The 210,926-nt window shown below is 40.4% G+C and overlaps 12 protein-coding genes across 18 annotated transcripts in view; 10 read left to right on the top strand and 2 right to left on the bottom strand.

Annotated features, from left to right (window-relative positions):
- Positions 1 to 2,047: 2,047 nt before the first annotated feature.
- Positions 2,048 to 8,276, top strand: LOC144058301 (troponin C, skeletal muscle). Its single transcript, XM_077576694.1, has 7 exons — positions 2,048 to 2,179; positions 5,417 to 5,471; positions 5,571 to 5,714; positions 5,786 to 5,900; positions 7,065 to 7,201; positions 7,920 to 7,947; positions 8,032 to 8,276. The coding sequence occupies exons 1-7, from the start codon at positions 2,177 to 2,179 to the stop codon at positions 8,036 to 8,038; spliced, it is 489 nt and encodes a 162-aa protein (XP_077432820.1). The 5' UTR covers positions 2,048 to 2,176; the 3' UTR covers positions 8,039 to 8,276.
- A 3,949-nt stretch (positions 8,277 to 12,225) lies between these two features.
- Positions 12,226 to 18,580, top strand: tnnc2.2 (troponin C2, fast skeletal type, tandem duplicate 2). Its single transcript, XM_077576705.1, has 6 exons — positions 12,226 to 12,316; positions 13,091 to 13,142; positions 14,609 to 14,752; positions 16,398 to 16,512; positions 17,822 to 17,958; positions 18,034 to 18,580. The coding sequence occupies exons 1-6, from the start codon at positions 12,314 to 12,316 to the stop codon at positions 18,063 to 18,065; spliced, it is 483 nt and encodes a 160-aa protein (XP_077432831.1). The 5' UTR covers positions 12,226 to 12,313; the 3' UTR covers positions 18,066 to 18,580.
- A 739-nt stretch (positions 18,581 to 19,319) lies between these two features.
- Positions 19,320 to 21,421, bottom strand: taf13 (TATA-box binding protein associated factor 13). Of its 4 annotated transcripts, none has more exons than XM_077578779.1 (2): positions 21,278 to 21,421; positions 19,320 to 19,928 (listed from the first exon to the last, which is right to left on the bottom strand). In XM_077578779.1, the coding sequence occupies exon 2, from the start codon at positions 19,919 to 19,921 to the stop codon at positions 19,547 to 19,549; it is 375 nt and encodes a 124-aa protein (XP_077434905.1). In that variant the 5' UTR covers positions 19,922 to 19,928; positions 21,278 to 21,421; the 3' UTR covers positions 19,320 to 19,546. The 4 variants fall into 4 exon arrangements, with proteins under 4 accessions (XP_077434905.1, XP_077434888.1, XP_077434878.1 ...); XM_077578762.1 differs by lacking the exon at positions 21,278 to 21,421 and adding an exon at positions 20,519 to 20,684; XM_077578752.1 differs by lacking the exon at positions 21,278 to 21,421 and adding an exon at positions 20,326 to 20,512.
- On the top strand, positions 20,634 to 30,171 carry LOC144059570 (solute carrier family 35 member C2-like). The gene is made up of 10 exons (XM_077578739.1): positions 20,634 to 20,824; positions 21,386 to 21,550; positions 23,915 to 24,065; positions 24,300 to 24,363; positions 24,447 to 24,519; positions 25,719 to 25,887; positions 27,317 to 27,400; positions 27,469 to 27,644; positions 28,420 to 28,549; positions 29,089 to 30,171. Exons 2-10 carry the CDS (start codon positions 21,440 to 21,442, stop codon positions 29,211 to 29,213), a joined length of 1,083 nt encoding a protein of 360 aa, XP_077434865.1. The 5' UTR covers positions 20,634 to 20,824; positions 21,386 to 21,439; the 3' UTR covers positions 29,214 to 30,171.
- A 618-nt stretch (positions 30,172 to 30,789) lies between these two features.
- LOC144059555 (collagen alpha-1(XX) chain-like) lies at positions 30,790 to 65,844 on the top strand. 2 transcript variants are annotated; one of them, XM_077578719.1, is made up of 42 exons: positions 30,790 to 31,008; positions 34,719 to 34,835; positions 35,569 to 35,673; positions 38,628 to 38,771; positions 39,908 to 40,075; positions 40,152 to 40,343; positions 41,550 to 41,717; positions 42,542 to 42,661; positions 42,747 to 42,911; positions 43,758 to 43,916; positions 44,377 to 44,549; positions 47,383 to 47,512; positions 47,797 to 47,942; positions 49,296 to 49,425; positions 49,710 to 49,849; positions 50,312 to 50,438; positions 50,515 to 50,654; positions 50,730 to 50,862; positions 51,888 to 52,033; positions 52,105 to 52,234; positions 53,260 to 53,376; positions 53,471 to 53,617; positions 55,384 to 55,440; positions 55,580 to 55,618; positions 55,693 to 55,831; positions 55,932 to 56,074; positions 56,850 to 56,959; positions 57,795 to 57,953; positions 58,037 to 58,114; positions 58,698 to 58,784; positions 58,863 to 58,916; positions 59,113 to 59,208; positions 60,788 to 60,841; positions 60,932 to 60,985; positions 61,053 to 61,106; positions 62,680 to 62,751; positions 62,844 to 62,879; positions 63,331 to 63,397; positions 64,132 to 64,320; positions 64,428 to 64,505; positions 64,731 to 64,892; positions 65,188 to 65,844. In XM_077578719.1, the coding sequence occupies exons 2-42, from the start codon at positions 34,724 to 34,726 to the stop codon at positions 65,214 to 65,216; spliced, it is 4,749 nt and encodes a 1,582-aa protein (XP_077434845.1). In that variant the 5' UTR covers positions 30,790 to 31,008; positions 34,719 to 34,723; the 3' UTR covers positions 65,217 to 65,844. The 2 variants fall into 2 exon arrangements, with proteins under 2 accessions (XP_077434845.1, XP_077434852.1); XM_077578726.1 differs by lacking the exons at positions 30,790 to 31,008; positions 34,719 to 34,835; positions 35,569 to 35,673 and having other exon boundaries at positions 38,679 to 38,788.
- A 999-nt stretch (positions 65,845 to 66,843) lies between these two features.
- Positions 66,844 to 70,741, top strand: dpm1 (dolichyl-phosphate mannosyltransferase subunit 1, catalytic). Its single transcript, XM_077551389.1, has 9 exons — positions 66,844 to 67,040; positions 67,226 to 67,325; positions 67,424 to 67,457; positions 67,550 to 67,626; positions 67,719 to 67,744; positions 68,244 to 68,339; positions 68,432 to 68,500; positions 68,895 to 69,009; positions 69,793 to 70,741. Exons 1-9 carry the CDS (start codon positions 66,910 to 66,912, stop codon positions 69,895 to 69,897), a joined length of 753 nt encoding a protein of 250 aa, XP_077407515.1. The 5' UTR covers positions 66,844 to 66,909; the 3' UTR covers positions 69,898 to 70,741.
- Positions 70,742 to 71,837: 1,096 nt separating this feature from the next.
- Positions 71,838 to 82,178, top strand: adnpb (activity-dependent neuroprotector homeobox b). Of its 3 annotated transcripts, none has more exons than XM_077585728.1 (4): positions 71,838 to 72,250; positions 75,686 to 75,802; positions 78,554 to 78,646; positions 78,738 to 82,178. In XM_077585728.1, the coding sequence occupies exons 2-4, from the start codon at positions 75,695 to 75,697 to the stop codon at positions 81,645 to 81,647; spliced, it is 3,111 nt and encodes a 1,036-aa protein (XP_077441854.1). In that variant the 5' UTR covers positions 71,838 to 72,250; positions 75,686 to 75,694; the 3' UTR covers positions 81,648 to 82,178. The 3 variants fall into 3 exon arrangements, with proteins under 3 accessions (XP_077441854.1, XP_077441845.1, XP_077441862.1); XM_077585719.1 differs by having other exon boundaries at positions 71,838 to 72,260; XM_077585736.1 differs by lacking the exon at positions 71,838 to 72,250 and adding an exon at positions 75,576 to 75,602.
- Positions 82,179 to 84,690: 2,512 nt separating this feature from the next.
- Positions 84,691 to 109,645, top strand: pard6b (par-6 partitioning defective 6 homolog beta (C. elegans)). Its single transcript, XM_077576550.1, has 3 exons — positions 84,691 to 85,022; positions 90,728 to 90,950; positions 105,540 to 109,645. Exons 1-3 carry the CDS (start codon positions 84,960 to 84,962, stop codon positions 106,448 to 106,450), a joined length of 1,197 nt encoding a protein of 398 aa, XP_077432676.1. The 5' UTR covers positions 84,691 to 84,959; the 3' UTR covers positions 106,451 to 109,645.
- A 1,185-nt stretch (positions 109,646 to 110,830) lies between these two features.
- On the top strand, positions 110,831 to 135,989 carry arfgef2 (ADP-ribosylation factor guanine nucleotide-exchange factor 2 (brefeldin A-inhibited)). The gene is made up of 39 exons (XM_077576538.1): positions 110,831 to 111,201; positions 113,363 to 113,393; positions 113,779 to 113,902; positions 114,629 to 114,775; positions 115,709 to 115,888; positions 116,056 to 116,338; positions 116,930 to 117,046; positions 117,426 to 117,550; positions 117,755 to 117,888; positions 120,527 to 120,761; positions 120,849 to 120,948; positions 121,286 to 121,425; positions 121,935 to 122,043; positions 122,118 to 122,307; positions 122,381 to 122,492; positions 122,564 to 122,769; positions 122,854 to 122,938; positions 123,162 to 123,333; positions 123,412 to 123,563; positions 123,767 to 123,895; positions 123,989 to 124,147; positions 124,230 to 124,377; positions 125,718 to 125,814; positions 125,901 to 125,941; positions 126,033 to 126,202; positions 126,483 to 126,634; positions 126,712 to 126,884; positions 128,666 to 128,826; positions 128,909 to 129,039; positions 129,751 to 129,880; positions 129,987 to 130,122; positions 130,217 to 130,355; positions 130,443 to 130,500; positions 130,709 to 130,817; positions 131,721 to 131,860; positions 132,429 to 132,606; positions 133,351 to 133,489; positions 134,645 to 134,762; positions 134,849 to 135,989. The coding sequence occupies exons 1-39, from the start codon at positions 111,027 to 111,029 to the stop codon at positions 135,005 to 135,007; spliced, it is 5,484 nt and encodes a 1,827-aa protein (XP_077432664.1). The 5' UTR covers positions 110,831 to 111,026; the 3' UTR covers positions 135,008 to 135,989.
- A 2,515-nt stretch (positions 135,990 to 138,504) lies between these two features.
- bcl2l1 (BCL2 like 1) lies at positions 138,505 to 165,241 on the top strand. Its single transcript, XM_077576441.1, has 3 exons — positions 138,505 to 138,670; positions 141,603 to 142,307; positions 164,870 to 165,241. Exons 2-3 carry the CDS (start codon positions 141,777 to 141,779, stop codon positions 165,011 to 165,013), a joined length of 675 nt encoding a protein of 224 aa, XP_077432567.1. The 5' UTR covers positions 138,505 to 138,670; positions 141,603 to 141,776; the 3' UTR covers positions 165,014 to 165,241.
- A 1,129-nt stretch (positions 165,242 to 166,370) lies between these two features.
- cox4i2 (cytochrome c oxidase subunit 4I2) lies at positions 166,371 to 171,805 on the bottom strand. The gene is made up of 5 exons (XM_077576455.1): positions 171,643 to 171,805; positions 169,640 to 169,742; positions 167,538 to 167,708; positions 167,331 to 167,462; positions 166,371 to 166,650 (listed from the first exon to the last, which is right to left on the bottom strand). Exons 1-5 carry the CDS (start codon positions 171,643 to 171,645, stop codon positions 166,517 to 166,519), a joined length of 543 nt encoding a protein of 180 aa, XP_077432581.1. The 5' UTR covers positions 171,646 to 171,805; the 3' UTR covers positions 166,371 to 166,516.
- Positions 171,806 to 204,635: 32,830 nt separating this feature from the next.
- The window catches only part of LOC144058084 (protein FAM110A), a 13,984-nt gene continuing 7,693 nt past the window's right edge, over positions 204,636 to 210,926 (top strand). The window contains exon 1 of the mRNA XM_077576318.1: positions 204,636 to 204,801. The gene's annotated coding sequence lies outside the window, so the exon portion shown is untranslated. The remainder of the gene's footprint in view (positions 204,802 to 210,926) is intronic.

Genomic DNA, 210,926 nt, shown 5'->3' with positions numbered 1-210,926 from the left:
GATTTATGTTGACAGACTTCAGAGCATAATTACTACTAAAATATATAACTGTTTTTTTTTTTTGCAAATACATTTCTCAGCAAGGACACTAACAGATGTAAAAAAAAACAGAATACTGTTATCTTGAAGTTATAAATCAATCTTTGTCAGACAGTGAGCTGAAGTATTCACATAAAACAAGTCTCCATAATCTAAGATGGATACAAAAAAAGTTGCAGTCATTTTTTAACTTTACAAGAAAGACCAAATTTATTTCTGTAGAAAAAAAAACTGTTTGTCAATATCTTTTGTCATCTAAATAACCCTCTACATAAAAATACCTGTCAAAAAAGTCTAGCACATGCTAGCTCCTAAAATCGGGGGTTTTACAAACGTGTTTTATATTGGTCACAATGGTGTTTACAGTAACTGATTGCAATAGTGTCTCATCATTTCAGACTGTGTTCATGAGATGACAACAAAACAGCATTTTTGTAAATATGTGTATGTTTTTAATCTAAGTGTGTATGTTGTGACTGAACTGAAGTGTGTCATTTTTTCAAACAGTGTAGGAGTTCTACAAATTTAGTGTAGTGTTCGGGTAATTGTGGCAATATTTTTGAAAAAAAGGAGCCCTGGTTTCAAAATTGTGGGTAAACAGTTGGATTTCAGGGGCATTAGATGTCAACTTTTACATTTTTTGAGTGCACTGCTACTACTGTATGTGTGGCGCATGCCATGGACACCTCACCAAACAAAATTGACCAAACCCTCTGTCACTTGACTCCATTTAAGTTTAATCAAGTAAGATGCTCATCAGAAGCTAACAGTGTTAGCTAATGCTAATCTGTGAGTCCAACCTAACTCTGTGCAGCTTTGCTTACCTTTTGACCTTGACATAATAGTGAGGGTGTTGCGCCTGTTTCTGAATAATAGTGCCTCTGCATGATAGTGTTTCGGATAGACTCCTGCGTTCTTGAAAGTGGCTCTGGATCTTCACCCACCCTTTCTTGTCATGTCAACAACTCACTCATAGATACATTTTCAGACAGACTCACTTGGTTGTTTTTTGGATACTGGTTGGACAGGCGCTGCAGAGACCTACTTGTTTGTTTAAAATCCAGTACCAACTACCGTACATATTCTCATAACATTTCAAATCTAAATAATATTGCATTAGTGGAATATGAGTTAAGCAGCGAAATCCAACAGTTTTGATCAATATCAGAAGGCGGCCATTTTGCCATTTGCTGTGGACTAAAGATGACATCACAGTTGCTCAGGTCTCAGGTAACAACCAATCATAGCTCAGCTGGGCGGTGCCTAAGCAAATGGCAAAATGGTCGCCCCCTGAGATGGATAAAAACAGCTGGATTTTTCTGCATAGGCTACCTCAACGTAATATTAATCAGAATGTCATGTTTAGACTAGTGAGGTCACATGCAACATATTATTGGCAATAAATATTTAGGGTTGACTTCCGCTTTAAAGCCAAAAGTCAGGTGCACATAATAACACTACACACTACAGCATACACTTGTGCCTTGTGACTGATTGACATGCTAACTGCCGGCTTGCATGCCTGCTGTTCTATTTGTCTACTTGTTGAAAGAAGGGGAAGCCAAACGGCGACATAGCCGGAGATGTTCTACAGCTGTTTGAAGAGCAGCGATCCACTTGCGCTCCATCTTGAGTTACAGATGTCACGAAGTGCAAGGTCAAGCCTGAAGAGCGGGGAGAACGATCGGAGAGATGGACCGCCGGGTCGAAGGAGAGGAGGAGTTAGAGAATCTGAGCGTGAGGGGTGGGAGGCGTTAATCCAAGTCTGATGTCAGGGTTCCATCTGTAGTGAAGTGCCCAGTTGATCCTCTGCCAAAATAACCTCCAGTTGACTGATGCTTGCACCATCTTTCCTTTTTTTTTAATCAATGTCACAGAGATGATCCGTTGTCTAAATATGGGGGATTGGATTGGACACATGGGCATGTCCGTCAAGAGATTGTACCCACGAATTTGATTGGCTGCCTCTGGCCCAATCCTGGTCATTTTCAGGGAAAGTTTCATGGGATGTGGGGGTACTTATGCAAGCGAGGGGAACACAGTGAGTCTTCTATCCCACCCGTGTAGCAGGGAGACATCCTTTCTCCGCCAGTCAACAGTTTTTTGGGGGTGCTTGTTTGCACAACAGCTGGTCGCCATGGTAAGAACCTGAGAGTTTGGGCCTTCTTTGTTGTTGCCGTTGAGGATTTTGGCTTTCACCTGGAGACGATACAGGAAAAATGTGAGAAGATGGAGATAACCCTCTGAGCCAGTGGACCCACAAACGAGGAGAATTTCTGGATTTATTTATGTGTTTTCTTTTGGGAAATCTTTTGTAGGGAGATGAAAATACCGCTACATGGCATCTGCTTCCAAAAAGCAAAGATCCATTTCTAAACTTTTGCTGTCATCTGTGAGGTTTTCAACTGCCTTTGCATCAAGCTATATCACAGCTAAACCCGATATGATGGATATTTAAATTCAAGCCGGCCGCACTAAAGATAGCACCACGCACACAGCTGAGTAAATTGAGACAGACATACCCCCTTTTCCGAGTGTCCTAATTTAGGACGTTCACCTTGACGAAAATCCCTCTCAAATCCTCCCTCAAGTCTCGTCTTAAAAATAGCTGAGCCTCAAGGATTTGTGTGCGTGGCCATATGCTAAGATATTGATGAGGATCTGGCAAGTGCCAGAAGAGAAGCAAACGTAGACCACTAGTTCCTCATGAACATTGTATTTATTTATTTATTTATCACCTTTATTTATTTATCACCTTTATTTATTTATCAACTTTTTTATGAACTTTATTTATTTATTTATTCATCAACTTTATTTATTTATTTATTCATCAACTTTATTTATCAACTTTATTTATCAACTGTGTGTATTTATTTATCAACTTTATTTATCAACTTTATGTATCAACTTTATTTATCAACTTTATTTATCAACTTTGTCAACTTTATTCATTTTTTTATTTATCAACATTATTTATCAACTTTATTTATCAACTTTATTTATCAACTTTATCCAACTTAATTTATTTATTTATTAATTTTTTTGTCTATCAACTTTTCAGTGGTGTTTCTGAGTAGGGAAATATTGGGAAGTGGATGCATTTTAGTTCAAACTCATTTACCATAAAGTGTTCCAAAAATGTCAATATAACAGTGCTAAAATGTACATGACAAATTGGCAATATGACCGTAAATCGTCAGTATGAGTTTATTTGTCTGATCAGGATCCAAAACATCAACTAAAAGTAAAGTACTTTGTTTCCCAGTTCTAGCACCTGCGGCTTAAACAAAGTAAGACTTTATTTTCAGATTTTCCAAATCCCAGCAGTGTCATATTTTCGTCACTTCTTAGCTTCTCTTTAACATGTTAAAAAGTTCTCCATGTTCATGTTTTTAAATCAAATCTGCACACATTGAAGCATTTGTATTGGTCTACAGATTTCTGCTCACGTTCAACCCTAATCATGACGAAAACAGGACATATTTTTATGCTGGTTCCACTTTATCCTTTGGATGAGTACGGCAACATTTTCTCACGCATATTTCTATTTGTTCTGCACTCCTTGAACGTGCAGTTTCGTTGGGCAAATAGTTAACAATTGCGTAAATAAGAAGTGATGTTCTTATTTCAAGCTTTTTATTAATCACGTTCATTCAAAGTATTTTCAAGTACACATCACTACACATTATCATTAGCCTACACTAGCTTAATGCTAACGTACAATATGAAAAGCCATAAATGTGTAACCCAACAATACTCGCAGGGATATATTCTAACTGCTCTGTGGAAACAATTATCAATTGCTGGAATTTAGATTGGATTTTAATTTGTCAGTTTGCTGACATTCTACTCTACTTGTGTGTGCATACCAGAGTGGACAGCACATTATGTGTAACCAGTGCGGCTTATGTGTGAGATTCTTGATTTTATTATTTTATTTATATACTGGCGCGCTCAATAGATACAATTTTATAGTACATAATTTCCTAATTAATGGCAATCTTAACAGATGTCACAATTATTGTGAGTGACTCGTACTCCACTTCAAATAAAAATAATAAAAAATAAAATAAACAATTTCTCTCTCCTTTATTCCAATCAGATGGAAAAAACATGGACATTGCATGGAGTAAGCTGTTGAGCTCCGTTGCTAACCAAAACAGCAGAAGCGATTTGCTGTAGACAGACCTGCAAATTAAACATTAATTTTATTCCAGTTAAAAGATTCTATTGACTCAGTATGAACATGTTTAGCAAGAGTTAATAGCAAATATAAGGCTGAAATTTAGGATATGCTCATCTCTATGTTTTTTGTTTTTGCCAGTACAAACCTAGCATACTTACCGTACGTATACCATAATGCCAGATAGACGTGAACTTAAAATAAAGTATTTTTTTTAATTTATTATATCTGTGGTCAGCAAAAGCATAATAATAAGCATATATTTTCTGAAAATAATTTCATCAAGTAGAGTTTAAAATAATATGTGGAGGATATACTGCCAATGTACTTACTTTCTACAAAAATAGTAATGATAACATTAGCTTGAATGAGCCCATATGTAAACCTCATGACTTTCTCTGGACAAATATTCTCAGTACACATAAAAGTATATATTGTAAATACTCATAATTCTGATAACACAACGTGAATACGACTGTACAAACATGACACCAAATATTGTTTTACACCAAAAATCAACCCTCAAGTGCTTTGATCTTATGGCACCCTCTGAGCTGGACATGCAAGGCTGCTATTGTTAGCACGCATTGTTTGCATTACTGTCTTATGCTGTTATAGATCTATTTGAGGAATTAATACGTCAAAACAATATGAAGACAATGGTGTTTCCACCACAACTGTTATGAGAAGGGGCTGGTATCGCACGCTGTAACGTGTCACGTGACCAGAAAACAAAGGCTTGGACCATTTGCTTCCTTGGACAAATGGCAAAAATAGCCATCTTCAAGTTTGTGTAATTCTGAAAGAGCAAGATTCAAGCCACAAACCTCAGAATTAAGAGGGACATGTGCTATGCTGCCTACTTTTAATTATTTTGAGAGGGAAAAAAACGAACTTTCTTCTTTCTTCTTTTTTAAAATCAGCTTTCTAGTGGTACAAAAGCGCCCTCTGGTGGTAGGTGAAAAAAAACCTCAAAGTGCAGTTCCATTGTATTTAAATGTTTAGTACAATACATTTGTGCATGTAATATTTATATAATAATATAATAATAATAATATGTATATTTATTTAACCGATGCTGTTAGTATAGCGCAATCATTAGACTATTCACTCTTTGTTATCATGATTGTTCACAGTGAATATGTTGTGACATTTCCCCTCTTTGTTCTTACTCCTTTGCTTGTCCCTCAACAGCCCACTGACGCTCAAAGCGATGCTCGCTCATTCCTCACTGAGGAGATGATTGCAGGTTAGTCTTTGCTGGTGCACTGTGTACTTACATAATTAAAAAAATATATATATGACTACTGGTTAGTACCTTTTTGACGCCGTCCTGTTTTGTGTCCAGAGTTCAAGGCCGCCTTCGACATGTTTGACACGGATGGCGGCGGTGACATCAGCACCAAAGAGTTGGGCACCGTGATGAGGATGCTGGGACAAAACCCCTCGAGGGAGGAGCTGGACGCCATCATTGAGGAAGTAGATGAGGATGGTGAGGAATTGAAACATGTGCAGCCCAGCCTGTGACCTTTGCCCTCATGCTTTCTTGTTTCTCCTCCCCAGGCAGCGGAACCATTGACTTTGAGGAGTTCTTGGTCATGATGGTGCAACAGTTAAAGGAGGACCAGGCCGGGAAGAGTGAAGAGGAGCTGTCTGAATGCTTCCGTATTTTCGACAAGTATGACACACAGTGTATTCCTCACAATTGTATTCATCTACGATTTGTCTTGACTGCTGTTTTGGTTAGCAACAGAGATGAAATGAGCACAGCAGTTAACTCTTGCACGTCATGCATGTGAGTGAAAGAGAGTGTTGATGATTCAAGTTTCTACACCTTTTTATTTCATTTAGGTTACATGAGCTTGTAAATGTTATTAGTTTTAGACGTTGATGGTCGCTCTCGTCTACTAGACTTTTAGTTAAATCAGCCAGCACTGATTATGAAAACTTGGGCAGTTTCGATTGACATGGCAGCATATAGAGGCTCGAATAATACAAATAATCTAACATACAAATACTAAAAGCAGTGCATCCAAAACAATAGGGGTGGGAATCTTTGAATGTTTCACGATTCGATTTGATTCCGATTTTGGGGTGTGCGATTTGATTCAGAATCGATTTTCGATTAAGAATGTTTTTTGATTCAAAATGATTTGATTGACAATGATTTTTGATTCAATTTATAGATGTTCAAGTAATCGTACTGATCTACTCCAGTCTGACTCGCTAATGCTAATTAGGGCTCTACTCGCGGCACTTTTATCACTCAAAAGAACGGCTCCACACTGCAAAAAAACAAAAACAACAACTTTTATTGCAATAACTTGATCGTGACTTTTCCCTTCTACTCTCTAATGTGGCTACAACTTAACAGTGTATCAGACCGCGTGGAACCACACTGCCCCTAAATGGACAAATCAGGTACAACATGAACAGCGCTCTCAATAAAGGCACACACAAACAAAGGGAAAACAGTATAAAATAATTTAAATAAAATAAGATTTTGGGACATTTAAAATCGATTCTGAATCGTATGAGAATCAATTTTTTGGGCACACCCCTACAAAACAAACACTACAAAATGAAGGGAATTGACAATGTCATGGAACAATAACGTTGTGCTCATAAGTTGATGGAAATTTATGAACACAACGGTATTAGAATGCAGATTGTAAATGTAGGTCAATGCTTCTAATAGTGATCAGCTCAGCAGAGAAAAAGTAAGACCAGGGTGGAGTTTTATGGTAAGTCACATCCGCCCAATTTGTGACTATGGATTATTGACAGGCGATGTTTGTGTGGTCATTTGAGTGTGATCTCATAGGTCATTTTCTATAATCAGGAACGGAGACGGATTCCTCGACCGAGAGGAGTTTGGAGACATTCTGCATATGACCGGAGAGCCTGTCACAGAGGAAGACATCGATGAGATGTTTGGCGAATCTGACAACAACAAAGACGGAAAGATTGATTTTGACGGTAAGTTAATTATACAATGGAAATAGACACGTAAAGGTATGTACTGTATTTATTGGCAATATTAGGAGCATAGATCTATCAATTTTTCCTCATTAGGTGTTCAAAATAAAATTTAAAAAATGTCCATGTTTTTTAATCTATTATTTTATAACTAAACTGTCAATAGATGTGAGTGTGAATGCTAGTTTGTCTATATGTGCCTGTGATTATCTTGCGACCAGTCCCGGTCACCCAGTCACCTATTAAAGGTTCTAGTTTGTCTTGCTTTGGTGCCACAATGTGAAGTTATGGTGGCCAGATGTTGTGAAATTTGCTGCCGCCATCTAGTGGCGGTAGGCTGAAGCACACTTGAATCTAAAATTTTTGCTAAAAAATTAGCCAAGTGACGGTTCATATCTTGAAAAATTGGTATTTCAAGGCACTCATATCTCAATGCATCACTGTATATGGCCTAGAAGTGCTTTTTGTACAGATATTTGCTGAAATTATGAATTTGCTCCTGTGTTAGCATTGGCTAGTGACAGACTCAGGCATGTTGAGACTTCCATAGAAATTCGGGTCACATAAAGATGGAACTCCATTGTAAAACGAGGACCCCCGTTCTTTGCTTGTGCTCACGTCCATTTGGTAAACCTGTACCGTTTGTTTGTTTGCATGCTCTTCATTTTGGTGTACATCACAGCATTATAGACTAACTATGTTTGTTTTCCTTCTCCAGAGTTTTTGAAGATGATGGAGAATGTTCAGTAAGGACCACATTCCCTGGTGACCTTCCTTTTGCTCCTAGGAATCAGATCACTTTTGTTTTTAATTGGCACCATTTTGTTTAGGGGTTAAATACCTTCAACCAGCTGCTCTCATATGAAGCCCCAAGGCCTGGCGAGAATGTCTAAAAATATCCGATCGACCCTTTTAAGACGAAGACACTTCCCCGCAGCCGGTCTTCAGCTGTCCCTTCCTTGGCAGCTGCCGTTCCTCCTGACATGCTACACGATGTATTCCCTTCAAACCACCAAACTCCTCCTCCATAACACTATCTTGTGCTTTCTTCTGAAATAAACCAACCTTTTATTCATTGGTTGCGAAATGATTGCTCCTTTGTGATACACCCGCACGCTTGTTTGTATCGTATTGAACAGAAGTCGTTAAAGAATTAATGTAAATAACATACTTTTCATGATAAATATTATCATGTTAAAACGTGAAAATTATCATGCAAAAACGTGAAAATTATCATGTCAAAATGTGAAACTTATTATGTAAAAACATGAAAATGATCACGTAAAATCATGAAACTTATGTAAAAATGTGAAAAATCGCTTTGAAGCGGTAGAAAACAGAGGAACGGCGCATCTGCAAAATGGATGACGCGGTTCATTTAAATGATTTGATTAAGTTCTATTTCATGCTTGGTTTAAGGCATGGCGAGATTTTACAATGGCACAGCTGATGGCGTTGTAGTAAGTATGCGTACTCTCAGACAGAATTTAAATTGCATGGGACTGTACAGGAGGAAGAATCAGTCGGAACCCGCTGGAGGTAGCGTCATTTATCCTGTAAAAGCGTGAAGCTTATCATGGAAAATGTAAAAATTATCATGTTAAAACGTGAAAATTATCATGTATAACTAAATGTCATTAGAAAAATGGCGATTTTAAGATGAATATTTATTTTTATTTTTATTTTTATTTTTATTTTTATTTTTATTTTTATTTTTATTTTTATTTTTATTTTTATTTTTATTTTTATTTTTATTTTTATTTTTATTTTTATTTTTATTTTTAACCCGAGACCAGCTGGGATAGGCTCCAGCAACCCTTGTGAGGACTAAGTGGTCAATAAAATGGATGGATGGATATCAGAGTAATGTGATAATGTCTCACATTTCACAACTTTTAATGGCCACAAAGATAAGGAGAAGTAATTGGTTTATTATGTTTGTTGTATTTGCAATTGATCTATAGAAATTGCTGTGATATTCTATTATGGCATGCTAGTCCAGTGTCACTCCTTTCAATAAATGAAGTTATGAAGACATTATCAGAGGTCTTAGGCCCCATCCAGACGGAAGCAAAGCCAACTTCGTTCCTCAAACAAATCTCGTACACGCAGAAGCATTTCAAGACTTGCGTGTGTCTAAAAGAAGACGCTGAGGGTGTTTAACGGCTGTAATGTATATGCCAAGTCTGCAGTGGCGCTGTAGCACAGGGAGTTAATGGAAAGCGTAGAAGAAGAATCAGCGAAGAAGACAAACACTTTTTTTTCTAACTTTTTTGCAATCTACAGAACAAACACGGCATTGCATGTATTAAAACAACATGAAAAAGACGAACACAGGAGAAGTGACAATGGCGGATGATTCAAGTACAACACCGCTTGTTGAGCGTGGGAATAAAGAAACAAAATATTTTGCTGCAAAAGCATAAATAAGCTTAGGAGGCTGCGCAAAATGTCTACGACATGGCTATCCGCCATTGTTGTTGACAGACTGACGTTTCGAGCGCAGTCCCGCGAGAATTGCCGCATACGTCATCAATCTGCGACAATGCGTCGTCATCGAGCTGCGACCATTACGTCATCACTGGAGGAGTATCCTGCATACGGTATGGTTTTGAAATCTTTCCACTCTCGAACCCGGTTTCAAAAGTGATCGTTTTCATGTGGACGAATCCTCATAATGATTCTCTTCTCCAACACAACTGAAGCTCATCCGCAAGCTCTTCATAAGCCTGATAACGATCCTGTTGATTGGAACAGGTGCGTTGGAGATGGGAAACATCCCAAAACCTGCAGACACCAGCCCTTCAGGAACGAGCGTGGACACCCATGGCATAGCCCATCATCACACCCCATGAATCAGGAAGTAGCCTGCTAGCTAACAGAGCGACTCGCTAATACCACACAATCTAACAGCAGCCGTGTTAGATGACCGTGGCAAGGAGGTTCGTAGCACTGAGCAGTTTCGCCAAACCAGGACTAAACACCGCATCAAAACCAGTGGAATCCATAACAAAAACACAGCGCAACATTACTAAACATGTCTACGACTGCCAGTTGTGCTGCCATCATCGATGTAAATTTTTTTGTCAAATGTTCATTCACTTTGCTTTTACGGTATTTTTTTTTAATTTAAGGTATGTTTAGTGTTCAAGGATGTTTTTAAGTGTTTGAAACTCTATTAAAGTGTTTTGGAAGCATTAATTGTTTTACTGTGTATTTATTGCTTAAACTCTTACTACCATAGATTATTTGCAGAAATTCACCCAGTCGCTACCTCAAGTGAATAGCGCTGGTGAACTGTCATCGTTACCTCATTGACTGCCATCGACGGCTATAGACGTCAAAAATTCATTTGAACTATTTCTATTAGTTGAACGTTTTTTTCCACTTTTGTTAACAAGAGTATGAAAACCTACCTACAATTTTTTTTATTGTACATTTAGAACAGATATAAATTTTGTGATTAATCGTGAGTTAACTAGCGAAGCCATGCAATTAATTAGAAATTTTAATCGCCTGACGCCCCTAATTTTTAATAATCTTTTTTTTTAACGATGATGCGATTACATTTTTTAATTGTAATTAATCGCATGACTTCAATTAACTCACGATTGTAAATGTAAAATAAAATAACAAATTCTAGTTTTTCATACACTTTTAAATTACTAGAAATTGTTTATATGAATTTTTGACGTCTATAGCCGTCAATGGCAGTGAATGAGTTAAATATTTACACCAAGTTTTTTAAAATGAACTCTTAAAATATATCAGGTTTTCCACAAGACTGTAATATATTGAGGTGCCCCTTGCTGTTCACTTTACAATGATCTTTATATAGCATCGCTAAAATAACAAATCTAATAGTGGACTTTTTGCACGTAGTTGCGGCAAATTAGGTGATTCTCCCTGAAGCCGAAAGTCTTCCTTGGGAGTATTTAGTCCCATTTACTCAACTCCTGTACCCACCCCACAGGTCCTGCCCACCATATAAGGACCACCAGGCTTGGTGTGCGAGCCTTTCTACCCCCGTCCCTTCTTGCTATTCAGGGCGCAGCTGAAGATGAGTAGGCAGAGGGCGGGGGTGCGTTTTGTGGAGGGGTTTGGCAGGCGCAGGGTGTGACTGCCAACCTCAATGTGTTCTTCTCCTGGTCTTGAGTTTCACGCCCCGATTGAAACATAATCATCACAAAAATCCAGATCTAATCCTCGTCCACGTCACACTGTTTACAAGGCCTCAACGCAAACCAGTTTTTGAAAAACATTGTTATGGTAAGATTATGATGCTTTTTGCATCCATGTTTGATGAAATAAAAATTTGGTGAAATTGTGTTTATTACTAGTATCAATATCCTGTCCAGAGTGGTTTCTAGAACTCCTGGGGGCCCCAGGCCAGAAAGATCCCCTAAAACTTGACTTGGTAAATATACAAACAATTAACATAAACAAAGCCTGCTAGTAGGGGGGCCCCATTAGGGAGATTCCACAATCCTGATGTCATTGCGATGTCCAATGGATTTTCAGTTGTGTCGCTGATATGGACCAATATTAGCCTTCTCTCGGGGGGTCCCTCATAGCCACTAGCCATCAACAGCTAATATGTGGTGTGATTTCTGACATGTCATTGCAGTATCTTAAGCAGAGCCTTCACCTCAGGTCCCTCCCAGCCAATTACTTGAGTTGCCGGTCCCTTTGCGGAGTCTCAAGGTATAGCAATAAATGCTACGTGTTTGTGAGCAAGAGTCCCAGGAGGAAGCAAAGTCCTGGAACATTGTCAACAGTTGTTTGTCTCATGTTTTTACTTCCCATCATCGCTTCATCTCATTCCCATTGCATTTTCTGTTTCCTGTTTTTCAACCACTTCCACCTCAAGACACATTCCCCTCCAAATTGTGATTGGCTTGCCTCGGTTCCCCAAGAACCCTAAAAGTTCAGGAGACTATATCTGGAGACCTGTAAGAGCCGGGGGGGCGGGACCTGTGGCCGTCCTGTTTAAAGTGTGTCTGAAGCCTCACTTGACGTCTAGTCTCTCTGTTGGGGTGCACACGGATTGACCACTCCTTTGGGGCTTTTTTTTCCTTGGATTTCTAGGGGGGGAAAAGCTAATCCACAATCATGGTAAGAGACACAGTGCTATAACGGACCTGTCAGGCAGCCAGCAGGGCATAACTATTGGCTTAATTTAAAGTAATAGGCATGTGTGAAATACAGTCGATAGAGAATACTCCCTAACTGAAAAGTCAAATGATTTTATCACAAGACTTTTGGTTTACTTTAATAACCCTTTTTTTTATTATTTTTTATGAAAACTAATTATTATTTTTAACATTATGATATAATAGTATAATTCACTTTCTATAGTTCTGCCAAATTTGACTCAAGCTATATCTCCTTGACCTATAAAACCCATCCTTACCTCTTTTTAATGTTAACATTAATTGGATTACACCTTTTGTTTTTTATTATTTTACTAACTAATTACACACACAGCTTGTCATATTCGAGCAAACTTGTCGATGCAGGTTGAATCATGACAAGGATTTTCAAACTGAGCGTGGAAGTTGGGGGTGGGCGGCTGGAATGGGCTGCAGCTGCTCAGGTGCAGATTCCGCTTAAGTGACAAATTCCCAAGGATTGGATGTCTGCAGGCCATATACAGCCAAGTCTAATGTGTTGAGCCTGAAATAGCCGGGTTAATTTACAGTCAGCTCAACAGCAAGCCTTTTTAAGACGCTGCCACCGCTCCTTGTAACACACTTCAATGTCAATAATGCCATTTAAAAAACAAAAAAAATCGCAAATAGTAGCATATATGGAAATATTGACATTGAATGTGTATTCAATGGAAAAAGAAAAAGTGTTGTGCCCACTGATGATGATGTTTGCTTGCAGACTGACGCGCAGCAAGAGGCCCGCTCCTACCTGAGCGATGAAATGCTGGCTGGTAAGATGGTCACCTCACAAGATTATGCCACTACTTGTTAGTGGGTAGAAATTTGTGCCCGCAAGGCCAGATTTTGATTGTCACATGCCTATCAGGCTCTGCTGCCATACAAATAACAGAAAGTACAGGCAGAACGGCAGGAACTGGAAGTGAGACAGATCCACACTAAAGAAATGACAACGCAAAGATTGTTTATTTATTGTAAGGAAATCACTCTGTTGTATTCAATATAAAACACAACATATTTACATATTCAACTAAATAAGGTATATTTTCACCAGTGCTATTTTCAGACTTTTGTGGATTAATGTCTTATATCCCCCTAACAAAGTCTGAAGTTTGGATGCAATATAATAAAGTCCTGCATAATCTGCACTGCTGCACATAATGACTATCATGAATAAATTCCAATTATAGAATCCAACATTGAAAAGAATAAATCTGTTACACTACCATTAGAAAGTACTCAAAGATGTGATTGCAATCTGATGGGATATTTCAAAATCAAAGACTTATTTGCGCTGATTTTAGACATTGCAGGTACATATAAAAATTGAATAGCACGGAAAGTTTTTTAAGAGTCCAATTCAAAAAGTGAAATTCATATTTTATGTAGACTCGTCGCACACAGAAGGAAATATTTCATGAGTCCATTCTTAGGGCTAACAACACCCCAACATTCGCCATCTCAAGAAATTAGAAGATGACAAGTCTTCTAAAGGGGCAGTGTGTAGAATTTAGCGCCATCTAGTGGTGTACTTTAAAAAACTACTATAAATGTCAGTAATATGCACATAAAAAAAAGTTCACACAATAAGTTACACCTTACAGTTGACATGTTTCACTGCCATCTTTCTGCTACGGATACACGAAGGAGAAGAACTTGGCGAACGTAGTTAGCCTCTGGTGGTGCCTGTTGGTGGTCGTCGCTGAGTTTCGTGATTCGGGCTCCCACTTGCCTCCCTCTGCTTTGCTCTCGCTTACTTTTACTAGCTTCTCCGGCTAGCCGCTCTTGTTAGCCATTACAGCGAATTCTTGCTAGACACTCTTGCTCGCCGCTCCATCTAGTTTCTGCTCACCGGGCTGCTCGTTCACTGACTCACTCCTAATACTAATTGTTGGTAATTGGTGGTCTCTCTTAGACGCCCTAGTGCGCGTGCTTCAAAATTGTTGCATTGTTAGTTCACCACTAGATGGCACTAAATTCTACACACTGCCCCTTTAAAACTATTTCCCCAAAAGTTACGTGAAGTGTAATTTTTGAGTTGTACAATCGAAAAAAATTAACTTTCGACATGTGCTAATTCTTTGAGATGCACCTGTTTTTGAAAAAATCACTGTTACCAGTGAATAAGTCCCCTTCCAGTAGATAGCAAATCACAAAACAGAAATTACAGGAATGCTTTACATCCCATGTAAGTACAAGAAAATTTATTTCAAGTGGCACTCTCTCCTTCTCTCTCCAGAGTTCAAGGCCGCGTTCGACATGTTCGACACCGACGGTGGCGGTGATATCAGCACCAAGGAGTTGGGCACCGTGATGAGGATGTTGGGACAAAACCCAACACGAGAGGAGCTGGATGAGATCATTGAGGAGGTGGATGAAGACGGTGAGTCAAGAGGAGCACTGGAATCTCATTAAAAAAATTTTCATTGAATAAAATGAAAATATTACTCAAATTAACCATGTTACATTATTTTTAGTAAATGATTGGCAAATTAATTATAAATACTAACATTTAACTCATTCACTGCCATTGGCGACTATAGACGTCAAAAATTCATGTGAACTATTTCTAATAGTTAAAAAATAATAATAATTTCATTAAAAAAATGTATGAGAACCTAGATTTTTTTATTGTACATTTATAACAGATATAAAATTATCATTATCTGCTTGCGATTAATTATGATTAAACGGTCCTTATTTATTTAATTTTTTTTAAACGAGGCCCGTCAGGCTATTAAATTTTATATCTGTTCTAAATTTACAATATTTTTTTCCCCTAGGTTTTCATACTCTTGTTAGCAAAAGTGGGAAAAAAATGTTAAACTAATAGAAATAGTTAAAATGAATTTTTTTTAACGTCTATAGCCGTCAATGGCAGTGAATGAGTTAATCACAAATTTTATATCTGTTCTAAATGTACAATATTTTTTTCTCTAGGTTTTCATACTCTTGTTAGCAAAAGTGGGGAAAAAAAATATTAAACTAATAGAAATAGTTAAAATAAAAATGTTTCCTCTATAGCCATCAATGGAAGTGAATGAGTTAACAATGAAAATGAATGTTGTTATTGAATGAACGTTATTATTCAAATTTGACTTTAAAAAAAAAACATTCTCATCCTTTAAAGACCTGGCCTGCTATTTTTGGTGGACTTCATTGAGCTTCTCCTGTGGTTTCAAGAAATCACATAAAGAATACAATACAGTACTTTAATATTAAACCATTAAACCCTTTACAGTAAATTTTATTTTGAGTCAATATTTAAAAATAAATGCCACCAAGGAATCAGAAAGAAGCGTTCCAAAATGAAAGCCTCCAAAATCTAGACCGACCTTGTGTCATTATCCCAACTTCAAAACTATTTGAAAATATCCCACTGTTGACATAACAAACCACTTTTAGTGGACAGCAGGCTACACCAAGATATTAGGGATGGGAATCTTTGACTTTCTCACGATTCGATTCGATTCCTCTTTTTGGGTCTGCGACTCGATTCAAAATCGATTATGGATTAAGAACGATTTTAGATTAAAAAAGTATTTGATTGACAATGATTTCTGCTTCAATGCAAAGAATTGTCATGATCTTCTCCAGTCTGACTCGCTAATGCTAATTAGCGCGCTACTCGTTGCACTTTTATCACTCAAAAGAACGACTATTCATACAAAACGCTTCAGGAATGTATACAGAGAAGCATCTTAACATCCTACACTGCAAAAAAACAACAACTTTTATTGGATTAACTTGATCATGACTTTTTGCTTCTATGTGGCTACAACTTAACAGTGTATCAGAACAAGCGGAACCACACTGCCCCTAAGTGGCCAAATCGCGTACAACATGAACAGTGCCCCCAATAAAGGAGCACAAACAAGGGCAAGACGGTATAAAATAATTGTCACCCAGCAAGTTTCAAAGCAACCTGACCTTAAACACTCATTAATTTCAATTTCCAACACATATTCAATAGAGCAATATAGACTAGATCCCACCAGTCCATAATGGAGCACCTCCCTTTGTCACAGGCAGCGGTACCATCGACTTCGAGGAGTTCTTGGTCATGATGGTGAGGCTGCTCAAGGAGGACCAGGCCGGCAAGAGCGAGGAAGAGTTGGCGGAGTGCTTCCGTATTTTCGACAAGTACGAGTGCACTGTGACAAGGCTGTTTCTGTTGAGTTGCGTTTTGATCACAGGTGGCAAAAACAGGAGGACCCTGTGTGAGACACGTCCATTGGTGACATCCTATTGAGTACTTTTCCCTAAACTTTCACTAAAACTTTATACACACTACCACTGACATTTTGTTTAGGCAACTAACTTACTTTGCTTTTAGATTAGAATGCCAAATGAGAAATGGCTACTTTCTACCAACAATAAGCTAATGCTAGCTCCTCCCCCTATACTTTCCTGATATGGGGTATATGCCTCGGAGGAGGCGGGACTTCCTGGTCTTCACACATCAGCTTTGTTTCCGTTTCCTGTTTGCGACGTGTTCTTGCGCTTCCGCCTTCGTGCCCCTCGGTTGCGCGTTCCCGTCGACGAGTGCGAGTGCGTAGTGTGTCCGTCTCAGTTGTCCGAAGCATTTCAGAGAGTTGATGGACGAGAGTGCAGTTTGGGGGGGCGAGTGTTGGAACGCGAACATCAGTGGCCGGAAATTACGCTGATGTGTCGAACCCAGAAGTCGGAAGTCCGTGGCATCTACCCAAATGGGGTACATTACATACTAGGGGTGGGAATCTTTGAATGTCTGACGATTCGATTCAGAATCGATTTTCGATTGGGAATGGTTTTTGATTCAAAATGATTTGATTGACAATGATTTTTGCTTCAATTTATATATGTTCAAGGAATCGTAATGATCTACTCCAGTCTGACTCGCTAATGCTAATTAGCGCTCTACTCACGGCACTTTTATCACTCAAAAGAACGGCTCCGCGCTGCAAAAAAACAACTTTTATTGGAATAACTTGATCGTGACTTTTTCCTTCTACTCTCTAATGTGGCTACAACTTAACAGTGTATCAGACCGCGTGGAACCACACTGCCCCTAAGTGGCCAAATTGGGTACAACATAAACAGCGCTCCCAATAAAGGCGCACACAAACAAAGGGAAGACAGTATGAAATCATTTAAATAAAATGGATTTGGGGACATATAAAATCAATTCTGAATCGTACTAAATGAGAATCGATTTTTGGGCACACCCTAATTACATACCAGTAATCAAACTGTCCTTCACCCTCAACATGAAAGGCAGCAGAATGTACCACTACATTTCCAGAAACTGAAATGTACTGAAATTATGTTTTACTGCCAATTACCTGTTTTTACAATTCGGCACAATGAGAAAAAAACAAGTGGACTAGATACTAAAGCAAAGCACATAAGATGCCCAAAAACATCGACATCATAGGTAGCATTTATAAACAAACGATGTGCCTTCACACAGGAACGCCGATGGCTACATCGACAGAGAGGAGTTCTCCCTGATCATCCGCAGCACCGGCGAGCCCATCACAGAGGATGAGATCGATGAGCTGATGAAGGATGGAGACAAAAACGCGGACGGCATGCTGGACTTTGACGGTACGTGCAGAATGACGACTCCAGCACACAAGTTTGTTCTGTTCTGCTACTCACTTGCTGTCTTGTGCTCACCAGAATTCCTCAAGATGATGGAGAATGTGCAGTAAAAGCAGACACACTCACGGACATTCCTCCTCACCCCTTGCGAATCCCTCCCACCGCCTCGGAATTCATCTGACCCCCCTCACATGACTCACCCATGTTCGATTCACTCTCCATCCTCAGTCACCCTTAACAGAAAGATTTTGCACCCTGAAGAGAAGAGGCGGGGCGTCTTCTGTGGTTGGACGAGTACACTATTTAGTGCATGCAGACGGCTCATGGATGCTTGTATTAAGAGGAAGTCTGTAAAGGAGGACTGCGGCTGATCCCGGTCACAGACCCCCGCCCAGGACGACACCCCCCCGCCCCACCGTCTTTTCTTCTTATTCGAGATGTAGTCTAGATGAAACCGCAACCTATTACTTAGACCAATTCATTCAAAAACCACTTCACTGTACAAAGAAGTTAAGTGCTTGAGTAGCAACAAGAATAAATGAACAACATGCTCACTTGTAGTCTGTCATATTAACAGTCTGTAAAATGTTGTTTGAGGAATAGCAATAAAATAATGTTGTTTCTTCTTTTTGTCCATTTTGTTTTAAACCCTGCCATTAGTGACGCAAATGTAAAAATTCTAATATAGGGTAATCACATTTGGTTCAACTTTACAAAAAAAGCACTCACGGTAAGTGTTGAAAGATTGCTTGTAAAATGTGTTAAAAGTTAAAATGTTGGTATAGATTTTCTGCCAAAATGATGAATAAAAAAAACAGCAACAAAACATGAAATAGACAAACTTATTTGCCTTCATGGGCCACATAAACGTATATGGTGGGCCAAATCTGGCCCCCAGCCTCGAGTTTGACACATGCTCTAAATTGTCCATAACATGCAGTGTAAATAGTTGTTTTTTATTATTATTATTATTTTATTGTTTATATGTGTTCTGTGATTGGCTGGTGACTAGTCCAGGCTAAGCCCTCTTAGCCAAAGTCATCTTGGATATCCGGCTCACCCCAATGAGGACAATTGCTGTAGAAAATGGATGGATGGGAAAAATTATGGAATTACAATAACTTTTTGCTTCTGGTGGGAACCGACATCAATCATTACATCATCATCACTGATCTGTATGTCAATTACAACCAGAACACACATAAACCTTGGCTACTAAGTTTGAATTCTAATCCGTGGCTATATTCTGTAAATATTTAAATAAATTTAATTTTAAAAAGTGTTGGGTTTTATTTTGTGTAAAACATTTTTTTTTAATAAAAAAAAAATTAACCCCTGTGCCCTACACAAAAAAAGACTTATGGTAATACACAAAGCATACATTTATTTAAAAGGGTTACAGGGTGCATAAGATCTACTTAAAGAGAATTAAATGTTCAAAACAACACATGCATTTTGGTTCATTTATTTAAAGGTGTGAAGATGAAGTGTGAATGCTTGTTTGTCTGTATCCTGTTATTGACTGGGAGGATGAATGTCCAAGTTGTGATCGAATAATTGTAAAAGTGTATGTAATTGTTTCAGCTGGTGTTCATGAGCCATAGTTTGCCTCGTCGAAAGCTTTGCGGGCCCTCTTAAGCTCCTCATTCATGGTCAGCAAGTCTTTGACTCTGGCGAACTTCCTGGGATCCTTTCGAATGAGAAAGACGATGTCCTCCACCTGGACGCGACCCTGGCGCCCAATGGACATGGCTTTGTGCGTCATTTCTGTGATGAACTCGATGACCAGGTCTTCAAGGATATCCACCGACTCGGTGTACGGGTTCTGGTCGTCCCCAAAGCCGTACATCATGCACCGGAGCTCCTTGGAGAACAGCCTCTTTCGGCGGCCGTGGCACACATCCACGCCGCTGCAGCCCTCATCCAACTCCTCCTCAAAACCAGTCTCGTCCTCCTCGTCTGCCATTCTGCTGCTGCAGCAAAAAAACAAACAAAAACTTTTAATTAGTTAGCATTTTTATTATTATTCATGGTTAAGTTTCCATAGATAATCTTTTAAGAAAACCATTTTTATTTACATAAAATGCTCGACAAGATCCAAGCGTCTGGAAACTGCTTATCTAATCATCAAAGGGCCCCAAAATATTCACGCCAGACTAATATGTGCTGCTCCTGAGCTTGACCAATCAGAGCCGTTCACGGCACTACAACGCGAGTGGCAGACTTGCCGGTTACGGCAAAATAACCACTGCCTAAATAAAAAATGGTCCCCCTGTCACTCCCATGTCCCAGGAACTTGCATCTTCGTCGGACTCATCCTGTTAGGACTAACATTATTCTAATCCCATAAAGCACCTTTTAACGACTAACCTCATTCAATTGTTTGTTCAAAGTCGATTGCAACTACGCCTGCTTCCTGAGCCCGGTATGTTTCAATTCGTTGTTCTTTATTTAGACGCATTTTTAGTTTATTCGGAATTTTAAAAATAAATAAAACAGATATTAAAACGTAAAGGACACCCTGTATTTAATTCATCCGTACGCAAAGGAACGAAAACCTCACTTCAAAATTCGGTGTAGAATCAAAACAGTCTCTTGAATCTCGTTTCAGTTCTGCTTCCGGTTTTGTGTCGTCGACAGGAAGTGAGTCTTGGTGGAAATTGGAAGCTTTTCGGAAACACTGCCCCCGTGTGGCGCATTTATTACCACTACGCTGACTTCCCACGGTGTGAATGGAGTGTGATGGACAATGTCGTTTTAAATATTCCAATTTAGACGTAATAGCACCCATATACGGCTCATATATCTTCTGTGTTTCAACGCGCGCGGACCGAAAACACTTCTAAGGACAATTCAACACATGTAAAAGGTCTGTATGTGTGTGTGTGGCGTCGAACATAATTATGACAGTTGGGAAAGAGTAGCTTACAGTGATATAAAAGGATTTCCGGAGTTTACGATTGCTGCGTTGAAAATAAATGCTGGGTGCTAATATTCATATTAATCGGGAGAGTTCTTAACTAAACTGTCAGTCTGGATTGGAGACGACGTGTGCTCAAGTCAACGTAATCACTAGATAGAGCCAACCGTTGCACCACGTCGGTCACCGTGGCAATCAATAAGCATTTTCACCACTTGATTTAATGACTTCATTAATAGATACCGATAACTATTGGGAAGCTAACTTTAGCCTGAGCTAGAAAGTTGAGCTAGGTTGAAAAGGTCGGAACCCATCAATGTTATCAGCGTTACCGGTGAGCGCTTCAATTTGCACAACAAACAGATCAGAATGTAATATTTGGCACCTTAATATGGGTCTTACCAGTTATTCGATGTGTTAATAATTACAGCTAACCATTTTGAACACTTTTCAACTCGCCGGATTAGTGTGCTTGTTCATCTACTCTAAATATATAAAAATTCCCTACAGGTGTTTAAAAAGGGAGATAAAGTTCACACTGCAGATGACACCGGAAGTACGTGTATGGCGTGCCCGGTCCAGTTCCTCTGCAGGACACTCCGGACTGTGGGACTGGTTCTCCTCTATTATGTCTTCTCTATTGGCATCACCTTCTATAACAAGTGGCTCATGAAGGTAAGTCAGCATTGTTTTATTTAAGATAAAGATAAAAGTGGTCACTGACTGGTGTAGTGGTTCACTTGCCTTACTTTGTTACAGTCAGTGTGGGCTCATTTTGCTCTTTAATTGGTGATATAGAGAACTTTGAAGGAAATACCACATTTAACGTACTGATAACGACATTCATATGTACATATGTAAACATTGAATCGTGCCACACCCCATGTATCGAGATACGTATCGCATAGTCATTTAATGGAGAGTTGCACACACCTAGGTTATAGGGTTGAGGTTATTCAGGTAAATGTTTTTGTTTCTTGGGTGCTGGAAGAGATTGATGGCATTTAATATGTCAAGGTACCAGTCAATACTTGTCTACTACGATGACTCAACAGATCCGCAGAAGCAAGATATTATCCATTCGTGGCTTCTTTTTATTTTTATTTTTTTATTTAAAGAAGATTGTTTGATGTTGTCAGCTCCAATAATGATTTGTGGAGAATATGTTTAATCCTGTGGCAGCCTTAAAAGTGCCAGCTTCTAGTGTTCAAACATTTTTCCAGCTACTCTGCTGTCATTTATCCTGATTAGAACACAAAACTTACTGTAGGCTACTGTTGCAGGCTTGATATTATTTATTATTATACTCTTTATTTTTTCACCAGCATACAAATGAATACAAATGAGGCAGACTTTGAGACAGACTGATTGGGACGATGGTGTTGAGAAAGCTGAAGAGAAGCAAGTTGAGAGCACCAGAGAAAGCCAGAGGAGTAGAGGGTTTTCAGAGAGAGGACAGATGAAGATCCTGAGAATGAGATACGAGCAGAGAGAAGGTGTGAAATGCGGAAAGAGTGTATACAGATACAGTAGTGTATTTGCATCGCACAAGCACTGGATCATCAGGTTTTTCAAAACATTGATTGCTTAGTTAATTAATAGGTTAGTTTCACAATAGAGCCTCAGTGCCCTTTACTAATCATTCTTTTTAGAGCTCATGCTGCTAATTGCAGAAATGGCTGCTCACCATATGCAGCACTCTAATTATGTTACTTTCATCCCCCCAGTAAAATGTATAACCTGTTTTTTTTTTGTCAAAATAGGCCAAGGGCAAAAAAAAAACCAAACACTTTGCACACCCTAGTCCTCCTTATCTTCCTGAAGTTAGCCGGTTTTTGCATGCATGCATGCAGTGCCCCGGCTGCAGCAACCTCCACTTGCTGAGCAGAACGACAATCAAAACATTTTTACTCATGAAGCAACACATCATGCAAAGAATACATCACCAGACTTGCACAAAAATACCACCGCATGCACAACTTCACTTAGCAATGGAGCATGTGCCGCTTATCAGAAGCTAAATGCTAATCTGTGCGCACAACAAAACTCAGTGCAGTTCTGCTTATCTTTTATCTTTTGATATGGTAGCAGGGGTATCACGCCTGTGTGTGATGTTGGTGTTTCTGAGGGATAGTGTCTCTTCATGATAGTGTTCAGACAAAGCTGGCTGGACTCTGCCCTTTGACCTGCCCAGCTGATCATGTCATGGGTGGAAAAACTGGTCATTACATAAATTAGTGGAACACCTCGCGCACTAACTCATTTTCAGAAACGGGCAAATAACAAGAGTATTTACTTTGTTGTTTAATTTTGTATGTAATGGGTGGGCAGGTATTCCAGAGTCAACAATTTGTGTATAATCCCTCCAAAAGTCAGTTAAGTCTCATAATATGTCTCATTTAAACATATACTGTAGGTAACTAGGCCAGGAGCAAGTTTTACTGGATTTTGACTGATTTTGCAAGGCCCGCAGAATATAGAATTGTGTTCTATTGCTATAAAAACATGGAACCTACCAAAAGAAAGATTAGATTCTCTTCTTTCATCAGAAAAAAATATATTTTTGTATCTGTTTCCGTTTTGCAGCAATTAGCATTAGAATATAGCTAAGTTTCATCATTATTTACAAATCTATTTAGAACTGAGTAAATGAACTTTTTTTTTTCAACATGGCCCTGGTTGATCTCCTTTGCTCTGCTGCCATCTGCTGGCTGTTTGTGTAATAATTACCATTTCTTCAACCGTCTTTTGCAGTTGAGAAGCTGCATCAAAGTCTTCTGTATGCTCTAGCATAATAAAAAACATAAAAAAAACATAAATATGTCTTTGGGACACTTACAACATTTAAAATAGAACGTATTTATACGTTTTTGGGTGCCAATGAGGTAAAAATGTGTACAAATAAAGTTTTCTATCTGATCCTATTTCAGTCTACTGCCCCAAATTGACTATGAAACAACATTGTCAGCCTGACTGATGTAGAACCAAAACACACTCAGCTAGTTTTCATGACAAGAACATCTGTGTAACCTCCTCCAGGGCTTCCACTATCCACTTTTCATGACGTTAGTCCACCTGGGCCTCACCTTCTGCCTGTCGGCGCTGACCCGACGGGCCATGCAGTGCTGGACAGGCAAGACTCGTGTTGTTCTGAGCTGGAATGACTACCTCCGCAAAGTGGCTCCCACAGGTGAGAATTGGCGGGTGTGCTTATTTGACAGAGGAAAGTATAAATAGATGGATTTGAAGTAAAAAAAAAATAAAATAAAAAAAAAAGTCTCCTGATTTGCCACTTTCCTGTAACGCTGCATAAGAAGTTTAATTGAGGCATAGCGCCACCTGTGGTAGTGGAGGCTGACATAATTTGGCCAGTAATTAGTTTTTGCTCACTCGCGTGCCTTCATTATGTTCCTCTTCCCGCCAGCCTTAGCAACAACGCTAGACATTGGACTCTCCAACTGGAGCTTCCTCTTCATCACAATTAGCTTGTAAGTAAATGACGTGAATGCATCCTTATTACATAGTTTGTATATTGAACCCCCTGCTCATTGAGTTGTGTTTGTTTTTTAAGGTATACCATGACCAAATCTTCTGCAGTGCTCTTTATTCTCTTTTTCTCTTTGGTCTTAAAACTGGAGGAGCCTGTGAGTATCCATGAATCAAATGAGACACATTATGCAGTTTTTTTTCTTACTTTTATTTATTTTTTTAACAATTTAAAACGGTTTCAGTTTCATCCAAATTACCCCAATGATTATTCTTCCTTTTCTAGCCTCACTGTTTGTTAGGGCCGCCCTAACTCTTGTAAATTGCTAGGCTAACGGTGGCTACTGCTTTCATTTCCATGACGACCATCAACTGTATTTTCCCTGGTGAAGGCAGCAAACATTGAATTACATTTGTCAATTAACGTGTGGGCTAGTGTATGTGGAAACCATTATCCCTCTAATATTTCTGTAATGTTCATTATCCACTTTTTACTGGCGATTTACGTTAACTAGAATAGAAAACAGAATAAGCCTTTATCCATTCCTCTAAGAGGAAATTAGACTTAAGCAGAAATTTGGAGAGTAGAAATGCATTCTTAACTCATTCACTGCCATAAATTCATTTTTAAAAAAGATTATTAAAAATTTGGGGCAAGAGGCGATAAATTTTTTTAAATTGTAACTAATCGCATGACTTCACTAGTTAACTCACGATTAATCACAAATTTTATATCGATTCTAAATGTACAATAAAATATTCTAGGTTTTCATACTCTTATTAACAAAAGTGGGAAAAAATGTTAAACTAATAGAAATAGTTAAAATGAATTTTTGACGTCAATGGCAGTGAAAAAAAAGAAAAAAGAAAAGATTAAAAATTTTGGGCGTCAGGCGATTAAAGTTTTTAATCATAATTAATCGCATTACTTCACTAGTTAACTCGCGATTAATCACAAATTTCATATCTGTTCTAAATGAACAATAAAAATGTTTTGGTTTTCATACTAAGTGGGAAAAAATGTTAAACTAATAAATAGTTCAAATTAATTTTTGACGTTTATAGCCGTCAATGGCAGTGAATGAGTTAAAAAAAAAAACTCAACAGGAATGCACAGCATGGTATTTACATGAGATAGATACAGCACTCTACTCTCTTTAAGTTGTTATGCTGTTAAATTACAAGCAGAGATGAAAAAGATGTGCAGGATGATGACTGTTTTTCACTTAGCCTCCTAGAATTTTGTTTGGTTAAAAAAACAAAAAACATCCAGAAGATATTTCCACCGATATGTATAATGAGATATTTGGCGTTTTGAAGTATTTTCTCTTAATTCCTTATGGTCTCTTTCCACCAGAACCCATTCCTGATCTTAGTGGTCCTGCTAATTGCCAGCGGTCTGTTCATGTTTACCTTCCAATCGACCCAGTTCAACCTGCAGGGCTTCCTCATGGTGCTGCTGGCGTCTTTCATCGGGGGGATCCGCTGGACCCTCACTCAGGTGCTCATGCAGAAAGCCGAGCTGGGTCAGTGATCAATTGTTGTGCATTCAATACAGACAAGTGGTGTGCTACTCTTGTGGCGGTTACCTGGGGCACCTTCTTTGACACAATTTGCCCCATCAAACAGTTTGAACTGGGTTGTTAAGATTCCTGTTTGGCATGCATGCATCCATTACTTGACTTGAACAGTTTTTATTCACTGCCATTGACGGCTATAGACGTCCAGAATTCATTTTACTATTTCTATTAGTTTAACATTTTTTTCCACTTTTGTTAACAATAGTATGAAATCCTCGATTTTTTTTAATTGTACATTTAGAACAGATATGAAAGAGTTAACTAGTGAAGTCATGTAATTAATTACAATTAAAAACTTTAATCGCCTGACGCCCCTAATTATTAATAATCTTTTCTTTTCTTTTTTTTATTCATTCAATTTTAGTCATTGACGGCTATAAACGTAAAAAAAATATTAGTTATTATATTCTATTAGTTTGAAAAATTCCCCCCCCCCCCCCCACACTTTTGTTAACAAGAGTATGAAAACCTAGAATTTTTTGATTGTACATTTAGAACAGATGTAAAATTTGTGATTAATCGTGAGTTAACTAGTGAAGTCATGCGATTAATTACAATTAAAAATTGTAATCGCCTCTTGCTTTTAATTTTTAACTCATTTACTGCTATTGACGGCTATAGACGTGAAAAATTCATTTGATCTATTTCTATTAGTTTAACATTTTTTCCACTTTTGTTAACAAGAGAATGAAAACCTAGATTTTTTAAATTGTATTAGAACAGACATAAAATTTGTGATTAATCGTGAGTTAACTAGTGAAGTCATGCGATTAATTACGATTACAAATTGTAATCACCTGATGCCCCTAATTTTTTAATAATCTTTTCTTTAAAAAAAAGATTATATATATTTTTTTAATAATAATTAAAAACAACAACAATTCAAGTAAAGATTATTAAAAATTAGGGGCGACAGGATTTTAATAGTAATTAATCGCATGACTTCACTAGTTAACTCACAATTAATCATAAATTTTATATCTGTTCTAAATGTACAAACAAATCTAGGTTTTCATACTCTTGTTAACAAAAGTGGGGGAAAAAATGTAAACTAATAGAAATAGTTCAAATGAATTTATGACGTCTATAACCGTCAATGGCAGTGAATGAGTTAATAATCTTTAAAAAAATATATATATACAAATTATGGCAGTAAATGAGTTAAGATTATTGGCGATTTTGTGCCTTTTTCATTTCAGCAGTGCATTTTTCACAATAATGATTTATAAGATCTGTTGGAGAAATTTTACTTTCCAGGTTCCTACATCATGTCACTTAAAATAATATATATGCTTTGGGCCTTTCATTATGCAATTCATTTGTGATCCTATTACTCACTCCTCATAAAAGTTGTTCATATTTCATCCTACTGTAGGCCTCCAGAACCCCATAGATGCCATCTACCACCTCCAGCCGCTCATGTTTCTTGGCCTTTTCCCTCTCTTCCTATATTATGAAGGTGAGATCAAGCCTTAGCTGTGTTCAATTCAACAGATCTTTGTCCTCATTTTGTGCGCGTGTTTGAAGGATTGAGCCTCAGCAACTCTGACAAGTTATTCCGGGTGACACAGCTCTGGCCGCTCTTGTACTCCGTCTTCGTACTAAGCATTGGAGGAATCCTGGCCTTTGGTCTCGGCTTTTCAGAGTTCCTGCTCGTCTCCCGAACCTCCAGCCTCACGTTATCCATATCAGGGATCTTTAAGGTGCAGTTTTATATGAACGTTTATGGTTATTTTACATATCTGTTTGTCCTTCCGTCCAATTGTATTGACATGTGAGATCATGAGTTGATAGTTTAATTGAATCAAAGGATGACAAAGTCAGACAGAACCATTTTCCTGAGATATGAAAAAAATGGTAAATGGAGCTCAGTCCCTGTTTTAAGTCATCTTTGAGTTTATCCAGGTAGATACAAATCCAATGTGTATCAGATATAGTATCTGCCAATGCATGGACAGCATTAACGCACATGTTGGTTATACCCCATCAATACAATCTTTTTTTTTTTCTTTTCTTTTTTTTCTGGAGAGCTCAGTATTGTTCATTCGGTAATTTTACCAATTTGACATATCATCATTGCGCTCTCTTTTTTATTTTATTTTATTTTATTTATATTTATATATATATATATATATATATATATATATATATATATATTTTTTAATTTATTTATTTATTTTTGGGATTTATTTTGGATGTGGGTGAGTATGTGCATGTGTGTGTGTATTCATTAATTCACCTAAAACCTTTTAAAAAATCCCATACCATTCGGAACGGCATCAATACAATCTTGACATAATTGAAATACACCAATTGGTCACTTACACACACCTGCGTCTGCTCAAGCAACATGTAACAAACAATATGTAAACACTTGTGTTGTCACTGTCCACGTTTGACTCCTGTGGAATTAATGGCAATTGGGCACTTAAACATTGTGTGTAATCCAGTTTCTGTCTCTCAACTGTTTTCCTGCAGGAGATATGCACACTGGTTCTGGCAGCGTCGCTGTTGGGAGACAGAATGAGCATGCTCAATTGGCTGGGCTTCGCCGTCTGCCTGTGCGGCATTGCCTTGCATGTCGGACTCAAAGTCTATTATTCCAAAAGTAAGTACGTGTCTGGTGAGTGTTAACAAGTGTTGCAATGTCATGAAAGAAAATTCTAAACATAAGGCTCATTGAAAAGGTAGTGAGAGCTATTTAATGAATTTGACAAGGTATTAAATTGTGTATGTGGAAAGTTTGATGTGATCATGTTTATTCGGTCAGGATCGGAATAGCTTTATTGTGAAGGTGCAATGAAGCAAAATATAGTTAGCAATGACTATTCTCAGATGAAAAAAGAAAAACATTAGAAAGGGGGCGTCGACCATGGACTTATAAGGGAGGAGCATAGTATGGAGTTGGGCGGAAATCAACTGTATATGATACCGTGAATAGTCATCTACCATGTGACATCTATTTACTAACTTTTTTTTAAATCAACATTTTGCAATATGTCTTAATATGTTAGCCAGTGGCTAGCTAGCTAGCTAGCTGGTGGTTATGATTGCCACCTTTCATTTAGAGTGGGAACGGAAAAGGCGCAAAAACAAAGGGAAATAAATACATGTAAATCTGAAATGATTTTTCCTTTTCTCCTTAAGACAAGAATCCCTCTTTACGGCAGCTGAACAGTAAGAGCCCCGAGCTTGAGTTGCCTTTGCTGCGACGTGACGATGAAGATGAATCCGCTGCTGAAAACGAGGAAGAAGAAATCACCCTGCACTGACAGACGATATCATCAGTTTGAACTCTGATGTCAGCCAACTTACTTGAGCATTCTTAAAACTGTTCCATTTACAGTCTACTGCCAAGGGTGAAAGGTAAACCACAGTGTCAAGTTATTTTAATTTATAATCATATCATTGAGTCCATCTTCATTATGGCCTATAAATGACTTGACCTGCAATCGGAAGCAAGTTAATCTGCGTTAGGCGTGTTGAATATGTCGCTTTTCTATTTCAGTGTTCACAACATAGGATTGAAGTTGGTTGTTGATTCTGTAGTGGAACAGGATGGGATTTTTTCCAATGCCAAAGTGACAGATGGAATATTGATGTAATAAGCACAAAGGTGGTGACCTTGTAATCATCATGTCAACTTGTCTGTTAACTCACTTAAGTTCACTCAGAGAGACCTCAATTGACCAAACACCTGTTTGGACCTTTATGGGGAAGTTAATTTAGCAACTCGAGTTGACCTCTGATGGGCATTGAATTCTAACACGGTAATTAATGCACATTAATGTGGAAAAAGTATCAGTCCGTAGCAAAAAAATTATGCACAGAAACTACAGTTTTCATGGATTTCCACAAATTAATTCATCTTAAATGGCAAATTATCATTTGGCTGTCATTTCAGGTCCTGACTAATGTGCCTTATTTACCTCACAGTTTTTCAATTGGACTCAAAAAGCTACGTGTCATAGAGATGTACATACAGCAGAGCCTTTGAAATTCATGGAAATATTAATTATAATTAAACTATTTTTTATGGCACCTTGACTATTATGTTGCTTTTTCTGTCACCGAGTTAACTTACAACGAAACATGAGGCCTTTTATGAAACTCTTTGTTAACCATTGAGGGTTGTTTATTGATTATGGTAATAGAATAACAGCAACGTGTTTAAAAAAATATGTTACAAAGTGTCTATTTTATTTAAATAAATAAAAAACTTGAGTGAAATGGGTAATTTTACTTATATATTGATCTCATACAACTCAAAATTAGTTGCAGCCTAAAAAGTACACGTCAGGAACTGTTAGTGATCTGAAGGTAGCCGCGGTCTCAGTCACTTAAAAAAGAGTTGGTAACACTGCACTGTTATGGACTGAAAACTTGTAGCGCTCGCAAGGTCCCCTGCTTAAGAAGGATGCAAGTTTTCATGCAAGTTTGCCACCCGTTTATCTAATTTTGTCAACCTCAAATTGGAAAATGTACTGTGTTCACAGTACATCTGCTTTCATTTGACATATTTTACACACTTTAATGTCGTAAATCATGGCACAAAGCGTTCATATGGTAATTGAACACAACAAAACACACAAATCAAGGCCCAATTATTATCAACAAAAAATTCATATTAGTGTTTGAAAAAGTATGTAGCACTGTTACATAACCACCTTTATCATAAACATAACTAACATTTATATACGATGTGACACATCCAATATGGCGGAACCTAACCACCTTTATCATAAACATAACTAACATTTATATACGATGTGACACATCCAATATGGCGGGCACACTGGCGTACCGCAGCAACGTGGTCAAACCGCTCAAAGGCTTTAAGTATGTCTATGTTACCGCGCCCATGAAGGAGAGGCCACCGGGCCTGGCTAATTTTTGGAATCAAGTTTCTTCACTCACACACGAGCCGGTACCAGAGCATTGGGTGCATAATTACAGTGCATGCGAGACTGTTCAGTTCGATGTCGTTGACATCTCACATTGGGACACAATATGCTCTAAATGTGGAAGACTGATTAGCCTCGACCCGAAGCACCCGCCATCAGGCAGGTAAGCTCTCACCTTGCTTCCCCCCGCCCCTTCACACGGCAAAACCCTTTCGTTGTTTTGGATTCTTTTTTTTTTGACTCATGTAATTGTGAGACACTTACATGTTAAGTTTGTATCTTCTCAATCTTTTCTGCTTTTGTCATTTTTATCCTTCATTACTGCGCAGGTGCGACCAATGAGTCTTTTTTCCCTTTTCTTTTTTTTAAGCCGAGAAGCTATTTACACAGATAATTGCTGACTTTAGAGACACAGACACATTCCCCCCTCAAATTTAGTACTGTAGATTATATGTTGTTTAATAGTGTATTATTTTTATAGCTTTTTTTAATGGGATGGATGGATGGATGGATGATTCGGGATGTTTTTAGCTAAGAAGCTAAAACACAAAGGTCACCAAACTTTGAAACTGCAAGATCAACTTTTTTGAGTATACTGATTTATGCAAATGAAGGGCTACCAGTTTGAAACACAGAAATAATACATTTTCTCATATTACTTTTAATCACGTTTGCTGTATGTTGTTATTAATAATTAATCATACATTTATGTAGATACATTGATCGTGTTCATTATTTCTCATGCAACACACTTCCTATAAATCTCTCACCGTATTTACATTTTCAAATGATCACTTATACAACATATCTAGAAAATCACTATGTCCCGTTATCGATAAGTTGTTGTTTTTTTCCCCTGGTGCCCGCAGGCACTGGAAGCTATATTTTATGTTATATTAAACTATGCCACATTGAAAGCTAGGATAATATTATAACACTATTATTACGTATAATGTTAGTACATTTTATATTTTACTTTCTTCATTTGGTGCTACACAACTGAAGTCAACACAGAATGATCACAGTGCGACATTATCACTGTACATATGTATATTTAATGAGGACTATTATTATGTAATTTTGTTTTTACTCCTAATAGCTTAAAGATGTTACCATATATTCATAAAAAAAAAATGTTTTTTGTTTTTCAGTCATTATCCAAATAAAGTACTGGTGCATATTTTTCCTACTTGTGTGTTTGCATTTCAGTACTTTACGGAAGCATATTCCAGCCAAAACAGGGCGGGGGGGACTTCAACATCTCCTAATAACATGATAACTTTCACGTTTTAATGTGATATGTTTCACGTAATAACGTGATGAGTTATCACGTCACATTAATACTTGATAAGTTCACCATTACAAAGCAAAGCAATTACTTCTGGGTCAGTTCAAGTCTGGCGGCGTCCTTTTTGTGACTTCTAAATCAGAGTTACTAGCTACGTAACTACTAGTGCTGTATCCTACTGCAAAAAAAATAAATATAAATAAGGCCAAGTGTTAAAAAATATGTATGACATTAAAGCTTGAAATTTATTACATTATAAGTGATGTTGAACTTTTTTTTTTTTTTTTTAACTGGTGTGGCATTAGTACCCTTTCGTAGTACTTCATTACATCATTTCACAATTTAACAACCAATCTACAGGTAATTCCGTTATTATTGCTTTACACTTCCAGAAATGATAAAAAAAAAAGGGGGGGGGGGTCAAAATGGAGTCACCAGCATTACATAACGATGCTACTTTCTCTGTCTGACAGGCAGTCAGTCAGACAGGTACACACAGCAAGTGTAGTTCATGGCAATAGTCAGGCAAGCACAGACACATGTGAGGCATGAGAAAATGAAGAGCATCAGACCCATGATGGCATGCTGGAACTCCTCTCTTGGTTTTCTGCTTGTTCACAATATGGATGATCACATTCAATAGTCCATCTATCCATTTTCTATAGTTGTACACCGTATTGCAGAGGTGGCCAATCTCGGTCCTCGAGGGCTGGAGTCCTGCAGGCTTTGGAGATTTCGCACTTCCAACACAAGCTGATTCCAATCAACCGGATTGTTATCAGGCTTATGCAGAGCTTGCTGATGAGCTGATCATATATCAGCTGTGTTGGAGAAGGGCAACATGCAAAACCTGCAGGACTCCGGCCCTCGAGGCCCACCTCTGCCGTATTGCCAGTCAATCACAGGGCACAACCAACCATGCGCAACATATAAGTTAGACCATTGTACTTATGAAATTGTAAATTTGGTTAAGTATTGTTGTAAAACATAACAGATAGGGGTGTGCCCAAAAAAATCGATTCTCATAAGAATTGTGATTCTCATTTAGTATGATTCAGAATTGATTTTAAATGTCCAAAAATCAATTTATTTAAATTATTTTATACTGTCTTCCCTATGTTTGTGTGTGCCTTTTATTGGGAGCGCTGTTCATGTTGTACCCGGTTTGGCCACTTGGGGGCATTGTGGTTCCACGCGGTCTGATACACTGTTAAGTTGTAGCCACATTAGAGAGTAGAAGGAAAAAGTCACGATCAAGTTATTCCAAAAAGTTGTTTTTTTTGCAGCGTTGAGTCGTTCTTTTGAGTGATAAAAGTGTCGCGAGAAGTGCGCTGATTAGCATTAGCGAGTCAGACTGGAGTAGATCATTACGATTCCTTGAACATCTATAAATTGAAGCAAAAACCATTGTCAATCAAATCATTTTGAAAAAAAAATCGTTCTTAATCGAAAATCGAATCGTGCACCCAAAAAAATCGGAATCGAATCAAATCGTGAGACTTTCAAAGATTCCCACCCCTAATAACAGATATCTACTGGATATATTTGCACTGTATTTTTATGTTGTGGCGGTAGCAGGCGGCCGGCTGTCTCTCATTCGCTTAAAACCAGGATATTTAAAGACACGCCTACTCCTATTAGCCAATCAGATAACAGTGATGTCACGGCCCTCCTCGGCCTGCATTCTCGAGCCAGGTTCGAAGAGGTAGTTTCGGGGTGGAAGTGGTTTAATGGAAAAGGCGCATAAGAGTGTTAAAATGGTGCCTGTTCACTTGTTAGTTTTTATAATGACTTTGGAATGCATTATTTCTATTTCCGTTATATATTTTTTTACCAATTTAAAAAGTAATGTTTTAACCTTGGAGCGTCCAAGGTATAAAGAGGTGATGTTTTATTTAGTTTTTTGAAAGTTAACACTTTAGTTCTACTATATCCCCTACAGGTATTTGCACAAAAGGATTCCGAGGATTTGAGGAATCTTATGTGTAGTTTTAGCATTCAAATTGCACCTCACAGACTGAGGCTTGTTCGTTTTATGAGCTCCTTTAAAGTGCAGTGTGAGTCTTAATATTACAGACCTGTGTGTGTGAAGTCCAAGGATCTCTAATGGAGCACCAACACGCACCTAAGTACCTGTTGTCAGACTCGGTCATAAAGCATTTCCCACGGGAAAGAGGATGATTGGGGTGTTATTTCCACCAATTCCCTTATGCTTGCGGTACAAATCAGCACTTCTAAGGGATTTTTTTTTTTTTTTTTGCAGAGGATAAAGAATATACGCCTGCTGTGTCTGTCTCCAGATTTGCTTTTTGCTAGTGGAATTTTGTAAGAATTATTCACTCACTGCTGCTATTGCTAATTTTGAAATATGATGCCACTATAACCCGTGGGCAGTATTTTATTTTGAAATGGCTTGGTCAGAACCAACAAAAAGCCCAAAAATGGTCATAATAACGCCTAGGGGTTAAAGTGCTAGTAACTCCAATTTTTTGCTTGCAATTCAAGACAAAAAAAAAAAATCACCCAAGATCCAGCTTGTATCTCAAACTCCTTTTTTATGTTACTATTGCTTTGTGTGCTTTCAGGTCTCATGTCCCTTCATCGGGCAGCCTCTTCCACGACATCATCCTTATCATTTCACTGGATCATGTTGCATTTCCTGTTTGCCATCCTGCTGCTGTCATCCAAAGCTCATGGCCAAGGTAGACCGTCCGCCATCACTGCGTCACCACCAGCGCATATGCTGCAGTTCAATATATGCAATTTCATAACCTTTTGCATACTTATTTTTCAAAGCACAAATGGTGTTTATTTTGGCAAAGGGGATTGACTGGCCACCCTTCCCAAGTGTTGCCTCCTTCTTTTGTAAGGATATTGTTGTTCGCCAGGCTGTGTGACCCAGTGCTTAACTAGCTCCACTTTCGACCCCATGTGAACCCTTCAGGGGTCAACGACCCAAAAACGCACAAAAGCAGAACGGCCATGTGGTATCCATAGAATCAATAAGAACATCCCTTCCATTCATGTTTATTCTTCCCTGTCTTCTTTGTTTCCACCATCTTTTACCCTCATGCTCTATCTATAACTCATCCACGTTACATACGAAACACTGACACACTGTAACTCCGCGACATGACCTCTGACACTCGTGGCCCGCCATAGCATCCTCTTCCTGTTTCTTCAGGGGACGGGAGGACAGGACACGCTTTGACGGAGGGAACGGGGCAGCTGCGGTCGGGGGTGGCAGGAGGGTGGGAAGGCAGAAACATGAAAGATGCTACTTGTTGGGAAAAAAAACCCCTGTTGGAAATCATGCAAATGAGGAAACAAAAGATCATTTTTGAGGGGAAGGAAGGGGCATGGGGACAACAGGAGACACGGAGAAAGTTTATTTCTGTCGTCACACGTTTAACTCTTCCTTATATCTTTGGCAAGGTCGCCTTAAGCTGACGGTCCTCTCCGAAGACCGATTGCAGATGAAATGGAAGGAGACCGACGGTCCCGTTCAGGGTTACAAAGTCCGAGTAAGACCCATCTCAGGTGAGACTCGAAACCCTCGTGCTTAAATCTTTTATTTCTTTTAAATAGCTGTCCATTGTCCTAAAGGTACAAAAGCAAACCCATCTGTTGTACAAAGGAAAACTCTAAATAAAGTTGAACACAATCTGTTTCAGGACACGGGTCAGCCTGATTTGTTCATACCGGTAATAATAATAAAAAATAAAAAAATCCCATTGGGCATTGAAGTACAGAAATCCCCATGCATATTCATAACTCACTATTTATAAATGTACCTTTGTATTAATTGCGATACGATTCTAACTTTTTTGTTAGATTCAGGTGGGTTAAGATCCAATTTGATTCAATTTATATATCAAGAGCACAAGTCAAAGTGTTTTTTAAGTTAACAACTCAAATTACAGCACCGTATATAAATAAACTCTCATTTAATTCATGATTCATTTTATTTTATTTTAACGGAAGTCTTAACCTATAAAACCAAACCATTTACTGTAAAAGTAATTAATCTTATGGGTTATTGTAATACAGAATAATAATCACACATTGTTGAGGAGGGTGGCAGGTGTCACAATTTCATTATTTTTTTCAAAATTGTTCTGCTCCAATCAATCTTTTTGAAAAAGTTTTGTAAAAAAATAAAAAGTGTTGAGTTGCAATACTGCTACTGGTATGTCCCGTGTCCATTTTCACGTATGGCTTTAGAAATGTATTTTTCCCAAATGTTTTTATTAACTCATTCACTGCCATTGACGGCTATAGACGTCAAAAATTCATTTGAACGATTTCTATTAGTTTCACATTTTTTTACACTTGTGTATGAAAACCGAGGGGGAAAAAAATATTTTACATTTAGAACAGATATAAAATTTGTGAATAATCTTGAGTGAACTAGTGAAGTCATGTGATTAATTACAATTAAAATTTTAAATCGCCTGATGCCCCTAATTAAGAAAAACGAAAAGATTATTAAAAATTAAGGTCGTCAGACGATAATTTTTTAAAATTGTAATTAATCGCATGACTTCAATAGTTAACTCACGATTATTCACTTTTTTTTCTGTTCTAAATGTACAACAAAAAAATTATAGGTTTTCATACTCTTGTTAACAAAAGTGGAAAAAAATGTGAAACTAATAGAAATAGTTAAAAGGAATTTTTGACGTCTATAGCCGTCAATGGCAGTGAATGAGTTAAAATACAAGTTGGATGATTTCAAGGGCATTTTGACTTTACACATTCCGTTGTATATGACTTTTTTGGCATCCTTCCTTTTGGCCACCAACCAGATAGTCCTGATTTAACCTTAGGAATGCGAGTCGATCCCTGCAGCCTGTGACAACTTGCTGCCTGACCAAAGGAGATATTTGTACTGCCTTTTTTTGTTTTCTTGGGCGAGTATAATATCCTGTTTACTGCACTGTTGTACTGTGTGTACTTTGTACTGTATATGATTTTTTTTTTTATCTTAGTTTTAAAGTGTTAAGACCGAAGTGGCACTGGATCGGAAATACCGTTACTTTGTCTTTGTGACACTTTTGTCATGTAAGAGTATTTGTCGATTTTCAGTTATCTAACCACATCTTTAGACTTGAAAATGTCAAAATGGCTCATTTCACATTTTCCTCACACGACGTGGCCACAAATCTCATCAATTATTTAATGCTGAACTAGTTTTACTTATTCCCAGCATAAATAGAAAAATACTAAACTAATGTTGTCTATTGGCTGCATGATACAGAGTTGACACAACTTGCTTGTGGTGTTTTTGCCAAGTTGCTGGGAACTGGAATGGAAGAATATGTAGGTCATGAGCAGTGTGTACAACAGGGCATGGAAGAAAACTCATTTTTCAAGTCACACAATTGGGAGCTTAAAATAAAAAAAAATCACCGGCAATTTCTTCATCTTGCATCAAGTTTAAAAACAGCAATTAACTCATTCACTGCCATTGACGGCAACAGACATAAAAAATTCATTTGAACTATTTTTATTAGTTTCACATTTTCTTTCCACTTTTGCTAACAAGAGTATGGAAACTTAGGGAAAAAATTTATTGTACTTTTAGAACAGATATAACATTTGTGATTAATCTTGAGTTAACTTGTTAAGTCATGTGATTAATTACAATAAAAAAAAAAAGTTATCTTGATATCTTCATATTCCGATGAATATGCATTGGACTCGGGGCACTCTTCGTCGTCCGATTGAACGTCCGCCTGAGCGTCCGCCTGAGCGTGCTCGGTTGTGCTCCGCGTTTTCCGGTGTTAGCATCGCTAGCCCGTGAACCTTTATGACGTCGTCATAGCCGCCGCGTCAGCGCTTCCAACTTCGGCGTCAACCTCGGAGTCACCATCATCATCATCGATGATGATCATCGTCGTCATCAATGTGCTCTTTAGCGTTGGTCGATGCTTTTCGTCTTTGAAAAAAAACTGCTCGACCGTGAGCTGCTTGCAACCGGTCGCCATGTTCTCTTCCCTTCCCCAGCCATTGTCCCCTCTAGCTCCGCCTCACGTCTTCTACTGACGCCTACCCAATCTTGTCAAAAGAGAGTCATTGCTGCCATCTAGGGGCCAAAAATAGTCATTAGGCTAACTAGATCTGCTTGAAACTTTCACCACAGCTGGCCAAGGCTTTCCTCCACCCGTTTCAAAAAAAATAAAATAAAAAATTGGATGACGTCTTTTAACATCATTGGCGGCCCTCCGTAGGTTTTTACTTGATGTCTTTTAACGTCCATGGCAGTGAAAGAGTTAAAAATTTGTGACGTCAGACAATAATTTTTTTAAATTGTAATTAATCGCATGACTTCAATAGTTAACTCACGATTAATGACAAATAAAAAATGTGAAACTAATAGAAATAGTTCAAATGAATTTTTGACGTCTATAGCCGTCAATGGCAGTGAATGAGTTAAAAAAAATAACACTCATCTTTTAACTTTTCCTATATGTCTTTTTTTTTCTTTCCAGACGTGCCACAGCCGGAGCTGATGTTGACCACCACACGGGGTCGGGCAACCGTGGCAGGATTGGACGCCAGCCAGGAGTATGCCCTCCAAGTTCTCGTGCTTAATGGGACCACAGAGAAACTTCTGGCAAAGCGACGATTCACCTGTAAGAGACGCAGCAAGGTGGATGGCAGATATTTCAAGGGTTGGGCGACTGGTAAAAGGACAAAATGGGTCAACTAATCAGTTCTGAGATATTAATACTGTAACTTTATTTTAACTGAATTTTTTAGTTTACCAAAACACAACATTTGAACCGTAATTAGTTCTGATGAACTACTGTTTATGGTACTAGGGGGTCCTCGGTTTCGGTTCTGTTAGTTTTTATTCGTTTTAGTTATTTAAGAAAATGCTTAATTTTAGTGCAATATATAATTCATTAACTGCCATTGACGGCTATTGACGTCAAAAATTCATTTGAACTATTTCTATTAGTTTTAAATTTTTTCCCACTTTTGTTAACAAGAGTATGGAAACCTAGATTTTTTTATTGTGCATTTAGAACAGATATAAAATTCATAATTAATCGTGAGTTAACTATTGAAGTCATGCGTTTAATTATAATTAAAAATTGTAATCGCCTGACGCGATAAAAAAAAAAAAAGACTATTAAAAATTCGGAGCGTTGAATTCTATCTCTCAGGTTGTACCGAGCATCACTGTGACTGCATGCATGGTATGTAACGTAGCGGCAGGCCAGTAGGCTGCTGGAGAACCACGCCACCGGTTGTAGGTTACTGTGTCGTCTCTCACACATGTCCAGGCAGGCCTCAGCACCTCACCACGAAAACTTGTAACATTAGCTGTCATGCTGGAATGAATGATGGAAGTCTGGGAGTTTTTTCACCGCTGCTGTTTGACTCCCTCTTTGGCTTTGTGATTATCTCAAGCCCATATCAATTGTTTCCCGCTTTAAAGTTTGCCCCTCAATTTGCAAGTTGTTGACCTTGTCTTCAGACCAATATCACCTAAAAATAAGCAGAGCTGCCTGTACTACTTTTTATTTATTTATTTATGAAATGAGCCAAAAGCTGCTATTTGTTTGCTGTAAATCAGGGATGTCCAATGTATGACCCATCAAAGCTGGAGTCATTTGCCGCCCGCATTGACCACCAGTGTTTTAAAAGTCAGGGAACACTTAATTAAGAAAGTTTTTAATTTAGACACTGTAATAACTCACAAGATTGAGCTACATTCCTCTCCTTGGAACCGCTGTGTAAAAGAAGCCTTTGTGTCATCTAGTGGACAGTCTTCGGGAGGAGGAGATGGTCCGTAGCGGTCAAAAGAGGAAGCTGTTGCCAGGGGCGTCTGGATCAGGAGACCTGGATGATGTCACGGAGGCTCTGCTGGCTCAGCCTACCGTTCTGTATCCAGACCCTTTGACCACAACTCTTGCCACTACGAATGCAGGTAAATTCATTCTTCAGACTTCTGAGGATCTCGATCATTAACGATACTGCAATGTGCCATGACCTCCCCCTGGCAGAGCCACCAACTATAGAACCCGCCCCTCCACCCCTGGATGACCCCCAGGACAAGTCTAACAAAGAGAAGAGGAAGAGGAAGAAAGAAAAAGAGCGGGAACGCTCCAAGGTGGAAATCAAGGACCAACAGGGAACGACAGTGGGCAAAGAGGAGAAACCACACAAGACACCCCTTCCAACCCAGCCGGTTACAGGTAACCTCGGTCACCCTGGAAAACCACAGATTTACTTTATTAATAGGAAAAAGTAGCCTTCTTGGCGCTACCACGTGTCATGATTACATGTACAAGTCCACGGCATCAAATACACTGATGGCCAAACAAAAAAATGCTGCATAGGCATAACAAAAACAAGGAGGCGCCACCTTGTGGCTCGGTGTCATACTGCGGATTGTTACAACATGTAGAATAATTTGTTATAAAGTCTGAACTGCCACCATCAAACAAATATATATAGATGTAGGTTTTTAACATTAAGGGCTCCATTTTTGTGAGTAGTGCAAGAGGTGTAGAGGTGGGTTAGACCGGGTTTTGGTATTTTCAGACGTGCAAAGGCTGGCATATAAAAAAAAAAGAAAAGGAAAAAAAGTGGGTTTCTAGGTTTGTGCCATTGTGGGCGTGAGCACAGCCAACTCCATTCGCCGCCAATCAGAGTGGCTCCTCTCATTACCTTTCAATGTGACACACTCACATCTCGCATAGAGATATCTCTGTGTGAAAAGGAAGCAGTGATCTATATGTGACCGCGTGGCACCTTTCAGCAATACAGTAAGAAGTTAATATTTTGTCTATTATTTTTCATGTACACTTTATACCCTTAAAAACATGTTTTTCCACTTGCTGTGGACTAAAAATGACATCACAGTTTCCCATGGCTCAGGGAGCAACCAATCATGGCTCAGTTTGCAAACGTCACATGACCAAACCCAGAAAACAGGCGAGCCGTGAGTGGTCTTGATGTCATATTCAGTCGACAGCAAGTGGCCAAATGTGTTTTTAAAGGTATTTATTCGACATGAAAAATAATGAAGTTATCAAATAGACAAAATCACATCCAAAAGATTCATTTAAAGAAGGCTGCTATGATATCATGGGTTTGAGAACAGGAGGCTTGAGAATAGAATGTGCGCTGACATGATGACAGTGTTTACACAACAGGAAAAGATAATGAAAAGCCATGTTGTTTGGCCGCCGGGCTCGTGTGTCGTCACTCGTCGCATAGCTCAAAGAGACGTGCGTTTACACGGATGTTCATGTACACATCATGCTGATACGTGTGCTCTGTTTAAATATATGCACTTAATGTACTGTACTCAGTAATACGGCATATCAAGATCCTAGCATGAACCTCCCAGAAAAACATTTCTACGAGTCAAACTCTTGGGAACCATCTTTTTCTAGGCCCGTTTCCAAGAAAACCTTTCGAGTGCAAGACCGATGCTGCAGCGGACATCGTGTTTTTGGTGGACGGCTCCTGGAGTATTGGACGCACCAACTTCAGGCGGGTCAGAGACTTCTTGGAAGGACTGATGACACCGTTCCGCATCGGGCCGAAACACATTCAGATTGGTGAGGCTAAGTATCTATTGGTTAGGTCAGGGGTCTGGAACCTGCTGCTCTGGAGCCACATGGGGCTCTTTAATTCCGCTCCTGTGGCTTCCTGTGGATCTTTAAAAAAAAAAAAAAAAAGTAGAAATAGTTTTTTTTAACATAGTTGGTTTTATTTTTTAGATAAAATATTATTTAAATGCCTTAATGATTTACATTAAAAATTCAATAATTAAATGTTTAATAAATGCAAGAGTCAAAATTTTTAAGTTGTCAGAAAAGGAGAGATGAAAAGTAGAATTTTTTTTTTAATGACCTAAAAATGTCCAAAAATTAACAAGAGAGAAAATTACCATCCTTGAAATTGCCAAAAATGTTTGAGAATTGAATAAAAAGGCAGAAAAGAAAATGTTCAAAAAGTAACCATAAAATGTCCAGAAACAAAAAAAGAAATCCCCCCAAAATACCTTAAATATCTTTTGAATTGTCAAAAAAATTCTTAAAAAAAAAAAAGCAGAAAAGAAAAACTACATAATGTCCAAAAACTACAGAAGAAATCCCCTAAATGGCCATCTAATGTGCACAAAATTGCCCAAAAAAATCTGAAAATGTATTTAAAAAAAAGCGGAAACATTTAAAAAGTAACTATAAAATGTCAAAGAACAAAAGAAGAAATCCCCCAAATCACCATATATATGCACAAAAATGTCAGAAAATTGACAGCAAAAAAAGGGCGGAAAAAATGTCCAATAACAGCCATAAATGTAAGGTGAAAAAAAGCGCACAAGCTCGGTACATGTGTTTGGATCCAACATACTTAGAAGAAGCCTGTGTTGCTTTTTCAGGCCTTAGCCAATATAGTGGAGACCCGCGAACAGAGTGGCAGCTCAACAACTTCACCACCAAAGACCATTTGGTAGAAGCAGTAAGGAATTTCAGATATAAAGGAGGAAACACTTTCACAGGTAATATCTGGCATGAAGTCAACCTAGCTGTATTGTTGTCTAATGTTCAGAAGGTATTTATTGGATTTCTTGCATTTCTCTGTAGGCCAAGCGCTGCTCCACGTCATGGAGGAGAACATGAGGGCCGAAGCGGGCGCAAGGTCGGACACGCCCTTCTTCCTTGTGCTCTTGACAGATGGTAAATCGCAGGATGACGCCATTGCGGCGGCAAACCGACTCAAGAATGCGGGTGTGGAGATCATCGCTGTAGGTGAGATTTTAATGAGCCAAGATGGGGTGGTGTGATTTGGATGCAAAACATATCATCTATGACGGAAATTGTTACATTTTTGTGACAAAAGGGGTCATGGAGTTTTTGAGCATTGTCATTGGATGGCTTTTTTGTCCCTATTCACGCAATAATTGGGCAATCTACATATAAATTCTGGAATGCAGCATCTTGCTTAACTCATTTGCTCCCAAAAACGTGTAAATATGTTCTTTTATTTTATTTTATTTTTTTTTAATTCTGAGAGAGCTCAGTCTTGTTCATTCGGTAATTACCGATTCGACATGTCATGACATATATTGATATATGATATTTTAAACTGTCACTAATTTTATTAATAAATATTACCATGGTCCCAAAGACGTATTTATACGTTTTTATTTTATTTTATTTTTTTAATGCTAGAGCATAGAAAAGGTTCTGATGCAGCCTCTGAACTGAAGAAAACGCTTGAAGCAAGGGCAGTTATTCCAAAAACGGCCAGCAGGTGGCAGCAGAGTATCAGAGATCAGGGCCATGTTGCAAAAAGCTCTTTTCCCCCACTGTTTTAAACAGATTTGTGAATAATGATGAAACTTGGCTATATTCTAATGCTAATTGCTGTAAAACGGAAACAGATAGAAATATACTTATTTTTCCTGATGAAAGAAGAGACTAATCTTTCTTACCAATAAAACACAATATTCTGTGGGCCTTGCAAAATCAGTCAAAATCCAGTAAAACCGTCTGGAGCGAAGGGGGTTGCTTCAGTGAAAATGGCTGGGAGTGAATGAGTTAATAATCCTCTATCATACAAAACTATACTTTATATCTATTTTCTGCATTTAGGTGTTAAAAATGCAGATGAAGCCGAGTTGAGGCACGTGGCTTCAGAACCGGTGGATTCGAATGCCTACAACGTCAACGACTTCCCTCTGCTCAGCAAACTGGTGGCCCGACTGGTCCACATCCTGTGCACGAGAATAGAGGACCGCGGAGTCATAAAGGGTAATGTAGTACTCATGACATTTACACAATTTTCTATGTTTGTATGAGTGGTCTGCAAAAAGAGACCAGGATATTATTGTTTTTGGTCTGCATGTTTGTATGTATCTTGCGATACTTGCTCTACTGTGAATGCTTGTTAACTTGTTGGAATATTTAAAAGGAAAGATTGTTGACCAAATTTGTGTCAGACAAACTTTTCATTTTAAACTTTAAGGGCACACAGTCGTCTTGCTTCCCAGCCAATGGAAGTGACTCCTTTCATTCCCTTTCAGATCAGCGCGCAAGAGGTGCGACACTGTGGAAGCATAAATAGACACAAAAATCAAGAAAAAAATGTTTTTACGTTTGTGAGCTGTCTTCGGGAATAAAGCCCTAAATGTTTGAAAATGCATATCGCAAATGTGGGCTACTGTAACCCACCTATTTATCTACTTGCTTTTCTACACATCTTGTTTTCTAGAAAGTGAACCGGAGCCCACAGTCGACCCGACCATCTCTTACCCGAGTCCCACTGACCTCCGCTTCTCCAATCTGGGCTCCAGAGAAGTGATGCTACACTGGACTAACCCTCCTAAGCCAGTCCGGCAATACAGGGTGGTCTACCACAGCGCGGAGGGTCAAAGTCCTCAGGAGGTCAGAATCTTTTCCAGTACTACAGCTGTCTTTGTAGCAATTAGCCAATGTCTGGTCATGGCTGAGCTTTACGCAAAATTCACACTGACTGCGGAACGGACGCGGTGCGTTTTCCGTATGGCCGCCGCAAGGAATAGAACGCATCCGTGTCAATTCACACCAGCTGCAAAGCGGTGCGGAAGAGATGCAGTCCTGCGAAAGGTTTTCTCAAGCGTTCAATTTTTTCCGGACGCCGCATGCGGATCGCTTGCAGATTTTCATGAAGCTGAAGAAATTACACGAGCCGGACAGGAAGTCGAGCGTCCGCATCAAGGTAGATCCGGTATATTTCAAAATAAAACCGCAAACTCGTTTTTGGGGGGAGGGAACCTAGCTAGCTAGTAGTTAGCTAGGTTCCCTCCCTATAGTTAGTAACTACATAGTATGACATGAGTCAAACATTTAGGACAAAAAAAAAACGAACTCAGATTAAATTAAACATGACAAAATAACACTATTTAACACCTGGGCGTTAGTTGACCATTTTTTGGCTTTTTGTTGGTTCTGACCAAGCCATTTCAAAATAAAATAACGCCCAGGGGTTAAACATAAAACGTACTTACCCATGATAGAAGAGCCATGGTAGAAGTCACAGAAATATTATCCAAAAGCATATCGATGTTACAACAGGTAAGTGTGGCTATTGTATACAAATAGGACTCTATATGCACGGTTGTTATCGCGTGAACTCAACTCTCCAGCGTGAACCCCCGTGAACTTGTGGTCTGGCGGTGCAGATTTACGGACACGGACAGCTCACACAACGCACACGGTGTGAATTGCAGTATGTGCGGCGACCGTAGGGAAAAGGCACCGTGGCCATTCCGCAGTCAATGAATTGGGCGTTAGCGTTCGCCAGCTCGCCAATGGCGACTAAAAACAGCGTCGGGCGAACTCAATGTACGGTACCATTCGATCGGATGGCGATCTGAAATTGACTGCGATTGGAAGAGTGCACACAGACTCGTGACAGCACGCGCTATAAAACCACATTCATTTGGTGACTGAAGACGGTACCGTTAGCATTTAGCACTGCTCAAACATCATGATTTCGCGACGAGTATCGCGAGACCTTTTCCATACTTTCACTTTTCCCTCTCGAGTGTGCTATTAGCTTGCATTCACTATGGCCGTTAGCATAGCATGTAACTGCGTTGCCCAATCACGGCAGATAAAAGCCTTCGATCGCCGCAAATAGTCTTATATTGGGAGGGGTTCGCTGTATGTGCTTGTAGCGGACATTGGGGTTTGGTTATCTGTGCAGTATTATCAGCAATCAGTCTTTCATTTATATTTAATCAGGCCGTACACGATGCTAAAATCCATTCATCAGCCGTGACTTTCTTCTTTGCCTGTCTCAGTGAAGTACGTCATTACATGGCTGGCACCCAGTGCGCCACCCGGTGTTCAAATTGCGACACTACTCCAGATAAACTGTACAGTACTTCTAAACATACTTGAAGCGCTCATTGTTGTAGCGAATATGATTTAATTCCATGAACTTGCCTTGAAAAAGCTTATACAACCACATAGTTTGAATGGGACTTTTTATGGACACTAGATATCTTTCTTTCATTTTATTTTTATTTATTTATTATCACATTCCCTCCCTTAAACACATTCAGTATCCCGCCTCTGTTTCAGCTCCGTGTCATAAAAATGGCAGCTTTTACAGGCTTTATAATGTGAATAAAGTCTACCCTCAATTGTTGCTCGTGTTATTTTTCCATTTGAAACTTCCAATAAATAAAGTAACCCACTACGGACTATTTGTTTTTAACTAGGGGTGTCAGGCGATTCTTTTTTTTTTATCGTAATTAATCGCATGACTTCAATAGTTAACTCATGATTAATCGCAAATTTGATATCTGTTATCTGTACAATAAAATCGTTTTCATACTCTCGTTAACATAAAAGTGTACAAAAACGTTGAACTAATAGAAATATAGCGCCTTCTTTTAGTCATTAATAGTCATTTCACAATAATTCATAAAATTGAGTTAAAATTAAAAAGATGTACTGTACTGTAAAAAAACAGTGTGATATTGATTTGTGTTGAGGTCATTTTTCTGCCACAAGATGGCATCATTGCATTTGTAAGACATTGGTGACAGCTCAGTGCATTTTTCTTTTCACATTAAGAGCTATCTAATCTTTAACTCTTTGACTGCCAAAAACGTTAAATAATGTTTAGTAAAATCCTATGGAGGAGTGCCAAAGACGTTAAAAGACGTTTGTTTCAAAACAGAGGTGAAACTAACCATTTTCTATTGTTGATTACTGAAGAACGGAATAAGGTAGAAACAAACTTTTTTTTCTGATGAAAGATGAGAGTCCAATCTTTCATTTGGTAGTATGTGTGTTTCCATAGTCCAAACACATAATTTTCTATGGTCCTTGAAAGATCAGTCAAAATGCTTAAAATCGGCTGGCACCCACGGCATCCCTTTTCTGAAAACGTCTGGCAGTCAAAGAGTTAACATGAAGTCACTTGTGAAATTCTGCACATTTTTAAAATGATCAAATACAACTTGACAAAATTCCCTCAGTACAGGGTGGTCATTATTCGCGTAAATTTGTTTTTGTGGTATTTAAAGGAACTTTAAATTAATTCAAAATTAACACACTAATTTTGACACCCCTATTTTTTTTTAACAGTTTCTATGTCCGTTTGGTTACATTAAAGATTTGATAAAAACTCGTTCTGTGTTCACGCCAATACACTGTTACCATGATTTCAACAATCTTCGAGTTGTGTCTGTGGCAGACTGTAACTTTTGTCTCCGTCTTGAAGGTGGTGTTGTCTGGCTCACAGTCATCTGTGCTGCTTCAAGGCCTCTCCTCACAGACACTGTATCACGTGTCCATTTTCCCCGTTTATGAACACAGTGTCGGCCTGGCACTCAGGGGAACTGTGACCACAGGTGAGACTCATGCCGCTCATGTCGTATTGTACTTGGCATATGTATTTGTCTCAGGGAGATTGTTTACTCAGACATTATGAAAACAGAATAAGTTATTATGAATCCATCGGTTTCGCCGTCTTTCCTTTGAATATGAGCTTGTCATTTGAAGAGATTCCGCGTTTTGCTTTCCGAACAAGGCCAGGCACACATCAGGTTCAAAATAGAGAAAAAAAATACAGAGTTGTGATGTTGTATTTTCCTCATCCTGTATTTTCCTGCCCTCACCTCCAATCCTTTCTCAGTACCGCTCTCCATGCCGACCAACCTGGAGGTGACGCCCTCCTCTTACAGCGCACTGCAAGTGAGCTGGGGTGCCGCACCCGGGGCTACCGAGTACCTGATCCTCTACTCAGCCCTCAACCAAGGAGAGCCTGATGACGCCAAGGAGGTGAGAACCGGAGCTCGCTGTATTAAAAAGGCATTAAGAGTTAAATAGCGACAATATTGCAATTAACCCTGGGAAGCCTGAAACATGAAATATATGAGGGAACATTTTGATTCTTTGTAAATAGATTTATTGGTCCTCTTGAACAAACAATTTTTATTTTATTTTTATTTGTTTTTAAATTAACTTCCACATATAACTTTTGTTTTTTGTCATTTTTGATAAATCCGGCCACAATACTTTAAATGTGTACATTTATAATTATAACTGTCAAAAATATAATAATAAACAGACATATCAAACATATCAGTATTTCCAAAAATCAGAAAGACATTTTCCCACCATTAACTCATTCACTGCCATTGACGGCTATAGACGTCAAAAATTCATTTGAACTATTTCTATTAGTTCAACACTTCCCATTTTTGTTAACAAGAGTACGAAAACCTAGATTTTTTTTTTATTGTATTAGAACAGATATAAAATTTGCGATTAATCGTGAGTTATCTAGTGAAGTCATGCGATTAATTACGATTAAAAATTGTAATCGCCTGGCGCCCCTAATTTTTTATTAATCTTTTCTTTGAAACAATAAAAGATTATTAAAAATAAAAAAATAAAATGTTTTTTTTGTTTAAAAGAAAAGATTATAAAAAATTAGGGCCATCAGGTGATTAAAATTTGTAATCGTAATTAATCGCATGACTTCACTAGTTAACTCACAATTAATCACAAATTTTATCTCTGTTCTAAATGTACAAAAAATATCTAGGTTTTCATACTCTTGTTAACAAAAATGGAAAAAAAATGTTAAACTAATAGAAATAGTACAAATGAATTTTTTAAAAGTCTACAGCTGTCAATGGCAGTGAATGAGTTAAATTAATAAGTATCGGTGTCTGTCCTTTCTCAATTGTGGCCATCTTGCAAAGTCGCTGGAAAAGCCATCAGCTGTGTGATACTGCCCTCTAATGGATTATCCGTGCAATGCATGTGTCAGATAATATACGTCAAGGTTTTTAATGGGAAGAAAAATATTATGCTCATGAAATAGAGGGATCAAAATCTCTGGTATTTAATATGAGACCTTTTGCTTTATAGGGTTAACAACCGGAACGGTATTGAGGTGATAAACATCTTAACCATAATTGTACTATTACGTATTATTGAGTCCCATTCTATGGGAAATATTGTTTTGAATCCTGCCCTCCAAATTATAAGCTACTTTTGGTTGCATTGATAAATACAGTAAATGAAACCAAATGCTGGTAAATTACTGACAAAAAGCATAGTGATGCTTCAGAATTGAGTCAAGATGACGTATCTTGTAATTCTATTCTTTTAATATGACCGTAGGAAAAGTTTGGTGCGGAGCGGACAATGTTGGAGTTGAGCGGTTTACACCCCGCAACGGACTACTCCGTCACGCTTTATGCTCTCTATGATGAAGATTCCAGTGATCCGGTCACTGCTGTCGCTACTACACGTAAGGCTGATCCCTCCACTTTTTTTTAAATTCCTTCTGCAATATTACGCCATCGTCTCTTTATTTCATTGTCTACTGCTTTTTCTTTTCTGACTCCGCAAAATCTTGTACTCTGCTCTTTCACGCTTTCACTCGACTGTAATGTATCTTTAACATAAGTAGCTTGCATTGAAATTGAGGAGATTTCTTAAAAGTCCGTAATATCTCTTTTTAGCGGGACTGTCAAAACTTAACGGCATGACTTTTATTCCCATCGTCTTCCTCCTCCATCCTGCTCCGTTTAGTTCCTCTCCCCCCGCCCGTGAGTGTCAGCTTTCCAGTGGTGACCCACAGTATGCTGAGGGTCAGCTGGGTGCCCGGGGCCGTCGATGTCCCCGGGCATAGAATCACTTACAGCACCAACCATGGCAGTGAAGTCAAGCAGGTAACGTCCTCATAAGCGCACATTTTTCACACCTCCAATGTAACATATTTTAGGCAATATTATTAATTCTATAGTAGTTTTCCGATTCATATGTTGCACTAGCCGATATCTGATAAATTGGACATTTATGCACATTCCATACATTTTGATGTCTTTGCGATGCCTAAATAGTAGTGATGGACAAATGAAGCTTCATGAAGCGCTTGTGATATTTTTGTCTCCTCTAGATGGCAATCTTAGTTTGAAGATGCAGTGGAAATGTAATCAATTTCCATTGCACGATCCTTTATCTTTAAACCAAGAGCACCATCTGGAGGAGTCAAAAAATATCACAAGCGCTTCATGAAGCTTCATTTTTCCATCATTGCTAAATAGTGCCGCTTGTGGAATCGGTTGCCCCGGCAACGGCAGAGGCACTCCTACTCTGATTACAATTATAGTTTCATATTTTTTCCTTTCCAGATGGAGGTTACCGGGCAGAACTCGGTGCTGGTGCAGAGCCTGTCCTCTCTGTCCCGGTACCTGGTGTCGGTCCAGTCTCGCTACCCACAAGGCCTTTCTGCAGCCCTCACCAGTAACATCACCACATGTAAGACACTCGTACCTTTGACCTGGCCTGCAGGTCAAGCGATATGATAAATACCTTTGGTTTATCTCCCCCGCAGTGAAAGTGCCTTCCCCTTCAGACTTGAGGGTGTCCAATTTCTCCGGCAGTGAAATCACCGTACGTTGGGAGGCTGCTGCTGATGACGTCATCTCCTACCTCATCAAGTGGATCTCACTAGGTGGAGGTGATTTGAGACAGGTAAGGACTTCAAAGCATTCGAATTGCATTCACATGCAAAAACGAATCGTGCGTCTTCCTTCATGTGTTGTGAAGCTGACGGTGAGTGGAGAGAGTGAAGGAGTCATCCTGGAAGGGGTGGAAGATGACAAAGAATACCAGATCTCTCTTTCTGCACTGTATGGAGATGGAGCTCAAAGTGAAGCGGTGGCTATACGTTATAGTACACGTGAGTCCCACCTTACAGCAATACACACATTGCAAAAATTGGATTCATTGGATTTTGACTGATTTTGCAAGGCCCACAGAATATTCTGTTCTATTGCTATAAAAACATGGAAGCTACCAAAAGAAAGATTGGAGTCTCTTCTTACATCTGTTTCTATTTTGCAGCAATTAGCTTTAGAATATAGCTAAGTTTCATCAGTATTCACAAATCTGTTTAAAACAGTGGGGAAAAGAGCTTTTTGCAACATGGTCCTTGTTGAGCTCTTATACTTTGCTGCCACCTGCTGGCCGTTTTTCTAATAACTTCAAGCATTCTCTTCAGTTCAGAGGCTGCATCAAAGCCTTCTGTATGCTCTAGCATGAAAAAACATAAAGCATAAATAAGTTTTTGTGACCATGATAATATTTAACTCATTCACTGCCATTGACGGCTATAGACGTCCAAAAATTAATTTGATCTATTTTTATTAGTTTTAAATTTTTTCCCATTTTTGTTAACAAGAGTATGAAAACCTAGATTTGTTTTAATTGTACATTTAGAACAGATATACAATTTTTGATTAATCGTGGATCAACTAGTGAAATCATGCAATTCATTACGATAAGAGATTTTAATCACCTGACGCCTAAATTTTTTATATATTTTTTATCGCGTCAGACGATTATTATTTTTTTATTGTAATTAATCGCATGACTTCAATAGTTAACTCACGATTAATCACACATTTTATATCTGTTTAAAATATGATTATATTTATATTTTTTTCCCTAGGTTTTCATACTCTTGTTAAAAAAAGAGAAAAAAATGTTAAACTACTAAAAATAGTTTAAAAGATTTTTGACGTCTATAGCCGTCAATGGCAGTAAATGAGTTAAAATAGAACGCATTTCTACGTTTTTGGGAGCAAAGTAAATTTGTTACAATATGTCTAATTTCAGCTTTGTTTGCGGCATGTCATTGGTATTTAATTAATTACCTGCTCTATTAACAGCATTCCTTCTTTGCTTGGTGTCTCTTCCCTGTAGTTTCTGGCGGGGGTCCATCCAGTGTGTCCGTCTCCGAGGAGACGCCAGTCAGCATGCTGGTCAGCTGGGTTCCCCCCAATGCTCATGTCTTGCAGTATCGTGTCTCTTACAGTGCACTGACAGGAGCTGAGAACCAGGACAGCGCTGTAAGTGCCACCTCGCATCGGCGCTTTCTTTACTTGCTCGGTGGATCTGAGAGGCCCTTTGTTGTGTTCAGGTGTCGGTCCCTGGTGGCGAAAAGCACCTGGTGCTGGACTCGTTACAGCCAGACACACGATACAGCATCCTGGTCACTGCTGAATACCGCAATAAAGAAGGAGGCAGTGGTTCAGCACAGGGCAAAACCAGTAAGTCAGACACACCATATCGGCAGGATATTTGTACATCAAGTCATGAACGATTACTGTGCTGGGCTTTTGACATTTTATCATTCTTAATTGTCCTTAGAAAATGTTTTTAAAATATGAGTTTTTTTTGTTTAAAAAAAATCAAAATAAGCACAAAGTTAAAGTCCAAAGCATTTGAGATTGACCTCACAGATCACATTTGTAATGTATTTTAGTAGGGGTGTTTGAAAAAAAATCGATTTGGCAATATATCGCGATATTACAGCGCGCAATTCTCGAATCGATTCGATTCCATATGCGGCCGAATCGATTTTTAAACATAAATTTTTTATGGGAATATTCAACAAAACTTACTGAGGGTTAGGATTCATACATTAAGCATGGAAGAATGTTATATTAATGGAACATTAAGCCTTAATATTTTATTTCAGTGCTATTAAGACATGAAACTGACTGCAACCTGTTTGTTAAATGCAGTGGCTCAGTTATAAGTCTGAAGTTTCAGATAAATACATTTTCATACAAATCTTACAGTGTACAAGTTTACTGATTAGTATTTTCTAAATTTGAGTAAAAAAAAAAAATCGCAATAATCAATTTATAGATTTGCATCGGGATTAATCGGTATCGAATCGTGACCTATGAATCGTGATACGAATCGAATCACCAAGTAATTCACACCCCTACTAGGGGGCGCTAGGGTTAATAAGACTAATTACAACAATAAGATTTTTTATCATGTGAGGCACACAGAATAGGTGTGAGTGTGAAGAATAATTGCACAGGACAGCAAATACATTTCATGAAATTATTATTATTGTTATTTTAATCAGCAACATTGTTGAAATGCTATAGAATTGTTTCTCTTTCCCTGGGCAGTCAGAATATTTGGGAGAAAATGCATAAACTTGAATTAGTTGTCTTCATCATAATCTTCATTTTTGCTCCACTTATTGCTATCATCTGATCATTTCCTACGTTGATTCTCTCTCTGTCTCTCTTGCTTTCTTTCTGTGTTGCTGCAGCCAGTCTACGAGTAAGCAGCGTGAGCGTCGTGCGGTCAGACCACTCCAGTATCTGTGTTTCTTGGAGACCCCTCTCAGTTGTCGACGGCTACCGTATTGTCATTCAGTCCGTCAAAGGTCATTTTTGGCGGAATCGTATCGTTTGATATTTTGCCTCAAACTCTTCATCAATGTAATTAACCAGATTCCCTGATATGTTTCTTGTGTGCAGACAAAGTGCGCATAGAAGAAAGAGTGGACGAGTCCAGCAGTACTCAGTGTTTCACCGGACTACAAGCGGAGACGCTGTACCGCATCAGCGTGCACTCAATTCTGGGATCAGCAGAGGGTGCTGCCGTCTCCATTCTGCATCCAACAGGTCTGAGGTGATCGCACTTAACACCTACAACTGCCGCGTGTTCTTCATGATGCTGTTTTTGCCATATATTTAAGCACAATAGCAGCTGTAGTAGATGAGCTCTCAATCTAAATATTTGACCTTGATTCAGCTCTATGAAGAACAATTCAGGATTACCTCACACGCAACACACACTACATTGCAATAAAATACAATCTTTTTTTTTTTAAATGTCGTTTTTATGTTACCTTTATTTTGACGGTGTAGTTGTTTGAAATGAAAAAATTGTGTTATCATTCACTACTGAAAAATTATTCGCTGACAATAAGGCACGATATGGATTTTTATTTTTTTTAAGGCTGATGCGAATTCCGATATTTGACCTTTTTCCCCCCTTTTTTATGCTTACAAAGTAAAGATATAAATTACTGCCAGAACATTTGACTGCTTTACAATACTTTGTCTTAACTTTACAACAGAGAGAAAAATCAGAAAAAATTGGGAAAGAATATTAGAATTATCATTGTTTTGTGTTGTAATGTGTAAAAAAAAAAAAGAAGAAAAAAATTAGTAGAAATCGGTAAACAATTGTCAAAAAACAATTGTTGGGGGGGCTGATTGTCTTTATCTTTGTTTTATGTTCTAATAAGTTTTTTTTTTTCATCTGGAAAATCTGCAGATTTTTGTCCATTTTAAAGGGCTACTTGACTCATTGAGCCATTTTCAACAGTAAGAAGATAATATTTTGTCTATAACCTCATTATTTTCATGAAGAATTAATACCTTTAAAAACAAATTTTGCCACTTGCTGTTGACTGGGATGGCGTGGCTCAGTTTGCTGACCGAACCCACAAAACAGGTGAGCTGCTAATGGTCGTTACCTATTTCCTCAGCACAGGTGATGTCATCTTCAGTCGACAGCAAGTGGAAAAATGTGTTTTCGAAGGTATTAATTGTACATGAAAAATAATAAAGTTATCAAATTAATTCTGGACAAAATATCAACTTTTTACTGCTGAAAAGGGCTCAGTGAGTCAAGTATCCCTTTAAAAGCTTCAATATGAGTCCATTAAATTGTCCGACTGATTAATTGGACGGACCTAAGACATTACTGGAACGTTCTCGCACACTCGGAACTACTCTCACACGCTCGTCTGAAAATGCTATCAAACAGTACTGAAGAATTTTCATTCATTATTTATACATATATTTCCAATCAGAACATTCTCGATCGGGATTGTAATTTTTTTGGGTGTGACCTGCTAGCAAATGGCCTTCGGACCGGTGGTTGTTTACTGTGTGTGAGAGCATTTCAGTAGTGTGCATTTTTGAGTTGATTTTAAGATAACACGTTTGACATTCATACTTTTTTTTTTTCCTTTTACTTTTTTTTAAGGAGAGCTCAGTATTGTTCATTCGATTTGACATCATCATTGCTCTCCTTTTTTATTTTTTTAATTTTTAAAAAAAAAGTTTTTTTTCTCCTTTATTTATTTATTTATTTTTTTTTAATATATATACATATACACACATATATATATACACTTTTTTTTTGCGTGTGTGTGTGCGTGCGTGCGTGCGAGTATTCATCAGTTCACTTAAAGCCCATTAAAAAAAAATCCCATACTAATAATATAATGTAATAATAAATTGCCAAATGCAGACACATCAATGTAAGTTATCACGATGTATTGGCTCTCGCTAACAGAATTAAGTAACCAGAATTACATTGACATTCATACTTGATGGTTGAACATTGTAGCTTTCTCCCCCTTTTCTTTTTACAGCTCAGGCCCCAGCAAAAATTCCTGTCAACCCTCGACTGTACCAAATTCATAATGAAGGTGAGCCATTATTGATGGCTTAATCTGTCTTTTATGTCCCAATTTTTAAAAAATATGTTTTAATGTCTGCAAATAATGTCTCAATATTGAGGTTAACAGATGGATCATTTATTAACCCCGTTGCCCTCTTTTGTCATAGTTTGTCCTGAAGTCACCGTCAGAAACAGCATTGTTAAAGGTAAGACATGCTGCCATCAAAACACGCCTTGAAAAGAAGTCCGCCACCTCGCTGAATTACGTGTGCACGTCCAGGCTTTGACATGATGGAAGCGTTCGGCCTCACTCCGAAAGCCCACTCGTCTGTGGACGGGGTCGCCGCAGAGCCTTTTGTCTTCAACACGCTTCCCGCCTACACTTTGTACAAAGACATCCAGTTGACACAAAGCACCAAGTGAGACGCCATCTTCCTCTTCTGTATATCCGCTGCCACTAGAGTTTCTCAAACTGTTCCGGGTTTTTAGTCCATTCCTGATTTTTTTTTTTTTGGTCAGGTTTATCCATCCCGTGGGCTTCTCTCCCGAGCACACCATCAGCATCGCGTTCCGCCTGCTGCAGGAAACGCCCACAGAGCCCTTCGCCCTCTGGCAGCTCACAGATAATGACTTCCAGCCCAAGATGGGAGTGGTCTTGGACCGTGAGTTCTGTCATGAGACTGCACAAAAAAAAAACACTAGGACACATATAATCATTAGCAATGACAATTATTGAGGTTCACTATTTTTGAGAGGAGTTTTTTTTTTTTTTTACATCGTGGTGCTTTGAAACATGGGAGGTCATGAAAGCATTGTAACTAATCTAATAACGACATTTTTTTTTTATGCACACATGACCAAACTCTAACCAATAAGTTTTTAATTTAACCCCAGAGAACCCATGGGGTCAAATTTGGCCCCTATAAATTCTGTTACTCAAATAACAAAGACCTTTTTTTTTTTTTACAAAATAACTTCAAAAGTCCAGAGTGCCACTTCTGACCCCTGCATGGGGCCATCTAGTGGATGAATATTGCACTTACATGAGCCAGAGTGGTGGTGACAAGATGGCTGGCAACATGCTGTTTTGTTGAGCTGGAAATCAATCCAAACAAAACCATCTTCTCAGCAAACCATCAAATGTTTTTTATATATATTTTGATAAATTAGCAACTCTGAGCTAGTTAAAAAAAAAAGGTTAAAATTGGAAAAACATATATTTTGGTGTTCAGTGAATTTATGGCAGTCATTTAATGTATAATTCATAATTTTCCAAAGAAGAAAAGGGTTCTTGGGTTCTCCAGGGTTAAGATACAACAGTATGCAAAAAGATATTCCAACATCACCTTGTATGCTTTCCTGCAACCCACACCATCTTTGGAAAAAAGTAAGATGTTCACTGTTTCATAATAGTGTTTTTTTCCCCTTTCAAACTAGCCTCGACCAAGCGGCTGGTGTATTTAAGTCTGGATTACCGAGGCGAAGTGCAAGAGTTGACCTTTGACCAGCCGCAGGTCCACAGGCTGTTCTACGGTAGCTTTCACAAGGTGAGCAAAAGCTTATATAAATGTGACGAACGGTGTTCTGGATTTTTTCACAATTTCAAACAATTTCCAGGTGTCAGGTGAAAATACCCCAAGAATCAAGAATATAGACGTAGTTTGCACAACATTTCTTGCCGTTGGGGGAAATTTGCCTTTTTTAGGTCCAGATGTGTCTGAGCTTTTGGTTGTGATGAAATTGCAGGAAACGGTGATAAAGTAAATAAATGATTGGTCCAGTTCTCAAGCTCGGGTATCATTCACGTGGATTGGCGGAAGTGACCTTAGAGATTTCATTGCCTACCGCTGGTGCGTAAAGCCACCAAAATACACTTGTCAGTTAATTTTGTGGTGTGCCGCATGGCATCGGCAAACACATACACAAAAACTTATTACAAACTTATACAAGCATGAATGCTAATCGTGCCCATAATGCAGCATTGCTTGCCTTTCGGCATTGACATTCTTTCACTTTAGAACTTTGGCCAGCCGAGCTCAAAACTCTGTGTGGGGGTTGTTCATTTTAACAGGGGTCAAAGTTCACAATGCCACACTCACACACATTTTCAGAAAGATTGATTTGGCTGTTTCATTTCTTCATTGAAGGGTAGACAGGCACTCGACAGACCCCACTATTTGTATACAAACATTAAAAAGACTTTTTTTTTTTCATAGTTTGTCCACTTTACGTGTGATGATGATTTGAAAAATCCAGGACTGAGTTTTTGGTGCCAAACGACACACCTCAGTTAGGGTTCTCAATTCTCATGCTGCCTTTGAATGCAAGAAAATGTTCTTATCGAAATGAAAAATAACGTAAGCATTTCTACATGATTGGCAGGTGCACCTGTCCGTCAGCCAGGTTGGCGTCTCCTTGTCGGTGGATTGCCAGCGCGTGGGTGAGAGGCCCGCCCGCCCACTTGGCAACCTGCCTACGGACGGCTTTGAGATGCTGGGGAAGCTGACGAGGACCAGAGGACCCAAAAGCGGCTCCGCTGCGGTACTTTTTTCTTTCAGCTTATTCGAGATGTAACATGACGCATATCCACTTCCTGAATATTATTTTGCGTGCCTTGTCTCCAGTTGCAGTTGCAGTCGTTTGAGATCGTGTGTAACACAACGTGGGCTACAGAGGACACCTGCTGCGACCTGCCTGGAGTGGTCAGTCATCCTTCTGTCATTTAACCCTGGAGAACCCAAGAACCCTTTTCTTCTTTGGAAAATTGTGAATTATACATTAAATGACTGCTATAAGTTCACTGAACACCAAAATATATGTTTTTTCAATTTTAACCCTTTTTTTTTTAACTAGCTCAGAGTTGCTAATTTATCAAAATATATATAAAAAACATACTCCTAGGCATTCTGCAACATGATATGAAATAGTTTAACAAAAAAAAAACAATTTTACCATCTGGTGGTTTGCTGAGAAGATGGTTTTGTTTGGATTGATTTCCAGCTCAACAAAATTGGCATGTTGCCAGCCATCTTGTCACCACCACTCTGGCTCATGTAAGTGCAATATTCATCCACTAGATGGCCCCATGCAGGGGTCAGAAGTGGCACTCTGGACTTTTGAAGTTAAATTTGTAAAAAAAAAATTTTTTTATCTTTGTTATTTGAGTAACAGAATTTATTGGGGCCAAATTTGACCCCGTGGGTTCTCCAGGGTTAAACCACCACCAGTTCAGTTCTTCCTGATATAGTTGAGATGATTTGGCTCGTTGATGTCTGTTTGCCTCAGCGAGACGATGAAAGTTGTCCTTCTCTGGCCTATTCGTGCTCCTGCTCCTCGGACGTCCCGGGAGCTGCCGGTTCCCTCGGTCCGACGGTATGGCTTCACCAGAAATGTGAATAAATGCGGAGAATGTGAGCAATCCAAGTTATTGTAGTATTTCTTTGCTCCCAGGGCAAGCCTGGTCCCCGTGGTGATAAAGGTGAAAAGGGTGAACAAGGCCACAAGGTAAATGAAGTGAGGCAGTTTTCATTGAAAACAAAAGCAAACATGCCAGAACTGTCTTACCTGTTCCTTCTTCAAACTTTCAGGAGTTCATGTCATACAAGGTCATATTGGTAGCCACATATGCAAATGAAATAGAACTATTTACGCAAACGTACATTCATCTTTGAAACAATGAAATATTGTTTTTGTGCTGCAGGGTGAGATGGGTCCTCCAGGAAAAGCTGGACTTGAGGGCAGTCTTGGAGCGGTGGGCAGCCGAGGGCCTCAGGGGATGGCTGTGCAGGGGAAAGTAGTGAGTAACCGTCCTTGTCATAGCTACTATACGGACTGTACCTTAAAGAAAAAAAGTCTAGGGCCCAACCGATTAATTGGCTGGCAAATTATATCAGCCAATATTAGGCCTTTTCAAAATAATAATAGTTTGCCGGAGATTTGCCGATATACAGTATTCTTACTTTCTAATGAAACAGTAAACGCTGTTCAGTATGTATGGACAGCAAGTAAAGGACAGATAATTGTTCTGTGTGAATTACATATGTCTTCATATGTCCATTAAGATGCGGTGTCATACAGTATATAATATGTTGATTAGTTTTCTATTCATGTTTATTGTGCATTATTAGTGTTAAAATTGGCTCCTTAACTCATTCACTGCCATTGACGGCTATAGACGTCAAAAATTCATTTGAACTGTTTCTAGTTTACAATTGTTTTCCCACTTTTGTTAACAAAAGTATAAAAACCTAGATTAAAAAACCTAGATTAAAAACCTAGACTAGTGAAGTCATGCGATTAATTACGTTTAAAAATTGTAATCGCCCGACGCCCCTAATTTTTTATAATTTTTTCTTTAAAAAAAAACATTATTGAAAATTTAAAAAAAAAAAAATTCACTAGTTAACTAGTGAAGTCATGTGAATAATTACGATTACAAATTTTAATCGCCTTATGCCCCTAATTTTTAATAACCTTTTCTTAAATTTTTTTTTTTTTTAATTTTCAATAATGTTTTTTTTAAGAAAAAAACATTATTGAAAATTTAAAAAATATATATATATATTTTTTAAAACTTCACTAGTTAATCACAAATTTTATAGCTGTTCTAAATGTACAAAAAAAAAATCTACGTTTTCATACTCTTGTTAACAAAAATATAATTTTTTTAATTTAAATTTTAACTAATAAAAATAGTTAAAATGAATTTTTGACGTCTATAACTGTCAATGGCAGTGAATGAGTTAATATATTTCAAATGCAACTGTCAAAGCTGATGCTTCGACATGTGAGAAAAGCGTCTCTGGTTTTTATTTGTTGAAAAAAATGGTATTTAACATTAAAGGGCATAATGAATTAATCCTGTTTTGCCAGTAACTTCAAGCCTTACGTTACTTAATACTGCATACATTTATGGCCTAAAGCTACAGTCATCAGTTCATTCTATTTTGCATGTAAAGTTAAACAAATACTAAAGAACAAAGTGTTCTAAAACAATAAATTGTACTGCCTGTAATTCATATCTTTGTTTTTGTAAATGTTTAAAGACCAATGAAGAAGTTATTTTACTCATTTTTAAAAAATAATCAGCTGATTAATAGGTTTTCTGATCTCCCGAGCATATATCAGAGTTGGCATTAGCCTAAAAAAAAATCAATTTCAGCCAGGCCACATAAAAAGCATAAAATCAAATTTCACAATTGAAAATAATTCTCAGATGTTTTAACAGCATTTCTATGACATGCTTTGGACAAAATACACACACAAAAAAAAACTGCAACTTTAGTCTGTTGCATGCATACAAGATGAAATATGTTGTTGCAATTTCACACTTGATGGGTGGGCAGGCAATCAATCAAGCATGTTCCTCCTCTTAGGGCCCACCTGGCGAAAGCGGAGAAAAGGGAGATCCTGGAAGAGTTGGACTTCAGGTGATATCACACAACTGTCAATATGCCTAAAAGCCTGAAAGCATCAGTTCCCACTCACGTGTTGTTATCTTGTTTGTCATATATGTGTAGGGTGTACCAGGCCCTCCAGGCCCAAAAGGGGAAGTGGGTCCGCCAGGCCCCCTGGTGAGATGACCGGTAACAAAACAGTGAATGTTGCACTTCTTCATGTCCTCACGTTGCTGTCTCGCAGGGCATCCGTGGTACCGAAGGCAACATGGGTCCCCCTGGCCCCACTGGATCAAGGGTGAGTTCGAGTTTTACTTTGTTAAGAGGTTGTGTCGGTACATGATGAGTATGTGTGCATTTTGATTCCATAGTTGGCCTACAACAGAATTATTGAATGTTCTGTGATTATATGCGCATAATAATGAAGTCATGAATATTAACTCTTTGACTGCCAGACGTTTTCAGAAACGGGATGTCGCCAGTGCCAGCCGATTTAAGCATTTTGACTGATCTTTCAAGGTCCACAGAAAATGTTGTGTTTGGGCTATGGAAACACACATACTACCAAATGAAAGATCTCATCTTTCATCAGAAAAAAAAAGTTTGTTTCTACCTTATTCCGTTCTTCAGTAATCAACAATAGAAAATGGTTAGTTTCACCGAAATGCTCTGTTTTGAAACAAAAAGCGGAGAAAAAGAGCTTTTTGTGAAACGATGTTATTTCATGCACACTAGTGAATTGTACACTTCTTTTTGTCCATGAATGATGCCACAAACACCTAAGCTGCTTTACTTCTGTAATACACCACCACCAACAATGAAAAAGTGTTTTTAGATTGCAAAATACGTTTATTTTCATTCAACGGTGTAACAATTTGACAAAACAATTTCGCAAACTATTTACAAATGTGTGCAACTGTGGTACTATTTACAATTATGTGGATGTTTCAAATACAGTTTTTCTTTTTGTAACACTCCCCTGCGTGCAAGGAGACGCAGCAGGATTTGCACGACAGATTTGTTTCACTTCGATTGTCCGTTTCGCGTGCAGACGTTACACTTTCTTGACGGCCTTTTTTTTCCGGGGAATAGCAAGTAGCAGACTGTACCCACTCCTCCGATGAATATGCATTGGACTCGGGGCACTCCGATTGAACGTCCGCCTGAGCGTGCTCGGTTGTGCTCCGCGTTTTCCGGTGTTAGCATCGCTAGCCCGTGAACCTTTATGACGTCGTCATAGCCGCCGCGTCAGCGCTTCCAACTTCGGCGTCAACCTCGGAGTCACCATCATCATCATCGATGATGATCATCGTCGTCATCAATGTGCTCTTTAGCGTTGGTCGATGCTTTTTGTCTTTGAAAAAAAATGCTCTAGCGTGAGCTGCTTGCAACCGGTCGCCATGTTCTCTTCCCTTCCCCAGCCATTGTCCCCTCTAGCTCCGCCTCAAGTCTTCTACTGACGCCTACCCAATCTTGTCAAAAGAGAGTCATTGCTGCCATCTAGGGGCCAAAAATAGTCATTAGGCTAACTAGATCTGCTTGAAACTTTCACCACAGCTGGGCAAGGCTTTCCTCCACCCGTTTCAATTTTTTTTTTTTTTTTAAATTGGATGACGTCTTTTAACATCATTGGCGGCCCTCCGTAGGTTTTTACTTGATGTCTTTTAACGTCCATGGCAGTGAAAGAGTTAACGTGGAAAAAAAGTTTTCTTTTTTTGTGTATTGTGTAATCCGCCTTCTGCTCCATGTTAGCTCCTGCAACCCTGACAGATTTCACTTTCCATTCAGCTTTCGTTTGATGAAATGGCCTGACTTCTTCCTCCTTCATCCTTAATCCCTTTCTATTATGACTTATTTTAATATACTTTCAGGGCTTTCAAGGCATGCCAGGACACCCGGGACCCACTGGAGAGAGAGGCTACACCGGAGCTAACGGGCCTACGGTAAGAACAAAGGAACAAACAGCAAAATCAGTCAAAGATGTCATTGGGTTCTTTTAATATTTATACGTGTGCATATATATTTGGTCTTACAGGGTCTTTCTGGGAGTAAAGGGGAACAAGGAGCGAAGGTGGGTTTACTTTCAACAGCCTTCTGATGATCTTTGGAATTTTTTCATTGTTATACAGTGAACTTGACTCCAGTAATTGACACTCACGGGAAAAGTTTGTAATTGCCTTTAGATGCCACAAGATGGCAGTAATGCATTTTTTCCCCCTATTATACAAAGTCATAAGCCCCAGTTCAACATAGCTATATGGCAGTAAGATGCCACCAAATGGCAACAAAGCAATATTTTGTATTAGACATGGCTTTGGCTTGAGCATAAAAACAGCAACTAAAGAAGGAGGATAGGTGCCGGAAATAAATCTATGAACATGTGGAGGTTCACTGTATTCTAATTTTGCCCGTTAACCAGTACTAAAAAAAAATGAGAGTTGTATTATTTATGGCATTTTTGCATGTACAGTAAATGTAAAAGCCATGTAAAACAGTTGATTTTTTTTTAACATGTTTTACAGGGGGAACCTCAGTCCATGGCCGTGATCTTCCAGCTTGTCACAGAGGCGTGTGAACAACTTGTTCACAGTATGAGCTCTTTGAAAGCAATGCTATAATGATAATATAAAAACCATAATATCAATGATAATGGGCAGTGGAACCTAAATTAGAATTTCTGAATCCCACCATTTTTTTTTCTGGAAATACTGTACATGCGTCTGAAGTTGCACAAAACTGAGTTCAAACTGGCCAGTCGGGCACTGATCCGCACACTTATTGACAAATGTAAATTAGTGACTTGGTGATGAAGTGCTGCCTCTACGAGGGAAAATACAATCGATGCTTGTATGGGCGTTCACTTTTTTTCTTCAAACGCTGGGCTTCCGCTTTCGTAGCTCATGTAGGTCCGCTGTGGTTGTCATGGTAACAAAACTTGCTGGCCCTGCAGTGAAGGGGGCGGGGTGAGCGGTGCATCATTTTCATGAGGCAGGACCAAAACAGGCTAATTTCAGTATGGCTTTAAAAAAGATGTGTAAAATTACAGAATGAACAATACTGAGCTCTCCAGAAAAAAAAAGGATGTGTAAAATAAGATGTAATTCTTGATTTTGGGGTATTTTGACAAAAGCTTGCTTGAGAACGGCTTTAAATTTGGGGGGAAATGCATTATTTGTCTCCACTTGTTTTTTTATGAAAAAAACAACAACCTTTTTTTTTTAAGCCATAACAGGTTCCACTGTTATAGGATAATATTTTTCCAGAAGACTTTTTCCATATCCAGCGTGAGCATGACTTAATTTGAATCTGTGTTCATTTGTCAGAGGAGGTGAGGAAGTTGGATTTGTTCATCGATGACATGAGGCGGAAGCCAGCTCCTGCGGAGGAGCCTGCGGGGCCTCCAGGGGAGCCGGGGATACCGGGTCCCAGGGGTCCGCCGGGCTCCAGGGGAAACCAGGGAAATATTGGCCCCCGAGGGAGACCTGGCAAGCCTGGCTATCCTGGAGAACAAGGTCAGGGGTCAAGGTTCTGATTAAGATGTCAACTTCTTCTTGAGTTGGTCAGAATGTGCAGTAAAAGTTACAGTATGTATTTTCCTGACCATTTGTCTCCTCTGCAGGAAGGTCAGGGCTGCCAGGGGGAAAAGGTGATGCTGGGGCTAATGTACAGGGGCCCCCAGGGGTCAGAGGCCATGCAGGTACCTTTCCTACAAACCCCTTGGTCGACAAACAAGCATCCACACTTAAGGACAATTTAGTCTTCTATTCGCATTCTTGCTTTTCGAATGCGGGAGGAAGTTGTAAATTAATTTGCTGACCCCCAAGTGATATTAATGCCGTATAGAACTAATCAATAAAACGTATCCGTGCACTTTCCAACATCTTGCAATGCATGTGTGTATTTATTGTCCATGTATCCACAGGTTCCCCAGGCGAGTCCAAGATTGGAACCTCGGGGCGCAAAGGAGAAAATGGAAAGCCGGGCCCGCCGGGGATTGACGGAACTCCTGGCCAGCCGGGAGAGGTCGGACCAACCGGAACGTGTGACAGCAGTGGCGGCTGCCAAAGAGTTCCTCAGCAAACGGGTTAGCGTTCTTGAACGTGCTAACCATTATGCCACCAAAAAGAATGGAGCGATATTCTGTTCCGCGGTCAAACGGGAACTCTTAAGCGGTCATCATGTTATCTTGCATTAAAAAAATGAACAATAAACAGCTCATTTTGCTAGTTTACATTTACTACTACTTTATTTTTATCATTATTGTTACCATTTTATTGATTTAGCTATATTGTACAAAGCCGTCTGGACAGACACTTTTGTTATCATCTATTGTTCATAATAAGTCTTGTACTAACTTGTGTTTTTCTGTCCCTCTCCAGAAGACAGTTATTACGGCTACCAGCCTTGAGTGGATGCTTGAAATAGCAAGTTGTGATGACATCATAAGAGTGCGCCGGTTTACATTGACAATGCTTCCGGAGTACAGTGCATGGCAGTATCACGCTTAAATTGACGCAGCGCTCTCAAGCATCAGTCATCGTAGGAGAACGCAACGCAGAAGAAGGAAGAGGAGGAAAGGCCTGTGATGTCACACTGTTCTGAGGAACCAGCATTTTTCTAAGGATACGATGTTTAAGTGTTATCATTTTGATAAGTATTAAGAGTTTTCCAGCAACCGCTTCAGTGAGCGCTTTCCACTTGGCTCTGTTAGGTGCTATTTTATAAGCCATATTCGCACTGATACCTTTTCTAATTATGTTTATATAGTCATCATGCACTGTGTTGTAACCAGATGTCTTACATTTCCTCTCGTTTGAGTTTCAATTCTAACCTAAACTGCCTCAAAAACAATGTTAATACATAGGCCATGGTGTAAGGTTTATATTATTATGATCCATGGCAAAAATGACTGTGAGTATGTTGTGTATGATATGTATATTGTTAATTATTGAGTGTGTGCATTTATTCATTTAAGGAAATATTTGTGTTCATTTTGTAAGTATTCTTGCTGATAATACACATTTTTTTCAGCCATTGTCACTGTATATTCATTATTTTGGGCTTGGGGTTGTTGTTTTTGTCATGTTTCTTCAACATGCATCGAAATAAGAATACAGCATATGCAGTAACTAAGGAGGGGGGGGGGGGGGACAAAATTAAATCCATAAAATACTAAGTAAAAAAAAAAAAAATCAAACGCAGAGTTAGAAGTAGGACTGGGTTTAAAAAGCAAACAATATATTGATTCATAAAACCATGAATACTTTTAAATTTGGCTACCAAATGCAAATGTGCCCTTCTGTTGTTATTCAGAGTATCCCAAGAGGAGACCAGTGTTTTTGCCACTTTATTTACATAGTGCTGTTGTTTTAATGGATTTAAATTGTTTACTATTTTGATAGGTCATGTTCAAACTGATGCAACAAGCAGATGCGACACAGTTGTTTTTTTGTTGTAAAATATATATATTTATATATATATTGAAGGTTTAGAATTTAGGTTTATGTGAACGCCACATGTGTAAGATCTGAAATGTTTTGGAATTATGTTTCTATCTGCTTCAGGAGCTGAGATATCAATTATTTAGTAGGCATTGACAATTTTGCTGAATATCAAGGATCCAGGGGGGGTGGCCGGCGAGGGGGTGGCTGGCCACCACGTGCCTCCGCCATCGGCTCATAGTTTTTTTTTCTTTTTTTAATTTACTGATTGAATATTATGGACATTGTTGTAGTTCCCTATTTAGTCTGTTCCATATTTTTACACCCCAGACAGAAACGCTTTTTGCCCTTGATTGGCTCATTCCCAACCAATTGTTTTTTTTTTTTAGCTTCCTTCTGAAATTATAACCTTAATATCGCTCTCTTTCAAAACAAACAAACAAACATAAAACAATCTGGAAGATATTCCTAAGTATAAGATGTTTTGTTACGTGTTTTATTTGAACAATAAAAAACATTTTTGAGTTGTTCAAATGCACTTCAAAAAAAATTATTCTGAAATTACTAAACCGGAAGTGATTTGACACGTCGTTGAGCATAGCTTACTTTTAGTAGCCGTGAGTGGGGTGACGGCGTGACGGTAGCGACTTGGACGTCACCATGTCAGCCAGGAAGACTTTACAAGCAAAGCCAAAGGATGGGGATAAATATTCGGTGCTGTTGCCCACCTATAACGAAAGGGAAAATCTCCCTTTGATTGTGTGGCTTTTGGTGAAATATTTCGAAGAAAGGTGAGTTCCAGCGAACCAGCAGAGCTGCTCGGCTAGGACTCAGTGCTAAACGACTCAGTGATGAGGTGTCACTTTAACCTAGCTGGGCCATTCGTTTTTATGTAATTAGGTTGAGACTATTTCGTTTATACATTAAATGTTAAGGTACTGTGGTTTGCTGGACTTTTTCAAACTTGTATTTTCAGTGGTTTCAAATACGAGATTATCGTCATTGACGACGGAAGCCCCGATGGGACATTGGAGGTGGCAAAACTGCTCCAAAAAATATATGGCCACGACAAAATTGTAAGTTGTTCTTGTAACATTTTATTGTTGTTTTGCATATATAAATTGTAGTTTGACGCGTAGTATATTAACATACAATGTGTTTTCATCTTAATAAGCTTCTTCGGCCACGAGCAACGAAGTTAGGCCTGGGTGAGTTCAAAAGTGGTTTAAAAAGAAAAGGCATTGATGTGTGTTACATTAATAGACACTTGTTTCTTTTCCCCACCCCAAAAAATATAAAGGTACTGCATATATTCATGGCATGAAGCACGCAACGGGGAATTTCATCTTCATAATGGATGCTGATCTCTCCCATCATGTGAGTACAGCCTACTATAGTCTACTACTGTCAATTAGAATGAAATAGTTCACAAAAGGTGAATGTGCTTTGTCCTTTTTTTTAAATCTCAGCCCAAATTCATCCCAGAATTCATTGCGTAAGTATTTATTTTTTTTCTTCACATTTTCAGCTGTTAAAATCTGCTCAAGGTCAAGGGACCACCATGTTTTTATTAATAATGAAAAAAATCCACCATATAGTTTTTGTGTAAAATATGATAAACCATAACGAATGAGAATGTAAAAGAAATAAACTGGTTTTCTACATATAATTATTGTGCATACTGTAGTATTGTTGTGTTGGATGTGTGTCTTTAAGGGATTGGCCTAAGTGAGTGATGTCAGGGACTGATGGTTTGGTTGGCTGGTTAGTCTGCGTGTGAGTATCTGGGCATGAGTCTGGTTTACGTGCTAAGAGTTAGCAATTTAGCATTTTACCCGCTCCTCATTATGAGGGCCCATTCTGTGACCTTAATTATAATGCAAATTCGTCCGTCTTAATGGGTTCTTTACCAACACTTGTAACATGCTATATAAGCCATTCAAAGTTTCATCTCTACAAGAGAAATCCTGTTTTGCTTTTGTCTCGTTGCTCAGGAAGCAGAAGGAAGGTGATTACGATTTGGTGTCAGGTACTCGATACAGAGGCAACGGAGGTGTCTACGGGTGGGACCTGCGCAGGAAACTCATCAGGTGAGAAAATTAAGTGACAAGATGGGAACATTGACAGTGCACAAATAGGGAAGCGCTGTCATTTCATTATCTCTTTTCTGTCTCACACTCAGCCGGGGCGCCAACTTTCTGACGCAAGTGCTGTTGAGGCCCGGTGCCTCAGACCTCACGGGAAGCTTCAGGTACGATGCAATGTGTCCCAAACAAATTCACAGGACTCTCTTCATTTAAAAATATGTACATCATAGGTTGTACCTCCCACGGGTGTCTAATATTACACTATTATTACAACCTCTAATGATCCAAGGTACATATTTTACATTTGAAAAATTACATGCTACACCACCCAAAAAAATGTCCCAAAAAAGGATGCTCAAGTTAATTGTGTATAATACCTTCTGCTGCCATCTAGTGGATTAGCAATTCATTGCTCTGCCTGTCACTATATGTCGCTGGCATAGATAAATTAACAAACATACATTATTTTCACTAAATAAATAATCCTTTTCAGCCCGATTAACGGATGTTAGATCATGTCCTGTGACACACCTAAGCGTTTTTTCTCCGGTACATCAGATTGTACAAGAAGAAAGTCCTCGAGAGTCTGGTTGAGCGCTGCGTGTCCAAAGGTTACGTTTTTCAAATGGAGATGATCGTCCGAGCCAGACAGCTCAACTATACTGTTGGAGAGGTAAGTCGTTCACTTCAAACCAGGCCGAGGAAACATGTTTCCTATCGGGGGTCTGTCCGTAGAGGGTTAAACTAAATGCATTGGGGAACAAAAATATGATTCAAATGTTTATTAGGCACACATGGACAAAAATGCTGATACTCACTTGAATCTCGCTAGGGCTGTCACTGTTAAATCTTTTTATAATTGATTGTAGGGTTTGATTATTCCATCCAGTAGGCCTAATCGGATAGCTTTGCCGCAGCTCAAAAGATGCGATGGCTTGATGAGTGGGTAACACCACCGCCTTTGAACACAGAGAATTTGGGTTCAAATCCCGGTCATGAATGGTAAAATCCAAGTGGGTCTCTAGGCAAGATGTTATACACTGTGCCAAATCCTCAGCCAATACATTTTACTGATTTTATTTAATTGCTTGACTGCAGTATCAATTTTCCACTAATAGACCATGCAATGATCATGAGTAGTTTGACTACAGTCTGTCTATGTGGATGCCATAACATGATGCCTGCGAAGCAAATATGTATCATAACAGAGAACTATTTTCAATGTTGACCATTGAAATAGACTGAAATTTGACAAAATGCATATCATTTGTTGGCAAGTCACATTAGTTCACATAATAATATTCTGAAGTTTTTTTTGTTTTTTTATTGCATTAAGGGATACCCAACCTAAGGTGCATTTAGGTGGTTGTCAACAAACAGATGCATTCTGAATTCCTGGAAATAACATACAACCTTTTTTATGGAAATACGGTGACTCGTTTGACTTCTCTTTTAGGTTCCCATCAGCTTCGTGGATCGAGTCTACGGCGAGTCCAAACTCGGAGGCAATGAGATTGTGTCGTTTGTGAAAGGCCTGCTCACGCTTTTTGTCACAACATGATCGCTCCATATGTGCCGCAGTGTATATCCACGGCCTGTGAGAGCTGTATATTGAGGACTTTATACAAATTGAAATGCCCCCCTCCCTGATAGGAAAAAAGTATCCTCAACCTTGGTTTAAGCAGCGACGGCAAATGATGAGGCCATTTTCGGTTGTACATTTCCATCCTCAGCCTCAATGGACTTTGCACAAAGTGTGTACTCTGTCTCATCATTGCCAAGGCACACAACTTGAACTTTAGATAAAAATGCTAATTGTCAGAACGGATGCACCATCAACGATTTGAGTAAAACAATGTTAAATGACAATGTTTTAGAAATACAAGATTCTTCTAAGGAACCAGTGAATTGTGTTTGAGTCTAATTGTGCCGGATTTGATTCCCCCCGGATGGCAGGGAGTCCCGTCCCCCTGCTATATTGGATTATTTTAAGCAATCTTTTTTTTAAAACAGGATAATAGATTACGATTATGCCCTATTATGTGGGAAAGGAGAGCCACAGTCACCTAAATTGTTCAACTATTTATTGAATGCCAGGCAAACAGTAAAACACATACAGGAGATGCTGTCAGCCACAGCACACAACCATACGCACAATCGTCCATGTCACGAGTCACCCCACCTCTTAATGGTATATGCACGTACTCTATTTTCAAGACGTTTTATGCTTGTAGTTTTTGTATGCAAATGTTTTGTTTAGCGTGACAACTAGCAAGACAGATTCGAGCTAGTGCGTCTCTGTTGGTGTTTGGCTGTCTTGTCTTCCGCCTCGCTTGCCAGTTGGTGTTCACAGCCACTGATTGAGTATGAACATTAAAATTCAAATTTTCATACTGTGCCTCCAATTTAGCGCTCTCTGGTCTTGTTTGATGTCCATTCAGCTTGTGTCTGTTTTGGCCCTGTACAAGCATAGCATTTAATCTTAAAAGTTTAGTGGGTTTTTTTTGTGCTTCTTTTTACTGCATCATATTTTTAACTGACAATGGTTATTGTTCACCCTTACAGCCATTTTCTATGGCACGTCCTTATTAGGGCTGAGGGTGAACTGGTGCCTATTGCAGCTGACTGTCGAGAAGGGGAGTCCACCCTAGATCCTGGACAGATTGGCAGCCAGTCACAGACTCACAGGGCTTATAATATAAATACATCCATTCATGCCCAAATTAATGTCTAAGAACACTTTTGAGGCTTTAGTTAACCTAAAATGCATGCTTTCAGAATATGGGAGGAAAATGGAATACATGGAGAAAAAACATGCATGTAAAAGATAGGAGAACATGAGCCTCCCACAAGAGGGTAAGAGCCCGGATTGAAATGGACAACCTCATTTTTTACTGTTCAGAATTTCACTGCACAAAGGGAAGGTTGTAAAAAAAATTAAATAATTGCCAAAATAGAGCCAAAGGGAACAAGTTAACGTAAACATCATAGTGTTGATGTATTTAAAGAGGTGAAATTACACAGGCAAAAATCCCTACTCATGAGAATTTTCATCTACATAACTCAAATGGTTAACAAAAAAAAAGATGTGAGGTAGACATGAATGGCCAACAGATATCCCAGTAAACACCATACTAATAATGAATATGTTATATTTCTATATTTATTTACCTGCGCTGTATATAATTATACAGAGTTAATAAAATTGAAGCTGTGGTGCGCATGCGCAATTCTGAAGCAGCAGAGAGAATACGCCCGCTGTTGGCCAAAATGGCGCAACTGCAGTGGAACTCGCTTGCCTGTTTTTAAAAGCCCACACGGTCAACGCTGTGAGCTAAAAAAATAAATAATATACGGGAGCTGTATTATTTCATCAAACCTCTTGAGTAATAAATATTCACGTGGGGGAAAATGTAGACTTTTAAATCCCCGCGCGTGAGAGACAATTCGGCCGCTGTATGCTAATCAGGCAAATACGTCACGTCCGCTCTTTTATTTGCGCCATTTTGGATGGGGGCACTTTCTCGGCTGGATGTGTATTGTCTGTCAAGAGAAGAATGAAACGGGGAAGCGTGTTGTTATTAACATAGGCACGCTTTCCCGAGCGTTTTAGACATAAGATATATCCGTTTCGTTTCCTTCAACATGTGTCCGCCCTCGCCGAGCTTTAATCTGCCACATGAGGCAAGGAACGTGCGTGTTCCTGTTTGCTGAGCAGGGGAAAGAGGAGGAGAGCCCGTGTCGGCGAGGGAGACCAACGGCGGGGTGACTGACTGACGACTCCCTCCTCCTACTTCGAAACTCACCTGTACTGATATCGCCGACCGAGTGGAGCTAGTAGTGGAAGGGTCGCTCCATCGCTTCGGTCGTCCCGGCCGGGGTGACGCTCTCCACTCAAAACGCCAGGCGCGGATGTAAGAGCAGGTAAACTTGTCTGTCACGATGACATAGTTTGTAGTTAGCTGCTAAAATCACCCAGCTACAATGAAGGGAACGCTGAAATTAAATTAAAAACTATGAGAGGGTGACAGAAGAATAAAATAACCTGTCGTCAAAAGTCACAGGAAGGAAGAGCCCATTATCGGACAAGCAATACATATTAAGCCGCTGTCTCCTTTCGAGACCCTTGTTGTGGGTTAGCTTAGCATGCTAAGCTAGTCTAGCGCGCTGCTTGGACAGTCTTTGTCAAACAGCAGCAGCTTTCCTGTTCTGTCACTCAAATAATGTACTGGAGTTGCCATGTCACATTTCGAATCTGGTGTAAATTATACCACGGGTGGAACGTGCAAGGGAAAAAGTGGGCTCTGTTTGTTTACCGGACATCGTTTTCATCTCTTGTTTTTCCTTGTATGGTGTGTTTGGGGGGTGGGGGGCGTGACACATGTTAACTGGTTTCCAGGTGACACTTAAATCCTCGTGTTTTGGATACGAAAAGTGGGAGGGTCTATGTCACTGTCATCCGGATTTCTCCCCTTTTCTGATTATTTAAACTGAGCACTGGTGTCACCCAGGGCTCATCTGAGCATCCCAAACTTGAGGGGGTCATATCACATACCCTTTGAGGGTGCTGACTAGATGTAGGGGGTCATTTCCCGTTCGGCGGTCCAACAAGGTTTTTGCAGGCCCTCATGTTTGGTTTCCATCGAGGTGGTTTTCTTCCATCCTCCTCTCTCTCGCTCTCTCTCTCACTCCCTCCCTTCCCTCCCTCCCACTCAGCCTTGGCGCTTTCTCTTTTGCTCCCTCTCTCCTGTTCTTCATCACAGCAGACCCCCCCCCCTCCCCCTGGTTTCTCTCACCCGTTTCCATTTTCTCCCTCTGCTTCTGCTCGCCCTCACCCTCTCTCCCCTCCCTCCCCCTTTCCCTTTGAGCCAGTCTGTCCAACCTCCCCCGTCCCATCCCCCCTCTGCTTCCGTTGCTCGCTCCCTCCCTCCTCATCCTCTCAGCAACCCACCCTTCCTCACCCCCCAGAGCCCATCCTCTCCCACACCCTCCCTCCCTCGCTCCCTCTTCTGATTACTCCTTCTCTCCCTCCACTGCAGACATATTGTAGAGGCTGCCGCTTACTCAATAGGAGGCGCCATTCTGTGATGGTATTGGGAGGCAGAGAGAGAGAGAAAGGGAGGGATTGCAGGCAGAGGAAAAGTCAGGTATTATATAATGGAGGGCCTCACTAGCGCCATCTAAGTGTAATGGTAGTAGAGAGGCAAGTAAAGCAGCAAAGGGGTTTGTAAAGGGAAAACACCTGGATGATTGGCAGTCTTGTTGTTCACTGTTTTGCACTCGTACAGCAGATTCATCAAAACCTCTTTAGTCATAGACCCCAGAGGCCATATACTTGCAAATTATATCAATATTGTTAGGAAAAAACTTGGTTTGAACCATTGCATGCATCACAAGTACTCAGTTCAGTGAGCGTCAAAGGATTGAATCGGCATGCGGGGACTCATAAAATGTAGTAAGACCATGACCGTACACGCCAGTTTCAAAGTTAAGTTAGACTGAGATATGGCTGGGCAATTAAGCATTGCTTGCGAAATAGCTGTGAACAGAGAGGTGCTGGTTTTCAAACGTAAAGTCGATGTTGCCAACTTTTACCTCTAGCAACTATTTTTCCTAAAAGTGGCTAGTGATTTCATTCTCGACATTTTTATGTTTCCATCACACCCAACTTTGCTAAAGACTTAGTGAACATTTGATATGTTTAAAAAGTAGTGATTTATTGACATGTTGGAAACTTTTGACCCGAGGTATGTGCTTCCAAGCCGCAAATATTCATTGAAGTCGCCTTAGCTCGTCATGTGCTTTGACTGAAAATACAGGAAGAACTTACTTTCACATTATCTTAAAAGAAAACGTCAAGATAATGCTGTTATTTTTGGTAGAAATGGATGCAAATTAATTAATGCTGGGAAAACAGTTTCAAAGCTTGTGTGGTATCAGGAGGAATGAAGCAAATCCCAAAAGGAAAAACAAAACAAAGCCAATAGCAAAACTTGTTTTGAATAATGTTTTAGTAATTTGCTTTGTGACCAGTCCTTCTTCAAAATGATTGTATCTACATTTGAGACAAGTGGCTAATACATTCGTCTCATAGTTTTTAACTTATTAAGTTTTAACTTACTAGTATTTTCGTGAATGTATTGTTATTGTTGTGCATTTTATTTATTTTTATTTACTAGGGTGACTTTTACGATCTGTCTCGAGACTGCAGATGAAAAATCGCCATTTGACTAGTTCTGGCATATTTACAGAAATGTTTATTAATATGTACTGTCCCTGATACAAATCAATCAATCAATCAATAGTTCTAAGGTTGGGGTTTTGAGTCTCTGCTCTGGCCCTCCTGTGTACTGTTTGTTCTTGTCTGCATACTGCAATTCTAAATTGTCCATAGGTGTGTTAGTGCAAACAGTTGTCTATGTGTGCCCTGGTGCCCAATACCTGGTATCGGTATCGCCCGGTACTAGCCTTATTTTTAGATATCGGGTACTTGTCGAGGCTGCCAATACAAGCCAAACAACCGATACTTAAGGCAAAGAAAATCTGATGAGTAAGTCATCCTTGGCTGCAGTTGGTGCTATACTGCAGCCGTTGGACCCATTGGTAAATAATCATTTGCGTCAGAAAGAAAGGTTTTGCTGTTGTGTTAGATGAAACTTTATATATTAAAAGTATGAAAGGCATCGGCACGCTGTATCAGTGAGTACTAAAGGAGTGAATATTCGTACTGGTATTGGTTTGGGAAAAAATGTCACTGAATAACCCTACAAATGAGTTTGATGTACCGCCAAAAGCATATATTGCTCTTTCAGCCAGCGGTTGAGCCACACTGTATTCGTTTACGGTGAGAACTAGTGGCTGAAGCGTGAGGCAGCTACACTTTCCGTTGCTTAAAATATGATCCATGTGGGGACTTGGTAATGTTCTGTTCTGTATTGGAGTAATCAAATCAAATACATGTAATTTTTTACAAGCTGTCCGGGACCAATTTTTTAGTCCTGTCCCACCAGTAGTTCTTGACATTACCAATGAACTACATACCTACTACTAGCGTCAGGATAAGGCATAGTACTATGTGTGGCTTATTTGTGCAAAAAGTTATATATTTTTTATTTACATAAATATTTTTTTCTACATTTACCCTGTAATTGGCTGGCAACCAATCCAGTGTGTACCTCTTCCTCTTGCCTGAAGTCAGCTTGGATGGGCCCCAGCTGACCCGTGACTGTAACGGGGATAAGTGACAGAAAAAGGATACATGGATTTGTACGACTACTAGATTTGATCGATTTTTATTTTATTTCTTTAATGAAATATTGTCTAACAATGCCTGTGTCTTTTTGAACCAGGCCAGCAGAATGTTTCAGCTCCCCGTCAACAATCTGGTCAGTCTACGCAAAGCTCGGAAAAATGTCAAGCGGGCCCTGGGAGACATCGGCTTGGAGTACTGCAGAGATCACTTAGAGGTGAGCGTTTGGACATTTGAGGGTTATATTTAGTTCTGTTGTGGATTGACGGAGAATTCTACACCTAAAAAGAAATCGAAATCTGGTGGGATGTTTACATAGCCTTGCAAGCATTATTTCATGCTAATATTTAGGAGTAGTTCTCATTTGGGCCCATCTTGGCTAAATAATGAGGATCATTAAGGAGTTAAGTAGCTTGTCCATTATGCTCTGCAGGAAACGCACGTTCAGCACTAGGGGGCCTAGCCCAGTTGTGGACTGCGCACAATAATGCTGCTAGTTTACTAAACTGCTTTAATATCAGCTTTAATATTGTATAATAACAATCACTGACCCACTCCTGACCTTTACACATCTTATTATCGGTTTACGTTGGTACCAACATACCAAGTTTCAAGGTTACGACCGCTTCACAATGAACTCGTATGTACAGTGATCTTGGTTTGTCAATAATACATTTTTTAAGATCAATTATCCTGTCAAGTATTCCATTGATTACTCTCCCCCTCGCCTCTGTGGTTATTAATTCATTTGTGGTATCCCTATGTCTAGGGCTGGGTTTAAAATATCGATATATGGATATCGAATCGTTATTGCTTTCCATCGCCCAATATCGATTCATAAAACCATGTATCGATACTTTTAATACTGCTCTTTCCGGTAAATTAATGTGCCTGAGATGAGATGTGTGAGCGTTGTTCAAATGTGCCCTTCTGTTATTCAGAGTACCCCAAAAGGAGCCCAGTGCTTACAAAGAAAGGAAACAGCTCAAGCATGAGCTGCTCCTGATTGCTATATAACTTTAAAAATAGGCTGTGTTTTAATGCAAGCGGATCGCATCGATCTCGGGTCTCCCTCTGGAAAAATACACACATGCAAACACACGCTGTTTAGACAGATGCACTATGGAAAAGCTTTTCTTTTTGCAGTAGTTTTAAATGGCTTACCTTAACTAGAATTCTGCGTTACATTGGAGCCAAAAGTAGAATTCTGATTGTTTACTGTGCATCTTGCTGCTCTAAATAGTAAAAAAGTTAACTACACTATAACTTACACAAGACTACGGACTGCTTCTTCTACTTCTGTTTGTCAAATACTTTTGGTTCATTAGCGCCCCCTTCTTTAACATAGATACCTATGGCTATGAAGAAGGCCACTGGTGGTAATGCATGACTTCTTCTTCTTTCTTATCGCGGTTGGGAGGTGCTTTTGGTGCATTACTGCCACATTATTAAACGGAGTGCATGCATGTGCCAGTAATAAAATTGTACATTAAATGAAAGAAAAAGCAAAAGATTGAACACAAATACCCCCCAAAAGAGGTAAGGTAAGAAATTGGACATAAAAACACAAAATGTGGATGCATAATTATGCACTATGACTGTGTCTCTTATGTCAATTTGTTTTTATTTATTTATTAACCACTGGAACCTTAGCATAAAAACTGTCACAGGAATATGAATATCGTGATTTGTCCCACTTTTTCCCACTTTATTTACATAGCGCTGTAGTTGTAATTTCAATTATTCAATTAATTTCAATTATTATTTATACTTTTGATCAGGTCATATTCAATAAAATATACATGATTAATGTAACTGCATTGGATTAAATAATAAATGTAAATATTCATATTTGTACTAATGCTCCAAGTAAGAGAAATAAGTTTTTACTATTTGCAACATTGGTATTTTTAAGAATGTCTTCCAAATAAAAGTAACATTGGTACTGCATGAAATCCTTAACTGAATTGAAAATCAATGTGAATCGAATCGGGCCCTTCTAAATCGAACCTTTTTGGAAGTATAGGGTTTGTATGTAGTATTTTCTTCCCAGACACGTGATAATTTAATGGTCAAAATTGGTTACTCTCTGCTACAACGCAATTTCCAGCCAGAAATATGTGACAAATGTACTGTATCACCCAATCACTTATTTTGGTGTTTTTTGATAGCTTAGTATTTAGCATGGCTTCTCCGTCTTTCTAATATTGCTTCCCCGTCCCCCGCATGATAAAGATACTTAATGCCAGAAGTGTACTGTAGCTTATTTGCTGCCATGGAGGCAATGATGGGTGTTTTATATGTTATGTGAAGCAGGCTTTTGCCTCCATGGCTCCGCAACATGTTTAGCCACATTGACTAGCCAGCAATCAGTGTTATGGGCGTAAATGGTTAGCATTCAGTGATTTCCGAAAAACAAAATAAAAATGATGTGCAATATTTGGCAGCTTTGAAACTCCAAATGAAGTGTTAAAGCACGCTCAGGGATGGCGGATTGCCATACATCACACGCTTACTGCAAGCAACATAGGCACATTCGGGGTGCCTTCAAAACGCAGGAACTAAATACGCACATCGCACTGTTTGGCACATTAATCCTTTTTCGCCTTAGGCGTTGAGCTTAGGTCGCAATTTAGTAAATATAATACTTTTTCACAAATCTGTACTTTTGGTCAGTCCGCGCATGCGTGTGCGCATGTGTCAAGTGTTGAACATGGATTGCGCTCTTTGATGTTACAATGTTAAAGGTTGAAAATTTGTTTGTTTTTTTTGGGTCCCCTGATAAGTGACGGTTGATGGAGGCACAAAGATTCCGCTGGAGGGCAGCAATATGTACCGTGATGGTGGTTATTTAAAAGACAAACAAAAAAGTCATGACATCTCCTAAAAAGCACGTGGATGTGAAAACTTGACATGATCGTGAAGAGAATTTGAAAAGAAGTGTTAAATGTCTTGTTTCTTTGTGCAGGACTTTAAAGCCTATACCCCCCCAGAAGTGTATATAAAGCACACTTCTTGGGAAGATGTGTGCACGTGGGAGCCATCACATACCAAAGTCCAGGTGTGTAGATATTTAGTGGTTATCACCAAAACATAAAATTGTCCAATATTATTTATGAAATAAACTGAGATTCTTTCCGAATGTGTCTCAGGACTACAGATCCAAACCTTTCTGCTGCTCCGGTTGCCTCTTCTCATCTAAATACTTCTCAGCGTACAAGAGCCACTTCCGCAATGTCCACAGCGAAGACTTCGAGAACAACATCCTACTTAACTGCCCTTACTGCACATACAACGGGAACAAAAAGAGCCTGGAGACGCACATCAAACTTTTCCACACGCCCAGCAACAACACCTTGCGCCAGGGTCCCGGTGTTATGGTGGGCGGCGCCAGTGGTCTCATGATGAAAGATGGCCTCCTAAAGAGGCCAGGGGACAGCATCGAACAGGCCGTGTACTACTGTAAGAAGTGCACCTACCGGGACCCTTTGTATAATGTGGTGCGAAAGCACATCTACAGGGAACACTTCCAGCAGGTGGCTCAGCCTTACATCGCAAAACCGGGAGAGAAGACAAACACTCCAAATGGTGGCCCGACCGCAAAAGCGGAAGGTAGCAACGCAAACAGCGCCGCTAGTCATCAGATCCATTGCAAGAAGTGTCTGTTTGTCCCAAGGACCTATGAGGCACTTGTTCAACATGTCATCGAGGACCATGAAAGGATTGGCTACCAGGTGACTGCCATGATTGGCCACACCAGCGTGATTGTTCCCCGGCCAAAATCCATCCTACTGATGCCCCCGAAAACGCACGGGGACAAAACTATCATCGGGATGGGTCCGAAGGGGGCCGTCATGGCCACCACCAGGCCGTCGGCTTCACAACAGATGGCCCGAGTTGCCAGCACATCAAAGCCAAGCTTCAGTTCTCAAACTCTCCTCCTTGGGAATAAACACGAGTCACTGGGTTTAAAGTCAGGGACCAACCTGCCCCTCTCTTTTGCAGCCCAACAGGCGAAGGTCACCCTATCGGGGAACGTCCAGGTTCCTCTGCAGCCGCACTTGGCAAAACATCACTTTTCTGGAGGCAGCCTGCGGAGCCCGTTGGTGGTCGGTGCCGTGTCCTCCCTCAAGTCCAACCCCCTGGGCTCTCGGGTCCAGGCGGCATCCACCACCTTTGCATCAATCACGGCCAAGAAAAGTGGCTCCTCTGTCCTGAGCACGTCTTATACCCAGAAGTGGAAAATTTGCACCATTTGCAACGAGCTCTTCCCAGAGAACGTGTACAGTTCTCACTTTGAGAAAGAGCATAAAGCTGAGAAAGTTCCTGCCGTAGCCAACTACATCATGAAGATTCACAACTTCACCAGCAAGTGTCTCTACTGCAACCGCTATCTCCCTAGTGACACCTTGTTAAACCACATGCTCATACACGGCCTGTGCTGCCCACACTGCCGCGCCACCTTCAATGACGTGGAGAAGATGGTGGCTCACATGCGTCTGTCGCACCCGAACGAGCCGGTGGGCCCTCGCACTGACTCCCCCCTTACTTTTGACCTCACCCTGCAGCAGGGAAACCCAAAGAACGTTCAGCTGATTGTGACTACCTACAACATGAAAGACGCCCCAGAGGAGTCCGTGGCCTTTCATGCCCATAACAGCACCCCCGTGTCGCCTTCCCTGTCCACTTCCATTCTGTCGGCCAAGAGGTTATTGTCTCAGCACCCTCCTAAATTACACTCTGGTGTACCTGAAAGTGCACCTGTCAAGAATGTCTCACAAATGTCTATACCATACAAGAGGGACGTGGGGAAGACCCTCTGTCCGCTTTGCTTCTCCATCCTCAAGGGCCCCATCTCGGACTCGCTGGCCCACCACTTAAGAGACAAGCACCAAGTCATTCAGACTGTCCACCCGGTAGAGAAGAAACTGACCTACAAGTGTATTCACTGTCTTGGTGTGTACACGAGTAACATGACAGCCTCCACCATTACCTTACACTTGGTGCACTGTCGAGGTGTAGGCAAGTCCCACAACGGCCAAGATAAGTCCGCTCACGCCTCCCGAATCAGTCAGGGGCAGGGCGGCGCCGTGAAACGAACCGCCTTTGATGGCGCCGACGCTAGTGCGCCGAAAAGGAAGAGGCGGGGACCTCCTGGGGAGAGAGCACACCCGAGAGACATGAACGGTTCATTTGAAGAAAACCCGGATGAGCCCGTTGCCCTTGCGCTAGACCCCAAAGGACTTGAAAATGACTCGTATGAATCGAGAAAGGCATTTCTCACTCGCTACTTTAATCGAGCGCCATACGCCACGCAGCGAGAGGTGGAGAAGCTGGCGGCCGGTCTGTGGCTGTGGAAGTCTGACATCTCCAGCCACTTTGTCAACACGCGCAGGAAATGCACACAGGAATGCGAAGGCCACAACCCTGGCGTCTTACTGGGATTTAGCATGCACGAAGTTGGAAAAGTGAACCACGAGCTGGCTCTGGACGGGGTCGAAGGTGCGTGCCAGAGCCAGCCGGGACGAAGGCGCACGTCCAGGACGCGCTTGGGTCTGTCAGAACGAGCCCGCCAAAGACGCAAGGAGTCCGTCGCTGCAAATGGCGGCGCCGAAATCATCAAGGGTTTTACCCCCCAACTGAACATCACCGGAGACCAAACCGAGACAATCAACAGCATCCCGCTGCACAAAACGTCCGCGGAGCCCACCGAGCCCATCGCCATCGACTCCGACAGTGAAGAAGAAGTCCAGCGGGAGTCGTCCGGAGCACTTGGTCAACCTCCAGGAGCTGAAGAAAGAACGGCACTCACGGGGGGGGCCAAGCCCACATCGGACCTACAAGATGTGTTCGAGGACGACGATGAGGATGACGATGATGACGACGACGATGATGATGATGACGAGGACGAGGACGAAGGGGTGCACTTTGAGAACGGCTTTGGGCCTAACGAGGCAGCCCAAGGAAGGGATGCGCTGCCCATTATTATTCCCAAATTCGTACCCTCGTCTGCTCGGCGGGGTGGTGACGGAGCACAGCTGGGAAAGCAGCAGCAGGTCTGACTATTAACATGACAATGGCCAAGATTTAAAGACATGCAGCCCCACACCAACAAATCTGCCTCACCTGGACCCAAGGAACACACGAAGGAACTCCAAACAAGCCATCCAACGATGTTTCCATTGACTCGACGGCACTGGACTATGTGGAAGGTTCAAAGAGTACACCGTGAGGGTTTAGCATACTAGGAATATCGAGTATTTTGGCTTACATCAAACGAAAGGCTTTAGTGTTGATTTAGCCACTGGATTTGTAAACATGACCAGATAATCCTTTTTTTTTTTTTTTTTACTATTAACCCAAGTAGTTTTTCCGAGAAGTTGTAAATTTGTACAGTCTTTGACACGTTTTTCCCAGATGTTGCCATACATCTCCTCTTGATTATTTGCTATGTCTAAGGTAGACATTGCTATGCTTCATGATAGGTGTTGCTTTGGTGGCTGGTCTTTTCTTACATGTTAACTTTATTTTTAACTAAAAACAAAAATTCTTTTGAAAAATAAGATATAAATAAATAATTCTGTTAAATTGGCCATTTTATTATTATTGTGTTTTTTTTTTTGTTTTTTTGCATAGAGCAGATTGAACTTCAGCTACAGTATTTCCGCAGCTTTGTGCTCATTAGCCATGACTGCAGTCTACTTGCTGTTTTTAGTGTTGCCTATTATATTTGCCCCTCCCCCACTCACACACACAACTGATGACTGGATGGTAACCATCACGTTTAAATATATATATATTTATCTCATGCTTCTTTAATTAATGTGTGTGCGTTTTACACAAGTTTATTTTCCACTTGCGCATTTAAGAATAAAGTGCTATGAATATTTCTCACAGAAATGTTGGCCAAACCAGCCTGATTTAATTTAAATGGAGGGATAGATGTTTATTTTATGGTTATCAAGAATCTACAAACCCTTTATTTCTTCAACATGTCCACCAAACAGGACACGACCACACTATCTTCATATCAAACAGCAGAGCAGACTTGAGGTCGATCATGCATGTTTTTAAGAGGTCGTACGAGCCCTGTGAAAACTCAAGCAAGCACCAATCCACCTGGCTGCTGCTTTAAAAAAAAAAAAAAAAAAAAACATTGGACAGAAACACTTGTCAAGTCTTGAGGAGGTGAAATCCTGAAGTAGTGATAAAGCCTATGCGAATTAATTGGAGGTGGAGCTTATTTGATCCCATCCTTTGCTGTCCCACGCCCGAGCAAGGAAGACAAAATGGAGGGGAAGAGAGGTCTCCTTGGCTCGGTAGTTGCTATGCTGCTGTAAGGAGCGGCGAGAGGAGGAGAAGGAGACACAGACGGACGAGGGGGGAGGGAGAGGAGGCCTCATCTGCAGTGCTGTGTGCAGAAGGAGCGCTTCACAGGCCTTCCATGGGGGGAGGGGGGAGCAGTGGGGGAGGGGCACGGGGAGTCACAGGAAGGTGAGAAGACAGAGGGGTGAGTCAGAGGAGGGGCTGATAAAGAAGAGGTGAGGATGAGATGAGGAGGGGAGTGGAGCGTGGCGCCCCCTGTTGCTGCAAAACGCTCATAGGGCTTCTGTTTATTGGTTTGTAGCGTACTTCATATGACCACTTATGCACCCTCAAGCATTTTTTTTTTAAAGTAGCAATTTCACTTAACTGTTATGCATCTTATACGAGTGTAAAAACATTTATCGAAGCATTTTAGAACACTAAAACATTTTTTAATAGGAAAGCTGGCATTGGGTCGTCAGAAAAATTAGAACACCCCCAAAACAACATCTTTGTTCAACTAACATTGCATCACCAAAGATAGCTAGCCATTTTTAACCCTTTTAATTGGTCGATAGCAATTTATAAATAAATGTTTTTAAAAAAGACACCCACACTCATGGACTACCAATATAGATGATTGAAAACTATTAAATATACCAAATTGTAACATAAGTGGTTTCAGCCCGACACCAGTGACAATAATTTCTGTAGGGTTGTTTTAGAATCCATTGTTCCTTGGATACTTGGATCAAATTTTATTTTGCACTTAAGTGTAGTACAAAGCTATTTTTCCCCATTGCTGTTTTGTATAATTTTGTGATTAAAACAAACAAAACTAAATCACATGGGAGGGATTGATATTGTACTTAACATTTTTTTTTTTTAAAACATTTTTGTTTCCATTATTGGTTTGATCTCTTTTTCTTTTCTTTTTTCGAAGTAAAAGTAGATGTTCGTGAATATATCATTTTGATTAAACACACAAGATAGTCAGTCTGCTTTCACGTGGAAAATAATAACTGCTAAATACTGATAATAGATTATATGTTGATTAATCCATTATTTTTTCCACCCAAGGGTGGGGGGTGTTTCCAGAACCCCATTATTAATTTCAATAATATGCAAAAAATATATATAATTGTAGGTCTAGTAATCGCTAATTATTACATAGGTCGCGCCTCACCTTACAGGAGGCTGACATTTCGCCACCATCTTTCTGCTACGCATACTCAAAGGAGACAAACCTCGGGAGTGTTACAATTAATGGTAAGCTTGCAAAGTGTGTGGTCTCTCCGCTGCACTAAAGTACGCGTGCTTCAAAGTGCACACATTTCGAACATAGGCCATTGCGTTATAATTGTTCACCACTAGATGGGGAAAAAAATCTACACACTGCCACACGCAACACTAATGAGTCTTTCAGTTTAAAACAATTTAAAAACAAATTACAATGTTTAAGCCATCATGATCATTCTGTGTTCTCCACTCTCTTCTCATCCAATAGACTAACCAATCTTATTGTGTAACGTATATGTAGACTTGATTCAAAGAGGATAGCAATTGGCAAAAACAAACTTGTGAGGAAAACGAAGAGGATTTATCCCAATGGAGCAGAGAAAGCGTGAGGAATATGTTATTTAAAAAAGAAAATAAATGTATGTATTTATTTAATCCAAACTATTGTTATTGTGCCGCTTTGTCCACCAGATGTCACCGTACGGCAATGCAACCACACTGGGAATGCTCTTACTTTGAAGTCAGCCGCCGAGAAACTTTTATTTTGAAGCGCCACGGCACGCAAGGAGGCAGAGAACAAACTAGAGTCTGACCAGACGACCGCGCTCTAGTACAGTAGCCGCTACCAGCACACCGGTGTCCGGCCGTGGGGCAGCCAGTATGACGGGGAACAAGTTGAGCTCCGGGGATGCTCGACGGTAGCTAGTCGTCGTATACTTCGACGGACTACACGAACGGTTTACGCCGGCCGGGCTTTTCACCTTCCTTCACTGGAAGCGTATTGGACGGATTCGGCTCTTTGGGTCCCGAGCGGAGGTTCGCGGCGAAACATGAACAAGAACCACCGAGTGCCGAGCAACCGTTCTCTGAGTGCCGTGGAGGTGAAGAGTAAGGTGATTATCACAACTTGTGTCCATGTTCTTTTTTTGGGGGGAGTTGTTGCTGCTGGTACTATGACATCTTCCACTCGAGGCTAATTTAGCTCGGCTAAAGTATAAAGTTGTTAACACAAATGAGCAAATGTACGATCGTGCAAAGTTAACCCGAGGTGGTTGCTAACTCGCTAGCATGAAATGGTGGGAATAACCGTGGCTTGGACTCGCCGCGATAAGTTTTTGAAGGTGTTCGCTTTGGTGAGTAATGTCACCTGTCACTACGTCCTCGAGCTTCCTCCCTCCAAATATTGACACACAGATCATGTCGAGTTTACATTATGGCGCGTTGACTTAAGTTAGAGGGCGTTATTTTTCAGGCGCCTATGACATGCTAGTGAAACTAGCTGGCTCAGTGGCTGTTTTTCTGGAGCGCACAGGTGTCTTTGGGCCCGCAGGGTGCCACCTTCCACGGCAGGCGGTCTCACCTTGGGCGAGCAGGGCGGACGCAGGTTCTTCTAGCTAACTTTTTTTATGGTCAAAGAACGCATTAGACTGTTACGAATGAACAGATGAACCCGAGTCAACAGACTAAAAATAAAATAAAGTACCACTACATATAAAAAATGTTTCCCTATTTAAATGCCATTGATCCATTTCAGCGCACAGAAAGAAAAAAAAAACATTACAGTTCTTTTTGTTCCATGTTTTTAAATAAGAAAAATAGCACTGTATTGTATAAAAGAGAATTAAAGAAAACATGCATGCGAGTGTCTGGGCGTGAGTTGTGGCCAACAGCAGCCGCTCTCTAGTGTTCTTATTCATTTTTTCTGTGTTTGACTGTTTGTCCCGTTTAATAAATGGCTGAAGCAGCAGGCGGGACAGTACCTCAATTGCTCATTTTTTGTTTGCTTTTTTCACTTCACTCAAGCAGCAGTGTATCTGTGCTCCACCTGAAACTCAAATTTTGGCCCACAGCAAAAAAAACAAACAAACAAAAAAACATTGATCATGGCTCTTTACTTGAACTACTTGTATGTAGGGGCTTAGAACTATAAATCAAGATCCCACTGTTAATGTATTCAGGGCTACAACTAATGATTTCAACATTCCAAAAACATGCATGTCACGTTCTTTGAAGACTCAAAATAGCCAATTACTGTGATTGTTATGTTTGCCTATACATGCCCTACCATCGTCCGACAGCCACCAGTCCAGGGTGTATGTACCCCACCTTTCACCCAAAGTCAGATGACTCCAGCTAATACGTGACCCCAATGAGGACAAGCACTAAAGAAAATTGAGGGATGGATGGATAATACATTCTCATTTTCATTTGTATTGTACTAATTATAATGTCATAATTAACACATTATTTAAGTACAGTACATTAAATTTACATGTAAAATCAATCAACCATTTAATTAGATAAATTAATAATGGATAAATACATGTAAAATATAATTTATATAAATAATTTAATATAAAAAATGCAATTATTTTGATTTTAAAATAATTAAAAATGTTACTTCATTATTTAATTAACCAAATGATTGCTAAAAGAAGTGCTACCAGTAAATTGTTAAATGTACGTGTATACATTTCTTTGTCACTCATTCACAATAAACCAATTATTTAATGAGATAAATTAATGAATACTAGGGCTTCTCGATATTGAAAAAACATGTGATATAGTTGCTGAATATTTGGTCAATATTGATATTGTTGCAGTATTTAACATGTACCTAAAGAAATTACATTTTTATTATCGAATGAAAGAATAAAAAAAAAAATCATGTGGCAAAATAAGCAAACTGTATTCTTAGTTAATTGTAATTACCTCTTGAAAATGTTCAACTATTGGATGGTGGTGCATATTTTATTTAGCGTGTGACTGGTCAAATTCAGATAAAAGCATAAAATTTCCTACCAAACTTATTGCATGTCTTTGCAATATGCATATTGCATGGGCCAATATCACGATATCGATATGTTTTCAATATATTGTGCAGCCCTAATAAATACATTTTAATTTACAAAGTTTAGCAAAAATCAGTGACATGAATGCACCAAATATTACAGACTCTCAATAATGTAAATGCTTGGTGCTTGATGTATAGAACGGAGTGGGCCATATACGGACCACAAGCACAACTTTGCCCACCCGACCTCTACGCTAATAGTAAAACTAGTTTTGTTTTTAAACTGCAGAAGTCACACATTGAAGTTTGAACACAATTCGTTCCTGTGAAGTGTTCAAAGTCCGAATTGTTTAACCTACGAAACATTTTTTCACATAGGAAATAATGTAAATGCAATTGATCCGTTCCCAAGCTCTAAAAACAGAAAATTCCTATTTTAATTTATATTTATGTAAAAACATGTGCAGTATTTTAAACAATAAAAAATGCCTTACCTTTTTTGTTGTGGTGTGATGGCATCAGTGGATGATAAATGCTATGTTAATGCTAGCTTTAGTTCAGTGCTGAGTTAGTGTATTTTTCATTGGACATATTGTTAAGACTACTTAAGGGTCCTTGTGCACTGTTTATCGTCAGGCACGTTGTTGAACAGCTAAGTGGGGTCCTTGTGCAGTATTTACGGAAGTAGTTAGAACGGCGCGATAATCTCTTTCCTAATTCCATCATGGTTCGTAGCACTGTACGTTTTTCTGTTCTGCCACTGGAACTGTTGTGTTTCTTTGGGCCCATGGCGAAGAAAATTGTCATGGAAAAATCAAAATGCACTTGGGAATGTACGGCGCTCCTCCGGGAGTATTCACCCGCTGTGACTGGACACAAAACAGCGCTTCGTCTCCACTACCGCAACGTGAGCATTCGACATCACTCGGCTTCACTCGGCTACCCGAATCGGTCAAGGTATGTTCGGGTTTGCTTGAGTGTTCAAACTCCGAGAATGAGGTCAAACTCCGATGCATTTTTTTGGTCCGATTTTTTGGGGGGGTCGAAGTCCGATTTATACGAGTTCCGAGACGTCTGTATTTGTCTTTGAGGCCTAACTCAATTGCACCCAGTGGACACTTCATTGGGTCCAGTCAATATGACCATTTTGTGCGTTGACAAAATGGGTCGGAATCTGATCAAACAAAACAGTCGGATGTAGTAGTATACGTTAGTATGTGCTTTTTTGTTGAGCAACAATTTCTTGCTAAATATTATGAAGGGACATGGTATTTTATTGATTATTGACTTTTTAATTATTTGTATAAAAATACAGTATCGGGATCTCTGAAGTGCCTGCCCACTCATCAAGTGAGGAAAAAACAACAACAACCCTCCTTAAATTTCCCTGCCTAGTTTTGAACATGTCTGCAAAAGACCGTTCTGAATTTCCATCCCACTGTTACTGAATAGAGTACAGCCAAGGAGTGCAAATCAAAGAGGAGTTCAGATCCTGGCTCTGACCTTCCCGTCCCGTGTGGAATTTTCATGATCTCCCCATGTTTGCACTTTGCATGGAGTTCCTCCAGGACTTCAGCTTTAAGCTTATCATGTGTGTTAGATTTATTTGAGAGAGTTGTCATTGTCCAAAAGAAATTAGGCAAAGATAGCTTTTGTCAACAATAAAGCCGCAAAACATTTCAAGGTCAAAGGTGGAGCCAACCTTTAAATTTTTGAGTACTTGCATTACTGTTATTCTGTTGTCGTCATTAATCTTAAGCAAAATAAACGGGTTTAGTTGCTCTAACATACACGAGAGGAGTTATTACTTTGTTAAGAGAGATTAAAAAACAAAACAGAAAAAAATCATTAAATGCATATCAGTGCTTGTTATTGTAGCAGCCCTGTAAAAGTACTATGCGATGCCATTTTAGAAAGATGCATTTGTTTGGGCAGGAGCTTTATTTGTTGGCTCTTTTCAATGATTCCACTGTGGCCAATTTCCTCAGTGGTTTAATTGTCACTGATGCTGTTGTGATGAAAGAAAATTAATTTAATTGACACTCAGAGAAGTGGATTTTTTTCCCAATGTGATAGATACCAGAACCGGTAGATGGATACTTTTATCTCAACATGTATGCAATTGTGTATCTTTTCTCTCACATTTGGCAAAGGCAGCAGAGAGAAAGCCATCTTTGATTTCAGTGGAGGCTAACAGTAACCACAACACTTAGTAGTCCTCATCAGCACTTCCAACGGGACTCTGTGCTCACTAGCAGGCCAATCTGCTGCCTTCAGATTAGGCAGCCATTGATCCAGTAGGACCACACTGATGACCACATTAGTCAGAAGACCGCTACGTGTTGTAGGCTGAGCGCACAGCCTTCACATTACTGCATGGCAACCGCTCTGTCGGCCTTTTTTCCAGGTTTAACTGCCATTGTGAGGACCTGACTTGAAATTGTGGGGACATTTTGGTGGTCCCCACAAGTTCAGACCTCTTTTTGAGGGGTCAAGACTTGGTTTTAGAGTTTAGGTTTGAATTTTGTTATGGTTGAGGTTAGGCTAAGGAATAAGGGTAGGCAATCATTTTTGATGGTTAGGGGAAGAGGCTAGGAAATGCATCATGTCCATGAGATGTCCCCACGATGATACAAAGACAAGTGTGTGTGTGTGTGTGTGTTATTTGCAAAGAAAACAAAAAAAATGCATCTATTCACAGTTGTTGTGTTTAGGCCAAAACATTAAAGATATTAATTTGCTACCATCTTGGGAATCTTGGGAATCACCTTGTGCGCAGTTATGGTAAAACTGATTGTTGCTTCACTTCTGATGCGGCTACTAAATGGAGACTACTTTGCTGTTATAATTTTCTTGTATTCCTCAACATTTATTATTGTGTGCAAATGCCAAAAGGTAACTTTAAGGGCTTAATACTACTGTTTGTGTAAAGGGTTAGTGTGCATTTTGTTTTGCCATGTGTCACATTGCTTTGTGCTAGTATGTTTAGCTTAGTATGCTAGCTAATACTACTGTGTTGATGAGCAGTTACGTATGGAGAGGGAGGTTCGACGAAAGAGACAGTTACTTACACCGATGCCTTTTGATTAATGTGCATTGTCCTAAAAACAACAGCAGCAAAAAATATGCTTCCAGCGTGTCTAGTTAACCCCAAGGACAACGTGAACAGTCCACAGGTCTGTTCTAAAAATAGCTCACCAGTGATACTGACTTGATGAGAATTAAAACTGAAGAAAATTGGTCACATTTTATTTGTATTTATTTAAAGTTAACATGGTACACATTTCTTAATGTACCAAATAGTCTATATTTTGTTTAAAATTAAAATGTGTGTGTTCAATAGAGGAGAACATTTTTTTTGTCTGACTCTGAACTCTGAAGTAAAAAAAAAAAAAGTAAGACCTGCAGTCACTTTCCTTTAGCCACACGCATTGCTGGGTAATTGATATTAATAATTAATCACACGTGGTGTGTCATATGGACCATGTGGGTGGATTGGATGGGCTTGTAGACCTGCAGCCCAGTCTGATGCTGTATTAAGATATGTACTTACAGTGTATAGTATTTTGTCAGTGTATCATGAAATTCGGACTGTGAATCCGCAACTGTTCTCGCCAGCTCGAACCTTGAAAGTAGCAAATGTGACAAGAGGCTGCAGGGTTCTACGTTAACAGTGACACAAAACTTCATGAATACAATTAAATCGGGACATAAAAAAAAAAACAATATTTTGAGTTTTATCCACTTAAATTGATCAATCGTAATTTATCTTTTTACCGTTACATCTTTTCTACCCCACCACAGTTCGGTGCAGAATTTCGCCGTTTCTCTCTGGATCGCTCAAAGCCGGGCCGCTTTGACGAGTTCTATGGCCTCCTGCAACACGTGCACCGCATCCCCAACGTAGACTTGCTGGTGGGCTACGCCGACGTGCACGGTGACCTGCTGCCCATCAACAATGACGACAACTACCACAAGGCCATCTCCACTGCCAGCCCTCTCCTCAGACTCTTCCTGCAGAGGAAAGGTAAGAAGAATGCACGCAAAAAAAGGGGAACAAGTTCCACCTGTTCATCCTGGATCCAATTTCCTGTTGAAATGCAGACTTGAGTCTTGAGCTGAAGCTTGCAATTGAACACTTGAGAACTACGGAATTGAGAAGGAAAATGTTATTTTGTTGCTCATTTGACTGCACACTGCTGATGGAGGAGAATACGGGCAATAACAATATATTCACATATATACTGCTGGCTTGGGTGGGTCGCGTCAGGAAGGGCATCCGACATAAAAACTGAGCCAAACAAATCACGAGAGTGACAAACTGTAGTGAAGTCTTTTCCCCAATTTGTTCCTTTCACTCTTAACGTGTCAAAGCACCTCTCCCTAGATAGATCTCCTTTTTATAGGGGCGAACTGTAATTGTCTTTACTACCATACAATGACAATCTGCGATCATGGGATGCTACTGTTCGTGGTTAACAACTACCCACCAGCCCAGCACTAACTCAAACTCTGTCGCTAACCAAAACAGCAGAAATTACTGCACTATGTGTCGGTCTCTTGTAGGGGTGTTAGAAAAAAATCGATTCGGCAATATATCGCAATATTACAGCGCGCAATTCTCGAATTGATTTGATATGCGGCCGAATCGATTTTTAAACATAATTTTTTTTAATGGGAATATTCAACAAAACGTATTACTTAGGGTTAGGATTTACACATTAAGCATGGAAGAATGTTATATTAATGGAACATGAAGCCTTAATATTTTATTTCAGTGCTGTTAAAACATGAAACAGACCGCAACCTGTTTGTTAAATGCAGTGGCTCAGTTATAAGCCTGAATTTTCAGATTAATAAACAAATCTTACAGTGTATATGTACAAGTACAAGTTTACTGATTAGTATTTTCCAAATTTGAGTAATAATCAATTTATAGGTTCGTTTCGGAATTAATCGGTATCGAATCAAATCGTGATACGAATCGCCAGGTACTAGGCAATTCACATCACACCTCCTAGTCTCTTGCATTAAACTGTGCAGTCTCACTGGCTGCCACACAGTTATTGAACATTAAATGTAGGTGCAGTATTAAATAGGGCCCGACTGATGTGTATTTTTTTAGGCTGATGTCGATACCGATTCTTGGCAGGAAAAAAATATAGATTACCGATTTAATCTGCAGATTATTTAGAAATACATATTTAATGCATAAAATTAATTTAATGCATCCATGGTGTACACACTTAAAGTGAGTCCAGAAGAAAGTTGCGATTGAATTCTATTAGAATAACTTATTTTTTACACATTGGGAAGAATCTGTGCCTTTGCGTAGTGTTATTTTACCTGTGGGCATTTGTGTGTGAATATTCGTTATTTGAAGGAAAAAAAACTTAGTCACATGTCAATGCTAACTTCCCGTTAGCATTTGAATGGGAGCCTACCTTCACTTTTAGCATTAGTGCTAGCCTACTTTTGTTTTTAAAACAAAGCATGTTTTGTATTTAATTATACATTGGAAGTAAGTCTTATCGTCGTGTGTTTAGTTTTACAGTTAACTCCTACTTGGGTGTCATTAAACAGTTTAAAAAACGCTTAGGGACAACAGAAAAAACAGAATAGAATAGTTGCTAATGCTACGCAAACAAAATGGTGCATTCAGGGTACTTTCACAGTGCCAGAAACTTCGATTTTCTTCGATGATAACGTTAAGGGGAAAATAATAGGCCACTTGGCCCCATTAATTGATTGTTTTGGTCGATGTTTGACAATAATCAGTGGGCTAGTATTAAAGTTAGCGGTGACAAAAATGAAGACAAACACTATAGGTAATGGATGAATGAATAGGTGAGTCACTCATTGTGAACCTGTTCAATGCAAAGTTTTGTTCAATTGTCCGCATGTTGTTGTCTAAGCAGTGCCACTGTGCCATATGACCCTATAGAAGCTAAGCCACTTTGTCATGAAGGAGATTAGTTGGGGTCAGTGTGCTGCGCTGCGTGGGACCGTGTTTCAATTACACGCTCCAGACATGAGCACCACGCTGGGCCCCTGCTGCTGCAGCTCCGACATGCGCACACACACACACACAAAACATGGCCGGCACGCAGTTGTCACATCTGTCACAAGCCCTGCCTTTCAGGAACTGTTTCACGACACAGAAGAAGCACCCCTAAACTACTTCACTTGTAATCATTGAGAGCAGTTGGTTAATGCTAAAGAGGCTCTTTGGATGCAGTTTTAATTAGCTGCCCGGCACTACCCATATATGCTGTGGTGACACTTATGTGGATCTATGCTGGGCTAGTGACATTTAAGTCAGCTCAGTAACTTTGTTGTGTACAATGTACACATCAAAGCACAATTCATTCCAGGAGGCCCGCCACGTCAATTTTATATGGCCCACCAGTGCTTATCAACATGCCAAAAGGCGATTTTTGTTTTAAAATAATATTTAATATTACAATTTTTATTTTGGCCACTTTTCCACACAAATTGATCAATTTAGCTTTTTACAGCACAGCAGTTTTTTTTATTATTAAGTTCCCAGGGTCAACTTTGTGCCATTATGAATTGTGCATAATACAAATTTTATGCTAATTTTGTCGAGAGTAAAATTTGAACACGAGCAAACAGGCCCAATTGCCATACTTCGGTCTTTTGTAGGACTTCATCAATTGAACCTACTTCATTCTCCGGTGGGCAAAGAAGGCTCTGCAGCCTGTTGGCAGACGTCTGATGAATATTATTTTGGAGATATTTACTTTTAATGTTGTTGTCCAATCATTACCATATATATCACGGTTCCTTTTTTTCTTCAGAAGTAATATCGGCAGAATGATTTAGAGCGAAATGTATGATGTTCTTATCAGACATTCAAATGCATTTGGATCTTTTCAGAAGCATATTTTTGAAATTTAGAAAACCTCTGAAGTACAACGTGTCCTTGAAGAAACAGTCCTTGCAACAAATTGATATAAGATGGTTATAAGATAGTTGTTGAGTATGTACATGCTTTTAATAGTACAGTAGATGTAAGAAGGACCAAAAGTGCCTAAATTAAATAAAGGAATACACCATTAAATAATTAAATAAATGTGTCTTGGCATAATTAAATGTAATTTATTAATTAAAAATGTAATTAAATAAACCAATAACTAAATAAATGTCATGAAATAATTAAATGTGTAATTTATTAATTAAATATGGAATTAAATAAATAAATACAAATCATTAATTAATTAAATTACCTACATATACGTATATATATATATATATATATATATTTCATGGTCCTGTGTTGCAGCGTTCCATTTATTTATTTTATCTGTCAAACTCGCCCGTCAAAGTTAGTGGGCGGGGCTAACGCCTGATTCACTCAAATCTTGTCTAATCGACTGCTTCGTCCTAAAGAGGTTAGAAACATGGAAACTAAGCTGATGGATTTTTTTTTTGCTGAAATAGAGTGATCAAGGCTTGTTATTGTGCAAAACCAACGTCAAAATAAAAGCGATATTTCTACTATTTCGCTAAAGTACAGTTTTGACTTGTAGGTGTTTCCATTGAAGAGTGATTTGCTTCTGAGGCGTAGTTCTCGTAATGTCCCGCCTCGATGGCTCCTCATGAACGTCACGAAAATAAATAGCATGCGTGTATAGAGCCGCGGCAGAAGCAATTCCGACACAAAAGCGAGTGGCCCTGTACTTCCTGCTTCCTTTTCTTCCTTTTACCGTGCGGGGTCATGTGACTGCAGGAAATGCGGGGAAAAAAGTGACTTCTCAAAAAGCACCTGATGAGAGTGTAAATCTGACCTATTGAGGTGAATAGCGCCACCCAGCCTATCGAATTGTGTTTACTAGCTACTCACTCTGCATCAATTCATTATTCGGAAATGAATTTGTCTTGACTTGGTGAGCCGGGTGACCAATCAGGTGTTAGGACCTGCCCACCAAACTTTGATGGGTGAGTTTGACAGATAACATAAATTCATGAAACACCATGAAATAATTAATTAAATAGAGAAATAATTATATATATAATTACAAAATAATTGAAGGTAATTTCGTTAATTAATGACACATTTATTTAATTATTTAATGGTGTATTCATTTATTTAATTTTGTCACTTTTGATCCTCCATAGAGATGCAGCAGAACATTGAAATATGTTTTATGTGACCTTACCAAAGCAAGTTGTGTTGTACTGCGATGTATCCGAGTTTTAAGTTTTTAAGCAGGTTTTAAACACTATTTAGACTTTGAACCCTTGTGGGTGATTATGTACAGGGTGGTTGGATGGGATGTGAAAGGCTATTATTGCACAAGAGTGGACATTTGACAAGCCTGCACTGCACTGCAGGCCATATTTGTCCCTTTGCCAGTTGTGTGGCGTCCTGCAATTAAATGATATTTGCTTGTCGTGTGTGAGCTAGCATCGTGTCTCGGCACCGTAGGTTATTTTGGGATTGTACCTTCAGGGCTATATTTAGAAATGTTCTGTCTCTGATTTTTCGCTCTTCTGCTGGTCTGCAGATGTTTGGACAGAGGGATGTGTGAGTGTGTGTGCACGTTTCAATAATGCGGCCATTGTTTTATTTAGCTGTGCATTGGGAGCTAGCCTGCTAGTTTTGACGTGTCATACAGCAAGTAGCAGCGTGTTATAGCAAAAAAAAAGAAGAAAAATGCTTTCAGCTCACCCTGATATGGCTCTGCCATCATTTGCTTACCCTCCAAGCCAAGCCCTGCACTCGTGAACAATGACTCAGTGGCCATTGTGCCAGCCATGAGGTGCCCGCTGTTTACCTGTTGTCATGGCAGCAGAAGAGAAAGGCACGTTTACAGATGGATTGAAAGTGCCAAAGTGGTTTTTCAAGGTTTAGAGGAGCTGCAAAGCATGTTGGGAACTGCACTTATCAACATTTGGCTCTCAGACAAAAAAAAAATATTCCTCCAACATTAGTTGTTGTTTCTTATAAATTCTATTTGGGCAGTGTGTGTGTGTGTGTGTGTGTAGTAGACACGTTGTAGTAGAACCAGGCAGCATTACCCAATTACATGTGACATAAATGGTTTAAGTGGGAATTAATCTCCTTGTATACATTGTCCGTTCATATTAAAATTGCGAAATTTTGTCATTGAATTGTCCCTTTTTAATTTGACACTTCTGTGACCCAAAGCTAATCAGAGGAATGCCATCCTAAGTATTGTCTCGGTCTGTGCCCGTCATCCACAGAATAAAGCATTACAGTTTCCAAGATGTGCTCCTTGTGGCTGTTACTCACTTTTCATTCTCTGTCAGGGTGTGTGTTTGTTTGATAGTTCATGTAGTTTCAGTCCTTGAAAGGCACACCAGAAAGGTAGCGGGAAAGGTATCAGGAAGGGACAGGAATGTTTGCTTATCCCAGCTGGGCTTGCCGCAGTAATCACTAACCAATGAGTCATCCAGTCCAAGTAAGGGGGCATATACAGTACAGTGGAGAAATGACTTGTTGGACAAAGTCTAAATGTCCCTGCAAAGACGGCTCATGATGTAAAAGTGTGAGCAAGTATCATAATAATTGTGTACGGCAGAAGTCACAAGGAATGTTTTTTAATTTTGGCCTTCGCATTAAAGTGGGGTAAAATAATAACATCAACCTATACTATGGTGTTTTCATTTTTTTTCCTATAGAACCTATCCTCAACTATTGCTCAGCTGAAAGACTCAACTATTAATTTGTGTTTTTGTGCTCTTTGTGATGCCTAGCTATTAGGGAGGTAGTAATTGGTCTAATGGAAGTAAGTTGATGGATGAGTATTAGGGGTGGGAATCTTTGAATTGATTTTTGGGTCTGCGATTCGATTCAGAATCGATTTTCGATTAAGAGTGAGTTTTGATTCAAAATGATTTGATTGACAATGATTTTTGCTTCAATCTATAGATGTGCAAGGAATTTTAATGATCTACTCCAGTCTGACTCGCTAATGCTAATTAGCGTGCTACTTGCGGCACTTTTATCACTCAAAAGAACGTCTACACACCGCAAAAAAACAACTTTTATTGGAATAACTTGATTGTGACTTTTTCCTTCTACTCTCTAATGTGGCTACAACTTAACAGTGTATCAGACCGCGTGGAACCACACTGCCCCTAAGTGGCCAAATTGGGTACAACATAAACAGCGGTAAGGTAAATTCCACTGATTGTCACACCCAACTAAGTGGGGGTGAAATTCATTCTCCGCATTTGACCCATCCCCTGAGGGAGCGGTGAGCAGCAATGATTGCGCTCGGGAATCACATGGTGATCTAACCCCCCAATTCCAACCCTTTATACTGAGTGTCAAGCAGGGAGGCAATGGGTCCCATTTTTATAGTCTTTGGTATGACCCGGCCGGGGATTGAACCCACAACCTCCCAGTCTCAGGGCGGACACTCTACCACAAGGCCACTGAGTTGGTTAAGTGTATTAGACCGCGTGGAAGCACACTGCCCCTAAGTGGCCAAATTGGGTACAACATGAACAGCGCTCCAAATAAAGGCACACACAGACAAAGGCAAGACAGTATAAAATAATTTAAATAAAATGGATTTTGGGACATTTAAAATCGATCCTGAATCGTACTAAATGAGAATCTGTTTTTTTTGCACACCCCTAATGAGTGTGTCATGGAGGAGCTAAGTTTAGCCCAGGTTGTTGGCGCAAGTTACGGAAAGTTTGCTGCATGTGGGTTTCTATTAGGCTGAAGCCAACAAACGATGGAATTCTCGTTACTTGATGACAATGCTTGCATTCACGGGTTGCGAACGAGTGACGTGCACACTATTGTCCTCATACTTCCGGTGCTTTTTTTCCCAAAATCAAATAATCTGATGAAATGAGTTTGAAATGGTATTAAAGTGTTTGGGGATCAAGGGTGGGTGATATGGGCAAAAAAATAAATAAATCAATAAATAAATACATTTTTTCAACAATATTTTGATGATATTCTACAAAAAAAAAAATCTTGTTAATCTGCCCTCTCTTCACAGAACAATTTTGAATAATAATGTTTTTGAACAACAGCTCTTGTTTATATTTTAATTTGCTTAATACATCTTCTGCAAAACATTTTACAACGATACTATACGGCAACATGATTGTTTCCAGGCTATGTAGGGTGTTTTCATTGATTTTTCTGAATATTTGTCAATTGCCGAATGTCTTTTCTTATCCATAATAACACATCTGCTAAATGATAAATGGACTGCTTTTTATATAGCGCTTTTAACTACTGGTACACCATATGGTGCCCAAAGAATGGGGGGGGTTTGGATGTTATGTGTGTGTGTACATTTTTTACATTTTTGTGTATATAAATGATGGTGATGGAGCGAATATACTGAGAGAGATCCAGCGTCCTGCATCTACTGTAATGACAACAAATGCAGCTGCGATCTTTTGACAGGCAATTTCCGAAGTTGTCCTGCACATAATACACGTGATATAGTCGCAAATGTAGCTATGATACTGAATACAAGTGTGTAAAAACTGAATATTAAGCCAATGTGGAACATCCGGTCAACTTTTACACAACTGCGGCGTTCATGAGGCATTGCCAAAGTTGACTTGCTTTGCCAATGACAGTGTGCTATCTCAATGCAGTGAGGGTTTTCTGATTGTGTTCGGCATCTTTACTTATCTTTTCTTCAGCGGTAGTCATACTCGTGGAGTCGTAAAGTCACGCAATCCCCCAGTGCTTTTCACGCCAAGCGTGTTCCAGCACACGTTACGATGTTATTTTGGTCTTGTCAACCCCAAATAATTTCCAGGCTAGGAACGTGGAATTAAGTCTTGCTATTAAATTAGTCACTAAAACGACACTTCAATTCCGTGTTTTCACTTGTAAACTCTTCCGTCCCGCTTCCTCGCGGCTGGCACCGCCGCCGAGTCATGTGACTGAATCCTGCCTGCTGATTTTCAGAATGAAGACGGATCACTTCCTCCTCTGCCGTCTATGCACGCTGATACGCCAAATGAGAACTTTCATCATGTCTTCCTAGTTTGCAGCCAATCAATTGAGCCATTTGCCCCCATATAGAGATGGTATTAAAACTCGATAATGTAAAATTGGACATCGTGAAAGCCAAGTTGACAATAATATTGATGACGGTGATTATCGGCCACCCCTATTATATCGGCAGTTCTAAACATTTTGGGGGGCGTGAATCACTCCCTCCAAACTCCAAGATGGCTCCTGACATGCTACACGTAATAAGCAAGGGAACAGTGGATTCACAGCACCCTTGGAAGGAATGTGTGGAGGAGGAACACATGTTCGGGCCTAATAGGAGTGATGGACTACAGGATAGAAAGTAAAGGAGAGTCAACATTATTAAAGAGGGTGTTCATGTATGAGGCATTGTTTAGGGTAGGCAAGTAATTAGAGTGGGGAGAGGAGAGCAAGTGCAATGTAAGTGTGATTGGGGGGAGAGAGAGAGAGAGAGGAGAGCGGGAATAGTATTAGTGAGGGAGGAATGTAGAGTGAGGCCCAAGCTGGGGAGGGTGGGAGAGAAAAGAGAGAGCAGAAAAAGGGAGAACCGAGGGGGTGCATTTTGGGTGGAATGTGGCCAGTCTCAGATCAGCTCTGCAGGCCAGATTAGACAGGACAGCAGGTCAGACCGGACCCTCGCTGGAGAGCCTGGCTGCAGCCAGAGGGGGTACTTTCTGACCGAGACTGGGGGGGGGGGGGGGGTGAGTTGTTGAGAAAGAACGCATAGACCAAACGTTTTACCCCCTGAAACCTGGCTCCAGTTGCAGCAGGACAATTGGAGAGTGTGGCTTTGACAGAAAGATGGAGGCAAGGGGGCTCTCCTTTATTGGGCCTGTCGGAATTTCTCCGCTCAGAGTTGATAAAGAATAGATGAAGGTAAGAAGCCAGAAACTGGGTGAGGTGGGTCAAACTTGGTCAACACGCCAACATGCAAAGGGGGGGAAAAATGAAGTAAAAATCAAGAAATGTGGCGTGTTAAGCAATGTCCTGTTAAAATTCGGAAGCAACTCAACTCCTTTTGCCCATCTCCTGACTGATTGATTACATAAAGGAGAGATATAATCCAATTTCTTTCTTCTTCTTCTTCTTTTTTTTTAACACACATTTGAAAAGCAGCTCTCAAGTGTTTTAACATGTCTTTGACATGCTTTTGTCAAAATGCCCCAAGGATCAAGAATGATAAATCTCATTATGTATCATTTTTCTCACCATGGTCAAATTGGTTTGTTTGTCTCAAGCACCGTGCCAGCCCTCATCCCTCCATATACTGATAAACCATTGACGAGCCTGGCTTTCATTATATTGGTAACCAATAGCTGGATCTCGCTGGTGCGTTCCTGTCGATGTTTGGCTGTCTCCTCCTCGATTTTCCTCGCTGAAGCAGATTCCAGAGTTCTAAAACTCTAAAAACTTCTTTTATAAAACGTACAGGCTGGGTAGAGGCTCTCGAGGCTCTCGAGGCTCTCGAGGACCGAACTTGGAACAGAGTATGGTACTGTAGCATCAAATGTATGGAGCAGAGTAAGTACCGCCTGTCCATGCGTTTTCAAGTCTTAGGTCTGTCTGGTATGACATCACAAAAATGCTAATATCACTCACCCCACATTGACAAGCAAACATTATGCCAATATTATAAGAAGCTCATGCTGGTAGCACTGTTAGCTAACACTGATCTGTACCAGCACTGCAGCTCAGCGTAGCTTTTGGCTTTGACGCTATAACATAAACATTCTATGAATTCTGAATCCTCAACATTAAACATACAACCATTTTCAAGACTCCTTGTCACCTTTCAAAGTGTCGTCGTCTAAACTAATGGCCAAATTGACACCATTTTCACCAGATTTCAATGTTTAAATTTCAATAATCTGTTCAAAGCCCCCAAAGCTCTAATTATGTAATCACTCAAGAGTGATGAGAGTGATTGTGAATTTATGAGTGGAGCTATTTAAGAAGCAGCCTAATGATCAGAACCACAGTCTATTGAATTAAGGATTTAGTAGAAAATTCATCAAACTGTCAGCAACTTGGCACATGAGGATTCTGGCTGGTCTCGCCCCTCGCACAGTTCATAACCACTCTTTGTGTTTTTCATTTTGTCCCCATTTGGCCTCGCCACTCCTCGGATCTCCATCTTTTTTCCACTTATGCATCCTGCCTGATCTGCAACATTTAAGGTGCCATTAATCTGGGCTGTGAGGACGAGGTACTGCATGCTCGCCCGCACCAGGACTAGCAAACCCATGGGAATGTACTCCTTTTCAGCGTTTATCACCTCTACACGCTTCATTCCCATCCTCGGTCAGCATTTGTTATTTTTGTGCCTTCGCGTCTCACACGTCTTGTGTTTTGCACTCACTCTGCTTTTTCTCATCTGCACAAGCTCAAACTGGCAGACACGCACATGCAGACGCGCGCGCGCGCACGCACACACAGGCGTTGTAACACTCTGTGTCAGGAACACCTCGGCACTGACTGTAGTGAGCGTTCAGGCTTGTCATCAACAAACCCGACTGTTTCCAGAACACCACAACCTTCAACTTCTTGTCTTTATGTGTATTTGTTTTTCTTACTCAGAACGAAGCTTGCCGTGAGTCATGTTTTGATACGTTGGACTACTTTCTCACACGCACACACACACACATAATTGCATTACTTTCTTTAAATGCTCATATCTCCTCCAATTCAACTCCACTTAAACCAAACTGTTTATTATGATTCAGTTCCCTATGCAGTTAATTCCATTCTCAAAAGTCATGCAGGATATTAACATGACTAATACCATATAACTTCCAGGGTTGAAACAGACTGGCACAATATTCACTCACTCTGACCAGCATATTTACTAGGGCCTAGGGCTGGGTTATTTTTTTATTATTATTTTTAAATCTAATAAGTGATATCAAATCTATTTTCCTTTTTGAGCCTGATATTGATTCATAAAACAATGAATCGATTATTTTATTATCTCGGCCTATTATAGCCCTTCCAACATCAGTAAAAATCATCGGCAAATTGGCCAATTTTGATTTGATTTATTTTCCCTTCATGTACACAATCATTTACGATGTAGTACACAGCTAGAAATGATGATGTCACTATTTTACACACACCCTAAAATCCATCCATCCATCCATCCATTTTCTTGGCCGCTTTTCCTCACAAGGGTCGCGGGGGGTGCTGGAGCCTATCCCAGCTGGCTTCGGGCAGTAGGCGGGGTACACCCTGAACTGGTTGCCAGCCAATCGCAGGGCACACAGAGACAAACAACCACACTCACAATCACACCTAGGGACAATTTGGAGTGTTCAATTAACCTCACACCCTAAAATCATTTTGTTATAAAAAATATATATATCAAGACACACAATCTCAACCATACTATTGTGAACTGAACTGTACGGCTTGTTAAACTTGACGTAACAGATTAGCATCAACTTAACGTCTCCAATTGTGTCATTTGTGCTTTAACTGCGTTCACATCCTTTAAAATCATCTTTTACGTAAGCTGTAGTTGAATTGAAGGATGATGCATGCAGAGCGTGAGAGTAGACCAGAGGAGAGTGGCTTCCTTTCCCAAGGCAAATTTGTCTCTTGACGTCCCTTTTGTGATGGGGAAAAAAAAAAGTCCTTTTAATTCAGAGCAGAGTGGAATGACCAAGCTTGACTAGGTGCACACGTGGTCGTTTGCGGCGGTGGCAGCTCGTCATTTTCTTCTCCAGCGCTCCAACTTCCGTTGCTCATCGCTGACTCTATTCAATTGTGTGGGGGAGCCGGAGCTGCCACTGCATAGTTCGAATACCTGACCTGTGCACGACCATGACGAATGTGCCACTTTAGTTTGAGGTGGGTGGCCACTGGTACTGGGGTCCATGAGCTCTGTCTGTTGTGCACCTTCAGGTGTTGAGAAGCTTCTCAATGCTTGGTTTGAAACCCGTATTCACCCGCCTTCATTTTCAATTACACAGGCGAGGACTGGCTTGGATGTCCAAGTTCATTAGTTCAAACACACTGTGACATCATCTTGGACACGTCCTAGTCTTGCTTCAAATCGCTTACATTTTGGGGGGGGGGGGGGGGGCTCTTTCTGTAAACTATTGGAAAATTTAATTGAAAATTTTAATTAAGTCATCTGTGTTAGGGTTATTGTTTTTCAATTTTCATTATAGTAAGTTTTTATTTCATCTTGAGTTTTGTTTTGCAGTAAAAACTAAAAATATTTTTAAAAACAAATCCAGGTTATTTGTAGCACTCCACAGACTTTGAAGTATAATACGTGCAGTGCTGCTGCTTCTAAAGTTAGATGCATCACAACTTTATGGTCTTAAATGTCGGATGGTCTCGCTTTCCATCCCTTGTTTGCCAAATTGCAAAAGCAAAGTGGATTTGTGGCTTGAATTCCTGTGGAGTATTTCACATAACATTATACAAGTCACTTGCTTTATCTTGATTCATATTCCGATAGATGGATACCGTGAAATCCCACAAATTACATTTTTTTTTAAATTATGTATAAAATACAAAATTGTCCCACCGTATTATACACAGAATCATAAAAATCCCCCCCAAAATTATACATTTTAAAGGGGAATTCAATCCCCCCAAAAATCTTGACAATAATATGTTCTATACATCCCCACTAGTCTAAATACGGTATTCTGTTTAATATTGTGTTAGGCAACAAAATCCAGCATTTTTTTTTAATCAATATCAGAAGGCGCCAGGCGGCGATTTGGCCACTTGCTGTCGAGTGAAAATGACATCACAGTTGCTCAGATCTCGAGTAACAGCCAATCACGGCTCAGCTTCAGAAAACACTGAGCCCTGAGCAACTGTGATGTCATCTTCAGTCGACAGCAAGTGGCAAAATGGCCGCCTTCGGAGATGGATCAAAACGGCTGTTTTTTTGCTGCATAATTGCTTTATTAGTGATTTGGCCAATAGTTGCCAAATTTGAAGAGACTGCTTCAAAATAAAATACCTGCTGATGGATGCCGACACCTAGTGGAAATGTCCCCCAATCCCCCCCCTGAAAAACACAATTGAATAAACAACTGTATGTTTATCATTGCATCAACAATATATATCAAATGATTGAGGGGTCCAATTCTACAGAGCAGCATAATGTGTATTGTCCACGATCAGGTGCAGCTGTGCTGTCAAGATGCTGTGTATGGTGCTCTATTTAAGTGGATACTATTTAAAGAATGTACTTGAGGGGCGGTCTTTCTTTTTTTAGACTTTCAAAGAAACTGAAATGGAAGAATAAAAGTGGAACAAATTGATTTAAAAGTTGGGTCTTTGTTTAAAAATATGAGGCGCAGACACAAAAAGGGTAATTTGTACAAATAAGGAATAATGTTTTTTTTTTTTGGGGCTCTGGAGCAAAAAATTACACTGAATAATTACAGTAATATCTGTTAAATGAGCAGCATACGTTGAAGGTCAACCACAATTAGTTCAGGGGTGCACATAGAGGAGTTGGTGGGGGGTACAAACGCAACTACAGAAATTGCAGCATTTGAACAGCTTCACCCAGATTTTTCACATGGAGCCAAAGCAATTTTTTTAGTTTTTATTGTAAGCACAATAATTCAGACTGTTCAAACTGCTACTGTTGCACTTGTCTTCCTTATCCTGAAAAGAAGACCAACCAGTCAGACACCACTGAGCATTTTGTTGTTGTTGTTTTTAACACACCCCACACGTCCGTTGTCAAAAGGATGTGGTGGGAGGCTAACTTTTAACAATTAGTCTACATCAGTGCAAACCGAGGCACTCCAATGCATTAAACCTTCAATATTGGCTCCAGCAAAAGGAACAAGAACCGCGCCATCAGTGAACCCGGCACCCTGTTGTCAGGTCTGGCCTTTCACATGCAGCAGCACATAGAGTGGATGTGCAGCATGAAAAGGACGTTACGTAATAGCGAGATGAGACTGTAGCGTGCGCATGGCTGTACTACATGAACAACACCCACCTTTGCACTTCTTTTTTTTTTTTTGGCACGCTTTATGGCGCTGTTGATTTGTATTGGCATGTTTTGACAGAAAAGACTGGAACTTATAGATACAGCTGTTAATATTTAGCTGCTGCTGCTGTCTTTCTAGTTAATTAGTAGAGAGCGAACTTCCTGCCTTTTCCTACCTTTTCACCTGCTCTGCTATTAATATGTTGCCATACCGGGTTAAAGTCTATAAAAGCTCATTGATGACAACCCAAAGAGCTGTGTTGGGTGTTGCTCCGTAATGTGCTTAGGCCACTTAAAAAAAAATAAAAAATCCAACAAGTACTTTGGACTACTGACAACAGCTGACTGACTTAATTTCAATGTATCTTATTGACAGTTGTCTCATCCCATTCAAAATCCGTCCATTTTCTATAGCCCAGATCCTGTTCAGGGTCATGAGGGAACTGGGGTCAGACCCTGCTGATTTGGGGTTAGAGGTGCACTACACCCATCAGTAGCCCAATCAAAAATATTTCCAAATATGAACCATGATCTTAAAAGCATAAATTAAACAATTGTTAATTTACCAAATACTCTGAAAGTTCACTAACAATTGTTTATTCTCTGTCCTACCCTTGTGTTCTTTATTTTTGCAGAGGAAGCAGATTACACAACTTTTGGTACCGATTCGCTGACAAGAAAGAAAAACACAGTTCTCTCTGCAGTTCTTCTCCGACCCGACACCAACAGGAAAAAGCCGCCGGTTATCATCAGCCTCCCGAGGGACTTCCGTCCCGTCTCGTCCATCATCGACGTGGACATCCTGCCCGAGACGCACAGACGCGTGCGCCTATACAAACACGGCCAGGAAAAGCCTCTGGGCTTCTACATCCGTGACGGCTCCAGCGTGCGGGTCACGCCGCAGGGCTTGGAGAAGGTCCCCGCCATTTTTATCTCCCGGATGGTTCCCGGCGGCCTGGCGGAAAGCACCGGTCTTCTGGCAGTGAATGACGAGGTTCTGGAAGTGAACGGCATCGAGGTGGCTGGCAAGTCTCTGGACCAAGTGACGGATATGATGATCGCTAACAGTCACAACCTCATCATCACCGTCAAGCCGGCCAACCAGCGGAACAACGTCGTCCGCGGCGGGGGTGCGGCATCGGGCAGCTCGGGGCGGTCTTCGGACAGCGGGGCCAGCTACTACGGTTACTCTTCGTCGGCCGGGCTCGCCGCCAGCTCCTCTGCCCCCTCGCACATCATCCAGAACTTCCCCGTCGGCGAGCTCGAGAGCGACGAGGACGACGAGGACCTCGTAATCGAGACGGGGGACGACACCGAGCCTGTCAGCCGCACGCCGTCTAATTACAGCATGCCGCCGCTGCCTCGCTACGAGCCGCACCTCAACCTGAGAGCGTCCGCCTCGCCGACGCCCCTCGCGGTCAACGGCGCTGTGCTGGCCCGCGGGAGCAGCGGCTCACTGAGCAAGGCCGGCTCCTCCACGCCGTCGCCTGACAGAGCCACGAGGAGGCGGAGTCTCGAAGAGGATGGGACTGTAATAACACTGTAAACTTACCAGGCGCACACTACAGTTGAGTACTTCCACACACGCAGTACGTTTACACGACATTCGCAAAATATTTGAGTCCAGCTGAAGACACAAAAACTCACTTCAACAGACTTCCTTGACACCAATTCAAGCAAATCAGACAGGCCAGAGTAAGATGATGTGCACATGCTATGACTGGGAGGTAGACAAGGAAGAACATCTGGCTTCATGCATACCACTTACTAAAACAGGAAAAAAAACAACTCATTTGTAATCCAAGTCAAGTGTACAGCGAGTACCAAGCAAACAGAGCTGGAAAACTGTCCAAATCACTATTCACGCTAGCAAACTGATACCAGCTAGCTTGTTGATCTATTTTGTGACATATTCGATCAACCAGAAAAAAGCCACTTCTAAGAGGTGTAAAGCAGGCATAGCGCCACCTATGGCAGTGCTTGAAGTCGCAACCTTGTACAAGGATGACACAAGTGGTCCATTTCACAGCTGGAACGGTAGCTGGAACAAACTGCACGTAAACGTACTGAGCAACACTTTGAGAGGGAGTCGCGGACCAGCTATTGACGCAAAATGACTTTGACGGAAAAGCACAATGACATGTAAATATTGTATCTGGACACAAAGCCTATTTAAATGTTCGTACGTCCTAACATTTACACGTAAAACACCACACCTCAGACTGTCGTGCCCACACTTTTGTGCCATTGTGGCACCACGGATGGCTGCAGGCACAACACACACACACACACACACACACACACGCATACACACTAACACACTAAAAGTGTCACTCCATTGAAAAATCTCCCTTCAAATCCGGGTACTGCACCTCTTTCCAAGCCTCCAGAAGCAGTGAGCACTTACCCTTCTTTTTTTTTCTCCCTCTTACGCTTCCTCTAGAGGGCAGAAGTGAGCTTCAGTGCACCCTTGTGTCTTATGAATAGATGAGCGTTTCCCCAGCAACACAACACAAACACGACTTTTTTTTTTTTTTTTAGCTTGACAATCATCCACAAGAATATTACAGCAGTCACTGAGCAAGGCTGCCTCTGCAATAATAATAATAATAATAATGTGTTTTTCAAGGACAAAACCAGTCTGGGCCTTTCAGCCTCTGATTTTTTTAAAAAGCTATTTTAATGGTCGAGAAATGATTGATTTTAATAATTTATGTGAGCTACTGAGCTGTGAAAAAAAATCTCAAATAATCTGTCCTGTATTTATTTACAATACAGTGGAACCTTTGGAGCAATATAATGCATTAAATTAATTTAATGTGTCGGAGGCAAATTTCCTCCAAAAACCCCAAAGATTGAGAATTAGATTAATTTCTACGGCATATTTCTTGCCGTGGCGAAATCGGCTCGTGTTAAGGGCGGTTCTTCACTGCATAGTGTGGGAAACACCCTCCCATAGAGATTCAGAATCTGACTTAAACTGTTCCAGAGTGGACAGATTGTGTTTCAAGTTAATTTCTTACTGTCATACAAGTGAAGAAAAGTGTTTTTTGCTTGTTGTTTTTATTATTCTTTTCAAGATCACATTTTCCTGTGTTCATCATTGGTACACTTGTGTCCCTTTTATATTAAAAAAAACAAACATTTTGTTTCCTTATTGTTATCAGTTTATGATCTCAGCCAAGAAAGCCCCATTTACTGTATTTTTTATTGCTACCGATTAATTCTCCGTCGGTGGCAGCATCACAAAAACAAAAGATGCAAAAACACCAAAGAAAAAAACACTTGTTGAGTTAATGCTTGAAATGCTCTCTGAGATTTAAGTGTTGCAACGCCACTCATGATGAAAGTTGGACCTCCTGCCTCCAAACATTCCGGAACAATTTGGAATCTTTAGGTTCCACTGTTTTTGGGATGATTTCTGTTTCTGTTGCTGCATATTCAACGACAACATTGGCCACACACACAAAACAAATGTAAATGTTTTTTTTTCTTCTGTTGATCGCCCCCATCCCCCCACAGTTGACTGGGATGTGTTTTCATCAGTGTTTCAATTATGTTTTATTGCTGTAAAATCGCATCAAGAGGGAGTAGACATGTTAACAGCATTCCATAAAAGGGTATTTGGACCAGATCGAATCATTTGATTGCAACACTGTAACACACAACCTTGTTAGATTTTTTTTCCAGGCTGTTTTGGTCTCAGCTAACAAAAATAAAATAGAGGCAATGGCGTTCACTGTGTTTTACACTTTACGCTGTGTCCTTGACAAATGGTATGTCGTGTGCAATTCAACATCCTCCACACGGAAGATGAAACGAGAGCAATTTGACTAGTGGTTAGTATGTCTGCCTCACAGTTAGGAGTTTCTGGGTTCAAATCTCTGCTCAGGCTCTCCTGCGTACAGTAAAGTCCAGGGTTTAGCCCGACTCGCTCCAAATCAGCTGGGATAGACTCCAGCTCACCTGCCACCCCAATGGGGAAACGCTCAAAAGAAATGTTTGTCCTGCTTACACACATCTACACACGTTTCAATTTTTCAAAATGACTGTGATTATTTTAGACTGGAAACACTTTTACTTTTAATGTTTGGCCTTGTGTGACACTGTGATGCCATCTGTCATTCCAGCAGTAACAAAACAAAACTAAATTGATTTTAAATTATTGTATTTAACGGCACCACAGGACACTGGGATTGTAACTGCAGAGACTCTGTTATTTATTCTCTAATCATGTCTATTTCTGGAGTATTTTCATTCTTTGTACACTTTTTAATGACTTTTTTTTTTAAATAACCAATACAGTTTGTGTGTGTTCTATTTTGATATCTTTGTTTGAGAAAATCTCATGGTAGATGTATTTGACCACTGGAGATGATTTTTAGTAGCTGACTGTTGTTTTGGCTTAAACAACTGTTTTAATTTTTTGGAAAACATACTATTTTTTTTTCATACTGTGAATTCTTATTTTAAAGAACCTTTTGATATTTGAGTCTTCTTTCTTTTTTTCTAAGAAGTGATTGAACTATGGCGATTGCTTGCCAGAAAAATGCTATGGTTTATATAGATTTGTAATGAAGATTGTCAGTATTTTCATATTGATGCTTTAAATGATGTACATTATTATCACGTAGCAAATGAATACATTTTAAGACTCTATTGGAGCTGTACGAATAAATGTATGTACGCCTGTAATTGTTGATTTGAGGAGGTGGATAAAAATAATAAAGAATAATATCTAGTGGGTGTTGACTGTACTTTTTGCATTCGTTTTGCTAAGCTCTTACGTTCACCAGCCGTTGTTGGTAGAATTAAATTCTGGCTTTTTGGCGCCATCTGCAGGACTTTTGACTTTGCTGGAAGAGCTCGAACGAGCTTTTTCAAACCGTCCGTCTTCTCAAGGTGACACGCCTCGTTTTTGTTTATTTCTTTTACTTCTTAATTCTATTCAACAACGGATGTAATTAATGTTAATATTCTATTTCAAAGGCTTTCCAAACTGTAAAGATAACAAAAATGAAAATAAACTGAACTCACGATTCAAGATTGATGCTCTGCAGGGCACATCAACAAGTATGTGTATAAAAACTAACATTTTCGACTCGTGTATATTTATTTATTATGATATGAATTTCCTTCATCGTAATTTAGCGCACATGCCTAGTAAGTGAATTATGTGCGGATTTTCACAATTCGCGGGCCGACCCGGTCCCTATCCGCAAGTAGCGGGGTTAATTGATCTGACGCGTGATGTTGCCAAACACAACTTAACCAATACTGACAACTTTTAGCCCAACATTATAATAACAAAGGCTAATGCTGGCAGCACTGTTCTCTTATGAGGACAAGCGATGCAGAAAATGGATGGATGGATTTATTAATTGGTCACTTCAATTACTGTCTGTTGTCTATGTAGCCTACAACACTTTGTTACAGCTGCTTCAGAAATAAACAGCAATTTAATTCCCTTATGCAGAGACTTGTGCCGACTAAGTAAATAAAGGTACCAATGTGTAAAGATTTTTATGACCTTACGCTAAATAAGTGCGCTCCATTTACCATTACTGGGTCGCGCCATACATGATGTTCCTTCTGGCAATCTCCCCATGTTTGACACATGCAAATAATAATTGTTGCCATGTTTGTTCTGTAAACTACAATAAAGTAAAAAATATAAAACTGGTTCGCGCCGTTAATTAAGTCATTGCTGTCGCATAAAATTAATTTACAGTAACGCCGTCACCTCGTGTATCTTTCGCAATAAATATTGAACTAATAAATTATAATAATACAGTGTACCCTTATTCTTATCGTATAAGAACAAAAACAAAACACGAAGTATCGTAGCCCGGATTGAACGCTAATGCCACGGATATGACGTTGTTCACGTCTCCAACACGGATATGACTCCATTTCCTGTCCAGCTGGTAATCACGTGATGTGACAGGTAGTAGTTATGGCGGCGTTGGGCTGACGAGGATTAAAAAAAAACAAAAAAAAACGCAGCTAGCCTCCCCCAGGAAAGAAAAAAAGCTTCGTTAGCTTCCATTGTCACCTGGTTTTCCGCAGGGGGCCTGGCCAAAATGACGGCCTGAGACAAGTTCGGTCCCGAGACCCCAGCAATGCAGCAGTACAACAACCACCACCACCACCAACAACAACAACAGCAGCTAAAGGCAGAGAATAGTAAAACCAAGAGTATGTTTCTGTCTCGGGCGCTGGAGAAGATCCTCTCGGATCGAGAGGTTAAAAGGAGCCAACACAACCAGCTGCGCAAAGCTTGTCAGGTGGCGCTGGGTGAGTGAGCGAGCCTGTCTATTATGACTTGTCAATTCTTCGTTTATAATCGGTGGCCAGTTGTTTAAATCGACCTCCTCCTATACTACCACGCTAGCTAGCAATTAGCAGCTGAATGTCACTGCCTGTTGTGGCGCTTGCTGACGTGCCAAAGTGTCATTTTGTCTCGTCGCCTTGAAATTGATGGTGACTTAATCAATGAACGGCCTTTACCCCACTCTCCGCTGTCATCGCGTTCATTTGCACGCCAGCATAGCTGAGGCTAGCCGGCTAGGCTAGGCTAGGCTTGCTAAACAGACCAATTACTGTGTTGTACTGTTACCCAACCACGACAGCCTAGTGTAGCAAATACACACAGTCACAGTATAACACCAGGATGCAATTAGAATCAGAAGGAAAAAAAACAAATTTCCATTTTCACTTTCACTTTCCAAGACCCCCCTTCAAATTGACAAATGCACAAACATAAATTGGTTAAGATTCAGTTCATGGTTTGGTCCCTAACGGACGATAATTGGCAAAAATGTTGATCATTGTTTTGCACAGTAAAAGTAGATGTTTACTTTCATTGAGGGCTACAGAAATGGGAGACTATTTACTTTTGAAAGGCTGAAATTCTGAGGATTTGGACAATTTTAAATTAATCATGGTCACAAAGTGATTAATCGACAATCTAAATAATTAAATTGTTCAATTTGATGATTAGTTAGTTGCACTAGAATAAGTCGATTACAAAAAAAGGTTCATGCAAAATCTCTCCCTCAAAGTTTCACAGGAATCTTTTTCCCACATGGACTAATGGTACTCAAGTAGTAGTACCCACCAGTGTGTGTCCAAGCCAGGAATAAATAGTCCTTGGAAGATTAGAGAATGTCCAAAGTTTTGGGTCATTTGAATTTCACACTTGTGTGACATAGAACAAGGGAGTTAAAGTGCTATGGGTATTCCCCACTAGCATGCTTACTATCATGTGTACGAACCCTAATACACAGTAACATATCAATGTTAGCTCATTTAAATTAGCCTAACATTGCTAGTTAGAAAATACATTACTCTCTTGTAAATCCCCTATGTTGAAAAAAAATCTTGCACATGATTAAAATGTGGCAAAGTGACACATTGGTCCTTTTTTCTGAAAATCCTAAAATAATACGTTTATCACATTTTAATCATGTATAACCAATGTATACGCTTGTCTAATATCTGTAACTGCGTGCAAGGGCAGTGTAAACATAAAGATGGGATATACAATACCTTGTCGATGTGAGCGTGACGTTATCCAAATACAATGACGTATTCAATTCACGCAAAAACAACACAGATAAACCCAATTTTAAAACACTTGTAAATCTAAGCTGCAGTAGAAGCACTGACCATTAAATATGCTTCATTAGAGATGTGCCCATTTAACAAGCTAAATAATCGACTATGGCATCCATCAGTAATGTGGCAGTTGTGCCCATTAAGACCAAAGAGAGGGAAGAGTCAGTCTTGAAAAACGTAACAGTCTGTAACGTTTAATTTTTGTACTACTAATGTATTATTGTTTACTTTGTGTGTCACTGGCCGTTGTTGACGTTTGTGGAGAGAATTTTATGTCCAGTTTGGACATTTGTGCATGCAGGTTGTTTTATGTGTTCTGTTAGTGTAGACACACCCATATCAAATTATATACCTATTACCACTTGAAATATGCAATTGTAATAGGAAGTCCAAAATTGTGAATATGCTATAGTCATTAAATCCGAATTGTGCTCTTGGACCTTCTTGTGTGTCTGCATGTTCTCGCTGTGCTTTTGAGTGGCTCTCAGTTATTCTCACGATGACTCATACCAGCATGTGTTGCTATATACTGTACGTTATTGCATCGCGTACCTGTGCAGAGTCGACATGGCAACTAAAGCCGACGTTTACGGTGGAGCCCACGGAGAAAATGATTTCAGAAAGTCTTGATGGCCTGCATTGCTTCAGGATGTAGTGACTTAAACCGCCTTGTTTGCGCAACAAACATTGGGCTGATTAAATTCCACGTGAAGGATTACATTTTTATGTTGAACATTTTGCCAAGCCTCTTTTACAGAACCTGTCAATCAAAATCATATAATTGTGTTGCTTGTGAGAAATTGACCAATCCTGTCTGATTTTTTTTTCATTTCTATAGATGAAATCAAGGCGGAGCTGGAGAAACAAAAGTAAGTGCACTCAAGCATTATTCATGCTGGACAGTACGTGTAAATACATGATATGTAATTAATAACATTTCAAATGCTTACACGCATCTTTAAACATTGCTGTACCCCTAAAAATACAGTACAATAAACACCTTGAAGTTAAGCATGTCGATAGATACACAATGTTTAGTACCTGTGCACACACTATGACAAGTCTGATGATGATGATGATGATGATGAAGAAGAATTGCTGTAGTGGTGCAGTCTGATGTAACATTTGACTGCACAAGAGTTACGTCGATGTTGCCGATGCTCCCGGGGCTGCCTGTGCTGGTGACGAAACTGTGTTATTTCTATTTTGACACACACACTCTTTCTAATCCCCCCCCCCCCCCAACCCTCACAGGGATGGCACGGTGGTCCCACCCAGAGCCAACTACATCGAGGCTGACCAATATGTGCTGCCATTTGAGTTGGCCTGTCAATCGAAGTCCCCTCGCATAGTTAGCACCTCTTTGGACTGTCTGCAGGTTAAAACGCACGCGCACACACGCACACACACACACACACACACACACACACAGATGTCACCAGTATACACTATTCACAAAACATTAGGGACATTTAAGCCACTGTCCCCCTTTAGCTCTTTGACTGCCAGACGTTTTCAGAAAAGGGATGCCGTGGGTGCCAGCCGATTTAAGCATTTTGACTGATCTTTCAAGGTCCACAGAAAATTATGTGTTTGGACTATGGAAACACACATACTACTAATGAAAGATTGGACTCTCATCTTTCATCAGAAAAAAAAAGTTTGTTTCTACCTTATTCCGTTTTTCAGTAATCAACAACAGAAAATGGTTAGTTTCACCTCTGTTTTGAAACAAACGTCTTTTAACGTCTTTGGCACTACTCCATAGGATTTTACTAAACGTTATTTAACGTTTTTGGCAGTCAAAGAGTTAATGGTTATAGTGTATTTTATGCTCATCCTGGAATTTCATCCGAAAACCAAATATGTGTTCCTAGTGTAGGTCTCAGGTGACATCTTGCACAATCTTGGTTTGGTTGAAAAAGAAAAACACGCTTGCTGAACCCAAATCTGTGTTTAATTGCAAATTGCATGCCAATTGGTACATTTGAATTTAGAAGTGTTGGTTGAGGTACACACACTACATCTAGCTCAAAAACGGTGTGGCTAATCATACTGATTGTATCTGATGTTTAAAAACATGCTGTTTGTGTCTCGGTGGCAGAAACTAATCGCGTATGGCCACATTACGGGCAATGCTCCAGACAGCAGAACCCCGGGCAAGAGGCTGATTGACCGCTTGGTGGAGACAATCTGCAACTGCTTCCAGGGCCCACAGACTGACGAGGGAGTCCAGCTACAAATCATTAAGGTATGTGGAGCTCCATTTTCACAAGGCAGTACACATTACTTAAGTTTTTTGTGACGCATCGTTCCTTTGTCAGCAGTTTCAGTCCCCATGTGTATCAATATTTAAGAAGATGTGGGCCGAATTTTGTGCTCAAAGGCCACATTGGATTTTTTGAGAGACAGATCGCTAAGTTGGGTGGGGGGTACTTTAGTTAGCCCAATGGAAATAAGTTGCTAACAAAAACAGCAGCACATAAACAGCCAAACGCATGCCGGTAGACTCCACAATATTGTGTGCAACCTTGTTTATGTTCCAAGGAACCACTTGACTTGTACGCATTTCATCATAATTGATCTCTCCATTGAGCTTTCAACTTCTATTTCGGAACATACCAGCATCATTGTCTAATTCTTCTATAAATGTGTGGAAGTAGAGCTCATCTGCAGTTGAATAACTAAACACCCTTAGGCACTATTTGTAGAAATACGATACTGGTTTCATGTGTTTAGTGTGCTACGCCCCACTCATCTCTGCAGCTTGCTGAAGTTGTGTCTTAGGGTATTGTGTACACACTATCAGGTTAGACAGGACAAAATACTCGATCTGCTGTTGTGACAAACACATTGCGTATTAATAAATACGTATTGTTAACTTCTTGCTTGTCAGCCCAGTGTTATTTTAGAACTAAATCCAAGAGACGCAGACGGCTAAAAACTATCATGAATTTGCCACCTCGTACATTAATAGAGAGTGAAGGGAATGTGAGTCTTTTCATGGGTTTATATTGGGGATTTACTGATGCCATTTTTTTACATTTGAGTATTCGCTGACTGTATCGGCCCAATTTTCAAGCCTCTTTTTTTGGGACATTCCAGTTTCTCTTTTTAACAGCTGCATCTCAAAACATCATCTTGTCTGTTAACATTCAATTTATTTTTGTTTAACTCTATCCAGGCCCTTCTGACGGCCGTGACCTCCCCACACATCGAGATCCACGAAGGCACAATCCTCCTCACTGTCAGGACCTGCTACAACATCTACCTGGCCAGCCGCAACCTCATCAACCAGACCACCGCCAAGGCCACGCTCACTCAGATGCTCAATGTCATCTTCACGCGCATGGAGAACCAAGCTGTCAGTCCGCTTTACACCTTGCATAGCACAACCAATAACATTGATTAATAGGCAAGCCCTAGTGGCACAAAGGCACATTACGAAGCTGCCAAACTGAAAGAGATGACAAGATGTCAGCCATTTTCTATTATCAATATTGATTCGCATTTTGTGTTTTACACCTCCAGGCTTTGGAGGCCCAGGAGCAAGAGAAAGACCGTCTTCGTCCGCCGCAAAACAACCCCTCTCCTGTCCCTTGTACCCGGAGATCTGGCTCCCCTCGGTCTGACCAGACGCCCACCCCGGAGCCACAGAGCTCCCCATCACCGGCAGCCAGTACTCCAGATCTCAACGCCATCAGCTCAACACCACCTCCGCCTGACCTGGACCCAGATACACCAACGGTTAATGGCGAGACAGAGAGAAGTCATGTTCCACAGAATGGAGCAGAAGAGGCCACACCATCGAGAGGTGTGTGTCGTTGCCAGATTTCACGTTAATTTATAGCTTTTACCTCATTCACTCCCAGCCATTTTTACTGAAGCAACCCCCTTCGCTGCCGGCTGTTTTACTGGATTTTGACTGATTTTGCGAGGCCCACAGAATATTGTGTTCTATTGCTATAAAAACATGGAACCTACCAAAAGAAAGATTAGAGTCTCTTCTATTATCAGAAAAAAATATTTCTATCTGTTTCCGTTTTACAGCAATTAGCATTAGAATATAGCTACATTTCATCATTGTTCACAAATCAGTTTAAAACACTGGGGAAAAGAGCTTTTTTTGCAACATGGCCCTAGTTGATCACGTATACCCTGCTGCCACTGGCTGGCCGTTTTTTGTAATAACTACCATTGCTTTAAGCGACTTCTTCCGGTCAGGCTGCATCAAAGCCTTCTGTATGCTCTAGCATAAAAATAAAAAAAACATAGCAAAAAAAAACATATAAATATGTTTTTGGGACCATGGCAATATTTAAAATAGAACATTTTTATACGTGTTTGGGAGAAAATTAGTTAAGGTCCATGTTGCAGTTAAAAATATCGTCTTTTTTTCTTACAGATTCGGTTTTTGAAGAGGAAGGCGCTGAAGCACCTCCAAGCGAAGTAGTTCAGGCAGATGGAGAGGATCCACTAGCACAAACTGAAGGAGATGAAGAACAGCAGCCACCTCACACCGGTCAGAACTTCTTCTTTTTTTTGGGTCATATTCTACCTTCAATGTTTTTTTAGTTTAGTTAGTCAGTATAGTTTCCCTGGTCATTTTTCTAAGACAGGTCGCTAAATTAAAAGCAGAATTTGAGATACAGCCTGATTAATGTGGCTGTTATTTGCTATTTTGACGCATACAGGAATCTACCTTTTTTTAAAAAAAAATTTTTTAATTATCCCGGCTGTTAAGACATGGTTTTAACAAACAAAAAAAAGGTAGAATATTTGCGGCATATAATTCGCTGCACTCTATAAACTGTATTCTACGGTACATAGTTGTGTGGGTGTACCAAATGTATCCTTTTTGCAATTGTCAATGCCGCCCTTTTGGCCTCTCATCCTATTAGATGATCCCTCTGCACAGCACATTTCTGAGCAGACACGTGTAGCTCTCCCTAAAGCCGACGCCGAGGCCGTACAGATGAACGGCATCATCGAAGACCGCTCGTCTGTTTCTTCAGCGGACATGTTGGTGAGCCACATGCCAGTGCGGTTAAAGAAGAATTGCTTGGTTCCCTTCGTTTTGCCACACAAACGCTGCAGTTGTACACCACTGGAAGCTTCAACAATAATAATAATAAATATTATTGAATTAATGGCTCTCTTGGTGTCAATTAAAACTGATTACGTTTTTGATATTCTAATAAACATGCCAATGCTTTCTTCTTGTGCTCAGGATGCCGAGGCCTTGCAAGGACCCCACAGTGCCTCTCGGTTCTCTCATATCCTACAAAAGGATGCCTTCCTGGTGTTTCGCTCACTGTGCAAACTTTCAATGAAGCCCCTTGCAGAAGGACCGCCGGATCCAAAGTGCGTAAGACGCAAGCTAATTAACCAGACATTTTTGAGTACTTTAGTATGAGTGCAATTTGTTCAACTGCACAGTGCCTACTTGTCTTGACACCTCTTAACTTGCTATTCACACGTGTCTGTTGGCAAAGTGCTAAAAAGTATGCTACATTATTATAATGCAACTTCTACACATTGCCACACCGCGCGTTTCTCTTGCTGCTCTTATCCTCCTGTCCAATAAATCTATCTCTTTGGCCAAAAAGTAAATACAGGAGGAGTGCCTCGCTCTCCATTGTTTGTTAACCCGCCCTGTTGAGGCTGATGCGTTCAAATGCGGAATGGTTTTCGCACTTTTTACACAGACTGTTTTGTGGAGACATGGCTAACGCAAACCAGAGGTGGTCTGCAACATGTATTTAAAAAAAACAAAACAAAAAAAAAAACAGATTTGAAGTTAAACCAATTTAACTTGGGCTCTCCGGTCTGAATATTTTGGGATGTTGTTTGACTTACTTTTAATGAGTATGCAAAATGTTTAACATTCATGGTTTTCTTAGCCATCATAGGGTATTGAGTCTAGAATTTTGAAAATATGTTCGATTTGAAGGTTCCTGCGTTACAAATTTGGCACATATAACAATAGAAAAAAATTTGTGTGTAAATGTACGTGAATCGTGTACTGTAGTTGCATGTAGCAGACCAACACCAAGTGCTTTATCTTTTATCTGCTATCTCTTTACAGTTTATAGTGCCTTGCCAGCTCTGGTTACTGTAACTTTAACCCTAGGCTACTTGTTATTGTGGATGGGCCAAAGTAAACTGAACCCCTAGAGATCATGATACTATTAAGAAACCCCACTTGTTTTAAACTGTTCGATACTCCTAATACCATTACCAGCCTCTTCGTTTGCTGGAATTGGGTTTGACTTCAATCAAATTAAAATGTTGGGTGTTTGTTACTTGAGATGCCATCATGGTATCTCATCCACTTTGATAAATTTATGACATGTTTATATAAAAAAAAAAAAAATTTTTTAATTTGAGCTGAAATGTTCAAAACAACTTTCATGCCACTTACATATGGTGTAGCCCAGACATGGGCAAACCCCAAATACGGCCCGTTATGCGTTTCAATCCGGCTCACCGAACTTATCCAATAAGGCTAGAAAAAAAAAAAAAGCTTTTTTTTTTTTTTTTTTTTTTTTTTTCTCCTTCAGCTCAGTGGCCGAGTGGTTAGAGTGTCCACCCTGAGACTGGGAGGTCCTGGGTTCAATTCCCGGCCGGGTCATACCAAAGACTATACTAGACTATATAACTTCTACACACCCGGAAAATATGATCACTGGGTCGGGGTCTCACTGATAAGCTCGTTTACGCACAGAAAGATACGCAGGGCACATTCATAACAACGTTTGCAATTTATTAAAATAAACGGGAGAATGGCAGTAAGCTTAACTCAAGATAACTGATTCAAAAAATACAATTCTTCCTGGATTTGGATATTTACAGCAGGAGATGGCACGGTTTTGTGTTGAACACAGCAATAATGTCCTGATAGTCCAGAGAATCGGTCAATTCTTTTTTGAAAGAAAGCAGGGACAAAGAGTTCAGTCTATCAGTCAACATTGTGGCACTGTTGTGTTTTGATCCTTTTGACAGCTGAAGATAGTCTTTCTACATGTTGTCATGGGTGAGGTGAGGAGCGCGCATGCAGGAGACTGTTGATATTGGTGAAGACATCCCCGGGACGTGCGTCGAGCACTTCTATGAGCGTTTCCACGTTGGCTTTTGGCTTCTTTTTGAGCTGCTGCACAAACACCGTGTGCTATGCGTCCCCCACGGAGATGGAAAAGTGGTCAGAGACGGATTGGATGTACGCGCTTTGTCCTCAGCGCGTGACAGGCAGCAGCGGCTATCATGCAGCCGCATGTGTCACACGTACTGTGGGCCCGGGTTAAAAATGGGTGGGCCAATGGAAAAAAATTCTTTAACTTTACGCCTTGAATTGAAATCTATTAATAATAGATGCAGTCACCAGGTTTGACAGATCACAGTGTATGTGCAATTATAATCTATTTACATTTCTCCTCCCACTTTGCCAAATAGTGTGTAAATGCCGCATCTTGCATATTCATTGAGGCAAACGTACTACCTGGATTAGGGCTATTTTATAATAATCATAATAATAATAATAATACATTTCATTTAAAAACAGCACCTTTCAGAACACCCAAGGTCACTTTACAAAGCATAAAAACACAGCAAAAGTTGAGCTAAAACAATAAAAATGAAGCTATTGGAAAAGCTGTTTTAAATATGTGGATTTTACACATTTGAAAAACGCAGTCCTAAGTGCACACTATGAGTAAATTGGGTTGTACATTTATCTGTGTGTTTTTACTGTGCTATGAGGTCCAAATGCTCCTGGTCCGGCCCATCTGTCAAAATTTCAAACCCATTGTGGTCCGCAAGTCAAAAAGTTTGCCCACCCCTGGTGTAGCCTGAAGCAGGGCTTCTCAGTTGGTCAGCTCATAATGCTAACACCAGACCCCTTATTTCACAACCCCTCTCCCGAACAACTGGAGGATGCCTGTTTGGATACAATGTGCCTACATTTCAAGTATTTCATGCGTTTTCCAATTCTTATTTTGTGCAGGTCGCACGAGTTGCGGTCCAAGATCGTGTCGCTGCAGCTGCTGCTGTCAGTGCTGCAGGGCGCGGGGCCGGTGTTCCGCACCCACGAGATGTTCGTCAACGCCATCAAGCAGTATCTTTGTGTGGCGCTCTCGAAAAATGGTGTCTCCTCTGTGCCCGAGGTATTTGAGCTCTCGCTGGCTATTTTCCTCACGTTGCTCTCCCACTTCAAGGTCCACCTGAAGATGCAGATTGAGGTTCGTAGCACAGTTTGTGGGTAGCGTCTTGCAAACTGGCGTTTTGCTGCTTTATTTCCAAACCTTATAAAATACTGTGTGCTACAGGTGTTTTTTCGGGAAATTTTTCTCACCATCTTGGAAACGTCGACGAGCTCATTTGAGCACAAGTGGATGGTCATTCAGACACTAACACGCATTTGTGCAGGTATGTGTCTAAAGCAGGGATGGGCAAAATACATCGCATGAACCACTCTGTTCTGTAATCTAGCCCTTCTAGCATTCACATTATCAAGACTGCATACATTTTAAACCAGTGAATATTAGCATAAACATACAAATAGAACACCCAACAATGCTCACAATCATACATGCTCTGCAACTTTACTTGGTTGTTTACGTCTTGACATCATCAATAAACTACCTGGAAAAATAAATAAATTAACAAAAAAGTAATTAATCAACTACCTGTGCCACACTATTACCACCCTCACTTTGTTGACATTAATATTTCCCATTTGGTGACACATTTTTTTCCTCTCCAGATGCCCAGTGTGTGGTTGACATCTATGTGAACTACGACTGTGACCTCAATGCCTCCAATATCTTTGAGCGCCTCGTCAACGACCTGTCCAAAATAGCTATGGGCAGGAGTGGTCAGGAGATGGGCATGACCCCTCTGCAGGTACACGCTTGTGGTTGGCTACTCTGATGCACGGCACACAATCAAAAAAAGAAAAATAAACATCCCATTGTGTGTATTTTGCTATAAAGTAATAGTAAGGGGGAGAGAGGCGGAGAACACCCTCGCTAATCACAGGACACATATAAACAAGCAACTACTCACCATTGTATTCACACCTCTGGATAATTTAGAGTCTGCAGTTAATCTAAAATACATGTTTTTATGGGGGGAAACATGCAAATTGGGGTCTGGAGCAGAGATTCGAGCCCAGGTGCACAGACATGTGAGGCAGACATGCTAACCATTTATCCTATCAGCCAAATAATCTGTATAATAAAAAAAACATAATTTTTTAGAATATACGGGGATATATTGCTGTCTGATGTCTGTCTATTATTTGAGTGGACTCCACTACTGTATGCAAAAATGTGTGTGACGTTTTTTTAAAATTAAGAGTAAATGAGTATTATTGTGTTCTTAACAATGTATTCCTTCTGTGGTGTCAACAGGAGCTCAGTCTGCGTAAGAAGGGTCTGGAGTGTCTGGTGTCTATCCTCAAATGTATGGTTGAGTGGAGCAAGGACATGTACGTCAACCCAAACCTTCAGGCCAACCTCGGTAAGCGTGTTCATTCAATCTACAATGTCCCCATAGATTTTGCTAATGTAACCCCGTGTTTGTTTATTTTGCAGGCCAGGATCCTCCATCTGAGAGCGAGATGTCAGAGTTTAAGCTTCCGGAGCTGCTGGCAGGACGTCGAGACAGCATCAGCTCTTTGGACTCCACAGTCTCAGCCGGCGTCTCGCTGTCGCAGCCGGACCATCCGGAGCAATACGAAGTCATCAAACAGCAGAAGGACATCATTGAGCATGGCATTGAACTGTGAGCCTTATTTACATTTGATGTTCACAAAATGTGGGAGTAGATTGCTTGATTTTCTTTCTTCTTCCCCCAGCTTTAACAAAAAACCAAAAAGGGGTATCCAGTATCTGCAGGATCAGGGCATGTTGGGTTCCACATCTGAAAACATTGCACAGTTCCTTCACCAGGAGGACAGATTAGACACGGTAAGTGAATTTTAGATAAATTGCATTCAAGTGCAATCACGATGCTAACTGCTATATGTCTGCATGTACAGACCCAGGTGGGCGAATTCCTGGGTGAGAACATCAAGGTAAATAAAGAGGTGATGTATTGCTACGTTGATCAGCTGGACTTCTGTGGGCGGGACTTTGTCTCGGCCCTCAGAGCCTTTTTGGAAGGATTCAGACTGCCGGGAGAAGCCCAGAAGATTGACAGGCTGATGGAGAAGTTTGCTGCACGATATCTTGAGTGCAACCAGGGGTGAGCTTGCAAAAATACTTTTCTCACTAGTTGTCATTATGTAGTTAACTGGTGTTTTGTCTCTTTTTTCTTTTTTTTTAACAGACAAACTTTATTTGCCAGTGCAGACACAGCTTATGTGCTGGCCTACTCCATCATTATGCTCACCACAGACCTACATAGTCCTCAGGTAAAAACAATAGCTATTAAGATGACAAAAAAATGCCCTTCCTTCAGTGTTATGGGGTGTTGGAAAACAATTGGAAACCACAATGTTATTGTTTCATTCTGTCAATGAATTGATGAGACAAACTTAGTTTACACAAGTGCCTTAAAACATCTTTTCGGTTTCAGTATTAGCCCCATGCACTCTTTTTCTAAACATTTGGAGTTACTGTTGCTAATGTATTTAGGTGAAGAACAAGATGACAAAGGAGCAGTACATCAAGATGAACCGCGGAATTAACGACAGTAAGGATCTGCCCGAAGAGTATTTATCCTCCATATATGATGAGATAGCCGGCAAGAAGATAGCCATGAAGGAGAGCAAGGAGTTCTCAATCACACCCAAGTCCACCAAGCAGAGTGAGTATTATTTCTGGATCAGTTTGTCACATCTTTGCTGTTGATCCACCTTGGCAAACCACTTTTCTCTCACTTGAGGTGTAGCCAGCGAGAAACAGCGTCGCCTGTTGTATAACATGGAGATGGAGCAGATGGCCAAGACTGCTAAAGCTCTGATGGAGGCAGTCAGCCATGCGCAGGCCCCTTTTTTTAGCGCTACACACCTGGAACACGTGCGGCCCATGTTCAAGGTCTGTGAAAGTGGTATACTGTAATCTTGTGTCCCCACTGACATATTTGAAATAAAACAAATCACCAAGTGATTGAACTGTCAACATCTGTTGAAGAGTTTTTAACAGAAATGTGGAATTTAGCATTCGGGAATTATAGCCCATTTACCTCTATTGTTGAGAAATCCTGGCAAAGCATCTGAGCTATTATTTCCAACTTGCAGCTGGCATGGACCCCTTTGCTGGCAGCATTCAGTGTGGGACTTCAGGATTGTGATGACCCGGAGGTGGCTTCGCTGTGTCTGGAGGGCATTCGATGTGCCATCAGAATCGCCTCAATCTTCAGCATGCAGGTAAAACTTGCTCATATAGTCCCTGATTTGAATTTGCTTTTTGTTAAGTCGTTTTCTGTTCTGCCGGTAACCGACGTCCTTGCCTGTGTGCAGCTGGAGCGAGATGCTTACGTCCAGGCCTTGGCCAGGTTCACCCTGCTGACAGCCAGCTCCAGTATCACTGAGATGAAGCAGAAGAACATTGACACCATCAAGACCCTGATTACTGTGGCACACACCGATGGGAACTACCTGGGCAACTCCTGGCACGAGGTCAGCCATCTTGATGATTACACATCATGGCATATTTGATATTATGCACATCAGAAATGTAATGAAAACATCCTTGTAATAGATCCTGCGGTGTATTAGTCAACTGGAACTAGCTCAGTTGATTGGCACTGGAGTGAAGACGCGCTACATATCAGGGGTGGTTCGAGAGAAAGAGGCCAGCATCAAGGGCTTACCCTCTGGTACAGAGGAATTCATGCCCCTTGGACTCGGTGGGTATCACTGATTAGAAATCTAAGAGCAAATCTTATTCTACCACTACGTAGTCTTGGCTACATCATATCAGTTTGCAAACACTAGTGGGAAAAAAAAAAGTAAGCTTAGTAAGGTACAGGCAATAGCAAGTCACTGACAGTGGTCATTTAAGTTTCCAGAGGTACCTTGATTTATTAGTGCCCTGACTTTGGTGGTTGTGTTTTTTTTTTTTTAACTTACGAGCCACCACTTGTTCATTTTTTGAGATGCGTGACACAAGCGAGTGTCAAGTACGTCGCCACCCGAGTCACAGTTCAGTTTCAGCCTATTGAACAGGAGAGTCAAGCACCAATTCCAAAATGAGAACACTCGCAAGGTGCTACAATAAGCCAAAACTTGACTCCCAGCCGCTCTCACATATGTTTTTTTGTTATAAACACGTAACAAAGAAATGGTGAGACCAGTTAAATGGCATTTCAATAATATAATATAAATAAGACGGAATAATATACCCATTTTTTATTATGACAAGAAAATAACTTGGTGGACAACAAAAAAAAACTCCATTGCACTTAACATTGCCAAAGACATGGTGTCCATTTATATATCGCAAAAGCAGGCATTAATCAATATATTGGAAACATTTTTGAGTTATTTTGCTGGCGTGCCTCACCTGTGCAACGTTACATGAGAAAAGCTTGTAAAAGAGCTAGAGGGGCTGTGGTCTTCCTCTTGACGACAGACATATGGACTAGCCAAGCCATGCTTTTAATACCTTATTTTATTATGTTAAGTTGTATTTATTGAGGATTGTTTACTTTTTTTTTTTTTTACAAAAGAGGGAACACTTATTTTCACAATATTTGTGAATCAAGATTTTTTGTTTCTGTGGAAAATGATGCAAGTTAATACTAGGGCGGAAAAAACTTGCTGGACAAGAAAGTGTTTCAAAACTCATTTGGCATTAAAGAGAACGAAATGAAATCCCACAGGGGAATTAAACTAACAGCAAAACTCGCTTTGAGTGATGTCACTGTCATTTGCAATCTCTTTTAGCAAAGGGGGAAAATTGATTAAAATTGCAGTTTTATTTTAAGGCCATATCGCATTGTTTGCTGTCCCATATTTGATGGAAATTAGCTGAGACTAAGTTATTTTTGCACATTTTACAGATGTAGCTTGTTGGCTCAATGACTTGACTAAGTTTCATGAATATTGTCCTGGTAGTTTTTATATAATTAATGATTGCATATCTCATCCTACTTTCAGATTTGCTGTTGTTTAATGCTTGCTGTTCCCAGCTGTATTATGTCAAATGTCAAGAAGTTTTCATGGTTGTACTTTCAATGTGTTGCAGGTAACCTGGTGGGAAATCAGGACAAGCGTCAGATGGCTCACCTCCAGGAGTCAGTGGGAGAGACCAGCTCTCAGAGTGTTGTCGTTGCTGTGGACAGGTGCACCAAAACGAAAATGAAATGATCACAATTGTAGAGCTGCTAATTCATTCCCTTAAAATTAAACTCTTCTGCGGTATTTGCAGGATCTTCACAGGTTCTACTAGATTGGATGGAAATGCTATTGGTGAGTGAGACAAACCAGACCCCCGCCCGTTTCCACTCCTAAAGCCAGATAAGTTGCTCATCAACTTCTCTGCAAATTCATTTTCCTGCAGTGGACTTTGTGAGGTGGTTGTGCGCCGTGTCTATGGACGAGCTGGCCTCGGCACATCAACCCAGGATGTTCAGCTTGCAGAAGATAGTGGAGATCTCCTACTACAACATGAACCGCATCAGGTTGCAGTGGTCTCGAATCTGGCAGGTCATAGGGGACCATTTTAATAAGGTCAGTTGGCCCAGAGGAGGTAGACGCTCATATACTATCCATACTGTGGCCCATCATAGACTTTCATCAAGGGCTTTCATAAGCCCATCGTACATTACACACATTTTCAATAGACCCTGTGATAGCCTGGTCTTATACCTGTCCTCACCTCAATTAGGACTTAAACAAAGGGTTATCATACGCAAGCCACTGGCCTGTAGGCCTTTTGTAAATTTGTAAATTTCACAAAGTAATTACAATCTTTGAAAGAAGCATCTTCTCTTTTGTGCGTCCTCCATAGGTTGGCTGTAACCCCAATGAGGATGTAGCCATATTTGCAGTTGACTCATTGAGGCAGCTCTCAATGAAGTTCTTGGAAAAAGGAGAGTTGGCGAATTTCCGTTTCCAAAAAGATTTCCTTAGGCCTTTTGAGCACATCATGAAGAAGAACAGGTAAAGAACATTGTAATATGATCGTGATCATCTTTGTTGATTCATGGCCATTATTTTGGGAATGTCAATTCCCACAGGTCTCCCACTATCAGAGACATGGTGATCAGATGTGTGGCACAGATGGTGAACTCCCAGGCTGCCAACATCCGTTCAGGCTGGAAGAACATCTTTTCGGTATTTCACCAGGCAGCCTCCGACCATGACGAGTCCATAGTGGAGCTCGCCTTCCAGACCAGTGGCCATATCGTCAGTGAGTTTCTTCGATTCGGCACAACACCCTAAACCACTCATTCCCAACTACTATACCGCGACACATTAGTGTGCCGTGAGATGATATCAGGTGTGCTGCGGAAAATTGTGCAATATCACTTAATTGGTCCAAAAAATATTTGTACAGTGGTACCTCGGCTCACGAACGCTTCAGCTCACGAACTTTTCGCCTCACGAACATTAAATTTGCGAGCATTTTGTCTCGGCTGACGAACTAGTTTTCGGCGGACGAACCAAATCTCGCGACACGAGAAATCACGGGAAGCTGACGCACGCTCACGGCGTCCCAGTTCGTCGCCCCCTTTGTTTGAGTGCGGACGTGGTTTGTGTTCGGTAGACATTTTGGATCATTTTGGAGTACTTTTGGAGTGTACTTTAGCTACGATGGGACCGAAAAAGACCCCACAAAAGGCTAGTGTTAAGCCAAAGAAGACATTGAAGAAAATTACGGTCGAGCAGAAGAAGGAGATCATCGACAAACACGAACGAGGTGCGCGTTTGTCAGCATCAAGACCATGTTAGCAAAGTGGAGTGATGTGCAGGATTTTGTCGAACAGTACCACTCAGAAAAGACTGTGGCTATGAGAATCATCAACATGATGAATGATAATGTGATGCCTCAGCTTCGTAAGACCTTACAACTCAGAAAGCAACAGGTGTCAATTAAGAGGTTTTTAGTCAGCAACAAGGATAAAGAGTCTCCTAAGAAGCAAAGAAGAGAAGCCACACCGGAGGACTCTCCTTCCAAACAGTAACTCCCTCCCTCCCTCCTCCTCCCACTCCATTCCATCAAGCCTTCAACTACTGTACCATCACAAAGGCAAGTTGCAAGTTTTGCAAATAAAAACACTTTATTATACAGTACAGTGTATTTCTTTAATTACAATACAATAGCACATTTATTATACATAAAATAAGGTATATTTTGTGTAGTTTTAAGGCTTTTTTAGTAGAAAATTGTGTTCTATGGGGACCTGGGAACGGATTATTCTCATTTCAATGGTTTCCTATGGGAAATACTTGTTTGGAAGACGTACTTTTCGGCTCACATACTCTCTGTGGGAATCAATTAAGCTCGTGAGCCAAGGTACCACTGTACTAGTAATAATGTATCTTTGTTCAGCTGACACTGAAGAAAAAGTGGTTGCACAAAATAAAATCATCTGGCTCCAGATATTTTTTCTAAGTAAACTATATATCTGATTAAGATATGTTTCTGGATCCAAATAATTTTATGATGTGCAACCACAATGATGACACCAAAAATGTTATTGCTCATTTATTATTCTTACACTCACACATTCACACTCAGGTGGCGGTAAGCTACATATGTAGCCATGGCCTGCCCTGGGGCAGGTTGATGGAACCGTGGCTGCCCGTGTGCCCCTTCGCCCACCACCAAACATTCGCATATTTAAGATGCCAGTGTGAGTGGCACTGGAGGCAATGTGTGTGAAGCGTCTTGCCCAAGGACACGGCACATGACTTGGGGAGAGCGGGGATCGAACAGCCAACGGCTCTACCTTCTGAGCCACAGTGGCCACAAATAAACACCAATCATTGGTTAATAAACAGCAATCAGCGGGGGGGGTGTTTGGGGGATTTTAGCTTTTGTAATACGTACACTTCAATGCAAAATTAAAATGGATCCAATGAGTCAATTCACGGATTATAAAAATATTTAATAGTTGAAAGCACTGCTTTTTATTTTTTTATTTTTTACTCTTTCCTTTAACTCTGATGCACCTTTCCTCTCATCAGTGAATACATTCCGGGAGCACTTTGCTGCTGCAATCGATTCCTTCCAAGACGCGGTGAAGTGCCTATCCGAGTTTGTGTGCAACGCAGCTTTCCCTGACACTAGCATGGAGGCCATCCGACTCATCCGCCACTGCGCCAAATATGTCTCAGAGAGGCCACAGGTAGGCGCCACTGAGCTCTACTCTACTTTTTTTTTTTACATCACATATTGTGAATGGGCTGTTGTCCTTGTGATTTATGCAGGCTCTGAGGGAATACACCAGTGATGACATGAACGTAGCCCCCGGGGATCGGGTTTGGGTTCGCGGTTGGTTTCCCATCCTGTTTGAACTGTCTTGTATCATCAATCGCTGCAAGTTGGATGTGCGGACCAGGTACGGGCTAATGAGTCCTGCTGGAGTTTCTGTTCATATTCTGTGTCTTTCACCACGCTCAAGAAGTAAATTATCTGTATGTGTATATATACACATTTTGAAGCATATACATATTTACTACCTTACAGTGAACCCTTGCTATTCATGAGGTAAATGTGACAATACTTAAGATCTCAGCATACGCCAAAAACGACAAGACTTGCATTTTTACTTTTCATTACTATTTTTTAAAGCAAATTTGGGGAAAACATAATGTACTTGTCCATCAAAAAATGTTCTAAAATTTGGTTTTGTGTTTTATTAAGACATAAAAATGTGCAAAACATCTTATTGAAAATAAACATGGTAAGTATATTCTGCAACAGATTGAATTTAATACAAAACAAACCTTTAACCATTGCTTTAATAAAGTCCTCCCTGCTATAGTTAGCATTTATTAGCATTAACTGGTCATGATTAGCATTTAGAACATAAATGGTTATTGCATACTTGCAAGTGCATATAAATGTTTCGTTTGAATAAATATAAATACATTTTCAGTAGCATAAGCAAACAATGTTGCCATGAGAATTTGAAAAGGAGCTTTTTTTTTTTATCGTACTGTATTTTATTTGTGTTACTTACAAACTAAGGTCAACTGTTGCTGTACGTGCCAATATGTCAATAGGCTGCCTCCTTCCTCTGAAACTTTTATCTGTTTGCTCCTGACAGAGGTCTCACAGTCATGTTTGAGATCATGAAGAGCTACGGCCACACCTTCGAGAAACATTGGTGGCACGACCTCTTCCGAATTGTCTTCCGCATTTTCGACAACATGAAGCTTCCAGAGCAACAGACGGAGGTGGCATGTTTTGTTTTTCTTTCATGATTAAATAGACAAATCTTAGATGGCTATATTTTCTGTGCTAGGCTTTACTTACATTTGTTGCTTCACTGTTTTCGTTCAGAAAACTGAGTGGATGACGACCACGTGCAACCATGCGCTGTATGCCATCTGTGACGTCTTCACGCAGTTTTATGAGCCCCTCAGTGAGATCCTGTTGGCGGACATCTTCACACAACTTCAATGGTGTGTCCGGCAAGGTGGGTGTTATACTTCCAACCTGTAGGTGCAAAAAGTTTCAACCAATCAGAGTTCAATGCAAACATTTTCAGCACAATGCATCGTTTCCTTCAGACAATGAGCAGCTAGCTCGCTCCGGAACCAACTGCCTGGAGAACCTGGTCATTCTCAACGGGGAGAAGTTCAGCCCCGAAGTGTGGAACATCACCTGCTCGTGCATGCTGGAGATCTTTCAGAACACCAGCCCTCAAGTGTACGGCAGCCAGACACTAAATTCCATTTCCGCAAAATGCAAATCTCTCTCTCTGCTCAGTGCATCGTGTTATTCTTCCTTCATCAGCTTGTTGACGTGGCGACCTGCTGGACAGGACGACGACACTGCCGACTCCAAGCACTTGGTAAGGTTGTGAACAAACTGGTGTATGAATGTGAAACTTTTTTAGGCGCGTGGCATTTAAAGTAGGGGTTGTCAAACTTTTACAGGAAAGATTTTTTGCGTATTTGTGGTACGTACTTTTTAAAAACTGATTTAGTGGATTGACTCACGGACTCTTGGGGTGTCGGTGATCCCAGTTTGAAAGCCGCTGATGTAAAGTGTGTTTCCAGGATGTTGACTTTGACACTCAGTCCCAGAGCAGCTATGATCGAGCTCTTTCGGAGAGAGGGCACAGCCAGATGTCCAGTGATGACACCTGGAAGGGCAAGTCCAACGCTCGTGAGTATACCACATGCTCACAATCTTGCCACATTCTTTTCCTTGGGACAGCGGAACCTCCAAAGTAGGAATCCATGTACAATTTGTAGATTAACCAATACTGACAGGTAAGATATACGGACGGAATTACTGTAATTCACTTACCAGTATTTCCTATGGGAAAGATTCTAACATATTGTGTTCAAATTTGAAAATTCCACTGTACTTTTAATTTGTACTAGTAGCTTTTTGTAAACTCATTTGCTCCCAAAAACGTATAAATGCGTTCTATTCTAAATGTTTTAAGTGCCCCAAAGATGTATTTATACATTTTGTTTTTTTTATGTTAGAGCATACAGAAGGCTTTGATGCAGCCTCTCAACTACACAAAACAGTGGAAGCAATGGTAGTTATTACAAAAACGGCCAGCAGGTGGCAGCAGAGTATAAGATCAACCAGGGCTATGTTGAAAACAAGCTGATTTACCCACAGTCCTAATCAGATTTGTGAATAATGATGAAATTTAGCTATATTCTGATGCTAATTGCTGCCAAATGGAAACAGATAGACATACACTTTTTTCCTGATGAAAGAAGAGACTCTAATCCTTCTTTTGGTAAGTTCCAAGTTTTTATAGCAAAAGAACACAATATTCTGTTGGCCTTGCAAAATCAGTCAAAATTCAGTAAAACAGCAAGGAGCAAAGGGGGTTGCTTCAGTGAAAATGGCTGGGAGTGAATGAGTTAAGGACTTAATGTTTTGTTAATGTTCCTTTTTATTCAGTGTTTGTTTCACTATTGTCGTTATTGCAATTCAATATTAATGACAGTACTTATTTCTAATATTTTATCCCAGTGAAAGTTTTTATTCCTCCTCCTGTCTTCCATCTTCCTCCGAATCTTTGACATGTTTCTTTCCTTGCAGGAGTTTCGGACCACAAGTTGTTTGCAGGTCTGCTTATCAAGTGTGTGGTTCAGTTGGAGCTAATTCAAACCATCGACAACATTGTCTTCTACCCATCGACCAGCAAGAAAGAAGACGCTGAAAACATGGCTGCTGCCCAGGTAGGCAGAAGCGCACAAAGTGCAAAAGGAAACGATGCAAGTCGAGGATGAACATCTAGTTGAATATGATGTTGATAAATGGCATAACATACTTTGTTTTGGCGTCTATACAACCATAGTTACGGTGGAAAGTTTAGAAGATAGAAAGATAGAAGCAAGCTTTAACTTAATTTTGGATACTGGATAATTTTATTATTATTATTTTTAAATAATAACAATAAAAATAATAGCATTTGATTCATATAAAATTACAAATAGTTACATGTTTTGCTTAGACTAAATTCTACACAATTATATATATTACCAACCATAATATAAAGTTGGATACAGAGGGAAAATTACAATTCATGTCACAAGCTGTAATGTGCAGGAAAGGGGATTAAGGTAGTGAATTCACCATCTGGGAATGACAGCCATTTTATGTAGAGCACCGACCTAAAATAATCAACTATATATTTCCTACTGAATAAAAAGCCATGGTTTTGATTTGTCCGCTAACAATGTGGCGTCAGTGGCATTTGCTAGGCTTCTCAGTTGTTCACAGTAACCGAGGTTGTCGTCCTGTCAGCGAGACGCTCTGGAAGAGGCGCCGGCCGACGTTGGTGATCCGGGTTCCGATCAGGGGATGTACGGACTCATGACATCCGCTCACCTCTTCAAGCTGCTGGACTGTCTGCTGGAGTCGCACACCTTCGCCAAGGACTTCAACTCCAATAATGAGCAAAGGACGGCACTCTGGAGGGCAGGTACGTCAAAGCTCTAATTGAGCTGCATACAGTATGAAGTGATGCAAGCACTGACATCTCTCAGAGGGGAAAGAAGAGTTCATTTAACCCTGGAGAACCCAAGAACCCTTTTCTTCTTTGGAAAATGATGAATTATACATTAAATGACTGCTATAAGTTAACTGAACACCAAAATATATGTTTATTCAATTTTAACCCTTTTTTTTTTAACTAGCTCAGAGTTGCTAATTTATCAAAATATATATATAAAACATACCCCTGGGCATTCTGCAACATGATATGAAATAGATTAACAAAAAAACCACAATTTTACCATCTGATGGTTTGCTGAGAAGATGGTTTTGTTTGGATTGATTTCCAGCTCAACAAAACAGCATGTTGCCAGCCATCTTGTCACCACCACTCTGGCTCATGTAAGTGCAATATTCATCCACTAGATGGCCCCATGCAGGGGTCAGAAGTGGCACTCTGGACTTTTGAAGTCAAATTTGTAAAAAAGAAAGGGAAAAAAAAGTCTTTGTTATTTGAGTAGCAGAATTTATAGGGGCCAAATTTGACCCCGTGGGTTCTCCAGGGTTAAAAACACTTTGATTGTTTTTTTTGTCTCCTTTTGTTTTGCTTGCCAAAACTTGAGGACCAACGTCCTGGTCACGCTTTAGAAATACAACTGTATTGGGGGATGTTCGAATAATCTTGCCTTCATATACAATTAGCGAATGGAAATGTCTAATGTGTCGTTGGCAGGCTTCAAAGGGAAGTCCAAGCCCAACTTGTTGAAGCAGGAAACCAGCAGCCTGGCCTGCAGCCTGAGGATACTGTTCCGAATGTACTCGGACCCTCAGCTGCGTGATTCCTGGCCTGACATCCAAACGCGTCTGCTACTGTGAGTGCAACATGCTGGCTCACTTTGTTTAACGATGTAGCCACTCTTACGTTTTGTCTTGAAAAGAACGCCATTAATAGTTTTGTCTGTGTTTATGCTTAAACATCATCGTAAGTGATGTGGAAGACAAGGCAATGGCTTTTTGCTAAACAAGTAGATCACAAACTGGTTTAAGGATTAAGCACATAAATTATAAGCCTACTGTGTGATCTTGCATTCGGACGTATATACTGTATATTATCATAATTAGGTCATAATTATGTGGATAATGTAACATATTGTGTGAACAAAGCAATTTTAATAAAAGATTTAATTCTTTAAAAACTTTTTGTTTCTAAAAACGTCTATTTTGTCAAAGCATTATACATTCAGTAAATTGACTATTCAAATCGATTATATTATGACAAAATATGACTTTATTGTCATATGAAATCCCCCTCCCTCCAAAAAAAAGCAATCCTTGTAAAATTACAACTTTTTTCTAAAGAAAAGAAAAAAAGTTGTTGTTGTGACGTTTCTTCTAAGGAAAAAAGAAAACGTGTCCTTTTTACTATTTTATTCTCGTAATAAGACTAAAATGAAGACTATATTGTGATATAAATTTTTGCTTAGTTCTTATTACATTACAACTTTTTGACTCCACAACTTGTTTCTGAAAAGTGTGGCCTCCCATATGACAATGATTTTCTCACCCAAAAAAATGTGTATTAACATTGTAGATTGTTCTTTGTGACTTTATTCTTGTCTAACAACAACAACACTGTTAGTATATTATGCGACGTGCGTGTTCTCAAATGCTGCCTTGTGCAGCTTGCGTCTCCTGGTCGAGTGTTAAAGCGATGATAAATAACAACCAACTGTTTGATTTGCATAAACTGCAGCTCTGCACTTACCTCATGTTGGCTGAGATGTGTTGTTTACTTACTTATTTATTTATTGCCACCTGCCTCACCGTATTTTTGTACCATACTGGTGTTGTTTGTCACCCAGCTGCTGACTCATGGGTAATATTTTGAATGCTGACCGATGATGCTACAACCGCGACCTGTAACTTGAGTCGCTGCAATAGCTGTAATCGTCTCTTAAAAAAAAAAAATGGTGTCAGTTATTTATTTGGATAATTAATAATAACAATATTGTTGTTGTTGTTGTCAGGGTGTGCAGTGAAGCTCTGGCCTACTTCATCAGTCTCACGTCTGAGAGTCACCGAGAGGCTTGGAACAGTCTGCTGCTGCTGCTGCTCACCAGGACACTCCGGCTGCCTGATGACAAGGCAGGAACAGGCATACGGTCACAAACACAGTCACAGCAGTCTAAAATAAAATGTTCTAACGTGCGCTTGTCCCCCCGCCATCGCAGTTCAAGCCGCACGCCTCCTGCTACTTCTCCCACCTGTGCGAGATGATGCAGTTTGACCTGATTCCCGAGCTGCGCGCCGTCCTGCGCCGCTTCTTCCTGCGCATCGGCGCCGTCTTCCACATCGCCGTACCGGGGGCGCAGAGGAGAGACGGCCCCTGAAAAGCCACCACCCAACCACCCCCACCTTTCTTTTTTTCCTCCTTCATTTGTCCCACAGAAGCAGCTCACTGAGACCAGAAGTCTGCCGACTCATCGTTCATCTCATACTGGTCGGGATGCCATTACGCCAGGGGCTGTAATTGGTCGACCAAAAAACTTGATTCAAATGACTTGGTTAAAGGAACTCGAAGGACCTCCCACCTGCTCTCTTTTGGCCGCCTGTGCCTGTTGGGAAAAGACCATTTGTGAGTCAGCCACCCTGCTATCACACTCTCTGCTGTCACACTGCAGTGTTCAGCATTGGCTTGTTTACAACAATGTTGCGTCCCAAATGTGCTCATGCCTTCCTTTTGTGTGTGGCCTCAACCATCGCTTCGCATCTCTGCCTCCACAATTGCGTCGACTGGATCCGAAAAGGCGGTCGCTCGTCTTTTTTTTTTTTGCACATCTGTCGCTGTCATGTTTTCTCCCAAAATGCAGTGTTTAAAGAAAAATGTTTGTAATTTAAAGTGCATTTAAATATTTTTGGGAGACTCATTCCTTCCCCTGTCACGATGGATGTCTAATTTTCTTCCCTAAAAACTAGGGAATCTATAAATATATATAAATATATAGAGCAAATGCAAAAATGCAGACTGTCACGTTTGCAGTGTAAGATTCAATGTATGATATACTATGGAAATGAAAACGCAATGATGGTTCTATTATGTTGTGATGTTATCTTTGAGCGTTTGAAGTTATCAATAAACTGAAGTTCTGATCAGTTTAATATGAAAACCAATCACTTTTATTACAATGGTTCACATCAGGCGTTGCGTACATTATGTCGTCGCTGTCAAGCAGATCGATTGTTCCAGATAAGGTCAATTTAATATTTTTGTTAAAAATCATCTGCTTTTAATGCATGGGAGCTGAAGGAAGTAGTCAGCCACAAAAGTAAGTGCGAGCATTTTTTTGTGTTTATTAAACTGCTTAGTTGGCTCATAGTTGTGTTTATTGCATCACTCATGACTCGAAGACCTTTGAGAAATAGTTTGGAAACGGGAAAGATGGTGTAACCACAGTCGTTTGCTTTTGTCAAGTATAAAAAATAGGGGTGGGAATCTTTGAAGGTATCTCGATTGGATTTGATTCCGATTTTTGGGTCTGCGATTCAATTCAGGATCGATTTTCGGTTAAGGGCGTTTTTTGTTTTTTTTTTCAAAAATGATTTGATTGACAATGATTTTTGCTTCAATCTATAGATGTGCAAGGAATTGTCGTGATCTACTCCAGTCTGACTCGCTAATGCTAATTAGCGCGCTACTCGCGGCACTTTTATCACTCAAAAGAACGGCTCCACGCTGAAAAAAAACAACCTTTTATTGGAATAACTTGATCAGGACTTTTTCCTCCTCTCTAATGTGGCTACAACTTAACAGTGTATTAGAACGCGTGGAACCACACTGCCCCTCAGTGGCCAAACTGGGTATAACATGAACAGCGCTCCAAATAAAGGCACACAAAGACAAGACAGTATAATATAATTTAAATAAAATTGATTTTGGGACATTTAAAATCGATTCTGAATCATACTAAATGAGAATCGCAATTCTTATGAGAATCGATTTTTTTTTTTTGGGCACACCCCGAATAAAAAGGCTTTTTGTCTGGTCAGGCGGCCGACATGAACACAAACTTTGATGTGGATGGCTGGCAATGGCCATGTGTCCTACCATCTTCCTTTTATTTATTTCCAGTAAGAATATAACAACAAAGAAAATATTTTCAACATATTAAATTTAGTGATCGCATGTGATTTTAGGTTTGATGTTGGTGCACAACAGTAGGCTACATAATCGCAATATAAGGTGTAATACCAACTTGAATGATGCAATATTTGGTAACTCATGCAATATGGTGTTTCTGAATTCCTGAAAAGTTGCGCTGGACAGCGATATGTGAGGTTGATGTTGACATGAGTAGAGATGTGCATGTGAAGTCTGGTGACGAGTCATAGCATTTTTGTGTCATTAAGCGACGTTTAAGCTTTTACAGTTGTGCCCATAAATTTACATACCCCATGTAAACTTTCAAGTACAACTGTCAGTGGACTCCTAAATAACTTAATTTAGTCTTAAATAAACCTATTATGCATGTTTTTGGAATGTGTGATAAAGCTGGAGAATGAAGTTAATCTATAAAGGTTATAATGCATCTTAAATTCATCCTGACATTTGCCCCAAAAGTCCCAAACTTTATTAGAAATGTATTTGAATTACCGTAATCTTATGTTTTTAAATGTTCAACGCAAAAAAAAAAAAAAAAAAAGCAAACAGCGGCTGCCTTTGGTCAACGTTTAAATAAACGTCCGCGACATCAAAGGTCAAGTGATGACGTCAAACTACCGCGTCAAAGCAATCTAAGGATGACGCCAAAGCGCAATAGTTCATTCGTAGTTGTCTCAATAACTTTCGTGTTGTTCGGCTGGCCGATCGGTTCGCATCACATCCAGTCGGCAGCACACGAGCTCGTAGGTAAGTATTCGAACTCGGATGTTTTGCGAACGTGTGTGTTCAGAATTTATAAATTGCACTTTTCACGGAAATTCTTTGATCTTATTAAAACGCCTCTCAACCGTAGTGATAAATGCTTTTAAAACGGAGTACCGTTTTGTCATTTTTGTCTCTGTTGAATGTGCCTAATGTAGTGGCCGCTAGAGCAGGGGTTTTCAAACTGGGGGTCCTGGACCCCTGGCTGTCCACAAATGTAATTTGAGGGCCCGAAAAACAGCTCGCAGAATCGGGATGGATGGATGGATTTTAAACACACAAACACTGCGTCAAGAAAACAAATTTAGGAAACCAATTACTTTTTGGTTGGCTTTGGGTGAATTAATAGCTTGCTCTAAATAAAATGTATTGCAAGTAAAAATTAAGGTATATTAACAGTACAGTCAGTATAGTTCAAAAATATATTTTCCTGAATGTTTAATATTAAAAGAATAAAGTTATATTCCATGAGCCTAAGTGCAGAATTGGCCAAGTCATATTTGAATGTTTTAACAAAAACAAGAAAAACAATTCAACAAATGAGTTCCAAATTGCCTAATTTGCCTCAATCCATTTTTTGGGGGATTAACATGAATTGGATAACTGAGAATACGTACTGTATACACAGTTATAAAGAAAAAAAACACTTTTTTTTAAGCAAGCACATTGTTTTATTTTAATTGTGACAGTGTGTTAAAATGACATTGCTATGGAATGATTTTTCAATGCACTTGTTAAAATGTGACTATTTAGTTGTTCAACTGTGACTTTGGTATAGGCTCAGCATTGAGAGTAATTATTGGGAAAACACTTGTCTGACATCCTGTGAGTTGAGAAGGTTGTGTATTTTCTTCCCTTTATTGCTACATGAAAGACACTCAAGCGGTTAAAAAAAAAATACGTTGCAAGCCTACAGGCTGGTGCAAGGGCGCAAGTGGCCACATGGGGGCGTGCTGAGTCTGCGTGATGTCGCTTGGTGGGCGGAACCTTGCTGCTACAACTAGCCACTAGCCTTCTAGCTATCGATCGTCGGCGTTTAGCTCGACGTGCTCGCAATGACTGGATTGTTCCTTTCGGGTGTTTACCGCGAGCCGAGGCGACCAGAAATGGCTTTGTGGAAAACGCCGTAAAAGTAAGAGCTTCCTCGTTTGTTTGTATAAAATAGACCCAACGCTTGTTTGTCGGTCGTGGTTTAAAAATGGCTGAGACGAGGCTCCGTTTCCTCTAGTCTAGCTAGCAGAGGACTGAGGTCGATAGAATGGGAGCTTCTACCTTTTATTTTATCTAAATGTAGTCCCCCCCCCCCCCCCCCTCTCCGAATCAAATGCAGTTCTGTTGGATATAAAGACAATGAATATAAACGAATGAACATTTGCTCTCATTTCCGCTTTGATGCGACCGGTCTTGGTGACAGCTAAATTCACGGAGCCTTCTACAGACAGGAACATTTAGAACTGGCGGGGCGTCTTCATGTGTGTCTTCATTCAAATGTTTTGATTACTAATGGCTGGACAAACATTTGGGTGGAGTCTAATACTGCCTTTTTAATTTAAATCCCTGCGTTCTTCGCTCAGTGACAGGAGAGCTAAGCGCTGCCTTCACGATCCCACTAAGCCCGTTTATCAAAATAGGAAATACCAAATGCCATCCGGTCTTTTTTATTTTTAAGCAACGTTACATTTTTCATTACGTAAACTTTACACCCGTGGTACGTTAGTGTTATAAATGGGCTTTTGTTTGTAAATTAGACAGGCGTGAGGCGTTTGGTGGCCTCCCAACAGAAAAACACGAGATCGCAGCTGCGTGTACGTTGGATTTAATGCTAATTGGGGAATTCTCCACAGGCTCCTGAAAGCGTCCTGTTACGTAATAGATGGCAAGTGGGCGTGTTTCTGGGTGAGCATCATGGTTAATGCTAGTAGTTTACATGAAGTACCCTCCACACAAAGTGGACGTTTCCATAAGCGTTGCTCTCATTCTCAAAACATTCAGGTAGTTTGACAGACGGGACGAGCAGGGACCAAGTCGTCGCCTTTTTAACAAACGTGCTGGTAAGACGCCATTTCCCTCCGCACACTTAATTCAGCTTTGGATTCCAATCAAATGGATGCTAATGAGGACGTTTGGATTGTCGCCTGGTTGGGAACTCCGCTACGTGACAAAGAGCACGCCAACCGTTACCGCTGTATTAGTGAGCTAGGACGGCATCTGTAATATTTGGAGTCATGGGAGGGTAAAATGTGTCGTCGTGGTGCCACATTTGCTAAGCACAAGTTAAGTTAGCACGCGTGCATGCTGCCCTTGTGTTTACTACGTGGGGTGCTTAGCCCAGCCACGTGGTGCGTGGAGCTTGAGAACATGTGGCCACTGTAAACACTGCGTCCGTCCATCAATCTGACACGGGCTCGCTTACCAAATGTCTTATTTGTGGGTGGGGGGGCATCAACGCGTTAGAACACTTATTTCTACCTAAAAGAATAATCGAACCTCGATTTTCTATTTTAGATTTATTTTAACCGTCTGCTTTTGTACATCATCTCTCACGGATCTCTGGATTAGTTTCACCTGTGGAAAGCAAAAGCTGTATCAAAAATATGACCTTTTAGTTTTGCAAAAAATAGCAGGCAATTTTATTAGCATATTAGTTTTAAATATGTTTTTTAATTCAGCTAATAGTGTTTTTATTCTTGTTCTATGGAAAAGTTGTCTGGCTCGTGTTTACCCCCCAAAAAATAAAACAAAAATACTTTTTTTACCCTAATTTCAGTTTTTTTTTTTTTTTTTTACCCTCATCGCTTTTGGAAAACCAAATGACAGTGACATTATTCAAAACGCATTTTGCGTCACTCCCTTTTCTCTGACCTTCTTAATATATTTCCCGATTATAGAATACGCTTTAAGACACTTTCTCCAGCATTAACTTGACAACCTGCATGGCTCGACTGGTCAGTATGTCTGATGTCCAAGAGCAACGCCACACCCCCTTCGGCTCTCAAGCACTTTTCTCACGTAGAGTTGTGTAGGTTAGGCAAGACACCATCTGAAAAATGTAGGAACATTAGAACAGGCTGTCAGTAAGATGCAGTGATAACTGCAGCTTCAGTACTGAACTTGCTGTGCATTCCAAACCTAAAATATACATGATTGATTTTGTAAAGACATCATTTTTAACATCTCTAATTGGACGTCATTACACAATGTTTTGTTCTTGATTTAATTCTACTTGTCTTATCAATGTACATTTTAATTATTATGATTATTAGCAAGGTCTAGTTGTTGCAAGGTATACAACCCCCCCCCCTGCTAATATGTTCCTCCCTTCTTTGTGCCTGCAGCCACTGCGACAGTGACAGCACAAAATGAGGGAGGCTCTCTTTGTTGTGGAAGCCCACCTTACTTTAATTAATTGACCTGGTTTATTGACTAGACTAATCCAGTACTGTCTTATTTATCCAGTAGCATTATGGCAGCATCCCATCTGATACACGAGGTGAGGGATGTGATGCTCATCTGTGGTCCATCAAATGCCAAATGTTGCTTTTGAGAGCGTGCCAGCAGACAGATGACGAGTTGGCGAGTGCTGACGCATCGTGTTAATGATGTTATGATTCAAACCTAATAAGCCACCAGCAACTGCCAACATCGATAACGCTGGAGCTTGAGTTTTGTGTCTGGACAATGTGCTTTTTCATTTCCATTTGGGCGGCTTATCTGTCAAGTGAGATGAAGGAAAAAGCTAAAAGGTCGGAGTTCACATGAGCAGTTGACACAGCCTCAAGACTCACTCAAAACCTCACCTTCATCAAGCCACCACTCCTTTTGTCTTCCTCATCCTCCTCTCTTTGTCTCTCACACACACACACACACACACACACACACACTTGAGCGTCTCATTAATTGAACTCCCATCTGCTCCATATGTACTATCCCAATTAGAGGGATTGACCTTTCACCCCACCTGTCTAAATCTAATGAGAGAGGTGGGACTACATCTACACACCTGCGCACAGACACGACAGTGTAAGCTGTCCAGACTTTGAGCCTTTCTTGTTGTGTCTCCACAGGGTCTGAACTGGTTTGTCAGCCTTGTGCAGTTTTGTTTTTTTGTTTCCGCCCCTCAAGTGTCCTCTGGACCTCGGCTGGCCATGGTGATCTGAAGAAAGGGAGGTGCTGCGTCTGTGCGTGTTCACACGAAGGGACCCGGAGCGAAGAGGCGCTTTTCCGAGCTCGATTCCAACATGTCTCAAAACCGAGAATTGGTTATTTTTTACATTAGATATAAACTTTCCCAGAGAAACTACCCGCTCACCCACATTGGATTCAGACCGGCATCGAACAGGACTGACGGGGGGGAAGAAGCATCAGGCGATGAGCAGCGGCTACCGACGCCAGCCAACGGGACTACGAATGGCACCAGTCCCCCGGCGTCTCCACTACGGGGAGCGGCGAGCCTGGACGCAGTCAAGGAAGCCCTGCGGGACTCGGCCAACGAGTTTGAGGTGCGCTACTCCCACGCCTTCAGCGACCTGGACCAACAGCTGCACATCACGCCGGCCACCGCCTACCAAAGCTTTGAGAACGTTGTGGATGAGGTGTTCCGGGACGACGTCAACTGGGGCCGCATCGTGGGGCTCTTCGCGTTTGGCGGCGCGCTGTGCGTCGAGTGCATGGAGAAGGAGATGAGCTCTCTGGTGGACAGGATCATCGAGTGGATGACGGTCTACCTGGACAACCACCTTCAGCCCTGGATAGAGAGCCAAGGAGGATGGGTGAGTCTAAAACGCATGCACTTCCGTCACAGTGGTCCCATTTGGTTCGTCGCCGTTTAGCGTCCAAGTGGCGTAGGCGGGTCAATGCCAATAGCATAAGATCAAAGCGGCATGACTTAAACGAAGAATTCCTCAATGACCTACGTGCACTTACCATGGTTCTGCTGTAATCTGCTTGTTTTGACCTGTTGGATTTTAGCCGTCAAAATAGTAACATGAAATCCATGCCGCGCTGAGCACATCACCTCTTTGAATACGTAGTGATAAATACCGTAGTTTTGATAGCAAAAATTTCATTTCGGAAAATGACCCAAAAAATGTGATCAAACACCTTTCTCTCTGATGCAGATGATAGTTTGCCAATATGTCAAATTGCCGCTGTATGATGCTAACTAACTACTGCCAAGGAGGACTTACTGCGTCAGATTTTTTGCCTTTTTTTAAATTTATCAGTGGCTGGTATCGGCATCCTCCATGATTACTTGATACCTTAAATAAATACCTGCCATTGGTACTGCATAAATCCCTAATTTAGATTTTTTTTTTTAACCAGAGCCAGCTTCATGATTTAAAATGTTTTTTTTTTTTTTTTTTTTACCAGAGCCAGCTTCATAATTTACGAATTGTTTGTAGCAAGCAATGCCTGTTTAAATGAGTATGTAGCTGTAGACTGTACACTTTGAGTACGGCAAGCTTAGAGGGATGCTGGCGGAAGCAGCTCCAAAAACCAAAAGGTGAATTCACACTACATTAAACAGTGGCGTCTTTGTCCAAAACAAAAAGCTTGTATTTGGAGAGAAAGAAGCTATCATCACAAGCTTTCACTTAAGCAGCTGACAGTCAGGGCAAGCGGAAGGATCCTACAAAGCTACACAGGCAGCAGGAGGAAACATATGGCAAATCACGCAAGAATTCAAAGAGGGGTTAGAAAAAAATGTAGCAAGTCTGACTAGTGTGAATTATTTTGTGACTGACGAGCAGTGTAGGGAACATTACCTTACAGAAGTAATTAGTTATAGTTACTTGCGCAAAATAAGTAATTTCTTCATAATAAAGGTAACTTATCTGGCAAAGTAACTATTTTCACTACTTTTAATATTTTTTATTATAGATATTTATATTATATTTATTTAGCAGGTAATGGCCACGTAAGTTTTTATTACGCTTAAACTGACAATGCGAGGTTTATCCTGGTTTGTGTGTACAAACATACTGGCTCCGATTGGCTGCTGGGACTGCCAATCATGTAGATTGCCGCCTGCTGATGACGCGCTAAAGTATCGAAGGAAGAATGTTTTGTGGCTTTGGGAATCGGATTATGGTTAATGGGAAAACATGGAAATATTTAAATAAATAAAAAAAACTGTTAAACTCGATTATGCCATGTTAGTTGCATGTTGTGTTTTGCTGAGACTCATTTCCGAGTGTTTCTAAGGAATGGGGGACATTAGCGAGAGACCTGTTGCTCATACTTGATCTTTGCCATATTGTTGTTGTCCCCTTGGCGTGACAATGGCTTAGCCTTTTCTGTTCTAAAATAAAGCTGAGACAACCAAGTAACGTATTACGTTCAACTTTTTTTGAGAGACGCTACAATACATTAAATCTTGACTTACGCGGAAGGGATGTAACACAGAGTACATCCGTCGTCTTTGAGTTAGAAACATTATTAACATGTACATTTAAAGCAATCATTAAAAATATAACTTTAAGTTTTTTATATGCAGACAAATGATCGAGAAACGGGGAAAAAAAAGTTCAATGTTGTTCAATTGGAGTTGTAATGAGACGCCATCGGAAGGCCGAATCTTGCAGACCGATCATATCTAACTCACGTGATCTCACAACACAACGCAACAGAGCTGTCCTCAATCAGCAGACTTTCTTTTGTAGTCCACCCAGAAACTAATAAATCAATTGTTACGCCAACGCATTTCACTTACAGTAGCGATAACTATATTATATTTCGAATACGTTAATAAAAACAAAAAATTTAGTTACCGAATGTCAACAACAACTTCTGTCAACACAAAAATGATTGATGCTTTCGCCATACTATAGCTTGAATTGAGTTTTTAAGTTAACTTTTTTTTTTTTTTGTTTGTCGTGTATCAACTGGTGTCTGTGTTTGAATTCTTTCAATACTTAATGAGTGGAATGTTGCTGATAAGAAGTCCTGCCAACATTTCTACTGTTCGGTAGCAAATGTGATTGTGACACGACATGCGGGTGGGTCGGGGGGCTGGGTGTCCCGAGAGTGGCACGGGAGACTTGAGATTTGATCGAATGGTGTCAACACAGGCATAGATTGAGCCCAAACAATGGTTAAATCACTGATTTTGTAGTCAGCACCTGGCTCAGCTAATTGATCAACAACGAGATTGTCAATGAGCTTCAATGGATGCAGGAGGTTAACGGCCAACATCGGGCTTTGGAACCGCCAGCCCTGAGTTGTCTCATCACAGGGTGGGGATGATTCCAGGCTATCACAGATAGTCCTTTGTTTCACTGCGGCCACTCGATTGGTTCTTGGCCATGTTTCTTTTTTTTTTTTTGTTCTTGCACTGTGTCGATTTTTCCTCCCCTGCCCGGCCTCCCCTCTAGTAAGCGCTTGTTCATGGCAGCTGCCTGCACATGAAAGCTATGTTTTTCTCGCAACGGGTTGGCTAGAACCAGGCCGTCCCAGTACAGTCTGACCCGCGTGTGTGTGCGCGTGCGCTGCAGGACCGTTAAGGTCAGCTCTTCCTTTGTGCCAGCCATTTGATGGTATGAAGGAGAACGGAGGCCAAGGGGAGGGGCTGTTGTTTATGTCCACTCTGTATAGCGGCAGGTCAAAGGCCGACGCTATGGCAACCGCCATCCCAGTGGCTGCACAGCGCACCTAGAAGGAAATCTCACTGGGCAGGCCACAGCTTTTGTCCGTTTGGACTGCCAGACGCTCATTTAAAGAGATGGAGGGTACAACTATAGGAGCAGGTGTCTGCATTTAATGCGTTGCGTAATTTTTCTGCACTGCCATTTTGTAAAAATGTCATGTTTATCCATTTCATTAATCAATCATCAAAATAACAAGACATTAGGGGTGTTAGGAAAAAACTGTTCGGCACTATATCGCGATATTACAGCGTGCAATTCTCGAATCGATTCAATATGTGGCCGAATCGATTTTTAAACATCAATTTTTTATGGAAATATTCAACAAAACGTCTTACTTAGGGTTAGGATTCACACAATAAGCATGGATGAATGTTATATTAATGGAACATTAAGCCTTAATATTTAATTTCAGTGCTGTTCAAACATGAAACAGACTGCAACCTGCTCAGTTATAAGCCTGAAGTTTCAGATAAATAAATACATTTTCATTTTCATACAAATCTTACAGTGTACATGTACAAGTTAGTATTTTCTAAATCTGAGTTAAAAAAAATCGCAATAGTCAATTTATACATTCGTATCGGTATTGAATCGTGACATATGAATCGAATCGCCAGGTAGTAGGCGATTCACACCCCTACAAGATATAAAATAATTATTATTTGCAGCCTTACACTACAACTAGTGACTCCTCGGCCCTGGATCTTGGAGCTTTCTGTGTCCTGTCTCAAATGCTGCTCTAAGTGTGAAGAAAACATGTAAAAACACAATTAACACTTTAAGAAATTATTCATGTCATTAGCCTATTTTTTACTGGTGAACACATTTAGTTCAGTCAATACATACTTTGTCACGCTTGTCATGCGCTCCCATCTATGATGCGCGTGAGCAACTCGCACATCGTCACCGTCTTATAATAATGGCCTCTCTTTTTTTCTAAATGAATAATTTCATTTCAGGGTGAATGATCCTGTTTAACTAAGTGGCTGGTTTTAGCAGAGGTAGCCGAGGAGATGTGTAAGGCAAAAAAAAAGAACCATTTTCATTTACCCATTATTTTTAAGATGATATAAACGCACCCCAACACACTTATCCTTGTGGCGTGCGAGTCATCAAGTGGTAACGGCAGCCTGTTTGCGTGTCAGCGTAACCTGGGCTTGGAGAAGTGAATGAATGGCGTGTAAAAAGTTGAATGGCTCAGCGTCTACGCTTTCATTTCTCCCGGCGGTGGACAACTTGGCCTGGAGCACATGATGCCACTTCCTCCGAACCCCCCCCCAACCCCATCTCTCCTTCGATGACTTTTTATTGCACTGCAAAGAGAGCATGCGGGTTGGACCCATATTGGTTATTCATGAGCACACTCCAGCCACAAGGACAGCACAGATGGAAACTTGAGTCTGTGTGTTTTACCACCAGAGTATTGTCGGTTGTCGCATCCTTCCATTGTTCATATTTTAACTCGTCTTCTCACTTCTTCTTTTCTGCGGTCTCGACTGCTCAAAGTCAAAAGCCCCTAGATTCCCCGAAAGGCACCCGTTGCAAAACCCACGCGAGACACTCTCTCGCTCGTTTTTTTTTTTTGGTAGCTCTTGCAACCTGCTTTCTTTTCCCCTGCCACCTCCTCGCAGGGATATGCCGCCGGCAGATGTTGGATTATCGCCGTGAGGCAGGTGTGCCCTCACCAATGCTAGCTGATGAAATATTTGTATATTCTGCGCCAGCTAAGTCACTTCTTTCACTCACTTTCTCAATCACTTTTAAATGAAGAATTTGGGTGCGTAGTAATTATAAAATGACGGCACATTTAGGCTCCGCAATTTTATGCTCAGTGTCTAATCAAGATTTCAGTAGGACAGGTTATTTCCCCGCACCATTTGTGTGCATGTAAGCTACGTTTGGACAGAATATATATATATAGTAAAGTTGGAAATCTTTTATTTATTTATTTTTACCTTGGTGCATGGTGCCGGTGACTCCTTAGTTGAATTTCTCAAATTAAGCTTGTATCACCAAAAAGGTACTTAATCCTTTAACCTGCTATTAAAATGTCCTAAAAAAAATGGAACTCCATAGATATCATTGCGAAAATCTTTGCCCAGCATTTTTTGTATTTGTTTTACGTTTTAACATTACAGAAATCAGAATAAGCGTAACTGACAAGAAGCATTTTTCCTCTCTTGTAAAATACAATTATGGACAATGCTAACAGTAAGGGGGTTAGGGGGAAGTCATTTTGCCAAAGTGGCCCATTTCAATATGTATGACATTGTCAATATGATCTGACAAATGATGTACGAGGTACTAAATTGCTAAGTGCAGAGAATGCTTATTCCGATTATTTTATGTAATGATGCAAGGCTCCCGGTGCCTCACAGGTTAGCACGTCCGCCTCTCGTGAGATCGAGTCCGGGCTTCGGCCTACCTGGGTGGAGTTTGCGTGTCCTCCCCGTGCTTGCGTGGGTTTCCTCCGGGTACTCCAGTTTCCTCCCACATTCCAAAGACATGCGTGGCAGGTCCAAATTGTCCATAGGTGTGATTGTGAGTGTGGATGGTTGTTTGTCTATGTGTCCTGCGATTGGCTGGCAACCAGTTCAGGGTGTACCCCGCCTATTGCCCGAAGACAGCTGGGATAGGCTCCAGCGACCCTTGTGAGGACAAGCGGTTAAGAAAGTGGATGGACCCAAGGCTCCAAATAAGCGGGTTTGCATTGTTTTTTGCATCTCAAATAAACTAAATGCAAAACTCTGAGCAAAGCTGCTAAATGTTGCGGAAATCACTGAATGCTAACTCGTTACCCATAACATGTCATGATTGTATTTTTTATTTTTATTTTTTAAATCCCTCTGCTTCCTCCTTGCATGACTGTGGAGGTGGACAGTGCAGTAGCCCTGGTGGGTTGCTCAAAAACGTTGGCCCATGACAATTTGGACAAAAAAGTGAGTTATGTAATTTAGGCCAGAGGTCCCCAACCCTGGTCCTCAGGGACCGGTATCCAGCCTGTTGTCCATGCCTCCCACAGCCAACACAGGTGATTCATATATCAGCTAATCAGCAATCTCTGGAGAAGGCTGATAACGATCTCCACCTGTGTTGGCTGTGGGAGATATGGAAAACAGGCTGGATACCGGTCCCTGAGGACCAGGGTTGGGGACCTCTGATTTAGGCCACTTTGTCCTGCTTTTGAAATCAGTGAGTTTTATTTGACACAATTTTTACTAGAACACTCGAAAGTTGAGATGTTTGATAGTTGTAGCCCTGCATTCATCCTCCCTGTTATGTATAGTTGTTTTTATATTTTAATAAAGCCCTTGCTTCATTCAGGTCGCTGGAATGAACATGCAAAAAATCCGCACCACAAAATTACTACATTCAATTGCTTCTCAAAGGAAGTCATTGATTAGCGAAATTGGTCCTCAAAGAAGAAGCAGTTATTTCAAACCATGTGAGGCGGGGGAGGGGGGGGGGTGTATCATGGATAAACGTACTGGAGTGCATTCAAAATCAATTAACAGTTGCGAACTGACCTGACTCAGTTGGAATGCGCCTTTAGTTCACGAGACTTGATGTCTTCGGAACATTCAGATTGCAAGACTTCTCTTGAATCGCAATAAGATGTAGCCAATGAGGCTTCATAAAATGGTGGCCTACATGACGTCAGAACGCAGTGCTTTTTTTTTGGATAGAGCAAGAAAAGGTAAAAGACAAAAAAATTTTGCAATCTAGACTTTAAATTTGAAGTTCATGTGGGAGTCGTTCACCCACGCCCTGATCCCACGGTAAAAAAATTATTTTGAGGACAAAGGTTCCGTCAACTTGGGATCCAGCCCTAAGTGCTCACATAGGTGGCAGAGGTGACGGGTCCCGCAGTGCAGAGCACACCTCGCTGTCATTAATACTGCCAGCCAAGCCTCGCAAACGATCCCCGCTGGAGCTTATTTTGGAAGCCGCGCCGGAGGAGATGCTGAGATAGCGCCATATTAGCGGCTCCTGATGGGAGATAAATATGCTCGGCCAGAGCCGCGACCAAGCAGAGTGCTGGAGTAAAAGGCCATATATTGCCAGATAATAGACAGACTGGGGAGGAAGCGGCAGTGCCATCGACCTTAATAACACTGTTACCAGTCGAGGAGGTGATTGCAGTGATTACTCTGTGGAGACAGAGCTGCCTCGGGGTCAGGGTACGGCCTTATTACCAATTAGGGAAGAATAATATCTTAACTTGCTATAGAGGGAAACATTTTATCCCTCCTCCTCCTCCTCCGGCAGACATAAAAGTCTCTTTGGTCTGGAGAAGCTTGACTGCAGCTGGGTGTGGATATAATGCATGGTGAAAAAACCTGGAAAAGGAAATAAGGCCATTAGTCCAGTTGTTCTACTCCACTAACTAGGTAAAAGGCATTTAGGTTGCAGTTAAATTGCTTCTTCTCTTACCACCAAATTTAATTAGCATTTTAAAAGCAGATGAATGCGTAGATTCTTCTTGATGGTGTTTTTGTGGTACAAAACCATGGAAATGCATCTTAGTCCTCTGTGCCCATGATTTTCAGGATTTCGGGATGTAATGTTGGTGCCACATTATTGATAGCTGAACAAGAGCTAGCTAGCTTTCAAGCAGGTTTATATTTAGCTGGCCTGGGATACGGTTTCGAACTCAAAACCTTTGTCTGATTTGTTTCTCCAATACGGCAGCTAGGGATCATTGCAACGTTTTATTTTATTTTTCAAAATTAATGAATTATGCTTTTAAAGAATAAAGAAAATGTATTCTACCAAATTTACCAAGGGCTGAGTCAACATGGCATTATCATATTTAACGTCACTTGCCCTGAATCCAGATCATGTCCAGACACCGGATGCTGATTCTTTTCCAGTTCAACACTCGCTCCTCACCATGATGATCCTCATCTTCATTATTTTCCTGACTTTTTTTTCTTCTTTACCATGGCTTGGCTTAGACTACGCCCAGTTATTTAGACATCTTAATAAAACCTTAACCATGTTTTTGCCCCCTGGTAGTTGGCTGGTTGAGAGTTTTTGATTAGAAATACTTGCAGAGCCTGCATTTTATATGTAAATATCGCTGACAATCGGGTAAATTTAATCATGGCAGCCATTATCGTGATCATGGATTAAATTATTTTGTGCAAACTTAATAGCAGGGGCCAAGTAGAGATGTTGTGATTTATTGTTTCCTACAATTTGCATAGATTCAGGAAAACACAATACCTGGAAAATGGAGCCACATTCCTATTGGTTGTTCATGACAGCAAAATGGCTTTTAACATAATGTTAAGCAGTAATTAATGCGGTGGTTTTCGATTAGGATCAGTTCTGTTCAACTTCAGTTATCTGTGGACTTCACTAAACATGCATGGGAAATGTTTAGTATCAGTAGTTACAAATGTTAAGGAGTTGAAGTTTAGTACGTACTTAATTGATCACACAGGACATTAAACAAATCCAGAGCCACACAAATGAACAATGGAGGACAAACCGGCATTTGCTGTTCTTTGGTCACTTTCATATGGGAATAATATATGAATGTCTACCAATCAATGCATCAGTCCAGCGTGTTTTGGCCTTGAGGTGACCCAAGTGGAGATAACCGTATCGAAGATGACTGGATGGTCATGGTTAGAAGCGATTCCTCATTTCGATAAATGGGGCTCTAAATCTTAGCACCCTAAAAAGGTTCTGCTATTATCTTTGCCCCGCCAGCCTTCACCCCCACACCCCCCACCCCTCTCCCCCCTGTAATTAACATAGAGGTGGTTAGATCCACAGTCATCCGTCAGACTGCCTGCCATAGAAGAGAGGGAAATCTCACCCTTGGGACCCATCCTGCCCGCCTCCTCCTCCGCTCCCCATCCTTTATCTTCCATACATCTCTCTTGCATCTCCTTGCTGTGCTTCCGATCGATTTTTCTCGTTTATTTTTCAGTCGGAGTCTCCCTTGCCGTGCCCCGCTCGATACATCGTTTCCCCTCAGTCCTTACGGGTTTCTCATCTTCCTTTACATCGGCCTGTCATCTATTGTAATTGTGGCGGATAAACCAACGGCAAATATCTGCCGTCCCTCCCAAAGTATTTGACAGTTCAGAGCTCACGGACATTTTCTGTAAGTGTGCGTTCAAGGCAGTCTTTACCATATCGAGCACAGTTACTGTGTTTTAAGCACAGACGCTGTTATCTCATGTGTGTCAACTTGTTATTATATTGTGATGTATTGTGGAGGGGAGGGCACAGCGCCATGTTGGACCGATGACTATTTTTAAACAAAGGACCAGGAGCCAACCTCACTCGCATGGATAAAAAAAAAAGTACTTGTGCTGTAGTCTTGTCTTTTTGCTTAAATCAACCATTATCACGCTTCTGACAGTCTATGTACATAAAACACGGCAAGACGACGCTCCAGCAAAAAGCCTTCTTTGCATCCGATCAATGGCAGCCACTTTGGTTTGTCGTTGTGGGCGGCTCGATGCTGATCTGAATGCGCTCATATGCATGCATATCTATTGTTTCCATATGCAGTCGGGGAGTGTGTGTGTCTCTCGATGTGGGTGGGTGGGCTCATTTTTTAACATCGGTAATAGACTGCTTTCGGAGTGTGCGTGTCTTTGTGTGTGTGACAATGACAGCGAACAGATTGTACGTCTGAGTCGCCCGCAGCTCTGAAATGAAAACATCAGGGATGTGATTTGCGAGTGCTGGTATGCAAGTAGGTGCGCACATGCCTTTTTGCTTTTGATTTGTTTAGCCACCTTCAGATGACATCAACACTTAGTAATGCAACCTGTACAGCAAATCACCTTCACACACGTAATAGTTTCATATTAAGTGGTAATAAAGATGCTTTCGTGACAGCTGTTATTACACAGTTTCATATATAGATGCTAGTTGATTTAGTTTTGATAAGCGGAAATTACAGTAGATTTACTTAACATTTACTTAGTGGTTCAGTCAGGGCATCAATATTGTACCTTCAAAAGTAGTATCAGAGCCATAACAGATTCTGGGATGGCACTAGGGCTTTTATATTGCATCGGTTAATTGAGTAATCGGCTAAAATTTGATTTTGCATTAGTGTATTAAAAATCATTTCCCCTCATTTACTGTTTATTAACCAACCAAACTAACAATGAATGAATATCACATGTGAGGAGTTGTACTCTCCAACCTTTTTGAAACCAAGTTACTAGTTCAGTCATGGTTTTCATACGTCTTATTTTTATTAAACGGCTGCTTTCATGAAGGACTACAGACATAAGAAAATTATTAGGCTGAAATCAGGATATGGACAATTTCAGCATAAACTTCAAATTATCCTTAGGATGCCATTTTGCTGTGTGATTGATAACACAGATGCCGGAGCTTACATTACGCTTCTGACAATTTTGCACAATCTTTTAAGAGTTTACATATTGCTGTCATAAGTACGAGGCGGTCCATATGCTCTCGTTATGCTTATGTATGCAGCGCAGACCTCCAGATGTATAACAGATTGGCGTCGTCTTCTCTGTCTAGACTGGCGGTGCTATCAATGAAGTGTTGCCAGTCCAGTAGCATGGAGACTTTCCCCGCATTAGCAAATCCCACACATGCATAGCCACCCACCATGAAAGGCATGTAGTAGTAGCCCTGTGCGGCCAAAGGCGAGAAACAGTGGCGGAGATAGAGTGCAGGTGACTAAGCTGGATGAGGTTGTAGCTAGTAGGTCACTAGGTGACATTATGGTGCACTGTGACTTTTATGAAACCAAGGGAAGACTGGTTTTGGTGTGCTGCTCCACTTCTCTTAGGCTTAGTGGTAAAATCAGGTCACGAGCAAACACCCCCACCCCCCACTCAACTTCCTCCTTCCCTCCATTTTTTATTTTTTTTTTACCTCTCTGCTGTACCGCTACGGGTAACCCGTTCTTTCTCATTTCACCCAAATTAAAAACCGCTAACCCTATTGTCTCTCTTCCCTGCACCCCTCTCATTTCATTCCACTCTCTTCCTCTCTCTTCCGCTCTCATATCTGTGATCAGATTATAAGACATATCACGGGATTAGTGTGGCTCGTGGCGTGTATAAAGATGGAGAGCAGTGGGCCGGATGGAGAGGGTTGATGAGGCTTTCATGCAAATGCACGATGCCCGTTTTATGAAGACTAAATGATGATAGAGCGTAGAGGCCACGGTGCCTGTGTTCATCCCAGACTCGGTTCAGCCTTGGGGCGCTCCAAGCAATAACGATATTGTCAGCGCCTCTGCAATAAGAGAGCAGATAATAAAACAATTTGTGCCTAACACAAAGATGATATTTTGCTCCTAAAGTCATTCTTCTTTCATGTCTTAACGAAGTGTGTAAATTGGGCTGGTCCTGATCAGATTGACAGGAAAATGAGCTCTTCAGTGCTGTGCATCCGAGGTTGTTTTGCTAGTGTGCGTTGGGATTCTAATGTAGTGCAGACTTGTCAGCTAGGGACAACAAGGTTGGACTTTATGTTGTCTTGGCAGTTTGAATGGGAAGAGGTTTGGTTCCGAGAGCCTCAGCAGGCGTTGCGGGACTATACCTGACTTTTAACTTTTGTTTGGACAAGGCAGTTGGTTTAAAAGGGGAAAAAAGAAATAGTGCTCAGTAAAGAAACTTTAAAATGCGTCATTGAAATATGGTTTCTTTGAATTAAAAAAACTAAACGCATTTGCTGCCTTCTCAATTAGTGTCCTTCTCGTTGGCTTTCTTATGGTCTCCAACATTATACACTTAGTTGCAGTTAGTGAATAAAACAACGTGGAATCTTTGTATACAATCATTGATTCTGCTAAAGATCAATTCTGCTCCGGGGCTGGATTTTGTCATTTATAGTAATTTCACGTTAATTCCATCAGACAGTGAGCATTAGCCTAGCAACCATAAATTAGCAGGCCGCCATTCCTCAAACAGGGAAAATGGTGCATGCTTATTAGACCCCGCAGCCTTTATGTTAGTTATTGTTTGGCAAAAAATGAGAGTCATAGGAGGTATATCACAGAGAACACTTGATTGAACATGTTTCTTAAAACTATGGGAGGCTTGGAGGGTATAAACAAAGTGCCAAAACCCCTCAAGTCCAGCACACCACACGTGTAGGTCTTTAGTTCCATGAGGGAATTAGGTCAAATCCACCACATTATTACATCAATTTGTAACATTAGACAGTAAATATCATATAACACTTTTTCACAACCCCTAGGTACCAGGTCAACATTTATACTATATGATTACTTTTTGCTTTTCCCCTAAACCTATGTATAATAGCCCTCCTCCTTTTGATTGTGGATTATTTTTTTTTTGGTTTGTTTCCCAAAAAATAAATAAAAATACAATATAGTTATTGCTCATGTGGTGGGTAATGGTTCAGCGTTCTCCCGGAGTGAGTTTATGTCCTGTTATGTACTCTCCGATACTTGAGCACACTTTCTGACGTAGGTGCGTATGTCTGTTGTGTAAATTTTGTGTGTGTGTTGACAGAATGGGGTTTTGCGGAGCGAGATCCCCCAGAGTGGGAACAGATTGGTGTCTGAGCCTTCATGTCCTGACTCATTAATCTTGTCTTTAATTCATGGCCTCGCTGTCGTGCAACACACGTGTATGTCTATATAGTGTATATATATATATATATATATATATATATATATATATATATACACGCGCACACACACACAGCGAGCGTTGGTTCCAAGGTCCTAAAGCAGAGGAAAGCGTACATAGAGGCTCATTTGGCACAAATGACGCATTGTCATTTTAAGGAGGTTGAATATTTTAATGTCCTCGTTTGTTCTTGCTTCCTCACTACTTATTGGAAACAATCCATCACACTTGAACCGCGCGCTCACGCCTCCTGCTGGCATTCATCTTGTGCACCAAGTGCCAAGAATGTAAAATTAAAAGAGTACAAAAAAAATGATTTGATGAATGATAGAGAGCCACCAAGCTGGTTAACATGCTGCAGGAATTGTCAACTAGGAAGTTCTGCCAACTGGCGAGGATGCCACAGAGGAGGATTATCACTTTATCTTAAAAATTCCTTTACTTGACCCTGGACCGCCTTCCTTGTTTGCCTTCCCCGTTGATATTCAAGTGGACACCATGATTTTATCAAGGCTGTTTTATCCTTGTTGCTAAACTATGTATAGTACTGTGACGTCTGGCGATTACACAGAAAGTTTTATCTGGGTTTGGTCTGAGTCTATGTTGGGCAAACTCCTCAATGGTCTTGTGCTTTGAAGATGCAGTATTATACATCACGTTGAACTGTTTGTGTTTAACTCTTTGACTGCCAGACGTTTTCAGAAACGGGTTGTCCCGTGCCAGCCGATTTTAAGCATTTTGACTGATCTTTCAAGGTCCATAGAAAATTATGTGTTTGGACTATGGAAATACACATACTACCAAATGAAAGATTGGACTCTCATCTTTAATCAGAAAAAAAAGTTTGTTTCTACCTTATTCCGTTCTTCAGTAATCAACAACAGAAAATGGTTAGTTTCACCTCTGTTTTGAAACAAACGTCTTTTAACGTCTTTGGCACTCCATAGGATTTTACTAAACGTTATTTAACGTTTTTGGCAGTCAAAGAGTTAAATCTAATTTCTGTAAATGCTAGAATAATATGCCTAGTTTCTGTATTGCAGATTTCACTTATTGTGGGGGTGTTCTGTCCCCGCGATAGAGAGGGATTTTTTGTCGTAGACTGGTGCGGTAACTTTCCATATCATGACATTCAACTGAATTGACCACTGGTGAACTCCAGTTAATATGTTGAAAAGTGAAGTGCTGCAAATACTTTCCTGATTCGTTCTGCATTCCACATTTATGTTGCACACAGTGGGTGATGTTTCTGAGCCACTTGCGGACGTCATCCTGCCTTCTTTGCTCTTATACGAGGAAATCGGCTTAATGCTTCATTTACCAGATTGAACTGGGTTGTTTGTTTTTGTGCGCACAATCCCTTCCTTCCCTGGTCATATGCCATCTCTGGCGGATTTCCTCCTCAAATGTCAAAGCAATCGCAATGAAGAAGAACACAGGGAGGGACAGTTTGATGTCACAAGGTCCAAAACAATTCAACTTAGTGTTGAGTTTGTGGCAGGATTAATATTACCACTTTATCTTAATAACTTCTTTAAGAAGGGCTTCATCGTCGTCTCGTCTTGCTGCTCACCTCGCTGTCCGTTTCAGTTCTGTCTTGTCACAGTAATGGTGGAATGGATCTGACTTATCACAGGTAGATCCCACATTAAACACAGAACGCTGCTGTTCAAGTGCATAAATGATGTAACTACGCATCACGGCTTGACATCGCAAGCTGGCTGATGTTCTATAGCCACCGCGTGATTGGCGGCGCATGGCTGTGAAGTGCGCATTGACACATACTAACGTCACATTACGGAAGTATTTAGTTTGGCACAAAGACAAGGCTCTCTTCTTCCTTGAATGGTTATGTGGGAAACACCGGGGCTGCCGCATTCACCACCTTCCGAGTCCCCGCATGTAGGGAGGTGATAAAAAGTGGGTGGGGGAAACGCCACAATAAAATTTTGCAGAGGCAAGAACTGGTTAAATCATGTGGTGTATTAAAGAAACACTTGTTATAATCAGTAAAGTGTTACACAAACATCAACATCCGCAAGGATGAGATAAAAATATTTTCATAATTCAAATGCAATAATTGTAAATATAAATGAAAAAAGATTCTGGATTGTCTTAAAGGGCAATAAGTCAGGTCTTTCATAAATGTAAGAAAATACTTTGAAATTCACGTGAACAGTAAATTTCAAGAAAATGGTTAATAATTACGAATCTATCGGGCTCAAAAAGGAAAATCAATTCTATATTGATTATTTGATCGTTTTGTTTTTTTTACCCAGCCCTAGTTTGAGGCACAAAATGCAAGACGAAACCGCTTATTTCAAGCCTTGAACTCTGATACTGTTATTGGAATACATTTCTTCTTTTGTTAAAAAAAATAGGACCTTGGAGAAAATTCTGTCTGTTAAATCGCCATCACAATATTGAGGAAATAAATCACAATTGTTTTTAAAAAAAAAACATGTCTGTTGAGAAAGACGCAGCGGGATATGGACGAGAATAGCAACGAAAAAAATGAGGATGTATTGAAAGACGTGGCTCGCTTCCATTTATTTGAATGTAACTGGCACTCCAGTATACAGTATTTTTTTTTTTTACCAGAAACAGAAAGGCACTATGAAATATACGTTACATTTCTATTCCTTGGCCGTGGGTGGTTGGTGTCTGTGTCCCATTCGTTTATAACACAAATTGTTTGTTTTTTTACCTGTGTGAAAGCTCCCATGCATTTTTGATTAGCTATCATTTGTGATGTCGCCATATCGTGCCACTGCAATTCAAATCTTGAATTGACGCAAAACCGGTGGCCTTAGACTCTGTTATTATCGTACGATGTGTTCAGGACTGTTTGTCAGTGTAAGCTGCAGGTCATATTTCATCACCAGATCACTCGGTCACTCTGTAAATAACCACATCTCATCAGTGCAAGTTTACGCCATAAACAAAAACACACGGTGTGTAACTTGTTGCACACTTTTACTCTCGGCTAAGGAATGAGTCGCTACCATGCATGCCCACGTCCAAAGTGTTGCAACCTCCAGGAAAGGTTGCTTAGAGACAGTCCTCAAATGTTCACTGGATCTTTTTGGGTCTCGGTAGCAGCTCGAGTTGAGCTGCTTAAGCTTCCAAACCAGTGCAGCATTTATCTAAACCAGTGATTCTCAACTCGTGCGTTGAGACTTAAAAGTGGGTCACTTACAGGTAGTAAAAATGTATACGGATTTCTCAGGTTACAACAAAATAGACATACGTTTCATCGTTACAGATGGCAATGCTAAGAATACATTTTATATTTCCAGGTTTTCATGTTCATTCAGCAGTTGTTTTTTTTTTAACTCATTCACTCTCAGCTATTTTCACTGAAGCAACCCCCTTCGCTCCCGGCTGTTTTACTGGATTGTGACCGACAGAATATTGTGTTCTATTGCTATAAAAACGTGGAACCGACAAAAAGAGATTAGTCTCTTCTTTCATCAGGAAAAATATATATACATAACATTTCTATCTGTTTCCGTTTTGAAGCAATTAGCATTAGAATATAGCTAAGTTTCATCATTATTCACAAATCTGTTTAAAACGGTGGGGAAAGGAGCTTTTTCTGTTCATGGACCTGGTTGATCTCTTATACTCTGCTGGCGGTTTTTTGGAGTAACTACCATTGCTCTACGCGTCCTCTTCAGGTCAGAGGCTGCATTAAAGCCTTCTGTATGCTCTAGCATAAAAAATTAAAAAAAAACATCAAGAAATACATACAGATACATTTTTGGGACCATGGCAATATTTAAAATAGAACGTTTGTATACGTTTTGGTAGCAAATGAGTTAATAAGGCGCTGCTCCGAAAAGCACTTTGAACATGTAGCCCAAGCTTGTGTAGCTGAAATGTGATACACATTATTTTGAATTAAAGTGGGTTGCAAACTTGGCTACAGTAAAAAAAATGCGGTTCCCCGTGTGGCAACAGTCGAGAATCAGTGGTCGAAACCATCTCTTTATGACTTTACTGATGCCGTAAGTCAAGTGATGTCTTTTTAATTTGAATGTCAGCTCCAGTTAGTCAAGGAAGTGGGCAAAAGAAGGCATCTCCCACATGACCCATTCATGCACTGAACAGAAACCCAGATAAGACCTTTTACAAGTGAGGCATCTGGAATTTAAAAAGTGCTTTTAAGTTTGTATGGGAGGTATGTGAACACTGAAAATTGACTCTGACTTAGCACAGAAGAATGCTCTTTTCAGAGTCATGTATTTGTTACTCAATGAGCAAGTTCCTACGCAACACAAACCTATCTTATTGATCTATGACAATTGTGTCCATTTGAATGTTTGTCATTTTCTCTTCTCACCAACATATGAAAGTGTGTGTGTGCGTAAAGAACAGCTTTTGTCAACATTGTGTTAAAAATGAATACTTTACGCTTGGTCATACGGAACTGCCTGGAGCTTTCTCTGCAGCGCTCGTTTCATAGTCTAATGCCAAGTAAGAATTGTTTTGTCAAATAGTCCGTCTGACTAGTGTAACATGGATGGAACCTCTTTGGATAAGAGTAAGGGCTTGATCAAAGACAATAGCAAAATTTGTTTCAGCCAGTCAGATGAGAGAAGTATGTGTGATTTCAACATGGGCCAAAAATGTCTTTATTCCATTTTGATTACTTTATTTTTTTAACTCATGAATTCAGTGTCAGGCAAAAGATACGAAATGGTTTCATTTCGGCTGACCTTAATCTTGGGGATTTATAGTACATAACAAAGCACAAAATAGGCTGCCCGGTGGGATTATACCATGGTTATATATCAAGATGCATTTCTAGTGTATGGTTTATGTATACATGCCCGATTAATCATCCCAGTTATTGATATTTGTATGGACATATAGAGCTTTGATTGTTCTTCTCAGCTACTGTTAGTGATCAATTTTTTTTTCCTGTATTTTTTTCACTCTGAGAAAAAAAAAACGTAACTTGTGTGTTGGATTGTTGTAGCTTGTTATGGTGCAACACAGGAGCAACCAACCAGTCAGAGGTGATGAATAAGAAGCTCCTGCTAATGATTGTTAAAACGCTCCCTTCTCCACATGCAGGGTTTGGACCATTTGTCAGCCACACTAATCAGCTGCTTTCTAGTTGCTGTGGCGACCAACTGCATGATCTCTCTTTTTCTCTCTCGCACCTTTTGCTTCCTTGAGCTAATCTCTGGCCCCCACTCTTCTACCCGTAGTCTTTGTCTTCTTTTTTTTCTTTTTCAATCAACTTTAGAAGCGGAAATTTTCAAAATTGGAAGGGGCTTCCCTTGTGGCGGCAGAGCAGGGAGACAGAAAAAGGTGCAGTTTTGTGAGATTGAAGCAAAGACTGGCTTTACCTGCTAGGTTGGGACCTGGGGGTGGGTGTTGACCAGATCTTGAAAGTGCGATGAATAGGATCTGATCTGATGGGCGTTGAGCAGACAGTAAAACATGTTTAAATGTAAATGATGTAAATGGTATTGTATGCATCTGGATGGCGGGGTTTAGCATTTCTGTCATTTGAGTCACATATAACCACGCCTTTCATACTTTACACCTCAGTATGTGCAATCACTCATGAATGCTTGGATAGATAAGCTTGCGAAACAAAGCAACAGTGGACAATATAACGATGACGAAACGTGAATTTGAGTGGTTGCTCACTGAGAGCATTTTTAGAATATAAAACCTTCAAATACTATTGCTAACAGTGCTCTTAAATTAGCATTGTACATGCTCCATACAGTATTATTGTGAGTATTCTCATGCATCCAAGTCTTTGTATTCTCAGGGCATGAATGAATGAAACTCTTCTAGTTGAGCCACACCTGTAGTGTTTACTGGCTTAATCATCGGTCATGGTTGTTGGCCCTTTGCACTACTTTACATGCTACTATACCTACTTGTCACTAGTATACGTTTGATTTCCAAATGAAGTGAATTGAGTGTTTTAGTACATATTTAAAGGACAATTACTGCGGCCAATAGATGCTCATTCAAAACATGGTGTTAAATTCCCATTAGTTGTATAATATACTTTGATCAACGTGGAGTATCTTGTTAAATTACATTTCAACTAACTAAGGAATTGCATTTGCTTTGCCTGCCCAAGGGCTCCCCCTACAGCACGAGTTTATTGTATTTTGATAAGACACTGAAATGAAGTGTGGCCTGCAATTTGGCAACCGCGATTCACATAATCACTGATTGACTCCATATATTTAAATGTTTTTGCCGCCATCAGCAACAGAACCAAAGTACCGAAAATTGGTCCTGTTTAGTACCGGTATCCAGATTTGGAACCAAACCGGTTCAAATGCAAAAGCTGCCCATCCCTACTTGTGAGTGAATGAAGCACATGTTTTTTTCGTCATGGTCCAATAAAGGTTGCAAAGATGTTCACAAACCGCTTTTCTTGACATTTAAATTCCGCCCCTAATCACAATCCTCCGTCCCCCGCCACCTCCACCCCCGGTTGACGAGTTACTGCCGCTGTCAACAAATCTTCACGGACATAATTTTGGTCCAAGTGTGTCCATGCTTCTCACCTTCTTTACCTTTTTGACCTGGTTTTACAAACCTTTGAATTTGTAATCTACAAATAATATTGTCATGGGTCGCATTTCGTCAGTAGAATGCAGTGTGAAAGCAGCTCACTATTTGCATCTCTGGTCACTTCCACATGATCAATACGACTTGTGCACTTTGACATGCCCTAACTTGTCCCGAGAACGGTGTCAGTCATTACTCACCCTCATCACAAGGCGCTTGTCCGCTACACCCACATTGCTCACATTGTTTCTGACCGATTATGCAGGTATTTTAAGGCCGTCCATGTTTATTTAGAATAATGAAACACCGTGTTCCAAGAGTGTAACATAAGCATGACTCATTCAAGCATTCGTCAATCCCTCGTGTCGGCTTCCGTCGGCTTTAGTGCATTAAAGCTACCTGCTGTGTGTCCTGTCACACTCGTTTAGTCATCTGTGCCAGAAGTCATAGTGGTGTGGCGGTGGGTTCAGTTAGGGTTTATGTTTATCTGGAGGCTGACTCTTTATCTCAGTTGTGCACCACAATCAAGGCCTGTGGAGGAATTCAAGGTGAGAGTGAAAGAAGACAAAACTTGGCAGCCTCCCCGCATTCCAAATACAAATGACCGGTCTTTGCTTCTGCTCAAAGCCTGTCCTTGGAAGGTTGGAATGGAAGGCCGCCACTTCCTTCTGCCCTCACATATTCAAGACTAGTTAGATAAAGCAGAACCTCCCAAGTCGAAATGATTTCATTTCAAATGAACTGTTCCCATAGGAAATAATACAGTGAATTAATTTGTTCCCGGTTTAACTGGCGCCATCATAAATCAATTAATTGTACGGGTAAATCACATTTTCACTTGGATTGTCTTGAGTTGTGTAATTGATTTAATAATAATAATAATAATACTAAACTGTCCACTCCTTTGACTTCAGAAATCTTCATCTACGAAACCTAGCCCGTGGGCCACAAAATGCCCAACGTGGTAAAGGGTCAATGTTTGTTGCCTTGATTGAACTTTGTATGTAATGAAACTTGCTAAACATTGACAGATAATGGACAGAAGACTTAAGTACACCCACAGTATCCAACATCAGGGCAAGAACTCATTTTCTCTCAAATATGCAAAATGACTTCACTTTTTTGTGTTATTGTCTTCATTGATTGCATTGGTGTAAAACTACGACATTATACAGCGTACTTTTCCTAATATTGTGATCACTTCATTTTAAGTACATGAGGGAAAACGCTACTCCTTTTGTCATTTAACATGCCAGTAAACATGTGCTGAAATCCGAAACAAAATTTTGCATCTTTTTTATCTACCTACATAACACAGGCCCAAAAGTAAAAGGTGTATTTGTTTATCTTTTTCTGCAGCGGCTTTAAGCTCAATTGATGCCAGAATAAACATTCTGTTATTTGGCCACAGCAGTATTTTTTTTTTTTTTGTACAGTGAACACGTCAAGACCAAATGCTTAGATGAAAGTAAATGTATACAAGTGTCATGACGACTGCTGTTCACGCAGTCACTTTATTTATACGCACACACAGGATTGAGGTCATTGCGTCGGCTTATCTTCCGCCAGCATGTCGACACGCAGCGAAATTCTTAGAAAACTTTGCAAGATTTGTTCACAAGTTCCTGCCAGTACGATAACATTGCATGATGCGCTAAAACCTCTTGTCTCTATGCACCATGTAGTTGTCACTGTGCACACTTGTTGCTATTGAATTTAATTTTCGTTCTGTCATGTGACCTCTTAAACTAACCGTAAATCTTTTTGCTCTTACGTATGTGAGAACTCCTGTTGGAAATTTGCCAATAAATAAATATTGTAAATAGTGTGCCCCCAGAAGATACTTGAACACTGGTGGGGAAGAAAACAAGTGTGATTGCAACATTCCAAGTGGCCACTTGTGAAATTATGATGGAAAATAAAGGCAGTGCAGGTCAAGATTTTATCAGGTAACCCAACCCCCAAAAGGAGAATGTTGTGTCTGGGTGTCCTACGTAAATGGTGTAAATATTGTAATGATTGAACCTGATGAACATTGATGTTGTCAAAGTGCATTGGGGTCTCTCACTTTGACTCAATCACCAGACACACTAGTCTCAGTTTAACTTCCTTCGAGTCATATCCTATGTTTCCAGAAACAACCATCAGCACCTCCGCAGTGGTTTCACGCTTTGTCTCATCAGACTGCAGTTTCCAAAGACCAAAATGTTCCTCTTGCTCTTTGGTTTGCCCCTCAACCCAGAATTAGTCATAAGCACATTTTTGTCTGACTAATTGAGAATGACTGGCAATTTTTTTTGAAGGCACATGGGGGGCGGGGGGGGGAGTGCTGCAAGGACAACACGGGCATCATCAGCAGTCTGAGTCAGTCGGCTGTCCTTTGTAAACTCCACAGACGCCCCCTACTGGTGACAATTCCCAGCTGCACGATGTTGGTGGTTTTCATTTCCAGGAAATGATTTCAGTGGGCGGTGGTTACGCGGGGCTTGAGCTGGGAAAGAATGTCAACATCTCGCATGGATCTGCTACATTATTACTGTGATGAGAGTGACGGCTCTTTTCTTGTATCGTTACCACGCACGGTCGTGATCAAGTATCTAAAAGGTGTTGTTACCACGCACGGTCGTGATCAAGGTGGCCTTATACGGACTTACTTTACTTTAGTGGCCAGTGTGTGTTGCCATGGTGACGGTAGGCTCCCGACATGATGTATGAAGCCAACCTGACTAAAACGGTCACAATTAAAATGTAAGATTAAGGATTAAGTGTTACCTGGTTACACAGTCCCAATTTTTGTTGCATTGAAATGAGGCAAAATCTTAAGTAATTTCAGGCCCTTTCACATGATTTAATTGCGCCCTCTGCTGGTTGCCTGGTGGTGATGTACAACCCTAACGTCAGGTTGCCCTGTGGTTGGTTGCCATTGAGAAACCCTGTTAATGTGTGAACTTGACTCAACATGTATACAGCATTACACGAGTCAAATAGTGTAAATTTCGAAGTATAAACACTCAATCAGTGACGTACTATTTCGAGTAGCATACTATAGCGTAGGGAGGGGTAAACAAACTATAATGCTCAGTGGCCACGTTTGATTAAAAAAGAAAGAAAAAAAGGACATGCAGATAGGACAGGTCACTTGTAAAAAGAAAACAAATGTTACATTTAAAGTAAATCATTAACACTTAAAAAAAAAAACTCGCTAAAGTTAAAAAAAAAAAATCTAAATGTTAAAAGCTACACGTATGCAACAAATATTATACAACTATTGATGATGTGCTTTTTTTTTTGCTAGATACTTTGTAGTACACTATACTATAATTCTGTACAGGAAGTCTAAAGTCAACTATATGCATCGTTTGTTAAACTCTAGTGGGTCACATATTGAAGTGGCGAGCCGGATTGAGCTCCTTGCTCTATTTTAAGATGTTCTTTAAATGTGTTGCAATTGTACATGATCAACCAAACAACCGTTCCCATTAGCATTAATTGTGGTTCTGTTTTGATTTCCAGGAGCGTTTTGCTGAGATCTTCGGCCACGACGCGGCAGCGGAGGTTCGCCGGTCCCAGGAGAGTTTCAAGAAGTGGCTTCTGGCCGGGATGACCTTGGTGACCGGGGTGGTGGTGGGCTCCCTCATCGCCCAGAAGCGCCTGTGATGCCCTCATTTTCTTACACACGCACACACTTAACACGCTTACACGAAAGAACACAACGGAAGTAGAATGGAAGGTTCCGTTTGATGGCTCCTGCCATCACATGTCGGACTCAGAATTGACTTCGTTGTTTTGGGACTGTGAGAAACAAGCGGAAGGAGGGTCTTTGTGTTCATGTTACCCCCTCTCCTCCCTTCCGCTAACCTTAGCATAAACACAAAGATGCTATCATGTCAGGAATGTGTTCCTTTTTATCCCTCCTGTTTGGTTTGCTCTCTGTAAGCGTGCACACATTAGTTCTGTCTAAATGACCCATTTTTTTTTAATCCTCCGAGGAGGTTAAAAGTTGATGGACCGCCACACTCCCCACAAAAGGTTACAGTGCATTTTAGGTTAATCCTGAAATTGCACCAGAAAGCCCAATGGCTTTTTGTGAGTAGCCTACGTATAATCCCGGAGCTGTTATAAAAAAAATAAAATAATCCAAAACCATAGAAGCTACAAGTGATCATAATATATAATAATCAACATTTGGTAGCATCCGACTTTTCTTTATATAGTTTGTCCCCAGATAAGTAACAGGTTCCCGAAGCTCGAGCCAAATTGACAGCATGTTTTGGGGCTACCGCACTTGCCTGGTGTCGACGCCGCTCCTGGCTCTGGCAGACACTTGCTCGTCGAGCTCGGCTGTGCCATATGGAAAGTGAAGGGCAGGATGTGGTTACCGGAACAGCGTGGAGTGGCAACTTCCTGCCAAGCCACGCATTATTTTTTATTTTTTTTTTAATGCTGCGCTCTTCTCTGATAATGTCTCGCATGGTAGTTTGTAATGTGTGGTGCTTTTTGTTTATGAGAAGACATTTTAACTGTCAAATATGGCGGTTCTAAAAATGAAAGTGAGCTTACATTTGACTCATTTTGTGCTTTTAGTTCTATTTTGGATTTTTAAGCCAATCGAAGCCCCAGCACTCCCGGCTGATTTATTGCTCAATTTTGAGTGGCGTTTTAATTATTTTTTTTTTTTTTTAACCGTTTACATTAAGTCAGCCAGAGCAGTGTGCTTGTGTGTGTTGGGGAGGGGGAGGGGCATGTTGTCCTCATTTACTAGACAGTAGCTGACAAATGCAGCAAACGTAGCAGCTCACACCGCAGATAGGACATCTGTCAGCATGAACATGTTAGATATTTGGATGTAAAGTTGTAACGTTGGTAGCACTGATCATTTAACACCCCCCTGTTAAACATTTTCAAATGAGCAATTAATAAAAATTTATGACACGTTCACGTGTGCTCGTCTTATGATTTGCATGATTTTTGTATCCTGAAAAAGGTTTACCAGAAAATGGGCGAAGCATCAAGATCAGATGAATTTAATGTTTTAATATAACGTTTTGTAAATTAAGCCAAGTAAGTCATAAATGTTAAATGTTGGACGGAGATCAAACTTTATTCTTGTATGATTAATAGATGCAGATATAGTGCAGATGTGCTTCTGCTTAATCAACTTCATTTCCACTGGCCCTTCTCATAGTCCCACTTGGAAGACAAACCTTGGACAGGGTTCGTTCTCATGTCCAACATTCTCTGGAGTTGTTTGGCCTGCCACTCGCTGTCAAAGGTTCGGGGTGGCTTGGGGTACACTAGAGACACATTCAAATAAAACAATCACTAAAGCCATCCTTTTATTGTATTACAGAACAAACAGGTTACGTCACACAACCGGACGCACTTTATTCTCACACACATAATGAACGCGGAGAAATATACAATTTTAAATAAATGTTGCTTGGGTTAAATAAAGATAGAGCATTAAGATAATAGTGTGTGTGTTTTTTTACGTGAGTCGGTCAATTTACCCCCTCGCGACGTTTTTGTTAAAACTCCCCAAAAATCAGAAAATTCGTGTGAACTTAAAAGCCTCACAACAAACCACGTGACATCACGCTCTTTTCTTATTGGCTACAACAATTGTAAGCGGGAAAAATTATTTCGCAAGTGGCGCAGACTCATGTCTTAAGCGAAAATGAGCTTTTCAATACAACACGGAGAAAAATGGCTTGTCATTTCATAACGATATGGACACAATTAGCTTCCTCCAGTACACCAGAAAGAAACGGGGCGTATGGATTTAATGATGTTCTGAGCTGAAGACGTACAAAACTTAGACGGAACTTTTTAAAAAGACTACTGGCGCATGTAGCGTATACAATTATGTCACTATTTCCAAAGGCGTAAAAGTGAGGACAAGACAGTCAAACTACGATGAAGACGAAAACAAAAGCGAGGCAATGACGTTTAAATCGAGGGCCCATGAACTCACCATAGATGGACTGCCACCAGACCAACAGACCCGTGAGGCCCAAAAAGATGAAGATGCCCCCCACGACCGTCTTCCACTCCTGTGTGGGCTGCTTCATCTCTGGGTAAGTCTTACAGAACATCAGGCGGTACACTACGACGCGTTTGGACGTTTTAGTGACACTCGGATGGGGCTTTATTGAAAACGTGTTTGTGTGTTGGAGCTTACGGGCTATCTTCTCCTCTTTGGTCAGTTGGTTCCAGGGCCCTTTTTCCTTCTGCTTGAGGTTCTTGTCAACAGCGGTCAGCTCATCCTTGTATGGTTTGTCCGGCAATGGGGTGTGCAGACTGTCATGATACATGGGCTTGGAGATGTCCGCTACCGGGCTAGCAGAATCGGCTAAGACAAACGATCCGAGTTATTTGACAGTAAAAATGACAACTCGCAAGCACGTTAAAAATGCAGTCAGTTTTCATAATGTCAATGTAATTAGACGCTACAATAGGCTGTTTAAATCCAATTAATTATGACTGCAAATTTTCATTGTTGATATACAAAAGTTTACTATAATAGTTTACTATCGATCACAAATTAATCAATGGGGAAAAAAGTGATATTACATAAGAGGTGTGGCATAGCCTACAGTATAAACAGATGAAAAATGATCTAATCTAGATGACAGACTGCAACCTTCGCGATTTGAATATTGCAACTTGAATTCACTATACGTATATAATTTGTAACTATACTATGCTATACTGAATTGCGGTGCCAATTTTAATTCACTTCATGGTTCAGCTCTAGTTTAAACTCTACGTTTACTCCAAACTATCATCCTCATTCCCCAAGCGCCTTTTTTGGAATTCATCTTACATTATCCTTAAAAATAAATGTCTTACATGTGCATTTGTGTACACGATCTTAATATATGACTGGATAGCCGTATATGGCCAAGACTTTTGAAGTCGCAAGGCCGCCATATTGCTCCTCCCAAGTTTCTCGGTACAGTATACGATCCTATATATACCAGTATCGAAATTGGAGAACGTTTGAGAAATTGAGACGGTACTAGTAGAAACAGCATGATTTATGATGTTTTAAATTTGTTAAACATAAGAAAGGGGACTTCAGACATTTTACAGCTTGCCTTGAATACATGTATAAATTATATGCTTAATGATGTTTGATGATGACAGGAGGAAATTTGTATATATTCAAATGAAATATTGGGGTCTAAGGAACTGAGCGATAAAAGAAAAAGGGGGTCTACGCAGAACAAATCGTCCACTTGTTAATTTTTTTTTAAAACTTGTTTACTTGCCCTCCAGCCCTATACGAATTGCCTACAAACTGTATATGTCTAATCTGTACCGGTACGTATACCGTACAGCTGCTCGCGAGATGGGAGGAGCAAGATGGCCGCCCTGTCGCTTCAACGGTTTACCCGGGGCATGTAAGGGCTATCGGCTATCCAGTCATATATTCAGATCAGTGGTATAGGTAGATTACATGTGGCGTAGACTTTCCGTAGACCAAATGTATTTCCTCCCCAAAATACAAATGTTCTCTCAGTCAAACTGTATCGCGTCACAATTTCTTGACACCAAATGACACAAATTCCAAGAGAGCATTGGCGACATCTTGTGGGCATCCTATGTGATTTCAGAGAGGGCAACAAATTTGGTGTTTGGTGTTTTTTTTTTTTTTTTGCAAATGACTAAATGATAGTTTCCCCCCCAAGTTTGATGTTTTATTTTTGGAAAGAATGCACGCAACCTATACAATACCAATTACTACTTTCCTGTCAACTGTTTTACTTTCTACCCAAGTGCCACTGCCATTCACATTCTGGACTTTTTTTTTTTTTGCATAATGTTGACATTTACCACCGAGCTTTCTCAAGTGTCAACCCAACAAGGGGTCTCGCCTTCTTGTCAGACCACTACTGAAACTTCCATCACACTTAGGTGTCAAGCCATCCAATGCTAGCTTTTCCTACGCTAACAGGGCGGCTTATGCTAGGTTCAGACCGACCACAAAATGTCGCACCGCCCCACGTATCTGGCATGCTTTTGTTACGAGTGTGACTACACCGTTGTTGCCTCAAGTGTGGAAGAGGAGAGGCTCCTCCATCTCCAACAGAAAACAAAAAAAAGTTGAACATCTAGTGAGCAATGGTTGCGTTGGCTGCTAAATGCTATCTTGGTTGACAGTTCAACAGATAAATGTGACCCTGAGGAGCAGGTGTTTGATCTGTTTCTTCTTCGTTCATTGCCATTCTTAAAATGTCTCCCCACCTCCTACAAGGAGGCTCAAATATGATACTGTACCATGACCGTGACCCGCCATGTTGGCGCTGCTCGGGGTCATGAGAGCTGCCACGCGCCTAGTTAGGAGCCTTGTTCCTACACGACCTGCAGTCAGGCCAAGCATCTGCAAACACAGATTAGGTAAAAAGCTGCAGGAAGAAACAATTTGAACACAATAAATCATGAGGGCTCAAAATGTATCTGCATGAGTAAAACAATATTTCCATTGTTATATTTTTAAAACATTAATTGAAGTCTAGTGGTGGTGTGTTGTGTGGGTGTCTGTTACTGCATTTTAATTGCACGTTTCTTATATTCTGTCATGATTTTCTTGTTATATAAATATATATATTAATATTATTAGGGCATGAGCAGCTACTGCTGTTAGGTCCCTATTGTATTGTTAGGAGTTATGTAAACATTTATTTTTTAAAATCTGTATAATTTGTTAATATTATTTATTATTACATTCTTTCTCATGACACATGATTGGCCAAAAGTCTCTCTTATTTTTATCAAGTGCATTTGCATGTTTTAATTTTATTGTCCATGTATTGTATCTTCATGTCTTTTGAGTGCCCAGAAAAAAGATACTCATCAATGTTACAATGAGTCAGCGGCTGTTGACTCCCTGCAGCATTGGCCCGCCCACAGCACCATCTGATTGGTTGCTCGTGCAGTGCTAACAGCCAATACACAGCAATTAGCAGCTATTAGCCCGCGAGCTAACGGTTAGCTCGCAGGCTAACCTAATAGCCTTTTTTTTTAGTGGCTATTTGTTATCTCGGGGTTAGCGTGTGGGAGAACGGTTAGCCCGCGAGCTAACTGTTAGCTCGCGAACTAGCAATTTGTGAGTTAGCGTGCTGGTGAATGGTTAGCCCGCAAATTAGCGGCTATTAGCCCGCAAGCTAACCGGCTAGCTCGCGAATTAACGACTATTAGGTTAGCTCGCGGGCTTGCCTAATAGCCGTTTTTTAGCGGCTATTTTGGAGTTATCCCGGGGTTAGCATGTGGGTGAATGGTAAGGCCGCGAGCTAACAGTTAGCCCACAAATTAGTGGCTATTTGAGAGTTAGTGTGCAAAAGCTGATGGTAAACAAAAAAACTTTAACATGTTGCAAATCACAAAAGCTGTTTAATAAACATGTCCTTGAAGGCATTTAAGCAGTCAAGTGCTGGAGTTTTTAACTATTATTTTATTATAAAACATTTTGACACCAACCTTTTTTTTTTCCTGCAAATATATATCGGCTTCAAATATCGGTTATCGGCCTCCCTGACTACCGATAATCGGTATCGGCCTTGAAAAAAGCATATCGGTCTATCTCCAAATAAAACAATATAGTCAATTTAATCCTCAAAGATCCTAACATGCATGTTTTTAGAACGTGTACCCGGAGAAAAACAATACAAGCACAGGGAAAACATGCAAACTGACAGACAGGAAAGCTGGAACTCAACTGTGTGGCAGACATACTGATCACAAGTTCACTGAGCTTTAATTCATTTCTTAAAAGGACATTAAATTGGTCATCTCTCGAGTAAATGGGAGCTTTAGATGTGGATTTGTCAACAGGTCATGTTGTTTGCTTTTCTTTTACAAAGTTAATCTGACATTATTTGTATTGAACATACAGCTGCATTAAGCTAATTCGATGTTGTAAACAGGAAGCATTTCTTTCCACCTGTTGGTGACAACGCCCACTGAAAGTTGAAAATGGCGGAAATTGGCAGGTTGTCAAATTTCCAGTGCAAGCTGACCTTCTAAAAGTTATTGTGCTAGAAGGTGACGACACGCCTGCAAAGGAGGGAACCTTTTTATTCCATTTAATGTTTACAAATGAATGAATGTTCCACACAGGTTTGACACATGCAATGACCAGGTTTCCAAATTCCCTGAATTGTTTACCATCGCTGCTGCACGTACGCCACTCTCCTCAAAAGAGCTCCAGTTGAGAAAGGGAGGGCGTTTAATTTTCCTCCATTTATTTAGCAAGCATTCCGATTGTAATCGTGGACACTCACCATGTTGGTGGTGCAAGTCCTGCGTGGGGAAAAAAAGTTTCTTGTTCTGCTCCTGTTGTCGCGTCTGCTTTGATATCAGGGACACATGACAGGAAAACAGTTAGTGGGCGGGTCCCAAATACAGCCTGGATGGGGCAAAATTACTAAAGGAATTTAAAATATATATACAAATATGCATAATAATGATAATAGTTATGCCTGTGACACATCTGGAAAATATTTAGTGCATGCATCTGGTTGCGGATCTACAGACTTCTTTTTTTTCCTGCACTGCTCCCATTGGGTAGAAGGAAGGTTATATAAGGACACAGGACACCAGGAGTTAGTTCACTTTCACTGCTTGTTTTTCATGTGGGCCATTACTATAGTATTTAGCTATTATATGTATAGTCATGGTAGATGGGAAAAAAATACATTCAACAGTTGATTGCCATATTTTTTTTCTTCTCAGAATCCTGGCCTAGAGCCCACAGGCAAAATCCCCGAAGGGTGTGGGTGTTGTGGGGGGAGCAGCTAGTTAGCCAACTGCAGCACGGCCACAGCAAAAAGTGGGAGGAGACTCACACGGGTCAGGGGGTCAAAAAGAAAGAAAGAAATTTAAAAAAAAAAGTGGCAAAATGTAGTTCTCTAACGCCGTCTTATTTCGTCCACTAGATGGCAGTATCACACAGCGTGTTTTGTCTTTGGGTGTGAAAATGCCATCAGAGCCCAACCTAGAATGTTTGTTTTTTTTGCGTTTAAAATTTTCACTAAATGTGTCGTCATCAAGAGAAACACTAATATTAATTGTCTTCCTGCAACATTTAGAAAAGACAAATAAAAACACCAACATAAAACATTCAAACAAAAGCACAAATAATGTTATTTAATGACGAAATGGAATTTACTATGGTGTACTTCCTATGACACTTAAGGTTCATGAAAGACAAATGAACTGCCATTAAGTGTCAACCATACTGCTGATGGTTTTTGTCAATATGTATGATTGACTGGTGACCTGTCCAGGGTGTACCCAGACTCATTCCCAAAATCATCTAGGGTCGGCGATAGCTGACCCATGACCTTACTGAACACAGGCATTGTAAACAATAGATGGATGTAATGTTCATATAAATCCCACACTATTACTATAATTTGATACAGTACTACATAAGTTGATGTAGCCTGTGCTACTAGCCGTTTGAACGGTTTGCTTTTTATCAATTAAATCAAATTAAAATGAGTTAGTCAGTAACCTGCACCCAATATTTTGTTGACGTCATACGCAGCTTCTCTCACTGAAATTGTACATTGTGAAGGAGTTAAATTTAGCTTCTCTGTGGAACTTATGGTGGTTCTTCTCTCCATGTACATGTACACACACACTTCTGGTACATTTTGGGGGAAATTAGATCCTCTGTAAGCCATTACCGTCATTTCCGGACTACAACCCACTACTATGTTTTTTTTCCATCCGTTGAAACCTGCGACTTTAATTTATGGATTTTTATTACCCAACTTCATGCCACCAATAAATTTACAGTCACATATGACCAATGGAGTTACCGAACATGTCAGAATGGACCAATGAAACCGTCCAAGTCTTACCGAATCTTCATATCAGTCATTTGCATGGTTCAATGGGAGGCTTGGGGGCCGAAATCTTTTGCCAAAACTGTCCGCATGCGAAGAGTGAAGCGAGTGGTTTGTCTCCCGCACAATGTTTTTAAACATAGATAGCATACCTGGTCATTTGTAACTCTTTTTTTCTTCTTGTTCTACATGACAGGAATTGGTCTATATATCCCTCAAATAGTGAAACAATTGAAAATGACATATACTATAAGGAAACGATTTTTAACTCATTCACTGCCATTGACGGCTATAGACGTCAAAAATTCATTTTAACTATTTCTATTAGTTTAAAATTGTTCCCACTTTTGTTAACAAGAGTTTGAAAACCTATAATTGTTTTTATTGTATTAGAACAGATATAAAATTTGTGATTAATCTTGAGTTAACTAGTGAAGTCATGCGATTAATTACGATTAAAAATGGTAAACGCCTGACGCCCCTAATTTTTAATAATCTTTTCTTTAAAAAAAATATGATAAAAAATTGGAAGAAAATAATTACAATTATTTTTTATTAAAAAAAAAATAAAATAAAAGATTATTAAAAATTAGGGGTGTCAGGTGATTACATTTTTTTAATCGAAATTAATTGCATGACTACTAGTTAACTCACGATTAATCACAAATTTTATATCTGTTGTAAATGGAAAAAAAAATTCTAGGTTTTCATACTCTTAACAAAAGTGGAAAAAAATGTTAAACTAATAGAAATAGTTCAAATGAATTTATGACGTCTATAGCCGTCAATGGCAGGAGTTAATGGATGTTAACTCATTCACTGCCATTGACGGCTATAGACGTCAAAAATTCATTTGAACTATTTCTATTAGTTTAGCTTTTTTTTCTTCACTTTTGTTAACAAGAGTAGAAAAACCTAGATTTTTTTTATTGTACATTTGGAACAGATATAAAATGTGGGATTAATTGTGAGTTAACTAGTGAAGTCATGCGATTAATTATGATTACAAATTGAATCGCCTGACGCACCAAATTTTTAATGTTTTCTTCTTTTTTTAATTCATTCATTGCCATTGACGCTATAAACGCCAAAAATTCATTTGAACTATTTTTATTAGTTTAACTTTTTTTCCCGACTTTTGTTAACAAGAGTATGAAAACCTTAAAAAAATGATTGTACATTTGGAACAGATATAGAATTTGTGATTAATCGTGAGTTAACTAGTGAAGTAATGCGATTAATTACAATAAAAAAAATATCGCCTGTCGCCCCTAATTTTAATAATCTTTTTTTTTTTATGAATTCTTGGCAGTGAATGAGTTAATTGTGTCAGTGTAATTCCACAGGACAGCTGCTGAGTCAAAAATACATGGCAGGCTTCCTGATAAGAGCATTCAAAGTGCTGTTTTGGTGCTTACAGGCATAGTTGGCTACTTGTCTGTCAACATTATTAACCGCTCAAAATAGTTTTGGGAGAAACATCAAACAAACAAAAAATATGGCTGCCGTGTCATATTTTCCTGTAAATAGGCCCCCTCAAAGAGAGTGAAATGGTTTTAACTTGGCTAAGCGAGACGCTAATCAATGTCTTTTACCTGCCTGGACATGCAGAGAAGACGCTTGTCAGCATAGACGGCAGCTGCGAGGACACGCGTCGGTTGCTCATTTATGCAAATTAGCTGATAAGCGTGACGCTGCAAATAACCCTAAATCTGCTCCCCCCTCACTTCTTTTCTATGGCACCCCCTACAGGGCTTCACCTCACAGCAACCCCCCTCCATCCCATTAGAATTGGAGATATCGCTCCATCTCTCTTGGGGAAACGTTGGCCAGACGTCCTTTCGCGTCTCTCCTTTGTTCATCTCGCTCTTTTTTTGTGACAGGACAGATGCAGAAATGGTCATACTAGGAAATCAATTTTCTTCTGTGCATGTTAATTTGCACCCCCAAAGCCAAATTTAAAAAATGACACAGGCTCAGCATGCAAGTTTGAATGGCAGTAGGGTGGACAGTGAGGTCTGGTGCACTCACACGCCAAAGGAAGGTCAGGGAGAGTTGGCAGGAACAAGAAGTCAGTCTGGAAATGAACCTTAAAACAGCACAGCATGAAATATTAGACGCATGTTTAAATAGGAAGGAAAATGTGGAAAATAGATTTTTGTGGAAGGGAAATTCAGAATTTCTTGTATTGCCACAAAATAAATAAATAGTTCAAATAAACTAGACAAAGTGTAATTTCTGCAGAAATGGGAATGCTGCAAAAACGGAATGCTAAGATTTGAACGCATGTGCTTATGAATTAAATAAATTAGGTGAAAATTACACATTTTTAATTGTAGTTAAATGACAAATGAATAAAAAGAAAACTTTAACTAATCTGTCCAAGGTGGAATTTTATCATTTAAGAGAAATTATAATCCATTTTCTGATTTGATATGGTATCAAACCTTTATCATTTAAGAGAAATTATAATAAATTTTAATAAATATGATATGTTATCGAACCATCGAATGTACTAAAATGTGGTCCAAGTGGGGATTGAACCTAGGTTCACCATGGTGACAGGCAATTACTCTAGCTAAGTGAATTGTTGTATAGCTCATGTCTCCGGGCGTATTTATATTTCAAAGTTTTGTACAAAGCTGAGAGCAACACGTGTTTAAGAATTTTAATGAAATTATAATGCATTTCCTTTTTCTTTTTTTTTCCGGAGAGCTCAGTATTGTTCATTTGGTAATTTTACCGATTTGACATGTCATCATCATTGCTCTCCCCTTTTTTTATTTTTATTTTTTTTTATTTAATTTTTTTTTTTTATGTGGGTGAGTATGTGCGTGTGAGTGTGTATTCATTAGTTCACCTAAAACCTAATAACATAACAGAACATAATGCATTTCCTGATATGATAGTGAGTTGGTTTACATGTATATCACTTAGCATAATGGACATGGATATATTTGCAATGTACAGACGCTCCCCAACTTACGAACGAGTTACGTTCCGAGCGATCGTTCGTAAGGTGAATTTGTTCGTAAGTTGCTTCAGTGCTATATTTTGTATTATAATTTATGTTTAAAGAGAATACGTACAGTACTGTACTACGTATGTTAAAGAGAGAGAGCGAGAGACACACACAGTATGTACATGTACGTAATAAGATAAATAAAATGAAGTTTAACTTACTTTTGGAAGATGTACTCGATGCTTAAGGATTTGATGGAGGAAGAGGAGGATTTTATATCATGAGAGGTTCTTCGTCGTTGCTGAAATGGGCTTCAAAAGTTACTTCCTCCTCCGTAACTTCAATGTAGGAAGAAGTTGAGGGTCGAGGAGAAGAAGATGAGGGTTGATGAGTATCTTCCTTGGAGGATTTACTAGAAACTGGCCGAAAGAAGCGATCTAACGACGATTGCACAGTTTTCTTCTTTTTTCATCATAAATGATGCGGTAGCACTGTATGGCATCATTCAATTGATTTGCAACCTTTGTGCAACGTTCAATATTTGGGTCTTGCTGCTCGAAGAGTGCGATGGCTTTATCTATGAGCGACAGGCGTTTCTTCTTCTTCTTCCTCCTCCTCGACACGTTGCTGAGCCTCCAATGCTGGGTGAGCTCTCACAGCGGCAAGCGTCGGTATTAGCGGCGGAAAGAAGCACTACAGTACTCGGAAAAAGGCGCGCAATACAAAATCTAACTTACAGCATCTCTTTCCGAACATTTTTTGACATGCGCGCAGACATGTTCGTATGTACCGTTGTTCATAACACGAATATTCGTAAGTAGGGGAGCGTCTGTATAGTCAAAGGTGGGAATCGATCCTGCGACCTTCTGGTTACTGGACAATGCACTTTACCAACTGTGCCGTTGAGCAGTATCGAACAGGTGGTAATGATGATCAGTTGTATGTATGGAAGTGGGCGTGGAAAGTGCGACTTAGACATATTTAGTCAGTCCAATTAAAAATGAATGGGGAAAAGTTTATATGTAATGTTAAATTGTGCGAATACTGTAAGTCATGTGGTATCAGACGATACACACGCCGGAAGGCGGGAATTTTTGTTGAAATTTGAACGGTATAAATCAGAAGTATTATCTGGGAGTTGTTACACGGCAACAAAGTGTGAAGAGTAAAAATCACAATAATATATGTTGAAGCATTCCCACAATAAATAAATGTAGGTCGACCCCGCGTTCATGTGTACTTCCTGCTGAGCGTGCACCTTTTCTGCATGTGTTTGTCCGTCCAATAGTCTTGCCGCCTTGAGGCTTTGTGCGTAACTGGGTCATCCTCCCATCACTTCCACGCTATCGGCGGACCCCGCCGTCCTCCCCCCTCTTTCGCCTCTCTTCCTAATCGCTCCTCATCCTTCGCCACATTCGGCTCTGTTGCTTTTGTCTCGTGTCGGCGGGCTCTTTGGCCCCGGCCCCCCTTTTTGGCATCCACTGGTTGACACAGTTGCATGACTACGAATGAAAGGGACCGGGAAAAGGCAGCGCTAGCGTTAGCCGCGCATGCATAATCCTCAATCACATACAACCCACATGGTGAGGTGGTCTTTTTCCTGCTGTGCATCTTTCACTTTTCCCGCCTCCTAATTGGCTTAGAGTGGCAGCAGCTCCAGGCTACCAAAAGCCAGCGTGTGCTTTGCTTTTGAAACGGATCTCCCGGGTCTTGATTGGCAAAGTCATTTCTCCAGTGGCTGTGCAATTATTGCATCAGTTAAATAATGAACAGTATATGAGGCAGACATTCAAACCTCGCCTTTGTCAGATCATCTTTTGTGTGTGTGTGTGTGTGTGTGTTTTTTTGTCATCGTTTGCACAGTAAGCAGCTTTGACTAGGGATTTTTTTTTAAATTGAGCGAGTACAATTATTTATCGCCAATACCAAGTGCTGAATAGTCGATAATGACTTACAGTTGTGATGAAATTATTATTTTTCTCAATCAAATATTGTTCAAAACACTAAACACATCCCTTTTTTGAACATGGCATAAGGTGCACCGAAGCATAGCAACCATGGCTTAATTCTCATTACTGGATGTGTCACACTGCAGCGCGCGGCCCATCCAGCCAGAACGGTGTTGTTGTCAGTGTTGACTTGAAAGTTTATTCACACACCTGACATGGCTCCTACTCCACCTGTGTGTTATAGTATTGGAGCAGAGAGAGTTTTAAGTACAAATATAAGGTACAAAAGTACAGATTCTTTTGTAAGTTCAGCTACAGAAACCTACAGGAAAAACTTTTACTTTTTCTTTATAGTCAAGTTTGAATGTCGTCTGTCTTCTATTTTATTGCAAGTAAAAGCTTAAAAAGTGTTTTAAAAAAATACTTTAAAAGAGCTCAAATGTCAACTTCCATTCATCCATCCATCATCTACCGCTTATCCGTGGTCAGGTCACGGGGGCAGCAGCTTTAGCAGGAAAGCCCAGACTTCCCTCTCCCCAGCCACTTCAGCCAGCCAGATCCCAAGGCGTTAGTCTCTCCAATATGTCCTGGGTCATCCCCGGGGCCTCCCGCCAGTGGGACATACCCGGAACACTTCTCTAGGGAGACGTCCAGGAGGCATCCGAACCAGATGCCCGAGCCACTTCAACTGGTTCCTCTCAATGCTAGACTCTGAGTCTCTCCCGGATGACCGAGCTTCTCACCCTATCTCTAAGGGAGAGCCCGGACATCCTGCGGAGGAAACTCATTTCGGCCGCTTGTATCCGGGATCTTGTTCTTTCGGTCACGACCCACGGCTCGTGACCAGAGCTGAGGGTCGGAACGTAAATCGATAGCTTTGCCTTTTGGCTCAGCTCCTTCTTCACCACGACGGACCGATACAGAGTACGCATCACTGCAGAAGCTACAACAATCCACCTGTCGCTCTCCTGCTCCAACCTACTCTCACTCGTGAACAAGACCCCGAGATACAGTGGTACCTTGGCTCACGAACTTAATTGGTTCCCACAGAGAGTATATGAGCCGAAAAGTTCGTCTTCCAAACAAGTATTTCCCATAGGAAACCATTGAAATGAGAATAATCCGTTCCCAGGTCCCCATAAAACACAATTTTCTACTAAAAAAGCCTTAAAACTACACAAAATATACCTTATTTTATGTATAATAAATGTGCTATTGTATTGTAATTAAAGAAATACAGACGCTCCCCTACTTACGAACATTCGAGTTACGAACAACGGTACATACGAACATTTCTGCGCGTACAGTATGTCGAAAAATGTTCGGAAAGAAATGCTGTAAGTTAGATTTTGTATTGCGCGTAGTGCTTCTTTCCGCCGCTAATACCGACGATTGGAGCTGTGAGAGCTCATTGGAGGCTGAGCAACGTGGCGAGGAGGAGGAGGAAGAAACGCCGGTCCCCATGAAGCAGGAAATAACTTTTGAAGCCGATTCCAGCGACGACGAAGAATCTCTCATGATATAAAATCCTCCTCTTCCTCCTCCTCCATCATCTCCTTAAGCATCGAGTACATCTTCCAAAAGTAAGTTAAACTTCATTTTATTTATCTTATTACGTACATGTACATACTGTGTGTGTCTCTCTCGCTCTCTCTCTCTAACATACGTAGTACAGTACAGTAAGTTTTTTTCAGTACAAACCAATGCAGGTTACTTGTACAAGCCTTAAACATACTTATATAAACCTTCAATATACTTATATAGGCTTTAAACATAAATTATAATACAAAATATAGCACTGAAGCAACTTACAAACAAATTCACCTTACGAACGATCGTCCGGAACGTAACTCGTTCGTAAGGTGGGGAGCGTCTGTACACTGTACTGTATAATAAAGTGTTTTTATTTGCAAAACTTGCAACTTGCCTTTGTGATGGTACAGTAGTTGAAGGCTTGATGGAATGGAGTGGGAGGAGGAGGGAGGGAGGGAGTTACTGTTTGGAAGGAGAGTCCTCCGGTGTGGCTTCTCTTCTTTGCTTCTTAGGAGACTCTTTATCCTTGTTGCTGACTAAAAACCTCTTAATTGACACCTGTTGCTTTCTGAGTTGTAAGGTCTTACGAAACTCTCATAGCCACAGTCTTTTCTGAGTGGTACTGTTCGACAAAATCCTGCACATCACTCCACTTTGCTAACATGGTCTTGATGCTCTCACTTGATGCTGACAAACGCGCACCTCGTTCGTGTTTGTCGATGATCTCCTTCTTCTGCTCGACCGTAATTTTCTTCAATGTCTTTTTAGGCTTAACACTAGCCTTTTGTGGGGTCTTTTTCGGTCCCATCGTAGCAAAAGTACACTCCAAAAGTACTCCAAAATGTCTACCGAACACAAACCACGTCCGCACTCAAACAAAGGGGGCGACGAACTGGGACGCCGTGAGCGTGCGTCAGCTTCTCGTGATTTCTCGTGTTGCGAGATTTGGTTCGTCCGCCGAAAACTAGTTCGTCAGCCGAGACAAAATGCTCGCAAATTTAATGTTCGTGAGGCGAAAAGTTCGTGAGCTGAAGCGTTCGTGAGCCGAGTTACCACTGTACTTGAACTCCTCCACTCGGGGCAGGATCCCATCCCTGACCTGAAGAGGGCACTTCACCCTTTTCCAACTGAGGACCATGGTCTCAGATTTGGAGGTGCTGGGATTTCATTCCAACCGCTTCACACTCGTCTATGAACCGCTCCAGTGAGAGTTGGAGATCACGGCTTGATGAAGTCAACAGCACTACATCATCTGTAAAAAGCAAAGACCCAGTGCTTCGGCCACCAAACCGGACCCCCTCAATGCTTCGGCTGCGCCTAGAAATTCTGTCCATAAAAGTTATGAATAGAATCGTGACAAAGGGCAGCCTTGGCGGAGTCCAATCCTCACTGAAAACGAATTTGACTTACGGCCAGCAATGCGGACCAAACTCTGACTCTGGTTGTTGTACAGGGACCGAACAGCCTGTATCAGGGGGCTCGGTACCCGTCCTTCCGAAGCACCCCCCACAGGACTCCCCGTGGGACACAATCGAATGCCTTTCCAAGTCCACAAAGCACATGTGGACTGGTTGGGCGAACTCCCATGCACACTCGAGGACCCTGCCGAGGGTGTAGAATTGGTCGGCTGTTCCACGGCCGGGACGAAAACCACACTACTCCTGAATCCGAGATTCGACTTCCCGACGGACCCTCCTCTCCAGCACCCCTGAATAGACCTTACCAGAAAGGCTGAGGAATGTGATCCTTCTATAGTTGGTGCACACCCTCGGGGACCACCACCCCAGACTGCCAATCCAGAGGCACTGTCCCCGATGTCTACGTGAGACGTGTCAACCACGACAGCCCCACAACATCCAGAGCCTTTAGGAACTCCGGGCGGATTTCATCCATCCTTGGCAAATGCTTAGCAAATGTCAACTTGAGAAAAAAAAAAGTTTTAAACCTAGACCTTAAAACATTAATATTTAGGGAACTGACATATATTTTGGGACTCCTTCACTTTTGGAATGAAGGTGGCGGGTAATCGGATAGCTTGGATGTTCCATACAATGTTTATTACCTTCCGGAGCTGCCTCTCTTTATTGGGTCCCAGATGACATGTGATCTTCCAGTTTTTGCTCGCAGGCTTGCATCGTACCCAACTTCTTTTCCTCAAGGAGGCCTTGTGGGTCCTTTAAAAAGGATCTGAAAGAAAACCTGTTGAGTTGCTGTGTTGCTGAGGCCTGATCTACAGTACATTTATTAAACACGACTTAATGAACATGCAAGTCAGCAGCAACGACTCGAACCATTAAAGGCAATCAGGAACTGCTTCGTTCTTGTCACATTTGGCCAAGCCACAATGAAGTTAATTAGGATGTGGCTGGATGAAAGCCCTAATGGGTCAGGACCCTGCCTGCCATTGTGTCCTCAGATGATCCATCATGGGAACTGAGGCCTTGGCGGCATGTCGAGGAAGCCTCCCAGCTTCCAGGGCATAGACCACACCCACCTCTTGCTGCCATGGCAACCAACCAATACAAGCAAGCAAAAAACGACACAGGCAAGAATATTAAGACACAATAACACCTCAAGTTGTTTGTGTTTAAGTAACCAAGTAGATCCCAGGAGCACTTTTTTGCCGTTCATGCTCGCATCATGGCAGTACCGCCACCTTGCTTCACTGATGAGGTTCTCCATCTCCACTTCAACATGGTCGGAAATGACAAGAGAGCAAATGTTTCCGAGGATGCTACAGCAAGACAACTGGTCCTCAGAGACTGACGTGTTAGAACGACTGACACACCTGACACAGATTCTGACAGTGATTGCGGACTCTGCATTCCATGGTTATGAAGCTCAATGTGACAATTGGGAAGAGCTGAAAAACACATTGTTAGATTTTATTTTAAGTATACATTGTTATTCAGATAACACTTCGTATGGCAGCCATTTTGCAAGTTCAATGTCAAGTTTATGCCTTTGATAGTTAATTGGACAATGTTAACCGTTTATGTGAATTTACCACAAAAGGTCATTGACCTTTTCATCATTTTGGTTCATAATGCCTTCATTTGAGGTCAGATACAGATCAAAGTATTTTTTCAAACCTTTGTCTCCAGGATTTGATCGTGGCATTTTATAGGCTGATTCTCTACTACAAATGATCTTTTGAATACCATTTGTTGGTGTATATGTGATAGCTGAATGAAGATTTAAGTAATGCCCCTTTGGCAGTGTACTAAACTTTGCAACTTTGTTTGTTGTTTACTTCCCTTTTTCAAACATTTCAATGGAAACTAACACAATTTGCCATCCAAGCTCCAAAAACCCAACATTCGAGTACTCCTCTCAATGACACGAAGGCCATTTTGTTCAGTGGTAGAAAGAAAAGATGGCCGAATGGCGTTATTATGACTCGTCTCCTCCCTCCGCGTGGAGGTTAGCAGGAGGGTCATCGTTGTTATCTCCCTTGGGCTCTGACCCCGAGTCTGCTGTTGAACCCCCCCCGAACCTTACATTATACATCTGTGCTTTAAGGCCCTGTTAACGAACGTGTGGGCGGCACCCGCTCCCCCACGAGCAGTTACACGGTCAACGTGCGCGTGCGATAAAGACCACCAGAGACCAGCCGTGTGACATCATGCTGTAAGCAAGCGAGCGTGGCGCTGATGGAAGGCGATTTCGAGCCCCTCTCTTCCTCTCACGGGACCCTCGCGCGTCTCGGTGGAGGTGCTGAGGTGCAGCTGCTTGTCTGGACGTGACGTGAGGGGGAGTTGGTGAAAGGCGTGGATGAAAAGCAGGGGCTGGGGGGGTGTATTATTGATTTTATATATGGGTTTTTGGTAACCTTTGGCACACATTTGCTTGGTCAGCAGGATTCCAAATTGAATTACAGCTGTGCACTGATTTTAACTTCAGATGTATGTTGATAAAATATGGACAACATATTAGATACACTTTAATCAATTAACTTCATCGTAAAAACCTCTTTGCCTTTTTCCAGGAAAAAAAAAATAATAATAAAAAATAAATAAATAAATAAATAAAACCTATTTGCCTTTTTCCAGAAAAAAATAATAATAATAAAAAATAAATAAATAAATAAAACCTCTTTGCCTTTTTCCAGAAAAAAAAAATAATAATAAAAAATAAATAAAACCTCTTTGCCGAAATAAAATTGGCAACATAGATCTGGTCTCTCTACATGACTACTTGGTCACTCGTTGCTCATAATGTAAGATAAAAACCTAGCTTATGCCTACTATATGCTAATAATGCTCATGCGATGGTGTATACTTTACAGTTTGGGTCAGAGTGCCCATAGAACGGACAGGGACAAAAAAACAACAACAAAAAAAAACTGGCCAACTTTGTGTGCAATGGTGCAAAGGTCATCCGGATCCAACCTAATTGCCCCATAGGCCGTCGTTGCTATTTGACTTTTGGCTTAGTCGCTGTCAGTCAGCATGTTGTTTGGCAGCGTTTTTTATACCAGATGCCCTCACTGACGCAACTTGAACCCACAACAGCAAGTTGAAAGACAAACTAAGGCCTGATGTCGACGTGCCTCTGGACAGAGAGCTGACAGAAGCAAATGTCGGACGCACACGCACAAAATAGGCTTCTTGGAAATACTAGCAAGGAAAAGTTGCAAATGTAGAAGAAGAAGAAGAAATATTGTATAGTTTGGCAACAAGGATGGACAAAAACTAAATTATGTGGAGGTGGCGGCACAGGGACGGAAAATTATCAGGGATAATGGAAAGGATCATCTTTGAAAGATATAAGGCAATAATCTTGCCTTTGCCGACTGATCTCGAGGGACGGAAAGGCTGATATTTGGCAGGATTGATGCACGCGTGCACCTTTCTGAAATAAACCCAAAATAGTGCAATACGCATTCACTTTGCAATTGAACCCCTGCTCTGTTTTAAAAACAAGATGTATACTGGTAAGAAGGAAAAACTACTTTTTTATTATTATAATTTCACTATTTTAATTATTTAGGCTCATTAAAGTGCTGAACCGACATAGAAACGAATGGAAAGAGATTGAATAGCGCCAACATAAATGTGTCCAAACGTTTGACTGGTAGTGCACGATCATGAGTTATTACTAGTCCATCACATTTTTACTTTAATGTAGCTCCACATCTATGAGGACGTTTCATAACCAAGCTTTTTTTTAATTTATTTTTTTTATCGTAAGCTCTTATTGCTTTCCGATCATCACAAATGGGCCTCGTTAAGCAAGTTGGCCCGGGCCCAGCACCCAAGGGAGAATCCGCCCCCAAGGGAACCTGCTGGCAAACGGCTGTAAATCACCATCTGTCTCCAATGTGGGATCACCTGACCTGAACTTGTCAACCTTGACCTTTTAGCCGTCCACCCACACATGCGCAGACCTGTTAGCCACGCACGCACACGCACACTAGATAATAAACTTAATATACTGGGAACAAAGGACTTCATGAAAAGTCAAATATATGTGAAGCAGATATTTAACAGCCCACAATTCTATACCCATGACAGATAAATTACAATTCCATACTTATACTTACATACATATCTTTTCAAATGATCAAAGAACCTTTTTTGTGTTCACGGTTCCAATGCGTGTTCAATTATCCATCCATCCATTTTGCGAATCGCTTATCATTGTGAGGGTCACAGGCACGCTGGAGCCTATCCCAGTTAACTCATTTGCTCCCAAAAATGTATAAATAGGTTCTATTTTAAATATCACCAGTGTCCCAAAAACGTATATACATGTTTTTCATGTTTTTTTTTTGTTTTTTTTATGCTAGAGCATACAGTAGGCTATGATGCAGCCAAGAAGGGCCAGCAGGTTTCAGCAGAGCAAAAGAGATCAACCAGGGTCATGTTGAAAAAAAGCTGCCCCCCCCCCCCCCCCCACCAGTTTTAAATAGATTAAACTTTCAAGTTTCTTTGTTTTCATGTCAAACAAAAACAAAAGGTTCAGAAGGTCCTCAGGGTCAGCAGCATCTCTTATAAAGTTAACTGAAAATTTAAATAAATAGTTCCATGATATTAAAATGGTTTTAACTTGACCTTTTATCGGCCGTCCGATTTTGAAAAAAGGTCGTTACTGATATTAGCCCAATATCGGTGCCAGTAATCGGTCTATCCCTACTTTTGACCGTGTCAAAGTCAGCAAAAGTTTGAGCAGAGCAGGTCCAAATATCCATCGGAATCCTTGAATGTGTGAGGTTTTGATTAAAAAAAAACACTTCAACATGTTGCTCATCAAATAATCGTGAACAGTAAGCACAATTTAGTGCAATGAACAGAAGATATTTGTTGTTAACTCATTCACTGCCATTGGTGGCTATAAACGTCAAAAATTCATGTGAACTATTTCTATTAGTTTAACTTTTTTCTTCATTTCATTAAATTTTTTTATGAAAACCTAGGAAAATTTTTGTAAATTGTGCATTTATAACAGATATAAAATTTGTGATCGTGAGTCAACTATTGAAGTTATGCGATTAATAACGATTAAAAAATTTAATCGTCTGATGCCCCTAATTTTTTATTTTATTTTATTTTTGAATTAGGGGCGGCAGGCGATTAAAATGTTTAATTGTAATTAATCACATGACTTCCCTAGGTAACTAACGATTAATCATGCATTTTATATCTGTTCTAAATGTACAATAAAAAAAATTCTAGGTTTTTATACTCTTGTTAACAAAAGTGGATTATTTTTTTTTTTTTAAACTAATAGAAATAGTTAAAATGATTTTTGGACGTCTATAGCCGACAATGGCAGTGAATGAGTTAATAGACAAGAACGTGACACTGCTTTGTTTGGAATTATTATTATTATTTTTTTAACAGTCAGATCATGCAAGTACTGTGTTGAACTCATTTATTTATTTACTTTTGAGGCATATGCGTATTCTAAGATTACGCTGTGTGTTGGGTCTAAGTGCATGCTTGTCACATGATGAGATCACAGAGAGGCTGATTGCAGTCATTTCTCAAAACAACAACTTGCAAGCATGTTTTTCCAATTTTGTCACATTCCACAGAGTGGTGGAATTGTACGCTACTATTATAAGATCCCCAAAAGAACGTTGTGGTTGGTTCTGCTGGAAGTCTTGTCTGCTGTCGGGGCCATCGACTCGATTCGTCCGCAAGTCACATTTGCTGCGAGCTGCCAAAGCTAACCACGCGTGTCGCTGCTCTTCCAGCTTGGACTTTGTCTGCTACACTGTTATTTTGAGCGCCGCTTGTGGTCCAATTTTGCCAAGGAGAGTTGTTATGTGATGATATGAAGTCAAGCAAGAACAACATGTGAAAACTAAAGTTAAAAAAAACAAAATGCACTTAGTGTGTGTTTGTGTTTCTCTGGCCGCATTGTGGCGAATAGTGCAATCGGCAGTGGATGCTCTGACAGGAAGAAGGCGGTAGATGTCAATGAATGGCCACATACGTAGCACAAACGAGAGGTCGCAGTCTTGCGTATAGACTGTTAACTCATTCACTGCCATTGACGGCTATATACGTCAAAAATTCATTTTAACCATTTCTCTTTTTTTTTTCACTTTTGTTAACAAGAGCATGAAAACCTATATTTTTTTATTGTACATTTAGAACAGATATAACATTTGTGATTAATCATGAGTTAACTAGTGAAGTCATGTGATTAATTACTATTAAAATTTTAATCGCCTGATGCCCCTAATTTTTAATAACCTTTTTGTTTTTTTTAAATCGTGTCAGGCGATCAAAATTTTTAATTGTAATTAATCAAATTTTATATTTGTTCTAAATGTACAAAAAAAAAATCTAGGTTTTTATACTCTTATTAACAAAAGTGGAAATAATATTAAACTACTAGAAATAGTTCGAAAGAATTTTTGACGTCTATAGCCGTCAATGGCAGTGAATGAGTTAATTCCAATTGCAACTTCACATCTTGTAATAACACAACATAAATCAACCTCAACAATATGTGCTTTAGGTGGGATGAAATAAGGTGTCAAAATGTAAGAGTTTCAGATTCTACTTGCAGTCACCAAGTCTGGGTTTTGCCAACTCTTTTTTTTCTTCTTCTTCATTTTAACTTTTTGTTGCGTCTCGTACAGGAAGCGATGAGAACGATGTGCCCTCCAGGGGCAGCCTGAACAATTTCCTTCCGTCATCAGAAGTTAAGTCCACCAAAAGAGTCCATAAGTGGAAGCACTTGAAAGGCAATGTGGAGCCATAAACAAAAGCCTGTTGTTGTTTGAACTCTTTATTGCAAAAACACGTTTCTCAGAAAAGGGGAAGTAGATGTTGAGTTACGTAAGAGGCAGAGCAGCAGCGTTTATTAGAACACTTGCATAATGTTCAAAGAGCTTAGCATTAATAGATAATACACGTTTCAGAAGTCAAATAATACCGTTGAAGAGTGCACTGTATTCTTTTTTTATATTTCCAAGCCCAGCAGACTGGGCTGTTATGCAACTGGAGTAATGAGGACCCGCTGCCTCAGCGCCTCTTTATGATCCAACCTATTTATGGACGACGTTATACAATCTTAAGCTGTATGAACTCTTAAGCGTGTAATTGCATGCAAATATTCTTTAGTATAATTTGAAAAAAATTATCTGTACAAGTAAAGCCCCCAATATGCCATATGCAATAAAGTATTAAAAAATAAAGTATTTTCAAAGCTGCACTATAATGAGACAAGTTTATTTTCATATCATACCTCAATATTTCACACGTGAATGCTTGCTCTTGAATTTGTTTTTTTTCCCCCACCACAGTGGCTTGCAAATTTAAAGGGATACTTGACTCATTGAGTCATTTTCAGCAGTAAAAAGTTCATATTTTATCCAGATGAATTTGATAACTTTATTCACTCTAAAAACAGTTGGGGCAAAAATAACCCAACTATGGGTCAAAAAAGAAATGGGTCTTTAAGTGTAAAAGAACTCATAAAAATTGGTCAGATCCTTTACTTAGGTCAAAACATTGACAAATTTGTATAAAACAACCCAGAAGTTGGGTCAAATTGACCCATAAAGTGGATTGGTCCATTTTTTATCCATAATTGGGTTACTTTTGACCCCACTGTTTTTAGAGTGTTATTTTTCATGTTGAATTAATACCTTTAAATACTAATTTTTCCACTTGCTGTCGACTGAAGATGACATCACCTGTGCTGAGAAAGTAGATAACGACCTATCATGGCTTAGTTTGCTGACAAAACCCATAAAGCAGGTGAGCCATGATTGGTTGTTACCTACTTCCTCAGCACACGTGATGTCATCTTCAGTCGACAGCAAGTGGAAAAAATGATTTTTTAAAGGTATTAATTATACATGAAAAATAACACTCTAAAAACAGTTGGGTCAAAAGTAACCCAATTATGGATCAAAAATGGACCGATCCACTTTATCGATTGATTTACATCTTTCTGGGTTGTTTTATACAAATTTGTCAATTTTTAGGTGAGCCATGATTGGTTGTTACCTACTTCCTCAGCACAGGTTAATGTCATCTTCAGTCGACATTAAGTGGAAAATTTAGTTTTTAAAGGTATTAATGCTACATGAAAAATAACACTCTAAAAACAGTTTGGTCAAAAGTAACCCAATTATGGATCAAAAATGGATTGATCCACTTTATCGATTGATTTACAACTTTCTGGGTTGTTTTATAAAAATGTTTAAATTTTCAGGTGAGGCATGATTGGTCGTTACCTACTTCCTCAGCACAGGTGATGTCATCTTCAGTCGACAGCAAGTGGAAAAAATGATTTTTTAAAGGTATTAATGCGACATGAAAAATAACACTCTAAAAACAGTTTGGTCAAAAGTAACCCAATTATGGATCAAAAATAGACAGATCCACTTTATCGATTGATTTACAACTTTCTGGGTTGTTTTATACAAATTTGTCAATTTTCAGGTGAGCCATGATTGGTTGTTACCTACTTCCTCAGCACAGGTTAATGTTATCTTCAGTCGACATTAAGTGGAAAAAATGAGTTTTTAAAAGTATTAATTGTATACAAAAACTAATGTAGTTATCAAATTTATTCTAGACGAAATGCTAACTTTTTGCTGAAAATGACCCAATGAGTCAAGTGTCCCTTTAAAAGAGCTGTGAGGAATGGATGCTGAACGCAGTCAGGAAGTCTTGTAAAATGGAGGTGAATGTATCATATTGTTTGTTCTGCGCTGATCTGACGGCAGAACGTTTGCCAGTCTCATCATTCCACATGATCACAGTTGAACAAAGAGGAAGCGCGATTGTGCCGGTCCGTCACGCACTCAAACAACTTGATCTTTGAATTTTTCCACTGAGCAGACATAATCGGGCAGAAAAAGGAGAGTAAGGGAGTAAATGACGTCTAAAGTGACCAGACAGCATTGCTGACAGTTTTTATTTATGGTTTAAAAAATTTCACATATGTGAGCGGCGCTACACCAAAAGTGAGTTTTTTTTTCTCGCGGAAAATATGTGTACCTTATTGCTTGGTTGGAACAAAATGGCGTATAAGCAAAATCTCAGTTCATACCACCAGCAAAATGAAATCATGCCATCCAATGCAAATAGTCTCATTGTACTTTTTTGGGGCCTTTGCATCTTGATTTGAACATGCTAGCTTTGACAATAATCCACTTAAAGATGATGTGAGAACATAAATATCCACCCCACACACCGCTCGAGGCGGCCATTTGTAGCGTGCCAAGCGCACTTATTGCATCACCTGGGTCTTATCGACACCTATCCAGACGCGTTGGCTCCACTGTTTAACACGTAAACGAGGGCACGCTGAGCAAAAACACATGCGTTTGTTCTCGTGGGAAGAGTGAGAGGCTAATAAGCGCTGCATCCTCCCTCTGTGTGCTGAAAGAAGCTGAGGTCACGCTGAAATAGTTCATTAAAACAGCTTGTTGCCAAAACATTAGCTCATCTTTCCTCAGCTTGTTTTGCCATTAGACGAGCCCCCAACGCTGGCCCCCCCTCATGCGAAGGCTGGAAACTGGAGGAAAGTAGAGAATGTCTTCATTTTTTTTAATTTTCTCTGGCATGAAGTTTTTCAAAGCCGGTACGATGCCAATTATTAGTAGTCAGGGAGGCCGATAACTGATATTTCAAGCAGATATTTATTTGCAGTAAAAGAGAAAATATTAGCGTGAAAGTTAAAAAAAAAAAACTTTTCATTTTTAACATATAAAATAATTGACGGCTTTGTTTAAAAATTCGAAATAAATAACTTTTTCTTTTCATTTTAAACATATAAAAAATTGACAGCTTTGTTTGAAAATTCGGACAAAAATTGCAGGAAGCTTCCAGAGTCATTAGCATTTGTTAAGCCAAATTAAAAACTAAGCGAGTAAATACTTCCCTGATGTTTTCTACTGTAAGTAAAGTTTTCAAATATTTCAACAACATTTTTTTTGTGTGGACCTTTAAATAAATGCATAAATGACCGTTAACCAATATTTCAAGCCGATATTTATTTGCAGTAAAAGAGAAAATATTAGCGTGAAAGTCAAAAAAACAAAAAAACTTTTCATTTTTAACATAAAATAATTGACTTAGTTTAAAAATTCTAACAACATTTGCAGGGAGCTTCCAGAGTCATTGGCGGTCATCAGCATGTGTTAAAGTAAAAAAAAAACAACTCAGTAAGTAAATACTTCCCTAAAGTTTTCAAAAATGTCAAAAAAAAATTATTTAAAAAAACTAAAAAGTGTAGGGAGTTCCCAGTGTCATCATATTATTTTTTAAATATATTTTATATTTTAAATATATAAATATAAAGTGGACATTTAAATAAATCCATAAATAAAAAGTTCCCAGTATCTCACTTAGCGATAGATGCATGCAAATGTAACTAATTTATTTTTTTTGTCAGGGTTCATAAAAGGTTTCAAAGTAAAAAGTAAAAATTGTCTCTGAACATCTTGAAAATTCTGAAAACACTAAATTTCACTATATTTTCACTGCTCAGTGAGATGCCAACTTTATCGGCATCATTATCATATTCATAAAAAAGGCCGATGCCCATATTTGTTAAAATGCCAAATATCGGCACCGATAATCGGCCTGTCCGATAATCTGTCTATCCCTAGTCAATGATATAGCACAGTCATCAAGTTTGTCCAGTCGTAGGTTCTACGTCCAACTTTGTTATTTCCAGATATGATATGATTTCTTTGGCTTCTTGTCAAATCATCAAACTAAGAAACTTTTTAGTCTAGGCTCTGCACACATAATACAAAGAAAGCATTGTCAAGTCAATAACTATCCGTAGCGGCTTCGAATAGCTTGTGTTGCGTGCGTGTCCCGTGTTCTATGTGTTTGTACTGTGTTGATGACACAGACGTCCCATTCATCCCCAAGTCCAGTTGCTTTCCAAAAGTCTCTTTAAAAAAAAAATAATAATCAAAAGTCGTCTTAACATTGCTGACGGCGTTACATAAAAAAAGAAGTCCACCTCAGCATCACATGCTGTGTCTGGTTGAAAGGTCACGGAAAGCTTGAAACTCACTGACTGTCGATAGACACGCGGGCCGCACAACATGAGGTGCACTTGCGCACGGTGCGAGACAAGAGCGACGTCAAATACTGCCTTGACAAGATCATTGTGTTGACAGTATTGGCACTGACAGAGAGGTCACAGTTCAACAATGTGTTGTTTATGTTTGCAGCTGTATAGTGGTGCCTGCCGTGTACTTAGTTTTTTGAGATGCACATCATGCTTGATGGCGAGGAACGCACACTAAACACAAAATGCTGTTGTCTAGCAGAATAAATAAAAAAAGAGCCATTTATCAGCAGTTTGAAGTTGAAAAGACACTTTTGATCTGACTGGCATCTGCGAACAAAGCATGCTTAAGAGCGTGACAAGGACCTCACCTTGGGCAACGCCACCTTGTAATTTACACTTGTAATCATTTCCAGGCCAGGAAGGAGTTTCCATGTCAGCGTGGAATCTTTTCATACGCTCGGCACGCCAAAGAAGACGACCAGTCCAACACGGACGGGATCTTACATTCAAGTTATAATGGAAACAACACGCCACTTGAAACCTTAATAACAGTTTGTGTGCAGGCACGTGTTACACGACCGCCTCCTCTAATTCATTCCCATCTGTTCTGTAGCTTAACTCCATAAATTGCTCTTACTTGCTTTACCTCATTGAGTAAGAGCAAAAATCAAGGACGAACATGCGTTCATCTGGAAAGACGTTTACTCGGGTTCATTCAGGATGAAGTCATTCACAAAATTGCACTCGAACGCCGTAGGAAACAAAAGTATCTAATAGTACCGTTGAGTAGTTTTCTGTTCTTTGCGTCGTCGTCGTGTGTGCGTGTTGCGCATTCACCCACTTTGAGGCGTAACTCTCAATTCATTACATTTTAATTGTCATCACGATTTTGACTGCCTCCCACAATTCCATTAAACTGAGCGTCCGCGATATTTACATTCCAAATGGCATATCTAGCAAAGATCTTTCCTCAATCAGTATTCATTTAACCACCAGGGGGCGATCACATGGTTAAGGTCTCATTAACCCAAGGTTACTTCAGGTTGTTGCAACACAGACGTTGGAACACGAAACGACTTCATCCTGATGTGCTGACGAGAGGAACCAACCAACCACTGTGGCTAATGCTAATGATGTTTTGATGTTTTGGCTTGGTCTGTCCTGTCTACTTGAGAGTTAGCCAGAAAAGAGGCTCATTTTCCTACCAAGCCTTCATACGGCCTTTCCAGGCCAGATTCTGAGGCCTGTCATGTGGTAGCCGCTGCCATTGTTTGCATTTGTGTCTTCATCCCCTCCCCCCACAATAGAGGGACGTTTTCTAATACAAAGAAACATGCAGCGCAAGGCATACCATTTAGAATTCAACCGGCAACATATTAATGTTCTGGCTGAAAATTGTCTGAAAAATTACCCTTATGTAATAGTTATTTTATAAGATTTTCGACTAAGGCGTCCTTATACAAGGCAGTTTTGCATCTGTTTGAAATCCTTTGCTATTTTTATGCTTAAATGTGAATGGCAACCTTTGTTTCGTTTTTCAGTCCCGCCTTTTTAATTCCCAGAAGGCCTCGTGTCCTCCATCCTTCCCAGCTCACGAAAGACTCTGGCCTTTGCCGTCACAGCCCGGAGCTGTTTTTAGGACACTATTTAGCAACATGCCTCCGCTTTGACTGTTCTTGACCCGACCCAGCTCCAAACTGGACCTACTGACCCACTGACCAGAAAACTCAAATGAATAGATTTTCTTCTTCTTCTTTTTTTCATGTCTGTGTGTTTGCGTCCATGTTATCGTGTCATGTGTATCTGCCACATACCAACTGTGTTGCAATATGTTTATGTGCTATACAAACACATGAAGATATCTTCGGAGGGCCCCCCCCACTGCACATACAAAACTCAGATATCTGATTTTAACCCGCGTTCCCCCTTTACTGAAAAAAATGACAACAAATGAAAATGACATTATTGTAAAAATGTTTTGCTTTTTGTTTTTCCTCTTCTGGAATTTGATTTATTTCTCCTCATACCAAACATGCTTTGAAACAGTTATTTATTTATTTTAGAGATTTAACTTCCATTAGCGTCAACAGAAATAATAGAAAGTAATACTTTATTCTTTATTTACTGATAAGAAAATAAGTGATTCGTCTTGCTAAAAAGGTTTTTGTGCATGTAAACATATTAACATGTAATGTGACTTACATTGAAATGGAAGCTGCTAAACTAATTGATTTAAAAAAAATTCTGACAAATACACTTGAATTAATCGATAGAATTGATTAATCACCCATCCCTCGTTAGGAAGTGGCTCATTTGTAAGATGGCGCCACTGCATAAAGTAGCACAGTCATTTCAATGTTTATACTTTGAGCAATAAAATGACTGTCATCAGACCACTTATCTTTTTTTTCCAAATGTTTTTAACGAAATACATGAAATTATAAGCGCATAATTACATCATCTGGTGACTAATGCTGATGTGGGTTGGAAGCTTTAGGGGTATTTGGAGGGTAAGAATAGAAAATAATGCTTACGCAAACAATAGCCTACTGGAAACAGGGATATTTTCCCCCCTTTGCATTTTCCTGTACCGACAATTTTGTCACAAAGATCTCCGTTTACACAGATGCTGTTATATGCATGCTAGGCCAGTAGGTGGCGCACACTTTGTGAGCGTCTATGTGAAATGTGAATGAACATGTTGGTAGGTAATGCAACCCATCTGGATACAGTAAAGTTTGTGCTCTATTTTGTTTGTGATGTATTCGTACATGTCAAAAATAAAAATAGAAACGTCATTATTTGTGCAGTTTTCAAACATGCGAGTTTTCAGAAATGTTTAGACCCATTTTCCAAGGTTTGCGGCAGCCAACACACCACCACAAACACATATTCCCCCTCCTTTTCAGTTAAAAATGGTTTCATACCCCGAGCCCTGTATGGAAAAAACTAGTCAATAAAAATAGCAAGCTCTGAAGTGTGAACATAGCCGTATTTGTGCTGAACTTCTCTCAGAATGGTTTGCTTATCTGCTGCTTGTATCACAGGAGCAGCCGGGGGCTTAGAAACAAGTCACGTGGTGCCCTCAAGAACTTTTAATGTTTAAACAAGCCCAGAATATTTGCTCGCCTCACTTACCCCACATTGAGGTATGGGAATGTCAACATACTCATTCCAAACAACAGTGTTCATAGTGAAAATAGATAGATTGAATTTTAAACAGGTCCGTGTGCATCCACATCAGCACAACCGTGCAAGTCAAATTGGCAAATCCAAGCATGGAACGTTTGAGCTTGTCACCGGTGGGTGACCGAGATGAGGCCTGTCTGGGCATGAGTGAAATGTGAGAAGTAACGTGAGGCTTGTTGCGTTCGCGGAATGCGTGTACGTCTGTGCGTATACCAAGTAGTGGCGCGTGATACGAGGGAGAATCATTCTCGATCTCGTGTGACCTCATCCTCCTTGTTTAGCGGCCGTCTCCAGAAGAAGGCTCAGAGAATCTAATTGGATCCTGGAGTGTTTGGCCTAAGCAGTGAGCACCACACACTCTGTGTAACCTTCTTAATCCACCTGACGCTTCATTTTCGTGGCTTCCAGCCAAGGCGTGCGCTCTCGTGGGGGGGGGGGGGGGGGGGTGGCTTCCCACCGCCTAAGGGACCAGCTGAAGCTCTCACAAGGTCTTTATGTTGAGAGAATTCTCCCCAGGCGCTCAGATCGTGTAGCATGCAGATGAGGTGAGAATGTTGAAATGAGCTTTGGGACAAAAAGTGAGAGGCCATCTTGGAATAGAATCTTAAGTAGAAGAAGATCAGTTGCAGGATTATAGGAATACCAAGATTATGTGGCAATTACATTCAAAAGAAAACAACAGGAGGGAGCTTGGGGACTCTGAGGTGGGCTCTCCTATCTGTGGGGGCGAAGTCACTGTTTTGTGGAAAACACTACTTCACTTTTATATTTTTATGCAGGATAGTGAGTGATCGGCGGCAACAATGAATACACAGAGACTGATATACTGTGCTAGAACAAATGTGCCCTTTATTCCCTGCAAACAACAATCAACACACTTCAACGCTAAGCAGCATAATATAATCATCATCAGCGCTTACCTTGACACGAGACCGGAGAGCCGACGGTCCGGGTAGAACGAGCTGCAAAACGGCTGGGCGATCGTACGTATCCCTCAGCTGACTCTACCCACACCGTGTGCCGCTCCGTCTTTTATTCGTTAACAAAAAGGGGTGAGCGTGAGAAACCGGGCTTGCCAAGGACTCGTACAACAGTTCAGGACAACAACATATCCTTATATAAGAGGTTACATGAGGACATATCAAACCATGGTTATTTTCCATTCAGTCACTAAGGTGGTTGTAAAGCTCCTGGGTGGCCGGGCCCCCGGGATGGATGAGATCCGCCCAGAGTTCCTATAGGCTCTGGATGTTGTGGGGCTGTCGTGGTTGACACGCCTCTACAACATCGCGTGGACATAGGGGACAGTGCCTCTGGATTGGCAGACCGGGTGGTGGTCCCCCTTTTTAAGGCGGGCGGATCGGTGCAGCGTCTGCTGTGATGCGGACTCTGTATCGGTCCGTTGTGGTGAAGAAGGAGCTGAGTCGAAAGGCAAAGCTCTCGATTTACCGGTCGGTCTACGTTCCTACCTTCAGCTCTGGTCACGAGCTGTGGGTCGTGACCGAAAGAACAAGATCCCGGATACAAGCGGCCGAAATGAGTTTCCTCCGCAGGGTGTCCGGGCTCTCCCTTAGAGATAGGGTGAGAAGCTCGGTCATCCGGGAGGGACTCAGAGTCAAGCCGCTACTCCTCCGCATTGAGAGGAACCAGTTGAGGTGGCTCGGGCATCTGATTCGTATGCCTCTTGGGTTCTTCCCTGGTGGCGTTCCGGGCATGTCTCACTCGCGGGAGGCCCCGGGGATGACCCAGGACACGCTGGAGAGACTCTCGGCTGGCCTGGGGAGAGGGAAGTCTGGGCTTCCCTGCTAAAGCTGCTGGCGCCGCCACCTGACCCCCGAATAAGCGGTAGATAATGGATGGATGGAGAAAACAACTTTTTAAATATAAAATGTCCTTACTGATGTTGTGGACAGGCAGCTGGTGTTGGATTTTTGTTGTCCATGTGTCTAGCTTGCTTGCTGTGACTTAAGAGATCAGTTCCAAGTTCTAGACCTGGTTGTAACAGGCTTATTTCCAAAAGTCCAAATTGATTTTGATCACGAAATTTGAGAGAAAAATGTGTGTGACGCTTTGCTGACATCGCATGATCCAACCGTGAAAGGAGAAAATGTTGGCCGGCTACTTTGATGTCACTGTTGGCGAAATAATCCTTTCCCCCCCAACCCAATATTGTGCAGTCGGTGCATAATATGGTGCTTGCTACTATGCCCAACTGAGGGGAAGAAGAAAAAAAGAAGAAAAATCTTTGGACAAATGAGGTGTTGTTGCCCCACTTGAGCTGAATCGCTATGCGAAAGTCATAATTAGTAGCAAATAAGATCATACCATACAGAACATATTGTGTAAAACCTGAATGGTCTCTCCTCAATTCTCCTTTTTTGTTTTAGAGTTTTGATTCTTTTTCTATCATATTTTCCTTAAAGGTCAAATTCTGGATTTTTAAAGTTGCAGATCTTGTGACTCCGCTTGTCCCATTAGCGATCATCACAGTAAGTCATGAGTTGCGTGATTTGTATGGTGCAGTTTTTATGTCAAATGCCCTTCATGGCACAATATCCCACATTTTTTTTTAAAAGCATATACAGTAATTGTTTTCTCTTTGTTTCTGTTCAGCTATACCCTTTTCGTTTACCCCATAGCCATAAATATTGACCTGGTAAAGGGCAAGCCAATCCAAAAGTTTTCTTTACATTGATATGTTAAATGCACCCCTATTAGTCTATAAACTTTGTATTCTGATTAATATTGTGTTTGTGGAACAAGAATAAAGCAACAAAATGTATTCCATCCCAGGGGGCGGCCATTTTGCCACTTGCTGTCATTTGAAAATGACATCCCAGTGGCAAAGGGCTCGAGTAATGACCAATCATGGCTCACCTGTTTTCCGACTTTGGTCATGTGATGTTCACAAGTTGAGCTGTGGTTGGTCGATACTGGAACCCTTAGCAACTGTGATGTTATTTTCAGTCGACAACAATTGGCAAACTCGCCGCCCCGGGATGGATTAAAATGGGTGCATTTTGCATCTTGATTCATATTACACAAAGGCAATTTGTACTAATCAGAATAGCATGTTAAGACTAGTGGGGCTGCATAGAACATATTATTGTCAAGAAAATTTTGGGGTTGGCTTCCCTTTTAAGAATCAACGAATTAATGCAATTCCTTTTGCTTACCTACCTATCAGAAGCAAGGACGCATCTGTACTCGCTCCTGCACTCGCTCGTGATTTCGAACTATTTTGACATAAGGTTTTTTAACTACATTGTTGCTAACGAGACTGAGGAGATAAAGTCTTCTCTTGCAAAACTCAAAGAAATGGTCACCGAAATACTTGAAATGAAAAAGGGCATCGAGCCACTTCTGCAGGAAATTCAGCAGTTGAAGAAAGAGACACAAGAAAAAGATCACCGCATTGTCGCCTTGGAACAAAAAGTGGATGATTTGGAACAGAATCTTCGAATCAACGATGTGATAGTTGCAGGGATCCAGATTAAACCGCGCCGCGGTCCTCCGGCAAGAGCTGCGGCCAGCACAAGTGCAGTTGATTCTGACCAAGCTTCAGCAAACAGCTGTGGAACAGCAAGTAACAACTCGACTCAGAGATTTGGGATTAATTGTGGATCCAGCGCACGTCCAGATGTGCTTTTCGCTTCCAACTGGGGGGACACGACCACCGGCAGTTCTGATCAAGTTTGTTGACAGGAAGCTAAAGATTACTCTTTTGAGCGATAGCTACAACCTTAAAGGTGAACATGTCTACGTCAATGAAAATCTCACAAAACGAAATGCTGACATTGCTGGAAGGGCGCGACAATTGAGAAAGAATGGACTTATCGAGAACACGTGGATAAAAGACTGTCGGATCTTCATCCAAACTAAAGAAGACTCATCTTCTGAGAAGAAAATACGGATCGTGAAAAGAGTGGAAGAATTGGCGGCGTTTGAGAGACAATAACTGCAATCAGTAACTCACATCATTAAATTGTGGATTATGTTTTACCCAAATGAAATTATTGTAACATATTACTAGTTAACTCAAAACTGGAGCTGTTATGATTTGAATAATGTAAATATAGCATATGATTACTTGCTGACACTGCAAAGGTTAACTCTTGTTTATACACCTGCATTGATAACATGTATTGCTGAGCCTGTAAGAATGTAAACATTTTCTGGTTCTATTTCTGTTTGGACATATGATGCAACATGCAAGGCTGTCGTGATAAGGTTGTGACTGCAATGTATCTTCTGTAAATATTTACAATGGGGTTGGTGAACATTGTTCCGGGATGCGGCGAGCGGGGGCTACCTTGGTGAGCGCTCAGGAGTATCAAGATCTAAGCATCATCTGGATGCTGGCAACAGTGTTGGCTGAGCTGACCAGAATGGAGTGAACATTGCTGTGGACGCAATAGGCAGAATGCAAGCCCATCTACTCTTCTGGAAGCCACAACATTTGTTAAAGCTGATCCAAGGTCAGCGAAGACGCTACTGGTGAACGAGCATGCGCTCGCCGTGGCTTCTCGCCTGGTTGGGTGGGCCTGTTGGTGCCATCCGGGAACTGATTTACCAATTCCAAATGTTTGGTACTAGCTGCAACTTACACACGGACATTACTCAAGATGAACTGAGCGAGGAGTGTGCAGATTTAAGTCTGGGATTCATAACGATATGAATCAATGACCATCATAATCAATGTATATGACTGATAAGTATAGTAAGAATCGATGGGGATGGGTTACTAATAAGCCATGGCTTCTACCCGTCAGCCCTTCTTTCGGATGTCAATGTTGCAAATGATATCATGTGATCGATGTAACCTGTAATAATGTGTCCGAAAGGAAAAAAATGACTAAAACAATAAAACAAACCTGCTGTCTCAACAAAAGTAGCCATTACTATACAGTGGTACCTTGGAGTTTGAACATAATTCGTTCCTGTGTTCAAAGTCTGAATTGTTCAACCTCTGAAATATTTTAATATAATAATAATAATAATATAAATAATGTAAATGCAATTAATCTGTTCCCAAGCTCCAAAAACAAGAAAATCCCTATTTTAATTTCTATTTATGTTTTTTTACATTTACAGTACAGTACAGTATTTAAACAATAAAAAATATTTTACTTTTGTTGTTGTGGTGTGACGGCATCAGTGGATGATAAATGCTATGTTAATGCTAGCTTTAGTTCAGTGCTGAGTTTGTGTATTTTACATTGAGAATATTGTTAGACGACTAAGCGGTCCTTGCGTGCGTTGTTTAACGTCAGGCACGTTGTTGAATAGCTAATTGGGGTCCTCGTGCCTGTATTTACAGAAGTCACGGTAGTTAACGGCGCGATAATCTCCTTCCTAATTCCACTGTGGTTCGTGGCACTGTTATGTTTTTCTTTGCTGCCACTGGCACACATTGTCTTTCTTTGGGCCCATGGCGAAGAAAATTGTCGTGGAAAAATCCAAATGCACTCGCGAGTATCGAGCACCTCCGGGAGTCTTCACGATCTGACTGGAAATGAACAGTTCATCGTCTCAACTACCGCAACGTGAGCATTCGGCTTAACTCGGCTTAGCTCGGTTTAGCTCGGCTTCGCTCGGCTACCCGTTTTCAAGGTACGGTCGGCTTAGCTTGCTTTGCTTGGGTGTTCGAACTCCGAAAATGAATTCAAACTCCGAGGCATTTTTTACTCCGATTTTTGGGGTTGAAGTCCGATTTGTACGAGTTTCGAGATGTTCAAACTCTTGAGGTTCCACTGTATTTTTTATATATTTTTTTTGAGTGAAGGCAATGAAGGTTTGGAAGTAATAGAGTGATTCCCTTTGGAAATGAAGCTCAAGATGGTGTCAGAATGTGTTGACCCAGCTGAAATATTTATTGGGTGGTCCACATCCACACTGGTTTATTTTTGAACCCGGAGCTGCCAATCTGAGTGTGAGGAGTGTGAGTGGAAGTCCGCTCCCCGCCGCGGCCTCCAGAGAATGACGCACCAAAGCCCGAGCATGTTTGCCTTTTAGACCGTGGCTGTGTGTGTGCGTGTAGGCCGGCGTCCATGCGCGTCGTGTGTGTTTAGTGTGTTCACTGCGCACCACAGGGAGGCTGGCCTGGCGCACCCCGCCCTGGTGTACTCGAGTCCTTTCAAATAAGCACGCCTGTTCATGTTTGCTTAGCGAGGGCAGCCCAGCCAAGAAATAAATGACGTATAGTGATGAAAACAAGTGTCGGTATGTATAATTTCCCTATCATGCAATCTTTTCCAAGCTGTTTCCGGTGCTGTTTTTTCTGCCAACCATGTTATGGGATGACAGGATATCCTCGACTTCACCTACTTTACACTGTGGATGTTATCACATTTCCACTTAACTTTCTCACTTACTGGCATGCACCTTTCATTGCTGTTGAATAATGTCTTCATTTACAGTTATATGTGGAAGTGGAAGTACCGTAAACGATGTGGGATGTTTTACCAGCGCACAATAATAAATAAACACACGGCTCACCGATTGTGTGCAAACATTGACAGAGATAAGTGAATAATTCTCATCAGATTTTTGGTATCACAAAAGCATGTCCGGGTTCCTTTTTGTCAGCTGCATTGCCACTTTAATTTACCACCAATGGATTGCGTATTGGTTATTGATCGGCACAGTTACCTCACGTCGGGCTTGCCCTGACACGGTATAACCGATCTGACCACTTTTTTTTTTTCCCGCTTGCCCTGCAGTCATGCATATCAAAACTGAGCCATGATGTGAGAGAAATAATTGGAGTCACTTCAACAAATGTTTCCCAACCTTTATTGAGCCACATACAGTATAAAAGTCATGACCTTGTGTCAATTCACTCACAAATTTACAGATTTTAAATACAAATTGGGCTTGACTGATATACTTGCAGGAAGCCATGACATATTCTGTTGTACGAATGGAAACACGCGGTACCTTCTGCCATCTAGTAAAAGATAAATGAACAAAGATGCACTATTTGTCGTAAATAAATTATTATTTTTGGACCAATCAAGTGAAAATGGATAGTTGATGAGCTCTCACAGTACATTACTGCATTACATGACATGTAGAAACAGGAGGTGGGTTTCCATTTAGTCACATTTTCAAGAATTGCAAAAAAGTAAGTGAATGGAAACGCCAGAAATTCGAAAAAAGGCCCAAAATTCGCAAAAAAAAGTTTTTACGCTTGAAGTGGGTGGTTTTTGAAGCGTATCGAGAAAAAAAAAAAAGAAAAATGCGCATTTTGGCAATGGAAACAGGTTACGTTGCACGTTTGTAGTCACAATAAATGGCGGGTGATAAAGTAAGATATGTTTGGGGGGGACGAAGAAACACAATTGTTTTTATAATTATTTAAAGAAAAAAAAACATGAATGCAATTTTAGATGGTTTTATTAACTTCAGCTCTCAATGTAACGACACACTTCATTTACATGCGGGAGGGAAGCCAACAAGACAAACTACTTCCGTTCAGTCCGTCAAAACCAACATTCCCACCTGGAACTCCCCATTGTCCCAAAGTTCCGTCACTACAACGTCATCTCGCGGAGCATTTTTGCAAAAGAAGAGCGGATGGAAACGGGCATAAATCGCATGTCCGTTTTGCGCATTTTCACAAAATTTGCATCACAATTTCGAAACATTTGAATGGAAACCTCACTAGTGATTTATTATTGTTATTATTAAGCGCTGCGCACGTGCCCTCCATTTAGTGTTTTTATTATTATTGGGATGAAGGAAGTCCGTGACAACATAAGTGACCTTGAATGGATAACATTTCCCACTGACAAGCTTGAAAATCTTGGAGCACAACAGTGGTTTTCCACTTATCCCAAACCCCCGATTTATCACTTGCTGTATTTGTCCCAATACTTCTATCAGTTTAGCTCAGTCCAGCATAGGCCCAATTCCCGCTGGGGTGCAATATACGCTGTTCTAATACTTGGACAAATAAACACGGATCTTGTAAGCACCTAGAATTGTAATTTTGATTGTTCAATATATTGTTGGAGGGAACGGTAACGCTATTTTAGATTGATACACTAATAAGTAGTGGTGTGAATTGCCTAGTACCTGCCGATTCGATTCGTATCATGATTCATAGGTCACGAGTCGATTCGATACCGATTAATCCCGATGCGAATCTATAAATTGATTATTGCGATTTTTTTATTTATTTTTACTCAAATTTAGAATATACTAATCATTAAACTTGTACATGTACACTGTAAGATTTGTATGAAAATGTTTTTATTTATCTGAAAATTCAGGCTTATAACATTTAACAAACAGGTTGCAGTCGGTTTCATGTTTGAACAGCACTGAAATCAAATATTAAGGCTTAATGTTCCATTATTTAACATTCTTCCATGCTTAATGTGTGAATCCTAACCCTAAGTAAGACGTTTTGTCGGCCGCATATTGAATCGATTCGAGAATTTTACGCTGTAATATCACGATATATCGGCAAATCGATTTTTTCTAACACCCCTACTGATAAGGGTAAAATTGTATATCGCTATTAAAACATTGTGAACTTATGTGGTCCTGTCTGCACCCTGAAACTCCATTTTCACAGCATTTTCCCGCCATATCGCTCTTTTTTATTTTATTTTTTATTTAATTTAATTTTTTTTTTTTTTTCAGGAGAGCTCAGTATTGTTCATTCGATTTGACATCATCATTGCTCTCCTTTTTTTTAAAAAACAAATAAATTAAAAAAAATTAACAAATGTTTTTTTTTTTTAAATATATATACATATATATACATATACATATACACACATATATATATATATTTGTTTTTTTTTTTTTTTTGTTTTTTTTTTGTATGTGGGTATGTGCGTGTGTGTGTGCGTGCGAGCGTGTGTGTATTCATCAGTTCACCTAAAGCCCATTAAAAAAAATCCCATACTAATAATATAATATAATAATAAATTGCCAAATGCAGAAACATCAATGTAAGTTATCACGATGTAGTGACTCTCGCTAACAGACAGACGGCGGCCCCAACGCATCGCTGATTGTTGTGTGGAACATATCTACTTGCCTATTGCGGAAATCTGCGCTTTAGTCACACTCACCCTTATAATGTGTCCATTCCTGGTTAATGCCTGTGTGTGAGATGTAAATGCCAAGGAAAAAGAGCAGACAGAATGACCTATGACCAATTCTTGGACGCTCTCATGACAGAGCAAACAAAAACTTCCTGCCCCTTCTTTCAACCTCTTTTCCTGGTTTTGGACAGAGTGGGCGGAGCCTGCCTGACTGCGTGGGAGGAAAAGGGAATCTCATCCTTACACACGCCACCTGCACAGTCACCGCGCTTCCAATCCTACCAATCAGTTCCCCGCGACTCTTTGGGAAGCCGAAGTTGCTTTCGGGGCGGCGTCCTTGCCTTCCTGAAAGTTTGGGACTTTGTCGCTGAGTCGTTGACATCCTGTAAGTAAACATTAGCTTGTGTCCTGTTTGGTCACAGACTGGTGTGTAGACATAGGTTGTGTGTGTATGTGTGTACTTTAAAGGAGGAGGGTTCGTGTTAAAGTGAAGTGTTTTGGTTGCTAATGGTGTGGCGTGAGTAACAAACATAACCCTGAAATAAGAGAGGCAGCTGTTCCCAAGTTGGAATGCCGGTCTAAAAATATCATTGAAACATTTAGCATCTCTGCTCTATTTTAACTCGCTTTCAGCTGTGACACTTTTACGTGGTGAGCTGCTGTACCTTAAAACGTATCTGATGTTTCAAATACCGCTTGAGGCTTTTGGTAAAGTAAACAGGCTTTTTCAAGACTCCCAACAACTTACCTGCCTTACTTTAACCTACCTAGCAAAACACAAGGCCGAGGGGCTACATTTGGCTAATCGACTGTTTCTTGATGAAATATATACCAACATTGCAAATAGTCTTTTTTTACTTTAAATAACAATGAGATGTTGCCTTTTTTGTTGCCAAACGCCTTTACAAAATAGACAGAACAATACTGTAGTTAAAGAGTCATTGACATTTGACCTTAGTTGTGTACTCTATACATAATATAATGCTCAACTCAAGGCAATTATACATTTACGTTTTTGGAGCTAACAATCACCGCTTGGTTGATTTGAGGCAAAAATTGAGTTTGCCACCCAAACCCCTGCTTTCGGTCTAGTGAAGAATGAGCAGTTTGCTGCAAGAGATGATAGCAATATAAATAGATTGCATCAAAACCTGCTTGGCTTTGACCACAAATGGCAAAAAATCTCATGAAAAGCAATTAGCAAAAAAAGAGAATACCCTCCCTTTTACTCCTGTGGTTGGCCAGCTAGAAGTTCACTGACTGTATTGATGTGTTTGTCTAGAATGTGCTCAAAGAGTGCAAGAGAGTAATTTCAGGCTTAATCCAGGGAAATTGCATTTGTAGTTGCGGCATCCGGTGTTTGCTGATTTTCTCTTTTTGTGACATTTTTGGTATCCCCACTTTATGATGATTGACTTTTTTAAGACTGACTGAATGTATTAATCCAATCATGGGGAATTTCACGTTTTACAGCAACAATGTGTAATATGTCAAAAATTCCCAATGTCCAATTGGTCAAATTGAGCCTCCCAAAAAAAGGTTCAATTTGACCAATCTAGCTGATAGTTATGTGTCCGACGAATCTTTTGGTTAAAACAACCACTCTTGAATGGTAGGTGTTTTCAACCAACATATATTGGTGAATGGGCCAATTAATACAAATGGGTCATTCTGACCCAAAAATTGGTTAATCTGTGTTAGAGGTTGATTGTCACACCCACCTAAGTGGAGCAAAATTCATTTTCCGCTTTTGACCCATCCCCTGAGGGAGCGGTGAGCAGCAGCAGCAAAGGCCGCCGCGCTCTGGAATCATGTGATCTAACCCCGCCAATTCCCACCCTTAATGCTGAGTATCAAGCAGGGAGGCAAATGGATCCCTTTTTTATAGTCTTTGGTCTGACAAGGCCAGGGATTGAACCCACAACCTCCCAGTCTCAGGGAGATACCACTAGGTCACTGAGCTGGTCACGCCTAGTTTCCATTTTTAAACACTATATTTATATATTGTATCGTAATCACTTATAATAATTAATAAATACATTTAGAATACAATAAATTGATACAATAAATATTTTTCCAAGTGTTTTATCAAGACTTACTTTCTATTGTAACCAATTTCATTGGTTGTTTGGCTAACCCCCCAAAAAATAGTATGCCTGTAACCACCCGGAATGGTCAATGTCTATAAATCTATTGATTAATCAAGCCAATATGAGCTTGACCTACTAGATTGGTCGTTTTTTTTTTTTTACCAATCAATTTTTTATGTATTAGTACTATGACTGCATGCAGCAGGCAATCAATGTACAAGCTGTTGGAAATAAAATAAACAACAGTGGTGTTAATTATCAGCAGTGGAGTGGGAACTTTATGTTGTATGGAGTATCAGTGTTTCCCACACCATGTTAATACTTGGGCGGGCCACCCAAGTAAAATGGCCATCATCCAAGTAGATTTCAAGAAAATGTAATAAAAAAATAAATAAAAATTTTAAGTGTCGCGTCCAGATATACCGCATGTAACATTAGTTTGCCGTCACTCACTTGTGGATCATCAGGTTCGAGGAGACGCAAGTAGCAGGACTGAGAACACCCCACCCATCAACCCCCCACCGGGGTCCACCCACCCGAGTAGATTTACAAATCTGCGGGAAACACTGACTATGCATTTGTGAACGTGAACAATCAGGAAGCGTCATTGTATGTGACTTCCATATAAGGATAAAACCATCATAATTAACTCTAAGTAAGTATATGAATGAATAAATATTAGATTATTGAGAGGATTGTTTTTGCAAAGTCTCAACTTGTGAAGAAGCACGATATCTCTTCTTTTGTGAACAAAAATTTCCATCCGGTTTGTGTGCTAATTGCTAATGTGCTAATTCACGTCTGATGTTACCTTTGCCGTTTTTCTTCAGCCACCCGCTCCGTTTTGAGACCTCCTTTGTCAAAACCCTCCCCCCTGACAAGCGCTGAAAAATAGGGGGTGCTCCGAGGCAGGCGTGCAACAAAAGTGAGATCAGACCTGCAACCCCTGGGTGTAATTGTGCGTGGCCGTGTAATATTTCTTGGGGACACATACGGTGGTTTGTGTGGAAAGGAGGGGGTTAAGAGGACAGTGGTGGATGGAGGTGATAAGGCTGACCGGGGTGGGATGGGGGGGGGGGGGGGCATATGAAGTTGTAATAACGGACTTGTCACGGTTCACCGCTCGTTCTCGCAGTTGACTAAACCCTTGTGCAAAATAGTTGCATAACTGTGTAGTCCAGACGCTGCACAGTCATGCATGTGGGATTGCGGCTGATGTTCGGCTGATGTTCTCCACCCAAACATCACACGGATTGGGCCGATATCTTCAAATGCAGGTTGAATCCTGTTAAGTCTCTTGCTTTCTAGCTTGCCGCTCTTGTCTTCATTAGCTGTGCTGGCAGATCCCTAAATCCGCCCTGAGAGGGGAGTGGCTGATAACCTTTTGAACTCTCCCTTCAAGCTCTTTGTTAACTTCAAACCGGAAGCCGCGCCGGCTCCGGCGCCGCGTGCTCATTAGCTAATCAACTTAGCCTGTGAGTCAGCCAGCTAACGTGTTGCCATAAACTCCAAAGTAATGTAACGTTGCATGCGTCACATTAAAAAGTTCAGCATCTGTCTAAACAAGCAGATATGCTTCTGACTCAAACCAGCACGGGGGGGGGGGTCCTCAATTTAGGATGGGCTCATTGGCCAACACCTGACATTTTGAGGTCACAAGCTTGTGGTGTAAGAATTTGTCATCACGTTGCACAAGATGTTCAAATTCAATTCAAAGTTCCAAGTCGCACATGGAGGTTGTAAATGTAGGTCAGCACTTGCGATGGTGTTTTGGCCAGCAGAGTTTGCTGGTCGTCTGCGCCACCAGTATTACCAGAGCACACCGACAACATCACATGCACACTATTACAGACATTACCTGCTGCCTTCCTGGACCTTGAAAGGTGAACTTTCTTTCCAGACTTGCTTTTAAACCGGTTCTCATTTCTTCCCACAAGTTTCCACTGTCGATAAATGGCTCTTCTTTAACTCAAGTTCTGTTGTTTTTGTGTACAATCTGGGCAATGTCCATCGAGATCACGGACATCCTGCGTCACAGAACGCACACACGTGCACGTGAATGCACTTTGTTCATGTCTGGCAATGTTTATCTGGCACGGATGGATGGGCTTTCACCAAGTCGCCTCATTTGGAGATCGGCCGATTCAAAGTCCCGATCCAATACTTTTTTATTAAGATTTTATTAAGGAGAATTATTTTATTTATTTATTTTATTTTTTAAACAAAACTACCCCAACACCTTTTATATGGCACATCTATGAGTTACTCAAAGTGCTACCAGTATATTAATTTTTCACAAGAGCTTTATTTTTCAGAACCTACTGTAGCCATTATGAAACAAGCTACTTAACACAAATTGATGGGCTTATTGAGGAAGAAAAAAATACTGTATATATGTGTGTGTGTGTGTGTGTGAAACAAGTCAACTTCACAACAAATAAAAAGCTGCATTTTAAGCGCAAGCAAACAAAATGTATTTAATCTTACCATATCATGGCTTTGGGGCTGGACTTGCACCAGTCTAGACTGCCGGGCCGGGCGGGATTTGGCGGTCCCGCTAGGACGTCCGACCCTTTGGACTCGCGCTAGGCTAGGCTAGGCTAAGCTAGGCTAGGCTAGGCTAGGCACCGGGCTCGCTTCAAAGGGTGTCCAGACTACATGTACTCCCGAGTCGCCGGCGCAGGCACCATAGCTGGATTCGCGGGTAAGCAACGAATTGCGCCCGCAGCTGGGCCCGCCGGGATAGCACAAAGCAAGTCCAAATCGCCAGTGTCGAATGGCGGCGGGGCTGCTTGACTGCACGTCAATGAAGTGCAGCGGGGAAGCAACGCATCTACTGTATATTGTTTCCGCCACACGAAATGCTCACATTGCACACAGTGCAAGTCGCACCGTCTCCACTTTCCAAATTAAAGATGATAATAACGTATTATCACCTACTTCCAAATACCTCGGCGCCATTTCCTTGTTTAGCCCCGCCGCTCCTTGGCATTAATAGTGTCACTGTAGTAAAGTGTGGAAAAATGAAGTGTCACTCTGCGCCACCGCCCAACTCCAGATTTAATACAAAGTTATAAAAAAATAACCTCATATATTTTTCCAAGTCGTGATCAGGAGACAACGTCCGATTCCGATCGAGTCAGCAACCACGCGATCGGGCCCGATTTCCAATCACCTGATTGGATCGGGACATCCCTAATGTGTGTCCTCTGTTGAGCTTCAACTGGTGGAAGTTAGCCTCACGCCCTTCTGCAAAGTATGTTGATAAACATGTGCAGTCATTGTTTCTATTGATGACAGCAAGCTGTCCAGGTCCTGAGTTAGCAAAGCACACCCAGCCATAAAAATGATACTCCAACATGCTTCACAGTTGGGATAAACAATTCAACTTTCAACTCAGCTTTCATCTGTCCACAGATTATTTTGCCAATAGTGCTCTGGAGCATCAAAGTGTTTTGTTTATATATAAAAAAAAAACATGGCTGCACATTTGAAGTTTTACAAAAATAAGACAGCTTCCTCCTTGGTGTTTTCCCATTTCTGTTTAATGTTTTACTTATGGTAAATTTGTCAACAGAGATGTTGGCATGTGCCAGTAATTTCTGTAAGGCTTCAGCTGCCACATCAGGTATTTTTTGTTACCTCATTGAGCATTGTGTGCTCTTGCAGCCATCTTGCGGCTAATTCCTTCGAAGATACATTTTATGTAGAAATCTAAGAAACTCCTAAGTCTTAAAATACTTTTTCCTTCCGCCGTACTTCTTCAGCCACACGGAACACTAAAGTGTGAGAAAGTTTGAAGTGGCAAATTGTTTCCAGGTCCAGGTTAGCCAAAATCAGCTGTGCCCATCATGAATTCTCCACACTGTCTATATCTGGTCATACACATTTGGAAGTCGTAGTCTTACATTTGAATACGTATCATTGAAAAAAAATGTGTGGTTCATAATAATTGCATGACCGTGGAGTCGCACAAGTTTCCATGATGAAATGTCATTCCTCGGTCTGTGGCTGTGGTGGGTTCCTGCGGCGCGTTTGTCTTTTTTGGAGGCGTCGTCTGTTGTGACTGCAGAGGCAAACATGGACTGGCAGACAAGCGGAGCGTTGCTTTTTGTTTTCTTGGTTATCCGTAACTCAAGTCTTGTTCCCACTCACACTCGGGGACCTTTAGACCTGTTGTGCTTTGGAAAGTTCAATTGATGTTTGGGGATTCAAACTTTTGACAGCATGTGAAAGTCGCACCAAGAGTAAGGTACTTTTTTTTACTCTTGCTGGAGCCCTCTTGGCTGTACCCAACTTCCCCCGCCCTAAAACAGCAGACTTGCCCCTATTCAAATGATTGAGAGGGTGAACGTTGCTTTTGCACACTCATTTTCCATTTAGCTGCCCGACCCGGAACGACGAGCCGTTGAATGAGAAC

Source organism: Vanacampus margaritifer, chromosome 1 (genome assembly GCF_051991255.1).
Source record: "Vanacampus margaritifer isolate UIUO_Vmar chromosome 1, RoL_Vmar_1.0, whole genome shotgun sequence".
NCBI classification, from domain to species: Eukaryota; Metazoa; Chordata; class Actinopteri; order Syngnathiformes; family Syngnathidae; genus Vanacampus; species Vanacampus margaritifer.
The sequence above is the reverse complement of the archived record's forward strand: the minus strand, read 5'-3'. Positions and strand labels throughout refer to the sequence as shown.

Excerpts from the sequence above, each read along its gene's own strand:
- LOC144058301 (XM_077576694.1), top strand. Across the intron at positions 5,472-5,570 it reads CACTGAGGAGATGATTGCAG|AGTTCAAGGCCGCCTTCGAC; the intron begins GTTAGTCTTTGC and ends TTTTGTGTCCAG. Across the intron at positions 7,202-7,919 it reads CGGAAAGATTGATTTTGACG|AGTTTTTGAAGATGATGGAG; the intron begins GTAAGTTAATTA and ends TTCCTTCTCCAG.
- tnnc2.2 (XM_077576705.1), top strand. Across the intron at positions 16,513-17,821 it reads TGCTTCCGTATTTTCGACAA|GAACGCCGATGGCTACATCG; the intron begins GTACGAGTGCAC and ends GCCTTCACACAG. Across the intron at positions 17,959-18,033 it reads CGGCATGCTGGACTTTGACG|AATTCCTCAAGATGATGGAG; the intron begins GTACGTGCAGAA and ends TGTGCTCACCAG.
- LOC144059570 (XM_077578739.1), top strand. The coding sequence starts at position 21,440 with ATGGCGTGCCCGGTCCAGTTCCTCTGCAGGACACTCCGGACTGTGGGA. Across the intron at positions 24,364-24,446 it reads CTCTTCATCACAATTAGCTT|GTATACCATGACCAAATCTT; the intron begins GTAAGTAAATGA and ends TTGTTTTTTAAG. Across the intron at positions 24,520-25,718 it reads TCTTAAAACTGGAGGAGCCT|AACCCATTCCTGATCTTAGT; the intron begins GTGAGTATCCAT and ends TCTTTCCACCAG.
- LOC144059555 (XM_077578719.1), top strand. The coding sequence starts at position 34,724 with ATGTCCCTTCATCGGGCAGCCTCTTCCACGACATCATCCTTATCATTT. Across the intron at positions 50,439-50,514 it reads CACCAGTAACATCACCACAT|TGAAAGTGCCTTCCCCTTCA; the intron begins GTAAGACACTCG and ends TCTCCCCCGCAG. Across the intron at positions 53,377-53,470 it reads TGTCATTCAGTCCGTCAAAG|ACAAAGTGCGCATAGAAGAA; the intron begins GTCATTTTTGGC and ends TCTTGTGTGCAG.
- dpm1 (XM_077551389.1), top strand. The coding sequence starts at position 66,910 with ATGTCAGCCAGGAAGACTTTACAAGCAAAGCCAAAGGATGGGGATAAA. Across the intron at positions 67,326-67,423 it reads TATATGGCCACGACAAAATT|CTTCTTCGGCCACGAGCAAC; the intron begins GTAAGTTGTTCT and ends CATCTTAATAAG. Across the intron at positions 69,010-69,792 it reads TCAACTATACTGTTGGAGAG|GTTCCCATCAGCTTCGTGGA; the intron begins GTAAGTCGTTCA and ends CTTCTCTTTTAG.
- adnpb (XM_077585728.1), top strand. The coding sequence starts at position 75,695 with ATGTTTCAGCTCCCCGTCAACAATCTGGTCAGTCTACGCAAAGCTCGG. Across the intron at positions 75,803-78,553 it reads ACTGCAGAGATCACTTAGAG|GACTTTAAAGCCTATACCCC; the intron begins GTGAGCGTTTGG and ends TTCTTTGTGCAG. Across the intron at positions 78,647-78,737 it reads CATCACATACCAAAGTCCAG|GACTACAGATCCAAACCTTT; the intron begins GTGTGTAGATAT and ends AATGTGTCTCAG.
- pard6b (XM_077576550.1), top strand. The coding sequence starts at position 84,960 with ATGAACAAGAACCACCGAGTGCCGAGCAACCGTTCTCTGAGTGCCGTG. Across the intron at positions 85,023-90,727 it reads CCGTGGAGGTGAAGAGTAAG|TTCGGTGCAGAATTTCGCCG; the intron begins GTGATTATCACA and ends ACCCCACCACAG. Across the intron at positions 90,951-105,539 it reads ACTCTTCCTGCAGAGGAAAG|AGGAAGCAGATTACACAACT; the intron begins GTAAGAAGAATG and ends TTATTTTTGCAG.
- arfgef2 (XM_077576538.1), top strand. The coding sequence starts at position 111,027 with ATGCAGCAGTACAACAACCACCACCACCACCAACAACAACAACAGCAG. Across the intron at positions 125,815-125,900 it reads GTTGTCGTTGCTGTGGACAG|GATCTTCACAGGTTCTACTA; the intron begins GTGCACCAAAAC and ends CGGTATTTGCAG. Across the intron at positions 130,356-130,442 it reads CAGAACACCAGCCCTCAAGT|CTTGTTGACGTGGCGACCTG; the intron begins GTACGGCAGCCA and ends TTCCTTCATCAG.
- bcl2l1 (XM_077576441.1), top strand. The coding sequence starts at position 141,777 with ATGTCTCAAAACCGAGAATTGGTTATTTTTTACATTAGATATAAACTT. Across the intron at positions 142,308-164,869 it reads TAGAGAGCCAAGGAGGATGG|GAGCGTTTTGCTGAGATCTT; the intron begins GTGAGTCTAAAA and ends TTTGATTTCCAG.
- cox4i2 (XM_077576455.1), bottom strand. Across the intron at positions 167,709-169,639 it reads CATGGCGGGTCACGGTCATG|CCGATTCTGCTAGCCCGGTA; the intron begins GTACAGTATCAT and ends CGTTTGTCTTAG. Across the intron at positions 167,463-167,537 it reads CAAAGAGGAGAAGATAGCCC|TGTACCGCCTGATGTTCTGT; the intron begins GTAAGCTCCAAC and ends AACGCGTCGTAG.